Consider the following 232,866-nt stretch of genomic DNA (forward strand, 5'->3'; position numbering starts at 1 on the left):
AATAATATAAAAGTAGTTGTATATTAAATATTGTATGAGAGCTCCACCCACACAATAAAACGTAAGTTCTTTTGAGGGTCAATTAAAGTTATACTTAAGTAATAAGAACTTAATTTCCTGTTTAACATGACAAACTAACACATTCCCGTGACTACGTCCGCGTAGGTATAATTGGCGCACTTGGACGTGCAACAAATGTAAAATTTCCCAATACACTTATTTCCTATTACATACGTATTACATCATTCCGGTTTGTTTAAAAAGGAGCTTTTTGAGGTGTTCTATTCATTTTTACCTTAACTACCCTCTAAATTTGAATAACCTTAACTCAAATAAACATGGGACTCTTAAACGGTCTTCCAACCTCCATTTCACCCCCTTATAAAAAAAAGTGACTTTTGTTAGTCCTCCTTCTAACTGTCTCTGAAAATCCCCTCGAAAACTGTCAAGCCATTTCAAACTCATACAGACAGATCAAAATTGAATAAGTGTTGTTTTGAAATATGGCTTGTACAAACTTGCATATGCATTTAGTAAAAAGCTGTTATTTTAACATTAAAATATAGTAAGTTGGTACTTCAACTTTATTTATTAGTGTATAAGATATACCTACATGTAAAGTTTTCCATAAACGTGGAATACTTTCGAAATACTTAGTTGTAAAGTGTTTTATCACGCTCTGACTTTTAAAAAAGGTGTCCTCAGTTGAAGTGGGGCAAAACACTGAATAACTTACTATTCCGACGTTATTCCACGATTATTTGTACGACCCTTTTAGATTTCTCTTGAAACTTGAAGGTAACTAGTTAGGAAATAGTTAGGACTTACTGTGTTTCGAAGTTGGATGTCCGGGTTTGATTCCCGGCAGGGTCAAATTGAGAATTCATTATTTCTGATTTTTCTCTGGTCTGGTCTGGTGGGAGGCTTCCGCCGTGGCTAGTTACCAAACTACTGACAAAGACGTGCTGCTAAGCGATTTAGGGCTTAATACAACTGCCATACTCCCAAACCGGTTAGGCTGCTACCATATTAGACAGCATCATCACTTACCACCTGGAGTGATTGCAGTCAAGGACTAATTTGTATTTGAATAAAAAATAGAGTTTATATTTTGTTCGGGAATCATCAATAGTATAAAACCAATTAAAAAATACTGAATCACTGACATTTATAGGTGCACTTATAGAAAGAGACTGGTTAATAAGGAATGAACAGCATATCGTACATTAGACACAGTCGCAAGTGTACACATGGCTGTGATGAGTTTATTGACATGGGTCTTCAAGTAGGACTTGCCTACTTAAAACAGGAATTTAAGTTACAGAGGTATTTATACGATATTAGTTCTGCCCGAGTACAGACGCACTAGAATACTGTTCAGTGGCCCCTAATGTTAAGTGGCAAATTCATCGGGGCCCTCCATTAATTAAAACAAAGTTCAACTAATATCTATTGTAGGTACTATATATTACATTAAGCCCAATAGTTTTTGTTCACTTCATAACAATTAAAATTAATTGAAGTGTGTCCTTTTTTATATTTACCTAAGAAACAGAAAGCGGCGATTCCTCCAGCGTAACTTTTAATTGTCAAAATCAAGTCATGTGTCGAAAATATAAACTAACTTTAGACAAATGCGCTGTGAAACTATTTTCAAAAACTTTATTTTATTTCTGTCAGTAGCTAAATTAAATTGATAGTGTTAGTTAGTTAGTATATTAAGTGATAATAAATGTTACGATCTGTTCTCGCGGCCCTTGTGGGTTAAGGGGGCTCAGTCCAGGGGCTCAAGGCATTTGGCCGTCTCGCATCCTGTTGCTACGCAACTTTCCACCAGTTTTCGCGTGTACTGTTTCCACACTTTTATCGTAAACGCAGTAGTTTCTCCGTCTGAGAAGGAAAAGCTCTAACTAACTTACTTTCGCATCATTAACATCTGGATAAAAGTAAGAACTTATTATTCCAAGCCCTTCTCTCGGGTGTCGTACGAGCCGACTAAGGGAATCATACGAAGAATGAGCAGCAGAGTCTTCTATGCTATTATTACCATCTACTGCGATCACCAATGCTCACGAGCGGGATGATTATGGACAAATCCTCCCTTGAGATGCTTTTAGTGCAGCACTAGACTGATACTCGCTGTTAATTTCGCTGACGGCCGATTGGCGCAGTTTGCCTCGACCCTGCTTTCTGAGCCCAAGGCCGTGGGTTCGATTCCCACTGCTGGAAAATGTCTGTGTGATGAGCATGAATTTTTTTCAGTGTCTGGGTGTTTATATGTATTTTCTAAGCATTTATGTATGTTAAAAAAAAATATTCATCAGTCATTTTAGTACCCATAACACAAGCTACGCTTACTGTGGGGCTAGATAGATTGCGATGTGTGTATTGTCGTAGTATATTTATTTATTTATTTATTATTTATTAATATATGTAGTATTCCAAGACATCATATTCAATTGGAAGAAAATCCGTTTAACTGTACCTACTATTGAGAAGAAAAATAATCTAATTGTGCTGTTTTTAAGCGGTGATAGCTCAGTGGGCAGGCCTTCGACTTCGCTTTCGGAGGGCCGTGTTCGAATCCCAGCCCCACCTCTAACTTTTCTAAGTTATGTGAGTTTAGAAAAAAATATTACTTGCTTCAACGGAGAAGGAAAACATCGTGACGAAACCAGCATGCCCGAGAGTTCTCCATAATGTTTTCAAATGTGTGTGGAGTCCACCAATCCGCACTGGGCCAGCGTAGACTACGGCCTTAACCCCTTCTCATTGTGGGAGGTGACCCGTGCCCATTACTGAACCGTTTATGGGTATATATGACGAACTGCACTTATATCTATCTAATAAGAAAAATGCATTTTTTTTGTGTTTCAAACGGTACATCTAATTTTAATTTGGAGCCACTATGTTTTTCTTTAACGGTGAACAGGGTGTATTTAGAGATGTTAACAATAATACGGAAAGCGGTACACGAGTTATCTGCAAAACTACCATGCCTTAATTAATTTGAACATCATAACAGTTGTTATATCACGCTCCTTGGGAAGAGAGAATTTTCAAAAACAGGGGTAATATATATTCACCAATAAAATTATTAATTAATACCAGCGATTGGCCGCGTCGTCTGCGTACAATTTCGTATAAATCATTTCAACTAAATAGCCTAAGCCTTTAAGGATTGTTTTACAAAAAAAACATTTAGGGAAGTTTTTATTTGGTGTAAGTCTTTCACCCATTTTTTCACCCTTATAGAATTTTAGGATTCAATTTTTTGTACTTTGATGTGTAGATTTAATAAAATAAAATTGAAGTAATTGAGTACCTACATGTAATTTTCTGACAAATAGAAATTTGAACCATTTGTTATTTTCCCGATCGCAAACAGGAAAATACAAAGTTTGTGAAAACTCTTAACTTAGTGATGCCCTTCAATGTTAATGAATATTAGCAAGCAGCCTAGTAGTATTGAAAATCTATAATAACTGTTCACATTTTTCGCTTTGCAACCTACGAAGACAAAAAGCTGGAATATTGTGTTTTAACTTTGTAGCCTTATTCGCAAGTGTGGGGTTTTACAATAAATAAAAACCTGTTTTGGATCGCACATTTATATGAAAGCACTACTACCGCTTCTAATTTATTTTCAGTTTTTAATTTGTAATCAACTTAAGAGAAATAATTTGAAATCCATAGCATTAATTAATTACCTCTTATTGTAGTTTTGATAACCGAACACAGTAAAGTTGGATTAACGATGTAGCCGATGTAGGTGACAGAACCCTAAAACCAAAAAATACTAAAAGCGACACCTAGTATCATATGAGCATACTGTTATGAGTTCTAACATATATAACATGATGGTTGTTAAAATAATGTAGTTACTCCATTCTGTAACGTAGAACATATAGCAGTGTGCGCTTATCTCAATAGATGGCACTGTTGCATGCTTGTCCATGACAAAATTGAGAAATATATTAATAGATGGCGCTTTAATTCACAAGTACAATTGAAAGAGTATTATGTATATTTTCTTTGATCTATTATAATTAATAGTGATTTCAAGGCTCTTCATTTAAAGGCTCTCTGTTCGATCGAAAAAACAGAACTGAATATCGGGCTCATGACTTTAATCCTTCTATTTTATGTTTGATGAACGGACAGTGGAATTAATGGCAAAAATAATAGAAGCGATTTTATTGTAGCCCCTATTGCTTTTTTATTATACTTACCTACTTAGGGTCATTTCGCCTGTTTGCGTCCACTTAGTGGAGTTGTTAGGTTTGAACGTGAAAAAAAAAATGTCCGTGCGGTAGTTTTTAATCAAATATGGTTGTAATGTAGTCCCTATATAGTCTTGTCAAGTTTAATGCACAGTTTTGGACAACGCATCTGATGTTTTATTCTACACAGGTACAAATAGCTGAAGCAGGCAATTTTCCCATTTTGCATCCACAAAATCCAGATTGCGTCCGCCTTTAGAAATAATTAGGAAGGGAAATAGGAAATAAAAAGGGAAGCTTGTGATTTTAATCAAAACATTTATTACCTAATTGCTGTTATCATAAAAGTGAACATAAATTGCACTTCAGGATATTTTTTTTTCTCCTCCAACTAACTCATGTCGATGGCTTTATACGATTCTATTTTACCATTTCGGTACAAAGCCCTTAAAATTGGCCAAGTGCGAATCGGACTCGCGCGTTCCGTGTTTTATTTTATTTTTTAATATTTATTGTTATAGCGGCAATAGAAATACATCATCCATGAAAATTTCAACTGTCTTACTATCACGATTAATGAGCTACAGCCTGGTGACAGACGAACAGCGAAGTCTTAGTACTGGGTTCCTGTTTTTACCCTTTGGGTAAGGAACCCTAAAAATGGAACAAAATTCAAATATTGGCAAATATATAAAATAATTTTCGTATAATAATTGTATATTTTTAGGACGCAAATCGGCCATCATATTATGCATGTTAATGCTGTTAAAATTGATAGGAAGTTTATATTGTTTTTCCCATGTTATCGTATTTAATTAAACATCTTACTGAGAAATAGTTAGAGTAATCTGCGTCCACAGCGGACGCAAAGTTTTTTTTTTATAAATTTTATGTACCAGTTCGCGTCCACCTTATATAAAACTGTCAGTATATACTATAAGCACAAACATCGTTATTCCTATAGTGTGGTTCACAATTAAGGTCTAGGGATAACAAAGTATTCTAAATTTCACATAAATACCTTAAATACTTACCGTGAAAAGTACAGCTGCTCACTATTTTTTTTACAACACATTCGCGCGTCAGCACTTGTTGGTTGCACACGCAAGATTAGTTTATTTTTTATTAAATTTGGGTTGCACGCACAGATCTTTTGTTTGTGTGTGAGTACCTGTCATAGGTCCGAACATCAATAGAAGCGCTCTTGTTTAGATTGGTGTGTCGGTATTGTTATTTTTCACTGTTGTATAACAGTGTACCGTCGTTTGGACGCGAATTGGGCGTCGGACGCGAAAAGGCGAAAAGACCCTACCTCTAAGAAATGAAGATATTATTTAGGCGTTATAAAATAGGAGTTAAAATTATTAAAAATATTGTTAACATATTTTTCTACATTCTTAGTAAAAATAAAACATTGTAAACCAAAAGGAAACCTACATGATCAATTTATCTTCATGAATTAAAATCACGGAGAGTTTATCTTCATGAATTAGATCCGAAAGTTGTTACAGTAGTTGTTGGTGCATAAATTAAATAATATAAAACTCTATAACTATGTACGTGTACCTACATGGATGGTCCTTATAAAACGTTTAAAAACATTCATTTGTAAACAATATTATTTACATATATATAATTAACTAGCTGACCCGCGCAACTTCGTCTGCATCAAATATAATTAAAACATTTTTTAGCATTTTTTACCCGTCGTAACGTCTAAACGATAGGTCCAATTTGAATAATTTAAAGAGGAATTTGCAGGTACATAATCAATTTTAACTATAAAACTATTTATTTGAATAAAGATTTGATAGGAACGTCACCATCTTAAGATTGTACCTGTGTTTTGATTGACAAATTATAATAAAAAGCGGTTATTGTGCCTCAATAGTCAGACATTTAGCCTCCCGGACTATTTTTAAGTAATAATGATTACTTTAAACATGTCTATACATACATCCATCCATCCATACCTCCATACTCACAAACTTTCGCATTTATAATATAAGTAAGATGCGCATGCGTTCGATCGTTGTGACATATGCCTTGCGACTCGCTGTTATCTGTGAAGATTTATGTCCTTTATCTCCGATAATTTTTATCAGATCTTCATTAAAATTACACAACACACATGCTTAATAGTATACACTTTTAAATAAAAAAATAATTATCAAAATCGATTCAAATTTAACGGAGGTATAAAAAATTTCATCCCATTTCCCGGGAGAAGCTTATTGTTTATCGGAATAAAAAGTAGCCTATATGTTGACTCGGGATATCAGCTACCACTGTACCAAATTTTATTTAAATCCGTTCAGTAGATTTCACGTGATGCCCGGACAGACAGACAGACAGACAAAAATTAAATAAAAATCTGTTTTGGACTCAGTATCGATTATAAAGCATCCCCCGGTCAAAATTTTCAAAATATATTAAATGTACAGAAATCCAGTTACAGTTTAATTATAAGTATAGATAATAGATATAACATTATATAATACATCTTAATCAACTTCTAGTTTTCGAAACGATCCTTCCACTCCAAACAAACTCGATGTCGTTTTTGGTTCACCTAGCCTTAATGACTCATCTGAATGCTGTTCGTCTTCAAGTAGGAACCATTCACGATAAATTTCTACCTTTGCTTTCCAGTGATCTGAAAAATAAAAGATCACCCGTTTTTTTATAGTAATAATTGACGGACTAAGCAGATGGCGATAAGTGGGCAACCTTCGCCTTTAAACATGGCCACAGATCGACGGGTATGCAAGAAACACGTCCTAAAAAGTCCGTCGTATGTCTATCAACTTTAGGCGTAGGTATTAAGCTTCGTGTGTCTGTAACTACACCGGCAACCACGCTTTTCAAACCAGAACACCACAGTCCACGATGCTGCTTTGCGGCAGAAAAAAGCAAGGCGGTAGTGACGAGCTCTGTCGCAAAAACCTCTAGTAGTAAAAATATAAAATTCTGGTCTTCACATCGCTTTTTATAACTTTTGTTTTTTGATGTAGCACTAAATTTAATTGTAGTTCTAAAAAAAATTAAAGTATCCAGTATCGCTAAGCCTTGAATGAGGGGTTTGTTGCTCTCCGCTGAGGAGTTCTGTCCTCTATCTCCAACCACAGTTTGGGCAAAATTAAACACATATTATAACCTATATAGTACAAAAATAATTATTTAAATCTGTTATAATTTGTCGGAGTTATGGTGTAAAATCGTCAAACACTTTCATCCCCTCTCCCAAAGGAAGCGAGTTTAATGTCAGAATAAAAAGTATCCTATATTACTTCTAACACTTCCAAGAATATGTGTACAAAGTTTCATGAGGATTTTGCGTGAAAGTGTAACAAACAAACTTACATTGAGATTTATGATATTAGTAGGGATAGGGATAAGTTAAGTAGGGATGTAAATATTTTTATAGTAATTTAAAACTAGGTACCTACTTGCAAAAACTGAAATCAGTCCCTTTAAACAGTTTACTAATGCCTGATTTAAGAAGAAAGATTTTATTTTTCTGACAATTCAGTTTTTACCAGGAAGAAAATCGACATTGTCCCCAGTATCTCGGAGAGCACATTAAGGTTGGTCCCAGTTCATCTAACTAACATGTGATGATCTTTCTAGCTATATTACCTGTGTGACCTACCAATTAAGTCCTGTAGTGTTCCATTGTCCCCGCCATATTCTTTGGGTAATACGTCTCTCGGGAATATGTTGTATATATCTTCAGATATTTTACTGTGTACGAAAAACTGCAAAAAAACAAATAATTTGATTCTATCTAGCAATAATATTAACCGGAGTTGTGCATGTGTCATAAGATTGAAATCATATCTTTACATTTAAATTAAATAGTGTAAGAATAAATAGGCTGAAAAGGCAGTGGGCGGGTCATGTCTGGCGTAGAACCGAACGTCGTTTGGGCACACGTGTTTTGGAGTTGAGACCGCGTACCGATAATTTATTTTTAATTATTATTATTTAATTATTTACTTTTGTACTTTTTGTGCTTTTTCGGTTTTTACCAATAAAGAAAAAATATATTTAATTATATAATTATAATTTTATATTTAAATTATTATTATGGAAATGTTTGTGTGATGAACATGAATGTTTTTCAGCGTCTGGGTGTTTATCTGTATAGTATTATTAGTATTTATGTGCATTATATTCTTAAAAAAATATCAGATATCTCAGTACCTATAACACAAGCTACGCTTACTTTGGGGCTAGATGGCGATGTGTGTATTGTCGTAGTATATTTATTTATATATTTATTTATTATTGTAAATGCAGTGTGGCGGAGTACCGTGTGTCGTGCTCTCGGAAAGGCCTTACCCAGCAGTTGACACTTGTGGGATAATAATGAAAAAATTTCTTCTTACCCTTTTTCCTAATTTTTCACTAATAAAAGCCTTCAACAGGGCGAATGCACCTTCAAATCCGGGTGGTGTGTGTAGGATGTGGCAACTTTTGAATCTCACTGGAAAAGCTTTATCTACGCTTGTTATTATCTTCTTTACTACTGCCGGCGTCCATTGTTTGAAAATATTCAGGCCGGCCCCTTCCAGATCCACCAGAATATCCTATAGAAAATATTTACAAAAGGTCACCCATACATACGGAATTATCGTATAACTGTAGTTACTTTCTTTATAGCCATCGCAAATATTGACAAAAATTGAACATGATTTAATTAATTATAATAACCGACTTAAAAAAAAGAGCTGGTTCTCAATTCGACTTTATGTTTTTTTTTTGTATATTTGTTACTCGATTACTCCGCCAATTATATAATCTATTTTGATGACTCTTTATTTGTTTGGTACGTTCATTGTTATTATTAAACTCTTTATTTGTATACCACAACATGAACATATACAAAATATAATAAAAACAGAAACATACAACAGAAGTAGAATTTAAAAGGCGGCCTTATCGCTTAATAGCGATCTCTGCCAGACAACCTTTATAGACTGCTGTTGGTACAAATTTCAAAATACACTCAACTACCTCAGTAACTCAGGGGTGGAAATTGAGGGAACTTTTTAAATACTAATGGCACACCTATAGCAATTTGAGTATTTCTTAATGGAACTTGTGCATCTTCTTTCGAAATGCACCATATGCTTTTTAGCTAAATGTACGTTATATATACAAGTATGTACGATATCGCGTGGAATCCGAGGATGGGTATTTGATATAGCTGCCATAACCCCTAACCATTTAGCCCATTACCATTTTAGACTACATCATCACTAACAAACAGGTAATATTTCAGTCAATAACTTGTAGCAGAATTAAAAAAAAAATCTGCAGAAGCGAGGAGGAGACATGTTGGAAGTAAGCTTGTGGCCTAAGTTAGACGTAGTAGCGAAAAGAAAAAACTTACCTGCCCAGCTATTATGAAATTGTCATCTTCCAAGAGAAGTATTTCAGCAATCATGAAAAACACTTTCACAATGTTAATTATGTCACGTCTGGAAGCGGTCTCGTTAATCCTGGCAAAACATATGCGGGTAGCATCATCCGATACTGTGTCTTTGAAGGGTAGAAAATATCTTAAAACAAAAATTAGATTTTGGATAGAAGCATGCGATTATTCGCTAGGTCCTACTAAAACTTTCTCAAATTCAAATTCAAAAATTCAAAATTCATTTATCTCAAGTAGGTCTAATATAAGCACCTTTGAAACGTCAAGTCTGTCTGTTTGTAGTGACTCTACACCCCGTTTCGGAAGGCAGATTCTAACGAGAAGAAGCCGGCATGAAACTCACCAGTTGTTCTTTACAACATCAACAATTTATCTCTCAATAAATCGGCTTCCTAATGCAAATATTTTTACAATCGGGCCTCCTGGTAGTACCAGATAACATCATCTAATGTCTATAAAAGTCGACTGATGGACCTCCCCACGAGGGGGTTTGCTCATAATCACCACGCTTGGCAGACGGATTGGTGACCGCAGAAGATAGTTGTAGCACAGAGGACGATGCTGCCTGTTCTGTGATATACCCCTAAATCGCCTCGTACGACACCCGCAGGAAGAGGAGTAATAGTAACCGTCACCACACAGCACCACGGTGCCAGATAAACAAACGTTAAGATAGCAATGCAATTCTTTTCAACACATTTCTAACGGTTTCTCCGGGATTTTAAAAAACCGAGAAAAACACTGACGAAGCCGCGGGCATCAGCTAGTCAACAAAGTATTTTATTTTACTAAGATTAATGTTTTTCAGTGTCTGGGTGTTTTTTTTATATTATAAATATTTATGTATATTATACAAGCTACGCTTACTTTATGGCGATAATATAACAATACACATATACACACATATGTAATGTCGTAATTTATATATATTATTTTCATACGCTTACCCCATTTGTAGAATATCTTGTATTATAGGATCCAGCGGATCTCTGTTGCGAAATATCTCAGGCAACACAGTTCGCAGAGTATAATAAAAATCAATCTTCTCCTTACACCTCTCTAGGCTAAACTTATTACCCCTTAAAAATCCCATCAGCCATTGATCCGCTGAAATTAACCATATAAACCATAAAAAGTAACCTTACAACTCACCTTCAGCGATTTTTTTCTGTTTTAATTGTTATGAAAATGTGATAATTTAAATATACTCTAATTTATTTTAAATAAAAATTGCAAAACATACTTTGGTATAAATTAATAAATGTGTTCCGCATTCCGCCAGTTAAATGAGTTATTGTACATAAATGAATGCCGCGTTGGTCTAGTGGTTAGAATGTTTAACTACGGATCACGTGGGATTTTTGGTCAACACGTGGTTCAACCACGTGTTGACCAAAAATTAGTAGGACTTGTGTTTTTTATGTTAAAGGATTTTTAGTACGTAGTTAAATCTATACTAATATTAAAACGATGGAAGTTTATTAGCTACTCAACTTCACCAGAACTACGGCAGCTTATATGAGATTTAGCACAGGGATAGATATATATATAGTCAGGAATAGCACATACTTAGGCAACCTTTTATTTAAGAATAAATTTCGGATAAGTATTACTAGCATAAACGTATATTATAAAAAACTTTACGCAAGCGTCACTAAAGTTATCTTTCACTGATATTTATTCAAGTTTGAATAAATTTCATCCAATGCTTTAAAGCGAGGAGACTTGGTGGACTTTATCATCGGAACTTACATGGATTCACGTTTTTTAAGTGTGGCTGCTTTTTGAGCCACTCTCTTAGAACTAGGACATCTGAAGAGGATCTACTTGGTACTTCGTTCAGTTCCTTTTGTGCTTTTATTTCTAAGCTTGGATGAAGTTTCCTTACAGACTTCATTTTGAATCTGTGGTTGAAAAGCTCTGTAACATTTAAATATTGTTTATAATCATCTCCTGCCAAGTGCAGAAGTGTACCACTGCTTTGCACAAACCTCTTTTTTATAGGAGACAAATATACTTATAGAGCGAGATACACTCAGCACGCTGCTCTAATATTGATTTATATGAGGTGTATAATATAATCCCTATCCCTACTAATATTATAAATGTCAATGTAAGTTTGTTTGTTGCGCTTTCACGCAAAAACTACTTAACCGATCCTCATGAAACTTTGTACACATATTCTTGGAAGTGTTAGTAGTAATATAGGATACTTTTTATCCCGACATTAAGCTAGGCTCCTTTAGGAGACGGGATGAGTTTTTGACGATTTGACACCATAACTCCGACAAATTATAACCGATTTAAATAATTATTTTTGTACTATATTATATTATATTTGTGTTTAATTTTGCCCAAACTGTTAGTTAGAAATAGCGGACAGAACTCCTCAGCGGACAACAGCAAACCCCTCATTTAAGGCTTAGCTATACTGAATACTTTATTTTTTTTTAGATATACAACTAAATTAAATGCCACATCAAAAAACAAAATCAAACACAGACAAAGTCGCGGGCATCAGCTAGTAATATATATACCTAACAGGTAAATATAGTATATTTACCTAAACTACGACGATTGGAGACAAAAAGTAAACAAAAAGTAAACTTCTTCACAGCAAATTTTTTTGCGGAACATCGCAATGCATTGAAAGACTTTCATAATACAGTTCAATCGAATTGAAAATCTATTTTTGTTTTCTTTTATTCGGGTAAAAAATCCCAAATTAATCATTTATCTTTTTTAATAAATTTTTTTGAATACTGAGTTTTTTTAGGCGATGCGATGTCCCAAAAAAAAATTAATGCAGAAGATCCTTTTTTAAACAAATAAAAATCGATATCTAGTACTGCTATATTATAAGCATAACTTACCTGTAATGTTTTGAAGTAATAAAAATAAACCTTTATTTAACTACGGCTACGTCGGACATTAATATCACTGCCAACTACTGTACACATAATGTGGAAGTTTAGATCTAAACAACGTTTATAATGAGGACAGTCGGAAAAACGTAGCAATTAAGTTATGAAATTATACTTTAATAAATAACAAAAAGCATAAAATAAAGTTGTTGTTTGATTTAAAATGCTAATCACTTAATTTGCATACGATTTTAATTTTTACCGTTATAGATTTTTTACACAAACCTCCGACTAATTTTAATTCCTATAAGTAAAAAGTATTGCCCATTAGGTATTTTAAAAATAACAAAAACAATGAGAGTTGAGTAGAGTAAGAGCAAAGTGCCAAGTGGGTAACAGTAATACGTAAAAAAAATATACTATAATAGCCCATAACTTTTTGTAGAGATGTAAAATGATAAAAAATTAAAATGGGTACTTTGGGTTATCCTTTGGAGATAAACATATACCACCGCGGGTTTTTACGAAGACCTTTTTAAGTTGTGCAATATTGTACTATTTATTTATTCTGGTCTATCTCTTAGGGTTCAGCCAGCCTTTGCAATGTAAGCGCAAAAAAATGTGTTTATTTACGACATCACATTAGACCTGGAATAAACTGCGGTTCTCTCCCATAGTATGCAAGTATTACACATAAACCTTCCTTCCTTCCTTGAACTGCTGCACACCAATCAGTTCAAATGCTGGTTGGCGAGGCTTTAACCATTATTATCACTTATTAGTGATAATGCGCATTCTAGGATAGTGTTCAATCAAAAGAAAAGTGTCAAGAAAATTATATATTACATAGGGTTACCACAAATGCTTGAATACGGTCTAGTTCTATAAGCCTATAAGGTTTGTAATAAACTTTTATTTGTATAATAAAAAAATACAACTAATCATCACATTGCAGGGGTTTTACCTTTTTTATCACGTGTGAGTGATTGTTAACATTCGATTGCTTTCGATGTATGTCATGAAAACTTTAAATTTCATAGGGTTACCACTTACCACAAATGCTTGGATGCCAAGTGCTAAAAAATCTAGTTTATAATAAAACTTTTATTTTTTTGATAAAAAAAATACAATAAATCAAAGGGTTTTAACCATTATTATTATATTTAAATGAACATTTGATAATGTGCAATGTATTAAATTACAAAGGGTTACCCACCGTAGAAATGTAATAACAAGACTACGTTTTTCAACACAGCGTACTCTAATTATTGTTCTAGAGAGTAAGAGACAACGTAGTATAAAAATTACAATAGATGAGATGGCTATCTGTTTCAAATGTTGTGTACAAATTCGAGTGCGCTGAGTCTCGTTCGCGTGTGTCGTGACGCGTACACATCATTTATAGTGTCTCGTTATTAATATCTATGTTGTTACCACACATAGGTAGATAGTGCTCTGTGCTATAAAACACGTTTATAATTAACTTTTATTTATATAACAAAAAAATTACAATAATCAATCAATATCAAGCTTGCGAAAAGATCCTTGATTACTGTTATTTTTTACTTTTGTTATTCGCTTGGACTCGTCCGTGCCGAACTGCATTTCTTCCTCCAGCCATGGTTTATACTCTTGAATTTTGTTCGCCCAGTAATCTTTAAAATAAAAATGTTTGTAATTACAACAACTTCATAAAAACTATTAACGTATTGGTGAAAAGTGTCGAGCATTGGACTTGTCTAGGGAAGGAATTAAAACGGCAAATGGTAAAATACACTAAAAGCCTTTTCTAACACGGTATACCTACAAAGAATCCTCAAGGTGGACAGAGTTCTTATACATATATTACAGTATACTGAGAGACTAAAAGAAAGTATGCTTATTTAATATTGGGAAGAAAATTGGAATATAATTGTTTCTAAAATCTTATAAAGTTCTATCTATGTTACTCTGTGGTATTTCAGAGTATATATTCTCTATTAAACTATAAAGGTGTGTCAACTGTTGTTCTCTCTACCATTAATGGGATTTTAAAATTGGCACATTACTGATGGTCGTGATAGGCGCTTACAACTACACATTTACAATTTTATAATTTTTATATCTGTAAGGCCTACTTACTTAAGTTAAATTATGTGCATTTCAGAATTCAAGCGAATATAGAAAGAGACATTCAAATTGAACTTAAAACGCTTGTTATAAGCAAAACAGGATATTTTGTTTTAAAAAAAATGTTGGTTACGTATCAAGTAAGTCTGTTAACTATGTAAGTATTCGTTTGCTTCTAAGATGCGGTAACCTCTAAGGTAACCTCGGTACGCGTCGCGCACTTGGCCGGTATTATTGCCTCATAACGTTTTATATACTTTAACGAGATAAATATATTATATCCCACACACAATCATATTATGTTATGTTTGTCATAAAAAAATCTTAAAGCACCTTCATTATTTTACGTTAGTTATTAATATTATGCACTCCAAAGTAAGTTTTTTTTAAATATAAAAAATTAACACGTAACTGCGTTTTTTATTATATTCTTAACAATTCAAAATAAACTCAAAACTAAAAAGTAAGCCAAAGCTTACATTAAGAGAAAGGTAAGCAAAAGACTTGTAGGTAAACTAAATATAGGTTCCTTTTAAGTTCCTTTTACGTAACTGCGTTTTTTTTTATTTTCTTACCAATTCAAAATAAACTCAAAACTAAAAAGTAAGCCAAAGCTTACATTAAGAGAAAGGTAAGCAAAAGGACTTGTAGGTAAACTAAGAAAAGGTTCCTTTTAAAAGTAAGTTGTATACTATGAAAACTAAAGTTATTTATAAATTTAAATGAGATCTATATAGAGTTCCATACTCTATATAGATCTAATTTAACCAAACCGTACTAAATAATAATTCCAAATTAGGATGCTTAGAAAGGAAAGAAAAGTAAAGGCTACGTACCAATTAATTCACTAATGGTACCACCGCTGCCACCATATTCTACTGGTATGACTTCTTTTGGTAGGTTTTTCAGCAACTCCTCGTTAGATTTGTATATTCTTAACTAAAAATAATAAGAAAGCAAGTATTATTATTAGTAATTCAATATTCTTTTATTATTTATTAAATAGCTGGTAGGGTATATTAATTATTAATTTCTACCTTTTAGTTTACTTTATTTATAAAGGCGTGTTTTTTTAGTTTTTCTTATACTATTATTTTTATTAGAGCAAAATTAGGTATCCCATTTACCGTCAAATTTGTCAATATTATTTTATTTATTAATAGAAACCGGCTTTTATATTCGGAAAGATTATTCGAAATTGATGAAAATCATACAAATTACAAAAATTTTAATTTTACAAATTAAGAAATGGAATAATCTTATCAAATTAGTATATTGTCATCGGTCCTCGATAAATCTTCAAAGTTTTAACGACATCAAACCGTTCGAGGAGGGTCAAAATAAAGTCCAAAGGAGTCGGTTACAAACATACCAACAAAGCTAATAAAAATCTTATTTTTTATATTGAAAATTGGAATAATCTTCTCAAATTAGTGTATTGTCATTAGTCCTCGATATGTCTACAAAATTTGAACGAAATCTGACTGTTTAAAGTGGGTCAAAATAGCGTCCAAAGAAGTCGTTTACAAACATACAAGTGAAGCTAATATAAAGCGTGTAAAAGCGTGTAATATGTTTATACCGGTTAAGTCAAATATCGATATTTATGGGAGGGAAGATATTAACTATAATCGTTCCCTCCAGTTTTTTATGCTATGCCACAAGCAACTTTAGATTCAAAAATGATTATAATAACGTCAGACATTTTATTACACCATCAAAAGCATTTTACTAAATCTACAGTTTAGCTTAAATGCCTCAAAACTCATGCTCTATAACTTCTAACTAACTTCAACATGACAATCGTCTTCAGATTTAACTTGGGAACTTGGTTGTAAAGTCCAAGAAAAGCTCAACACTTAGCTTCTTATTTCCTTAAACACTACTCTAACTAATATAACAATGTCTCAGGTCCCGACATTTCACAATGAGAACAGAAAAAATAAACTCACTCTTTTTCTAGCTTTTTCACCCAAAAATCCTGAGACTAACTTAAAAATAATTTCTATCCCGGCAGGAACATTTACATGATGACTGCCTTTTAGACGGAGTGGCAGGGAATCCTGGAAAAAGAAAGATAATTAAGTAGATTGGAATATTTATGATATGGTAATGTGATAAACCTCTAGTTCACTCTAACCTCTAATTCTCTCTACCTTTAATCTATTTTCCACGGCTTTGTTGGTTAGTTGTTACACTATGGATCATGTGGTTGTCGGGTTGATCATGGGCTGAACAATTAGGTATCATTGAATTGCTTAGGTTTTGAATTAGCTATTGTTAAGTAGATTTTTTTATTGCACTACTACCACCTGGTTTAATATAATTTAAAATGATAATGTTTATTAAAGCAATAATGCCCTCGATGTGTTGGGATCTCAAGAGGTCGCCCGGTAAAATGGACAACGTGCTAACCGCAGGGCCCGACAGGTTCTACATACGTTTACACTCATTACACTCAATAAAGAGTGTGACATAACACTACTAAAACGATACTCGTAGTTGGATAAAAAATATTGATTCTTATGTACCTGACTAACAGCCACAAGTTTCTTCAATAAGCTCGGACTAGCCTGCGTCAAGTGACTGAGAGTAACCTTTTCATAATCGACGACTATCATAGTTCCCATCACTGTCGCTGTATCATTTTCTATAACTAAAATCTGCAATTAAAGAAAGGAAATTAGATTTTAAAAAGCTAAGCGGGTGGAATATAACTCTGCACTTAATGATATTGTCTAAGATGATAGTGGGCTAACCTGTTAGGGTGATGGCACTTTTTTCATTTACTGTAAAGACTATAGACTGTATACTCCGAGAACATAAACCAAAGATAAATAGAAATTAAAAAAAAATAGCGCCTACCTGTACTAAATAATATAGTGCGCACATGATATCCGCAACATTATGCTTCTGTGGATCGTACTCTCCCGCTCTTATTAAGATTACACAAGGATGTAGAGCATCCTTCGGCTGCCGTAGAATAACACAGGTCCTGTTAAATCAATTTTACTACACGTTAAACTTATACTACAGGTTTGCACTGCAGGTTATTGTGTCGGCTCTGGAATTCCCTTCCTGCTGACATACGTCAGCAGGTAGGCAAAAAACGTGACTCTTTTTAAAAGTTGTTTGAAAAACTATTTTTTGTTGTATGTAGCGTTATAGTATGTAGTTTATTATTATTATATGTATGAAAAATATGTATTATATATAATAACTTGACGGCCGATTGGCGCAGTTTGCAGCGACCCTGCTTTCTGAGTCCAAGGCCGTGGGTTCGATTGCCACAACTGGAAAATGTTTGTGTGATGAGCATGAATGTTTTTCAGTGGCTGGGTGTTCATATGTATATTATAAGTATTTATGTTTATTATTCATAAAAAAATTCATCTGTCCTCTCAGTACCCATAACACAAGCTACGCTTACTTTGGGGCTAGATGGCGATGTGTGTATTGTCGTAGTATATAAATAAATAAATAATCATTTGTAGTATTACAATTTATGAAAAGTAGTTTATTTTCCATTATTTTTATTTAGGACCAAAATTTTTATTGCTGCACTAACTCGTTCCTTGTTAGAACTACTTTCGTCAAAGGTTGTCTGGACGAGATCGTTGTAGCGATAAGATAGCGCCTTTGCACACCGAAACTAGTTTTTTTTTTTTTTATTTTATCTATTTCTTTTTGTATTTTGCTTTTACATGCTTTATAAATTTCACATGCTCTACAAAATTATAATACGTTTTGCATTTTTATCCAAAAAGATTTTTAAAAACTAAATTAATATTTTTTTTTGTAAATAACTATCATCATCATAATCATATAAGCCAATGAACTGCCCACTAGGAAACGGGTTTATTCCTCTACTCAAGGAGAATACAGTTAAATGTAAATAATATTATAAAAAATATTTTTTCGTTTATTTAGTAAACCTGTGCAGATTATTAAGGACACTTACCCTAGTCTCAAAAAGTCCATAAACTCCGCCTCCGTTGGTTTAAGCCTCAATGTGACTTCGGGCGCTGTGGTTCGCAAGGTATAAAATAAATCCAACTTAGTTTTCGCCCGTTCTAAGCTGAACTTACATCCTCTGAGAATCGCAATTAACCACTGGTCATCTGAAAAGAAAACATATTCCTATCATTTATAAGTCTTAAATATTATGAGATATAAGGATATTAAGAATGAGAGAATGAGAAATAAAATATAGCGCAATTTAAGAAGAAAATGGACGTTGTTCAGTTTACTAGGCTACATAAAATTAATAACTCATTCAAGGGAAAGTGTATTTTATTTTATAACAAATTACCGAATGAAATATTTGAGATTTTCAACAAGTTTTAAGTTTATATAAAACGTCAGCTTATAGAAAAATCCTATTAAAAAAAAAGGATTAGAAACGATAAACGGATTGAATTGAATTTTTGAAGAATAAGATTCCAATATTAGGAGATAAATTAACTAATTTATAACTTCCGAAATTGGGGCCCAAACAATTATTTGACTTAATACGTTAATTGTGAATGAGCAGTGAGTGGACTATTAAAATGCTAAGAATAGTGTTGATCATTCCAAGAATTCATACCTGTTCTAGCTTTTAAATGAAGCTGTTTGGCAAGCCATTCTTTTAAATGCCGCAAGTCGTTTTCCACGTGCGTAGGGTTCTCGTTCAGCTCTATTTTGGCTATTTCAGCCAACTTTGGATTCAGTTCACGTATCATTGATATTGGTCTGTAAATTGTATATTTGAACTTTTTGTTTATTGATAAGAATTAATTGTTAATGTGCTAAAAAAACATATTACAGATATTATAGAACAGATGTCAATATTACTACAGTCTCATCAAATATGGAACTTAGTGTATACACCTATTAAATATGTTACATTATGAAGAATTTAGATATTTTTTTTCATAAACTTAAAGAATCTCAGTACCAAAATAAAACTAAATACACACACACATATATACACACATATATTTAAACTGATTACAATAATCAATAAAGAACGGAGAACGGGTAGCAGCGTCTTCTGTGTCACTTCTATCATCTACTGTGATCGCCAATCCGTCTGCCCCCAAGATAGTCAAACCCTCCCGGTGGGAAGGCATTTAATCCAGCAGATTTAGTCCAGCAGTGGAGTTTTGATGATTGATGATAAAAATATAATTAAAATATAATGTGTCTAAATAAAACGTCAAACATTCTAATTATGTTCTTATCACATCCAACTCACGTCATCACGTCTTAAATAATTTTAGAAGTTTTCCATTATAATTTTACAACAATAGTTCGTTCTAAAACAAAAGACAGTAACCAAGAATATAATTCTAAGTATAGACGGATTCTTTGGTGTGGTTAAATTTCTTTACGATTGAATTATTATTTGTTTCACTCTTTAGTATTATCACTCAAACAACAAATGCAGTATCGATGTTGTTTAAAACGATATTTGGTATAAATATGCAAATAACAATTGCATAATTGTATAACTTAATGATTGGGAATCAATTCATATCTAATCTTGAACAAAATTAAATACTTAAGTAGTTATACTTTAAAGAAGTGTTTGGTTAAATATAATTTTTTACTATTTCTCATTCTATATATAGATAGATACATTAGTTTGTACGAACTGCAAATGTTACTAAATACATTCATATAAAGATATTAAAAAACAGTTCAAATTGAAATCTCCTAGCCGATTCCAAATTAGTCACAAATCAAATCCGATAAGATAAATATAATGTTTCAACAAATCACTTTGATTATGCCCTTTCGATATTTTATCTGAGAAAAATTAATGTATCTATACTATTGAATTAACTCAAAAGTAGCTATATGTCTGGTTGATTTTTAAATATCTTCTTAGATATCCAAATTATACCTAAATTTTTCCGGACAATTCTTTATATTTCGGACTCCTACGTGAGTTTTAGTCTAATTAAAGTATAATTACCTATAAAACTAGACGGAACAGGCCTTTAGAGTACTGCTGTTTATATTTTCACTCACGATTAAACTAAACGAACACTCAATACCGTTTACGATTGATAAATATGGTTACAACTTTATCTTAAACTGGTTTTCAGCCTCGTGCGAACTTATCAGTACAATAAGCTATACAAATATCGTACTTAAGTACGTAAAACAGCATTGTAATACGAACAGCTAAAGACTGAGTCGTGTATAGTGCTGGTATCGACGAACGGTTATCAATATTATCGTTTCCTATCACTTTTATGCCATCGAATTTTTAGTATGTAGTAACTTACCTACCGAAATTATGTCGTTGTGACGTCACAAGAGGTATATAAGTTGATCATTATTATATTGAATTCTTAATAAATTATGTTTGTAGTAAGTAGTAGTCTGCAAAAAAATTTCACAGATTCAGAAAAATGGTTTTTGCATCTGCAATATTTTAAACGACCTATTCAACGACACCACCATGAGCGAGACGAGAAATAAAAAAAAATCCTAGCAGAAAAAACCATTTTTTTTTTTTTTGCAAGGTTTTGTTTTAACGTTTTTTCGGCGCTGCCCTCGCCATTGCAGCTTTCTAGTATTAAGACCATCTTAAACTAAGCCGCAGACAAACGGATTTATTATTGTTAGGAGCATCTATAACAAAATGAAGATAATTTTTCACAATTATAAGGAGTAATAAAAAAACATCCCTATAATATCAATAAGATAATTATAGAATACTTCAACATTTTGACGAATTTATATTCTTTGCATAGTAGGTAGAAATTGGAAATTGTTGTAGTACACTTCTCTTTAGGTTTCATTGCTATTTAGTTTTTGTTTAAGCTTTGTTTAAGAATGTGCATTGTTACCTTTTGAATAATCGAAGAAAACAAAGCACACTCTAGGACATAAAACTAAGCTATCTACCAAATTTTAGAGCATTGCCATTAGTAGAAGACCAGAATATGATGTAGTAGATGCTAGAAGAAAACAGCAAGCATTTTGGCAATCTGGGTCTCAGGTATTTGAGAAATTCCACAACTAGCGCTTCAACTAGCTTACACATTAAACGTAAAGTTATAGAACAGCCCTATAATAGTATAAAGAATTATAAATGATGTAAATTCAAATTCAAAATTCATTTATTTCAAGTAGGCCTAATTACTAAGTAGATCTAATATTACCTTCGGTATCATGTTATAAAAGCATATACCCATCCATCCCCACAAAGGATTTCCGTACTTTTCTGAGACGATATGCAGATATCACTGATTTATATCCGTTTCTAGTTAGTCGACTGTTCATATCGACTTTTTGTTTATAATTACTTATGTTTTGTTTAATAAAGATAATATTATTATAAATATATTGTGAGGCTACTGTTAGTTTACCTATTTCTTTAAATTTGGTACGAAGGGATTCGCGTGATCTAAGTTTATATATCGATCGCACAGCCTGACATTGTGAGATGGTGATTACAAAAAAAACCCCCGATTTAAGTTTATTGTGGACTTACCAGGACGTGTTTGGAACCCTCGTAGCTTTAGTTTTATGTTTATGAATGTAGTTATACTTTATATAACATACGCACCGTGCCATCTTTGAGCCTATTTAATAAAGAAATATTTGGCCTCTACTTTGACTATGTACTTTAAAAAAGTGAAATGAACATTGAACAATAGACTTAGAATGAAATTGTAACTCTATAAAAACTCATAAATGACTGCGTGAACTCGGAAATGTGTGCGTGTTTGCAAGGTGTCACCTTTTTCCTTTTTACGCATGCTCTAGTTTAATAAATAATTCTAGCATTAAAATTGTGTATTTTTTTATTATGATTAATTTACAATTAATTCAACCAACAACTGCCATTCTTAATCATAAGATAAACTTTTTTCGTTGAAACTTAGTATTGTTCTAACTTGTATTGCTCCACGTACTAAAAAAACTACTGAGTTTACTTTTTCTACTTTTCCTACTTAGTATATATACCAATGAGATGTGCAAACGATTATTCGTTTGCACATCTCATTGGTACACTAAGTTAATCAAAAAACAAGTGTATAACTCACCAAGACGAAAATTATAATAAATAAATAAAATTATTTTTGTTCAAATCTTTATCTTTATTCTCTTTTTTTACATCACACGCAATTTATACTCAAGGCTTGAGAGTGGTTAACTTCCCAATGTGAATTTAAACGGGTAATTTTAACCTTAGTTAATTTTAATTAAATATAAAAAAAAATACAGTATATATAAATAGATATTGTATGTTATTAATCTGATTTAAAGGACGAATAGAACTCGTTAAATATTCGGTTAGACGCTTAGAATTTCCTGTTGACAGGGGAACTTAGGGACAAAATTTTCAAAAACATTATTTTATATAAATGCAACGTCATACGTGTACATAAACCAAGCCATCCATGGACTCTATATTTGGACGAAAAATGGGTTATACTTATACTATTTTTTATTAAAGATTAACATTAAATTATTTTGTTAATAACAATAACCTATAATTTAAAACTGTTACTGGAAGATTCCTGAACAAAAAATATTAAATGTTGAATATTTTGATCGCGGAAAGCTTTAATATCAATCATGTAGAAATAAAAACGATAATTTTGGAATTATTCAGTTTACATGAATGAGTTTGTGACCATCATCGTCATCATCATTTTTAACCAATTGACGTCTAGGTACTGCTGTCTTTTGTCCACCTCGTTGGGGGCCGACCTACTCGTACGTTGTGTTACCGGTGCGGGGTCGCCATTCAAGCACCTTAAGACCCCAACGTCCATCAGTTCTCATAGCCATGTGCCCTGCCCATTGCCACTTCAGCTTTGCGACCGCTAGTACTTAATAAAACTGGCTGTAACCTCCTACATACAATTATAACTAAGAATACGATTTATACTAAGTATAACGATTACTCTTCGTTGGTATTGATAGGGGCTGTGAGCGAAGAACCGCCAAAGTTAAGCACCCATCCATTTACTGACTTGAATAAACATGGTTGGAAAACTAACTAAATCAGGAAAAACTTTAGCAATGTCCCCGGGACGGTCATTTGCTAATATAAATATAAAGGTATGTGATTCCAAGTTTTAACTTTCACATGTGGGGGACTTCTTATGGTTTTAAAAGTCTCACTCCTATGTTTACTCCAACCTCTACTTAACTGTTGGTTTATATTTTTGGTAGTAACAATCCGATTGAAATAATATTTACGCTCGGTAGCCCATTGGGGGGCATACTGGGGAAGGTGTAGATTATAATTTTTTAGCTTTACGTTGCGACCCTTTGTTATAAGATTAGAGCTCAGAACATATGGATGCTAACAGATCACAGGTTAACATTTTCGCTTAAAAATAATGCAAAACTGTAGTTCCTTTGTAGGATTTTAAAAGAAGCACGTACCTCGGTAGCTTTCAAATGATTAAACCGTGGTAGGAGTTTCCACAGATTTCCTTCTTTGTAAACATCATAGAATAATCTTTGAGATAATGAACATTATAAACCAAGCATTGGTTAGCTATTCTAAGGCGATTGGACTGTAAACACTATCAGCCACTTATATTCTATTACAATCTACGCTAAAACATTAAGAATAAATACGTTAATAGATCTAATATGAACACCGATTACGAAAGTTTATCGGTAAAGGAAAATATCGTGAGAAAACCTGCATGTTAACCTGAAAATTCTCCTTAACGTTCTCACAGGCATGTGAACTCTACCGATTCGCTCTTGGCCAGCGTGGTGGACAGCGGCCTAAACTCATCTCATTCGGAGAGGTGAACCGCTCCCTGAAGTGTACCGGTAATGAGAAGATGATGATAATGAAACACCGATTTTTCAGCTCTATTACTTATATAAGCAAATTTAATTACAAACTTTACATAATTTGTCCATGAATATTATTAAATCGAATGAATAAAGCTGATCTGGGAAGTTAGTGAGATACTGTAATTCTTAACTATGTATCCACGTATCCTTACGTGTTTACGAAAAATTAGCCATGCGCGCGAATAAAAAAACTGAGTAGGCTAGAGTAGAATTTTATATCATGTAAACGTCTCTAAAATTCGAAGCGATAAGAGTGCTCTTTATACGAGTATTCTTGTTGTCCCCTTGCTTACTACTCATATCTAAAATTGGATTAGAAAATAAATATAGAGGTTTACACTGAAGTTGCATTGGATAATTAATAGTGTCCACTTTCAAGACTAACCACAATACATTCACTCATTTAGTATTTAAGTAAGTATTCGTTTAAATACTACCCTAAATAAATTATAGTCCTAATAAATTATGGGTAGGTAGGTTATACACGTAAATCGATTTTTTATGAAAATATATTTATATACAATGTTATCTTATTGTAAAGTAGTTTGCGACTTTGAATCGAATTTCCATTTTAGGAAAAATAGTGATTTAATATCCATGTAATAAATTAAACTAGCTTTTTTAAATACAATTTAATCGTAATATTTGGATCCTTTAAAATATCACAGCAAATAATTATTGTGAGTGTATAAAAACATGCATTCATTTATTAAATGTAATTTATTATAAATGACTTTGAATAATAATACACTCTTCGGTAACCTACCAGAATATTATCACAATAATCTGATAAATATCCTCGGCTGATTAAATTAATCAACGCAGGTAACGAGAGTTTATATAAAATCTATGTATAATATATTATACCTTACATATAGAATATTCAGTATGACCTGCGGTTTACCCATTGATACACTCAAAAATTATGAAAAAACTTAGCCGATCAATTAATTTCCACCGCAAATATATTTTTGATTTCGAAGCCCTAGTTACTTAAAATTAAATCATATGATAATATAGTTAATAGATTTTTCGGTAAGAATTTCTAAATTCGTTAGCTTCCAAAGAGCTTTTCAGGCTGATTATATATTATTAATATTACTATCTACTTATTATTACTGAAATAAACAAAGATTAATTATGTAGCTCACTGAGAATGTAGTAGTATTTAAAGTCGGTTATGAAGTTTTCCCGTTTATACTTTACATACAAACATAAATCCCATTTTTCCTCTTATAATATTAACATAGACGCTGAAGAATTAAGTTTTTCCATATTCAAGGGTCGGCAGCACTGTACTCGATAGTCGGTACTGGTGAGAACTAATTGTAGAACTGAAGAGCAAACTTCTTAATATTTGTGATCATGGCTACGGCTAAGAAGGAACCTGTTCGAATATGTAACAATTTGCTGTCCTAGTCATTAGTTTAATCGGGGGGGACGGCGCGAACGCAGTCCCCACTACCAAAAATTACGCGTCCGAGTTATCCGCATTAGGGATAATCGCAGAGGTCAACCCAACCGCAGTGCAATGGAAGGGCCTCAATCTGGGGGAACCGCCTTCTTGATCACGGTATCCCCTACGCCAGGTAAGTATGTTATAATAATAGAACACTGAGGTAGTAACTGTTATTGCAAAAATCTCCCTAGCGCGATATCGAAAAACACTTGTAGGGAGGAGTGACATCTTGCGGTTGACTTTAAAACTGCCAGCAGTATAGCCCAGTGTTACACGTCTCTTCTTTTCAAGCCAGGCTCGGCCAGTGCAAATAGTAAGGTTGCAGCGTGCGAGTATGACGTAATTTCACAACGATATTGTTAAAGCAAAGGGGTAATACCTACTGTAATTTATATACTAATTACTTTCCTAATAGCTAGAAGTAGCACATGTGTGTCGAGCAACAAAATACGAGAGCATGTACAAACATACTGGCTGGATATTGATGATTTAATTTTCAGAAAGAAAGTGCTCGAGTATGCTCCCGCGGTTTGTCGTTTCACGTTCGGTTCGACCGTACCTAATTGTAGTAATCAGATGTAGTAGTAAAAGAAGTAACTAAAAGTAATTATTAGTCTAACTCTAATCGTCTGAATGGCTCTTCAACGGTTGTAATTTGCTGAGTTTTTGCTGGACGTTTGGATTCATCACAACCGTACTTCAAGTCCTCTTCTAGAAAAGAATTGTACTTCCGCACCTTCTCTTTCCAATAGGCTGTAAAAATAAATCCAACTGATTTTATACAATTCCTACGAATATGTAGAGTATCGTATTTTGGTGTATAACAAAGAACTACCAATGCAACACTTTTATTAATGTATTGGTCGTTCTTTTCTTTATTAATTTTGTTTCAGTACACACTGTGGATTACTATAACAAAAATTAAGGATACTTTTTAATTAAACTATTGCTAATCGGATTGTTAGTTTACTTGTTTGTTTGTAAGATAGGCTCTAGCTTTCTCAATGCGGAAATACATTCCATCAATCGGCTGCTAAGGTAACGATCGGTTTACGCCAATTTATAGTAGCTATATACTATATACTAAAAACTACTGCTTAAGTAGGCTAAATATACTAAAATATATTAAAATGATTGTAATATTTGTCATCATGGCTGCGCGATCTTCTTATGGTCGTTTGAGAAAACGTCAGTTTTTTTTTCGGGTTATCATATTTTTCTACCACGGTTTCGTCATAAACAATAAATATAATAATAATGCATGCTAAGTACCTGTATTCTGTGAGAAATTAGTATTTCAGGTGGTATTTCAAGTTGTTGGATTGAAAATAATTACCTACATAGGTAGCTGCAATCAAATTAAGATGTAATCTTGGATATTAATAAAACTGATTTTATACATTTTACGATGAATTCCAGCCTTGTTTAGTTTATACCCACTATGTTTCGGATATACTTTATGGAGTACAATATAACGAAACTGCATTGTAACACAAGTAAGCATGCTATTTAATATTAATTTTCGAGTTGTCCACCAATCTGCACTGGGCCATCATGGTTGACTACGGCTTTAATCCCTTCTCATTGTGGGAGGAGACCCGTGCCCTGTAGTGGGCCGGTAATGGGTTGATATGATGGTGATAAATATAAATTTAAACACAAACCTATACTTTGTTGGATACTGTCACCAGTACCACCATATTCCTGTGGCAGTATCTCTTTTGGCACAAATTGATGTAGTGCTTCATTACTTTTACTATGCACCATAATCTGTAAAATAAATTAAAAATAATTTTAATATACATATAAAAATATTTTCTACTTGACTACTAGTGGTCGTTTGTGGTAAGTTTTAATCAGCGGACTTTTTGTAGGTAACACTGCATTTAATGCTCTTGTGCATAAAGGTTTGTATGTATTAAGATAGGAATAATATAACTTTCAGACTCTAGGTTCCAGCTCAAACTCATAAAACTTTTACGAGGAATTTTCGTCTGCAAATTATTTTTAAAATTAAGTTATTTTATTCTTTGATATTTCAAATATCCACCAAGCAAATTAAATGAATGCAATATTCAAACAGCTTCTTTGTTAGGGGTATGGCACTTTTACTAAAACCATGATACCCTTAATCGGTTTCTACGTCACGTCGTACCGGAACGCTTATTCGCTTGGCGGCACCAGACCAGACAAGAGAAAATTCCGAAATTATAAACTCCAAAATTGCCCGGCCGGGGATCAAACCCGAAAACTACCACTCATAGGACCTAGGCTCACAGCAAAAAATGTATTCTACTTACCCTGCTTTTAGTTTTTTCACTGAGGAACCTCTTGCAAATATTGAAAAACGTCGAAAAAACCAACGGGGCATTTAGAAAATGTACGCTTTTTATTCTTATTGGCATAGCGTCCTGAAACGATACAATAAATTTATTATTATTAAAAGGTAAGGTAAGGTAAGGTAAGGCTTACGTTAGTTTCAAAACAAGTGTAAAGGCTATAATAGTAGTATGTAACAGTTATAATAATAGAGTTTAATATTTACCCAATTTAAAATATAAATCTAATTAGATTTGATGAAAATAAACAACATTGTCAAAAAAAAATACTCGATGACTTTTTCTTCGTCGTACCACATCTCGTTATCTGTCAAATATCTTATATTCATTCGTAAAACATTATTAAAAATAATACGAAGCGTCCTTTGTTGAGTGTCTGTGGCGCATTGCGGCGGCGGTATCAATTTATTCAATTAAGGTCGTTTCATTCAGCAGATAAAAAATCGAATAGATACTGGTTTGATCGGCCGCTTCCTTATTCCTAATTGCAGAAATTAATGTCATAATTTTTTATAGCTAGTGTCATCATAATCATCGCATCAACCCAATATCGGCTTACTACAGAGCACAGGTCTCCCACCACAATGAGAACGGGGCCTAGTGCGGATTGTTTATTCCACTCCACACACCTTTGAAAACGTTATGGAGAACTCTCAGGCATGCAGGTTTATTTTAATTACTTGAAACGAACTTAGCAAAGTTAGAGGTGCGTGCTGCGATTCGAACTCGGCCCCCCGAAAGTGAAGTCGAGCTCTTACCGAATGCGCTATCACCGCTCCATCGCTGTCAGCGCTTCATACTAGTGTAGTTAACTTAAATTAATTTGAATATTGCTTAGAGTACCTAAGATTAGATAGCTTCGAAGGGTGATAATCGACGATAAACAGAATCTCTCGTGAACCTGTTTTGGTTAAGGGGTTTGCATGTAGGAACTCGTTATCTTTGGCGAAACATGCTATTTAGCGAAGCATAGAGCACATTAGACCAACAATATAAATCCTGTTCATTCGATACTGTTACAAGATAAGTAATGTTGGACTGTACCTGATTTGCTTGAATCAAGTTTTTGAGCTGTCTTATCGGCGTCTGTGTAAAATGAGTCCACCTTGTGCCCGCTAAATCGATCACGTTTACAGTTCCTGATACTACCAAGTTATCATCCTCCATGAAGCATATCTGTTAATTTAATATACCATTAACCCACTTTTAAGTCACTTAATTATCTTAAATGGCTTAATAATTACAATTGTAAACGATAACTTTAGTACAAATTTAGTTCACAATAATTGTAATCGATGTAAATTATTAATTAATGAGTAGGTACTAATATGGGATATATAATTTATCAAAATGTACACACCTGCTCCAGAAGACCTAGGACTGCCATAACCTCTATTGCACTATATTCCTTAGTATCGTATTGACCAATTCTATATAAAATGACTCTTGGGTCAGCTGGTTTATGCGTTTTCGGCAAAATTAATACAGCTCTGGAAAACATTTTTTTTGCAAAATAAACCTTACTTTTTAACTTTTGTTGCAAGTTTTGATGAATGAAACGAGTTTAATTTTAAATAATAATAATTTTTTTTTTAAATAAAATTAGGAAAAAAGAGTTTTGCTTTTTGTATGCATGATTTTATTAGTTTTTTTAAAACTATTAAAGTATTCTCCAGCTTAAGTTTAATGAAAAGATGGTAAACATAGTAAGAATTAAAAAGTTAAAGATATACCTACTTACTTGTGGATGTTACATACATAATGTTTTGTGCACAAGGCGATGTATAGCTATTTCTATTATTCCGTTTTGGCACAAACAAGTATAATTAATGTTCTCCTATCTACAATCAATGTCTACAAATTTTTCTTGCTTGTAGCCACATAATAAATATGTTCTAGCTTTTAGAATAAGATGAAATAAAAACTCTCTGTTTTACTCTCTGTTTAACAAAAATTACTCATCCGACTCGGATGTCGGTCTCGTGTAATTGAATATACCTACAAAATCACTACTTGGATACTCGATAGAGAGGGATTTCAAATTGATCCTTAAGGTTTCCCATGTGCCATATCCGAAGATTATAAGAGCAATCGAATCACAAGAATTTAAAATTAACTAATTTAAATAGTTAAATATCTTACCCTAAATTCATAATATCCATAAACTTAGGCTCATTATATTTGATGCTGTATAAATATGGCGCTTTACTTCTGAATGAGTAGTAAAGATCAATTTTAGCTTTAGTTTGTTCCAGCCTGTGTTTGCATCCTCTCAGAAATGCGGCCAACCACTGTTCATCTGCACCAAACACGTATCGTTATCAAACCATTACCGGCCCGTTACAGAGCACGGCTCTCCTCTCAGGATTAGAACGTTTTAGGCAACCACGCTGCGAGAACATTATGAAGAACTCTCAGGTATGCAGGTTTCTTTGAAAAGTTAGTAAGCGGCCCCCTTATTTTTATATGAAAATTTAAAGTTTCTGCAAAAACTTGTAACACTCGGTTTATGAAACCAAAAAGTACAATTAATTAAAAAAGTTCACCTGTTCTAGCTCTCAAATGTGGTTGTTTCGAAATCCATTGCTTCAAATGCCGAATATTTTCTTCTAGTCGTTTGGGGTCTTCACTCAATTCTATTCGGGCCTTCTCCGCCAACGCCGGTGATAAGGGTCGGACCAGCATTGTTCAAACAACAGATTAAAGAATCTTATATTATATAATAAAAAGTATCTCTTTGGAAGGTTGCTCGGATATCAAGATGTCAAAAGAATTGCATTACGTTTCCTGCTCTGTCCCAAATGGCATGCGGCATCTGAGACAAAAAATAATTGTAATTATAAACTGTAGACAAACGCTAACGCAGGGCGTGTGATAATGTGTGTTTAATCGAATAGATCATTTTTATCACTAACAAATTATTTGAATAACCTCATATATATCTTTTAGATATACTTCTATATCAATACTAATGTTATACAGGGAAAAGATTTGTTTGTTTGTTTATTTGTAATCTTTGAACCTACCGAACTGATTTTAATAATGATTTCACTGTTCATCACGGCACAGGGCACAATGCGGATTGGTGGACTATTTCCCCAGTAGAAAGCTGTTTGCTCCGGTAGTAAAATAAGTATGTTTAATTTTAGTAATTTTAAGATTTCAGCCTCTAATATTGGAATTGGAATTTTACAAAGCCAGGAAAAAAATTGACCTTCACCTAAATAGTAATTAATAGGTACTAAAAAGTTTTGTGACGGTAAAAAAAAATAAAATTAAACGTTTCATCGTAATTTTTTGCCACCAAGTAATAATCCAAAAAAAAAGTAATTTTATCATGAAGACAATCATATGTTGAGAAACCTTGCCCTATACAGTAGGTTATAGGTTATTTCGATCGCATATTTAAGAAGAAAATTAAAATTAGAATTACGAGGAAGGATTTACGTCTATGAGTAAGGCATCCGCGTGGACAAAGTTACTTATCGACCCTTAGTTATCGCGAGTGAAACCGCGTGGATAGGTAGTCATATTATAATACTAATAATAGTTACTCGAGACTGCATCTGTATAAATGTACTATTCTACAACAATCCTTTCAAATTCCTCTCTATGCCTAACTGAAATGGTTCTGTCAGTAGTCAAAATCAAGAAAGAATCTACTACCAGGGAAACTTCATGAAAGTCAGTTTAGTTGTTGCATAGATTAGGCTAGATATACAAACGAACAGACCGCAGTTGTTCGCATTATGTTATAATACATTTGTTCATAATTTGAGCATATTTATTTTATTTATTTTTATTTAAGCATAATAAGAAGCAGTAAATTGAAAATGATACAAAGACAGACACTTCCGTTTTCTTTATTTGTATAAATATTACAAACATAACATACATATCAGAACACACATAGACATAAAACACACGTACATAAATATCAGATAAATATAAACTATTTAGCTAGGTAGGTACCTACTTTAATATCATAAAATTCTGTGTCTAGTTTTATCATTTGGATTGAATTCATCATAGAAATAGAAAACGTTTTCTTTATTCCGTCTAAAGTTATAGGCGTCATTTTCTTATTATCTAGGTATCTTGTAATAAGGCCCGCTTCAGCGGATGCACTTCGATCCTCCAGGAACTTTTGTGCTCAAAAAAACCTACCTAATCATATTATCATTTTATCTTTAATAGGCTTGTCTTGGTGTATATGTAAGAAGAAACTATATAATTTATTTCTATTCCACATTCATTTATAGGTACCTATTTAAGTTTTATGATAATATTATCATAAGGTCAGTTTTGGTCTAAACGGAAAACATTATCGATATGTGAGACCTTGGATTTTTTTTATCTTTTACGTATTTGTTTAGGCCGGATATTTCAGTAGATTCGTTGTCGTTGCATGATTATTATAGTTAGATATGATAGTGGCAGTCATCCGCCATCTCATCGCATAACATAGGTAGGTAATTACTCAATCGACGTTACCCAGTTATCCAGTTGTTTAATTAAAAATGTTAGTGTCCATTCAATGCAATAGTTTTGCTCCCTCCGGGATTGTTATTGAGTGTAACTTATTAATGTACCTACATACCTAAGTTGTTTTATCTATCCCATAGTTAAGAATTATGTTATGAAAAGAATCATGTTACGTTATGATACCTCTACGTATACTCAATTAGTTAATATTTTATTATATAATATTTTAACATACCTAATATTGTCCGGGAGTATATACCTACAAATACCTTGCTTAATTGCTGCCAGATTCGACTGCCCTATACTGTGCCACTGGGTAAGAGTAGCAATCGGGCGAGTGTAATGTTGTTTATTTTTATTATTTAAACTAATCAATACTAACTTAACCACTAGTTAAGCAAAAATTGTTACTAATATACTAACAATCTATGGATGGAAACGTCTGAAGTAAATGATTATTATTATTATTATTAAAAATTTAAATACTAGATACTACTTGAAATTATATTTACGCAAATTTAACGCAAAACGTTCTAATAGGTGAACCAAATTAATGATTTTGGTAAAGAGCTTATAATGAATTTCGGAGATTCAGAAAATAATCGTTGGTGTATGTGTAAATTTTCATACGTAATATTTACACCTTCCTGTTAATTCAATGACAAAAAAAAATCTATTCCTCAATTTCTTCCTAAAAATCTTATTTTATAAACCATTTTTAATTTTAAAAGTTAATAAATACGTTTTTTTTGTTCCCTTGTTGAGAAAATAATTCAAACATTACATAATGGGACATACAGAAAGAGCAAAACGATTCTGTGCTACCTTGGTTGTTAGAACATATGCTTGTGAACGTTGACGTCAGCACCTCAAAGTTAAATTATAACCATCAAAAGTTCAAGTTAGAAGACATTTCCAAAATACATGCATCAACGTTATCCGGTTTTTAAATCCATAAAAAATATTAATTGGTCTCTAACGTATATTTCCTCATACATACATAGAAAACACTAAATACTGACGCCAGCCCCACGGCATTGAATTAAATTAAGAATACGTTTCCAAAACTCATGCATGAACGTTATACCCGGGTTTTCAATTACACCAATTCATATATCTTGGGCATATGTTGATCCCTGACCTCGAACCACGACACCGACATCAAGGTTTGCACGGTGTTCCAACGCCGTTAAAGTCACATTGTTCAGAGCCTATTGCACTGAACTTTACACATGCAGCCTATGGGCCAAGTAAGTGCTCTCGGAAAACTTACAACACTCTCCGGATCCGGTACAATATAATAATGCATTCAGGGTGTTGACGAAGCTGCCCCGCTTTTGTAGCGCATCAGGCATGTTTGCGTAAGTACTGAGTAGACTGCTGTTATGCACAATGCGCAAAAGATGTGGCTCCCTGATGCGAAAGTTGCGGGGAGCACCAACAGCATCCTGAAGTTGATTGCTAGCATGTTGGTAGTATGGCTAGTATGTGAGTCACTGCTGTGCTTTTCCAAATGTATTGAAGCGGCAATGATTAACATATACAAATATTATGCATTTATTTTTGTATCATTTTTTATTAATATTCTATATTCCTAATGTCTTTAATGTCTAAAAAAAAATGAGCATTGATACCTTACATAGTTATTATTTTGATTATTATTATTATCTATATTTTCTAATAGGTACAGACAAAGATAGCTTAGCATATTAACTTTAAAATTTCAGTATTTAATTATTTTCCAAAAACTCACGCTGATGAGATAACGTTCATTATCATTTTTTTTTTAAATATTCATGTAATATTTATTCCAATTTCCTAATTCATACAGATATTGCAAACTCTAAATATGGGAAATACTCACTGAATAAACATAATGTAGGTACCTATTAATAGAAAGTTTCTATAAGAAATTACACGCCCGACACTATTATTCGAATCCGCAATAGGTGTCGCTAACATAGTTCTTTTTTCATAAGTAGGGCACAGTTTATATTTGTATCATAATCTTTTGCGTACCTACCTGCCTACATACTGAACTCAAACACTTGTAACACAATTTTATCTACAGATTAATCAAACAAAATAGGTACGTACAACATTGACAGACAAAAATATGAAAATGTAAAAAATTAATGGGCAGGTACCTAAGTAGGTAAGTGGAAACAAAGTAGTGTACAAAAATAAACTTACATCACAATAGGAAACTCAGTTGACAATGTTTGTGACAAAATGTACGTCCTTGGAAAATAATCATCACATTCTGATTGTAATACACTTCCACAAACACTGCGCTCTGTCGATAAAACAGTTTTAAAAAGTTTGTTTAAAAGGCAGCTAACTAACTCCCGTTATTCACAAACACTTGTATAGTGTTATAGGCTATAGACTTAGGTATAACAAATAGTAGATAGCCACGCTTTGATGAAATAACGATAAAAAATGAAAAGAGGGACTTAGATACGGTACGTTCACTTTATTTGACAAACTACAAAACAGTGTCACTGTTTAGCGTTCTAACGTTACGTACAAACAGTAATGTATGAAGTAGATACTAACCTTGCTACTGAATTGAATAATTTACTATAGTCATGTTATAGAGAAACTGTTGACATAAACTTTATATTTGTATTTTTATACTTGCAATTATTTATTAGATACAAGTGAACTCGTATTTAGCGCTATTCGTAAAGCGAATTACTGGCAATGTTGATATGGAAAATCATGCTTTTATATAGGTTGGTACGTGTTTGTATGAAATGTACCTATAGAATAAATACCTAATTTATACGCATTCTTTTTAAGGTAGGTTACAAAATTATTTATTATCAGACATAGGTACCTACTCTAATGTTAGACGAGTGTTACTTTTTTGGTATGACTTCAAAATAATATTAAAACCACAATATCTAGAACTAAAGATATAAGCATATACATAGACGAGTACCTACTTTAGTATTCGTTAGAAATCTAGTGTTAGTTTAAAAATAAACTACATAGTAGTCTATCTTTGCACCGACATTAGATGTCGTCCGCGTGGTTTTGTTCCGCGAGACTTTACGGTATATTCTGCTAAAGGAAGTAATTGCATACACAATTCCATTAAAATCAGTTCAGACGTGATAGAGAAACAATATCGACACATCTTCAAAATCTTTCAAATTAAATAATATTTGACTCAATGATCTGTATTAATATCAATTTCAATGTATAATTTTTGCCCTTATTGATTAACGTGACGAACAATCAGAATACTTTAACAGTATTGACGGCCGACTGGCGCAGTGGGCAGCGACCCTGCTTTCTAAGTCCAGGGCCGTGGGTTCGATTCCCACAACTGGAAAGTGTTTGTGTGATGAACATGAATGTTTTTCAGTGTCTGGGTGTTTATATGTTTATTACAAGTTTTTATGTATATTATTCATAAAAATATTCATCAGTCATCTTAGTACCCATAACACAAGCTACGCTTACTTTGGGGCTAGATGGCGATGTGTGTATTATCGTAGTATATTTATTTATTTAGTATTTACTTTTGTCACTCTTCAACTGTCATCACCTTTTAAATATCAGAGCGAGACAAAAGTAAGTAACTGTGTAAATACATACACGTTTATTAATAAGCGGGCGAGTGTTGAAACAGACAGAATCTTCTAAACGCATTTAAAGTACTTAGGTATTATCGTATTTCAAGTGGCGGTAGAGAATCATTCAAACTGTCGCGTATCAAGTACAAAGATATGCAAACTGCTGATATTGCAACATTGTATAAAGCAATGATATTATAATTTAATTCCGCATTCAGTGATTACAATATTGTATTTTTCTAAATCAAGATAATGGTCTATACAGACTTATCAGAGTCATTTTCCCGTCACTGATCTGTAAAAATCAATAAGTACATTTTGTATTTATTGCATACGTATTGTATGAACCTGGTCAAACTTACTCTTATTGAGATCATCCAGATTTTCAATGTTATGGAGCATTAACGTATGACAGATGACATAGACACTCTGGCAGTGCGATTTGGTCTTTTTGCAAGACTTAGTTCTGTTTAAAATTGGTTTGTGATAGGTTTGAGCACAACTCGTTGACGGTTAGTCCCTGACAGATTTTATGGCCCGGAGCATGAAAACGGAATAGCTTTGACTCTGATATGTCTGAATAGATCTTTAACTATAATAGTTAACACGTGAAACAGTCGATAATACTCATTGATATCCCATTGTCTACTTAGCTATTTGTGTTTGTTTTAAATTTGATTTTATGGCCCGGAGCATGAAAACGGAATAGCGTTGACTCTGATATGTCTGAATAGATCTTTAACTATAATAGTTAACACGTGAAACAGTCGATAATACTCATTGATATCCCATTGTCTACTTAGCAGTTTGTTTTTGTTTAAAATTTGCTACACAAATTTCAACCCCCTCTCTTAAATCATAAGTGCTACTAAGCTTCTAGGTTGAGCTTGGTTGGCTAGACTGACCTCAGCAGATAGCTGCATCAGTGACCCTGCGTACGACCACCAAATTGTTTTTATAGTAGTACCTAGAATAGCTTTTTGCAAAGAAGCTCGTCCAGGGAGGTAGTACTGCCATGTTTATTTTTGCCACCAAGCAGCATTGTTTTGCTCCAGTCTGAAGGGCTTGATTGCCGGTGTACAGCCACACAAGGCTTAACACCTACGCTGTAGATGGACACACAGACGCAATTTGTAAGAAGCTTTGCTTGCATGCCCTGTGAAGTGTAGCTGTTTATAGGCGATGGCGATTTCCACGTAACATTAGGACAGCCGTCTGCTTGGTCAGTTACTTTTTACTATAGTAAAAAAAAACTTATACTGAATCGGCCCAGGCACAGAAGAAGAAGACCGGTGTCTCTTCACGCATCTGTACTAACCCGCAAACTTCACAAAATTACACACTCCATGTTGTCTGCGTAACTTAAATTTATGACACACAAATACCATCAACAATGCAATCCACCAGCAGGCTGCCTACTAAGCGTGACGATCAACTCACCCATTTAAAGGTTGAACAAAGTTGGGGACGTTAACCTACCTTGACTGACGCTGACCTCGAGCTGATATGTTATGAATACGCAAAACGCATTCGAAGTGCGGTTAAGGTTTTAATTAAGAATCGGGGACACGGATCAAATCAATCATTGTGATTGTGTACTGTGTGCCTTGTTGTATTTTGCATCTTTCACGCTCGAACCCGCTTGCGAGAGCAGGCCTGTTCCCAACAGTGGGACATTATCAAGCTAATAAAGACGACAATAATTTTACAAAACAGTAACATGTAGTAATAAGTATAGTTAAGGAGTTTTGCTGTGAATTTTACCCCGTTTTAGTTTCCCACACTGACATCATGGCCGTTTTTTTATTAAATCGTTCAGTAATTTTTTTTAACAAGCTGTTATTAAAAATATGTTATTTAGTTTATAATACTTCATGGACCAACATAATCATCCCTAGAACCGAAACTCTAGCCAAGGCAAAACAAACGAGCCTAAACTTGTTAGAGCTATTACAGAGTTGCCATGACCACTTTTCGGATACATTACCAGATCAGTTACAAGACAATAATATCATTTAAATGTGTGGTACACATAACAGGGTAAGAAGTACTGGTTACAGGTACAGGTTACATTTAATTTCAACCCTAACTCAGTGGGTGTAGAGGTAAATACGATTTCTCCTACTACTCGGCTAGCATGGGCTAGAAGACAATTATCTCCCCGGGGAAAGGATACAAATTTATCTTCTTCCACAACTGTATCATCTCCCAGAGCACTGGCGCAAAAGTGGAAATATTATCCAAATAATATATGTGTAATAATAAACGGGGGTAAACTTTTCTTATTCCAGATTCCCGTGCTTTATGCTTTATCAATTATATCCCTTGTCAGGCAATATAATCGGGGACATAATTTTTGTCTCCTGTCTCTGCCGATGGGAGAAGCCGGTCGCTTCCCCATTTATTCTCCAACTTTAAATTTGTATAATCTTCCTGACCAAGTAATACTCACTTTATGATTTTTTAATTCAATTTACAAGAAAAGCACAATAGAATCAACAAACACCAGGTTGATTCCAGCAATGGAATCCCTGTCTCCACTCATCTCCTTTTTTCCCCGCTTTATTGCAAATCGCAACGACGAGCAACGAATTAATAATCATATTTTAAAGAATATTTAGACTTTAAAATATAAATCAATGTTTTTACAAAACATATAAACATATAATTATATAAACATTTTGTTGTAAAAGTTTTGTTTAGCAAAAATTTCTAAAATGTAAAGTATGTGTTACAATAACAATTCGTCAATTCCGAGACTCCAAGATATTATTCGAAATAAAAAACTCTTAGCTCAGCAAAAATTCATTTAATAACTACCTGGAAATAAAAGGTTTCATTCATACAAAAAAAAACTAGCGGCGTTATAGTTTACCATAAACCTTTCGCATGCTGTGTCAATACGTAATTTTTGGATTGAATATAAACGGGATTCGGGATAATGACGTGTTATAAACAAGACTATTTTAATTGATAGAGACTGGTACCGGTTAAATAAGGTAAGGTTAGATTAACGAACGATTTATCGAACACGTGCCACTTTTTTTTCGTTCGGAGTTAAGGTCTTCAATCAAATTCCAGTTGTCGGAAAGACCCTTCAATACCGAAAAGTGTTTCCGCAGTGTTTGGTTTACCAGGCCGCTTCGATTCATCTGTTCCATATTTGGTACCATCTTCAAACCAAGAACTGTAGTCCTGCACTTTTGTCAACCAATATTCTGAAATCAAACGCTGTTTAAAAAAACTGACATCCCACTAATGAAGAAAAAGGAGTACGGTTAGGGAGAAGATTTGTTACATCTAATAAACTTATTTACTGACAAGAATTAATAAAAATTGTATATATGTTATTCAATACTTTTACATACTTCATTATAAATAAAATATAAAAACTTTGGACGGCCAATACTGGACGTAGGTATTTAATAAGGAATTTATAATTCCATGTCTTGTACCGTCTGTTGCCACTTAAGGTTGGCGAATCGTTTAGATATAAGGGTAACGGTGAAAAGTTACAGTTTAGGGGAAACCCGTGGCAGCACATTTCTTATTTGATACTAAGAGTTGATACGTAGATACTAAGAGTATAGCATTCTAGATTGCCAGCTTTGTGACTTTGAGGAAATTAATACAATAAGTATTGCATATTAATTATTATAACCCGCTTACCATTTATTTCTTTGAAGGTGCCACAATTTCCCCCGTATTCAGCTGGTAAAATCTCTTTAGGTATATATTGATACATTTCTTCATAATTTTTATTATGCACATATAGCTGAAACATACAACATTATGCTAGATTTTTTTTTATTATTCCACTAAAAGTAAGCCGTTGACTGCAATCTCACCTGCTGGTAAGTAATGATGCAGCCTAAGTTGGTAACGGGATAACCTTTCAGGGGTACGGCAGTTTTATTAAACCCATACCCCTAATCGGTTTCTACGCGACTTGTCGGTAGTGCGGTTACTAGCCATGGTTGAAGCGTTCCACCAGACCAGGGAAAATACAGAAAATGATAAGTCTCAGAATTTCCGCTGCCGAGAATCGAACCCGGGACCTCCCACTTAAAACCACTGCGTACACCACTGCGACATTGAAGTCGTGAAAAAAGAATACACTACATTTACAAAACACTTTGAAAATGTATTATACGAAAAGCATAAAAACAATATACTTACTCGAGACCTATTCTTTTCGTTGAGCAAATTTTTCATTGCGTTGAATAAAGTCTCAAAACCAGGCGGTGTATTAATATAGTGAGTACCTTTCATACGTATTGGTGTAGCGTCCTGAAAAAAACATTTCAGTTAATATATATATATTTCAGTTAGTATACCTACTTTGAACAATATATTCGGAACGTTTGAAACATGTAGAATAACTGCAAACATCTCATTAATTCTTACTGTCTGCACTGTCTTAGATTGTTTCGGCACTCAGTTGACTAAAGGGTGAGTAATTTGATTTCTTATGAATGAAAACATACTTAATTATCTCTGATTTCTTCAGATAATACAAAATTAACGATGTATCGGACAAATATGTTATACCTGTGAGAGAACCGCCATCCGTTTCAAGACCGTCGGGGTCATTTGGAAGAAATGTGCCATCGTTACTCCCTCCAAATCCAGGATAGTTCGAACTCCAGCTACTGTCATAGTATCGTTTTCAGCTAACAACATCTAAAATATATGTAAATATGTATAGGTAAGTGTTTATTGGACCGTAGTAAAACTATCATATTTAAGATGTCTTCATTCCAAAAAATCACTTGAATGTACAGAATTTAATTAAGAATAGTAGATCAAAAAAATTACACTTTGCATCAATATAGATACGGAGAATATATCGTATATATTATGTCTCTCCGGATCGTAGGTACCCGGTCGCACAATAGTCACCATCGGCGAGGTAGGATCCGCAGGCTTAGGTAAGATTGTGTAGGTCCTGAAAGTTAATGCATATAATATAAGACCTGCATACGGTTAAATCAATAAAAAAAACTAAAGAAAGTCTTAGAAAGTTATTGTTTACTATATATAAAATTGCACAAAAAGTGACTCGATTTAAATGCGCCTAAAAAGAATAAACAAACAATACATCGATTAGATGGATGACTGGTATGAGGTTATACAACGAAAAGTGCACGTATGATTGATAAATTCGCATATACTGAGAGTCTTTTAAAAATGAATACCAAACCCTAATCAAGCTACGAAATTTTAGCCGCTGGTTTATTGGCGACATAACTACATGAGTTATATATTTTTTTTTTTTAAACTTTAAAAATGGACTCTGTCAATTTTAATTAATAAAATTCTAATTGCACAAGCACTTACTTGAATTTCTTTTTTACCGCATGAAAATATATTCCATCCGAGCAGTTTTCCGAAACGATTGATAGTCAGATAATTATGATTTACTTTCTCTTTCAGCGATGTAGAAAAATATGCAGCGTTTTCATATTATTAAGTAAGATATTAACCCATACTTTTTCTTGAAGAAAGTCGTGGATGTAATGTCCATTTTTACTTACCCTAAACCCAAAATTTCATTAAATAGGGCATCACTGGGCCTAATCCTGAAGAGTTCCGGTGCAAGTGTATGCATAGAATAAAATAGATCCAACTTTTCTTTAGTTCTTTCCAAACTATACTTACATCCGCGCAAAAACGCTACAAGCCATTGGTCATCTGAAAAACATAATTGACATACAAAATATTATAAGGGAAGAGTGCAAGTTTTGAACTAATACTACCCGTTAGTAAGTAAAGTATAAGCAGTAGAAGTATACGGTAGCTATTCGATTCCATGCCGGATACAAGCCAGATAGGGTTTATAACATTTTCAAAATCCAGTGGTAGGACACCACATCCTATCTAAGACAAGGATTTCATTGAAGTTAGGTGTATGAAATAAATCTAAGTAAAAACTTGCCATTCATTGACAATAATCTTATATTTAACTAATCTTCTCCTTTTGTCTATTGGGATGTTTCGACCGTGGTAGTTACCACCCTACCGACTAACATTTTTCGCTAAGCGATTTAGCGTTCCGGTACAATGTCACCCGATTAGGGGTATAGGGTTTAATACAACTGCCATATGGTGTTGATATGGTATGGTGTTGATGGTAATGGGCTAACAGGTTAGCCCATTACCATCTTAGACTGCACCAGCAGTTGAGATTGCAGTCAAGGGCTAACTTATAGTGGAATAAATATGGAAATAACTTACCTGTTCTGGCGCGAATGTGTGGCTGCTTTTCCAACCAATCCTTAATATGTTGCAGATCCTTATCAATCCTGTTTGGGTCCTCGTTCAACTCCACCCGAGCTTTCTCAGCTAGTTCAGGACTTAAGGGTCGGACTGGCATTCTTATTCTCTTTTCTAACCCGGGAATGAATAACGTGTCACTAACTGAACACTAACTCTGAGTATATCGATACGAAATGTGACATTTGAAAATAATCTCTTCTCTATCAGGTTTTATACAGAGATAACAATTATTTATCTTTATATTATATGTGTGGGCGACCAGCTTAATTGCAGCAGATAATTTTGTCGGTCAGGCCACTCGAATTATAAATTAATAATAATATAAATTGATGGGTGGCCAACCAATAGTAATGTTAAATTTACTGTTTATTATCGATCAAAATCTGTTGCCAGAATACCACGTTTAAACTCCGAAAGCATTTATATACTAAATGCTTACAACTTATCCTTTTTTGTCACAAAGATTTTTACGGGTACGCATTTATAAAAAAAAAACAGACTAGGAATTGGAATTGTTCGTAGGTATGTCGTGAACGTAGATATTGTTATCTTAATATTATTGATTATTTGAACGTTGATATGAAAAAAATTGTTATCAATTTAATACATACGATTACCTAGAGGTAAGTAATAATGGAACTGATGCGTGATCAATTTTCAATTAAATAGCTACCCAACTAACAACAACAACCAAGCGTATTGTACAGAGTATGAAGTATGCAGATTATGTATTTCATACAAATATAACTCTTGTTATTATATGTGCCTAAATTATAATTCATAAAAATAATGGCTTAGCACACTAATAACACATGGGTAAATGTAGTTGACTGCAGTTGCCAGCGATGCTGAAAACTTATTAATCGATCTCCACGTTCAACTACTACAAGTAAAAAGTTAAACCCCAAAAATATATTCATCATGCAAATTAAAAAGGATTATGTTCCTATCAGTAGGCCCTTATTTCCGCGGTGTCAGTGATCTCTAAAAGAGGGACGCATACTAGCTTAGCAAGAAAGCGGATCATGGTGTGGTGTGATATACACTAAGACACATCAGAAACCTCCTATGAGAAAAAGCCTGATTTGCTTTACTACGCGAAAAGCAGGAAAATCTGTATGTAATTTATAATTGAAATTACAATGAATATTTGTAAAGTGCTCCGTTGTCAGAGCGAAACCTTCGTAGGGAATTCATTACCGATGATTAGTGTGCTGTGGAACATAAGGATTAAAGAAATTATTTTTTCGCGGAGTATAGCAAATTAAGATTTATTCTCATAATAAATCATGAAATTCCGCAGAGTACGCCTGCTTCTATCCAATGCAGAAACTTACTTCCGTATCGCAATAACTCTATTCAACTCACTGGCCAGTATTTTATACTGGCCAGTGATTTCTTTAACGGTTCCTCAATATTCTTTATATTCTACAGAAGGCATTAATTTTCTCAGCAGTTAAAGGCTATCCAAAACTTTAACTATGCATTACGACTATTACGATTATATTTTAGCTTTACCTTTCTTCCTTGCATCTACTTACTTTATAATATAGGAGTGCTTTGATCTACAAAGTTAAAATAATATACCTTTATATCCTAACAGACTTTAAACTATAGTAGAAAAGCTATAGCGGCCGAAATTTCTACAAATCTCACCAATAATGTGACTTAGACAAGCTTTATGAATTTGTATGAATTTACAAAGCCGCGCTTTCGGCATGTGATACATCAAATCAAATTGATAAAGTTAAATAAGCTTCTAGTAATTTCGTGCCTATACAATTTTTCAAATCTATTTGTGCGAATCCTACTCATAACATATTTTTTTATTTAACATATTTTTCATTACATTAATAATTTTTTCTAACGCAGCTGCGGCATTAATATAATGTGATCCCTTCAGACGAAACGGTGCAGCATAGTGTAATAAATAAAACATGCTATAAAACAGGGAAAAGAGAAATGCGACTAATCATATTTATATCATTACTTGCGATTGAACACTTATTTTCTTCAAAATACTTTGTGTAGCTTGAAGTACAAGGCCCATGATAATTCCTTCTAAGGCAACAACCCATTGGCAGCCATTTACAACCGCATTGTCGTCGACAAACATCAAAATCTAAAAATCAAATTAAATCTAGAAAACTATCTGGCAAGTACCTAACTCAGAATACAGATCACGTGGTACCTGATATCCGGTTCTTTATTATTCATTATTCTTAGGGTTCCTAAAATAATGGTACTCTGACGTATGTCAGGTGTTCATCTGAAACGAGCAATTCTTGTATATCTATTATCTAAATCTCGGAAACGGTTTAAAGAGTTTTCCCAAAATTCAAACCCTGCATGGTTTTGGTGGCTATAAGTCGATCTAGTTTTTAAAAATTCATACGTAGCGCATTCTTCGAGGATCGGTTTATTATTCATTAATATTACTAGCTGTATTTACAACCTCGCAAAAATGCTAACAGCCATTGATCATCTAAAATTCGAAGTAAGTACAATTATAACAAACATAATTCCCAAATGCAAGCCTATTCTCTTTATGTCGATGAATGCGATATTAAATCAGAAACTTAGCCCCATCCCTGGTAATACTGCTACAACGATTATGGTTTGGCTACCAAAGTAGCAATAGTATTACTATTCATGTGCCGTTGTTTTGACAAACATTTCGTTGAAGGACACTGGGAATCCTTTTAGGATCCTCATTTAATTCCACACGAGCTTTCTCTGCCAAATCACGACTCAAAGGCCGTATTAACATTTCTTGATTGTTTGTTCTGCTCTGGCTTCGCTATTTTTTTTAATATTCTCGTTTCTAATGACTATTATTAGTTGTGTTTTTTGTTGATAATGCAATTTTGTAACAAAGGACAGAAAATTAATTAACATTTATACACACAAGACATCAGAATATCTTATCTTCTCTGTTTGATATGATTGCATTTATTTGTATCGTTTATGTTATTGTAATTAAATTTCTGCAACTTTACCTACTTTACAGTTTTTCGCATATTGCACACTGGCATAGATAGCTAGATGCTTGATAGGATAGCTAGGATTTTATTTGAAGCAGGAGCTTGCTCCTTTAATTTGTCCGTTGCTTGCAACAGAGAAATACAAAGTTGTTTAAAGTCTGCTGGCCCAGCCATAGATATTTTTTTTAATTTTTACACCATACTACACATCACAGATCAACCCATCAAAAAAACCTATAGCTGTTCAAATACTTTATATTTATTTCTATTAAATTGCAATCTGAAAGACGTTCACGTCACTAACATTAAAAAACTGAAACCAGAATGCATGGTTCTGAACATCTTGTGTTCTGGGGCAATATAATCCGGTTTCTAGATTTTTGGGTTCAGAAGTTTACGTGGAATAGAGTCGTGTATTCCATGTCAATAACCACAAAATCCGTACCTTAACTGTATCGTATTCGATCGACTAAATACAGGTATCTCAAGTTATAGTAATAACATAGTGTATATAAGGTGATACAAGTTTTTTTTTTTTATCTATAACACATTAATTTAATTTATTCTGTGGTACATAAAAAATACTTAAATATAGAAATAGATTGTAAGTAAAATTTGATTTGAGTCACTATTAAGTAACTTAAACCTCAACTTCAAAACTTTGAGATAGTGTAAAATAATAGACTTAATAGTATTGAAACTCTTTATTATCAAGGGGTCTATGGTGCTAATCAAATATTCTTTAAGGGTGCTACGTTCAAAATGGGAAATGAAAAACTGCTTTTTATCTACTAATGTCTTAGAGAAAATATTAATCAAATTCTAATTGTCTGAAGGACCCTTCGATCCCGAACAAGCTTTCTGCAGTCTTAGGTGTGCCGGGTCGCTTTGACTCGTCTGTTTTGTATTTCATATCTTCTTCTAACCATGAGCTATATTGCCACCGTTTAGCCTTCCAAGAATCTGAAAAAAAATACTATTAATTTACCTAATAATGCTTCCACATGAAAAAAGTCTTTAATTGCGTTATAATCAAATTCAGCCTAGTCTAGTCAGCCTCTAACAACTGAAGATAAATGCATAATCAGTGAACTGATGTTTATTTTTATGGCTACACAGTATTTCTAGGTTTACCTTCTACCATAGGTACTTGTTAATATAGTTATAGCAGGTTAAGTATAGCCAGACGTAACATTTGCTAGATCTCTATTGTAAGAACTTCTACCACGACTGTATCGGACATTCGCACTGGATATAGGACTCCTACCGGCTACAAACCGTTGATACCTTCAATAACCTACCTTTTACAATAAAATTAATCAATTAGTATGTTTTTATCATCTTAATAAAATTAAATGCAAAGTAAAAGTACTTGTTTTTCATTAATATGTTTACATATAACGAAACTGAAGAGTTATTACAACTCTTGAAATAACTTTGCCATAAGATAAATTTTTGAGAGACAACCTTATCACATTCTTCATTTATCATTCATTCTATAACATTCGTTCCTTTACATTTCTCATAATACACACATAGAAGCACACACAAAAATACACTCACACCTTTATTGCTATTTATATTATTGCTTTTTATTAACCTACCTATTTAGTACCTAAATATTTGTTCACTGTTATCTTAAAGATAATTATGTAGGTACCTATTCTTTAGTGTTGCACTGGGAAAGCACTGCCTGTAATTATGCATGTTAAATCCTAGTATCTTCTTCTTTGTCGTAACACTCTTGCCAGAGTGGTCGTGGTCATCACGGTGGGACATTGTTTGTGGCAGTTGTTACTCGCCTCACGATCATTCGCCACTTCTCCCTGTTTGCAGATAGTCTGGTACACTCATGCAAGGGACCTCCCACTGAAGATTTGATTTGATCGGTCCATCGCATGGGTGACCTACCGCGTGCTCTAGTGCCTTCTACCTTGCCCTGCACAATAAGGCGTTCTATGGAGTTGCTGTCTTTCCGAGAGACGTGACCGAAGAATTTTAATATGCGGCTATGCACTAATGTTGAGAGACGTTGCTTGATGTCCAGTTCTCGGATAATGGAAATATTGGTGCGAAATTAATTCCATGACACTCCAAGCATACGTCTCCAACACCACATCTCTAAAGCATCAATTTTCCTCTTCTCGACCTCTCGCAAAGTCCACGTCTCCGCGGCGTATAAAAATATGGGGAAAACAAGTGTTTGTACAAGCCGGATCTTAGTGGCCTTAGTAATGTTACGGTTCCTCCATATTTTTTTCAGCTTTTCCATAGTAGTTCTCGTTATTGCCATATGTCGCTTTACCTCTTTAAAATCCTAGTATAGGGGCAGATATATCGATAAATATATCGATAAATATAACCATAGATTGCTGTAACAATTGCTTAGATCGTTTAACTGATTACTTATTTGTCTTTTTGTGTATCTTTATTATAGTAAGTACTTCTTTCTTTGTGCCCAATAAAGTATATTATTATTTTAGGCTCTAACGCTGTTGTTGCTTAACCTTACTCCCTCATTCTTCTCCTTCTTTCACTTGTCATACATCCATTTACTTTTGTAAAGACTCCCACTTCTCTGTAGCCTTTGCGGTCAGGGGTCTCTATCTTTTTTGCACATCTTACTTTCTTCATCACGTTCTCCCTTGCCCAGTGTGCAGTTACAGGTGGGTGTAAACAATTTTAAAACTGACCTGTGATTGCTCTAATAGGTCCTCCATCCCCTCCATATTCCTCAGGAAGTAGGTACTTTGGTATATGTTGATACAGGCTATCCAAATTTTGACCATGCACGTACAGCTAGAACACAATATGTAAATTATCAATCGAATCCGAAATCTTCGCATTGCTGTTATTTACCTTCTTTTCCCTGTAGATAGGGATAGCACTACTAAAAACAATCTGGTTGTTGATGATTTGGGACTAGATTGCTTTTAATAACTTCTGGCGTTAAAATTTTTCCAGGATTATAATTATTCCGTGTGTCAATCTACGATTGCGTGTAAAATTTTATTCAAATACTCTCAGTTGTTTATGCTTGGTTAAGAAACCAACTACTAAACATCCAAATAGCTTTATAACACATTTTGGTTAATTGGTGGTTAGCCACAGCAAATAAAGCACTTCACCGGAAGCATGATTAATACAAAATGACACTACTCATACAAAATTTCCAACAACCTGCGCTAAAAACCACTAGCCACCAAACTTATGGGGAAACTTACTCTGTTCCTATTTTTTTCGTTTAACATTGATTTCATTAAGTTTATAATTTTTTCCAAAGCAGCTGGGCAATTGATATAATGTGCGCCTTTCAGTCTAAGAGGTGCAGCATCCTGAAAATAATAAATAAAATATCATCATCAACAGAATCATCATCATCATCATCGACATATTACCGGCTCCCTACAGGAAGGACACGCGTCTCCGCTTAGAGTAAGAAGGCCGTAATTCACCACGATGGTCAAGTTGGGATTAGTGTACTTCGCACGCCTTTGAAAACATAAAGGTAAGCAGGTTTTCTCACTAAGTGACATTTAGTTATTGCCTTAATTTAAAAACGCACATTACCTCCTAAAGTTAAAGTTTGAAGTGTGAACCACCAACAAGAGATCGCATTCGGAAAATCTATTGGTTTAGTATCATGAGAAATGATTGTGAACATTGACTCATTATAATCGTCCTGTTAATCTCATGGCGGTATTTTAGCCCTACTAAGAGGGCATCGCAAACCGTATTAGAAAACTATAGTTCTTCTATACCTACCTACCTATCTACTTCCTACTTATAAGTTGTTATTGTAAAATAATGGACGATTCATTAGACTTTTTATTCTTTGAATGACGAGATTTCACTCATAATTAAAACGTACAGAACCCTCATTCAGCTATTACTGCATGCATTGCATTGTATCCAAAAACGGTCAAAACCGGGCACGACTCACTTCACACCCGCGGAATGTTGCTAGCTCAGAAGCTTTTCCCATTTTCCCCGTTTTATAGAAACGTTTAGAACACTAAGGTAAAATAATTACCGTCAACCGCTAAATGGAATAAAGTGACTAAACCGCCAAGCCTGTTCGAGAAACACTTCTAAAGTGGAGCGTTTTTGATGCTCCAATATTAATCGTGTACACAATTTCTATATGTTCCCATTTCTGTAAGATTTAATGTCATTTTTTACTTTTTAGGTGATTGCACTTTTCTCGTAAAACTCAAATAATCGCAGTTAAATACTTGCCTGTGATTGGACACTCATCTTTTTCATAACACTTGGTGTCATATGTAAAATATGCGCCATAGTTACTCCTTCTAAGTCCATTATAATCTTAACACCAGCTACCATCGCATTGTCATCTTCCATCATTGCGATCTAAAAAAACCCATACTAACATTAAATGCGAAAGTGTGTCTACTTGTTTGTTTATTAATTTTATACTAGCGTATCCGGCAGACATCGCTCTAACCAGCAAAGCAGCGCTACCTACTCCACCGATCCAGAAGTGTCTAAGTATGATATCAAACCAATCAGAAACCCATTACAATATACACACAAAGTTCATCAGAATCGGCCCATTCCGATTGGAATTCCGCAAAGTAACGCCTGCTTCTATCCAATATTTAAAATCGGTCGAGCTGTTTAGGAGGAGTTGTGTGACACGTACAGATGGATTCTAGTTATTTCCTCACCGCTTAAACTTTCCCTGTACTGCCATGAATATTTCAAGACCTTAATTAGCTAAATCGGTTCTCGAGTTTTAGCGAGACTGACGAACAGAAATTCATGTAATAAAAGATTTGGCTTACCAGATTTAAATAAACTTTAACAAAATCTTTGCATAAATTGCTTCTTGGGCATTTAAAACGTATACATCCTTTAGCCCAGAAAAACAAATGATTTTCACAAACAAACCAAATCAAATCCTGTAGCCTCGAATTAGTCAAACCTTAAATCAATCATAGTTCGATTTTCGGATGTAGATTTGCCGAGACCCACCTTAGGGGTCACCGGGGGAGTGGGGCGAGCGCGAAAGCTCGTCATTAGTAGAGCCCCAGGACTAGACGACATCGGGGGGAGAGTGGGAAACGTCAACTTCGGCTCGATTCGACGTTAATCTGAGTGTTGGTGGACTTTTGGACTAATCATTGTTTAGTCCGCCCTCGTGACCGTGGTAAGGATTCACATCCGGATGACGTCAGAAATCGGGGCCCTCGTCTTCGCCAGTGAAAACGCTGTGTTGGTTGTGTGTTTGTGTGCTGTTGGGACACATTGTCGGTAGTTATTTGATCGTCATGGTCGTACAGGACATGCTTCGGACGACGCTACCTAGGCTCGACGTCGGGGGCGGGGGTATAAGTAGTCGCCTCGACCACTAGGTTGGGGTGTCGGACTGCTTTGATAATTTTTTAAAGTACTGCCTTAGTGGAAAAAGAGGGCTAGAGGACGACCGAGAATGGATTTTATTTATTTATTTATTCACTTTATTGCTCAACCAAAAAAACCTACCAGCCAAACTTCGGAGGAGGAGAGGGAGGAGAGGGATTTTGTAGGATAGAGAAGATTGGAAAGGACAGAACTGACACGAGCTTAGCTCTAAAGTCAAAGAAGAAGAATAACAATGTAACAAGTGACTAAGATTTAGACGAGTTAATGTCACAAAGTTAAGTCAAACTTACAAGTGTTAATCAACGCCTAAGGAAAACTTTTTTTTTGAATTTTTGGTTGTATTATTAACATCAAATACTTAACTTTATCTACAACCACACACCGGATATTTATTCTGCTAAATTATATATGGGACTGCATATCTAGTAGGTCGTATAATAAATGTAACAGGTAAGCCCTTTGACTCCAAGCTCATCGGATGAGAAGTGACATTTACAGATGCTGTACTACATTTAGCTTATAATATTTTAAGCCACAATAATAGAATTCGACTTCACTTTCGGGGGTCGAGCTCGAATCCCATTACGCACTTGTAAATTTTATAAGTTATGTGCATTTTAAGCAACTAACACTAGTTTCGGTGGTGAAGGAAAACATCGTGAGGAAACCTGCATGCCCGAGAGTTCTCCATAGTTCTCTAAGCCATGTGGAGTCTACCAATCCGTAGTGGGCTGGTAAAGGGTTGTTATGATGCTGGTGGCCATACGCGCCTTTGCCTTAAAATGCACATAACTTAGAAAAGTTAAATGTGCGTGCCCCCAGAAACTAAAGCCGAAGTCCTTACCACTAGGCTATTATCGCTTCGTAAGTTTGAATGCATCTACACTTTATTCTTGATGGTACTTAACCAAGTCAAAAGAAAACTCAATAAAATACGGTTGCATTATGAATTGTACCTTTTGTGTTATCAGAGTCATACCGAATACATGCAACATAGTAATTTTCCCAGGATTTACTTTTCCACTGCGCATGATTGCCACCCTCGGTGAATCAGGAGTCTCTGTTTTAGGCATCAGTACATAAACACTGAGAAGAGAAATGAATATTATAATCTTAAAATCGATTTCACATCCTTCAGTTAATTTAAAATCAAAAAAGGGATTTATTTGTATGTTTTGCTTTAGTTCTTACCCTAAATCCATTAATTCATCAAATAATGGATCATCATGTTTGAAAGAATAAAGCTCCGGTGAGATGGAACGCAAAGTATAATAGAGATCCAACTTCTCTTTAGTTCTCTCTAAGCTGTACTTGCAACCCCTTAAAAACGCAATCAGCCACTGGTCATCTGAAAACAAGTTTTACACTTAAAGCATCTTTAACTCATGTAAACGTAACGGTGCTCATTGCGCCTCGCAACACTTTAATAAATTTTGACGGCCAAGGCGCAGTGGGTAGTGACCCTGTTGTCTGAGTCCAATACTGTGGGATCGATTCCCAAAACTGGAAAATGGTTGTGTGATGAACATTAATGTTTTTCAGTGTCTGGGTGTTTATCTTTATATTATAAGTACATATTTATGTGTATTCATAAAAATATTCATCTGTCATCTTAGTATCCATAACACAAGCTACGCTTACTATGGGGCTAGATGACAATGTGTGGATTGACGTTGTATTTTTATCGATATAGGTACCTAACGAAGTTTTTGACCACGCGAAGCGACATTTCGGAATTTACTTGAGTAAATTTATACTTTCCATCAGGTTCGTTTGCCCGTGCAATTTTTTGATTAACAAAATTTTTTTTAATCCAAGATAAGAAATAAAAACTGTTTTATCATACTTTTCTTCATTAATTATTCTTAATGCCACTAATGTAAAACTAATTGTAGATTAAGTGGCTCTTCTAAAAAATGTATATGTAGAAAAATATATTAAAATTATATATGCTAGTCAGCACTATTCTTTACTTGATCAACAGGTGATAGATACTGTATCATTCCGCATATATTTACAAGATTGCAGTCGTGAAGTGGTTTTTGAAAATCTAAGCAGTATATAATCACAATGAAATGGATATAATATTTAAGAATAACATTTTCTGACATATCTTGTAAATAATCTGACATATATAAAAATAGGTTTTTTTATTTTACAATCATTCTGTTAATATCTCTGACTGATAAAGAAGTGCACAAATTAGAACTTCAAAATAATGTTCGTAAGTTCCATTTTGCTCTAAAGGTGCAGTGATACACTGTAACTTCAAATACTTAAAAACTACTCTACGATTGTTAGAGTACGAAGAATAACGACAAAAAACGGTTAACTACGATTCACCATTTGGTTACTAGTAAAATCTATGTTCATACACACAAATTCAAAGAGAATTTCAAAAAAATATTACTTAATTATTACCCACCTGTTCGGGCGTAAATGTGCGGTTGTTTTGCCAACCAATCCTTAATGTGCTGCAGATCACTGGGAATCCTGTTAGGATCCTCATTTAATTCTACTCGAGCCTTTTCTGCTAGTTCAGGACTTAAAGGCCGTATGGACATTTTTTATGCAAAAAGTTTAAATTTGAAAAAAAATATTCAACCTGCAACGAGTGTAGTGTAACTAGAAATAGACTAACATTTAAGTTTCATAAGCACAACATTATTGAAAATCTTATCTTCATCGGATTACGTGTTATATCGATTGGTTGAAGTGTAATATTATTAATTGCCGCACCCACATTATAAGTTTAGATTTAGTTGAGTTTTATTTTAGCACAAAGATTGTTTTTATTTTTCAAAAATTTTAACTGCAGTAGGTAGATAATTCTTCATTGGTAAAGATTAATCAAAAAAGTAACATTAATAATATTTTTACTTTAAAGTCAAATCTCACGGATATGTTATTTCTGTGGCATGTTTTTAAATTTCCATACATTTGTTTCAATCACTACAGACAATTCCGGTCAGTCGGTCGTGGAATAGCTTGCAGGTCGCGTGGCCAGCATCTAAAGCTACCACAATTAAAAAAGCGACTGGTCTTTTGAAGTAATTTCTGCACGCCTCAACCTTGTGACACTTGTGCCGACGATTTCCACGACTAATTTAATCGTCTGTCCACCTTTTGGGCGAACCGTCTCTGACGTGAATAAGAATACAAATAAACACTAACGGCCATCGATCCTTCGAGCCTAGCTAAAGTAATAATAATAATAATAATATCTTTATTTTATCAAAATAAACGTATACATTTCATGAGTGTGAAGCCCTGTCTCCTGCGGTAGTTAAAACTGTGTTACAGGAGACAGTGTCTTCCCTATATCTATGGTCTTATTAACAAACGTTTGACAATTTACAGGGAAAATTATATAAAGGAAAGAAAAGAAATAAATAAATGAAAAAAAAAAAAAAAAAAAAGAGAATTATGTAAATTTTTGAGGCGGGTGCTTAGGTAGGTACATTTGATTTGTTTGTGGGTGTGCGCGTGTTTGTATGCGTGTGTGTGAGCGTGTTTGTATGCGTGTGTGTGCGTGTTTATATGCGTGTGTGTGCGTGTGTGTTTGTGTTTAGTTTGTAATTTGTTTTATTTAAATTAGATATTCTTATGAAATATTTTCTCTGTACCCTCATAGTCGTAATCTTTTAGCCAAGATTTAATGTATGTCTTAATTTCTCTATTGGTCATGTCTTTTAAGGTACCTTTTTTTATAAGGTTGTATAGGCAGGGTGCAAGGAAATTATAGTGCTTACGTGCAAAACTACTTTTTATAATAGGAATTGGGCATCTATCAATTCTCTTTGAACAGGTGGGTAGAAAGGGAACCGTTTTGCTATGGTATCTTCGCAATGTTTGAAAAATATACAATTTCCTTACTGACAGCACATCACATTTTTCATATAAGCGAGTCGTGGGAAAGGATAGCACATAATAACTTTAAGTAAAGCGCGTTGAGCCCGCTCAACCTCCAGCATTAAAGTTTTAGAGGCACAACCCCATGCGCAGATACAGTAACTAAGAATACATTCACCAAGGGTTTTATAAAGTTTAATTAGCATATCAGTATTGCAAACGGTACGTAAGGTTTTAAATATGTATATGAGTCTCCTAATACGCAAACTGGTGTTAGATATATGTGAAGCCCAAGTCATGTTGTCGTCAATTGTTACGCCAAGGTATTTAACTGTGTTCGCTTGCATTAATGAACTGCAATCACAAGGAACGTTCAGAGTCTGATTACATGGGTAGCAATGTGCTCGTATTCCAAAGTCAGTTGGGGGTCTTCCTCTTTTTGTTTTGCTGAAGCATAGATATTTAGTTTTACCAGTGTTGAGTGCAAGGAGACTATGTTCTAACCATGAAATAATAATTCTAAGACCCGCATCAGCATGTCTATTAACCTCTTCCCACGTAGAGCCATGAAACAAGAGAACTGTATCATCAGCGAACATTATAATATCACAATTACGAATTTGTTTATTACACAGTTCGTTAATGTAAATTAGAAACAGTGTAGGTCCTAAGGTGCTACCCTGTGGGACTCCATAGGAGCAATAATATGTATCGCTTATGGATCCTTCAACTCTCACTTGTTGAGTTCTATTGGTCAAGTAGTCTGAAAACCAATTATGTGACAAACCTCTTATTCCACAGTTCTCCAAACGAGACAGCAAAATTGAAATAGAAACAGTATCAAAGGCTTTCTGTATATCCAGGAATACGCCTACTACCTTTTTGTTTCGATCTAAATGTTGCGTGATGGAAGAAGTTAATTTTAACACAGCATCTTCGGTTGATTTATTTGTTCGAAATCCGTATTGATTTATTGAAAGCAGTTGGTTCTTTTCGAGATACAGCATTAACCTTTTGTTTACTAATTTTTCTAATATCTTTGCCACAACTGGCAGAAGGGAGATAGGTCTAGAATTAGATGGTACATTTTTTACACCTGTTTTAAAAATTGGAGTTACGATTGCCTTTTTAAATGGTTTGGGAAAGATGCCGGTACTAAGACTTTGGTTGCATAAATAAGCAATGGGATGCGCTAGTGAGTTGCCACATAGCTTGATGATGTCAGCAGTGATACTATCCCAACCTGGTGCACTATTACTCTTAAGACCAGATATTATGTTTTTAATTTCTAAATAATCTGTTAAGTATAGTGAGAATGAGTAACATGGGGAGACTGAAAGGTTAGCAGCCCTGTTTGCTAGATCAGATTCTGACATTTTTAGATTATTAATTATATTTCCAGCTACCTCACCTCCTACAAATGTAAAGTAGTTATTCACTTCGTTAAGCGACTCTGCACATGTCGGTTTAGTTTTAAGTAGAGGATCGGAGGAAACTCTATTATTATTATAACACAGTTCTTTAATAATGTTCCAAGTTTTTAACATGTTGCCGTTACTACATGATAATTTCGATTTATAATAATTTATTTTTAGTGATTTTATAATTCTATTACATATGTTTCTGTACTTTAAGTACTTCGTTTTAAGCTCGAAATTGTTGGGTAAAGACTTATGTTGCCTATGCATCTTGTTTCGATTCCGTATGCACCGCACAACACTGACTGTTATCCAAGGTTTGAGGGGCAGCTTATTACTAGGGACTTTCCTAGTGACTTTATTATTCTGGATCAGTTCTTGCAAAGTACCAATAAATGTTTCCGTTGTGGAATTGACGTCAGTTATTGTATATAGCTCATCCCAAGATATATCAATCAAGCACTTTATAATAGCATTTTTATTTGTAATCGATTTGTGGAGTTGTGTACTTTTTTTATGAATTTTGGTATTTACAATATAAAGTAATATTGGCGAGTGATCAGTAAGCTGCTCAAACACCAAAGTCTGCCATTTTCCTATTGTTTTGACCATGAAGTGGTCTATGGAAGTGTTTATTCTAGTCGGTATATTGATACCTTGTTCTAGGCCATAGGATGCCATCAAATTTAGGTATTCGGACGGGTATCCTTTCACATTACAAGGCAAAATATCGATATTAACATCACCAGTAAGAATAATATTTTGTTTAAATTTTTAATTATGTATAATATTGTCCAAAGAATTTATGTAGTTAGTCGGGTTTGTAAAACAGGGAGGGCGGTATATACATATAATTGAATAAAATTCACTAACTTCGAGTATTAAACAATTACCGTCTAATATAAATGGTTCGAATGCGTTTACCGCAAGATTATTCTTCACATAGGCAACAATCCCATCATTTTGATTAATACTATTTTTGGTGTAATATGAAGTATAATTATTAATTGTTGACGGATTAAAATATTCGTTAGTCCAACATTCGGTCAAAACAAGAATGTCTAGGGTCAGATTTAAACTACTGACAAAAGCTAAGAGTAAGTCTAGATTACTGTTTATGCTTCTGATATTTATAGTAAGTATAGCTAAAGTATTTGCGTCGTTTTGTTTGTAGTTTTTTAGAAACCGGGTGCAATACGATGGATCATCACAATATGAACAGAACGTCGTTAAGCTATGGTCAAGATCGAGTAGTTTATTTGGTAAAAAAAGTATTTGATATAATTATTTTTTACCTAATCTCAATCTCTCAATCTTGCCTAAGTATCATATTGGCTAACTATTTATCGCCGCTAAATGCGTGAGCTCACCCATTTGTCATTACTTCATTAGTGCGTGTCAACTGTGACTGATATATTTAGATTAAAATCTTTGTTTGTATCGGCTTCGTTGAAGTCGGTTATAATTTGACGGCGGCATGCTGTCTGTTCTGCACTAATTCAAACAAACTGCGGTTTATCTTTGCAGCTGCTCCAAAAACCAAAATAATGCTGTGTGGAAATACTCTCGGCGAGATTTCGTTTCAGTGCTCTTGCGTAAATAAAGACTCGCCGGGCTTTCTTTATAGAAACGTAAACCACGGCAACGGTAATTATTTTACCCAAAACATTACAGTCTTTTTTTATTCAAATGTAATTGTTTGTACAAAATTTTATAGTGTTTTTACTTCCGCTCATGTACCCAGCTGTTTGAATTGTGGCGAGATAGAGCAGCTTTTTTACTGAAATTATAAACAAAATACGATGTTAAACTCTACTATAAATTCGTATTTTTGTCTTGCTGTTTACGCTGTCTTTTTGTATAAATTATTATTAAAATTGAAAAAAAATTTACCTAAATTTAATTCTTGTACACACAATTGAATAAGCTAGAAGGTATTTTACGCTAATCTAAAATAGAAACAAAACCTTATAGTTGAAATATTTATTTCTGAATTATTATTATTTATTTACAATAATTAAGTACGTAGTATTTTCTTACAACCCTGTTGTATTAATTTCATATCTTAGAATCCAAAACTCATTGGAGACACCTAATAATAAATAATCGTAAAACATTATATTATTATTAAAAGCCAATGCTAAATACTCTGGCTAAGAGATCACGTGTTCAAAATCTATGGCAATTATATAAAGATTTTTTTTTAGATTTTAACAAATCTATTCTTTTATTAAGACTAGAATAGTGCTAACTGTCTGCGTTTTGTAATGTGACTGCGTTTTATGAAATAGGCTAACTCCCTCACTCCCAGTTCGAAAAATCTCAAAGCTCCAAACTATTATACTAAGCTTATGGTTTTATATACTTATTTTTTTCTTTTTTAAATATGTAATTTTGAATTCCGGCAACCAAACTATTTGAAACGAAATGATACTGATTTTTAATTGTTATTAATTATTAACAACATGAAACTAAAAGAGTTCAAGAAGAATGTAAGAACGCACTTTCCACGAAAAAGTTTATTTTTATAATGAAACTTACGTCAGTGTGTACCTACCGCATTTATATTTCGTATAAAAATTAAAGTCTTTGGAAATACAATGAAGTTTAATCTTATATAACTACTCCAAAATAAATAAAAAAAACATAACATTATAATGCCTATATCGTATGCTAGATCTACTAACCAAAATTAATAATAATATATTAATTGTAATAATAAATCATAATTTACTCTCATAATTTTTGTGAATCCATAATATTATGACAGTATAATATGACAAAATAAATTACAAATTATATTTTACTGGTAAAATATAATTTTAATCGAGATAAGTTTGTGTTTAGATAAAATATATAAATATATTTTATATTTTTAATTTTCATCTCGCGATCAACGAAAGGGTTTTTAGGGTTTTCAAGCATAAACTGGTTTAAAAACAAATAAAGCTTGCACATAAATATACGCAAATTTAAAAAAATAAATTAGTTATTATTTATTAATTAAAAAATTTAAATCACAAACGCAGTAAATACGGAAATTTTCCGTTTACAACTAAGAGGAAGCATTGGAATCATAAAGCCTATTAATTTCTATATTTAATCATTGTCTTACACTAAAATTTATTTACATTCACAATTTTCGAGTAAACTTACAATATATTCCTATTATGGTTTTTATTGACAAACAGAACTGAATGCACTAAAAGCAGATCCTACATTAATATTAAAATTTATATTTTAAAGACGCAAAAACCAAAATGTGTTATATAATTATTTTATCTTGTTCCCATCCCATTTACCTCTCATTTGGTTTATTTTTAAGTTTAATTTCTAAGAAGTCTAAGCAACCATTCCACGGAATTATTATCCTTTACTTCTTTTAATTTACATTTGGGCACTAAATACACAGGAGTCCACATCAAAAGTTAGCGAACAATTTGAGCTCATCAGGATCCAGCGACCGCACAGCCTTCCAATCGGTTTCGGGATACTCGTCGAAATTTGATGTGTCTCCTTCATAGGACACGGATGGCACTATAGGTGGCTAAAACAAAGAAAAAAAATATATAAATACCAAGGGTTCACATAGATATACAATTTGCTTTTAATGAACCGTTATAGGTAATTTTGAAATGAAGTTAATTGAACTTCATTCTCAAAACAAAACAATTTTAACTTTCGTAATTCAAACGGTGAATTGTCTTGATACAAATCTCTTTTCTCTCACAAGATAGAATAATGATTGTTTAATTGTCCAATATTATTGGGAAAGAGCAACTGTTGATTTTTTCGCCGGCTTCTTCCTAGTAGAATCTGCTTTCTGAACCGGTCGGTGGTAGAATCACTACAAACAGGCAGACTTGACGTTTAGTGTATATATGGCATATAATCAGGTCAACACATTACAGACCCACTACAGGGCACGGGTCTCTCACAATGGGAATTAAGGCCGTAGTCCACCACGCTGGCCTAGTGCGGATTGGTAGACTCCAAACAGCTATGAGAACATCACGGAGAACTCTCAGGTTTCCTCACGATGTTGTGACCTTCACCGTTGAAGCAAGTGATATTTTAATTGCTTAAAACGCACATAACTTAGAAAACTTAGATGTGAAATTGGGATTCGAACTCGGCTCCCAAAAGTGTAGTCGAAGTTCTAACAGTAGAGTTATAACCGCTTGACCTAAGGTCCGATAAAAGGTCTACTGGAAATATATGAATTTAAATATAAAAAAAAATATATTTATATACCGACCGTATCGAAAACTAGTTGCCTGTAACAAATTATTATTTCTTTGCAACCGGAAGAGAGTTATTTGCAAGTGTTGAGTAACTAATCAGATCAGGTAAAACATACGCTATTTAGGTAATCGTAATTGGAGCTAAAACGGCAATGTGTTATTAAATTAAAACACGAGTGTTATGTTTATTTCCTTTTTACCGGAAAGGTTTGAAAACGTGAATAAATTATGATACTTTCGGGATTTGGTTACTAACTCAATACATATATTATATTAGAACTTTGATACAATTTATTTTTATTCAAATCCACATTACATGGATCGTAGACTTTTACACGATATCCATTTAAATTTGTTATAGACGATAGTCGCTCCGCAGTTCCAATGTGAATTTCCCGTGGCCAAGAAGTTATATAGCAATCTTAGGAAAAAAAAAGCTGAACTTCATACCTGCAACTTTTTCATATAAACGTCAGCCCAGTCGATGTGTTTGAACCACCTGTGTCTCTTTACATCCTCTGAGCCGCACTGTAAAAAAATAAAAAAAACTTTGATTAAATGAATTAAAAAGAATTTTAATAAAAATAAGTTGCCCTGACCGATTTTGGCCACGGTGATCAATCTCCAGACAGATTTTCCAACTACGCGGAAGATATTATAATGCAAGTGTGTTCGCAAAAATAAATATAAGAAATCCTATTAAAATAATAAGGATTACATAAATGGTAAAAAAGCTTGGGTATAAATTGTTTTAAATTTATAGCTAAATATTAATTTGACCCGGCCAAGTTTGTTGTGGGCTATTCTAAGACCAGGGCGCGTTTGACACCCTCCTACTCGTAGTTTCAGTTTAAGTCTAATTATCTGTAAATGTAGGAACGCACTGTATGCATAATCCTACAATTTGTTATTAAGAGTATGAGTTAACTAAACAGCCCAACTAAATAACTAAGAAATAACAGAGTCTAAGAGACCATAAAAGAATATTATTGCCATTCACCATTACAACTTAAGGATATTGAAGTAACACATCCTTCATAGAAGGTTCAATTCCCGGGTCGAATATATAAGTACTGGTAAAAAGTTCTCAGTACCATCCCGGAGTTAATGGTGACTAGCCCCGTGGTAGCTCGGAGAGCACGTTAAGCCATTGATACCATTTATTGTCACTAAAATTAGATAATAATAGTTAAAGTCCACCAACGCGCATGATGCGTGGTGAGTTTATGCTCTAAAACCATATCTCCAGTTGTAGCCAATATACATCGCCCTTTATGTCTCATACATCAATCAGGTACGTGAAGAAGCAATGAATAGTTCAAAATTAGAGCAGCTCTGTTATTATTGGCAGTTGCGACGTTCCTGTGTAGTTTACATCGTTAATCTGCCAATTTGATGGAGCATGGAAAGACCATCATAATCTTAAGTAGGTAACCCGATTATGCCAGTTAATGTTTCTATGCAATTTCGAACCAATAGGTATAATTCAAGCTATTTGCCTATAACTAGATATTCGAAATCCATCGATAAAATATTCAAAATTTATGAGCCATGAAAAGCAATGACACGCTTAACTAGGTAGCTTGATTGACCCTACCATGAAATGTGCTTCCGTCATTTATTAAATTTCAAAATAATAGGTGCATTTTCCAGAAACAATCAACATTCTCTTACAGATGTACCTCAATAAGTTAATGAAAGTACTTACAAAACGCAAGTTTATAGAAGGAATTCATTGTGGACAATATCAATGGTAAATAAAAAGCTTGAACGTGATTGCTCTAGCTAGGGAGCTAATTAGTTCTAATTGACACCTAGCGAAGCTGGATATAATATATCCCGGCTTAAACGTTTAAGGCGTTTTGTTATTTTTAGTAAACGTTCGTTTCAATTCAACTGAAAATAAATGTGTTAAGTGAGATAAGTGAGATTTAAATATAGATAGTTTTTGACCTTTTTTTATTAACATCATAGAAATAAGAGGAAAATTGCTAAATTACATTATGAAAACAAACAACTAATCTCTATGGTTATATAAAATTATTGTTCTCAATAATTCCATTGCCCTTTGGATTCCCTAATCAGGTGAAGTTGTAGGTCTTTGTGCCACGGACGTAGAGTCAAACGTCGTTTTCAATAGACGGCTTTGATGTCGCCGCCCACCGGACACCTGACTGATGGCTTTCTAAACAGTTCTGTGACATCGCGGCAAAAAGCTATGCCTAGGTCGGTGAAAATATCAAACTACTAGAAACTACAGTCGCTTAAAGACATTCCACTCTTTATAAAGTAAAGTACCTACCATATGAGTGCTTCCATGCTAAGAGAAAATGTTGAAAGTTTTCTAAATCTATTTGTATGCACTAAGTTGTTTGATCTTGTATCTACCTCAGATCAAATCGCGGGCTTACTATTTAATGTATGATTTTTATTGTAAATTTTGATAAATCATTTTCAAATTGATTAGTCTACTAATTAAACCTAGTGCTAGGTGTTCTAGACTAAAACTTTTGGTTTGACCACCATATAGCGAAACGTTATCATTTTTATATCTACATGTTTTTTTTATCTTAAATTAGTTCCATTTATTTGGATTTTTATAAAGGAATTAAGATGATTTGTTTTTTTTATAAACCCAACGAGAGTCGAACCCACGCTCGCACGCAATCTGGCAAAGTGCCTCCACTAAATGTCACTAACGATGGCTTATATTAGAGTAGATCAAGATAGACAATATAAGAAAATTCCCCATGACGAGTTAGGTGTAGCCTAATTGGCAAAGACACGCCATACATGATCACGACGGGTGTTTTTCTTATTGAAGTTAATAAAATCCCAGCAAACATAAAATTTTACATTTTAATTATAACGACTCTACAATAGACTCTCTATTTTTATTTAGAACCAAGCTAATAAATCATCAAATCGAAATATGCCTACATTGATGCTTTTTACGAATGTATTTCAATAACAGTTAGTTACTAATAACTACGAGCATAATGATTAAGTGCGTAATATAAGAGAATCGATAAACATGTTCTATATCATGCTTTTATTGAAATCTTATTTTATTACTAAAAAAAATTATAAAAAGAGTAGTAGATTACTTCAATAACCTAACATCATGTCGGCATGATTATTGTTTTAACCTTCTACGTTTACTACCATAACATCGTTTTTTTATAAGTTCTCAAGAGTGCTGCTATCTTTTCCAAATGATGAAGAAAAATAGGTAGGTGCTATATGTGACTATCAATGCCTTATATTTCTTTAAATAGGATAGGTTCTCAAATGGGATGAGATATTTACACAAAATAGAAGATTTGAAGAATTTTAAAACCAAATATCGAGTAATTTGGATGCAAATGAACATATTTTTTAAAACCACGAAATTGGAAACGGGAAATATCGACGACTGTCTCATCATTGTACACCCATGACTGGCCCAATACATGGCACGGGTTTCCTCTCAAAATGGGAAGTGTTCAGGCCGTAGTCTACCACGTAAGTCAATATTTTTGAATTACTGTTGTGCCTTAAATATTTAAAACGAAAAGATGCATCGTCTCTCATAAACCATCAAAAAAGTTTCCTTAAAACGAAAAAAATAAATCTTCCGAGCGCACTTTTAAAAGGATAAACTTTGCAGTGTGTAAATTGTCATCCGTTAGATTAGGAGTTATATATGGAAACATCTGGAGAACAGCCAACTTCAAGAACGAAACACGAACGAATTTTTTGCATCACCAACTCGAATTAAAATTGTAACAGTGTAAAATTATTTTAACATACAATTACACGAAGAATTAATGATTTCACGCAAAATTCAGTTTGCATAATAAATTGCTACCAAATTAATGCACTCTAATCATAATGGTCTTTACAAATAGAGAAAACGAGTGTATTACACGTTTTATTTACTTTATCATTTTAAAAAAGAGGATAATTGTTACTTTCTTAATGCACATTATTAGGTTCTTTAAACAACTGTACATTTATAAATGCTTCTGTTTAAAAATTATGTTTCTGATATGGGTTTGACCTACCTTCATGTTTCCAAGCCGCTTGGTTCTATCTTGTACGAGCAGCTTTTTTATTACGTCCTTGGCAACCGGATCGAGATGTCTCGGCCATTCTACTCGCCCGTTCAGTATTTTTTCATATATTCCAAAAGGATTATCATCATAGAACGGTGGATAGCCGACTAGCATTTCGTAGATGAGCACACCTGAAAACCAAAAGTAATACGTTAATAATTTGTTTTTCTTTATATAACTAAGGACTTATCTTGATAACGTGGGGAACACTTTTGTTGACAAAATATAAAAAAAAAACCATTACTTCACATCGATAAACTCGAAGTGCCAAAAATTATTACTTTAATAACGTTATAAGCCAGGTACTAACAGTATTCTTTTCTTTTCCGTAAATGCCCGTACTGCCGTGCCGTAGTAATAATATGTAGTAATTGTTTTAAGTAAGATGTGTTGTTTTATTTACCAAGCAATCTACTGCACTAGAGTTTAAACTATCGTGCGTTAATGAAGACTGAACTCTCGTGAAATTCCGTAGGAGATTAAAAAGATCTACTATTATAAAATTAAATATATCTAATTACTAACATGGACTACAGAACTCTAGCTATAACTAGCAATCCATAAGTGAACCAAAGTTAACACCCTGTGTAATTCATATATTTACCAAATTACTAAGTTTGGTTTTTGAAATAATAAAATAATTAAAGCATACCATTATTTAGCTGAAGTAATTTTTAATCCGTCCCAAATTTATTGCTTTCTTTAAGATAAAACGTACCTGTCTTAACACATTACGTAAAAAGACTCATTGTTTTGAACAACTAACAATAGCCTAAGAAACAAATTAATCAATATTATGTTTTCTATCTTATGCCAAAGAAATACGCATCAGAGACAATCAAACGCAAGCTCCAGCGCTATAAATTAACCGAGAGCATTTATAAGTCTGGCACGAGGTAGCAATTTGGATTGAGTAGACGGGGACATAAATCACTAGAACGTTAAATAATTATAATGTAAACATTATATTAAGTGTCGCCGCGACGCCATAAGGCGACGACGCTGCTGGCCTGCTGGCGCAGACATTTTGACGAGAAACAACGCACGCTGTCAACTAATAGCCCGAGCTAAGTCCGAATAACCTGGACGTCAATAGTTTTGGCAATACCATTGTTTATACCATCGAATACTTTTGTGTATTGTTGGTGTCATTTTGATCATTTGTATTAACAATACATATTGAAACCGATCACTATCAGAGGTAATGTTGTCGCACAATTTTACTCGTACGTGTAAAAAACGTGGATCGCAAAAAAACCTTGCATTTAGCCCGTAGAATGAAGAATGAAACCATTGGGTAAAACGACGGATGGCTAAACGAAAAATCTAATAATATCTAGTGATGCTTCAATACTATCCACATATTCGATATTTAGCCCGTAAAATTATCAATATCGTAAAATATTGTAACTCACATTGAACCTTATTGAACATTATTAACCTATTGCTAAACTTTCGTACGACTTCTTCGCCAAACTTCTGTTTTTCCGTGTGGCAAATATAATTACCCAGCTTGAATTGTTTATGTAACTATAATTTCAATTCTTCCAAGTAACATCTTTATGGTTGGACAATGAAAACGGCTCTAAAGATTTAGATACAATTTTTATCTAGATAATAAGTTACTTTTAAAATTGGTCTATGAATTAAAAGGAAAGAAAAATGCAAAACAAAGTTTGATCGACCGGGATACTTACAAACACTGACGTAAGAGCATACAAATTAACTAAATATCGTAGAATCATTCTTTATTCTTCTACAGGGTAGCCCTTCAGTATAATCACCAAGTGAGGATATAGTCTAAGATGGCAGCGAGCTAACCTCTTCAGGGTATGGCAATTATATTGAACCCCTAATCGGTTTTTACGCGACAACGTAGCGGAAGCTAAATTGCTTGGCACCTCTTTAACAGTAGGGTGGTAACTCGCCACGGCCGAAACCTCTCACCAGACCGGACCACAGAAATTGAACCCGGGACAGTGAAAGTTACTTAGTATATATTTGAGTTTGTCCAGTTAGTCCACAAATACGAGCAATGGAAAATATTGTTGATGGCTTCGGTGAAACTGGTGACGTAGTTGTTGACACTAATCGAGACAGGATTTCGTTCCGTAGACATTTACGACAAAAACTGAAGGAATATCTATTTGTGTTATTCCTATGAAGTCAAAAACGTTAAAATTTCCAAACATTGATTTTTTTACTCGTAATATAAGAGTTATTAAGTTTCACGACTCGGTTACGGAATAAGTGCATATTATTATTATTATTTACTATTTGAATAATACAATTTTTTAAATTTAATATCTACCTGTAATGATCATTGATCATAAAACAAGATTCAAAATGGGGATTATGGGCCTACATGTAAGGCCTACAACGACCAAAACTATTAGAGAGAGTATTTGAAGCTATTTAGGGTGAGGAGGAATCAAGGATCAAGGAAGGAGTACAAAAGATCCCGAAGGGTCGAAGTGCATCCGCTGTGCGGGCCCCACCATAAGATAGATGATGGATAAAAATCAGAGCAAAAACATTGTCATATAGCTTCAATACAGATAGGTAGGCGGATGTTTTAAGTTTACATTTACCGCAAGGATTTATATATTTAGTTCGCTTTCGTCATTAATATGTATATTATAATTAATACGTGAGTACAATCTATTTGGCACATTCTACATCATTAGCACCTGTGTCCACTCAACAACTTTAAAATAATCCGCAAAAAGTTTTAGCAATAGAATTTTAAAAAAGTTTGCATTTTATAAAAGCATGATAAAAAAAAACATTTATGAAATGGATTTTAGCAAGTAACACGATATGTAAATTACGTCAACCTTCACAGAAATGAGTTAGATTGCGTGACCGGCCTTTTTATAAGAACCAAGATAAGTTGACAGCAACATCAAAGTAAATAAATAGTAACGTCGCAATGTCAGGAATTATGAAAATAATATACTACGAGAAGAAGTAATCAAATGCGTGACGTGACCTCACGATACACAGACGACTTTTTAGTAGTAGTAAAGCATTTTTTGACAGAGCTCGTCGAAGAAAGAACAACCGCCAAGCAGCATTGCTGTGTCCAGATCTAAAGGGTGTGGTTGTTACTGGATTTGAGCACATTAAGCGTTAATACCTATGTATGAGGTTGATGGACACAGGGCGGCATTTTGCAGGATGTATTCCTTGCATGCAAAGTGTTGCTCTGTTTATAGGCAATAGATTTATCCCCATCTGCTTGGTCCGACAATTATTACTATAAAAAACAAGATATAGTATAGGCTAACCTAAGAGCCGGATTTTACTATTATAATTTTACCATCTAGTTTCGATCTAAATACAGGGGCAGCCTGTGTTTGTTATAATTTATCAACATTACTAGCATATTCAGGTAATATACCTTTTATGTAAATCTACCGGATTAAGTTGATCGCGTAATTATGTTAATTTCTCTCTTTTCCAACTCTCAAAAGATTTATTCAATTCTCAGTACAATTTTTACCAATCGTATTTTATAAGATTGTTATAGTTTAATAAATAATACTATTACAATCAGTCGTAACGAGGGACTGCATATTAAATAGAATCAATAATTGGTACATCAATAAACAATCGATTAGGTATACAAGTTGGCAAGTAACCAAAGTGTCCCTTTATGAGCAAAAAAAATCAAACGACTGCTTCCTCTACATATTGTAGCGTGCTTACAATGGACGGCAACTCGCCAACTGCAGGTTCGCAACGACATGGTTGACGTGAGGTTTAACGGCTGCAGCAACCTCTGACGTTGGCAATGTGCCTTCTTTTATGCCTAAGCACGCTTAGATCAGCCGATTAAAGCAAATGTAATAATCAGTATAAGATATTGCGACTGAGTAAGTTCTAATGGAAAAAGAAAAGTTCGTTTGTGATTTCATCACATTCACAAGGATTACCTTTGATTCAAGATACTTTTAATTCAAGACCAGCAATGACGAACGGACGGTTCGTCCGATTGACGAACTTTTTTTAACAAGATGTGAAGTTTGAGCGCGTCAGTGGTATCCTAATCGCAAAGATTACAGTTTTAGTGAGATTTGAGTATGTTATTCATTCCGGTTTTATGTAAAGTCATAGAGTTACGGAGAATTACAGAATGATTTTTCTTATAAAGGGGGCTTGACGAACTTGCAGTGATCGGACAAGCCGTCAAGGTTTAGTTTAAATAGCAAACTAAAGCAGCTATTTAATTTTGATTATTGATTATATTATTAAGAAAATACCTATTAATAAAATACTATTTAAATACATCTACATGGGCTAAACTGTGTAGAGCCAGAAGGAAAAAATATACAACCTAAGGTTTGAGTTGGTAATTGAAAGTTTGCAATACTAACCTAATGCCCACCAGTCGACTGCTTTATTATGCCCTTTACTTTGAATGATTTCAGGTGCCAAATATTCTGGGGTGCCGCAGAGTGTCCAAGTGCGATCCGTTAATTTCTTCGCAAATCCAAAGTCCGTGATCTTCAAATGGCCATCTTTCGCAAGCAACAGATTTTCTGGCTTTAGGTCTCGATACACAATATTTCGAGCGTGAAGGTATTCCAGTGCCGAGACTATTTCTGCTGCATAGAAATTTCCTGTGTACAAAAAAAATACATAAATCACACAACTTTCGCCATCTGACAGCGCAATCTAGACAGGGGCTACCGTGAAATTAAAATATGAGAAGGATATTTATGTTACGGTTATTTGCGAAGATAGCTTAATAATAAAGCTATGGCTATCTAAATCTTCCAGTAAGTTTTCCTTCGTAGTCTTGGATGCCTAGGTTAGACTCCAGATTTATGACCTTTAAGTATACACAATAACCTCGCGATCTGTTGTTCTGTTGCTGAGTGAATTATTTTCAGGTAAGTCAAGAGGAACGTATTTAATTATGTTCTGTTGATTCCAATCTAATAAAACAGGATAAAGACAGTGTTTATAAATTGAAAATGATATAACTTTGCCATGGCTCTAATCTCCATATTCAAATACACAATGATGATTATTTATTATATATGGTAGCGCCGAACTTCTGCTAAGATTGAATATAATACCTATTGATTCGGCCAAGGGTTTAAATCTATGCTCGCGGTGGCGTGGAAATTTAGGCCAATCAGAAGACGAATCGGTTCGATCAAGAGCCTTCCGATTTGTCGCAAGTAGGTATACCGCAACTATACACCAACCTACGAGTAGATTGCTAGAGCGCTGTTTTGATATTCCCTTAACAGTTTTAAGTCGACTTAATTGGAAATATTGATTACCAATGACTTTCTTGGTGTTTATGCTATCACATTAATATGTGCGTCCGACTTGTATCTATAATTAAAAGAGTACTTACAAAGATTCGTATCTTCACATTTTTTTTTATACAGCTACAGTTCTCGAGCAAGCTGTGCTATTTTTTTTTAGGCCATACATATTATCATTATAAAACATGGTTTATTATGACTAAAAACGCATAATAATAGGCATCATGAAAGAGGTGATTAAAGTTATAATATAGGAATAATAAACTTCAAACTAATATTTAAAAAGGGAAAGTGTGTTTGCTAGTTTTCTTTTATTTACGCAGAAAGTTTGGAGGGTTGGTGACAGGTTTTATTCCGGACAAGTGAAGTATAAATATCCTCGTACTTATTATTAAAATGGCACATGTTATATACACTTTAAAGATTTTATTCAATTGTAAAGAAATGTAAAAGAGTTACGAAAGCTTTAAGAACGAAAGATTTTTACTTTCGTTATGTATTATGCTGAAGTCACTGAGATGTTAGTACCTACGGGAGAAATAAAACCTATATATAAGTCGTCTAAAGAGTGTTCCTACCTATTTATTAAACAACATATCTCATTAACAAAGAATAAATAAATAAATGTACTACGACAATACACATATCGTCATCATCTAGCTCCAAAAGTAAGCGTATCTTGAGTTATAGGGACTAAGATGACTGATGAATATTTTTATGAAAAATGTAGATAAATACTTATAACATAAATATAAACACCCAGACACAGAATAAAATTCATGTTCATCACACACACATTTTCCAGTTGTGGGAATCGAACTCACGGCCTTGACTCAAAAAGCAGGGTCGCTGCCCACTGCGCCAATCGGCCGACAAGACCAATTTATTTATTTTCTGCATAATTTTAAACGTCAGGATTGAGCAAAGAATCCATGGACATCAGATTAAACCGAAAAGTATTTTTTTAGAAAGTTTTAAATAAGACGCTCTTGTGCTCCTTGTTTCCAGAAGACCATAGAGAATAAAAAAAAGATAAACCAATTTATACAGCTGTAAAAGCTGCTAGCTAATTAATTCATATACGAGTAGTCAACATAAACGGACTGGATTACATTTCAATGATTATTTTTTCAAGATTTTCAAAAGGAGGTAAGTGTATTTTTGTCTTCATAAAGTCAAAGGAAATTGTCGGAGCTGAGCGATATTGTCGGGCGTCTGAGTATTATTAGAGCTGTTGGTGCTCGCAGGAAATCTTTATCCTCTACTTATACATATCATTAAAACTACGTTACAGTGATTAATCCACCCACGCTTTGAAATTACTTTTTCTCTACTATTTGTTGAGTTTTTATGCCGGTGTAGTATGTAGGGTTGCCATACGTCGGGAAATCCTTGAAAGTCCCGGATTTTTACTTTAGCTTTAATTAAATGTAGATTATGACCCAAGTTGTTGCCAGTTTTTAGCAAAGTAACACAGGGCGCGTTTAAATGGCAAAAATTAACTGATCTTCTGCTAAGTATAAATAATAAGTAATTTTTGTAACAATACTTAAATACATTTTTAGAAACACAAAATTTTCAATAATATTTTGTTTGTTAAGAAATATTTTGTTTCCCGCCGACCCGTAAGAAAAAACTAGGCATTAAATTCCCCTCTCCTACCGCAGATGAGTCCTAAAAAACTACTACGTACGACGTCAAGATATGTCATATTAACTGTCATTTAAAAACAATACTTTTTCAAGCGATAATAGTAAGCCTGGTTAACAGCTGAAGATAATAATAATGTTGTACTTTTCTAGAACGATCTAGGAAATATTCAAGAAATGAAAACCTGTATCTGGCAGCCCTAGTTTGTTAACTATTACTCGGCGTTTTTTTGAGTGATACTAAAGAGTTATGAAAATATGAATCAGAGGTTTGTGGGCGACACGGAGCGGCGTCATAGTTGCTGTTGTGCCGTTTATATATGACATCACGCCTCTAACAGTTGGGGAATATGAACTTGAAACCCCTAATAAAGGATTTCTAAAATAAACGCTTGTTAATATTTAAATTTATGAAGATATTCTAACTATTAAAACTCGTATACGGAAACAGTTAAACTTTATTGTTAGTGATTGCGATGCAAATTTTATGTTAAAGAAACTCATGAATGGTTTATTTCTTCTGACGCACGATCTGTGTCTTAGGTATAGTTAGGCAGTTGTAGGTAGAATTATCATCATTGTATTCATGACTTGGTATATTAGTTTCTTAAACGTCAATCATTACGTGCATCGGGTTCAAAATAAACCCTGAATTAAACAAACTGAATGTGTTCTTGCAATTAAAACATCCGCAATAGATCGGTGATCCGGAAACTACTTTAACAAAATACTCTGCGTATGTATAAGCCGTGTCATGTAAAAATATCGCAGACTGTCATATTTGGAAACCAACGCAGCTGTTTATGGAGTTATGATGTCTAAAACGCATGCTAATATTATGAAATAATTATAACGTTTTATTATCATATGAAGCAAGGACGTAGGCATTATACGCAGATTAAGTGTATCAAGAAGCATTTCTAAAAGTGAATTTGCTAGATATTTATATGAGCGCATCAATTTTATTTTAACGCGGCATAAGAATAGGTTTTTTAAAAATTTATTTTATTTATTTATTTATTTATATAAAGTTTCCAAAAATATAAAAAATACTTATAGGTTTGTAATATATGCCTATGAATGTTATTTATTATTCATTACACCGCATGTTATGCGGTGACCAGTTAATATCACTAATTGCTAGATAGATAGAGAAGTTTTCATAGGTTGTGTATCAATAAACTCAATTAACTACCAATGTAATTGTGCCAAATAAAACATAGATCCCTCGCTCCGTTCCTGCGTAAATAAGGACAATCCAATATTTACACTCTCTATAATATATGTAGTGATAATGGAGGTTGGGATAAATTTACGGAACATGCTATATTATGCTAACTAAATTTAACGTTCATTACACTTAAGAAACCTATTCGTTAGGAAATCTGCATGCCTGAGAATTCTCCATAAATATCTCAAGGGCGTGTAAAATCTACCAATTAGCACTGGGCCAGTTTGGTGGACTATAGGTTAAACCCTTTCCATTCTGAGAAAAGACCCGTGCCCTGTAGTGGGCCGGTAATGAGTTGATGATTGTCACACTTAAATATTCTATAGCTATTAATAATGTAATCGAAGACATGCGCATCTGCACCAGCCCTCTTTATACGTGACACATACTTTACCTTCATCATTTAAATTTTAGCTATGACTAAGCAGGTGCGAGGGATGTTCCCTCGCACGTATATAATTCTCACACAAAATTAGAAATGGAACACTTCTTTCTAATATCAAAACCTGAAAACGTACTTATACATACATTTTACGACCTCTTTAAAACGAATAAAACTAATGCATTATTTCACGTTGACGTAATTAACATTGTTTCGACGATGTTATGCCGAATTTAAAGGCTTTACCCACATAAATAGTGCAAGTATCTTTTCTTTTTAAAATCTTGTTGTTATAAATGTGCTATTTCTATTTTCGATAGGAGCTAACACATAAAATTGTTTAAGTTATTATGTATTGTTTCTCGAAAATAATTACATACTCGTACCTACTCGAAACCACGTCAAATTCAGTTAGGAGTATCTAGATTTGCTACCTTTTGCTATAAAGGTAACGCCACTTCAGTAACTTCATCATAATTTAGGACCCAGGGTCACGATTTGAATAGACTACCTACCCACCAGACCAACGAGGCAGTAAACTTTTTTCTAGACGATGTCGATCAAATGCGTCAAAATTTCGACTGCTTCCATACCTTAACGTTTACCTACCTGGATATAGATGCATGTGCCGTGTAGCAAATTTTAACAAAAAAGATGAAAGCATAAATAAATAATAATAATAAATAATGTACTACGACAATACACACATCGTCATCTAGCCCCAAAGTAAGCGCAGCTAGGGTAGGGTAGGGTACTAATGATGAATATTTTTTTATGAATATAATACACATAAATACTTATATATACAGATATACACCTAAACACTGAAAAACATTCATGTTTATCACACAAGAATTTTCCAGTTGTGGGAATCCAACTCACGATCTTGGACTCTGAAAACAGGGTCGCTGCCCACTGCGCCATTCGGCCGTTTAAAAGCATGAATAAATATATCTATTTCAGATGGCAATTTTCATAACTACATCTGTAAAACAGGAATGCCACAAACAAAGCCCAGCAATCGTTAGTACCTACAAGTAGTTTTTCTTTAAAAAATACAAAAACATTAAACAGTCTACTGCATAGATACCTACCGCATGCGGTATGCGGAGAGGTTTAGCTTGACAAGTAAAATAAACTAGGTTAACCACAAATCAGCTCTTAAATAATATTGCTAACGCTAAGCTAATTTGTGTAAAGGTGCTGCAAAATCCTCTCACGTAACCAGATCACTAAATATTTATAAAATGGGTTATTATAAGCCAAGCGAACCGGCGCGGCGTCAGTGCGTCTGGCTGCGTTGCTTCACCGCGCGCATTTACCGTCCACGATAACAAACCACAGTATTGTTATATAGAATTCATGACCCAAAAACATTCACAGATAGTATAATCTTAACCTTAGAAGTTTGTAAATTTGTATAGAATAACCTCGAACTCAGTCAGAACCCAGTTAAACGCGCGTCATTGACCGCTTATTTCTGTCCATGTCCTTTCTCCAGAAATACACGCTTATTCACAACTGATTAATAGGTAGTACGCACTATTCCATTTCCATTTTTTACATGAAGGGCAGTGTCGCAACTTAACTACGGTTGCGCGTTTTCAAAGTTTATTCATATTTTGGCGAGATAAAATGTCGACGTCATTGTCTGAACCGATGGCGGTTTTCAGCTGGACATAATACAAGATTTTTTTTACAGTTCGCTACCTATTGCTTTTTCCTGTGCGAAATTTCTATTCCTGCGCCTTGGGGGCCCAACGTCGTAACGTCACTTCAGATTTGCAACTCATCGAGCTAGGATATGACATATTTGACGAACATGTGAGTATTGGAAAAAATCTTCGTATTTACATATAAATGTTAAAAGGGGATTATAAATATATATTTTTTTATTTTGTGTACCAATTTAGAAACTCGGTTATAAAGATTTTGTGCATACATAAAAATCTTGATAGAGTAGCTATAACATAATCGCCGAACTACGGTGAATGAAGTACTCGCCGTTGATATTGATGTCAAGGGCGTTCCAGTTCAGAAGCTCAGACGTCTTCCCACGCAGGGATAAACAGCTTTAGGGAGATACTAATAATTGTCTCTCGCATCCTATGTCTTCTACAAGGAGTTTCGAATACCATACACACAGAATACCACAGACTTATGCCGCTTGAGTCCTGCAGCTCTCTACGACTTGTTTGATGTCATCGGTCCACCTCGTTTGGGTGCAATAACGCTCAGTGGCGTGCACGGGGTTTTCGATCAGGGTATGCATAAAGCAGGAATAAAATGGAAAAATTCCCCTCAAATACGAGTTATATAAAATAATTTGGGTATGCAGTGCTTTTGTGCACGTATGAAGTGGACGCCGCTGATAACGCTGTGTTTACCGATCTGAGGTCGCATCCCTTGACACAATTGAATTGACTTTGTAGTTTGGTACTACAAATGGTACTTAAATATAAGGAAGTTGCATGCAAACATGTTATTTTCCAACTTATTACAACAGTCGACACCTATTGAGTACCTATCTAATGCCCGTTTTCACTAACGTCGAACAAGGCAATTCCTAAGTCGGTAACGGCTTATAAAAGAAGATATCATATACCTGTCACCATTCTATTTTAACTAGTCATCTACAACCACTATAACTTAATTTGTGTATGATTTTTCAGTCTACGTCTAGTCTAGTCTAGTCTGAATTTAGGGTTATTTATAAAAACTAACTTATATTTTTTCATCTGTCAAGTGTCAGTTCACGAGTTCTAATACATTACAGATAGCCGAATCGGTATCGTAACTTTAAATGGCACCTAACGTTGCTAGTCATTGTCTAAGAGTTGGTGAAACTTTCCCTACGCATCACCCAAATTATTAGGCATCCGATTTAAGCGTTACCTAGGTTTAGTGAATATGGGCATAAATGTTCTTAATTACGCGTATCGACTCTAAATATAGTGGTTAGTAAGTATAAAATATTATGTCCAATAATTAAAAATTTAGAAACTCTACCCTCATGAGAGCCAAATGAGAGTATGTATTTAGAAGTAATAATTTTTTCTAACTTTATACATAACACTAAAATAATAATGTGTAAATAAGTATGGCACACAACTATTGTGATTATTTCTATCAAGGCCTTCCGTAATACTACGTTCTATCCAGACAGTAATGACTATGTTTCTAAAATTAAGTAAGAAAACCAAAAAGACAACGAAAATAATAATTACATCTCAGACGCGATGTTCCCAGAATTTATTGCCTTCAACTTGTCTTCAATTTCTGTTTACGCAAAAATAAATTCTAAGTCAAACACAATTGCCAGAAGTGCCCACTGCCCACTGTTACAAAATTCGACTTGCTATAACGAAATAAAAATTGGCACGAAACCAGAATTGTGACGTCATCGAATCAATCACTGCTGCACCAGAGCTGAACTGTGGTAATACATCTACCTTGAAGCAACGCAATTATCGATTAAAGTTTTCATGCATTTAACGAATTTATAGAGGCCTATCGTCGCGATTTGCATGATACTAATTGGTTAGCTCTGAACAACTGATCGCACGAGTATATTTAATATGTTTGGTAAACTGAATTCTTTTATTAATAATTTGTTTCTCTTCTTTGTGAGAAACCAATAATAAAAAATAATATTAAACTTTGTAGCTGCGTAAACGCATGATATAATAATGACGTCACCAAATAAATCGTTACACCAGGGTTAAAGTGGAAAATACACGCACCTTAAAAATATCCAAATAAAATCGATTACACGTTCGTTTCGAATGTGATAATTCAATGCTATTTGAATAATTTAGGTTGTTTTTGTATAACCCTATGTTTTCAAACTGTGGCCCAATTTCAAGCAGCAGCCTCACGTAACTCCTTCTAAACTATGTTTTTTTTATAATGCAGCATTGCTGCGTGAATTCGGAGTACGAGTAAGTACATTTTGGTCAAGGTACCGAAAGTATGTCATTCTGTCACAGTTCAACAAAGAACAATTTTTTACCATAAAAAACTTAGTTTGGGTACTAAAATCCGCGGAAACCAGGCAAATCTGTACGGTATACTTTAAATATTGAAAAAAATTCAATGGAAACAAACATTTTGAATATATTTTGGATAAATATTTTTAATTACTTAGTTTTCATTCATTAAATCGCGCAGATTTTTCTGGTGGTTCCCGGAGGCTAGGTAATAAGATCCGAATAGTTAGTAGCCTTCGGGTACAGAACTCTATGAACTGAAAAAATTATGAAAAAATCCCGGATATATAAAAATTACCATGGGTTTTATGAATACGGTAACTCGGAAGACTTAATATCCCGATCCTGATATAATATCGCATCCTCATAAACAAACAACCAATTACTGCCCCAGTAAAGAATACAAGTCTCTTTGTAGTGGAGAAAGGTTTACGCTTAAGCCCACAACGTTGGGTAAATGCGGATTGATAGACTTCACACGCCTTTGAAAACTTTATGCAGAACTCTTAGTCATGCAGGTTTCTTCATGTTGTTTTCCTTAACCGTTAAAGCAAGTATTATTGAACTGCTTCAATTGATATTATGTCTTTAATATTAACTCACCAATACTATTGCTGAATCTGCCCGCATTTCTCAAGTAAGAGAACAGTTCCCCTCCGCACACATAGTCAAACAGCATGTAGATACACGAGTCATCGTGGGTCCACCATCGCCTGAAACAGAGAATTTGTTTAAAAAATCGACCTCCCTGGCGCAATTGTTAGCGCTGTTTTGTGCCACATTCCCAGTGAGAGGTCCCGGATTCGAACCCGTGCAGACGCAGAAGCTATTTTTTAATTGACGAACCAATCAGATGACCTTACTGATGGTAAGTGGAAAACCCATCGCCAGATCAATACTTCACAGGGCAAGCAAAGGAGCACGTGCAACATGCCGCCCTGTGTCCAATTATTTGAGACGTAGGTGTTAAGCCACATAAGCCAGTAACTACACAATATAATAATGCTACTTAAGGCAGAATAAAGCATGGCGATAGTACTTTCCCGGACGAGCTCTGTCACAAAAAGCTCTACGACAACACCACCGTACCGACAAAGACGTACCGCCAAGCAATTTAGCGCGAACGCCATCTGTTGGTAACGCCATCTGTTGGTAACGCCATAGGTTTTTTACATTGTTGGTAACGCCATAGGTTTTTTACATTTGGGTCTAGATGGCGCTGTTGTAATTAGTAAAAAATCTATTTTTTTTTTTGAAAATTGGAATAATCTTCTCAGATTAGTGTATTGTCATCGGTCCTCGATAAACTACAAAGTTTGAACGAAATCTAGCCGTTTAAAGTGGGTCAAATTCGCGCTCAAAGAAGTCGGTTACAAACATACAAACATACATACAAGTGAAGCTAATAAAAAGCGTGTACAAAATTAACCACATCGTAAATCTTTTTCCAGGTTACTTCAAAAAAATTCGCAGAACTTCGAGTCAACGCGCTCCTTTAGACACGAGTCTCATCAGAATGGTACCAAGGCATTAGCTGGCTGAAGATTAACGTCCTCCAGACAAACCCTCTCATAAGAATTCAGAGTTTACACAACGCTACTGTAATGCGGTTGGACGGGCTCTAACGACTAATATCATATTTAAGGCTGGACTAATATTTTCTATCTAAATAGCTAAAAGAAAATGTTTCAGCTTGGAAATCGAAGCCAGGACCTTGTGATGATCCGTAGTCGAACTTGCTAACTACTAGAATGACGCGGCAGTAATATACTTTAAAATCCTACAACAATATGGAAAAGAAAATAGTTTTCGTGTAGGCCGTTTTTGTTTCGTTTTATATGTATGGAGTGTTGTTAACAAAGCCGGCAAGTTAACATAATGTATAAAAACATTCGATATGTATTTTTCTTATATCACAGCCCAGCCTTAAAAGTTAAAGATTAGATAATTACGTTGTACCTACTCCCATAACATTTTGATTAATGTTAAGTGAGTTTTATTTGTGCTATCAAGTAAATATAAATAAATGGTATTTCCTTGTGTACTCTAATATTAACTTTTTGATAAAAGCTATTCAAATAGAACCCAATTCAAATTAGAATTAAATTCTAAGAGCCAACAACGTAGTTCATACGTAAAATACTCGTAGTGAGAGTCCAAGATTACCGTCTAAAATCCACGTGATAAAAAAATTATTTATTTAGTATACATAAATTAATAGTAGTTAGACAAAGTTACCGAAATTTTAACCTTAATCTTTACGGCATATGAATAAAGAACTAAAATAAAAAAATTCAATCAATTAAAAAACTACTACCGATGTTATGACCTAAAGCACCAAACCTAAGCACTTTCTTTTTGTTACTTCAGAAGATGAATTCCTTCATTAAGCACTTTCTGCTTCTTAACAACGTTCTTTTTGTTATCAAATGATGAATTCTTTCATTTGTCTCCGACGAACTTCGTCATTTAGTTAAATTTAAATTTAAAATCGACGAAGATATAGATAAAGAGAGAGAGAGATCGCCAAAAAATAAAAAAAAACATTTCCAAAGTTTGTACAAGCTTGTTGAAAATACAAAAGATGATCGTCTTTCATACTAATAACAAATAATTAATTGGTGATACTAATAAATCAAAGTTCCACTCATTAAATGTATTGACGCTGAACATTGCCAGACTGACAGCCAGACACGCCCCGCGTGGCAACACGTGATATCATCCACGATAATAGTGACGAAACGGACCTTAACTCCATACACTTTCTTAAAAAAAAAAATTTAAAGATGCCATTGCTCAAGAGAAAAAGGAACAGCGGAAGAAATCTAGGACTCTTGGATTGAGAGGGTCAAGATGTACTGGACATTTATTCAAAGTTTATGACGACAGCCGTAGTGGTGAGCTCTGTGGTCCTAGAAGTAGGAGGTCCCGGGTTTGATCCCCGGCAATCGGGGGTATGGTTTAATATGACTGGTAACAGGTTAGCCCTCTTAGACTGCATGATCACTTACTAAGTTAGTTAAGAGTTAACTTGCAGTACAAAAAAATCAAAATTGCTGCTGCTTCTGACCATCATAGACAAAGCTATTCTCTCGACCTAGCCATGCATTCAAAAAGATCAATGATTACCGCAGCCCTTGAACATCTTCAAAACCAAAGGAACTGCCGATGTGTTTCCGAAATTTTAGGGGTAAGTTTATGCGCCTCTTGGATAGACACAAATTAAAACTTATTTAAACCCTATTAATAGCATGGAACATTTTAGGTTTTGTATAAAAACGGCCAGTTGGCAACTTGTCAGAGTTAATAAATACGGGGGCATTTCGCTGGTGAAAAGTTTACACCATGTGCTCGCTACAATAAGTTAAAGACGTCTAATATTTGCCATCTATTTGTAGCTTAAAACAGGTGGTCTATATATTTGTTATATAAATAGCATACCAATGTGGTAATGTTAATTATAACTTATCTATTAATGCGCAGAAAATTATGTGGTGGGTTTGATTACGAAAGCTTGTAATAATAAATTCAGCGAAACGTGAGTCAAACTCGCGCAGTTTTGATTCCGTACATTACTTTTACTACTAGTACTTGTAAAAAGATAAGACCTACCTCATTCAACCTAGCAACCGCGCTAAATTAAAATTCGTTCTCATTATCAAAAATCTGTACTAATGAGAAAAAAATCTTTTGAAATGTTTTTCATAACTTACATTTCATTTATGTCAGATTGTTCGCTTTGCAAATATCAAATAAAAGGAATTCTCCTTAGGGGCTTATAGAGAAATGGTTACCGTTCTATATGTTTGATTTAGTAAGACTATTTTAAAACTACGACGCTGTGTTTTGGCCCCATTTGCAATTATTACTTCATTCTTAGATTTACTTAAAATATTTTTTGTCAAAAATTATTATTACTCCAAATTTTCATGACAATCCAACGTCAATGACATTAGCAGTTATTATACTGAAATATGAAATGAATAGACAAAGTCTCTTTTTGGGGCTTTGTTTTTAACGTACACAGAACCCTAAAAATACCACTATAATGCAGGTGTGCATCATCTTGAGAAAAAAACCACATGGTGTACCACGTTATTTTTTGGTGGTCTAGCAATAGATTACTCATTCTTGTATATAATGATTTTAAAACCAAATCTCCAGGTTTTTGGATAAAGTCCAAAACACATGATATATTCAAAACAGCATCACTTTCTAAATGGTAAACAGTTTGGCTTTAATCTTTTATTAGTTTTTGATTTTGTAGACAAAGGTCTAAAAAAAGGTTTATACGAAAATGTTTAATCTCTGGCGGCCTCCCTGGCGCAGTGGCACAGTGGCGATCACTGTGGTATTATAAGTGGAAGGTACTTCGTTCGATCCCCGGCAGGGCAAATTTAAAAACGTACAATAACTGAACTTTCTCTGGTCTGGAGGCTTTCGCCGTGACTACCACCGTACAGACAAAGAAAAGCCGCCAAGCGATTAAGCGTTCCAGTACGATGTCGTGTAGAAATGAACGTTCAATTATGTCCTTGGTTCGATTTTTCCGCTAAAAACTTTCAGTAAAATCTACCAGACCGGAGAAAAGAAATTGACAGTGGAATGTTGTTGATAGTAGTGGGTCTATGTTTTTATTTGGTAGATGCAGTTTGGTTTATAGTACCTACCTGCCTACCTACTACCAATTTTAAACTTCCGATGTACCTACCTAATTATATTGAGGGAATTTCATTTATTTGGAATATCTTGATTGATGTAGTAAGTAGGTGGGTGTTAATTAATTTCTTTAGATGTTACCTTTTGTCGACGGCACGGTGGTGTACGGTAAAATTCGTAAGAATTTATGATTACACCATAATAGTTTTAAGTCTTCTTGTGAATTTTATTATTATTATTATTATTATTATTATTATTATTATTATTATTATTATTTAAATTCAAATAGGTTATTAAGTTAAAACTGGTTCCACGCAGGCTTCATTAATTTATCAACACCCCGTCATGAGAAGTTAATCCAAATAAAAAGTTCTTAATCCAAATAAAAAGTTCCATAAACTTACAAATTAACGATGAATGGATGATTAATTTCCGCTAGTATACTTTTTTCGTTCATGACGTGATCAACTTGCTTTAAGCGGATTACGTCGGCCATAGAAAGTATTTTCATCGCCAGGTATTCATCGGCTGCCTTATCCCGGCAGAGACACACGCGCCCAAATGTGCCAGTTCCTGAAACAAAACAGATAAAAATAAAAATAAACTTTAATCCCCTAAAAATAATACATAAACCAATAAGGTTCCTCAGGTTATATACATCTACAGATAGTTTAACATAGTCTAAGAAAAGAGCGTTAAAATCACCCTACATCTAAGATATACCTAATCAATAATATTATCATCAGGTGAGATGGCCATTAAGCGAACGTGTCTAAAATATACTGAATATGACCATGGGAGAAAGAGACAGACAAAAAAGCCATTGATCTCGGTTATCAGCACATCACCCATGTTAAAACGATCGTTAATATTAGACAGGAGAACTCGGCCCCATTTATTAATCTTATGAAGATGCATAAATAAATTAATAATTCATAGAAGCCACTTCAACCGAACCTAGAACCATCTCGATTGCGATGCGAACATTTGCACCACTGGACTTAAATCGCTGTCGTCCAACACATAGTACGATAAACTTCTCAAGAATACCATCTGGAGTTTATTTTTCTATTTCAACATGATATTTTCAACTCTATCAGCATTGAGTCATTCTTGATGATGATGCGATGTTTAACATGAAGCAAACTTTTATATTTTTAGTTCGCTGGAGAGGAATATGATACAACATTACCTGTAACAAATTCGAGAAATAAGTATTTTTTTCATGACTCAGTACGGATTCCCCGAGTTAAATTAAAAACAAGTAAATTTATTACCTATAGATAACTTTGTGTATAGTAAGAACGAAAAATATTTTTAGTTATGACGTTTTATTTACCGACTTCTTAAAGAATACTTCCTAAGCGACTTCAAAGGAGTTAGAGGTTCTATGCACTGTGTGTATTTTTGAAGTGAAACATCTATTTCCCGCCTTGGTGGGACGCGTGGTGCGCCGTCACGGAAAGCGGTACGACGCTCTCTTATGCCTTCACGTCCCCACAACGCTACCGCTCGCGTTTCTCTGACTCTCGCCTGTGATGTTTAACATCGGCATACTTTTTATTTTTATGTACGTTTACAGATCGCTCCGTCAATTGAACACCGAATTCGTAAATTATTTCATAGTTCAAAATGGTATACTTGCTATCTAGGTGGTCACTTTTTGCAATATATATGCAAATGACGCTTTAAAATTATACGTTTTACATGACGCCAACAGTTAGCAACTTATTAGACAAAATACTAAATTGGTCAACTGATGAACCCACATAAATCGAGTGATATTCCGAAATTTTATTGCCACGTACTCTGTACCTGTTTGTTGTACTCTCTCAGATTCAGGTGTATGAATGTTATACTTTATCATCGGGTAGTACCTAAGGTAGTACAGAACTCTCATGTTACGCAATAGTTTAAACCTCTCTTTTAAACTTTTGTTGACAATTTGTCCAAGCTCGTGTGACGCTCTCTAAATTTTCTTTTGTTGACAAATACCCAACAGATATTTTCCTTTATACATAAATATTTGATTTCAGAGCCAAACTTACTGTCCTACTTTTTTAATCATCATTCCATACAGAACTTGTTATTACCAACATAGGTTCACAGCTTACGTAATAATTGAACTTTTGTGCCTATATTATGTCTCTCTCATAAACCTTTGTTGACGAGTATTTCAAGCTCGTGTTACGGCGCTTTCTAAATTTTCTCTTGTTGACAAATACTCCATAGTTCAAGATGATAACCTTTTAAATGATTTTCACTGTCAACTTTCGTAATCGAGGTTTGCATTTAAACCGCACAATATAACTATGTAAAACTTGATTTTTTTATTAAAATAAAAAAAAAACAATTATCGTATTGAACTAAACTCGCATAAGCCTACGATTTGTATGGATTCAATAAAATAAACTTTTTATTTACATGAATTAAAATTATGATATTTATTATATACAGATTTTACTATATATAATGTAGGCACATATTTTGTTTATTTGAAGACTTTTATGCGCGCAATAAGGAAGTCCCTAATACAGATAGCATAAACTAGGGACAGAGCAAACGTCTTAATACAGTTATGTCTTGTAGACACACTGCAACTAGAGATATGGAGTGAAAAGAATATTTAATATTTTCTATTTTTTATTCCAAACACTAAAGGTCATCAATATGTAGATACTCTGAAGTCCTTGCCATACAATGATCAGGGCGACTACGAACGATATATTACAAAAGTAGTGGACATTTATGACATTAACTGAGTCGCAGGACGCCACTCGAAACAAGCAGCCCAGGACCGTTTCAGGACTTTGGAAGTATCTACAAAAGATGATGTATGATGATGATTCATTTAAACGAGGTATCAGTGACTAACTAATTTGCAAAGTCAACGTAAATGCTTAGAAATAACCGCATTATTTCTACCTGTGTACATTAAGGTACATTAAGGTTATTAGATTAAGCTTTTATTACGTTAACATCAGGTGCTTCATTTGCATTGTAGCAGACGATTGCCATAATAAAACAAACCTCCACCTACAGTCATTTGAACTGAACAATGAGTCTACGTCCCATGCACTTACTACCAACGCACGAAGATTCTTTAACTCAGCATTCTATTAGTTTTTACACAGAGCAACTACCTTCTGACCTTCGCAACTTACCAAAATTAAAGTTTTGACCTTCGCAACTTGTCCAAAATAAACAAGAACAGTTCAAACTAATGTTTTGTTTTAAAGATCATTTAACTTTGCTTGCCGTGTGCTTGATGAAGAGAAACTTTTTCTCAGAGAGCATTTTCGTAAGATTACTCTAACGAGAATGTCTGGTCGGAAAATCATAAACATTGTAAATTAATATTAGTCAGCTACGCTGTCCAATCTAGTGCGTGTTTTTGCGAAAAACGCGCGAGAATAGGTATCTACATAGTATCCGCTAAGCAAGGCGAGTGGGTTTTAACAGCGCCTTAAGGAAAGTTTTCGCTAAAATATGTACGGTGACAATCATAACAATAGCCTAATATAAATTTAAGTTCAAATGAGGTCATAGAATATCTAAGTATACATTTAAGGTCAAAAGGGAACATGGGTTTCCTACTTGGCAACATAAAAAAAATAAGGGTCCTAGATAATATTACAACACTAATGCACAAAAACGCTCACATACACAGCCATACACGTGTAATATTAGTTTATTTTATATGAAACTGAAATGTACGTTTCTTAAAATTATAATCATTTGTCTAAATCAAGTGTTCGATACTAAATCGTTTAAGAGATTTTTTTCCAGGAGAATCTGTCGTTGTTGAAACCCTAAAATAAATACTTCATTCTCGCGGCTATTCACGGACACTAAAGACAAATTACTTCTTAATTAATAAAGGTTGTCTTATCAGATTTAGATTTTCTTAAAATATTCCCGGTACGATCCTACTTTAGTAAAGAGGTTTATTTTCAGGATAAATTTAACCAAATTGCAGAAAAATCACCACCATCATCACTACAACGTCGTGGGTTTTTGAAATGAAAAAAATTAACCGTATTATAAAAGAAAAATTGAGTAATAATAACTATGACAGTGTTAAGTAAGTACATACGCAACACAACAATATAAACTAACATTGGCACGCGAAACTGTATCGCTGAAAGCTTTATCTACTCTCGTAAAACACATCTTCAATAGTGTCTGCAGTATTAGCTATTTACCAAATAGTTTATGTTTAAAGACATAAATTCGGATGACCCAAAAGCCAGTATAAACTAGGAATTATTTTGCGTAACTCTTGTTAATTTTGGGTGAGCCCGTGACGTCTTAACCTTCCGTTAGTTTCTTCATCCCACTTTATTTCGGACTCTATTACGCAAGATAGGCGTCAAGAATGTAGCTATAAGTTCACATGATATGCATTGAAAAAATCACCTTCTTTTTTGAAGGCTAATGGGCATTACTAAATAAATTAATTGATGGATGGCTGGGCCTGGTTTATTACGTATTTCAATCAATTACGAGTAGGTACTTCGACTCGGCAAAGATGACGTAAATCGGTAAGTGATGATAGAGTCTTATAGAATATATTTTAGTATCTTGCAAACTGAATAGAACATTAAGGAAACTTTTTGCTAGGACAGAACCGTTGTTTCACTTTTCTAAATGGCATTCAATTTCTCTGGATAAGCAACGGAAACGATTGGTACGTAAGTAGTATAGGTACCTACGAATTTGCTTCACTTGCTAAGAAGCTGTGGCCGAAGATATAGTAGAACCTCTAAATTAAGTTTACACGTTAACAAACGCAACTTCAAAGTTACGTTCTTTGTAAATATTCAGAACGATTACACTATGCGGTACAAATATATCAACAGTTTACGATTGTTCAAATTAAGTCTTTCTCTACTTCCTATTTCTATCCATTTTGTAATGTTTTTTATTTTATTTTTACTCTTTTTTTATATATAGAAATACCTACTATATAATAATATACTTATTTAAAAAGTTGTTGCAGACGAACAAAGTCACATTTTAAAGATTTGTTTTTACCGTTTTGATAAAACTGTTGTTTTGGTAGTCCCATCCTAAACTCTTCTAGAAGCCATTTAATGTATAGAAGATGTCATCACCTAGACAGATGTGACAGACCGTAAACTAATAACAGATAAATATGGACATACAGTGCTTTATTAATTCGACACCCACTAATATACTAGAAAGTTTTGTAAAAAAAAAAAAAATGTTTAACTCCGGCGCTAAGGCGTAGGTGTCGAGAATCAGACCTCATTTTCTTGATACATTTACATAACTACCTAATTTAATATTAAAGTGACTCACAATACAATAATTAAAATAAAAAAACTCTGAAACTAACTAAATTAGCGAGGCCATTCATTATGCAATTATTTTGTGGTACGCAATCAACTCCGATCAAATATTATATCATCGACTTGCTTATAGGGAACCTTGTAATCGGAAGTCAGTGAATGGCATGAACGACAGCATTCCGTCTCGGCGTACTGCTATGCTGATGAAGGGGACAAAACAATTGAAGTAAAGCGAGATGCGACCAGTTCCACTACTTTCACTGCGTGCATAAATCACACACATAACGGGTTAAGTCTGTGGGCTTAGCGGTGTCTTTTACGTCATTCAGGTCCTTTTGCTAGTTATGGCAATCAGTAAACCATAAGTATATAAGGTTTTTTTGTATTTCAAGAAATTGGTTTAGGCGGTGATAGTCCAGTGGAAATTGTTTCGCCCTCCGTTTTGGGGGGGCCAAGTTCTATACTCGGCATGTACCCCTTATTTTTCGGAGTTATGTGCGTTTTTTTACTTAAGCAATTAAAATATCAAGCGGTAATAGCACGTGGGTAGGACTAAGCTTCACATTCGGGGGCCGAGTTCGAATCCCGTCACGTCTTAGTTATAAGAAAAGTTAGAGGTGCGTTTGAATCCATTAAATGTCACTTGCTTTAACGGTGAGAGAAAATATCTGCACCAGACTGAGTTAAAATGAATAAACTTTAAAATAAACTAATGGATTGCATTACAAAGGAGTCGGTATTATATCTTTTCTAGATCCAATTATTTAAACACGCTCATTTTAAAAATCTTTTTTGATTTCTATCTATCTACCTATCAGCACTTGCTATTAGTATATAAATAAAGTAAAAAAAAAATATTATTTTATTCGTTTAATTAGCGCCATAATAACGCTGCGTAATCTTATTACAAATTGCGTATGGTTTATTTAAACCTGCACAATGACTATTTATGCTGATTGAAAATGACTGAAATCATTTCATTCGTTATTATAAATAGGTCAATGAATATTTTAAACGCAAATAAAATCTTTTTAACGTGACTCATATGCCTATTGAATCTCTGTGTTGTGTATTCTCCACGTATGATCTCGAATCACAATCTTATCTGTTTGAATTCTAACAAGAGATATATACAAGGTAGGGCCTAATCTTTAAAGGGGATTTACCTACCTATAAGACTTAACTTCCGCAAATAAATCCTTCTAAGCTTCTGACGTTTGGAGGAAATGAAAACGTGATTACGGTACTTAAGAAAACGAATTTAGGTAGGAAATGGTTGAATGTCGAACGCGTGTACCCACAGGCGGTTTGCAGTTGTATACATAGTTAAAATTTTCATATTTTTAACATTAGTTTCATTTAATTACATAATATAAATACTAATCTAAATACACATGAAAACTCCTAGTCTTCGCCGTAGACTTTGGCGTTCGGACGAGTTTATTGAACAAACAAAATGGAACTGTCTTACTTGCACTTAAAAGTTAGAAGAGCACCAAACGGACACATGAAATAACCTTGTATGGCCGACTTGACGATCAGGATTTAACAGAATGTAACGCTTTTATACCGTAAAACTCTATGGCAAAATACGACTATACGTATAAGCAACTACTGAATAATGTTTCTTCGAATTGCTTTTTCTATTCACTTATATCGATATCTGATATGGCCCACTTGCGAAACATCACTTAAACAATTGTTTGCGCCGATTAGGCAGAGTTACCGTTGACCTGAGTCGATAATTAAACGGGTTTTGTGGTCTAAATTGAGATAATAATTTTCTTCGTGTTGCAATTCCTCACTCCCGGTCATTATATCACTTAAACTTCATATCAATAACCGCTTTAATATCAACAGCTCGTTACCTAATTGCACCAAAGCCTTTCCTATACCTGAGGAGACCAGCAGATAGATCTGAACCTGGCGCATACGTACAAGGATGTCTGAGATCCCAAATAAAATGGGTGAAGGACATAAAGAAGAAGAAGAGCGACCTAATATCAAAATATTACCTGTTCTAAAGAACTATAAAACCTATACAAAACAGTTCGTTTATAAACACTACTTGTTCTAAAACACATAATATTAATCGCAGCTATAATAAAAAAACGAAGCGTTAACAGAATTATATTTAATTAGGTAGGTACCTATATGGTGAGCACGGATATGTTTACGGGCGACGTAAACCTCGATATAACACATTAAAGTCGTATGGAGATGAGAGACAGGATGTACCATAATGTGTTTAGTAGCAAATAAAGTGTGTTTTGGAGCAAACCTTGTTCCAGTTTCGGGCTGAAAAAGATACCCAGTAACAGAAGCACCAGGTGACATGGGATCTATTTACATCGCAAACTTTTGGCCCCGTTCATCCCCGTTCCATATACTATAGGGAAAACAACAGTAGTAGTAGAGCTTTTTGTGGCAGAGCCCATCCGGGAAAGTAATACCACCGTATTTCTGAAACCAAGCAGCGTTGCTGTGTTCCAATTTTAAGGGCGTCATTGCTGGTATAGTAACAGGCACAAGGGGCTTGACCTACGCCTGACAGGATACAAGGCGATACTAGGAAGCATTCAAGTTTAAACCAATACTTTTAGAGATGTAGCTCAGGTACGCGGTAACAATATCAGGTGCACAATATCAGCTGAGTTTACATTTAAGGTCAGACAGATAGCGCCAACGAATGATTTCTTAAAAAAATAAAGTTTTTGGCTAATATTTAAATCACAAAATTTATTTTGCTGCCCGTTTTCCGTTTTAACACGTGATAACGTTACACACACATACACGTGTAAATGTGATTAGTGGAATGGTTACAATTTGGCTTGACAATTTTTTCAGGTTACTTCTTTATTATGAAACCTTATTATACTGGAAATTATTATCTTCACGTATCGAGTATGACGTCTTAAATAACTCTATTCCAAATGACCTTGTGTGTATTAAAGGTAGCTGTAAGGTTATCGTCTCCTAACTTAATAAATAATACCTCTAGACAGCAAAATATAATAATGGTATATCAATTCATTTATGACATGTATGGCATCGAATTTGATCGTATTCAACTCAGAAATCTTGTTAAAATATTACACAAGCTGTCTTCATATTCGCAACATATATAAATGTTTATTGCCTGTACCGTTTAGCTTTCAAAATTTACTCTTTTATGTCTTTAGATTTCTAAAGATTGTTCCTCATTCATATGCAGCATCTGATTACTTTCTGTTCCTAAATACCACAAAATAAATCATTAGCCTTCAAACGAAACTGATTTTATATGACTTTTTTAAAACCTCATATATTACAGTCTACTTTAAATAAATATTTGATTAATTATTTGATTACAGAATTAATAATAAGACATCGATAATGAATTCTTGCTATACGTTTCTCCAGAACGAATACAATATGAGAACAATTTGCATGAAAAGAACATTAGTGTTACAAACACAATTATTGTCGGTATTTAGGGAAGATACCTTTTTAATCTTCATTCACATCTGAGCAATATCCCGAAATATTTTAGAATTCCAAGTAGAAACTGATCAAGGTGTGGAATAAAAAAAAAATAGTTATATCCTTTGGGTAAGAGGGTATAAAGAGATTATATGAAATTCTCGTGCTCTTTAAGTACATACATTAACATTAAGACGATAGATATCTTTGAAGGCTCTTTTATCAAATAAGTAAGTTTTATACTCAAGTCGGCCTACAAATGGCTGAGAGGTTGGAAGATGGTATGAAAGTCAAATGTATCGAAATATGCGTTAAGATTACTGTTTTGAATAAAATATCACTTTGAGCGTTTCTATTTAAAACACTATGAAAGGTGTGGAATGGGGTATGTCGATAAGGATTACTCTACCAAGTTTATTAATTAATCTAAAGATTTTGGTTTATATTGATTATTAAATTCAGGCCGTAACCTTCAAGAAGTTAAAAAAAATAATCCAAAAATGATTCTAAGGTCGATAAGTATTTGAAGGTTAAGGAAATTGGTTTTTTACCTCACATTTTCCTTTAATGTCAGACAAAGAAAATTCTTACATTAATATGCTTGATATAAATTATAAAGACAAAATGTTCTGAATTCTTGATTAAATTATTCATCAACAAAATATTACTCAAACGAAATAGGTTGTCTTTTCTGTTTTGGTTAAAGTCGAGTGATGTGCACTTATTTACCTGAGTGCATCTTGTTAAGATAAGCTGTAAGTAAGTCACGGGAACCTGTCCGTTTCTGAAATGTTTATATTATGACGTTTAAATATGATATCGCTGTACAGATATGGAATTTTCACTGCAAAATTAAAGATCTAATTTCTGTATGTAAAGGAAAAGCTACGACATTATTGAACGGTAACTTTATTAATAACTACCATAAATCTGTCCTCATGGAATACGACCAAACAACGCTGACATAAATGTTGCCATCCTCCTCGTATATCGAGAAGTGAAGTTTGGAGGTGATCCAACATGTCGTATCCATCAGCTTTTAAAAGTGTTTAAGTGGTTTTAACTCTTACTGAGCGATGTAAGTATTTGGTAGATAGTGTGGGATTACGTCCCTCTTAAGACACTTGGGAGCAGTTTAACTATTGCATAGGTATGGTACTTTAGGCTGTAGAACTACAGGCGGTGTTTTAAGTTGGCATGGTTAGATCAAGATTGTATTATATAACTTGTAAATTAAATTGGCTTTGGACTACACAGTTGTCTAGAATCTAAGATTTTGAATAATCTGCAGTCCAAAGCTAATTAAGACTTTAAAATTCTTCTAAAATTGGTCTAGCTGGAAATCGAACCAAGGATCTGCTGTTCTGTAGTTGAACATGCTCACTGCGCAAACAATATGGCACCTAACCTTTATGATTTAAAAAAAAGCAGAAATTTGATCAGACATTGAGTCAATTATTTTTCTTTTTAATTAGTTTGAATGAAATCGTCTTTTAATAATAAATCAAGATCAATCGCTATATATATTTAAAATCTATGACGACAATTTTGATTAACTTTATAGCCATCAATTAACATATATAAAGTTTATAGTTTTAGGTTATATATTATTAAATAGAATATATTATACTTAGTATGTATTCATATATATTTGTAGTTCGAGGATATTTTAAATATTGCGCTACTGCTCTGTATACTCTTCAATTTCTTTCCCTAAGGGTTGTCTGAGAGATATTTTTTTTACAAATTAGACCGCCTTTACATACTAATATTTGTTGAAATGTATTAAGTAGTTATTTGTGTTGTTTCTGGAATTTCGATTTTTTGTAAACTAAAGTGTTTATATATATTTTAATCGACCAACCAATAGATAATACAAGCAATCAAATATTTCCTTGAAACTATATATTATAATTTTACTAGCCCATGCGTTTTATTCGTCAATTATAGTCCAATATTAGAACACTTAATCAAGAACCTGTTACCTGAGCTGAATAGAGCATGCAATATTCAAGGATACAACAATCACCCACTGAACTACCCATATAATTGAATTGAATTTTATTTAACTAATTATTTTAAAAAGTTGCCACCAGAACTTTCTTCTTTGCCTCTTATTCATTTAGCATACCTACCTACAAATTCATCACATTCATTTATTTTTCCTCTTCCACTTTTTTTATACAGAAACAAAGATCAAACACCGACCTTATTCTTTTCTAATAGTTTCTGAAGAGGCAAACAATTAATATCTATACTACGCGATGTATGGTGAAAAGTCCCTGGCAAAAACAGTACTCTCGGTTATTGACCTCTATGAACGTCAAAACATTATTGTGGCGGAACTTATTTGCTGTTTGGATATTGAAGGTGAATCCCATCAAGATTTCACCATACAGACTTTACCTTATTCATAAATCAAACGTTTGTCTGCACCTACTACCTACATTGACTGCATAATACTCAGAAAGAATAAGAATTTTATCTCCCTTTTGCCTGGTTTGTTTATATTTATTACTAACAGTTCGCCGCGACTAAGTCCGTTTGTAACACAACCATTAGTAATACGCAAAATTTTCCCACAAGTACAATATTTCACACACTTTCGTAATTTATAATAACACACTCCTGACCGATTTTGGCCACTATCTCTAGAGAGACTCTGCAACTACGCGGGACTCCGGGAGATATAGTGTATAAATGAGCGCACAGACACAGGCGCCCTCTCTACTCTTTCACTCTCGTAGTCCGATGGGATGGCAGCTCCAAAGAGAAGGGTCAACCGGTCTTAAATATATATTTATTTTTAATTACACATTTTGAAACTCCGTCCTGGTAAGAATTTCTTGATTGAAAAACCGCATACTATTCCAAAGATGTAGGTAATGGTATTTATAATAATTTGGGGATTCATTTGAATACCTAGCCCTCAAATTGTATAAACGAAATCAATTTAATTTATTTTTATGGATGGATGGATTTGTTTGTAAACTAGCTCCTCTTAAACAATCGGACCGATTTAAAAAAATTGTGTAAGTACATTTCAACGGATTCCTCGTGAATTTGAAAACACAACTAGATCCGTTAGGTTTAGTAATAGTTCCGAGGAATATGTATTATAGTGCATAAATGAGTTCACTGACACAGGCGCCTTCTCTACTCTCTCACTCTCATAGTCCGATGGGATGGCAGCTCCAAAGAGAAGGGTCAACCGGTCTTAAATATATACTTATGTATTTATTTGTAATTATTCATATTCGAAATTGTATTTTTATTTACCTACTGGAAATAATGTAAATTCAATCTTATCTTATACATAGCAAAAAAATAAACGAAAACAGTTCTTTAACACGAAGGTGCGGTTTGTTCAATTATTTATGTTGCGTCCTACGAAATCGCGTGCACTTAGTAGGTACATTCATAGGTCAAAAAACATATTAACATCAAAACTATAATTAAATAAAACCTGTTCTACTTTATAACTTGTTTAATTACACATTACATAATGAGTATACCTACTACTACCTACTACGCCATGTACATGCACGCTGCAGTAAACATGTATAATTTATCATAACATTAATATAAAAAATAATAAAAACTACGTAAGATCGTAGTTTTTATTATTTTTGTTTAAATTCCTGCCAAATTATTAGACGTTATAAGGTCTTTATTTCTTATCATAAGTCATACCTACTTATAAGTCTAAACCTTTGTTCTGTGCCTCCCTAATCTGTAAGTAGGTACCTACCTATCTCATCATTACAGTTAATTCGTTAACTTAATGTTAGTTTTGGTTATTTATTTAACATTGTGTGTATGTTTTCGTTGGCGATTGTAATCAAGAATAGTTATAGTTCTTGGTATTTAACTTGACAATTGTAATATTGATATGGATCCATCGTTGGGGTTTGGAGTTCCCCCTACATTCGCTGTTTCGTATTATTCATTTGCTATCCATTGTTTTCCAGCTATAAAATTTCCATAATTATTTATCAATAAACCGTATAGATTGGTATTCCATCTAAAATGTAAGAAAAAAAAATAAACACCTACAAAGCATTTTTATACACTGACAGATAAAATAAATTCTTATGAAAAAGATGGTATGAAATTATTCTTACAAAACAATAAACACTTCAACTACATAATAATGTCAGTGAATTAATTTATATTAATAAACCTTATCATTCATGATCGCGCAAATTCAGTAGGTACCTACCAAAATTTATTTCCTGGTCTTAAAAATAAACACAATGAAGATTCTTCTCACGTCCTCTCTCAATGATAACGTTACTGCTTTGAGTGGTTTAATGAGATGTAAACAATAAATTGAGGACGTGAATTTTTTTTTAAATAGAAACCTATTATACAAAGCGATCGGAAGTCTTTAAACGTTTAATAGCCTGCTAGGGTCTAAATCAGAAGGGGCTTTTGGCCATTCGGAAACATTTTAATGCCAAGGCCACAATACATTTAGACCGGAAGCTTCTGATGTTTGCTGGTCCTTAGTCCCCTTAGTATATAATAGTATTATTATAATAAAATTGTAGCATATTATCTGTGCCTTATTTATCTGTTTATTTATATGAGCAACAATCCAATTAATATCCAAAGGCTCTAGCGTCGGTGTAGGTGTATTGTGCAGAATAGAGGATGAAAATTTGTAGAAGAATAATTTACTTATCATGTGTTATAAGTACACAGACGAAGTCAGGGAGACCGCTATTAACCAAAACACGCCAAATCGCGCTTAAAACGGTGTGAGAGAACTGAGATATGATCTACACTTTCGTCAAAATTTCAATGAATTCGTTTATTTTTTCAAGCAAATATCTTGCAAAATGTTTTTAACTGCAAGAATGCGTGACGTGTGAAATCTCTAATAGTATTTTACCTAGGAACCCGGCTAATATCATTTTTTTATAGCAATAGGGGAGAGAGGCTAGTTGTAAAATTTTTTTCTTTTTTCGATGGGGTGACTTAAATATTGAGTATTTAAATTGAAAAAAGGTTTTAAATGAGGAATCATGTACATATTTGGAAAAATATTTTTGCAATATTTTTTCCTGAATCTACAACCAATTAGTATTTATGGCACTTTTTGTGGAAAATTTCGCTTGTTACAACTTACCCCGTTTTTGGGGTAAGTTGTAACTAGTGTGGGGCAAGTAGTAACTTCAGATAAAAAATGTAGGTTTCATTATTTAAGGCTTGTATTATAAAATTAACAAACAAATAATATGAAAATTATATTTCTTACGAACTTACGCGGTGAACACTTATTATTTTCTTTAACAACAATACAGCAATAGCGTAAACTTAGGTTAATTAAACTTATTATCAGAAAACACAATCATCAGTTAAAAATAAATTAATTTGCACTTATTATAATGACACATGACAGATCTCATTCAAGACGATTTTTTTGCTTTTGTAACAGGTTACTACTTGCCCCCTAATTTTGTTACAACAAGCTCCGAACCGAATTTATTACTTTTTATTTATTACAAAAAAATATTGGCTTGAGTTATATGAAAGTTCTATCTAGCAATAGTTTAATAAATGCATAACAAAAATTAATAGCTTTTTCTTTCGATTACACTCAGTATGAACTTGAAATATAATTTTACGAACATATATTTTTTAGGTTAACAGGCAAAAAATAGTACTCCTGCTGAAAATCGGTCACGACGGACTTCCACCCACCCTGTGCTGGCTGCGCTTACGTCGTAGGCGGTATCTTAAAGAGCACGTTTAGTTAAAAATCAAAACAATTTTTTTTAAACCGGTTGAGTTATTAAGCTGTTACTACTTACCCCCGTTACAACAAGCCCCTACTAGACGCCTAAGTCAAGTATTATACAATAAAATGTATGGGACATTTGCTGACGAAATCAAAATGAAATTATAGAATAAAGTTAGTATCACAAACTAGTATATGACCATACTTCACGCTTCGTAAACATTTTGGCCAGAAGTTATAAATAAACCGACATCGAGCAAAAGATGTCAAATTCGTTCTTAGGCATATATTGACTCATACTTGAGAATCTGTTCTGAGGGTTGATCTTTGAAAACGTTGTACTTTTGCGCAATAGAATAAGTAATATTTATATAATTTATAAATATAAAACTTATAAATATATAATATAATATAAATTTTAAAGCTTTTGAAATAAAGCTTATCATTTGTTTGTACGGATCAAAAGAACTTGCTGATAAGTGCCGTAAAGGTAAAACGTGGATTTCTCAATATATATTTTATTTTAAATGAAACTTTACACGTGTTGGTTATAAATGTTTATCAAGTGTAATAAAATGTTCCGTAATAAGTATACCTATACCTAATAAATTTATTTTTTTATAATTATATCTTTTACCCTCTTATATATCGCCTAGTACCTAACTACCTGTAAAAATAAGCTATTATAATCAATAAATGAAGTGTAATTTTGTACAAAGTTACTTTACGTGAACATTAAATAACTTAGTTATATATTTATTACAAAGTGGTATTATCCTCTATAATTCAGCCTCATCGATGCCACTGCGGTGACAGCGTTGACACCTACGGTCACCATGGACTCTCCTGTTCAAGAAGCGCTGGTCGCTTCTCTCGCTATAGCACCATCAACGACATCATCCGACGTTCTCTAGCTACCGCTCACGTACCAGCTGTATTAGAACCTATTGGTTTGGCGCGGAGCGATGGCAAGAGACCTGATGGTATGACGCTCATACCTTGGAGGCTTGGAAGGTCACTTCTGTGGGATGCAACTTGTGTTGATACCCTAGCTGCATCACACATCCAGGCCACTTCGTCAATGGTAGGTGCGGCTGCTTCCAGTGCCGAGCAGGCCAAGAGGCGTAAATATGAAAACCTGGATAGCAGCTTCATTTTTGTGCCTTTTGGAGTAGAGACTTTGGGACCGTGGGGTCCGGAGGCAAGAGCCCTTTTCAAAGAATTATCGAAAAGGGTTATCGAGTCTACCGGTGATCCTAGAGCGGGCAGTTACCTTGGCCAACGAATTAGTTTGGCCATCCAAAGGGGCAATGCTGCCAGCATCTTAGGAACTGTGCCTCGCTGCGGTGGTTTCGAGGACGTTTTAGATTTTATTTAGTCTTTAAATAGTTTATTTTAGGTTATATTTATAATTAAAAATCAAAGTAATAATTCACGGAACTTAAATTTCCTTTTTAAATTATCAAACAAAAGCTTTCAGTTATTATGCTTCATATCTCAAACAAATACCTATTCTGCATGGGAACGTTTGTAAAATTGGATGTTAGCATGACTGTATATTCTTTTATGCTGTCAATTCTAAGTGTGGTTGATTGTAACTCAATTAGTTATAAGCTGGTATATTGATTTGCCTTTATCATGCTTCATCACACTGTCCCAAATATGATGAGAAAAAATTATTTGTAATACAAATTTCAGTATCGGCCGGGTAACATACCAAATCACCAAACTTTGCTCAAGTATATTTAGTTTTAAGGCAAATATTGAAGATTCATGTTTTTTAAATCACCTGTAAACATTGTGTAATCTTGAATCAAAAATCACAAATACATTTCTCCTCTACCACACATCTGGAGGCTAACTACCTCAGCTTATACCAAAATCTACAACTGGATGAATTTATGCGTTTCTAAGTAAAAATAACGATTTAATCTCGCAATGTAAACTGGACTTTATACATCAAACGTTTTGCTTACAAGAGGGTTTACACTGATGATTGACGCGTGAAAGGGATATTTGTAAAAGATTACTAAACATTACATTATTTCCATCAAGTTTGTGCGGACGGCACGTGTTGGCATCCGTCGATACACTAATCTTTCATAACAAGTTAAATTTACCGGTTCCTTCACTCCAATAACAATATACATCTCGTAAAACCTATTCAGAGATAATACATCTCCATAAAATTTATACATATGTCAAATATATGACGCAAACACGTTATAGCGAGGCTGTAATCGTCATAAATAAATAAGTGTTTCGAAGCAAACGGGCTGCCGGCGTTCGTACAGCAGAACGAACTGACTAACTACTGTGCCTTTGTCAGGGAAAGTTACCTATTTCTTTACTTTTCATTGACATTTATTTCTCTTTTTATAAATTACCGCTATTTGAACTAAATTTATCGAAACTATACACAATTCGTCTTCTAATTCCCCAACCCGACATTTTACTACATTTATTTCCTGTTGGGCGTAAATTATTGAAATGGGCGAGTTTATGGACGTACATCAAGACATCGAATGGACACTCTACCTACAGTTATATCGCAAAAACGAATAAATATCAATTGCGTTCCAAGAAAAAGATAAACGTAATAATTTATTCGCTTTCTGTACCAACATATAAGACATAAAAGTAGCGTTTTAAATAAATACATTCTTACATACAAGACATCGAATGGACACTCTACTTACAGTTATATCGCGAATTAATATCAAATGCGTTCCAAGGAAAACATAAACGTAATAATTTGTTCGTTTTCAATACCAACATATAAGACATAAAAGTAGCGATTTAAATAAATACATTCTTACGAATACTATAAAACTACCGTAAACGTATAACGTAATTCATTCATTAAACCAGGTTTTATATAACATTACAGTATAATTTGTTGGCAAACGATACTTAATAATTATTGTAATATTTTGAATGAAAAAATTCCGTCGAGGAGCAAAAATAAATAAAGTGACAATTTTCTTGGTGACGTGTATTGTGCGATCACCTCGCAATATAATCATTCCGAAAATTTGTATAAAATGAAAAAGTTTTCCCTTATTATTTACACTTTACGAACTTAATAAATTTTTCGTCGCCCTTAATAAACTGAAATGACAGCTTGATCATCTATAAAACAAGATTTTCCAGCTAAGTTTTTGCGGAAATGCTGAAACTCTTTTTTACTCGGCCACGGGTCGTCGCACCGTGCATTTAAATATATTGTCAAAACTTTAAACGAGTGTTTCCCAGAAGCGTGGGTAGATCTCGACTTGCGCTGAACAAATGGGTCACTTCGGCAGAAGAGTATTTACATTAGTTTTGCAATGGGCAGGTATTTTGGTTTATAATCCAAAAAAGAGATTTTTAGGGCACAATAACACACATTGCCTGTAAGCAAACATAATATTATTTCCTACATATAGTTTAATGTACTCGTACCTCAGTACTGAAAAAGCGAAAGTAACGTCACTGCTCAATTTTATAAAATAAACTCTTACGAGTAAGTATTGAGGGCGCTTATTTTAATACTTTTGTTGATGTTACGCTCTTACGATATTTGGCACAAACTACAATTATTTAGCCATATATTTATTTAATCTGTATATTTTATGACAGTGCGTAACTACTCCAAAATTCAAGTAGGTATAAGATATCTAGGTATATCCGTTGCTTTGCCTGTACTGAACAACGAACAAACTTATATTTCTGAAACAACCAGAAAACAACCTTAGCGTTAGGTTTAATATATAATTTGGCTACGCACATTAATTAAACGTCATCATTTGACAACTGCAACAAATATCATAGATAACTCTGGTTACTCTTGAAAATTGAGATCAACCTACCTAAGCATCTTTTCCCAAAGAATCTACAAAAAGTCTTTTAACGCTTTTGCAGAATTAGTATATATGCAGGCTCTATAAAATATATACAGCCCGCCCTTGCTTTACTGGAAAAGAAGCAAGAAGTGCTGTTTAAAAGTATGCAAAATTAAGATATTCGTAATGTAAATCTCATATAAATTATATATTTGGCTGTTTATCGCGGAAGGGTTTATATGATATAAAATGTGTTACGAAACAATATTGATGTTTTTGTTTGGCGTGTCGTAACCGAGCACTCGACTAGTGCACTAAAAATAAAAATCAACGTTTTACATCATAATATAATTTTACATGGATTGCAAGAAAATATAGGTGTATAAATGTAATTCAAATATTGTAAAAACTGAAAAATAAGCAGTTTTATCAAAGCAGATATACTTCAGTTGATGTAACTTTATAGCGTAGGGCAGCGATTTAGCGTCGTAGTGATAAAGTAATTGTGTGTAACAATTTCTATAGAGTTTGGCGAAAGATAAGAATGTAAAACCGCTATAGAATTTCACTAAATAAAACTAAAACCTAATTTCACTAAATTAGGAAAAAAAGTAGAAATGGCGCTCTACCGTATTAGGTATATTATATATGACAAAAACTAGGTATACAATAAAAATCAGGGAAATATTATAGCAAGACGGGAACTCATATAAGATAATTAAAATTTTATTTCTGATTAATTAGTCGAATGAGATTATATCGTTTAATTTTTTCCTTTACGAGTATTTCCTTCCAACGTACGGAACTCTACCTTTATTCAGACAAGTTTTTTGGTTTAAGTAGGTCTAAATAAGTGCCGCTTTTGCTCGGAAAATGTTAATTGACACCTTTTTATACCTACATGATTATGGAATTATAACTTATACACGTACAGTAATTTTATTAAAATCTTTCGAATAATTATTTGCTCTTGGCTTATTATATTAGGTATAATTATTTAATATGTAAGTAACAAAATTTACGAACAACTTGTTTGACGCTTTACTCTCAAGTTGTCTGTCTGAGCCCCGAGGTTCGGATGACAAACATCTTCGATAACATGCACTCAGTTACATAACCAAACAGGTATGCAAGCATTCATATTTTATGCTTTCAATAACGATAGGCTTATGTACCTATAAAGTTTTAATAACTTGTTTACCTATTTTATTCTTTAAGCAACATCTGTAGCCACTCAAGCACAAGATAAACATAAGATCTTCTGTTTAAACACGTGTTAATTTAGACTTAACTGAATCTCGAATAGTGATTTAAAAACATTGTGTTAAAGTGCTGCCATCTCTCATGGAAAATCAGTAGATAAATCGATGTCGCTACGAGTATATTTAGATTTCAATGACAGAAAATCAGGAACTTGATAGTGTACCTTCGTAATTCGTACCATCTATGTATTAAAAACTCCAGCATTATCTCAAAGATATGTATCTGACAAGCGAACGCACAATGTCACGGTAAAATCAAACTCATCTTGGTGAAAGTACTATCGTTATTCGTAATCGTACCTATCTGGAAATCGTTCGCTGATGTACACTACGCATTGCGTAACACCGCTATTACTGCGGTACGTTACAAGAATATTGTACAACAAGTACCTACTTTCGGCTGACTTTTCAAAACTCCACAGACCATGAGATCGTTTAGTGAAATTAAATAAAAATATTTGTTTGTATAACTATCTGAAGAAAAAATCTCAACAAAATAGCGAGTTTCTTTTGTCAATATTACCTTTATTTTTTTATAACTTAAAAACCCAAAAGTTACAATTTAAATGTTATTTTTAGCGAACACTTTAAATTTCTCTTTATTTACTTCTATTTACGTATTGCTTTCAATGCCTCTCATATTGAAACAAAAGCGAATAACCTATCTTTCTAGAACAACACTAACAATCCGGCTATAAATTACAACCTAAGATGTTGTTTCGCATGCAACGTGCCTAATGGCACTTTAAATCACTTGTTATGAAAATATCAATTAAAATGTATTTATGGCTCAATTTAGGTTCCTCCTAATTAATTCATACCAAGAACACTTAGAGCTGCCAACCAACTAAATCTAGCGTATACTTTTTGGCGCCTACCCCTTTAATTAAACGCTCTCTTAAAGTTAAACAGTAAATGAGGTCACTTATATTTCGGCTGGAACTAATAAGTATGCCTCGCTAAGGGAAAGTATATATTTCCGTTTGTTAGCATTAAAACTACACAAAAGTTGGCCGTTAAATTTGTATCTGAGATAGAACAGGATAGGAATATTCTAACAACAATATATTTCTACGTGAAATCAAAACAAAGATACTTTTCAAAAGCGTTTTGTGTTTAGAATATTTTATTAAGATTTTTTTTATAGTATAGACAAATTTAAAATTTCGACCATTTATATTAAATGAAACGAGAAAGACTCATGTTTAGTTTATCTTATAGTAAATCAAAATCAAATCAAATACATTTTATTGTACACCAAAGACAAAGCAATAAAAAAACACAATTGAAAGAAAGAAAGAAAAGGTACAATAGGCGGTCTTATCGCTTAAAAGCGATCTCTATCAGCCAACCTACCCAAGTACACGAAGTTCGAGACGACTTTCGAAATTTAAATTTTTCTTATATAAATTTTTATTCTCATTTTACACAATATACCCTCAACTAACCGCGTCACATCGTCCGCCCGAGCTTTTATATAGTTAACTGGGTTTCTAAGGTTAGTTTTCATAGTTATGCTTAATTGCTTATAAAAACAAACAAACTCGTCAGCTAGAAATAGTTATATTATGTGGAATAATAAGTTATTTATCAATTTCTATCAACTTTATCAGATTATTATGTGATTGGCAGCGGCTAGGAGATCCGTAGATCAGTCTGTTGTTGTTACAAAACGAAATCCATCAGTGCCAATGTCGAACAATATACGTCAAAATTAAAATATTTTGCATTCACCAGCGCATAATGCTGAATTTCAAATGTTGATACTACTTCTACAAAGTCTTCACTTTAAACTTTTGGATAAGAAAGCCTTTGTGGGTCTATGCTTATCTTTGGTATCCTATGAAAGGCATGTACCTATTATTATGAGACGAGTAAAATGTTTGAGAAAGCAGGTTAAATGCCCTAATAGATTAGCCCGCTACCATCATCACTTACGTGAGATCGCAGTCGAAGGCTAGCTTAAATAAAAAAAGTACTAAAGGTATAGCAAACAATTATGTCAATTATTTGAGCAATGCAAAAATGATAACACGTTAACAGTAAATCGATAAAATCCTAGGAACAATGAATAATACATAAAATCTCTTGCATCCGGACTGCATTAAATGCCATTCAAAACTGCATGCCATGTTAAATTGTTTACCTTTTCAAGTTTATCGCCCGTATGTTTAACAACATGAATACCGCGCGATTCCTGAACGCGAACCTATTACACCTAATAATAATTAAGATAAGTAAACAGAGTATGGAAATCGGCCAAGGGTACTACAACAAAGTGCAAGGTAACTCAAATCGAAAATCCAAGGCAATGATGCAGGTCCGGAAATCTGCACTGTATCATTAAACTTTATCATCTCAAATATCAATGCGTGCTATAACTTAGAATTAAAACAACTAAGAAAAATACACTTTTCTGCATTACCTATTTATACCTTACTACATCGCATTGAAGAAAGAAGCTCTCTTTTCCACTCTGAAGAATCCTAATACAATCCTTATCGACAAACAAAGAAGATTATGACGTCACAGCCTGGCGGGCCAAGATCGATCAAGAGGCCAAAATTGCGATGGATAGATGGAGTAGACCGAGATGCAGAAGCCATCGGCGAGCATGGATACAAGATAGAGATAGGTGTGACTGAAACAGGCTCGGCCCTCAAAGGGCTGGAGTGCCAATGATGATGACGATTCCATTATGGAGCAGGTAAATAATACTTATTTGGAACTAGATCATCATCATCGTGTTGGACACAATGTGGTTTAGCAGCCTTAAATCAATACCAACACGTATAAACATTTCAATTTGAATTACAAATCCCAATATAGAATCCCAATAGAAAATCCAGAAAAATTCTCCGATAAAATAAAGCGAAATATATAGCAAATTGCATCTATGTAGAGCAAATAAAAGTCCACATTTCGTTCAAGCATACAATATAGGACCGGTTCCATACGGACGCGTCTCAGCTACTAACCGCAGTCGCCGCGCCGCATTGTCTTGCTCACTTTCTTTTCTAAAACCGACCAAACGTCGTTCCAGTTGTAAGTAATGTGTGAACTATGATAATCTAACATTATACCTAGTATCGTGTAATTGATCTTTGCCATTATATTATTAGAGGTGGTTTTGTTTGTAGGTACCTAAGCTCATAATTAAGCAGTTACTTCGTACACAAGCCGTCTTAACCTACAAAAAACCCAAGTCCAGTGGACGTCAATCGGTTAATATGATGATGATGATGATGACGATAAAATAAATGAAGATGCGATAAATGTTCACAAATATTTCCACTGTATTATTATAAATTTTGTTTAGAAGTTAACTAGTCGTATTAACTGCCAGAAAACAGCTTTGAAAACATTTAGAATTTAATAAATTCACACGCGGTAACAGTTTTCGAACGTTGATGAAACTGCAGTGGTAAAATTTAAAGATATTCTTTATAGTGGCGACTTGTGGTGACTATTTTATTTTTATGCCTTTGTTATTGCTTCGTGAAGCCTCAAAACTTACACCTATTTCTATTTTCACTCTAATCCTAAGCTATAATTATACGACGTCGAACCGCAAGCGGTCACATATGCTGCACGTGGCTAGTGTATGGCCGTGTTTACGACTCTGTCCAGTTTTATGAGACGCTATAGGTAATTATTCTGGCAACCTATGCCCCTTCTCCTTAAACTGGCGCATTTGTAGATGCCCTACAAACCACTGCAATTCTTTCTTTCAATTATGACCAACTCAATTTTTTTTTACAGCAATAAATAATTGAGTTCAATGCAAAGAACTTTCGACTAAGCTACCAGAAACGTGTGAACCTTAATTTAAACGAAGAAGCATTCTAACATGATTTTAACATTAAATTAGAATGTCACAAGGAAAGCTAATTATAGTTAGATTGTAATTAATTGAAAAAAAAATTGTGGCACAGTCATAATCACCGATCATTTAGAACCCGCGTGCATCTCGCTATAACGGTCTTAGCACTTTGACCAATTTACCTTTGCTTATTATATAGAAAAATTTCCCCAATTGAAAATAATAACTAAAAAGATAAAATACAGACGTAATATCTAGATTCCATCAGCGTATGGCACTCCTAATATATTACTCACCGAATGATAAGCGTAATAAATCAAACCGTACCAATTAGGGCCGTCTGTCGAGACAATGCCATCGTTTAGTTGTATTCTGAGATAACGTAGGTAACGTAACGTATGTTCTCTTGTGTCTAATGTATTGCTTTCTGATCCCCTAAAGTTTGCGTGATACACTAACCCACATTCACAGTGCTAATCACGCGTGACAATGGCAATTCAAACACGAACAGTATCAACGCTTGTTGTTCGAATCGTTATAATTATAGTTTAAATTGTGTGTATTTTCCCAGTATTTATTCAGGGTCTGCACATAACATTGTAAAACTTGTTTATTAAAAACTAGATCTGACAAAGCACTTTTCTTACAAACGGTAGATGCTGTTTGACCACTACGACCAATGTTGGGAAAACAAATAGGTATATAAACTAAGTTCATCATATTTAATGTTTCGCGAATAGTGAAAATGAAATTTAAATCCGACAATGTTTAAAGCAGAGTTAGATACAAGACCATGGCATAAACTTACGGGTCTATAATAACATGCAACAAAGTTTGAGTTTGCGGGAAAAGACAAACCGACAAACGATTATAACTTTCTTTGATAGACAATACATTCATTGTTTTTCCTGAATGTTTTTTTAAATATATTTTTAAATTAGTCGAGGATGGATAAATACAGTTAATAATTGAAATATAAGTGTCAAAAGTCAATCGATATACCACAGCGGTGTAAATTTATACAAGTCTAACCTACAAGCCTCCTTAACAATACAGTCAATCAGAATTTTGATCTACTAATCTTATCAAGGTTTGAATATAAGATTTCCGTGTGCCGGTCATAATGCGACATTCTAGAGTATAAAGATTTAAAGGCAAGCGAACACAATTGTGATACAGTGGTTACCGTCGTAACTGGGGCGTCGAGAGGATAATAGGTAAACCAGATACATCTGTCTGAGAGACGTTTTTGTGCTCTGTTTCACCCGCACTATTGTTTTTCAACCGCTGAATTTCTGTAGGTACCTAAATTCTCCCACATTCATACACATGTCGCGAACCTTCTTAGCGTTTGAGATTTTTACACTTAATTAATGCAAATAATATCGCTGGGCATCACATATTATAGCCAGTGCATTACATGGGGAAATAGCGGGCTTTGCAACAAGTCATGTTGCATTTACACGACAAAGATTTGATTTAATTTATTTGCGAATTATAACAAATTACCCTTACATGATCACTTTTTTGTCAGTCTACTTGGCTGACTTTGTGACTATCAAGATTCAAAGGAAATTTAGAGGTATAAAGTTAAAATTAACCAGTGCATTACATGGGGAAATAGCGGGCTTTGCAACAAGTCATGTTGCATTTACACGACAAAGATTTGATTTAATTTATTTGCGAATTATAACAAATTACCCTTACATGATCACTTTTTTGTCAGTCTACTTGGCTGACTTTGTGACTATCAAGATTCAAAGGAAATTTAGAGGTATAAAGTTAAAATTAAATCTTTGTGTGGATACTCAAACCCTTTTAATATGGAAGTAGGTATATAGTATATAATAATTAAAAAACAAAGTGAAACGACATTAATCTGGTTTAGTTATTTAACGACACTAAATAATCTAGATAAACGTTTTTTCTAGTGAAAGTTTACTTTAACCTAAGTTATTTTGCTCGGACTTATATTTTTCTAGGTACTTCGCATGTTCAACTATACGCCAATAGTGTAAAAGTTTGGCCAACCTGAGAATCCAAACAAAACCGCGTAAGCTACTAGACCAAGGCGAGGTCATCCATATATTATATTACACTATACTATAATATATTCCAGTAATTGTATGCAAATCTATCAGTTGACGTCAACTGTGTGCCATTTAAATCAAACCCCATAGTCGAATGTCCTTGACTCGTACCTCCCCGCTATAATTGGGTCAGTGGGGGCAACCATACCTTTCGCTGTGCAATATTGCGCGACGACATATTTAGAGCAAGGACATTGATACAAATTTATCTTGTATTTACAAACCACTAACCTGACTATTACAAGCAAAAATATATTAGCAGATAAGTAGACTATCTAATAACAAACACTGTTATTGGGCTAATGGAAGTTCTACTAGTGTAGAATACGAAAATAACCAAAACTGTTCTATTTAAATTACTAAGTTATAGTCGATGCAAACATGGGCGTACCCAGAGTGGGTTGGAGAGGGCAGCTGCCGTCTGGACATCTCGCAGATCATGTATGAACTTCTCTTTAAAGAAATATGGCGGCCAAGATAAAGACAAATGGACAAAAATGAAAAAAAATTACAGTTTTTGCTTTAGTAGGATATATTATAGAGGACCCTCTAAAATTTCAGATCAACGTGCAGAATTCGATCAGTTATAGTTTTATTACAAGTATCTATAGACTACCTATATAACCGAATGACAAGGTTGCTTGGAAGCATCCGGCTCCGCTTTCAGCTCTCACAAGATAGAAAAATGAATGTTAAAATGCAAAATGTAAATTGTTGTTGTTGGAAAAGAGCAACTGCTGAGTTTCTTGCCGGCTTCTTCTCGGTAGAATCTGCCTTCCGTACCGGTGGTAGAATCACTACAAACAGACAGACTTCACGTTTCAAAAGTGCTTTTATTAGGCCTACTTGAAATAAATGAATTTTGAATTTTGAATTTTGTATTTTGAATAATCGAAAATCATTTGCGGGTGTTTGTCCGAACACAATTCACTACAAATACCTACCCAATGTTTAATGTAGGTGTCTTCGTTTAGTGTGGATGACAAAGCAGTCGCGGACGATCGGACCTAAAAAAATCTCACTTGCCCTCCAGATCAGAACCTAGGTACGCCCATGGCTGCAGACCAAGCATATAACTGCTTAAGCAGGCTCGCGCACTTTTCTTAGGATAATTCATGATAATTTGAAGCAGCAAGGCAGATCTCTGGTTTGGGTATATTTCCACCTCTTTCGAAAAATAATTAAAAATGTCGGACTTCTTTTCACTTCATCTAAATCATTATAAGGCTTTATATTTTTATTGCATGTAACTAGAAACTTGGAGTTCCTACCTATATCACAAAGGAAACCATTGACTTGAGTATTCCGAATAAATTTTATCTCGACTTCTTTAGCCGATACTAACAAAATTTATGTAATTTTTTTTAGTATCGGCTATAGAAGTCAAGGAAGGACGCACATACACTTATCAGATTTCTGACTCGTAGTTTTTTATATTTCGTATTTGATGCCTTTTTTTTCCTACCACGAATTTAGTATTCTATGCGTGATCCAAGGTTGACTGGTAGGGAATCCTTTTTTTCGCAATAAATTTTTATGTTATTACAATAAATAAAAACAAAAACTTAATTTGCTTTAATAATATATACCGATAACCAGGATAATATGTTGTACGATGCTTTTATAATTTCTTAAATCTTTATTCAAATTATATATTTATGATTTTCCTAATCTTTCTATAATATCATGGGATTCCGGAAAGTAACGCATGCACCTATCCTTAGCATATTTTTGATATCACTGTTTTTGCCTTATTTATTTGAAAGCTTCTAGTTGTTCCCATTTTAACATTATGAGCATCTGATTACGAGCCTTGGAATTAAGTCAGAACCTTTCAACGGACAAAAAAACTTGTACCTATTTGCTTAAAAGTATTTATATAAATATAAATTCATAATATAGTAATCCTTTCCTCCTTTTTTAATCCTCTTGCAGACCTGTCCATTTATTTTAGTTGCGGATTTGTGTAAGTACTGACACCCGAATTGGCACCAATATTATTATGATATATCGAATCTGTGCAAGACTAGAGATTAGCGCTTTCAAACAGAAAGACGCGACGGGCTGACTTTACTTAATACTATGTAATAATGATGACACATGACTTTTAATTTAGAAGTTGCGGTATTATCCATCAACGTCAGATTGAAGATTGCAGATAGGTGCGAAGAACTTTCGACGCTAACTCGCGAAAGGGTCGTAAACGTAAACCGATTTCTCCCGAAGAAAGAATTTCGAACTCATGTTTCGTAATTTAACGAAAGAATTATAGGTACATACCTTGTATGTAAATAATTATTTTATCATCACTGCATGAAGAATTAATTATTTGGGAGGTAAAATTGGTCCTAGATAAGGTTTCTACTACTATAATTTTCTAAAAGAGAATTTCACGTGACGAGAATTTCCAACAATGCAATCTACTATTTTATAGTACAGTAATAAACATAAATAACTACAAAACAATAAGAAAACATCAGCTTCGCTTGTTATCATCAAAGCAACTAGGTCAATTACGATAAATTCTTTCCCTAATACCTAATGGAAACTTTTCTTTTAGGCAATATAACATTTTATTTATCCACCATACGACTTTTGAAGTCAAGAATTTTAACTAATTTTATACTGTTGGTTATGTGTTATGAATTTTTATTGTTATTAGTTTATTATTAGACTTATTTGTGTAAACATTATGTCGCAACATCACATCTTTTATCTATTTATTAAATAATAAAATATATTTTTTTCTACTTCATTTTAGTGAGTGAATTTTAAATAACTTCAATAATAGGTGTTACTTTCTAGAAATCGGTTTAATATATATAAATAGGTACTATTATAACATCGTGGTCAACATAACTATGAATATACCTATTAAGGTTTTCTGTTTGGGAATTTTCAGAACCAGGCCTGACGTCAACTGGATAAAAATTAATATTATTATTTATTTTTTCGTTATTTTTAAAATTGAGAGTATATAGGTAGGATGGTTGTTTGGTAAAAAATTGTAACCTACCATAAATTAAAAAATAAAATAAGCGATCTATAATGCTGCACCTAGCCTGAAGGTGCAAAAGACGAGCCTTCCTGTCAAAATCATTTTCCAAAATTCATTAAATACGAATGGAGAGTGAAACCTACCAATTTCATTAAGGTAAATCTTTAGTAGACAATTTTATTGTAGTACGGTACACCATCTGAAATCCCACTATATTTTACGTAATGCAAGTACTCTGACGAAACTTTCGTATTTAAAAAGCCTATATCTAAGTCTAAGTGACTTAAATAATGCTCTGACCCTCATCAAAATCGGTTTAGTAGAATCCGATATACGATGGCAAACACTAGTCATTTAATTTTAAAGTAATGTCGCTTACCTATAGTTTTGAGAATTTGGAGATCTTCTAGTTCATATTCTTTCTCCTCTTCAGAGTACTCGGACTCTGTTGTGGTGCAATCTTGTTCTTCAGTGGAAGATGCTACCGAAAGCGACCGCACGTCAGAACTTAATTCTGAGCTACAGTCTCTCACTAATTTTGCACTAGCCATCATCATTTTAAAAGTTTTCCGTGTGAATATTCGATTTTTTTAACCAAAAGCTCAAGAGAGCTTAAAAAGTTTAAACCATTATTGTTTTTATTGCAAACTAAAATAACTTTTGCTTTATTTTTTGCTTTTATGTTAGAATTTATATCAGGTTACACTTACAGTTTATATGTGAAAACGTTCATGATTTATTTCAGTCCAGTTGTTTGATTTTATATTTTTGTCGGAGGCGTCGAGTGCAAGAGCGCGCGATCGCATTTATTTACGTTTGGCACGTTCTTACGACGACGCGGTTTGATTCTCACTGCTCACCGGCAGCGGTCGGCGAATTACGTTACTAAGATCCGTATCAAACGTAGTAGTACGCGAATATCTTGACATACACTAAGTTTAAAAGAATACATTTTTAGGAAAAACATTATGTATCTACCATTTATACGAACCATACCTATTTCACGTTATATCTGAAATAAGAAGCTCCAATAACTCAAAGAAAAGAGGCTAGGATAAAATTAGCTAAGTCATCGATTCAAATTCCAGCCGGTGTCGATTACTTTTAATTTTTTTTAAGAACATCAAAAACTACACACACAGTAACAGTTGCCCGCGTTCATTTTTTTGGTTTGGTTTTTTTTTTAAATTCGGATCTATTATAAATGTTTATGTATATTATTCATAAAAAATATTCATCAGTTATCTTAGTACCCATAACACAAGCTACGCTTACTTTAGGACTGGATGGCGATGATATTGTCTTAGTATATTTATTTATTTATTTAATTTACACTTAAACATTCATTACAGGTATCAGTAAGGATTATGGATGGTTAAATTAGTAAATTTACTCGTAAATTACACTAATTAACTAACCATTTCCAAGTAAGATGAAATAAGTGACTTGGCAACTATTACGAAGGATGCCTATCAGCTTAATACCTACTGTAAGTAGACCTTGTAAAATCCTTACTTTCTCAGTGGCCAGGGTTTAGACGTTGCCTTTTTCTTGTTCCTTATAAAGTGAAACAATAAACTGGAAAATACCGTCGATATCAAGACAAGCAAAAAATAATTAGATATAATAGGTATGTAACAACTACTTCAATCAGCAGTTAATATTGCGTCTCTTATCTATTAAACTGAGTATTATTTAATAATTCGTACAAAGAGGATACAAATGTCACAGTGTACGCTGCACGAATACAGCTCTCATTTAGGTGCATTTAGGTAGGTATATCACGCAATCGGGTAGTAAAATCATATACTAAATCAATGAAACTTCTTACTTGCCCTATTGGCGTGCTGCTCTTAAAGGCGGCGAAGTAGTTTCAACAGAATAATACGCCCAGTCGCATTTTCATGGAAGTTACTTACCTCTTATCAAAAGTCAAAAATAAAACGAAATTAATTTATAAAAAAAGTTTATTAGGCAACAAGCATAGCATGTTTGCAACATTCTCTTACATATAGTTGAATAATATAGTATCACTGATATCCGATATATGTAGTTCATTTATAAACTATAAATAAATAAAAACCTATAACTAACTATACCAAACGTAATGAACATAATATTATAACATCAAAAAAATACCTTTTACACATCTCAAACTTAAGCGAACTTTTGTGACGAGAAAACTGTCAATGAAAGAAGAAAATCCGAAGGTTTGTTACGCTAAAATCGAAAAAAGTAAATGTTAAAATATTTCTTAGTCTCAAAAATCTATACAAAATTATTTCGTTTCTTAGAAACATACGTACAAGTAAGAAATATTTAAAAATTACAGTATTATAAGATTTTCCAAATACAATATTATAGTGTATATATATATATATATATATATTGTAACGATGATAACGATATATTACGTATAAAGGTAATATTGGGAATTATACACTAAACCCCTAAATAATGTTTACTGTCATATTGTTTTACCAATGGCGTGTTGCGAGTGACTAACCAAATTCCGAGTAACTTGTACTACACCAGTGTTTTTTTTTAAACTTTGATCGTACCACGAATTGAAGACCTTGAAAATTTCGATCGTACCGTACTCATTTGGCATTTTTAGATATTTTCAATCATTATACAATGAAAATACCTTAATTCGGATATTAGCTGACTGATTTGTTAAATTGATTCCATCGTATATGAATTGAAGACCTTGAAAATTTCGAACATTCTATGACTCACTAGCCCGCCAATCCGCAGTGGAGCAGCATGGTGGGTCTATGCTCAGAAAGACTCTTTTCAATGAAAGACCTATGCTCTAGAACGAGGCGTTATTAATTATAAGATGTAAGGTAATGAAAATACCTTAACGCAAAAATATCAAATAGAAAACCAGTATTATATCATACAGATTTCGTCACTAAAAACCACGGAATAATGCTCTCTTTAGCTAAGTATGGCGACATTTTTTTACAAAACATTGTAACGGAAGTGAATGGAAATTTGAACTTTTATAACCTGAAAGGAAGTGTAGATGCTGTAAACGTGGTCAATATATTTTAAATTAAGATAAGTTAACTGCTCGAAGTTCATTTAGTCGTAAGTGTAAAAACCCACCAACCTGTTTTTTATAGACTCATCAGCATCATGGTTACGAATGTCACAGGGAATGTGAAGCAATGGAAGATAATTGACATAGAAAAATTAATAGCATTGTTAGCTCAGCTGCTGTTATTAAGACGTACATGAGCAAAATGTTTATAATTAAAAAAAATAACATACATGAAAGCCACTCAAAAAAAACTCGTCGCCGTTCAAATAAAAAATCTTTACCCTGATGCCTCGCTAAGCAGTTTAAGCTAGTCATCCCAGTTATTATTTCTAACATGTGATTAAAATCGAAACGAGTCGCCATACTGCATTCGTCATAAGTTTGTATGTGCCGATACAATTTATGACTGATATAAAAATACAAACAAAAGTGAATAGTACAAAAATACAATAGAGCCTAAATAGAACACAATATTACTACACTTTTATTGTTTTATCAATTACGTTCTACAAACTATTAATTTTGAATTATACACGCATATATACCAAACTGTATAAACATACCCCTAAAACATAAATATTTTTTGTTAGAAAACAAGACGTTAACAATTTAAAAGCCATATTTTAGGCCTTTTAATAACATTTTATAAAGTAGTAAAAATATCCTGTCCAAATTTACTGGGTCAGTAATCGTAGTCGTTCAGTAGGTATCCACAAAAATCACTGAAACCGATATCAGGGCATATAGTAGAAGTCCTGGAACATCAATTAATCGGAAAGGATAGACTGTACTCAAGTACAGTCGCTGACCACTGAGTGTAACTTTTTATGTGAACTGACGTCACATCCACTTCCACATCGCAAATCTCTTGATTTTATGTATGGTTTCTGTTTGTGACAACTTTTTTTGAATGAATGTTAACTTTAGACAGACTCTGATACACTTAATTATTCTACAAATTACAGATAATACGAAGACCATGATTTCTTAATTGTACGTAAAAAATAAATAAAATCTTAATTCTTTCATGTTTTAAATGTATGCTGTAATTTCAAAAGATTCTTTGGTATAGCGTAAATAATACCGTATTCTTCTCAGATTTTACAATGAATAAGCACGAAATAAGAAAATTCCTTGACAATGTATAGTTCGAATCAAGCATTATGACTTATCGAACTTCGATGCGCAGAGTTCAATATTCGGTATCAGCCAATCAGCGAGACTGTACAGTTGGCTGCCAGCGCGAAGCTACACTCGCACCTAACTTCCGCTTCGACATAAAGTTTGAATCGAACTATACCTACTAGAAATATCTAAACCTCCCCTTCTATACTTATTTATTGTTCTGAGGTATTATTACGTCAATTTCACCTTTCGGACCTTTTATCACTAGAAAACCAAAAACCATACTATATTGAATTTTTTCATAAACAATTATCATCGGTTATAATAAATATAACTCCAGCGTGTGTGGCGACGGCTAGTTTTCTGTGGTGATTCGGCGACGGATAGAAAGCCATGGACGAGACATCGCTGAGAGGAAATCGCTCCGGATATTGCATCCTCGGTCTATTGATCTCTTTGAAGGAGTGCTGTAAAGATAAAAAATGATTACAATAACCTTGAACAATAGTAAGAATTACATAATAAATAGCTGTTGTATCTGTCCTATTATCTATTCAATTAATAAAAAATAAATATACCACGACCATACCGTAGTATGGATACGCAGATGACTGATGAATATTTTTATGAATAATATGCATAAAAGCTCATAACATCAGTGGCGTGCACAGGGTTTTTGACCAGGGTATGCATAAAGAAGGAAAATGGCATAAAATGGAAAAATCCTTCCCCTTTACGAGTAATACAAAATTTTTAGGGTATGCAGTGCTTTTGTGCATGTATGAAGTGCACGCCACTGCATAACATACAGATAAACAACCAGAAACTGAAAAAACATTTATGTTGATCACAAAACCTTTTCCAGTTGTGGGATTTGAACCCACAGCCTTGGGGCTCAGAAAGCAGGGTCGCTGCACGCTAGTCGGCCGTCAAGCGTCAAATGACTGAAAGCGATAAAAATTACCTTATCAAGGTCCTTCATAAGTTTGAAGTCTAACGCGTACGATTTCACTGCATCGTGGTAAGTGAGAGGTTCCAACTTCACTTCTAGCATATCGTCCTTCTGTTTTGGTCTCTTCCGATCAGACAGTGGCCTCATTTGAAACACGGCTAGTGGCTAAAAACAATAATTTTATTGTTATATAAAAGCAAACAATGGCAATTGCTTTTAATTATTAATTGCTTAATGTATATTCAAAATGCTTAAGGCGGTTGCCAAAAAATTGCGTTAGTTGGTGCAATAACGGTTTTATCTCTTTATGTTTTTATTTATTTCAAACAAACGCATAAAAAGTAAACCAAATAATACAGATAAAGTCTGTGATTTCCACACTAGGATTCCCTGTGTCGTGGAAATCACATATAGTGGTTTATGAATGAATATACTATTATTGAACACCACAAAAAGTACATATAAAAAAGTATAACAAAACAACGCATACAATTTGGCGGCCTTAACGCTTCATAGCGATTTCTTTCAGGCAACCAATGGTGAAGATAAAAATACAGAAAATAGTTAGGTGGTGCAACATATATCCATGAGATAAATATTCCATTACTTAAATAAATATATATAAAACAATAATTGTAACTAAAGACAAATAAATAAATAAGTAACTACCATTATAAAAGGTTAATATATTTAAAACCGAAAATAAAATGCAAAATAGGAATTGTTTGATAGCTTCCGAAAATATTTTACTCCTGTGAAAGAGCCCTTAAAATAAATAAAAGGAATTTCTTAAGGACTTGTGCACTGACTGACAGTGTGTAAATTGGTAATTTAGTTATGGAGTTTATATATTTTTCTCCGTTTTTCTTGTCTGACATTGTTTCTAAATATTTAATAATAATTATAAAAATTGTTTTGGTTCGTAAGGTTTAATTTATATTATAAGAGCTAGCTCGACATCAAACTGACTACCCAGTTTGGTGGGAAATTAAATGTAAGGTCACTTGTGCATCTCTAAATGTATCAATAAATTTAAAATAAAAATGGAATTAACAATAAAATTAAAATAAAATTAAGTTTTAAATGTGAATTATCTAGAACATCATTGATTTAAATTATCCGTTTTTAGGTGAGAAAGTATGAAAGAAATATACAGTAATCTGTCGATCGTTTACACACCGCTTTCTGGAAATCGATGTATGCCGGGTGGGTAGTCAGGATCTTCATGACGGGCGGCACGAATGTAGCCATATGGCCACAGTGCAGACACCCGCAACACTTCTGTACTACTCCTGTACGGCGCCCGAGCCCCCAGAAATCTAGCTCATTCACTGATTGGTTCACTGAAAAAAAAAAAAAGAGATTTATGTTCCAATTTTAATAAATAAATGTACTACGATATCACACGCATCACCATCTAGATACATACAGTTAAATACCCAGCATTGTACAGCATAGCACCAGATGAATATTTTTATGAATGATATACATAAATACTTAGAAAATACATATAAACACCCAGACACTGACAAACATTCATGCTCATCACAAACATTTTCCAGTAGTGAGAATCGAACCCACAGCCTTGGGCTCAGAATTATTTGTACTACTACTATTATTATCCAGCTCTAGTTATTAATAAAGCTTATCATAATATATAATAGTTTATTATTATTTTTTAAATATTTATTTCTTATATAATATATATTTTATATTGTGTAATTTTTGTTTATGTATTCGTATTTCGTGTGTAGTTATTTGAATGTAGGTTTATTATAATTTGTTTAAATAAATAAATGAATAGTACTCGTTAGAAATTATTTTTAAAATTAAATAAAAAACCGACTTCAACATACGCCCAGGAACTAAAAAGAAAAAAAAATTGCTACTTCGGGTTACATTATTTTTCATTTTTTAATATCAGCTCCACCAATTTCGATAAAATTTAAATGCGACCACCTGGAAAGAATGCCCTTAAAAAAAAAAAGAATTTTTCAAATCGGTTCGAGTAATCGGGTAACATACATAAAAAAAAGATTAAAAAAATTAAAGAAATGATCGGCATGATATGGACATTTTAACCGGGACTCACCGATAATTTCGTTTCCTGAGAGCATAAGAGCGGGCCAGTGCGGCGCAAACACACCAGAGTTAGCTGAAATGTGCTTGTGTATGCGGACAGCGCCTCGCTGCTGAACGGCCTGACTGCCCGTCGGTGATACACTGCTCACCAACCCGGCTCCCACGCTACTCGGGAACGTCTTTACATCTGCGAAAAGCATTGGCGAAGTTATATTTAAGCAAGCCGAAATGTTTGGTCATATTTCGCGCAAACTTTAGGACATTTCTAGCTTCGATCCATAATGTATTAGCTTATACATAATATTATATATTTACTGTGAGATGGTGATAAATATATACCTGGCTAAGTTTGTTGTGGGCTTTTCTGAGACCAGGGCGCGTTTGGAACAGCTTTAGTTGGCGAATTAAGTTATCACCCCCAAGTATATCCCTTTACAATTATGTAAACATATACCTATGTATCAACGCTTCATTAGTGCCTGTGATAGGCCTACATGAATAAAGAATTTTTGAATTTGAATTTAGCAGAAAAGTATCCGATTATAGTTTTTTAATTTGTTAATTGTTTAAAGATATTGAATATCCTACTTCCTACTAATTAATATTATAAATGCGAAAGTTTGTATGGATGGATGGATGTTTATTACTCTTTCACACAAAAACTACTGGACCAATTTGACTGAATTTTGAAATGGAGATAGATTATATAAACCCTGGATATAAAATATACCCTGGATTAACACACCGGCTGCTTTTAATCAGGGGAAAATGAACGATTCCCGCAGGATTCATAAAAAACAAAATAACCGCGTACTGAATCGCAGGCAACAGCTGGTAACTTATTAGTAGGATGCACATACTTCATGACATAAAATCTCTTGAACATTAAAAACCTATTTGGAGTATGCGTCTGAAATTTAGGCAGACCGTTCAAATTTATTTTTTTCCGCACCAAAGTTTAGGTCTTGACTGCAATCTCACCTACTAACTATGTTATTGTTAAGAACTTAACAATTATTAATTGTAAAGTCAACATCTCCTGAGGATGCTCCGGTTTCAGAGAGTAGGTACCTAGAGGGTACATTGCCGAAGGTCTGTTTGGTGTGGAGTATAAGGATTATTAATTACACCATACAGATTCTCTTGCTTTTCGCGGAGTATAGCAAATTAAGCTAAATTTTCATAGTAGGTATATCATGGAATTCCGCAAAGTAACGCCTGCTTCTAGCCAAATTTGCAATCTAACCTGGATGTAAGTGGTGATGCAGTCTGACAGTTATATTAAACCCATACTTCTAGTAAGTTTCCACATTACATCATACCGGAACGCTAAATCTTTGCCGGTAGGATTGTAACTACCCACGGCCGAAGCGATTTCCGGAACCTACACACAAGACTAGACCAGAGAAAATTAAGAAATTATAAATTCCCAAATTGCCCCTGCAGAGAATAGTATTCGGGACCTCTAACATAAGACCACAGCGATCATCGCTGCGCCAGGGGGGTAGTCAAAATTCATCAGGCGCAATCCTCTATTAGAAATCTTTAACAAAAAGATTTCAAACACCCAGTGGTGTGTTGTGGTAATGCACAAAATAGGAAGGTGCCATAAAATGGAAATCCATTATAAATATTATAAATGTATAAGCTGTATATTTCACAGCACTCATTACATGAAAACCTGCTCTAAGAAAGTTACAATAACAAACTACGTAAAACAACTAACCTGTTATAGAAGAGCTATGTGGTCTCTCGTCCTTAAAAGGATATAATATATTGACTTCGCCTTCGGTTTCCATCAATAGAGGAGAATTGCATTCCAAATTGAAAAATGCAACAGTACCGCTTGAGTATCCCACCACGACAGTAGCATGATCTTTTTGCTAGAAATGTAAAACAAAAACCTTAGATTCAAAAAAACACACTAAAAATATATTAATATAAATATCTAAGACTTATGCCCGTTTTCACTAAATCTAGGAATTGCCTAAATCGAATGCCTAATGAAGGAATGAATGATTTATTTATTTCTCCACATTACTTATATTAGTACAAATAACGTTGCTTACGGGCTATTTTGTTACACAGTTATAAATCGGGGGTGCTTGAACTAGGTAAAACCTGCGTCTCAAGCTGGTGAAATAATTTAGGCGATGTATATCGAAAAAAACCTTTTCTCCAATTCTTAGGTATTGGTTTTATATTTAGGAACATCCTCAGATTAGGCGTTACTTATTTAGACATTGCCTTGTTTAACGGGCTTGAGGTTACTAAATTAGTGCCTAATTAACAAAGTGAAAAATATAAATATAAAACTTAAAAAATATAAATTTAAATATGGACACAGTTTTTGCACGGACAGATCTACAAGTAGTTTCTTACTACTTACCAGACACCAACTAATAGATGTAGCTTGAAATACAGTTTGCTTTCCTCTAGATAAACGAAGTTCTGCCACTGGAGTGAATTTATAAATATTTTTATCGCTGAAAAAAGAATATTCTTATCAACTTTTATCGAATTAATTGAATTGATACAAAACTATTACACATAATAACACTGCTTACCTTGCTTTTACAGAAGAAGGATAAGGTACAGAGAAGATGTAAGCAGAACCATTCGAGCATGCTATAGCCAAAAGGCCAAGCCTCAGAAAAGTATCTGAACCTGATTCTGATTCATCTTCACTCGCTGAAGAAGAAAGAACATCCCTCGCCCCTGAAGGGCACCAATCAATTGCCCAAATCGTTCCGTAATTGTGAGCTATTCCTAGAGCAAATTTTGGCTTCATACTGTAAAAGAAAAAAATTTCATTAAATAAGTGTTCTTCCTAAATAAATTTTAAGAAGGAGAAAGAAGATAATTCATTTCCAAAGCGCTTTAGCTAAGGACCGGCCAAGGTCGGATAATGATGAAATTGTAAGTACTTTCAAAACAGACGCGGTTATCGTAGCTTTTCACAAGGCGATGGAAAAGTGGGGTCTGTCTTCTCCAAAGTCTGTTTGTTTTTTATTTTTTTTAACTATTTCAATATTATTATTGATTTGCTTTATTATTATAAATATAACCTAAAATAAACTATGTAAAACTAATCAAAATCTGAAACGTCTTCGAAACCACCGAATTGGAAACCACCCACCACGTCTTTCCTTCATCAAATTCATAATTCATTTATTTCAAGTAGTATAAGCACTTTTGAAACGTCAAGTCTGTCTGTTTGTAATGACTCTACCGCCAGGTCGGAAGGCAGTTTCTACCGAGAAGAAGCCGGCAAGAAACTCAGCAGTTGCTCTTTTTCAACATCAACTGTTTAAGTTATACATTTTTCATTTCAACATTAATTTTTCTATCTTGTAAGATATGAAAGCAGAGCCGAATCCTTCCAAGAAACCTTGCCATTAAGTAATTCATCAATTGTAGTAGCCTCGCTGTAATAAATGTGTTTTAACATATTCTTTAAACTTATGCATTATAGGTCCAAGATTACCTTCAATCATATTATAAAAGCGTATACTCAGTCCCAGATGAGATGCAGATGACACTAATTTATGACCATTTCTTGTAAGTCGACTGTTTATATCCACTTTTTATTTATATAGACTAATATGATGTCTTACAAATACTATATTATTATAAATATAAACTGTGAAGCTAAAGTAAGTATACCTATTTCTTTAAACTTCTCACAGAGGGATTCGCGTGATTTAAGTTTATCGCACCCTTAAGCCTTGTTACTATTCTGGATATGTACACCCCTCTTATGTAAGATACTGGATACTTAAGTTTAGGCTATTGACAATGTTTATGAAAACGACAGATAAAGTAGATAAAATATGTTATAAAAGTAGGTACCACAATAATTGATGAGTGAATGCTCTAATGAAAAAGGTTTCACTTTTTGGGAGGTTAAGTAATTTCTAACTGGAGAAGAATGGCTCACCTTGATAGATCTCCAAAGTCCCATATTTGCACCAGTCCCGAATACTCGTACGTCTTCTCGTAATCAAGACGAGGTAAGTCAACATCGTTATGACAAACTACGGCCATGAAGTGGCCATAATCATCGCTGATATCGTCCTTGTGGGGAGGAGCCCATGAAATGCATTGAATACACCCACCAACGAATATGGAGTACCCTATAAGAAAATAAATGGATTTGGTTTTTGTGTCTGATTGTTACCAATTTTTTGTCTAGTGGGGAGGCTTTGGCCGTGGTTAGTTACCACCACCCAAACGACAAAGACGTGCCGCTAAGCGATTTAGTGTTCCGATGTGATGTCGCGTGGAAAACGATTAGGGGTATGACTACCATACTCCGTAACAGGCTAGCCGGCTACCATAGTCTAAGACTGCATCATCACTTACCACCAGGTGAGATTGCAGTCAACGGTTCTAGTGTAATAAAAAAAAAAGATGGTTTACAAATATTACACCGATGTTGATAAAAATTCATATATATGTAGATTGCAACCTGTACATAGAAGTAGGATATTTTTATGCAGGAAAAGCACACAACAGGGACAATCCCGTGGAATTTGAAAAATATCCTTTTACCTAAACAGCTGAACCCATCTAAACGCAAATAGCATTTTTGTTAAATATATAAAGTTCTTTTTATTCCAGAAATACAAACAGTTTGAGCAGGAATTTTAAAAACTAACATTGTGTCAGAATTTAAACATCCCGATCCCACCACGAAAGTAGATCCTGTTTGATAATCGAACTGGATTTATTTGGTGGAATCCAAAGTTCGGTGGAAGTAAGTGCTTTTTTCGCTATACTGCACTACAACATTTGTATAAAATATAGGATAAATCACTAGAAAGAATCGAGATTTATGTGTTGCGCACGAGAACATGTTTAAAACAATAAAATTTAAAAACGCAAATTTCACCTATCATCCCAACTTTACAAAGATAAGTAAAAAAAAACTAATCAAAATTTATCATGATTTAGAATGCTCACCTTTTTGCTGTTTGGCTTCAAACTGTTTATACGTCATGGGATCAGATCTACCGATAATCACTTTACATGATTCCTTTAGAGGGGGCAAATAACTATCAGTTTGGTCGTCTGCAACTAACTCCATGCTGCAACTTCGCCACTGAGGGTATAGCGTTTCATTTGTCAAAAACGTCTTACGGCTGGAAACACAGACAAACACTCAAAATTAAGTTCAGCCAAGTAATGGTAAAAGTGAATCAGTGATAGCCTTGTGGGTAAGGCTTCGGCTTTCCTTTCGCAGAGACCGAGTTCGAGCCCCGGCACGCACCATTGACTTTTCGTAGTTAAGTGCGTTTTTAATTTAATCAATTTAAATATAACTTGCTTTAACGGTGAAGGAAAACATCGTGAGGAAACCTGCATGAATGAGAATTCTCCACCTATGTGCTACCGCGTACTGCTTTTACCAAACTGTCTGCCGAGTTTGGTGTATTAGGCAAACCCTCCCGTCGGGAGAGGTATTAGTCCAGCAGTGGAAGGTTATATAAGCTATAGATGGATAAGCCACGGGCAGTACCTACTCGTAACTGCGTAAACGCTTAAGCAACATTCTTGACCGTCTTTATGCATGAAATTAAACCTTTCAAAAATGAATATTCAATAAAAACAATTTATAAATAACTTACTAGTCGTCTGCGCTTTGTTTCAAATATGATTTTGCATATCTAACACTAAATGGAATTCTTGGTACTTTTGCTGCTGCCGAACCTGAAAATTAAACAGTGTCATTTGGTGTTTTAAAAATTGTTCAGTAATTCGAATAAAGTCAAACTTACTTGAGTCGCCGCGCCATTTTCTTCTGGCATGTTCTGGTCGAATCTCTTCGTCTGACAAGTTGGAATCTACAGCGCTCTCCACTGATTCGTCATCCGATGATCCGATTACCGCGGAGTCTTCGGAATCAACATACTCCTTGTAATTAATTTTACCACAAATGTGGTCGTCTGATTCTGCCTGCTCGTCAGTACCGTAGCCGCAATTGGAGCAGTTGTATACAAACTAGTAACATATTATAATTTATGATTAGTAACTGAGCGGTACGCAATTTTTAGCCGAAACGAAACCGTATTCGTATCTATATACATATACAACCTCGATATAAAAAATCGGAAGGAAAAAAGTAAATATTCTTTATATCAAGTTTTGGTGATAACAAGATTTTTATAGAGTGGTGTTAGGTTGGTCTAAAATTTTTTATAAAGGGGTTTTTTGGGTTGTCAAAATTCTTTAATTAGATGTGTTTACACTTTTTTTGATACGTGAAAATTTGTTATAAAGAGGTTGTCCGCAATGTTAGGGTGCATTAGGTACACAAGGTATATTTTAGCTTGACTCTACGGACAATAAAAGAATTTGTTCTATCGAGGAAGTCGTTAAACTAATGTTTTTTTTTTATATATATTAAAGTTGCACTGTAGTTATGTTGAACTAACTGCCCAGTCTTTCTGTGGTTAGTTAGATCACAAGGTTCCGTTTTCGATGTATGGGTCTGGCCACGAATTATTAAAAATTCTTAGCAATTTAAGCCAGTCCCATTTATTATCACCAACATGTGAAAAATAACCTTTGTAAGTTGAGAAATTTTAATTTTTAGGGACTGTCATTCGTTAGTCGAGCAAACAAAAAATAAAAAATTACTACCGTAAATTTAACGGCACTTCGAAGTTTAAACGAATATTCGCTAACAACCTATCAGGAACTTAGTCTTTTCTAACTAACTAGCTGTTGCCCGCTACTTCGTCTGCGTTTGTTTTTGTTTTTTGAGACACATGGACATTAAATTTGATGAAATGAAATGAAAGTTGTGTATTCTTATAAAAAAAAAAAAACTATTCGCATAATCTGAAAAGAACTCTCTGACCAGTCTTAGCTCCTCCTATCACTTACAAAAAATAATAATCGTTATAGGACGAATCGAAATCGCATTGTTAGTTAATTTTTTATATAGTCCTTGTGTAAAATTGTCACACTTTTTCATCACCTCTCCTAAAGGAACTGAGCTTAATTTCGGGATAAAAGTATCCTATATTACTTCTATTACCTCCAAGAATATGTTTCCAAAGTTTCATGATGATCGGTTCAGTAGTTTTTGCTTGAAAGCGTAACAAACAAAATTACATTTATATTCAATACGGACCGCACACAGGCAATATTATTGAAAATATTGCAGAATATTGTCAATATTTACGTGCAGATAGCCGAAAATTACCGAACTTACAACAATAGAATTGTGTGCCTTACCGTTTCAGATTTTTCGATGAATTGCCGTGCCCTGAAAATTAAAATATGATATAAAGAACTTTGGATTACACTACGAATAATGCGGCGTAAAAATCGTATGGGATTAATATAACTGCAATGCCGAGATTACCAGATAAGCCCGTTACTATCGGGGACTGCTTCATCATTTACCGAAAGGTAAGTGCAAAGTCGTTTAAATTTTCAAACGCGAACTATAAAATCACGTACGATCTCATTTCTTACAGTTACACTATGGCAACGACTTCGTAATTCGCAACCTACGGGCATTGAGAATTCTGAGAGTTTTATAAATATACCTATATAAGTCTAATGTGATCGCTAATCAATCAAATAGTATAAGAACAATATGTCTTATTTCTGTAAGCGAATATGTAAAGTAAAAACTAAAAAGATAAGATATTGTTTAAGAGAAATGAATAATTCTTTAACCTGAAGCGCAGCCTATGGCTACCATTTGTGGAAAGTACAAAAAAAAGCGCTCGTAAAACTCCAAAAGCTATGTAACAGTTACAGCGAAGATTCAGATAAGTTAATTTAGGAACTATAAAGGACTACTAAAAATTATTCGAAGGTCACTAACCTTTCAGCAGCCCGTCTTTTGTCCGATAATTGCTCAGTTTGCTCAGTTTTCGGGACCACCATACACATATTCTCCTGCGTTTGTTCTTTTAACTTTATTTCTTTATATTCTTGTTCCTTATGCATAACTGCGTGTTGGCGTTTATAGATAAATAGATATTTACTATCGCATAGTTCACAATATATTTTATATTTATCGATCTCCTGAAAATTATATAAAAAAAACAACGCTAATTACCTTCGTACCACTTAAAGAAGGACACCTATATACTCATATATAATATATATACATACAAGTCACGTGTAACAGAATTACAGCTTGTGGCATAAGGATTTTTCACAAGGAATTATCCTGTAAAATTATGAAATCAAAAGAAGCCTATTTATTTTTCCATACAAACTAATTCAAAACATTCTAAGCGTTTACTTATGACAACCCTATTAAAAATAGAAGACCGACACGCGCATAGTACCTACGTTACGCGACGCGTACCTAATAAAGTGACAGGATTCACTTGATTTTAATTTTGCATGTGATGTTATGCTTGTATCTCATTTATTTCATTAAAAACTACGGCAGGTTAACTCCGAAGTATAGTAGTAGAAATAATACTTCGGTTTTCATTTACACGTTGTATATATAATATATTTTATATGTCTATCTGATCTGGAGTATTTATGCTATATAGTCTGACTGTTAAAAAATGCAGTTACGTGCACATGAAGTTAGACGAAAATAAAAATATAAAATGGAATAATCGTTCTCAAAATCGGATTATTGTATCAAACAAGAATTTCAAAATTTCTCCACATATTCGTGTATTCTTTTTCTTAACTACATAACTGATTTAAAAGGTTTATTTAAGTAATGTAACAAAATTATAATTTTTTAAGACAGGTCGGGAAATTGAATATATAAAGGTAAGCTTTCATACGAGAGAGGGAATTAAAAAAAAAATTTCATATGTTAAAATGAAATGTAGGAATTCTTCAAACCTCTTCCGATTTTCCACATTGTATGATGTGCGCGTAAAAGCCCATAGGTGAGACTCTTGTAGTCCCACATTCGTTACATTTTAGTTGGCCAACTTCTTGCTTGTACTCCTTCAAATGTTTTTCGACAACACTACTGTTTTTTGTGTCCTGAAATAAAAGAAATTCCACAATTATAAAATTTCACTTTGTAATATATTTAGATTCTATTGCAGTTCTCGTTGTACACATATCTCTACACTAAACTATATTGACAGGTCTAAAACCAGTAATATCCAATAATTTTAGACTCAATAATGTTAAGTTTAAATATTTGTGTATAACAGAATTGGCATATAGGTGTTGGAGAAACATGTCTCTTGATTTCAAATACGAAGATTTATATTTGTGTTATGAGTAGCAAAAGAAAAAACAAAAGATAACAAAGTTGTACGATAAGAAAAGTAATACTGTAAGCAGTATGTATTTTTTAAGTAGTTTAACCCGCTATATTAAAATCAAAAAACGGTTGCGTGGGACGAGCTGTCCCGTGAACATGTGTCCCGTCCCATACGAGCTCGAGCGATTTCAGTGCATCGCGGGACTTGCCTCTGAACAAAGCTTTATAATATTAGTAGGATTACTTACAACAGGAAAATTGCCTACAATCCAAGCTAAATTATAATGCAATTTCATGGCATGGGTGTTCCAATCGCTTGGATGAACTTTTTCGGAACAAACACCGCATTCGTACAAATCTGTAACATTAAAATATTTTTATTTTCATTTAATAGAAAAAAACGTAAAACACATTCTACGAGAAATAAGATTAATTTTAATGATACACTATTGTTAGTATAACAGGCACAATTTAGGCGGCCTTGTTATTAGCTTGTTAAAGCATTCTAGTACGTTTGATTGCAATTGATCTTTATACATAACTAACTGTGGCCCGCGAATTCGCCCGGTATAAAGTATATATGTTAATCCAGAGCATAATCTATCTCCATTCTAATTGCAGTACAATTGTTTCAGTAGTTTTTTCGTGAAAGAGCAACAAACATCAGTCCATCCATCGATCCATCCTTACAAACTTTCGCATAATATTAGTATATAAAAATGATATAAGGGTAGGATGTATACAAAAAAGAATAGCAGTGTAGGTCTCGTGAAAACACGAAAATGGCTCGACGGATTGCAATATCTTTTGATCGTCTAGGCAAAAAGCCTTTACAGGAAAAGTAGTCGACCACGAAATCAAAAAAAAAACATTTTGTTAATTTTGTATTGGTATTACTGTAGTACCCCTTGGGATTACTGTATAGAAATTACAATGTCGTTCTTCAATTGCTAAGAAGTTAACAGAGTGCTCTTGTTGATAATAATAAAAGCATTACTAAATGTTCCGTAAATTATACAATCAGAAATCAATAAGAACTATAAAAGAAAAAACAAATATTTACCTTTATTAGCAGGACCATCCACAATCACTGCAGAATCAAGCAATTCGGAATTACAAGATTCTAAGTGGGACAAATAAGCTTTTACATATTTTCTATTCAGGCCGCATTTATTACATATTAATCCATTGTATTTTTTGCTTACTAAGTATAAATAACATTGAATTTCTTCCTTATTTTCCAGATCCTGTAAAAGGAATATCGTTACTAACCAACTTTAAATGTTTCAAGGTCTCTATTCTATGTATGTTTTTTTTGTATCTTCATCGTTTTTCTCAGATTTGTGTGATTTTATTAGTATTCCTTGCTGTCATCTGGATAAAATATGAATTATAGCCAAAATAGAATGACATATTTGAAATTAGGTCATCTTTGTTTTCTACATGTATTAAATGTACATTTTTTTTCTACTTTGTTGTAATATTAGTTTTTTAATATCATTTTATTAGTAAGTATAGAATAACGTTCCCAATTCCCTCAAACAAAAACTAAGTAGTCGTTCAAAGAAAATTTCATTTAAAATTTCTATAAATATTTACAGTCAAACATATCAAAAGTAACTATGAGTTAAACATACCAAAGCTGGTTTCCCTTCTTTCCAAGCCAAATAAGCGTGACATAAATGTACATGGTGAAACCAATTCTTTTTTTCCACAACCATTTTGCAGACTCCGCATTTTGTGTCCTCATCACTACTAAGGTCCAGAATAAGTGTATCTACGGTGCTTGTATCCAAAGTAGACTCATTCTGAAGATAAAGATAAAAACCAAAGTTTCAAATATTTTAAATAATATTCTGTTTGGAACAACATGAAATATTTTACACCTGGTTATCAAATCGATTTTGAGATTTCAAGATTCATTTCAGTCATTGAATATATATATATACTAGCTGCTGCCCGCGAACTCGTCCTCGTTTTTTATTTATTTATTCCCATCTTACATTTTTGTCATTACAGGAAAAAGTTATCCTAATACGACAATGCAGCATGTTATGTAAATTTTAAAGCATCCCGTAGGGTTTCTTAGTAAAATCAAAGATGTGCGGCAGTAGCAGCAAGCACTGCTAACTGTAGTCAGCCAGGAATGTAAAATTGCAAATCCTTGTACAAATAAAAACTTACCACTGCGCCTTCGCATGTTTCTATATGTTTCAAATAACTCTTGACATATTTACGGTGTAGTCCACATTTGTTACAAATTAATCCATCGTTTTGCTTTGATATATTGAATAAGTGATCATATACTTGTTGAGCATTGTTTACATCCTATTAAGAACACATTTTCATTGGTTAATTTTAAGGTATGAAAAATCAGAGTGCAATTGTTTGCTGTGCTAATAATTATTATAAAGGTAAAAACTAAATTCTCACAAACTGGCAACCAGATGCAGTGGGAAAATTTTAGTTTTTTTTTTTTCTACAGTAAACTGATGTTTTAAAAAGATGCAAGTCAATGCAAACTTACAATTTCAGGGTGTCCATCCTGCCACGCTAAATAATCGTGTTCTTTGAGTATATGTTCTATCCAATTAGCATTGGTAAGTTTTAGCTTACAGACACCGCATGTAACAATCCGATTGTCTATTTCTGGCTTTCGTTTTTCTTCAGCTTTTTCTTTTTTGATATTTTCTGTATTTACTTCTATGGTATAAACTGTGTCTACTTTTTTGTTTTTTTCTGCTTTTACTTTTTTAGTTTTTACAGAATCTAACTTTTCAGTTTTCACAACAACTGGTGTTGATTTTTTTTTGGCATGTACTTGGTCATCTGACTGTTCCTTAAAATACGAGATTTAAATACAAAATTATTAAAATAAAATACCTTAAAATACATACTACAACAGAATATTTTTGAACTTACAAGGCATTAAAAGCACTTACAGCTATATTATTATAGACACTGTAACACTTTATTATTAACACAACAACTAGCAACATAATTTCTTTAAAAACATAGGCAAATCCACACAATTGTTTCGTTAAGATACCGAGGCAATCGGCGATTTTGTAGCCATAACTGTTTGGGCAGGGATTATACGTTTATAAATATTCTGAGCGTCTTTCAGGAATCGAGTCGCAAGTAGATGTGTCTGAGAGCAATTATCAAAAATGTGTTGTTGAATGTTTTCAAATATATAGAAATAAGGATAAAGACTCACCGTATTTTGACAATTCTTAATATGCTTTAAATAAGATTTTGCGAATTTTCGCTTCAGACCGCATTCTTTACATATTAATTCCCCAATTACTTTTATTATACAATTAAGGTAATCACGAATCTCATCCTCGTCTTCACAATCCTAAAATAAATACATCATAATAAATCAAGTTAAAACTTGTATCTGTTTGTGGTTGCAATCTATGTATTAACTTACCAAAGGTGGTTCATTATCTTTCCAGGCTATATAGTTATGTTTTTGGGATATATGCTCTACCCATAAACTATCAGAAACAAGTTCATTACACACTCTACATGTAACATTTTTATCTCCCATTTTTACTTGTGTTACAGATACTTCAGGTGCATGTTCTTCACCAGTTTCTACTTGTAAAACATATTCTTCAGGTGCTTCTTTTTCACTTATTTCTACTTTTAATACAGATCCTTGGGACACTTGTTTAACATCAGTTTCTACCTGTAATACAGGCATTTTCAGTACTGGATTTTGTTTTTTTCTTTGTAATACTTGTCTTTCAAGTGCTTGATTTTCATCAATATTTACTTGTAACATAGATTGTCCTGGGGCTGCTATTTGTTCTTCAATATTAAATTTAATTTTTTTGTGTCTTTGCTCCTTAATGATCTGTTCCTTAGATTTATTATGTTGCACAGGGACTTCATAATTTTGCTCAAATTCTACCGGTAACGTAGACACTTCTATACAAATTTCGGAATGTTCTGTTATATTAGTAGATTTTCCGGCAAACTGAAAATTTAAAATTATGACTGATAACTAGAAGATGTATAGTAGTTAATTGAATCCATTCTTTTCATCGGTTTCTACGCGGCATCACTAGCCTAAGTGTATGACGGTAGGGTATGGTAACTAGCCCCGACTAATGCCTATCACCAGACCACAAGAAATTGATAATAGGTTGTAAAGATGGTATCAGTCTTACCTTTCGCTCTTTACATTTCGAAACATGTTTAATAAATTTCGAAACATCATATAATTCTCTTTCACAAAATGTACATATTAATTTATCAGTACTGTATAACCTTTCATTTAACTTAACAAGTAAATCTTTGTTTTTAAAGTCCTGTAATAAATAAATAAGTTATTATTTTCCATAATTTCATTAGAACTCTAACAAGCATTACTTTTTTACATACTATTTTTTGGTCCTCCCTCCAAGCTATGAAACAATGTTCTTCCGATATATGATTGTCCCATTCATTTTTCAAGATATAACAATTACAAACTCCACATTTTACCAATACAGCTGCTTTTTTTGCATTGGGCGTTTGACAGTCTGATTCACTCTCTGACATTTTATCTGGCCGTTTTCTTTTCTGTAAATTTAACATCAGAGAAAAATAAATTAGATATTTGTTTTTACAAAGGTTTTCATTATATTTCAATTCCTACATCGTACAAAGAATTTTATAGTCATCCTCATTAACCTATTAGTGATCCACTGCTGGGCACAGGCCTCCTCTCTAAACAAGGATAAAACCTAAAACTCCAATGAATTATGGACAGCTTTAACGTTTATTTTGACATCTGAGTGATAATAACCTACTGGCTTAAAAAAATTCTTTAAGGAACGGACAACGCCAAACTCTAGGCTGGTACTAAAAACTTCATCACAGGAACAAAAAAAACGAATATAAACTTATAAATTATTGTTCTAATTTTGTTGTACACACAACAATATTTGGTGTTCCATTTGCGTTCAACGATACTAATGTCAGTTGAAAAAAGATTAAAACTCCCTAAACTTACACCCTTGTTAGAAGCTGTTTTGATATTTTGTAGTTTTAAGCTCTTAAGCTTATTAAGCTCTTGGTGTCCTTTTGCACGGATATTTGCAGTATAATTCCAGCAGCATATGCCCATTGCTGAATCATCAGGTATATCTAATTGCTTTGCTTCTTCTATGTCTTCAATTTCATGAAAGCTTATGTTATCTTCCTTATATTTATCTTTTAAAATATTTTCCTCATATATACTTAGCAAAGTCTCAACTGAACATTGAGCATCCTTTCGTTTCCAAAAGTGGATATGCTCATAGCTGTTATCAACATTGATAAAGGTACCAAAATCCCCACATAGACAAAAATTATGCTTGTTGGTGCCAGCAGAACATATATTTATATCATTTAATTTATAATCAATATCACTATTTACAATTTTATGTTCCGAATTAGATATAAGACTACTAATAACATTAGAAAATTTAGGATTTTTATTTCTAGAGTAAGTTCTTATATTTCTATTTAAATGTACTTTTTCCATAGTTCCACCAGGTTTTTCAACACCTTGAATACATAATTTCGAATTACCTGTTGTATTAAAATTTTTAGTCATACTGTTCTGTCTATTTAGACCTGTGTAACAAATTTGACTTAAATAAAAGGCAATTTCTTTTACCTTCCCTAAAGGAACCTTTGACTCTGACGATGTGGTGTCTATATTATCAACATGACACATACATGTTTTTTTAGTTGCACAGTTACAACTATCTGGGTTACTTTCATACGTGATTTGACTTTTATCCAAATTATATTTTTTATACTCTGTCTGTTGAGTGTTAAATAGTTTATCATATGAGTCAATACTATTATGTCCTTCATCACTCATGGCAATATTCGGTGTATGTTCAATATTGTTTTTGCACTCTGATATACTAGGTAAATAAAGATTACCATTACCGCTGGTATGTATTTCTGAATTTGCCTGCAGATTCATATCTTTACAAAATTTTGGTTCCACAATGAGCTCTTTTAATTGTAATTCTTTGTCTAAGCTTGAACTAGATTCAACATTTTCAAATTGGGAATGGTTGTTTAAAGTATTATAACAAACTTGTGCTTCTTTATTATTGTCCACGTTACTAATTTTAGAAGCGTTATGAGTTTCATCAATGTTGTCATCACATTCTTCTTGAAAGCAATTGGCATTTGAATTACATTTTTCTTCACCTACATTTTCTTTCAATTGGTTTATATTTTTTGGAAAAATATCTTCACCTGGGTGGTTCTTTTCAATGTGATACTGATGTTCAATATTTGATGTTGATTCATAATTATTTGTTGTTTCTTTATTCATAGTAATTATAACATCGGTAGTTTCTGTTACCATATCATTTTTATCAAATGCTTCTTTTTTATTTAAAATCTTATCACTTTGGAATAGCTCCTCTGGTGTTTGTATGTTTATTTTACTTTCCGATTCTTTCAGATTCTCTTGAGGTACAAAATTGTAATTTTTCAAGCCTTTTTCTAATACATGCACAGTGCTATCTATATCTTTACTAATAGGCTTAATAGATTGTATTTTATCTCTTGATGTATCTTCCTTAGTATCATTTATTTGTATACCAACACATTTCATTCTGTCATCTGCATTTAGCTCATCTTTGTTATAAAAATCTTCATACAGAATGTTATCAGCACATTCAGCAACAAATTCGTCAATGCATGTTTCAGGGTTACTTTCTGTATCTAAATTAATGTAGGGTTTCAATAAATGAAATGTTGGGCTAAGAAGTACAGATGCTCTCATCAAATTAGCTGTTTCTAAAATAGATCTATCTTTATCTTCATTATGAATATATTTCACGTCTGGATGCAATTCAGATGCTTCTGAATTTTTTAGAATCTGTTTCAATTTACTACAAGTACCTGTAGACAAAAGATAGTTGAATACAGTGTAAACTCCATGTAACATTACTTGATTAATCCACAAACGTCTTAATCTCTCAGCTTTGGTTGGTTTAGCTTATATTCCATAAATTGATACACTCTATATAGCAATACTATTCTTAATAACAATAACAATTAAATTATAAAAAGTTCTTTCAAGTTGCCATAATTAGTAAAATCTATGCAGCTGGGTATGTTCTTTTTTCACTTTAGCTAGTCTGTATCCTATCCCATAATAAACTCAACTGTCTGCATCATTCATGCCGAACTTCCTAAGAAATCCATTCATTTTTTCTTCTCACTATTTACATACAAGGGATTTTGTATACTCAAAATTTACAAAGTATACCAATGTAGGTATAAAGAGTTAACACTGTATTTATAAATGATTCATTTTCTCCTATCATTCTGCAAATACTTACATTAAATACTCAAAATTAAAAATGTAATGTTATTTTTCTTTTGAGAAAAAGTTGACAAAGAAACTATAGCAAAGAAAAAAAAAAAAGAATTGTAATTTCCTTTCTTGTTATTAATTATATATTATTAATTATTTCAAATCCAACATTTAAAAATCACCAAACAATTTTTATCCCCATGTCATTACAAATGTTTGACAAGATCCTCACCTGCATTTTTTACTAATGAGGAATCTTGCGGTGCTTGAATATTTTCCAGATTAATGCCTAACTGCTGCAAAAGATCTGGTGGCAAAACAAGAACGTCATTCTTTTGAATCTCTGCATTTTCGTTTTTTGGGGTATGTTTAAAATTATGCGTTCCATTTTTTTGTTTTGTTGACTTTTTAGTGCTCATTTTTCTTAAAGTGTCTTGGAAATATACTCTACTACCACATTATAACTGAAAAAAGAAAAAAAAAAAAAAAAAACAAAAATTAAAAACCTAGGATTGAACCAAGACCACTCAAATGTGCTCACCATAAAAACTAAGTCTGAGTCAGCTGAGCTAACCTCTGGGCAATATTGAACACAGAATTATTGAATAGATGTTTGAATGTTACACTTTTTTTTAAATATTAAACAAACTTATAACATTTTATGACAATAGTGTATAAAGTAAAATATTATGCAATATGTAAAAATTTAATGTAGGCATGTGACCAAATATAAAAGTCACCTTTCATATAATATTGATGCTTCAATAACACATATATAATAAAAAAAACTATAGAATAAATAATAAAACACAATATTATTAAAAGATATAAGTAAATAAAAAAAAGTATCTTTGATAATGAAGATAGGAATCGAACCAACGCCTTCAGCTGGAGGTAACACGTGTTTTCAACTGAGCTAAAATTTTTACTTGAACATTGTCGTAAATTTTGAACCGTTTCAGTCAAAATTATGACAAGTTTAAAAAAAATATAATTTTCATTTCAGTAGACTAACAAATACTAATATAAATCAGTTTATTTAGACTACTTACGTGTGCTATTTTACTCAAACTCGGTTTACCCACAATAAACATGATTTCAATAAAAGCACAAATAAAACTCACAACACAACGGGAATAAGAGCGTGTGATTATTTAGATTAAAGATTCGAATTTAATTTGTGAATATATTTGATCATTTATTCGCAATAGGTTAGAACTTTAAAGTCAGTTGTCATTTTTTGACATTACGATTTGTAAGGTAGGTACCTACTTTTTAATAAGTAATGTATTAAGGCTGTGGGTTTAAGTAATTTAAAGACATGAAAGCCTTCTTCTTCTTTTTTTGCTTTGTTGGCTTTTAGGTGTGCCAAATCGGCACGTTGTACAATCAAAGCCTTATAACATAGTGATAGCTCACAATATTTATTTATTGGTCTTTGGTTCACAGGTCTTATTACAAATATACATTAGCGGCAATTCTTGTTCCTAAATCTCAAAACGAAACTAAATTTACAGGTCTTCAAGTAGTGCAGTCTTTTTCGCATAGCATTTATTACAAATCATGGTCGCTATAGGGTCGGGGAAAATGGTGAACCGTAGTTAAGCCAGGTAACATACTAAAATATTCTAACTCCTTTATAATTCTGCTTAGACTTGATCACGCAAGCTAAACTACGAACTTTCAAGCACGGCTCCAACGGCTTCTATACGGAAACCAAAATCTTAAAGAACATTATTGTCTCACTCACACTATAGTGATACTACTTTCAAAAATTTTAAGATAAATGAACTTCGCTTTATTTTAGTCCTAATTCTATTTTATTCGTTATTCTGAGTCTTTGTAGTGGACCAGACATGTCAATGTAGGAAATAATTTTTATACCTACTTAAAAAAACAACAATAAACAAGATTTCAAATTTGAAACTCGAGATTTGTCTATAGATTTTCTAACCTTAAATGTGCGGTTTTAATCCTAGTAACTAAAAATGGTCACTTGTTAATATAAAATTGATTTCAGGTGATTCATAACAATTATTCTTATTTTGTAGAATAAATTGGTGATTACTGATTTGTTCAAGATGGTAAACACATCGAAAGCATTAACATTCACTGTGCAATCAGAATGTAAACATTCACGAGCTCGAGTTGCAATTATGAAGTTACCTCATTATGATGTCCAAACTCCTGTATTTATGCCAGTTGGAACTCAGGTGTGTAAACAGTTTTGACTTAGTAGGTATATAATTTCTTTAAATAAATACAAATCACAATATTATCCAGGAAAATTCGTAGTAAATGTCCCTAGTTATCCCTGGTTTTATTTATCGTGGTTTATACCTGAATTAAACAATAAACTAACATTTTGTAACATTTGTTTATGACAATTTATGGGATGGAGTGAAATTAATTATAATATAATTTTTTTTTCAAAATGTTTGAAAATGCTCATAATTTGCTAGTTTTTTAAATATACATGATTAATGACTTTAAAATTTTATTTTATTTCTATATGCTGCTAAAATCTATGACTTTTTATTTTAGGGCACAATGAAGGGTCTATTAACAGATCAGCTTGAAAATTTAAATTGTGAGATTATATTAGGGAATACCTATCATTTGGGAAATAGACCTGGTGTGGATGTGTTGAAAAAAGTTGGTGGCCTTCATAAATTTATGGGATGGAATAGAGCTCTCCTCACAGACTCAGGAGGTTTTCAAATGGTTTCGTTGCTTAAGTTAGCGGAAATCACAGAAGAAGGAGTGAAATTCAGATCCCCATATGATGATAGTGAAATTATGTTAACACCAGAAAAATCTATTGAAATCCAGAATTGTATTGGTGAGATCTTCACACAAAAACAATATTGTGACTTTTAAAATAATTGTTGAATATACTCTTACTTTGATCAATAGGTGCTGATATAATTATGCAGCTAGATGATGTTGTTCAAACAACATTTCAAGATTATGATCGCATAAAAGAAGCAACTGAAAGAACTAGTCGATGGCTGGACCGTTGCCTGAAAGCTCATAAAAGACCATCTGAACAAAATATATTCCCCATAGTACAAGGTCTATTAAACCCAGAATTACGAAGGAAAAGTGCTGAGGAACATATAACAAAAGATGTTAATGGTTTTGCTATAGGAGGTCTTAGGTATTCATTTTAAATTTAGGTTTACTGATGTTTTTAGTATATAACATTTTATTTGTTCAAGTGCCCCATGCTTCAGAGAGCATGTAATGCCATTGGTCCTTGTTTTAACCAATGGAGGCCTGTATTCACTAGTGAGACATGAATAGGCTGCATAATATGATGATGATGAGTATATATTTAATTAAGTATTCCTATTTGTAGTGGTGGTGAAGCAAAGGATGACTTTTGGCCTATGGTCAGCCTAGGAACTGAAATACTAGATAAATCTAAACCACGTTATCTGATGGGAGTGGGATTGGCTATTGACCTTGTTGTGTGTGTTGCACTAGGAGTGGACATGTTTGATTGTGTGTTCCCTACACGTACAGCTGTAAGAACTTAAGTAGTAACTCTTGTATATTTTGATTAAATGTTTGAAAATGTTTGAAAAAAACATGTTTTTTTAGAGATTTGGGTGTGCACTAGTAAATAAAGGACAATTGAATTTGAAACAGAAACAATTTGAAAGTGATCTCAATCCAATTGACAGTGACTGTGAATGTACTACTTGTGCCAACTATACAAGAGCTTACCTGCATTGCATTGTATCTGTTGAAACTGTAGCCTGCCATTTGATCTCAGTGCACAATATTGCCTTTCAGGTCGGTACAAATTATTTTACTGTAACTATGTGAAGTAGGGTCCTCAAGTTTACTGAGATGAATTTACAGTATGTTAATATCTGGCAAGTCCCTGTAACTTATGAATTTAGTAACAGTAATTTCTAATTCTGTGGGGCTAAGTTTGGCCCCTGAAACACACTTCAAACTTATTTGAGGTGTGTGCCAGGGGTGTTGTTGTCTTCTTGACCTGCATGCCGGAAAGTTCTCCATATTGTTCTTAATAGTGTATGAAATCTATTGATATGCACTTGGCTTTTCTCATTCTAAGAGAATATGTGTAATAGGTTGATATTAATGATAAAATAAATCAATCACAATTTTGATGAACTCCTAGCGCAATGGTGAGCAATTCCTGGAAGGGGCAATTTGGGAATTTGTTTTACCTCTAGTTTTGTCTTTATCTCAAAAACAGTTTTTATAACTTCAATTGCACAGTTAACAAGGAATAGGAGTCTATTTAAGTTATATGTTTAAATTTTGTAACTTTTTATATGGTTGCAGATGCGCCTTATGAGAACCATGAGAGAAAATATCAAACAAGGAACATTCCCTAAATTTGTTAAGAAATTTGTTAATGAAATTCATCCTGATAAAAACTTTCCTACCTGGATTAATAACTCATTGCTGTCAGTTGGAATAAACATATTGGAAGACTAACCTGTCGATTTAATAATGACAAACTTTCCAATAGTCTACACATCTCTAAGCTCAACTCAGAATCATTAAAGCAGCTGAGATTTGTATTGTATACAATACTGTATATAATACTGATGTTTATGATTACCATGCTTTACTTCACAACTCCCTTATGCAGAGAAAATTGGACAGCAGCTATTGGAAACCCACAAAAGCCTTTCTGAAGTAGCAATAAGGACCTGAAGTAGTAATAAGGACAAAACATCTATCTATACACCACAAGATTTTCACTTGGCCCCTTAAGCAAGATTTTTACACTGTTTTTTTTTACATTTTTACAGACAGCCTTGAGTCTTACAGCAAGTTGTGCTCTTAACTGTTCCAAGTAAATATTCCCAGTTATGTCAGTGTGTTCATGTTTTGTTGATCCTTTTTGCTACAGAATGCTGCACTAGATCTGCCTTACTGCATATTTTCTGCACTAAATGTACCTACTGGTAACATTATTAACAAAGACTACTTAATCAATAAACTTAAAGTTTTCTGGTTGTCTCTGTATTCAGTGTCCATTTATAAGGTGAAATTGTTTGAAAGTGGATGAAAGCTGCCCATCCTATGTGATAAAATAAATTCATGGGACTATTATTTGCGTAAACTTACCCTCCAGCAAGAGTTTTGTTTTATTTCATACAATAATAAGAAGTAGGCTAGTATGTAAACCAAAGAAATTAAATTATGCACTCAAATACATAGTGGTCTTTATTTCATTTTTACATAAAATCATCAGAATCGTTTCCATCTTGATTTGTTGTCATATTTTCCTTTTTCATCAATGTGGCATAACTTCTTAACTCTGCTTCCTCTTTCTTTTGTTTTTCTTCTTCCTTTTCCTTGTCTTTTTTCTCTCTTACCAATTTCTTTTTATCTTCTCGTTCTACCCTGTCTCTAGTTTCTCTTTCAAGTCTCAAATCAGGAAATGCTTCTCTTTTTGTTTTGTTTAGTCTATTAATAATTTCATTTATTCTTTTAATTATTCTCACTTTTCTTACATCCTTATCTTTGTGAAACGCAACTTGACCAACCTAAAAACAAGCAAAACACAAAGTGGAGTAACACATGCAAAATAATTATCTGCCCTCTTTGTTTTATCAGAGAGTTCAGAACTCACCTCCATACCTGCAGTTTTCTTCAAATTTGACCACATTGTGTAAACAATATCAATATCATTCATTTTATTTCCCATAATGGAGTTTGCTTTTACTAACTGGCATGCATCATCAAGAACAGCGGTTGGTATATCATCTATTGTTTGACCCTTGAAAATAAATATTTATAGTCTATTTGATTAACAATTATATTGATTTAAGACAACAGTCAGACAGGGGCCACAAAAACTACTCACAGGTGCTAAGCGAAGATAAACGTGTGCTGATGAAACTTTATTAACATGGAACCAAACATCTTCAGGCCATCCCCATTTTATCAAATCTTCATCTACAATAAAAATAAAATAAGTTTGTTCATTGATTTATCAATATACTATGGGACACTGACTTAAAATAACCTATCACGATTCTCAGGGGTTAAAATTATTGTAGTTTCATTGCAAACAAAAGTATCGCCTTATGTAAAACAGAACATTTTGTCCCTAACCCAATTTATAATAATATCCTCCACTTACTTTCATGTTTATCGTTACCCATGAACAAAGTTACTGCGGGAGAAACGACATCACTTGTAAAATAAAAAACCATTGTAGATTTATAGCATCTATTGATCTATAAGAACTTTTAATGCGCTTCTGTTGCAAGATCTACAAACATTTCATAGAAATTTAGTGAAATTTCAGTTGCAATAAATAATATTAGGGTAGGCAGCTAATAATGGCATTAATTTTCAGCACAGATTTATTTTACTGGTCTGTACTCTATGGGGTCTGGAGTAGTACATAGGTACTTTATAGCTCTATGGCCTATGCCTCCTATGGACATTATGTCCAGGTTTTTAGAAAAACACTGACCTCTACCTCTATTATAAAGTCTATAATCAAAATCACTGACCTCTATTATACTACGCTGGACTGGTAATAAACATTTTCATATTGAAACCATATGATTTTGTCAAATTTGGCACTGATAGCAATGGTGAAGGTTCTCGGAACTAACGCTAGTGATTATCGCTACGGTTTAAAAAAAACGATAACTATGTAAGACTTGCTATAAAATGTATAGGAATATATATATAGGAATGAATATTAAAATAAAAATCAAGGGTATTTTTTTATTGTATTAGCAAGCCCAGATAATTCGGGATGACAAAATATTATTTCTTAATATATCACCCGATATATGCAATGAATAATTTTTGGTTGCTGCATACAACCGAAATGCATATACTTAGTAATACTTAAAACTAGTATATTATAAAAGTAGCTATTTAGCTAAGCTAGCTTTTTACCATTTTACCAACAAAGATGAGCCGGCAAGCGATGTTGTGTTATAGTACGATGCGTAGAAACCGATTTGACCTTCTTTTGAGGTTTTAATATAACTGCCGTACAGGTTAGTCTTCTTCCATCTTCACCTGCATATACCACCAGATGAGATTTTAGTCCAGTGCTAAAATAAAAAATACTATTCTATCATTCAATTAAAATAAAATATTTAAAACTCATTAATGAGCTATAAGACCACAGATGAACAAAATAGATGAACACCAATCATCGCAGACCTCAAACACCCAAAGCCCCTTAAACCCCCAAAACCCTTTTTATTTGGGGATTCGTACTTATCAGCGTTTCTTGGTAGTGTTGACTTTTTTACAACTCATTTTGAGCAGTCATTAAAGGTAAACCTACAACATATAACATAAAAAAATAAGCTCTTGAAAGAAGTAATAAAAGTAAACAGGCATATGGGCTGCTAACAAATAAGTTATGTCTAAGATACAAAATATCTGCCTATTTCCATTAGAACTCACTAAAAATAATTTTGCTATACCGTACTCTTATGTAACGTACAAAAATCCTCAGTAAAATGTTTAGATAAGTAATCATTCAACTTACAATCCCAATTTACGAAATTAGTATTTTGCAGCCATAAGGATTTTTATGTAGAATTATATGGGACTTGTAACAATCAAGTTGCTTCAACATTATAAATTGATAAATCTGTAATTTTATAAATCTAAACAGAAATAATGTCGATTTTTACTATCGACAAATTATGCCGTACTCGGCACAACCCTATCGTAGAACTCTCGTCAGCGCTTCAACTGGTCTATGGAGGGTAGAGGTAAGGAGAGTCATCTTATATGGGAGAAAAGTTGAAAAAGTGTCCAGTTGTTGCGCTAAATAACAGTTCAAAAATCCTCCACAATGGCGCTGGTGGATGCACAGGGTATGGTATGAATGTAGCAATCGTAGATGAATTGAAGTATGCAGAGTTAAAAAATTTAATGTCATTATCGACTAAAGTAGTGTAAAAATATTCCAGTCCAAATAAAAACCAATTTCAGAATACACTATCATATAATTTGTCAATTACGCAAACAATGTACTTCCAATTTAGAGTCTTAAAATAATTACTCTTTTACTAATATATTCGTTTCCCTTTTTCCTTTTTCTTCTTTTTTTCCCCGCGTCGCTTTAGTCGCCAGTCCTTCCAACTTTCCAACGTGCCAGCACCTTCTTATCAAATATAAATACTCCAAATCCATTACTGTTTTTATCAAAAGGATTCATTTTATTGATTTGCATATCATCTCGTATTGAGAATCTAGCTTAGAATGGCATTTATTCAATGGCATACGAAAATTCAAGTAACCTTACAGTAGTCAATTATTGAGAATTTCAACAACTTACGTTGTACAAAATATTGTGGTAAATATAACCTTACTTCCTTGTAACTCCATACTTCCTTGTTTATTTTTCAAGCCTACTCTAACAATATTTATATTTGGCGCTTCTTTTAAGAGTTACCCTGATGCAAATGTGGCGCCATCCTAATTTAATACATTTTGACGACACTTTTTCATATACACAGATGACTCTCCTTACCTCTACCCTTGTCCACTTTTCAACATGTTGAAACAGAGTTAGTACTATATAACAACAAACACAAAAATCGAATCAAATCACTATGTTTAAATTAATGTCCAAAATAGAAGAGTCATAGTTAACGTAATAGTAAACAATATATATCAAACTTAAACGAGCGCACAGTCAACTTTACAAGATGAGGAACGAAAAACTGCGCAGTGCGCGCGGGGACGCTTCAGTCATGTGCCGCTTGGTCAGATACATCATCTCAGACTCATTATTTAGAACCCATTTTGAGAACCAACCTCATTCTTTGCAGTAAAGATAACTACACAATATTTAATTTCGATATTCAGTAAAAAACAGTAAAAAAATGGTTACAACTCTAGTATAAAAAAAAAAGACTGAGAACGTAACTGTTTTCGGAACGTTTCGCAACAATTATAAATTGCATGCTACTATGAAGTAAGCGCAAAAAGAATACTCGCGATATATTCTTTCATATTATTTAACGTCCCAAAAAAATTTACGTATTTTTTAAAACACTGTATGTAATTGATTTTTATTTTTTTGTTTCTTTCAGTTTCGTTCCAAGTTACATTCTATGTCTTGCACAAATGTCAAAACGGGCCTATTACATTTTTCCGACTATAGTAGACAGTAGTTATCTTATCTGTTGTAGTATTTATTTTGGTCTGTGACAGTAGTTGTGTTTTTGGGTTTATTGTTTAAAGTGTTGAATTAATAGCTTTTCGGTTTTTATTTGTCTATATTTCCTTGTAATCAGGTATACATACCTACTAACAGCTCATACAGGAGTTTTACGAATACAAAAATGGGGAGTCCAGAGCGGGAGTTATGCCCTCCACCATCAGAGGAAGATGAACTAACTTTGCCTCGCGCAAGCATTAATAAAATGATCAAAGAATTGGTACCCTCAGTTCGCGTTGCTTTTGAGTCTCGTGAGCTGATTCTTAATTGTTGCACGGAATTTATTCATCTCATTAGTTCTGAGGCCAACGAAGTATGTAATCAGAGCAATAAGAAAACTATTAATGCTGAACATGTTCTCCAAGGTAAATATTATATTTTTTAACATCTGTAAGGGTGAGAACCTAATTTGTTGGCTGTGTATGAATGGAATATACACTAACAATATTTGTAACGTGTTTAAGCACGATACAATTTATTATACTTGTCGGTCTTGTATAGTCATGATGTCCTTCCTTAACATGAGGATCATAATGTGTGTGATGATGCAATATTATATTGTTGCAGAGTTGTAGGTCTATGCTCTTAATCTTTCTTTCCATAATTAGCAAGGAGAAGCCTGCAAATTATCCCTCATCAGTCAACAATAATAAACTGAGGATGATGATAATGAATTTTTTTGTTATTTTTTCATCATGAATAAATCAGACATATGTTACAGTAAATTTATAAAGTGGGTATTTAATTAATTAAACTTTGATTAACAACCAATGTTCATGACATTGAGTTGTTGCATATTTTGATATAAATATGACTGCATTATCGATGCACCACAGTCCTACATGGACTCGAACAATGCAGAGATACCTTGCAGTGTCTTAGTTGTTTATTACATGTCTCTGTCTTTGTATGAAAATTAACTTTTTATTAATTTTAACCATATTTAAGGTAGAATAAGTTACAGGCTTGATGATATAGTGAAAGACCTAAAACACTGACAATAAAATATTTTTATGAGTATCTAGTTAAATGTTGTTTGTTTCATTATACAGGATGTTTGGTGCATCGTGTGCCAAATCGAATCTGATGATTGGAGGGGTCTTTGGCTATCTCTTCAGCCCTCGTAAAAAAATCTTGCTCAAACGGTTTTTTTTATACTGATTTTAAATTGTTTTTTTAAAAATTGTAAAAATTCTACATTTAAATTTTAATAAAAAATAAAGTTGTTAAGTATTAATTAATTTTCTTTTTAATCTTTAATTTGTAACGTTTTACGCTTCTTTTGAAACTAGAATTACACGCCAGCAACATCTAGTTTTTGTTTTACAGCCCCGCAAAGTTTTTTTTACGTAAAAAAATAAGCTTGAACGTCAACTTTCGGTTTTAATAAAAAAAAAACTAAAAGTGATCATGTTCTTCCAATTTTTTTAAAACATCTCTGGACTGTCCCCTTTCTAATGGTGTGCAATATGCCATGAAAAGTAATTAGTAACATCACTAATTTTCAAATTTTCTAAACTTGGTCGCAATTTTCTAATATTCAACAGGTGAAAGAAAAACAAGGGTTTGCGTAAATAACACTCACAATTCACAAGGCAGATGACATTTTCTGTCTCTTTCATAAAGTTATACGCCCGTTGTTCGTTTAAACAGGCAAAAATAGTTTTTTCACTCTAGTGAAGCGAAATCTATCTTCTATTCCTTTCTTGCATAGTGCAAACCTGTTTGAACCAATCGCGAACGGGCCCCGCGTCGCGTCGACACGGCGGCCATCTTATTTTTTAGTCGAGACATCACTGCCTCTGCTGCCTAACGTGTGTGCTAGCTTACTGTACTCCACGATTCTTTTATTTAGTTTTCGTTAAGTTTTGTTGTTTTTTGTTACGTTTTATTTACTTTTGGTGTTATTGTTAAACTTTGTTGACTTTTTTGTTGTTGCAATGACGACATACTCTAACGAGGAATATGCGGACATCATAATGGTTTATGGTGCAGCCCGTGGTGTCGCTCGTGCAGCGCAACGACTTTACCAGGAACGCTTTCCTGGTCGACGATTACCTGGCCGCAGAGTCTTCCAAGACACATACCGACGTTTACGCGAGACTGGGAGTGTCAATTTTCATGAACCAAGGGGACATGTTGTGCGACATAATGTTGAAGTGGACGAGAGAATACTGGCACTTTTTGAGGAAGACGACACAAGAAGCATTAGATATGTGGCGGCACAACTTGATATTTCAATATGGAAAGTGTGGAAAGTCCTTCGACAAAACGAAAAATATCCATTCCACGAGACTCCGGTTCAAGGTACGTAATTTAAAACCTTTGTTTGACGTTGCCTTTGTTTAGCAGGTATCCATAATCTTCTAGTGCAATTAATTACTGCTCAAGGGGAATTAAAAAGATTTTTGGTTGTTGCAGGTCTTGAGGGTGGCGACTTTGACAGACGAATGCACTTTTGTCGGTTTTTGTTACACACAGATGTGGATAATCCTGATTTTTTAAAAAGAATACTGTGGACTGACGAATCCAAATTTACCAGAGAAGGGATTCTTAACTTGCACAATTTACACCATTGGGCACCGAAACGGCAAAACCCACATGCCAAAAGACAGCAATCTTTTCAAAGACGGTTTAGTGTGAACGTTTGGGCAGGAGTGATTGGGAATCAGGTAATTGGACCGCACTACCTGCCTGATAACTTAAATGGCGATAATTATTTAGAGTTCCTGCAAAATGATCTGCCGGAATTATTGGCCGAGGTGCCCGTGTTTAATGAAGATGTGCCCATAGTATTTCAAAATGACGGCTGTCCCGCGCATTGGCGTTTAACTGTGAGGGAATACCTCGATAATGTGTTCCCCAATTCGTGGATTGGGCGCGATGGGCCTATTGCATGGCCTCCACGTTCCCCAGACTTAACTCCGTTAGATTTTTATGTCTGGGGACGTGCCAAAGAGCTAGTATACGCCACAGAAGTCCCAACGAGGGAGGTACTAATACAACGCATAGAAGCGGCCTTCGGTACAATTAAGAACGAAATACGGCTTCGGACTACAACTGTAACAATACGTCAAAGATGTCGGGCCTGCATTCGAAACAGGGGTGAACAATTTGAGCAGAATTTGTAAAAATTATGAAATAAATGTTTCAAATGCAATGTATTATTTTTATTTCAAGTAAAACCTACGAAATTTAAAAATTTTACCTGCTTGTGAGTTTTATTTACGCAAAAACTTGTTTTTCTTTCATCTGTTGAATATTAGAAAATTGTGACTAAGTTTAGAAAATTTGAAAATTAGTGATGTTACTAATTACTTTTCATGGCATATTGCACACCATTAGAAAGGGGACAGTCCAGAGATGTTTTAAAAAAATTGGAAGAACATGATCACTTTTAGTTTTTTTTTTATTAAAACCGAAAGTTGACGTTCAAGCTTATTTTTTTACGTAAAAAAAACTTTGCGGGGCTGTAAAACAAAAACTAGATGTTGCTGGCGTGTAATTCTAGTTTCAAAAGAAGCGTAAAACGTTACAAATTAAAGATTAAAAAGAAAATTAATTAATACTTAACAACTTTATTTTTTATTAAAATTTAAATGTAGAATTTTTACAATTTTTAAAAAAACAATTTAAAATCAGTATAAAAAAAACCGTTTGAGCAAGATTTTTTTACGAGGGCTGAAGAGATAGCCAAAGACCCCTCCAATCATCAGATTCGATTTGGCACACGATGCACCAAACATCCGGTATAGTGTGACTTATCAGCTGAATAATACCTAAGAGTCTGTATAGAAGTCTTACTCTCTTCATCAATTGGATCCTGCAATTATGCATTTTTATATTTATTAAGTTAAAAAAATTATGTTATAGTATGGTAGCAGTGATAGCCTAGTTGAAGATTTCAGTCTTGATTTCTGGCTTCATGATGATATTTTATAATTGAATCAACAATATTTGTGAGGGGTGATGGTTATCAGAGACCCCAAATTAATCTTTCTTGCTGGATCACTAAACACTGATCTAGATGTTTATAAATCTCAAACACAATTTTTTTTTATTTTGATAACACTTTATCAAAATTAAAAAAAAAAAATTGTATTAAGGGAACAAAGTATATGTTTCTCAATTTAGAAATTGGTACCACATTTACTAGTACTGCTTAATTTATTATTAAATAGGATTTGTATACCAATCTTTTTTGTTAATTACAGGAATTAGTTGAGAATACACCTAGAAATTAATATTTAGAAGTAACTCAAATAAACTAAACTCATTGTTACAGCATTAGATAGACTTGGATTCAGCGATTACACAGTTGAAGCAGAAGCTGTGCTTAAAGATTGCAAAGCTGTGGCTGCCAAGAGAAGAAGGCAAAGCACTAGGCTTGAAAACCTTGGCATCCCAGAAGAGGAGTTATTGAGACAACAGCAAGAGTTATTTGCTAAAGTGAGATTTAGACCTATGTTTACCTTAGCACTATGTATTACTTATCATGCCCCAATTAACAGACTTGTTATTTAAGGTCAGTAACAAGTCTGTTAATATTTAAGGTCAAAGGTTATGAAATTTTCAATGTTACAACAAAGGTCTATAAATTAAGCTATTGAGCAACCTTTAATAGCCTTTGCACACCATATTGTCTCAACATCGAACAACCATACAATTTAAAGTATACAATATTAAAAATTTACTACACTGCACCTGGTAATAAATATTTAAAACACTTCGTACAATTTTGGAATATTTTGTTTAGATTGACTTTTCTTAATAAATATTTGAATACTTTTAATTGCAAAGTAAACTGCTACATAGTCTGCACCTATCTCAATAAATCAGATACAAACATAAAGTTTTTTCAATTGCACTGGCAGTGTCAAATATACAAACTTATGATATTAAGTACTTATAGAAAATACTGAATAGGAAAAACATGGGTTGAATAATATATGTGTTCTTGCTCTTGGAGCTTTAATCACCCTATTATCTATAACCTTAAATCATGTAAGCATTGCCAATTTCAAATGCCAGTCCAGAGGACCTACTCCAGTTTTGCCTTATTTTGAATACTTTAATTTCCTATAACAAATGTCTGCAAATAACGTGTGCACAAATAACAGCAGCACTACATATTAGTCGAAAGCACTGGGTAAGCAACGTTGACCCGAGTCAGTAAATTGGTAGGTGCCGTCTTTGGAAATATGAATGATAATGTGGTATCAATCAGTCTTGGCTCCTATAACTAACAAAAAATGGTTATTGTTGAAAGAAGTATCGAAATCGTATTGTTAATTGATTATGTATGCTATATGTTAACCCAGACAATTTCTAACATTTTTTATTTAGTCCTAGAACTAAGTCCTCATAAATGTGACAATATTTTATGTATTCAGTATCTATTTGAGAGCGATTTGCTAATATCCGCTTAGGAGTTCTGACCTCTAACTCCAATCATATACATCAGATCTAGACGAAATTAGAGCAAAACTAATACTGATAATACTACCTATCCAGTAAAAAAAGATTTTTTTAAATCGATTTACATTTGCCTGCATTTGAATTATGGTGAAAAGAACTGAGCTGAATTTCACGAAAAAATGATCCTATATTGAATTCATTTAGTAGTTTCAGCGTTATGCGCGGCTTAGATACAGACAGACCGACAGACACCAATGAAAAAAATTACAGTTTTTAAATATCTTCAATGTACAGAATTTACCCGTTACAGATTCATTATAAGTATAATAGATAGATTATTTCACATTGTTAAAATTTAAAAAAAACTTAATATAATTAAAATAATAGTTAACATTATTGCTTATTTTAAAATATATAACAATGATATAAATATGTTTATAATTAATTGTAGAAATTAAAAACATTAACTGGGAAGCTGGTTTGAGTCTGTCTAAATATGTTTACGTTTAAGTGCATTGTTACTGGGAGTACAAGTCTCATTTATATTTATTTATTTCATGTTTCAGGCTAAAGAGGAGCAAGCAAAACATGAACAACAACAATGGTTACTGTTGCAACAACAAGGAAATATTGCTGTTGAAGGGACATCACAACCGTATGTGCCACCACCTGCAGGCATCAAGCAAGAAGATAATGAAGATGATGATTACTCATAAATGATTTTATAGAACACATTTGCTATTAATTAATATTACGTTTTTATCAATTACATATTTATTATAACAAGTTTAATGTCTTCTTTATCTGTATAGCTTGTAGTATTCTGTGGTTTCACCAGTGTTATCTAACAATTTAAACGTTATTTATCTTTATGTAAATAAGTACTAAAAATAAATCCTACAATCTTGCATTATTTGTATCTTCATGAATACAAGACGTGTTGGCTTCAATAAATTTGTGTTATATATTAATAATTGCCATCTTTACTTATGTAGTAAAACAGCCACACTTGTAATAATGAAAAATTATGATTAAATAAGCCTTTCTTAGTTCTACATGGCATTGACTTGTCTCGGTATTTTAATTAGATGTTGTCCTTATGTAAAGTGTTATTCAAACAAAATGATACAACGATAGTACTAGTAGGTACTATTTTCAGTTTTTTTTCCGGTTTCGAAATTGGTGATGGCAACACAATTAGCCACTGAAAAGCGTAGCGTTTTAGAATAATTAATGAAATAATACGAGTTTGCTCAAATGATGTCGACCAGAGTGCCAAAAAAATTGCAATAATGTAGCAAAATTTTAGGAGCTCTGAGAAAGCTATTGGTCTTATATAAAAATTATGTCCTACATAATTAAAGTACTCAATATTACATACAAAATAGTCAGCGAGGGCACATATCTAACTATCATAATTAAAAGTCACAAAAAGCTTTCGTGTTTTAAAGTTTTATTAGTTCGCCGGTAGATACAAAAGTGTGCTACATTTATATCGCAGCATTTATTCTTATTCAAATAAATAGTTCTATTTTTTTTTCAAGTTCTAAGTTCCATCAAGAGTATTTATTTAGCAGTTAAATACTTTTTAATTTATTCTAATGCTGCTATTTTAAATGTGATAGTTAGATATACGCCCTCGCTGACTATTTTGTATGTTCAGAGACCATTCTCTCCTGACCAACCCACCTCCTTTTTATATCCGGGCTTGCTACCGATAACGGTGGTTAAAAGAAAAAGAGGTTACTTACATATTTGATGTGATTTAATTGAATTAATCGAAATGACATTTTAAAGTTGTCATTTGATAAACATCACTGATGTTGTTTATTTATTTTTGAACAAACAACATCTGTTAAAATCACTCATATAATCACTAAACAAATCCAACATGTTGATTTCCACAATATGAATAGCGGTGAAACTAACAAGAAGAAATATAAACGACGAAAACATGAAACGTTAGTAACCACACGTCCAGAAACATCGGTAAGTACATACCTATTTCTTATTCAGTTTAGAACTTCATAGAAGTCAAATTTTTCTTGATTAATCTCGAGAGATTTTAAATATTGCTCAACACCATAGAGCCCAATGACTTCAACTTATTCATAATGGCGATTGAGCCAGTTTCACGAGATGTCCGAAATTAGGTGATTTCTTTGTAAAAACGCAAGCAAATTGCTATAATTCCAAAAACTGATGTAAGTTAAAGAAAATGCATGTAATGTACCTTATAGGTACATTTCATGCATTTTTAATAGGTACCTATGCTATATACCTATTAATAAATCAGTTATAGTTTAAAATAAAACATTAATTGTACGGTTATAATTTCAGCGTTCAAATAATCTTTGAAGCAAATTAAATCCTTCATTACCTATTTTCAGAGTTTATGATTTGACCCCACATCTCCGCCAAGCTCTAGGATATCCCTCTTACCTATGATAGTGAATCTCCAGCAATGGCACATAAGAATGGCTTAACCAGGGGATTAATAATTACTTTAGGTATATGGTCCTTCTACATGTATAAGTTATGTTTATTTACAGAAAGGAGAAAGCTCCAGTAACGCAAATGAAGCTGAGCAACCGGAACCCAAGTGTCCTTTGCTAGCTAAAGATTCAGAATGGGTTGATATATTAAAAACAGCGGCCGATTCGAAAGATGAGAAAAACAATAGTGGCGAGGAGGCAATTCCACACCTTGTAACTAAGTTAAATACCTACTTATTACATGCTTACTAATGTTCGTTTATGTTAAAAGCTTCAAGAACTAAATCAGATTAAGCGACATTAGAGCGAATCCCCGGAAACCCCTTTGGGCCGATCTCTAAGCATTGGAATTTGTAGCTTGTTACCTGTTCTTACGTATGAATTTATAGTGGGCTACGTAATGACCGGCCATAAAGCTATCACAATCTCGTAACCTGTAAGTGTGATGACTAGTTTAGTCTACGGTACTTTGAAGAGCTTTGACCACACTGTTCCAAGTGCTTAAGTATTGGGATCTACCAATATACCTACTTATGGAAAGGTGAAAGAAAGTAGATAGGTAATCTAATTTTAGCTATACATCCTTCTAGCGTATCGTAATTTTATCTCTTTTTCTTGAACTTTGCTTATAATCTAATGTGACAATTCAGTTCACACGAAAAATCTGTTATATAAAAATTTTACAAGTAGGTAAAATAATTATTATTTAGGTAGAGTGCGAGGATGGAGCTGAAACTAAACCTCTTGTTTTGATGTTTCCTGGACTGCTAGACAAATATCCTGATATGATAGAAGGAATGTTAAATAAAACAATGTCAACCAGTGAAGTTACCAAACATTTGGTTGGACAAAAAGCTAACTTTTCATGTATGAAAAAAGTTGATCGGCTAATTCCAAGCGATAAGGTAATGTAAGCTAATACCTTCATTTTGATTACTTTAGAATATTTGTTTCACGACAGAAGGTACATAACTATACTTTTGGGGTAAGAAAACCTTTTACCCCAAACGCATATCTACTCATACGTAAACCTTCCTTATTCCAACGTATTTTCCCCGTAAACCGTTGTCATTATTCAAGGGTTGAACGCTTATAAAGCCTACTTGAATGATATAATTTGGCGTGATTATATTCATATAAAAGGTAAATCTTAATAAATCACTTTTACGGAAGGTACCTTTCTTAAATATCATAGTTATTAAACGTTTTATTTTCGTAGGCTTTATAAATTAGCGAGCAATACTTAGTCAGATTACTAAATATATCTTATAACACGAATGAATATCTCTTATAACATGAAAGTAAAATTAAGGTTAAAGTGGCATTTTCATTGAAAAGTAAACTAACTAAAAACTCAACACATTTACTTCACTTTATATTAACGTAAGAAGTTAATGTAACATAATATGTTGTGCCTTCAAAGTGCCTACAGCTAAAAGCTAGTTGATAAAATATGTTTACGAACCATTGGTTGGAACAGTGGTTCAATTAATTTTATTTCGGAACTGGTTTGAGTAGTAGGTAATATTAGGTATTTTCAGAGACAAAGTTTGTTTGTCTGCATATTGTGACGGCCATATAGGTACAGAACCATACACTGCGCGTGGTCCGAAATGCACTTGACCTGATTATTGTAGGTACCATCGATTTATTTCGAGAATTGATGAATACAAACATGAACAATCATTCCTATTCAGAATTGTCCGTTCATATCTACGTAATTTTAGAACCTAAATCTATATCGTGTTTACAGAAATGGTTGGAAAGTTTAACAGAACAAAGCACTTCGCTCTGCTCAATTTTGTCTGGACAAACTGACAGTAAGTCATCTTCAAACATCTCATAGTATTATAAATTTATATAATGTGGTCTTTTAATTCAGAGATCCCGAGTTCTTTCCCCAGCAGATGAAGCAGTTCGGGAAATAAGAATTGCTGAATTTTCTATTGTCATCATCTGCCATTGCTTGTTGCCACTTGCCACCCTTAAAACAAAGGCGTGCTGCCGTCTTGTTGAAGACGATGGATATTCAATAAACCTGACTTAAACCGAAATGGTCAGCTACCATGTTAGACTGCATGGCCATCCAGTGAGATTTCAACCAATGGCTATTCTAGTAAAATAAAAAAAAATACTATCGATTTAGATAATTTATACAACTGAATAATCCTCACTTGTCTTTTAACCTTAATGCAATTTTTTTTGTAGTACTACAGCTTACTGTGACATCTCGTCCGGGGCTGTACTATTACCATGCTTATTTCTGCTGCTAAGCAGCATTGTTGTGTTCCGATCGTGCGGGCGTGGTTCCGGGCGTAATTTCTGGCACATGAGGCTTAACACCTGCGCCCCAGGATGGATATACGGCGGCAATTTGTAGGACGTTTCAAAGGCTATGGCTTTCCACATCATATAACAGGAGGGCCATCTGCTTTGCCCGTCAATTATTACTAAGTATAAAAAAACCAGAATTTCATTATATGTTTTCTGATCATTGCATGATAATAACATATCTATATTAGGTCTTACTACCAGTGTACGCAATATTATTTTAATATCGTTGACGTTTTGTTTCATAGTTATAAGCATTAGAATTTATAACTTATTATTTATAAATAGCCATTTTAAAATAATACTGCGATCGGACAAAGCCCCCTTGATATTTTAAATGCCTGATAATACGGTGTACAGAAATTTTATGAAATTATTTACTCTATATTTTTAAGGTATTTTGAGTGATTACGAAGCGGATACAGAAGCAACAGACGAAGAAGAAAAGCCATTTATAAGCGAAAAAACCGATTTATCATCATAAAAAAGACCTAATTGTGTCTATATATATTTTATCTTGAAACATAATAAATCACAGTTAAACTTAAAACAATCTTGTAATTGCATACCTATAGATTTTATTCCGTAAACCTTTAAACTAAGTTCATTACTCATTTTTATTCCGTGCAACTTTAAAATGGTATTCTAATTTTTGTCTTGTTGCAAGTCTAATACTACCTACAGTCTACATAAGTACTATGGGAATACTAAGACAATGTAAGTAGTATTTTTTTTTTAACAATTCCCTCTTTGGAGCTTATTTTTACGGATCCTACAATATAGGTACGTGACAATGGTGCCAATTCTGTTTAAGTGCACAAATATCTGAATTAAAAATTGACAGGTCTTTAAATAGCGCTCTAACTCTTTCTTGCTGATTTAATCTTATTAGTTTTAGTTCTGTTTACAGATTTGTGTATTCCAAAAACTTGGTACCTTTATCAGAGTGTGAAGTGCTAAATAACCTAGTTTGGTATTATTATTTTACGCTTATTTTTTTATCTAGCCAATAATTATAAATTGAAATAACTATTAGCTGTAGAATAGATAAACTATGACGAAACCAAAAAAAGAAAAACATTATTGTGTTTCTTTAGGCTTACAAAAATATTTAACAAAAATTAAGGCAGTCGGTGTAAGACTGTAAAATCTACGGCAGGGATCGATCATCAAAGCTATGGCAGGGACCCCTGGGCATAATCGGAACTTAATATAACTTCTTAATATAATATTGGTATCAGATAAATAAAACAACATATAATTCAGAGGAAAAAATATATTTCTTTTTAAGCATTTTATAATATACTTTCTTGCTTTTGGTGTCCATATCATATGGCTCAGAAGGCTACTAGAGTTAAAAATTCCCAACGCTTTGTACAGTCGATGTAACTTCAATCAAATAAACAAATTCAACACATCAAGAGTTAAAATTCTCAAATTTAGCTTTCAACGTGCTTCGAACTTTATGGGTTAAAGACCCCGACACACCAAAGCCAGCTTTGTCATCTCGTCGGTTGATGATATTTTCAACATATTATAAGAAAAAGAGATCATATTTTTTCAATGTCATCATTATCATCATATCAACCCATTACCTGCCCACAATCTACAACTAACTTAATTAGATTTTCTGATCATGGGTTAATGAGTTGTAAAATTAATGGTTAAACAATTTATTTAAAAATTAAACTATATTTTAGATGAAATTTTAAACAAGCGTTTCTGTAAACTTTGACTAAATTGATGTACGACTTCTGACCAGACCGAAGATATAAAGTAATTATAATATTATCATAATTTATCATTTTGAAATAGTAGGAAAGTTAATCAAGCCTGAGAATTGCTGTGATGGGATATGGTAGGAAGAGAGGGTCAGGAAGGTATGTGGGTAAGGAGGCTTGTTAAAACGATAGAGAATTGTGTAAAAATACATAGGAGATGGATGTGAAATTTCACCAGGGATTGATTTTACTTTGATTTGCACTTATTTGATTATGTTATCAAAGGGATAAATTGTCTACCATTAAACATACAATATATGTGACAGTTAACAATAGAATACATAGGAGATGGATAAAATTTCCTCGGAGCGGGCTGATTCTGGCGAGTTTTCCCAATATCTGACTAGACCAATCTAGTCAGATATTGGGATAACCCGCTCCACATACTCGACAAAACTACACGACACTTGACAAATACTAGTGTTGTGATGGATAGATAGATAAATTCTTTATTACACACAATTAAGGGATAAAGATAATAAATATTTGAAACAGTACAACAAAAAAAAAATACGCAAAGGCGGTCTTATCGCGAGTATCTTATCGGAGTGATCTCCTCCAGACAACCCTTTAATGAAAGGAAATGATGATGGAAACAGGATAGTGCAATATTTTAAAAATATGTCATAACATAAACTACATCTACATATAACATACAATGTATAAATAGATAAATAATATTCTTTTAAAGTTCTTTTTAAGATGCTTATTGATTAAGACTGTCTAATGTCCCTTGACAATCCATTCCAGAGTACAACCATTTTGAAAGTAAATTAATTGCCATACGCCATAGAGTGACTGGCAGGAACATGCAACCAGTTGTCATCTTTAGCTCTGAAATAGCACTGAACATTGCTACCAAGAAAGTTAAATCGCTATGTTAAATATGGTGGCGTTTGAGGATTAAATAGAATAGAGTATAAAAGATTAAGAGCATGCAAATTCCTCCGGGATAGAATTGGTAGCCAGTTTGCACGCGTAAAGCGTGCACATATAGCGCTCTCGGCAGTAACGCAATGTTTCGTAAAATGTAAGGCTGGGCAAGGCGAGATTGTCGAGGCCGGCTCAGGACTGAGCCGGCCTCGATAAATATTGCGAGGACACCTCATAGTATTTGTCGGCAAGAATGCAGAATGGGCGTGGTAGAAACTATTAGACGTGTTTGGCTATAGCACAGACAAGCTGAACAAATGCCTCACTGATCCAACATCTATCGGAAGTTACGTACACAAAGTTCGTTACATGCCGGCACGCAGACAATACAAAATAAAAAAAAACTTTTCCAAGCCTAGTTTAGCAGTCCCTTTATGCATGTTAACTGAAAGCGGTAACGAGGTTTTTCGGTGACTGGGCATATCTACGATAGAATTTACCTATGAAATGTACCTGTAGTACATGAACAACATAATGAATAACAGAATCTTATAACTTTTTCTACTGTTATAAGGCACACTTAAGCAAAGCTAGCGTTGGCAGGAGACACTTTCTCCACAGGGAAAGGACTAAATGTTTATCCCCTACCAAACTTATATCCATTATCCGAGCATGGGCGCACAAGTGGAAAAAAGATTCGAATAAAGAACTCATAACGTCAAATCGGAAACTTCCCCTTTCTCCATGTCATGTATATAATAGGGGATAAAAATCTTTGTCTCCTACCTATGCTAGCCGTGCAGGAAAAATTATTTGTTCTGATGGCAATGACAAATTTTAAATGGTACTGAACTGCTACAAGTCATAATACGTACCGTATTCTCTATCTCTACTCTATTGTACTAAAATCGTAGCATATTTTAATTATAATTAATAGACTGTCAATATTCTAGTAAATAAACATATTAGAATATTGACAGTCCCTGTATGAAGCGTTGTCAAAATTCACGTCACAAATATATGTCGTGCGCTGTTAGGGCCAAAGCACACAAGATATTATTAGACTCCTCATCACCTCTTCAAAGCCTCGTTTAATGTATTGTAAAGACGCGTTTTAGACGCTGCATTGTGCTGCAAAACTCTCGAGTTTACTTCTTTTAATTGTTGCAATACAAATCAGCACTTCACTGCAATCGTATCTGAAGGTAAATGCTAATGAGTCTAATATGGTAGCGAGCTCGCCTGTCGTGGGCATTGCAGTTAAATTAAACCATTACTTCAGCACGCACCAGCGGCACGACTTTGGCGCTGGGGTACCAGACCAAGATTGTTCTGTAGGTGATGCATCGGCGGAGGTAACTCAAAGATACTAAAGCCCACTAAAGTGCTCCGACTGCCACCTTAATCCCTAGATCGATCTACCAAAAAGTGACCAGAGACAGTACGTGCAATACAGCGTTAGGACGCGTAATCGGGTTTACGGAAAGCAATCAACGCGCCAATGCTAGGAGTACCGTGTGTGCGGCGGCCCTTATGATTACAATATAAGACAAAGCCCAAAATATGGATATTATTAGATTGGACGATAATATTCACTAATACATCTTGAAACCATTGTAAAATTAAACCTATTTTATTTAACAATTGCGTTTAATGGAAGAGTATCATCGTTTTTCATAACACCTTATATTCTAGACACAACCTTATACATGACTTTACAATTAGTAACACAATTTATAACTATTTAAACCCACGACATATTCATTTAGTACAACATATTTCTTATTAGGTTTATCTTTTTTCAAAACATTAAATAAGACTATCATCTGACAATCAGGATAAAAAGAACTGTGCGGTAATAGATATTTCTGCTTTTAGCCTGACATAGAAGTTGCTGTAGTTTCTTGTAGTAGGAGGATTTTAAATGTAACAAATTCATTTCAGCACAAGTTGTATATAAAACCATTGCCACTCGGACTAAACGTTTAATCTTAAATTTTTTTATTCCAAGATTTGCATATATTTGGGCATCTGCTTCCTAAATATCAATTACTGCACAGCCTAACAAAAGGACAAAAGAGTTTGACCTTTTGAATTGTATGACAATTCCCATAAATCCTTGAGTTTGAGAGTTATCTTTGACCTTATCATGTAACCTATTAAAGTGGTTTTATAGAGAAACTGCAAAGTTTGATGGATCGCATTGTGAAAATGCTCCTCAATAAAAAACATTTCATATTTCCAACGCCCCCTGGTGCCCATATCTGTTATCCCGGATCCACACTCACTAGTCCCCATAAGTTCCATAGAACACACATTTTTATTTCTTAAATAGTTCTTAAGAACATCCATGTCAAGGCTCTTTAACGATTACTTAATTTAAGAATGAATTTATTATAGATGCAAATAATCTTTTTAGTCCCATACAGAAGCAGCAGAGTCCTCTGTACTACTACCATGGTGCTACGCTAGTCATATCCGTGCACACTCGAGACAGTAAAGCCAAGGTGTCGCCGTTGACGGATACGTCACGGAGGACATCAGCATTGTGATGATTATAGGCAAATTCTTGGGAGAGGTCTTTAGTCCTGCAGTATACTATTACAGGAAACGCCCGTTTAGTTCTATGAAATAAAAGGAAAAAAAACTATACCCATTGTGTGCCGATGACACCCTATTCCATAGAAGAAACTAATTACAGTTTGTTGGCCAACCCGAAGTAAGTTATTCGTGGCTGTACAAATACAGTTTTTAGAATCAATAGTAGGTGTAGGTGATGTTTGTTTTTCTGCGATGTAACATGTACTCAATAAGACAACGCGATTGTGGGCACCCTCAGCTAATTGTACCCCAAATAACTAGAAATCTTTTTCGGCTTGTTTGCCAGAGTAAAGGCAAAAAACAAAGCGTGGTGGACATCTTATTGAATCAAGAGTACGTAAGACTCATGCCTGAGGGTCTCGGCAAGAAGTGTCCCTGAGAATTTGGATCCGGTTTAACAAAATGTTTGAGCGTCTAGTTAGAAGTGGCGGGCATATAGGGTCTGCACTTAGCGTAAAAATTATAAAAAAAGAAAAAACACTTGTACGAGTTATAGAAAACTTAACGGTAGGTATTATACGAGTTATAAAAAACCTACTCTTACATTTATATAACTCGTACTCGTGTTTCTCCATCTATGTCATCTGCCCGCTTAGTGCATACTCAGAATGCACGTCCTTGCTGGTAAGTATTTACACATTAAGCTTTAAGAAATAAGACGCCGGCGCTTTAATTCATATGTTCATAAAAATGCTGCCATTTAAAAAAAAAATTCAGCTTACACTATTTTCTAACCTTAATAAATTCTTTCTCAATTGAAACTATTTATTAACATAATTTAAAATCACTTCGCACTAAGTAACAGTTTATTGAATTTGAAGCTAACGTGACGTCTATTATTACTAAGTACCAGAGTTATTATTAATCTCATAAATTTAATAATACAGACAATATATAAATGCATTTAAAAATGATATTTTAATACCACACGATATTTTTATTTACAAGAAAAATCGTCATATAATTTATTCCTATATCTATAACTTTGATTTTTAGAATAGTGCTAGAGATTTTCTTAATTTAAATAATAGCTATTGTTCCCTATGTATTTATTGCCTCGAATAGTAAGTTTTATTAAACAAGGTCGTAGCTAAGGACTACAGAGTAATAATCACACACGTTTAATCATAATGTTTTCCAACTATGATCTTGCTTCAATATCAATTACAGAAATCGTCTTTTAAAAAGCCATATTTCAATAGCCCCTATATAATAAAAGTTTACTAGCAGTATCTACATTAAACCAATTTTATTATGATAATAATAATATTTTATAACTGTTTGTCGATTTCTCTATAGTTAGATAAGGCTTCAAAATTATCAAATTCATGTGTTTTATTTATCTAACGAGTATATTAATATTTACAGAAGATACTTAAAGTGGATATTTAACGCAAAAGTTAAGAACGATGCCTGATTAGTAATTTATAATACCATTAAAGGAAGACAAAAGCCTCGTTATTAATATAAAAAAATGCGGGAAATTAACAAAATATGTTTAATTCTAAACACATTTTCGTTAAATAAAACATTTTAGTTTTATTTTATCTAGCAGCACTTTCTTTTAACCTTGTGATTTGTAACCACAGAATTAAGGTTTTTAATTCTGTGTTTTGTAACCTATCTCCATTTGGCCAGTATCATTTAATATTTGGCGTAATTCTCCTAGCGTTTATTGGGAAAGGGTTTTGAATATTTTGGGTTTTGGTACTTGTCCGCCATTTCATTTTTCTTTAAAATAACAGAAACGCAAACATCTTAAATAAATCAACAATAGGGTTTTGAATAATTAGGCTAACTCACGATATAGTACCTACATAAAAATATGTGGCTGCTTTATTGGAAAAAAATTGGCGGCCTGAATATTTTAGTATGGAACCTAGCTTTACCTACAGTAAAGCTAGGTTCCATACTAAAATATTCAAACATGTCTGCAACTTTTGGTTGTTTTCATACTGCAAGATTTGTTTATGAGATTTACGATTATATTATTAATGCAATACAACAGTTTTTAAGAAGCTTTTCCAACAGATTATATATCTTTTTAAACAGTTTTTAAGAAGCTTTTCCAACAGATTATATATCTTTTTAACCAGCTAATGGTGCCTTTTCTGTTGCACACGAATCTCTAAACTAAGTTGACTAGTCAAAATATAATGCTATCCTTTTCCATAAAGAACACAGTGAAAGGGACAGCACTATTTTTAGACTTGTCAATTCGATACAGTTTAGAGATTTGTATACAACCGAAATGCCACCAATATTTTTATAGGTAGTATTATCCCCAATTGTTAAGGCTATTTTCTTAATAAAACTTTCTATATGTTATGTCGTTAATACACATTATAAATATATATTTGTCTGTCTAACGATATAGGAAGGAATATAGAATATATTATTTTTGTTGGTTTTGGAAGAATTTTATGTCAAAAATATCGTAAAGCCCTAAAATCAAACAAGTCCTAGCGTCTAACGTGCTATAGTCTCTATACAATTATTTCCTATACTAATATGAAGTTGTACTTATTATAAAATTATGCTATATATTTTATATAGCAATTTACAATATCAATTGGGCAATTTATTTATTTTTTAACTATTACTATTCAAGCACTTCAAAAACTCCTTCGGGTGGTATTCGTTATAATTCGAAAGGACGAAATACATTATACTTAATCCTTCTCGCATTACTCTGCGTATAAAAGTCAACAGTTTATAATGACGAAATGTTTCTGCATTTGTTTCATGTCTTCTGTCCTGTCTTATTTTGTAAACAATAATTTCAATATTTTTTAGTAGAACATATGTTTTAAGAAATGTTTTTTTATTTATTTACATATCAGATAAATATATATACAATATACAGTGTATGTTCATAGTAATAGAAAAAAAAATGTGTTAAAAAAATATATATATATAAAAGGTCAGGGGGTACCTCTAACCTACATGAATATTTTTTAAAGTATCCTCATTATTATTTTTATTGTAAATACGAATGTTAGTTTTTTTATGCCTCAACTTCATCAAAAGCAAAAAATACCATAAATTTTATATTTCTTCCAGATGAAAAAAGAGAGATTAAAATAAGAAGGTACTTTTAGTAAATTGAGAACAAAGCGGCATGCAAAAGCTAGTTAGTTCATGGCAATGATAAACTATTGTTCCACAACTTTGTCCTGGGATATAGAAAAATAACTATACCTGCAAAACTTTTATTAAAAATACAGAAAAACCATGTCAGTAGTGTTATCATTTAAAGACAAATGGAGTCACGTATCACGAGGGCAATAGAAAAAAAGATAAAAATAATAATTCCAATCGCGTTCACAATTACGCAGACACATGTAAATGTGTTTTCAGGTCATTGCAAGTCAGTTCTTTAATTTGAGTTACTTTTATTTTAAAATAGAAATATACTTTGCTCTAAATTATAATAAATTCTCTTAGTATAAGTGATGCTTTTTAGAGGTGATTCTTCTCTCTACATGACCTTGTATATAAAATAAATATATTTTTATAAAGAATTTAAATATCATTTTTAGATTTATTATTAAAACATATTTTCGACTAGATAAAGAGATTAATTACATATTTAGCCAGGTAAGAAGAGATGGACTGGGAATAATATCCGGACTCCAAACTTAAGAGTATCATATCAAAATTTGAACTGATTGGCTTACAGCTTAACTTTGATAAATGTGAAATATTTATTCCAAATTCATTTTCGGATGAATCGAAACAGCACATTTTAGAACAATTTAATAACTTGGCTCCCGGCATCAAAGTTTTAAATGATAAATCACTTCGTCTCCTAGGGGCACCTATACTGGAAACGTCAGTCCCACAGTTTATTGAAGATTTAATTTCCCAATTTAGCAACAATTCCGATCGTCTTTTCGAAATTAATCCACATATGGCTCTAACTATTATTCGCTTTTGTTTATTTGTTCCAAAATTTACGTATTTTCTTAGATGCTCACCTCTTTGGAAATTTAATTTTTTAATGGAAAAATTGGATACTTTTATAAAAGATACTCTTGTTAATATTTTAAATTGTCCCATAAGTAATCAGGCATGGACCCAGGCCTCACTTCCGATAGGGTATGGCGGTCTTGGAATTCGCAAAATTTCAAGTGTTTCGCTGCCAGCTTTTCTTTCCTCTGTGTACAGTACACACACTCTTTTTCAAAAAATTATATCCAATTCTTTGGGTTCCATAGAAGTGTCATACTTGGCAGAGGCAAGAAATAGTTGGTCTGCTCTTAGTCCCAGTATTTTGCCGGTTTCTTTTTCTTCACAGAGACAGTGGGACGACATTATTTGCAAAAAAACTTTTGACACACTTTTAGACCAAATGCCATCTAAAAGAGACCGTGCTCGTCTTCTCGCTCTCTCTGCTAAGGAGTCCGGCTACTGGCTACATGCTCTCCCTTCAGCTAACCTGGGCACTATGTTAGACCACACCACTCTATCGGTGGTGATTGGTCTTAGGCTTGGCGCCTCTATAATTCAGCCTCATCGATGCCACTGCGGTGACAGCGTTGACACCTACGGTCACCATGGACTCTCCTGTTCAAGAAGCGCTGGTCGCTTCTCTCGCCATAGCACCATCAACGACATCATCCGACGTTCTCTAGCTACCGCTCACGTACCAGCTGTATTAGAACCTATTGGTTTGGCGCGGAGCGATGGCAAGAGACCTGATGGTATGACGCTCATACCTTGGAGGCTTGGAAGGTCACTTCTTTGGGATGCAACTTGTGTTGATACCCTAGCTGCATCACACATCCAGGCCACTTCGTCAATGGTAGGTGCGGCTGCTTCCAGTGCCGAGCAGGCCAAGAGGCGTAAATATGAAAACCTGGATAGCAGCTTCATTTTTGTGCCTTTTGGTGTAGAGACTTTGGGACCGTGGGGTCCGGAGGCAAGAGCCCTTTTCAAAGAATTATCGAAAAGGGTTATCGAGTCTACCGGTGATCCTAGAGCGGGCAGTTACCTTGGCCAACGAATTAGTTTGGCCATCCAGAGGGGAAATGCTGCCAGCATCTTAGGAACTGTGCCTCGCTGCGGTGGTTTCGAGGACGTTTTAGATTTTATTTAGTTTTTAAATAGTTTATTTTAGACTCCAAACTGACCCTTTCAAAACAGAGTAGAGTTGGTAGAGATTAATAAGTTTGGCCGGGAAATTTTATATTTCTTTGAAAGATACACTATACACTGTTGATCTATTAATCGACTATTTTAATATCTTAATACTTTATGTTTGCTCTAACACTTATATTTATAACACCCTACTAGCCATCAATGTAGTATAAGCGTATTAGACTGTTTATGAAACGAACAGAGTTTATAACAACAATAACAAGTTTTTTCAAGTATTTATATACAAATAGTCTATTTTATCTTACCTGTTTAAAATTTAAACAATTTTTGCATTTCTTTTTAGTAGAAAATCTTTTTTGAAAATATCAATACAGCTTGTAAGACAGGTAAGAACAATAAACAGGTAAACAAGTGGCGAAAGATTTTAACGTCAAATTAAAATGTACCTAATTCAATAGTTTTAGAGTCGCAAAATACAGATTTTGCGACTATTCATTTTCAGTAATTTTTTTTTTACAAGCGTCTGCTGAAGAAATTTTAAGTTTTAAAACAATGCTAACAAGTTCAATTTTACTTTGACGATACTGTGTTTCGTTACCCAATAACAAGTTATATACTAAGGGCATATGTGTAAAGAGTATATAGTGAGTCAACTGCCTGACAGGTTAACGAAACGAGGAGTGGGGGGCCCCCACTCGCATGCTGAGACTCTCGATGTTGACTCACTATACATTAATTACTAATATGCTCAGGGTACAGTAATCCAATAGCGGGAGTAAAGCTGTACATATAACACTGGAGCTGTATAATAGCTGTACCACGAACTAGAAGCTATACAAGAGAGGTATACCTATACACAGGTTCAATAAAGTATTTACTCTTTTTGAAACTTAATGCTAGTGCATATCGACGTGGGAAAGAATATTACTGTAATATATTAAAGATATTTTATTCAATTTAAGAAATGAAATATTACTTGCTTTTAACAGTCAAGGAAATGATGGGAAGGAAACCTGCGTGCCTAAGAGTTTAGAATGTCTCCGCCCTTGAAGAATGGGCTAGCGTGGCGGCGGCCCTAAACCTTTGAGACCCAGGCATGTGAGTGGGCCGGTATGTCTATATTGTTTAGAATTATAACGATTTTGGTCAGCATACGAAATAAACTTAAAATTAGAATCACCAACTACATACAATGCAGTTTCTGATTCAAATGACTTAAACAAAGTGGGTTCCGGCATTTTTCTTTTCACTGCAAATATGCTTTCCCAGATCCATAAATAAATACCTCATGATAGATTAAATTCTAAAAAGTTTATCAAACTAAAAATCAACGTATGTCAATATGCTAATATTGAGCATGGCTGTAGTCTCGATATAATAAAGCCGCCAAGTAGAGCGATGACCCCCGCGGCGAGGATACGTCACGCGCGCAGTCTTGCGTTGCCGCTGGCGCATGCAGCGCGCGCGCAATCGTACCTAAACGTATTAGCGTAAACTGTTTAATGTTTTACAAACCAGGCAGGCCACTAGGCTCCACTAAAGCCTATTTTTTCGTACCTGTCCTTTAATATAAACAATGTTTTCGTTAGCTTAAAGCTTATTATAAAAAAAAACACAAATCTATTTTATTTTGTTTTGTTTTTTATTTTTCAACACTTGCTTTTAAGTATATTTTAAAACATACTTTACACAAGGAACGAAAAGATTGTTTACATTATGAAACAGACCTACTATAAATTAATGATTTTTTTAAGTTTTAAATCAATACAAACATTATTATTGCGTTCCATAATTCCATCAGATATCATTTTCATCAAGCCAACCCATAAGTTTATTTGTTTGTACGTGCGAAACTAAGGAAGGAATAAAATATGTTTTTGCAATTGATAGCTGAATTTTAAAGCATGGTAAATTAATAACACGTGTCAACTCTAAGGAGTCGAGAAAACGAAGAAATAGCATAAGTGACCGATGCGTTGCGGTGGTATATTACGTAGAATATCGAAGAAAAGTTTTATGGGAATAACTCCATCCACTCCACTTAACTCCATGGGGCCCATGCTTTATAGCCTTGTTGACTGCGGGATCACCTGCATTTGCAGCCTTTCAAACATTATTATAAGTTTCTCGCAAATAAATCATTTTATTTTAACGAAATCATGGGAAGAAACCTGCCCTGCCTTGCCTAGCTAGAGGTTTTTATTTTTTAATGTTTATAGCCCAGCGCGTGACTGCATTCACACCTGATGGTAAGTGTGGATGGTGGTGTGTGTGTGGTGGTGGAGCGCACTTAGGTTAGCGCGCTTTAAGTCAATAAAGTTAGCTGCCTCGATTGGATTTGTTGATTGGTTTGGTTTAAGCTTAGCACTAGGAACATACAACAAAGTCGGAAGAATACGCATTTATACTGGATTCAGAGACTGGAAGAGAAATATTACTACAAAAAAAGATTATATATATACATATATATATATATATATATACCGTCATTGAGTAGGCTTCAGGGCAGCTAGCTTGCGGCCTCGCGTGCGCGCCTCCTGTCTTGATGTTGTGTACTCGAACCATAACACGTTGGGTATCAGTGTTGTGTCACGTATCATCAACATTTCACATAGTTTACTGAAATAACAATATGGCACACATTTCATAATACCGCATAGACCTATTGATTTATTTTAAGAATTAGTGTTCTGCTGCGTCTGAAGTGTAATTGAATTTTATTCAAACTACACTAAAATAAAAAATTTCAAATAATTTTTTTAAAAAGCACTCAGCCCGCGATGGATATGCCCGCTGTTTCAAAATTTGTACTTGCTTATAAAATTAATATACATAGAATTCTAAATTATATTTGTAATAAAGTTATATTTGGTGCAATGCAGTGCAGCTTAAGATAAAGAAGAATGGGAATAATATTTATATTTGGCTTGGCTTAACATGATGCCAAACCATGCAAGGCAAAAATACCCTACAAAATGCTGCACTGTGTCCATCAACCTGAGGTATTGAGCCTCATGTGTCTGTAATTAAACCGGCAACCATGCTTTTCAGAGCGGAACATAGCAATGCAGCTTGCGGCAGTAATAAGTATGGCAGTAGTACTCTCCCCAGACAAGCTCTCGTCACTAAAAGCTCTACTACTTCTACATACTATATCATACTTATGATAGTTCATTAAAATATAAATAAACAAATAAATATTGCAATATAACAACTATACTTACAGGGACACCATTTGTGGGAATAGTGGTGTTAAAATTCTATGAACCACCGTAAACCATGCAGTGGCAAATATAAATCCAACAATAGCACCAACGACTACTTGCGCTGTTGTGTGATAGTGAAGATATACTCTGCCAGCACTTACAATTAAAGCAAGAGTAAAACAGCTACCTACTATAATAACTCTCCATAGTGCTGATATAATGCTGTTATTGTTTATATGATGCAACCTGAAACCAAAAAGCAACATTTTATTATTTGTTCAAAAGCTTCCCATCAAATAACTCTGAGGTGATCATAGTTGCATATAGTGGAATATTTTAGCAGGATTTAATAATACTAATACTAATAACAAGATTTAAATTTTCTGTGAACCACTGATGAAAAATCAAGATATATTGGACATCATGCCAATATACCATAATATAATTGAATTATGCTTACCTTATAACAAAGAAATAAAGGACATAAATGCTAAAAAACCAAACAAATTGAGAGTGTGATGATGGCATTCCATATTCATTATACAGGTGCCCCCTGATCAGTGGCCTAGACTCACATATTAAATGCTTTAATATTATGTTTAACACTTCATTGATTAGTGTTCCAATGAAGAAAGATATCTGTAACAAACACAAAACCTCTTAAATTTAATTCAGAATACTTAAATTCACTACCAGCAAACAGAACTTCCAAGGGATTTTAAATTTCTGTACAAAACAAAAATAAACCTATGAAAAATATAGGTAATTAACTCTTCTACCCTTTCTAGATAAGCATGGGCTCCTCTCAGACTGCATTGGGACTTACCATCAAGTGAAATGGTAGTATAGCACATAGATGCCATTAAAGTGTTTCAGTGTTTATCATAAAATGGGGCAATAACAACAATTATGAAAATCACAACCTAATTATCACAACTTCCTGAACAAAAATAAAAATTCTTAAACACCTCCCACTCCAACTTATATATGTATATGCCATAAACCAAAACTTAATACGTTTTCTGTAAGGAAATTCTAAGTAGCATCTTGGATTTTATATAAATGCTTGACTTCCATGCCTCAGAGAGCACATTCAACCTGCAGTTCTGGCTCTAACTTCAATAACTATTTTTAACAACAATTTTTAAACAGGCAGCATACTTAGACTAATATCCTAAACCCTCACTCTTGTGAAAAAGGACTGTGCACATCAATGGGACTTAAAAAGGTTGTGAATAACATGCCATTAAAATCTATTGTTGATTACTAATGTGATATTTAATACTCACTGTATGCAAGTCTCTTCGAAATAAAATTAGAGTGACAAATCCAGCCCCAATACCAAATGGAGCTAAACTTGTTAAGGCAAAAAATTTGCCTAACAAATCGCCTGCAACACAATTTCAATTTTTAATTGCAAACGGTAACAAATGAATTTCTAGTCATGCATAAACAATATCTTAAGTAAAATTACTAAGTACCCTTTGGATATTCAACCAAAGTAAGTGAAAGAGGTTGCCACTCGATTTCACCATTCTTCAAAAAATCTTCGGTCACTGGCTTTGCTGTATTATCCATATTGCTTCCCTTTCAAGTCAAAATGGGAAAATACATTTGTCATTCATACAATTCAATTGAGGTTACTAAAAGCATTTATAATAATAAAATTACAACATTGGCGAACACAAAAACACAGGACGAAAAGTTCAACAACCGTATGAAGTTATGAACTGTCAAATTGGTGACAACCCCCAATACTGTCAAAGTCAATGAATAGAGAATATAGAGGAGCTAACTGTATAATCTCGACGTTAATACGAATTGTATACAAATCAGTGAAATCAAAATACACTGTTGTTTGTCTATAGTCTGTGTAATTATCTTTTGCCCTTTCGCCGTTCGCCTTGGCCAAGTGCTTTTCTTTTTCTTTTGTCATATTATTTCATATTATGTGGTTCCGTAATCTAACATCAAAATAAAGAAAGATTTGTAGAACATAAGTGAAAAAACGTGCTTTACATCGAAGAATAATAAATAGAATGGCAGAGTCAGAAGTTGGGGACATGTATATCACAATAGATGATATAATTCCTAAAAGTCCCGAAAGGTATGTAATTGTTGACCTTTTGTACTCCCGAACCCCAAGCCAAAACCCAAGCATTAAATGACTGAATTTTACTTGTATCGATTTCTGTAGCAAGTTGAACGCGTTGTTTGATATATCCGTAATCTTCCCAAATCATGACCTACTTCCAGGACAACAACCTACCTACTACCAAACCATTCTAAATAGCTAGCTGTTTAGAATGGTAACTCTATTTAAAAAAACAATAATGTTGAAATACACATTGTTGTTACACATATACATATTTCAATTAGCTATGGTACGGCTATGGCGACTTAAACGATAGGAATGCTTTTGTCTTGCGGGAATCGAACTATTGCAGGGATGAAAATTATTCTACCTATACATTTAGTGATCAAGGTATCTGTGTACTAAATTTTATTCTAATCTAAAGTAAGGTTAGGAGTAGATGAAAAAATTAGTCATCAATCAAACATCCATCCAATAACAAAGTTTCACATTCATAATAATATTGTGACTATTTCAAGAAAATAAACATTTATATATTTTTTGCCATTAAAATATTTGACAAATCTAGTATATTAGTAATCACAGTTACATATTATAATTATATTATTATAAATTATTACTATATATTATTATTACATTGACAATAAATGCAATGCTATGGTATGCAATTACCTGTAATTAAGCTTAATTTTTATTTTTTCTAGGCTGGCTGAAGAAAAAAAAGAGAGTGGAAATCATTACTACAAGGTACAAAATTATAAGGATGCATTGACCAAGTATGAAGAAGCAATTAAGTTATGCCCAGAAAATGCAGCATATTATGGCAACAGAGCTGCATGTTACATGATGCTTGCAATGTATAAGAAAGCTCTTGAAGACTCACAGAAAGCTGTTGCTCTTGATCCCACATACACCAAAGGTTACATACGGATGGCAAAATGTTACATTGCACTGGGTACATATGATTTTAATATAAACTAACTTTTTTTAAACTTACTTGTGCCCTGTGTTTTTACCCCCACTACCTACAGGAAACAGCATACTTCGTAGTCTACAACATTCCTCAATATTTCAGCAATCTAATGTAAAGATTCATTCAATCATAGTGTAAGTTCCAGATAAACAAACATACAAAATAAACATATTTTAATAAATCTTTTCTTTTAAACAGAGTTACATAAAATAGTCAAAACAATTATATAGCTATTTATCCCCTCCCAAGAGTACTGTTTATTATATATATAAGTATATATTTTAAATATATATAATATTATATATATTTATAATAATATTATATATTTGTAGGTTTATAATAATTTTACACCACCGGTTTGTTTTGAATCATGTTTTCCTAATACTAAAGTTGCCTAGTAGAGATTGCTACTAAGCAAAAAGGCCACCTTTTGTATTCTAATCCAACCATTGTGTTTCTCTCTTTTCATCCTAATTTAAGAGAGTACAATAAAAAAAATCCTGCTGCTGGACTTTTGTGGAAAAGTATCCTATATCCTAATTTGTTGTGTAAACTCAAATTAATCAATTTTAATTCATTCTGTAGTTTTGGTGTGTTGCATTGGGTTCAGTATGAGTTATCAAGAGCCATTGCAGTTTTATTACATTTATAGATTATAAATTAATTAATGGTACTTATTTCTTGATTTACTAGTAAGTTAATTATCATGGCCACATAAAATGAAATGTCAAACTGGGTGCACATTGATTTCAAGGTGGACTGTCTACAGTGACCTACCATTATATACTATAAATGAAGGAAAAAGAGTTCTGAAGACCACTAAATCATTTAAAGATACCTTTTTGCCATTATTCTCTAGTCACTAGTTGCGACTGATTCCTAGATTGGATCAAATATTGGATTGATAAACTTCATCATGCATACTAAGCCTTTTAATGAGACACTACTGATGGTCACTGGCCTATTCTCAGGAGAGAAGGCTTAAGTGAGACACACACTATCCAGTCGCACACACACCATAGTGAGCTACATGCTATACACTGTATCAATGAGATTGGTAATTCAGTTGTTGCAGTCCAGAGACCTAGTTTGTTTCTTATTTTTTGTTAATCACAAAAAGTCATTTGTATTTTTAAACTCTAATGTAAAAAACAGCATTATTAGTAATTAATCAAAATAAGTAATGACTGAAATTTTGGTCTGCTGGCTTTATAAGGGTAAAGAATTAAATACATAATATAATTAATTAAGATTTGCAATGGTCTGTAGAAAAAAGATAGCACTTTTTAATGTGCACATGTAAATTTAGTAAGGTTACAGATTTATGTACAGCAGAATTGGCACCATTGTCTTAAGACTATTTATGTAGGTGGCTATGAGTCAACAATAGAAAAAAGGAGATTGCATCAACACACTTTTTCTATCATTGTTCACAACTTACAGTTAGACATCTGAGTAAATGAGTTATTGATCTACCCCTGAACATGAGTAACTTTTATAAAAAACTAATTATTTATGCAAAGAACAAAGTACAATTGTTTTATTTATTATATAAATACTTTTTTATTATTCTTAGATTATAATAATAGTGATTGCCATGATGGCTAATGGCTATCACAGATATATTAATGAGATTCTTAAAGTTTTCTGGTTTTCCAATGGGTATGATCATCCTTAACGGGCGGCAGATTTAACTGTCCACAACCAGGTTCATATATCCTTAAGAATACAAACATAAACAGCTAATTATAGGTAGACAAGCCATTTCTTACCATTGTTGTATCAGACCTAGTGACAAGATCTTACTAATAAATACATATATTAATGAAATAGTAAAATATAAGTGTTTTTTTTAAATCAATATAATGTTTAAGCAAAATATATTTTATTTTCCTATGTAGGTGATATGTCTGGAGCTGAACAAGCAATTAAAAATGCTAGTGAACTTGGCGGTGAAGACTGTACTGCCAATGAACGCAGTGCACTGGCTTCATTGCGACGGCTGCACGATGATGCCCAACGGGCCATGGACGCACAAGACTACCGACGTGTTGTCTTCTGCATGGATCGATGCCTTGAATACAGTCCCTCATGTTCAAAGTAAGAAGTTTTCATTAAAATTATTGTACATAATTTAATATATGGTTATAATTTTAGTGGAGAAAAAAAAACATTGTTTAGGTTATTTATATAATAGTTAAATAGAAACAATGCTGTTCATTATTTACGGAAATACAGGAGAAATCAAATTACTCTTTATAACATTAAGTATTCTGTATCTTTGCACAATCGTTTTTGTAGTTCCCTTGTTAACTATATGTAACAAGGATGTGGTCAAATTTTGATAATAAGTAATGTAATCTTTATTTAGTGTAGCTTCCTGAATGGAATTGTAACATATTATGTTATTAATTAGGTAAAAAAGTTTTCATGGATATGATGTCAAATGTCACAAAAAGATGGTGATACAATTTTACTAAAAAATTAATTATTACGCAAATCATCATTAGTTATAATATATTTTGCCATTGTCAAACCGTAAAATATGTACGTATTAGGAATTGAGAATTCATTATATACTACGGCGTATAGACCAAGCGAGCGCACCAGGTAACCTTGTACTTCCGTCTTGACAGAAACATTAAACTGAATACAGCAAGCTTATTAGTAGTTATTTTAGTAAATAGTCGGTCTGGCATGATTATGTCGAACAGGTAAAAGGTTAATAGTACAATTACGACGTAGTTCTATCGCGCGCCGTGATAGGTCTTGAACATTCTAAGAGAGGGCGCGTATTTGTGGGTCGAATTCGTTTAAATTTTTGTTACGTATTACGGAAAAATGTTTATGTGATGAACATGAATGTTTTTCAGTGGCTGTGTATTTATTTGTTTATTATAAATATTTATGTATATTATTCTTAAAAAATATTCATCAGTTATCCGAATCCCCATAACACAAGCTACGCTTACTTTGGGGCTAGCTGGCGATGTGTGTAATGTCGTAATATATTCATTTATTTACATTATTAGATTCTTATTAATTTCATAACTATTATGAGAAAAACGGATTAGAAGTGATCATTCAAAATTGCAAAAGCGGCTGCGGCAATTTAACACGGAGATTCCGAAACTGTGGATGCAAATAACTGTTACATTTAATTAACACAATCTTGAAGATGAAATGAAATTGTTACATGTTATGTATATTAGAGAATAGAACTTTACATATTTTTTTATTCAGAACAAAACTTACAAAAGCTGAATGTTTGGCTATGCTTGGGCGATGTCAAGAATCACAAGAGATAGCTAACGATTGCTTACGATTCGATAGTTTCGATACTGAAGCACTTTATGTGAGAGGATTGTGTCTTTATTTTGAGGTATGCTATTTTTTTTTAAACTATTATATCAATTAATAGTTACTGTAAACAATTTTTTCATATGAATGTAAACAAATTTTTCATATTAATATATATTTTCAGGATAAGGATGAGCAAGCTTTTAAGCATTTCCAACAAGTGTTACGACTTGCACCAGATCATAAGAAAGCCATTGCAGCATACAAAAAGGCTAAATTGTTGAAACAAAAGAAAGAAGAAGGTTTATTTTTATTCTATTTATATATATGCACCCAGTTATTCCAGCCATATGGGTGATGTTTTATTTTGAGACACTAAGCAGTTGTATGACTAAAATCCTACAATAAAAGTTATAAAATACTTTAGGGCATGCTTTTACGCATGTATGAAGTGCGCGTCATTGCTACCTTGATCGCCCAATATACACTGTGTTAAACAACTCCTAGCCAAGAAATTGCTACTTTTCCCGGCAACCGGTATTCGTTGGGTATAATAGAATAGATAGTGGCGATCATAGCAGATCGGCAACATCGATGTGGCAGTGGGATTCTATCACAGCGAACACGCCAAGAAAAAGTTACTCCCTGGCGCAACAGTGAGCCCTGTGAATTTAAGTAGGAGGTCCCGGGTTCGATTCCCGGCAGAGGCAATTTGGGAATTTATAATTTCCTAATTTTCTCTGGTCTGGTCTGGTGGGCTTTGGCCGTGGCTAGTTACCACCCCACCGACAAAGAGGTGCCCCTTAACGATTTACTGTTTGTATGACTACAATACTCCCTAACAGGTTAGGCCACCACCATCTTAGATTGCATCATAACTCACCACCATGTGAGATTGCAGTCAAGGGCTAACTTGTATTGGAATTTAAAAAAAAGTTTCTTCTTGATTTTAATCACCTTCACTATGTTTGGTTTATAGGTAACGAAGCATTCAAAATGGGCAGATGGCAGGAAGCTTTAACTCTTTACAACGAAGCATTAACTATTGATAAAACGAATAAGAAGGTTAACGCTAAACTATACTTTAACAAAGCGACCGTGTGCTCAAAGTTAAATCAAACTAAACAGGCTGCAGAGGCCTGTACATCAGCTCTAGAACTCGATGACAGTTATGTGAAAGCATTACTAAGACGCGCCAAATGTTACACTGAACTCGGAGAGTACGAGGACGCTGTCAAAGATTATGAAAGACTTTACAAAATTGACAAAAGTAAAGAGAACAAGCAAATGCTACATGAGGCCAAATTAATTCTTAAGAAATCGAAACGCAAGGACTACTATAAAATTCTTGGAATTGACAAAACTGCATCCGATGATGACATCAAAAAGGCCTATAGGTAAGTTTTATAATTTTGCATTAATTATAAATAGTTATACTTCGAGGTCCTTTAACCTCTCTTATGAGGAGGGAGGCTTTATACAACCCGATTTTGGTGGTTTTTTTTTTTAATTTGATAGGTATTAACTTAAAGTTGGTCTCTCCCCAAATAATTAATTTGGGGATTTCTAGCATGATGCTCATCCACAATGCAGCTAATTGCTCACTTTTTGTTTTTTACCAGTGGAATTCTATCTCAAGGTCTTATTGTTCACTACAAGGCACAGTTCTCCTCCCATAATGAGATGGGGTTTTAGGCCGTAGTGGATAGGAGCTCAACTTAACTTTCGGGAGGCCGAGTTCGAGCCCCTAGTACTTACCTCTGACTTTTCAGTTAAGTCAAGTTATGTGCGTTTTATGTAATTATAATATCGCTTGCTTCAACGGTGAAGGAAAACATCGTGAGGAAACCTGCGTGCCTGAGTGTTCTCCATAATGTTCTCTAATGTGTCGAGTCCACCAATCCGCACTGGGCTGACTGGTGTTCTACGACCTCAATCCCTTCTCATCGTCGGAGGAGACCCGTGATCTGTAGTTGGCCGGTAATGGGTTGATATGATGATGATGATGATAATTAATGATGATGATGATTAAGACGATGAATGATTGAATCACAGGAAGCGGGCCTTGGTGCACCATCCGGACCGACACGCGGACGCAACGGACGTAGAACGCCGCGAGCAAGAGCGCCGCTTCAAGGAAGTGGGCGAGGCGTACGGCGTGCTCAGTGACCCCAAGAAACGCGTGCGCTACGACCGTGGGCAAGACCTGGACGAAGACGGCTTTGGCATGTCCGGTTAGTGCACCAGATTAGATAGAAATAGGTGTAACTTTGCCGATTTCAATGATAAACAATCAACCAAATGAATTGAGGGGTATCTACTACCTACTCAATGAATTTGAAAGAGTAGTACCTACTACTCAGTGGTGTGCATAGAGGGTATGTACAGGGTATGCAGATGATATTAACTTTAAAAAACCTCCAGTACAGGTTATCAAAAACATAAGAATAGGCATTGTAAAGTTATAAAAAGCCTACCCTGAAGTTTTAATAACTTTTACTAGAGATTTTCTTCATTTTATATAATCTGCATAACCTGTGCATTCCCTCTATGCACGCCACTGCTACTACTCAATTCTTGCATTTTAGTTTCTTAAAGTAATAATTTACGGACCAAGCGGGTGTCCCACAATGATAAATTAAAAATCCCATCGCCTATAAACGGGGCAGTGGCGTGCATAATGGGTATGCACAGGGTATGCAGATGATAAAAAATTAAGAAAATCTCTAGTAAAAGTTATTAACTTTAGGGTAGGCTTTTTATAACTTAAGAAGCCCATTCTTATGTTTTTGATAACCCGTACTGGAGATTTTTTAAAGTTAATATCATCTGCCTGCTTGGTTATGTATATTATAAGTATGTATGTATATTATTCAATGAAATATTCATTTCATCTTAGTACCCATAACACAAGCTACGCTTACTTTAGGGCTAGATGGCGATGTGTGTATTGTCGTAGTATATATATATATATTTATATTAGTACATACCTTTTTTTTGTTTTTTTTTTTGGCGTGGTGAAAAAGCTTTATTCCGACCCTTGGGCAGGATGGAGGTTATGTGGGACTCCCACCTCTAAAGGGGGTTATACCCGAACTAAAAAACACCATGGCATGTCTCTCTTGTTGGCTTTGTTAGACACCCGGGCAACCTGTTGTATACCGCACGGACGAACCTGTGCATACCCTGTATGCACGCTACAGAAACAGGGCAACACTAAGAAGGGCATGCCAGGTGTGAAGGTTTTAAGCATCATGTGCCTGAAACTTCACTGGCAACCGCGGCCTTCAGACCGGAACACAGCATTGCAGCAATACTGATTTGCGGCAGAAATTAACATAGCGGTAGTAATTATAATTATTAATTCCTGGACGAGCGTTTTCACAACAAACTCTTCTACTTCTAAACTACTACTACTCGTGCAACGTGAAGACCCAACTATTGAATCCAAATTTTTAATTTTCGTTTTTAATTTCAGATATGGATCCGAACATGGCATTCCAGACACACTTCAACCGTGGCGCCCAACATTTTGACTTCAGTGCTGGAAATGCATTCCAAGGATCTGCATTCAGCTTCCAGTTTGGATAAAAAAAATGTATAAATAAAAATCTGATTACAAAACGAAAATTATGAATCTTTAAAAAAAGAAATACGTCTCTAAATTTGTCATTCCATATTTATTAAAAATAAGATTGTAAACGTCAAATTGCTTAATTTATAGGAAATATCACCTGACCGCTAAAAATACCAAAATAAACCAAAAATAAACGTAGATTTTTTTCATTCGCCTTGCCTCAATTAAAGAAATTAATTAATTAATTAATGTTATATAACTTTAAAATATCGTATGCGCTATTTTATCAATCATTATTAGTTGAATAAACAATTATAGCGGGTTTTTTGCGCATGGTCCACTTTTGTTTCTAGACTGATTTTATAAAATTACTTATACTTTATAATAATAGAAATAATATACCATCATTTCTTCAATAGGATTAATATAATTTGCCATAGGGGACCATTGCCAAATAATTTTAACAAATTAAAAAATTTTTAATCATTACGACCATCACAGTAAGTATAATTCGATTTTTTTCAACTTAATTAAATTATTCAAATAAAGTTAACTTGTTTTACTTAACAAGCTGTTCGTGATAGTGAGCAAAATAATTGCAAACTAAAACTATCTTTGATTAATCGACTCTAGCAAAAAAAAACTTAGTAAAAAAATTATAATAAAAGTTTCATAACTTCAATATGAACACAGAAAATTTTATGCTACACTCAGATAATCTATTTTTATTGGCCTAGTAAAACAAAGTTATTATTACAATAAGAGGTTAGATTTTTATTCATAAAAATTAGTGTTTTATGGTATATAAAAGCCCAAATGCGTTATACATATTGTACCTCCCGGAAACTTGGAACAGCTAGGTAAATTAAAATAAGTTATTTTGTCAAAAAGTCACGAGTCCACGAAGATAGTTTTAAATAAAGAACGACTTAATCCAAACTTTCCAACCTTATGTGGAGAGAAAAAATGCAATGTCCGGAATAGTTTTATTGTAGCATTTAATTTATATCAGTTTGTTCTTTAGAAATTTAAGAGTACTAGATCTGGGTGGAGTGGGATCGCACTCGTTAATAATCTATGGGCCAGTAATGAAAAGTGAATGAAAGTACATCTTCCTTTCACTCTCGCGATGTGAATTGGATCGTTTTCGTTTGACTACGTCCAAATGTGGTGCAGGTTTGAATACACGGGGCGTTTATGCACTTGTTAGGAAATAGGGAATTATAGCACTTTATCTATGATAAACCCGATGATTATATTAAATATATCAACAAATCATAGTTTGTATACTCATTGATAATGTATTGAAAATAGAATAATGGACTTTAGTAGACTGTCAAATAAAAGGATAGGATCTATGGCGGGAGACGCGAGTTTGACAATATAGATTGGCGGCAAAGAAAAGTGAGGACGGATTTAAATTAATGAATTGAGAATAGACGATTAAGTAAAGTATTGTGGATAGAACGTTACAAATTGGGAATAGATGATTTATAATGGAAACGACATACTTAACGAAATATTGTTGTGGCAAAACAAGAGTCGTATATACTGGTGATGGAGTTGAGATAAGTTGTTAAAAGTTGTTGGTACTATGGTTGTACCTGATGTTGCATCAGATAAGTATATCTCTTATATCCTTTGGGTTATTTAGGTATCATATATGGAGCCCTAGCATTATTTCATACAGATAGCTTATGTAGCAGAGGTTGCTCTGTACAAACAATTTGTTTCAAAAGTCCTGATGTTATAAGTGATCATAGTATTTATGTTTGACCTGTCTTATATGTCTTGTATCAAAGGGCCTAGCGTTATAACATATGATAATGTTGTAATTGTGTTTATAAGTCTTGTTTTAATTGATTGAATAAAAGAGCAACGGTAGAGTTTCTTGCCAGTGGTCTTCTCTGCCGAAGACAGCATTCCGAACTGGTAGTAGAGTCATTTGAAGGTTACAAGTAATATGAATTATAGAGAAGCTTAATATACAGTATAAGAGTCAGTCCAGTTGTTTTATTTCACTCCTTAGGAAGTCAGGTTTATAGAGTACAGACCCACAACACTGCTCTAAAGCAGGTTGGTGGGCTTTAAAGATTTCTTTTATAAAATGAATACTTTAATAGGAAGGAAGAATAATAGTCAAGAGAATAAATGATTACTGCTAAGAAACTAGGTATTTAGCTTCAATAATACTGTTAATTAATGAAAGATCTAAGTGCCATCCTGAACATTGTTGGTATTGAAGTGAATATCTGAATACCTGGGCCTTCCATTTTCTATATTTTTTTAGCATCAGAAGTGGGATCCTATTCATGTCCAATTTATGCCTTTCTCTAATGCAGATTTACTTTTTTTAGAACCATCCCGTCAAATATGGACATAGTAAAGAGTTTGATGATTTTGATGATGCCTCAACTTTTTGCTGCTATGTGCTAACACAGAAACACTCTGGAGACAAAGCACCATGCTTGTTGAAATTCTATTTAAGGATATATGGTCCGAGGAACCAATTAATAACCATCCCGGCAAATGTGGATATAGTACATGGTTTGATGTTTTTGATGATGTCTCAACTAATAGCTGGTATGTGCTAAAACAAAAAACACTCTGGAGACAGAGCACCAGACTTGGTAAAATTCCATTGAAGTATATGTGGTCCGGGGAACCAATTGATGTGATATTTTTATTTATCTTTTCTTTTTGTGGTTTCTACTTTTGAAAGATAGTACTTATTACCTGAAACTGATATGGCCTAGTGGCTCTTTGTTTATTTTGCTGAAATGATTAAGTTTGTTTGTGATAACCAACAAGTCAAGTTGGCCAAACAGAATGTGTAATAAGTTTGATAAATTTGAATTATCAAGTTTTATTTAACTAGTCTGGTTATACAAATGGAATTTGTGTTAAGCTTTATTTTATTAGTCTGTCAAGGTTAAAATACATAAACTGGTCAGGTTAGCCGAACGGAATGTGTGATATATTTTTCCTATGATTCTTATTTATTACATACAAGATTTCAAGTTTAAATTGAGCAACTAGTCAAGTTGGCTAAACAGAATGTGTGATAAGTTTGATAAATTTAAAATTTCAAGTTTTATTTAACTAGTCTGGTTATACAAATGGAATTTGTGTTAAGCTTTATTTTATTAGTATGTCAAGGTTAAAATACATAAACTGGTCAGGTTAGCCGAACGGAATGTGTGATATATTTTTCCTATGATTCTTATTTATTACATACAAGATTTCAAGTTTAAATTGAGCAACTAGTCAAGTTGGCCAAACAGAATGTGTGATAAGTTTGATAAATTTAAAATTTCAAGTTTTATTTAACTAGTCAGGTTAACCAAATGGAATTTGTGTTAACTTTTATTTTATTAGTCTGTCCAGGCAAAAATAAATTAACTGGTCAGGTTAGCCGAACGGAATGTGTAATAGATTTTTCTTTTAATTCTTATTTATTACATACAAGATTTCAAGTTTATATTGAGCAACTAGTCAGGTTAGCCAAGCTGTCGACTTTTATTTAGGAACTATTCTATGTACTTCGAAATCGAAGTACTTGTCAGGAAAGCCGAGATAGGAGAGATTGTGTAAATTATTCAGAACATATAAAAGAATACACATAAAACAAAACAAAACAAAAAAAAAAAAAAAATTTTGTTGGTAGAATAGAATAGAATTTATGATTATGTATAAGAACAATACATATAGGGAAAATGACTACTGAATAGCTAAATGAAATAGTTTAGTGTCTATGTTGGATTGTGCGAAGAAAATAATTGGGAGTCAGCTTAAATGTTATGGGTTAGGTTAGTAATCTTTCAGTATGATGGTTAGAGAAGTTCTTAAAATTATCTAAGAATAAATACAAATATAAACTAAATTAATGTTGCTGCTGCAAAGGAAAATATATTAGTTGCATTATAAATAATTATATTATACTTAGGTCTACAGTTGTTTAAATTTTCAATTTCTATTTGAAATTTTAATAGTCCTTGTATGATAAATGATTCTGTTAAACAGGTGGTTTAATTGATGTTTAGATTGAAATAAAACATTGAATAATAGAAATAACAATTGAACAAACATTGAATATACTTTGGCTTTTATGATGAGATGATAAAAAAAAAAGATGTAAACTAATAGAAATAATTCCATCGTAGCGTTTTTATATTAATTTATTTATATTTATCTTATATATTACTTGACTTGGACAGTGGAAAAAATATGAATATCACCAGTGGGTGATGATGTTATTGATATCACTTGAGAGTGATGATGATGTGGATATCACCAGTGGGTGATGATGTTATTGATATCACTTGAGAGTGATGATGTTGTTGATATCACCAGTGGGTGTTGGTGTTTTGGTATATATTGGTTTGACTATTAGACTGTACCGATTGCATCTGTGACTAAATGAGACTAACAATGTTAATGACAGAATTGATGGGAAATACAATTACCTATGTGGATATTTTGATAAAGTTGGACTAGAGGCAAAAGGATAAATTGTTTGAGATTTATATTGAGATGGAAATATTTGGATTGTGATTGTACATGTTAAAATGTACAAGATAAATGAAAATGAGTATTTTTGATTTACATTGTTGAAAATTAATCATTTTACTTTATTAGAAGTATTATATTGTTGTAATATGTTAAATGGTGTGGAATTTTAAAGAAAATTTTTTTTTTTTGGTCTCTTTCACTTTAATTATTAATGTTTTGATTATGCCTATCTTTTGATATAATATTGTTTACAGTTTATTGATAAAAGTGTATACAGAATGTAACTGATTTGATGATATTTGTGCTTATATACCATTTAAACTAACGTTATAGAGGTGTACATAAGATTATGTACTTGTTGGGATATTCTATGTACCTAAGGACTTATGATACAAAACATATACCTAAAAAAGAATAACCCTATGTACTTCGAGAACGAAGTACTTGTCAGAATGGCCGTGTTAGGAAATAGGGAATTATAGCACTTTATCTATGATAAACCCGATGATTATATTAAATATATCAACAAATCATAGTTTGTATACTCATTGATAATGTATTGAAAATAGAATAATGGACTTTAGTAGACTGTCAAATAAAAGGATAGGATCTATGGCGGGAGACGCGAGTTTGACAATATAGATTGGCGGCAAAGAAAAGTGAGGACGGATTTAAATTAATGAATTGAGAATAGACGATTAAGTAAAGTATTGTGGATAGAACGTTACAAATTGGGAATAGATGATTTATAATGGAAACGACATACTTAACGAAATATTGTTGTGGCAAAACAAGAGTCGTATATACTGGTGATGGAGTTGAGATAAGTTGTTAAAAGTTGTTGGTACTATGGTTGTACCTGATGTTGCATCAGATAAGTATATCTCTTATATCCTTTGGGTTATTTAGGTATCATATATGGAGCCCTAGCATTATTTCATACAGATAGCTTATGTAGCAGAGGTTGCTCTGTACAAACAATTTGTTTCAAAAGTCCTGATGTTATAAGTGATCATAGTATTTATGTTTGACCTGTCTTATATGTCTTGTATCAAAGGGCCTAGCGTTATAACATATGATAATGTTGTAATTGTGTTTATAAGTCTTGTTTTAATTGATTGAATAAAAGAGCAACGGTAGAGTTTCTTGCCAGTGGTCTTCTCTGCCGAAGACAGCATTCCGAACTGGTAGTAGAGTCATTTGAAGGTTACAAGTAATATGAATTATAGAGAAGCTTAATATACAGTATAAGAGTCAGTCCAGTTGTTTTATTTCACTCCTTAGGAAGTCAGGTTTATAGAGTACAGACCCACAACACTGCTCTAAAGCAGGTTGGTGGGCTTTAAAGATTTCTTTTATAAAATGAATACTTTAATAGGAAGGAAGAATAATAGTCAAGAGAATAAATGATTACTGCTAAGAAACTAGGTATTTAGCTTCAATAATACTGTTAATTAATGAAAGATCTAAGTGCCATCCTGAACATTGTTGGTATTGAAGTGAATATCTGAATACCTGGGCCTTCCATTTTCTATATTTTTTTAGCACACTCATTCGTGTTTATATCATTTTGTGATTCGATATAGACTTCGTAATAAGTGTGTCGTTGTTTTTTATTCGATTCGTTTTCGTATTTTTGTATTCGAGACTTTTTCATATCTGTCAATTCATAAGAATGATCAGTTTTGAATGGATCTAATATTGACGACCAATAATTGCTACACGTTCTCAATCTTAGAAACATTTTACGTATATTAAAGCCCCGGATCCGTGTACAAATGGTCATTCGTGAATTTCAGATCCGTTTTTATGATGTGCATTAAAAAAACCGTACATTAATCGAAAAAAAAAATAGAACACGAGTAAGTGCACAAAGGCCCTAATGGTGATCGCAATTCAAATCTTCCGATCAAAGCAGTTAAATAAGGCGCTTCGCATACAAAGATCTGATCTGGCGCTCACTTGCTTACATTTTCACACACGAAAGTTTGGCAACTAGCAAGTCAATCTTGTCAAATTAAGGCAAGAAAGATAAACTAATTTCCATACAATTTAACGAATTAAAATGTAGGCACCTGTGTCGTGAGTCTAGTTGCCGGCTACGTCAGTTTTATGTGTTGGTGTCTGGTATCGGAAACACGTATGTGTCTACGTTTGCGCAACGCCTTAATTTTGCGCTATGGCCCGCATGCAGTACGCGATAATCCAATGTACTAGGTAGTTTTAGGCGGATTTTGCGCGCGGCTAAATACACTGCGGTGCGGACAGCCACCTTATGCGCGCACAAACTTGAATTATCTCATGAACTAAACTAATACTTTGTTTGAATTATCTATGAAAATGTGTAGGATGTTTGATAATTTGATATTAAATTAATTTTTAAGTGCACAATTTGTTTAATTTTATTGCAGGTACAAAAACTGTTGTAGAAACAATATGTATTTGTAAAGCGTTGTCAATTAACACGAAAATACTAATAATAATGCCAAGTGCGTCTCGGGCCACGCTCAATATAGTTCCGTAGTTCACTGTCACAACTGCAGACTTAGAAGGGGAATTTCATTTTTCCATAATCTTTTACATGGTGTACATTTAATAAAAAAATCTCCCTAGATTATTAAAGGTGTAAACGCTTTAAAATCTAATATCTATGCTAAAGCACCAAACAATGCCATATGTAACGGTAAATATATATTTTTTTTTAATTTTTTAGATTTTTCAGTGGAGTACCCTAAACCACACCATGTTATATAGACGGGAAAAAATCTTTCCCACTTTAAGAGTGTGTAGTGGAGGTAACTACAACTTGCTAGAGACGGGAAAATTATCGTACTATAGGTACGTTAAATGGGTAAATTAAATTCCCTACTTTTTGGGTGTGTATTGGAGGTACCCTAAAAAATATATACACGATTTATTTAACGCGTACGCGTTTTAAGTCTTAAAAGTTTTTAGAGCTAAGCTGCGGATGGACTTGGCTTGTCGGGGTAACATGGGAAACCTAAAAACGAACGTTTAAGAAAATCTCTTCACACACCTAATACCTATGGTGTCAACAGAATTCATTTCAATTTCCAATGAAGCGGTAAACTTATGTAAATTCATACATTGCATCCTTTAATATATTTTATTGGAAAATAAAGCGCTAATATAATAAGTAGATATAACAAACATAAATGATACAAACAATGTCAAATATTTAATTCATCTCTTGTGACAAATTTACTATTCGGTTTTCTTATTTTTTTTGTATTCCATTGCTTTATCGCCCGTTGTACGTTTGGAAGACGTTTTACTTCCCACTCCTTCAAACCTAAAAAATAAGGTAATAATAAGTAAAAGATTTGTACGCTCATAATCGAAAGTCGGTTTCGCCTACCGATAATCTGTAACAAATGAGAGAAATAGAATTTATGTACCTTATTTCAAAGCTAAGATTACCCAGCCATTACAGCAGACTGACTTGGCAAAATCAAAAACAGTATTACAGACTTTAGGTTCTTTACAACTAGAAACATTCAGTTCAGTTTATTAAACTGACGTTCGACAGTTTCGATACTCGAAATCGACACCATGATTTCAAGCATGCAAGTATTTTGTAAGCGTACGTACAAATTTATAAAAAACTAACATTTACAAAAGTCCGAAAATCAGAATCTGTCTAATATTGATTAAAGGTACCCCAACCACATCGGCACACTTACTTTCCTTGTGCGTACATATTCGGTATATTTCGTCATGACGTTTTTCGGTATATTTCGTAAAACACTCTAAGGTCTGAGGTCCGATTTTTCTCTACCGAAAATCTATCATAGTTGTTATAGTGTATATCTATGGTTGTTATTCAGGCAGATCAGATTACCTAACGATGCAGTTGAAAAGAAAAGAAGAGTAAGAGTCGAGAGGGCTTCTTCTATTATTATTCTCTGTAGAAAAGTATAGCACTACTTCTAAACCTGCCATTTTAAACTAGGCACAAGTTAACGTGGGAGATAACCTCGTATTGCCGACGTGAATAGGATTTAACGGAATACAAAATGCTATAACTTCCTATATCCCGGAATACAAGTGCTAGCAAGGTGAGAATGTACCACGTATTTCGTAGACCGTGTTAGTCTATGAAAATCATACGAGATGGCGCAGATTTATCTGATGGGCGATTTAGTGAAAATAAAACACTATTGATTCAAAACTATGGGTAAATGTGTGCCTTCTATAAATATATAAATGGCTAACTACTTGCTGTATACGACAAATCAATTTAATATTATATAATATGCTAATATTTAAGTTACTTTTTTATTTTAAACGGTAATTTCTGTTCCTGCTTAGGAGGGTGATGGTTCGTTTTAAATGTTAAAACGTAGCGCTTTACGATATCCACGTTAACTGTAGTATTTTCGGGATACATGCGCTTCTTCCAAGCTTCTCTCTCATCTAACCACATCCTTTGATATTCATACGACAAAATCCATTGTATTTGAGAACGCCCTTCCTAAAATACAGAATTTACAATTGAATACTAAGCAAGGATTGAGTAAAACGGTATTTCTAATATCTACTACAGGTTTCAACTTATCCGTCTGAACCTACCATAAATTTCCATGGTTGGGGATTGTACTTGGGGAAATCAGATGAAATTATATTGTGAACAGGCCTGCACTGTGAAGCTCTTTCCCACTTTATTCCGGACATACGACCCATTCTTGTAGATATTACTTTTAACCTATCCTACTTTACCCTAAATGAAAATTCTTTAGTTTGTAATATTTATAACAATTGTTTCTACCTGTCAATTTACTCACATGAAAGGATTTTGACATTTAAATGTTGGTCCTTCAGTAGATTCTTTTTAAATAGGATTTAAGGAACCTTCTTGTAACGTCGAAATATTATTTTGAAGGATAGGTATCACTCATAGTTTTATAGTATAATATAATATGGACTAACATTTGGAATAAATATAAATAAATAAAACATCCAAACAAACAAATTGTAATAAACAGCACTAAGAATCAGTTAGGATTCTCGATTCCTGAACGAAAACTGTAGGTCTTGGTAGGCGGAATGTCGATGTCAGTGGGGAAAAAAGGGGAATAAGGGGGAATTAACCGGTGATGGTGGAAAAACAAGCATGGTTAAAACTTAAAACTAAGTACAGTTGGTAGAAGTTTATAAGGTCATTCTGTTCTCTTGCAACTAATTATGAGAAGAAGTAATTGTTTATAAAGGAAAGTAAAACGTTTTACCAATTTAATTGAGTAATTGAAACGTACTTTCTTACAAACCACAAGTTGCTAACGAGATTGGAGATTAGTATTAACACATTTACATTAAACCTAGTTGCTAGCTGTTATAAGCACCATTGTGACCAAATAATAATCGGGTAAAGTAAACCTTATTAAAACTATTCAAACCTATTAAGTCGGCAGGTAGGTACTATGATAAATTATAAGTACCTACCTGCTTTAAATAAAGCGAAAGTAAAGTAGGTAAAAAAAATGTTTACTTAGTCGCTAACTAAAATAAATCTCGAAGTACAAAGTAAATAACTAACTCTTAAATATGTGCACTGTATTTTATTTATGAGAGCCTAACCCATTTCTTTTCCTTCTGGCTTTCCACAGATAGCCAATGTCAAGATATCTTTAGGTATAATGAAAGTCATTTTAGAACAAATTACCTACCTACCAGATTAAATTCTAAATGCAAAATCTCAATAACAAATCAATGTTAATTATAGTCCCACAATGAACTGGTGCAACATGTTTTCTGCGCAAGTGAGCTTACACTTTTGAGAAATAACCCGGTAGTAGGGCCTCTGCAGTATTTTTCTGTACTACCTAACCTCCTACACAATATCCTACCTCAGTAACTCCATACTTTCTTTTCAATCCATTTTCAGTAAGACAGGCACCTGAACCACCTGTTAGCTATGCTAAGCAGAATTAAGAACAATTCTGTGGTGACTACATAATATTCATATTGGAAGACTTTAATTTTACCTTTTCAAACATACACACAAACATTGTGAATTACTACATTAAAAATGAAATAACAAAAGATATATGCTTTTTGATTTTTTATTTGACACACAAGTTAAGTTTAAAAGATAATAATATTATTCTTCTCTGCTCACAAGTGTACCTGTATAACAAATAAACAAAAGTTTAATATTGGAACAATTACACTGTTTTCATAATCTAAAGAAAAAAAGTTTGTGAGCTTTTGTTTAGTCCTTTTATAAATAATAATATTCACAAGGGTGGAGTAAGCTCATTTTATATATAATATTCCCTCCAATTCTTTACATTATTCTCAAAATGAGATAACGACTGCCTCAGAGGGTTTATAATAACTTCATCAGTTGATTGATAAACAAAACTGATCAATGCTTCTACACAAATTATAGAACATGTTTTAAATGTTAGGTTATTTGAAATCAAAATATTGAGAAGATAAAATTAATTTAATTACTTATAATAATCTTAAATGCGTCTACACCAGATATTTAATAAGAGTAAAACATGCTTTATAGATAGGGGTATTTTTAACTCAAGACCAACTAGAAAGCGAGACTGCAGGCAAATTTAGTTCAATCTAGATATTCACTGTTCAGTTTAACATTACCTACACAATTGGCACAATTTACCATGTTGCATGATGGCCACACCAAAAATTTATTGATATAAAAAATATTTTGTGAATGAGCAAGTTCTTAAAGGTTTGACTGCTTGCCTCGCCTTATTAAAATACCAAATTCTCCACAAAAAAAAATTCATTAAGAATACATGATAATGTTATCCCAGGAATTATTGAAGTCCACATGGAAACCCAGATAACAGCTTCAATATACAACTAAATATACCATGCTCCTACTTTGTACCTAGTATTAGAATACAACAAATTGGACAGACTACATAAGGCAAACCGATAGGAGGCACTGGAGGTAAGTGGCCCAGGACCATGTATTGTGGAACTCCCTATAAAATACTTATGTCCAGCAGTGGACATCAATTGGTTGAATTGATGAAGTTGATGCTAGTCATCAACATTTACATTACACCTATTGACAAGGTGATAAATATATGGATAATCAGCATGGCAAACTGATTAAGACTATGCATACAACCATGGATAACCTAGTTTGACTGCAATAAAACAATACTTTCAGGTTTAGGAAAGAAAGGTTAGTACCTGATTCATAGGCACACCAATTCATCACACATTGATCTATCTTAATCAAGAAAAAACTGAATAACACGATAAATGTGTATAGGGCTTCTTAAAGAAATTCATGTCCATGCAACCTCAATTCATAGACAATATATTTTATAACCACATGTTTTAATTCATGAATAACGCAAAATTGGTTAAATTTATCCCAAAATAATCTCAATCTAGTTACGAAGTTCCCTAGCTCGTTTCTTTGAACCAGTTTAGAAAGCGCAGGTTAAGAAACAAGCATGGTTTTGAAAAATATCAATATTGAAACATTAGATTTACCTTCTATTTGGACCTCGCACGCATCTTCCTACGTTTGCGCTTTAGCCTTCGCATACGCTTCTTACGCCACTGAAACAAAATATGAACATCTTAAAATCCGGCATTTTCCACAACAGAAAAACACAAATTATAGCAGAATTAACACTAAAATACCTTGGCTCTCATTATTAAGGAATAAAACCCTTAGGGTTTACGACTTGTTTAGAAACGAGGCTATAGCGATTGACTAAATATTTTCAGATACAGAAAGATGTTTCTCCCGTGCTCTGACAACTTTGAAAGAAAGAAATATGAATGGCGTTTGATACCGATGACAGTTAATTGTTAGTGATGTGCGGTGTTGAATCGTTTACTCCTCGAAAAATTATATAAATCGATTCATTTATCTGTATTGCCCCTTTTTACTTGAAGTTTAGACGTTCCAACTGACAACTGATGGACCAATTTTCATAGCGATAATCTGTACCTATTTCGTTTGTGGGACTGCTATTTGTTCTTAGGATTTCGAGCAAGAAATTAAGAACATTTTGTATATAGGTTCCGTTTCCATTATTTTACAAGAGGAAGGAAAAATAAATAAATTAGTGGCAATAGAACATAAGAAGATATTTACGTCATTTTGCAGTTCCCAATAATAGAAAAGTGTTATAGCTTTAGTAGCTACATGAATTTGAAAAAATGTTATTTTAGCCATATAAATGATTCATATCATTAAATTGATTTTATTTGGGTTCTTTATCTTGGACATCACTTCTTGCCTCACATTGCATACAATTAATTTTCATCTCCAATTCTAGCCAGTATCGTAAGGTCTAAGCTCCCATAACTCGATGAATACCCACCGTTTCTAGAAATGTTCATAACTTCACTTAATCCTGAATTTGATCTATTAGTTTTCCATACACATCAATAGCCTATAGCCTAGTCCTCAGCTGGACTAGGCTATAGGCCTATAATCACCACGCTGGACGGACGGTTAATATCCACCATAGATGATACATAAATCTTTCACGCTTATTAATTTTAACAATACTAATTCATTTATATTTCTGATATAATTCTGCTAATTTTGAACCGTAGAAACCAATTGGGGGATTAAGTTGAGAGAAAAAACTTACTTAAAATTAAGTTGCATAATATAAAGTTAAAATTTTGGTATCGACTTTTCAACTTAATAGTTTCGTATAAACCAAGCAAAACCAATGAAGCTTTGTCCATCCATAGTATGACTATCAGCAGCTATCATAGACAATTTTATTTACCTGGCAACACAAAAATCAGCTGGCCATAGCTGTTTATTAAAAATTTGACTTTGACAGCTTTCCATTAAATCCAGTTTATTCGCGCCAAAATTGTTTCTAGTGTTTTGTGTCAGCAAATTTTGGGAATATAGTGTTTTAAACTATTGAGGTAAGAGTACCGTCACACATCTCAGTATTCACTTTTTAATTTGTATTACGGAACTTTAATTTGAGACCATATTATTTGCAACGTTTAATCAAGTTGTTATAAATACACTTTTACTAGACAGGGTTGCCAACATAGCGAATATCCGTCATGTCATGCAAGATTTTGTACTTAGCGTATTATCGATGCGCATTTACACAAACTGAAATGTTATTAACGCTGATGTGATTAGAAAATGTATAAGTTTTGTTAACGTGATACAACGAAATAGTGAAATTGTAGTTTTATCCTAGAAATGCTATTTTGTTTCCCTCCGTTACTTGGTGACGCTGGTAATGAACATTAAAAATGGTTACTTCCAATAAACAATCTGATAAAAAAGTCGTAAAAATGACTGATGAAAACAGCAGTGCAGTGGTGCCTCAAAGAACACTACTAGGTGAAGTTAATGAACAAATAACGTGCCCCTTGTGTCGAGGTTACTACATCGACGCAACCACTATCGTTGAATGTTTACATTCGTTCTGCCGTAGTTGTATTATAAAGCATCTGCAAGTGAAAAGTTACTGCCCAGTTTGTGAAATGATGATTAATTCTGCGAAACCTAATATCAAACTTGATAAAGCCTTACAAGATATTGTATACAAACTAGTGCCTGGGCTTTTTCAAAAAGAGATGGAACGCCGTCAAACGTTTTATGCCTCCAGACCTGGTCCAGCTGCCTGTGCTACACCAGAACAGAGAGGTGAAGATACAGAAAGAATAATATTTAGTCCAGAGGATGTTATTTCTTTTTCTTTGGAATATGCAGATGCTACTGATGCGGACAGTATATCCAGTAAATCTTCAGACAGCAATGAGCCACCTATAGTTTCACTGACTACACGGAGATACTTGCAGTGTCCAGCTGTTGTAAATATAAATCACCTAAAAAAGTTTCTGAGTATGAAATTTGATATTGATAGCACACAGTTTGCTATTGACATATTATACAAAAGAGTTCCATTGCCTGATTATTATACATTAATGGACATTGCTTATATATACAATTGGAAAAGAAATGAACCAATGAGATTTTTTTACCAAATAATTGATTATGTTGCAATCCGAAATAGATTATTTGATATCAATAGAAAAGGTACCCATTTTCCAGATAGGAAATCTAGTCCCACATGTACTGAAGATACCACTGTTAACAGCCCAGCTCCAAACATAAATGATCAGGGTTCAGAAGCCTCTTCTGGTACTGACAGCCCAATGCCTGATGAAAGTAATATAAAAAAAGCTGGTGACACTACAAAGAAAGACATTGTTGGTCAGAAAGTGCAAGATATTAATGTACAAAATACAACTTCTGCAGAATCCACAAGATGTTCATCACCTGTGAAAAATGATGATGAGGTGGAGAAGTCACAGTTTTTAATTTCATTTGAATTAACAGCTAAAAGTGCTTCCACTACCTCAAAGTCACCATCTTCCAAAACTAATGCAAGTGATATTCAAACATCACCAAAGGAAACGCCTAAATCTTTGACTAGTGCAACTAAAGCTGCTGATGATACTTTAAAACGGAAATTTGATAACGTAAAAACTTTACCCGAAATTAAAAAAATTAAAATAGAGATAGAAAAGGCAAAGATACCCTTGCCTCAAACAGTTACAGGAAATAAAGTATCAAATTTAAATGATAACCTTCAAAAACCAAGAGTTGATATATCTGATAATGGAAAAAATATTAATGACACAACTAAAGCCCAACTTCCCAACACAAGTAACAGTGCGCAGACAATAAACCAAATGGCTCCTAAAGATATCAAAACACAGCAATTTCCTACTTTAAAACAACATTTAGATAATTCTGGACATAAAAGACAGGTTGCAGTGTTGCAGACCATTTTATCTCCCAAACGTAAAGCATCTGATGCACCTTCAGGTTCCCAGCCCTCTCCAGTAGTACATAAAACAGTATCTCCACTTAAGCTTCAAATACCAAAACCTGAAATTCAAACAACAAATCTAAAACATATTGAATTTACCAAACCTGTTACGAAAAAAATGCCTGATCTTAAACCCAGTATACCTACTTCATCAAATACACAACATAAAGGGCCAACTGTTGGAAAATTGCGCATGGATCTTTTAGCTAATAATTGTGATCCAACAATTGATAGGAGTAAAATATTGTCACAGGTTAAAACATCTCTTCCAGCGCCTAGTACACCACCTTCATCAGGAGATCCTTTAAAGTCATTGTTTGATTCATGTAAAATCAATATACCTTCTTCATTGTCTATTACTTTGACTGATCAAAAATTAGATCCTCGTAGCCCATCTGATCCCAATCATTCTGATCCTAAAAAGAATGTGGTTAGTAAAAATCTTCCATCAGCTTCTAGTGCTAGCACTCATAAAGTACCAAATAATCCTGTACATAATTATATTGAGATTCTTAAGTTGCCTGATAGTGATCCTAAAAAATTAATTAAACCAGATGTAAATACAGATAAAGCAAATGTGCCTATTAAATTAGAAAATAATGCAGTACCTTCTAAACCACCCACAAAATCATCTGAAACTTCTGCTAAAGGGCCTGTACCTAATTTAAAACCAATTTCTGACACTAAATTAGGTAAACAAAGTGGAAATTTTGCATCGCCTATAACATTTCAACAAACATTTGAGCAACAACTGAAAGCATTAAAATCAGACAAAAAGTCTAAACTGCCCAAAAACAAAACTCAGGTTCCCAAGCTGGTGCCTGCTACCCCAAAGTCGTTAACGGCAGCAAATATAATTCATAGCACTATCCCTAAGCCAAATCCGACAAGTGTTGGCACTATGGAAAGTAAAGCACTTGCGCTAGATTTGTCTACTCCACATAACATTCATAGTCAATTAGGACCTCAACACACTAAAGCCTTTGAGACAATGCAATCAATTGCTAATTTGGCTAAGAAACAAAATATACCATCAAAAGCAGTGCAATTGCCACTGGCTCAGGCAAACACCTTTGCCAATTTTTCAAATAGAAATATTCAAACTAGTGCACCAACACTGAGAGTACCATCTGCAAATAGTATAAATCAATTAAAGCTTGATAAAATTAATGCTAATGTATCACAAGCTAATCCACCTAGACAGGACTCCAATCCGCAGAATAATCAGATTAAACAAGCAAACAATTCAAGCTCAACTATTCCATCACCAAGTTACACTCACAATTCATCTAGTGCAGCTCAACCATCACCAAGGTCACAAACACGCTCTCCAAGTTCTTCACCAAAACTAGTTATTGCAGAAGAAAAGCAAGCCAGTAGTAGTGGTACTGAGCTAAATATCAATCAGTCAAATCAAATTACGAGCACTCAATTATCCAATACAAGCACAATAAAGGTTGAATCTCCCAAAGCTTCTCCAGGACCATCCAAAGCAGGCATAAAATCTGTTAAGCTACAAATGCCGCAAAGCAAAGGGACAGGCATAAGGCAACCCATAACTCCAACAATTAATTCAAATCAGTCTGTAAATTCTCCTGCTGACTATCTATCACAGCCACAGCTAATATCTCATGCACATCAAGCTATGTTGAGACATCAAATGGAAATGCAAAATGCTTGGCTTATTAAAGCTCATAGACAATATGATTTATACAAAATGTCTAATATGTCGCATCCAGCACCAAATGATTTTAATAACAAGGATAAACAATGAGTGGATTAGCATATTAACATAAGACAGATGGGATTACAAGCTAAAGATTGATTTGATTTTATTCATATTGCTGATGATGCATTTGTATTTGCACCAGTATGTAAACTAATACAACAATAATTTTTATTATAGCAATAAATTTACAAATTTTGAATGATTGTGTTTATTATCTTAGTTGGATGTACATATTATAATATTTGAAATAGGGATGGTTAACATATTTTTATATGGTGTGACATTGTTTGAATTTACAACAGTTTCAGTGTTTTTTTTTTTTTATAAATTATTTAATGCAGTACATAATCATTGTATACTAACATCTGTGGATACGATATATTAATTCAGCAATATTTTCATTTTACATTATACTTTTACAACAAAGTGAATAAATACATCATGTGTTAAGTTTTATGAGTTTGTTCAGATTTTCGGGTATGTAACTTAATTGTAGGACCAAAACTTAAATGCGATGAATTCAAATAAAATACTTTTCATGAATCCAGAATTTTTATTTAACTGTTGGATGTCTAAGGCATATTGTTAATTAAAATCAGCAAGATGTTATTATCCCTAAAGGTGTATACTATGGAGCAGAGATGGCTCAACCTTGGTTTAATCTCTGAAATTACATTAGATTTGACTCATAATGCTTTTACAGAATTGTAACATGAGTAAAATTAATAGATTTAAAGTATTGTTTTAGTTCTAAGAAGCTAATTTGTATGTACTTATTGCATTATGGTAGTAGAGTCTTCCTACAAGGGTAATAACATTTCACTGTTTTCTTAAAATCCCATGTCTTCATGATGATATATGAACTAAAAGGTAAAAATATGTAGTATTTGTAATTAAATTAATTTAATTTTTACAGATTACATTTACACACTTTATCATTTCAGATGGCTTCACTTCAAGCAACAATTCCCTTCAAATCCCGAAAACGAACTTATTATAATGAAACGAAAACCAACTCAAACATTGAGAATGAAAACATTTTAAATATTGACATCGCAAAAAGTCCCCTAAAAAGGAAAATGGAAGAGAAACAAATGGAATCGAATGTGATAAATGGTTAGTGGTAATATTTAGCTAGATATCAAACTATGTCAACTAGGTCAACTTCTAGATAGTCTTTCTAGGTAACAAAGCTGTCACTGAGGACAATCTATAAGTATATTAATATTATATCTATTTATTAATCTATGTCATCATATCAGAAATAAAAATATATGCAGAAGTCCGGCAGGGTTATTCTGTATCTCAGTTGACACCATATTTAGCTGGCTTCTGTTGAAATTTGACATCAAATAACACCCAAACCATGTCATATATTATGTTATGATATACATTATATTATTTTATCTACCAACCAAGTTACAATGAACTCAGTCGGAAATTTACGTTTCAGAATGCAAGATTTATAGTTTATATACTAATTAAATTCTAATAGAGTTCTATTAGAATTCAATAAGATCAATATTTACTTATTTGTACCTGGAAGTGGTGTTTGTTTTTCAGTCTGGGCTGATGGTTTTTTTTGGTAACATTTATTATAGAATAGACATGATGACGGTAACAAAACTTTTTTTTTTAATATTCGAAGTGAGATTGGTATTTATTTTCATGAAATAAAACTGCAAAATCGAGCGATCCGCCTTGTCAGGTGAAACGCCGAATTCAAAATCATGACGTCCTGTCTATATGAACAATTTTTTTTTGCCGCTTAAACTTCTCTGAAAGTCTCTGCCTATATTTGTGATTTCAATCTATCTTTTGTTCTGGTATTGATAACAAAAAACTTAGCTGTCTAAAGCTAAGTTTTTTGTTATCAATTCTAAAATCAATAATCTACAGCTATGGATCACTGACTTAAAGATCTAATTTGCCTATGACGTCACGAGTACGGCTATAACACCCGGCGAGCGCGGATACGTAAATTTTTTTAAAAATATAATTTGCAATTTATAACAACAAAACATTTAATTTCTGCAAAAATAAGTTACTTCCGAACATCATGGGGTAGTTTTTCAACATTACTCATAATGTCTATTATAATAAAACTGTCATAATAACATATTTATTGTTTGCTATACTAACAACTTATTATATTTCCTTACAGACATGTGTTCTGCAAAGAAAATTTCAAGAAAGCTTAAGAACTCTGGCGAGGCTAAGAACTCCCTCAATAATCAGTAAGTGGAATACCCATAGTATGTAGTGTGTTTGTAGGTAACCATCATCAATTTGATTTACCGTCCCACTGGTCATATAGCCCCAATTTCAATGTTAGGGAATAATCTACTATGAAAAAATTCTCAAAAAAAAGAAATAAAAAAAAAAACTGAGATAATAAATAAAAATTATTCCTCATCAAAGTGCATAGTAAAGAGGAAGAGTCTCTCTATGCTTCAATGCGAGATTCGGGTTTCTGAATTAAGTAACTTACTTTGGAAACGATTAAAGTCGGGCTTCCTTTATCTTTACTGTAAATTTTACACAATACAAATTTTTTTTTTTCAAGTTCAAAAAAAATTTAACAGTTTTCCATTTTGATGCATAAATTATACACCGGGCCGCCCGCCTTAAACCAGTGGGTCATTAATATCGGTGTTGATGCTATAAAAATCTATTTGGTGTGGGGTAAGTAATGTTTCCAAATTCTTACTTTACAGAAACGGTCCTACACTAAAACCACTTGTGAGTAGAGAAAAAGAAATCACATTTATGGAAAACTTTTTGACTGAACAACTTGACAAGGGCGAATCTGCTTCTTTATATGTTTCTGGACAACCTGGCACAGGCAAAACTGCAAGTTTATCGTACATATTACAAATACCAAAGGTAATCAAAATAACTTTACGGATGTTTAAATTGCTTCGGTTAGTAAGGCCTCTGTCTAAATATAAAAAGAAATAGGATTTAGTGAGATTGTTCTGTTTGCAAAGGAACTCAAAGGAATGGCGATATGGTCTTTATGTTTGTTTGTTTTGTCTTACAATGTTCCATTATAAAATGCTGGATATATCCTTAAAGAAATATCACCTCAGCAGAGGCGCAGCAAAACGTTTTTTAAGTTCACTGTTTTTGAAATTTTCTTTAAAACGTTGTGGGAAAGAGCAACAGCTGGGTTTCTTGTCGGCTTGATCGAATCTGTATCAGCAAAGTAAACCGCGACCTAAAAGGCGACAAGACCGCTCCGTGCTTTCAATTCACAATATTTGTTTTCAAGTTGCAATTTTTGACGTTGACTTAGTAAAATTATACAACCAAAATAATCAGTATTTTTTTATTTTATAATAAATAAGTAAGAAAAACTACTGCACCCAGATAATAAGTACCATGTAGTTAGAAATATGGTCATAAATCTATTTTCATCCTCGTAATTTCACTGCAAAGAACTTCATATCATATAATATGTTGTTTGAACCTCATTTTGGAGTAGCATCCTAATTGCATATTTTTTTCGATTTATTTTATTGACAATTAAAATGAGTAGGTACTTATATATTAACGTTGTCATTTTTATGGAACAATATATATTTCTTTATAAATATATATAGCCGATTATTATGTTTATTTACTGTTTTAGATTCGGGATGGGTATAAGCAAGTTTATATTAATTGTACAATGATGAAATCGGCAGCTAGCATATACTGTAGGATTTGTAAAGAGTTGCAGTTGTCAACATCAGGCACCAGCGAAAAAGCTTGTCATAGTGCGATTGAAAAATATTTGTTTAAGAAACACAAGCTAATGTAAGTATTGTTATTTTAATTCTGTTCTTAACGTATCGACAGGCATTACAGTTTGGATTTGTAATATTCGGTTTATTAAGGTAAGGCTTATCTTGGTTGTCACTGCGTATTTTTATGACAACATTTATTTATTAAAAAGTATTGATAAGTTTATGACAGTAATTATATTGATAATTTGCATGATAAGCCATCGGCTTCGAACTTAGCTTTGAATCATTATTTTTAGTCTCTTTTAAACAATTTACTACGATATAAACCCAATTTTGCGTATGTATGTATGATCTTTAACTCTTATTTTTATATAATTACGCTAACCCTTAATTTCTTCTTATCAACAGCCTCCTAATCTTAGATGAGATCGACCAACTAGAAAGCAAGAGACAATCAGTATTATACACCATATTTGAGTGGGCATCTACACCAGAATCCCAAATGGTGTTAGTGGGCGTTGCTAACGCGTTAGATCTGACGCAGCGTTCGCTTCCAAGACTCCAAGCTCGAGCGAACCTCCGGCCAGTTACTTTACATTTCCCGCCCTACACCAAGCAACAAATCATCGATATATTTACTCACGAATTAACCGCTGAAGACACCACTAATGTATTCTCACCAGTTGCGCTTCAGATGCTCGCAGGTTGGTACTATTATCTAATATCTTTAAATTCTTGTATATATATATATACAGTTAAAATCTGTTATAACGACATCGAAGGGACTACTCATATTTAGTCGTAAAAACCGATAGTTGTAACAACCGGTGACAGGTATTAATAGGAAATATAATACATATATGTAATACGCGATTTTTCTTCGATATTGATTTGTTTTCTTTTTGCGACCTGTTACAATTTCCATAGTTAACTCAACAATATGTTTTGGTTCGTCTTGTGTAAAGAGTTTCTAAGAATTATAAAAGACCTTAAACTTTGTTTACTTTTACGATAACAGCCATTGACCATTATACTGTGCCAGATGTTGATACTGTTACCTATTTAAATTGTTTACAATACAGCTGAACCAGTCATTCTACAGATATAATTTTCCGAAAACATTAACCAAATGTGGTCGATTAATGCGGTATGTCGTAGTAAACAATGTCGTAAAAACCAATGTTTTCCGATAAGGCGGTCATATAGCATTTAGCCAGGACCTTTGATTTTGGTCAATTTAACCGGTATGTTGTTCTAAACGATGTCGCCATAAACGGTTTTGACTTTATATATATAATTTGAATCTCGGAATCGGCTTCAACCATTTCATGAAATTTAGTATACAGGGGGTTTCGGGGGCGGTAAATCGATCTAGCTAGGATGCAAAAAATATCCTTTTTGAGAGATTCTGATGCGTGCGATGCGTGAACGGTAAACGTTACGCCAAACGACGGTAGTATGTAGTAAGTATATCGGAATTGTTGTTTCTTTAAATTTCTATGAAACAGTTCGCGACAACATATGAATATTTTTTTAAGTCAGCTCATTTCGGACAAATTCGCGCGGGTTTGCTAATTATTATATTATATTGAAAAAGTTATTTTGCATTTCGATCCCACAAAGTGCATTCTCACAGATATTTTGCTGTAGGTATAGACGTTTATATAAGAAATACAAGAAAGCTCCCAGCCTGTAGTTTACATTGAAACTAACAACTTTTGTTCCACGACTTTTTAATTTTTTAGTTAACTTAGCTTCTTCTATGTAACATGTCTGTTATTTCAAATATCATCACAAACTACTTTTTGTTTGTATACCTACCCTCGTTTTTATGTGTATTATGAAAGAGCGGTGTTTGCGGACACACAGGCACTAATACTACCCTTAAAAGAAGGCTCCAGCCTAATGGCGTTTACAGTAATTTTATTTACCGAAATAAACTATTTTTATTTATTTTATTATTACTACTTTTTTGAATTCGATAGATTGTGAAATATTAAATAAACAATATTTAACATTTATGCTCTGTAGTTAGTACTGTAGCTATCGGGTTGCCGATGTTACATTAATGTAACAACCAAACTACGCCACGTTGTTGAATCACATGTACTTATATTTTGCTTTCACAGTGTAATGTCAGTTTACAGAATGAACACGATTCTTAAATTTTTGTATGAAATAAGTTAATACTGAATATTGAAAAGTCGTGGAACAAAAGTTGTTAGTTTTAACGATAGGAAGTACAAGGCCGATACCTCTCCGGTATTTTTTATTTAACCCTGTATACGGGGATCCGCGATTTCTAACCGCACCGTTCCAGCATATCAACTAACAGCAAAACAAGAAAATAATAAAGCTTAATTTATGGCTATTTTTTACCACGTGCCGAAAAATTTAAGCATACATATATATACAGTAGAAGTTTAACTTAAAATCATTAACCACTAGTGGCTTTTTGTTTTCCAGTTATACAAATAAACATGTTTAACGGAATATTTAAATGATTTCGAAATCAAACCCTATTTTTTCTTTTTAGCCAAAATTGCAGCTGTTTCGGGTGACATGAGACGAGCCTTAGACATAGGACGGAGAGTAATTGAACTCGCAAGACGTAGTAAATTCTCAGAGAATCAATCTGTTGATAGTATGATGACAGATTCATCAGTAACAGTAGAACTAAAGCAAGTTTTAGAAGTCCTAAACGACATCTACGGCGGATCTAGGAAAATTGAAACTGACGTTGAAGATGGCCTACCAATGCAGCAAAAACTAATATTGTGCAGTCTTATGTTAATGTTAACAAAAGGAAAAAGCAAGGAAATTATTATGGGAAAGTTACACGATGTTTATAAAAGGTGAGTAAAATTGTACACATTCATTATCTATGTTACAGGAAATGTGGGAAATCTATAAAATTCCGTAAATTTATCGGGAATGTATGATATAAATTGCATTTTACACTTTTCCTAGGTTCTATACAATTCCTAAATTGCAATAGGAAATGTGTTAAAAAAGAACCTCAACAACACAAAGAATGGAAACCCTTACATAAGTGCCAATAAATACCGAAAGAATTCCTACATGGTTCAAGGAAATGTGTACAAATAGTGAAATAATGAATACATTTTTTTTCGTAACAACCGGCTCCTGTCTTTTTCATGTTCTGGCCTAACCTAATCTAAAACTTCTTTGGATTCCTTTAGAGTTTAGGTTCTGGTGAATAATGAATATTTGCAATTAATAAAAAAAAAATTATAGGCTCTACATCCTTTATTTCTAGAATAACATTTACCCTTAGGTAAACATTTAACTAAGATCTAGAATAAGGTTACTTTATGATCCCGGTCCTTGTGACGATTTTATAAAGCCTAGGACTTGTATGCATTTCATGGCAATGTTTATAGTTATTCATTTTAGATTTATCCTTTTACCAAATTTCCTAAACAAGCCTAGGAATTGTATACAATTCCTAGGCTTGTTTAGGAAATTTAGTTAGTTAGCTTTCAAGGATTACCCGTAACATCTATACTAAAAATTCAGGTTTGTATATAAATTCCAAAAATTTTAAAATTTAGATGTTTTTCACTATAATTTTTTCTCTATTGTTGCATTTCTATTTACTCAAACGGTGTTTATATATTGTTTGGAATATCAGCGGCAGCGGAGCGTTGTCAGGTTAAAATATATTCAATCATAATGTAGTAAAAATAGCTCCACATGAATTGCCATAGTGTCGCAAAGTCAATGAGATTAAAAATATTGATATGATGTTTGTTCAGAAGCATCTGTTATGAGGTCTTATTTTGACGGCCGAGTGGCGCAGTGGGTAGGGACCCTGCTTTCCGAGTCCAAGGTCGTGCGTTCGATTTGCACAACTGGAAAATGTTTGTGGGATGAACATGAATGTTTTTCAGTGTCTGGTTTATCTGTATATTATAAGTATTTATGTGCATTATATTCATAAAAAAAATATTCATCAGCTATCTTAGTACCCCTAAACACAAGCTACGCTTACTTTGGGGCTAGATGGCGGTGTGTGTGTATTGTCTTAGTTTATTTATTTATATATTATATTTTTGGAGTATCTAGTTCGAGCCTGTGCACGCGCCTCTAACTTTGCGAAAATAAGTGCGTTTTAAACAATGAAATATCACAGCTTCGATTGTGATGGCGAACATCGTAAAGAAACCTGCGTTTTTGAGAGTTCTCCATAATGAGCTCAAAGGCGTGTGTAGTCCACCGAACCACCCTTGGAAATGTGGTTGGACTACATCCTAAATGCTCTGGTTCTGGTATCTGGTTGGGCCGCAGTGGCGTGCACTGGGTTTCTCACCAGGGTATGCATACAGCAGGAAAATTGCATAAAACTGCTAAAATTCTCCTCTTATACGATTTATACATCAACTTTAGAGTAGGCAGTGCTTTTGTGCATGTATGAAGTGCAAGCCACTGTTGGGCCGATAATTGATTCTTGATGATATTATGTTTCTCAGGGTGGCCAAGGCACGGAACATCGCTCCTCTGGAAGTTGGTGAGATGGCCAGCGCGTGCTCGTTGCTCGAGGCGCTAGGGGCGTTGCGGGTGAGCGGCAGCGGGGCGGGAGGGGCTCGTGCCCGCCGCCTACGCCTCCAGTGGGACGAGGCAGAACTGAGCGCCGCTCTTAGAGACAAGCCATTGCTCTCCGCCATACTCGCAGACAACAGGTGCCTTAACGCCTAAGTACACTTACGGTGCTGAGTGAGACTAGTACCCATTTTCACTATAGTCGTAAAAAAGTAATAGGCCCGTTTTGACATTTGTCATCGCGACGTAACTAGTTATGGAACCATAAGACTCGGTACTCGATACTCACGACAAATAAATTCAAGTTTGTATCAGTACTTGATTGATATGATTATGTATTGTAAAGTGTTCGTTCGTTCAAAGTATTCGCGTGACTGGCTGTTGATTATACGTCCACTTTTCAACATGTTGAAACAGAGTTCGTACTATATAACAACAAACACAAAAATCGAGTCAAATCACTATGTTTAAATCAATGTCCAAAGAAGAAGAGCCAAATTTAACGTAATAGTAAACAATATATATCAAACTTAAACAAGCGCACAGTCAACTTTAAAAGATGGGGAACCAACTGCGCAGTGCGCGCGGGGACACTTCAGTCATGTGCCGCTTGGTCAGATACATCAACTCAGACTCATTATTTAGAACCCAGTGTCGTCAATTCAAAATTTCATTTGCGGCTTTGAGAACCAAGCTCATTCTTTGCAGTAATGATTACTAGACAATATTTAATTTCGATATTCAATAAAAAAAAATGGTTACAACTCTAGTATAAAAAAAAAAAAAGACTGAGAACGTAACTGTTTTCGAAACGTTTCACAACAATTATAAATTGCATGCTACTATAAAGTAAGCGCAAAAAGATTACTCGCGATATATTCTTTCATATTATTTAACGTCCCAAAAAACTTTACGTATTTGTTAAAACTACGTATAGTTGACTACGAAACTGTATGTAATTGATTTTTATTTTATTGTTTCTTTCAGTTTCGTTCCAAGTTACATTCTATGGTCTTGCACAAATGTCAAAACGGGCCTTTTAAATTTTTACGACTATAACGACGAATAGGGCGACTAACGAGATTCCTAGGCATACATTTACGCAATGGCGTGCAAAGTATATGCACACGGTATGCAGATGATATAAAACGAAGAAAATATCCAGTACGAGTTGGAAATACTTAACGGTAGGCTTTTTAAAACACTTACAATTCCAAAGTTTTTTATAACTCGTACTGGAGATTTTCTTGATTACACGCCACTGCATTAACGTTTCACTAGGCAACTTTTAAGCTATTATGTGCTTATCTTGTCTATGAATCCTTGCCACAAGTTGCCAAATTTACAGTCTTTGACATCATGCATTTCTATTTTTCTTAATGCTTAATTATATTACGTGCTTAGTACCGAATTTTTTATAAATTAGTCCTGTATCGATTTTTATTTTTGTGAAAGTTTTAATGACCATGTTGTATCATTTAATCCATTATAATTACTAATAATTAAACGGTAATAATTCATAACAACACAGGAAACTGATTTATTTTTTTATATTTAAAAGAAAAACTATCGCACGATGTTTTACATTATCAACTTGACTGCAATTGTTTCTGTATTATGTAAAAAAGAATATCCCGTTAAATGAAATTTACATTTTATTCAGCGACTGCTTGAAATGAATGGATTTAAAATTTTAATGAATTAGCAGATTTAGTAATACATTATATTTTTTGTAATAGTTTTAATCATGACATTGCTACTATGTGTAAGAAACTACTTAGCTTTTATAATCTAGTTATTTAATTTTTAGTAAAATATTGCTAAAAAGGCAAGGGGGCAAGCGTGGTGATCTACGGCCTTAACCCCCTTCTCATTTTAGGAGGAGACCCGTGCCTTGTAGTGGGCCGGTAATGGGTTGATATGATGATGTAAGTTGCGTTTAATTTGGCCCTATAATTTATTGCAGTTTTATATATATTGTGTTTTTTTATCTATCATATTAGCTCAAACGTTTTAGTTTTTTTTATTTATGTATCAGCGTTTATATTTTTGACATTTCGCTGTTTAAATGTTTTTTTTTTTTTTTTTATAACGTTGGTTGATGTTGGTGTTTATTTAGCTAAGAGTTATTTAAAAGGGTTATAAATAAGATTTCGTACCAAAAAATATATAAGGTAACCAAGTAACGTCTCCCATCGACATGCATTTTTATCTGTGGACATTTATGACTTTAATTACTTTGTGTATCTACAACTCTTTTTTTTTTCCATGACTAAGATTGATTATTTGTTATAAATAATTAGTCTCATAGTAGATAAGAAGTTCCTATTAATATGTATAATTACAAATAATAATGCAAATAATGTCTGGCTGTAGTTAGATATTATTTGCACACGATTTGTGAACCAAAGTAAATCGACAGATCTTAAACCCGGTTTCTCCAACAATGTTGGAATTGTAACATTGTCAAAATACTCTCGCTTCCCCTTACATGCACCAGTTCGTGGCGTCGTAAGGCAACTCATTCTCATTTTCTTCAGTTTAAGTTCGAGGAATGGCATGACATGACATGTCGTTGTCGACTCTAGTTGGACTTACATGTTCACCTCGAGTAAATTATGTCTACTATTTTCTCGTCCTATTTCCATGAGATTAGACGAGTGAAAGGGTAGACAATGATATCGTGGCGCTGATCTTTGCCCTACAGGTGCACAATGACGTCATCCGTGTTTCGGAATTTAGATCATTATTATACATAATTCCACTCAATAATCGTACTAATATTATAAATGTGAAAATTTGGGTGTTTGTACACATTAACGCCTAAATGGCTTAAACGACTTGACTGAAATTTGCAATGAAGATAGTTCTTATTCTGAATTACCACTTTTATGCTATCCTGGATAAGTCCTCGAAGTTCCCTCGGGAATAACAAAAATCTAACTTCATATAGTCGTGGTAAGAAAGTAATTGATAGAACTGTAAAGTACATATTATTTTTTTAATACTTTTACTTGGAGCTACTGTTGTTCTTAGTTTTGTTTTTGTTCTTTGGAATTATGTTAACATACAAATAGAGACTGAAATATGTTTTTTTCTTAATATTTTAAGTTTTTGATTTAAAACTTTGTGAATTGTGTATGTGAATTTAGAAGATATTAATAAAAATATTAAATTAAATTTTGGTTTTTTTTCATTTATGTTCCAATAGGATTTTTGTTTATCTTTCCAAAACTTTTATCATTTTTAAATAACCCAAGGTTGATTATATCTAGGAGATTTTGATCAAGTAAGTGTGAATGATGTTGGTTAGTAGATTGAGGGTATGAAGAAAATATAAGACCATAACAATTTATTTATTTATTCTAGTATTTATAAGTTAATCCTATTTTGTGCAAAACTTTTTACAAGATAGAAGCACTGACCGAAACGAAAGATGATCAAAATCATAATCTCTTTTCTAACAGGTCACACAAGCACACTAAACGAAATAATCGTTTAATGTCAGTATTATTTTTTAGTTTTATTTTATTAATAAATAACTTAAATAGAGTTAGCCACTTGGTTTTGTACAATGTCAACCATCTAAAGGTCGTCGCTCACATAAACCGCACCGCTAGTTGTCAACTATTATGTCTTGTCATTGAAAAATGTATCTAAGGACCAAGGCTTAAAGCCTAAATTTGTTAAAAGTTGTGCTTGAGTGATGCGGTTTAAGTTGGTGACTATCTTAATTTAGAGGGCGAAGTAGTGCGGTGCGGAGTCCTAGAGACGAAGTCCGGGGTTGCGAGAGCGCACGAAGTTAAGCAACTCGTCGCTGTCTTCGCAGACGAACGGCTTGACATGGTGGCAGGCGACGTCGTGCCACTTGACGCCGTCGTTGTAGAAGTTGTTCAAAATTGCTAAGCAGGACTCGTCGTTGCCCTACAAATTAAAGTCAAAGTTAAGCACTCATAATATTATAGATCCTTAGGTGAATTTCATCAGAAGAAGAACTTTTTGTGATAGAGCTCGTCCGGGGAAATACTGCAACCTTGCTTATTTCTGACGCTAAGCAGCAGTGTTCCAATGCTGTGTTCCGGTGTGAAGGGAGTGGGTGCCTGTCGGTGGCGTGCACTGGGTTTCTTACCAGGGTATGCATACAGTAGAAAAATGGCATAAAACGGCAAAAATCTTCCACCTATACGAGTTATATATCAAATTTAGGGTAGGCAGTGCTTTTGTGTTTGTATGAAGTGCACGCCACTGGTGCCGGCACATGCCTCAGGTTGATGGACACAGGGCGGCACTTTGTATTATAGATGGGACATATGCTTCATGCATCAATTATTAAAAAAACACTTAGGGGGTCGAAAATCCCCGAGGTTGTACGACGTACCTATCCTTAACAGGTATGTTAAAGATAACATTTTCGACCTTGTTATGTCAAACTACATTAATCAAAATAACACTATAGGTACCTACCGGTTTAAAGGTAAAGTTACGGATATGAAGATATTTCGGATTATAGACCTTATTCAGGCACTTATGAAGCGTTCATACAATTAACATGTTACACTAATGTTAGTGATGGTGGTAACTGTATTCGGTAACTTAAAACTAAAGCTAGGAGGGTTCCAAACGCGCACTGGTCTAAGAAGAGCCCACAACAAACTTAGCAAGGTTACTTAACTTATAGTAAACTTCGGTTAGGGTTACGAAATTCCATTACCGACATCTTTTATCTTAATTCCAACTGGAGGACGATTCCAGCTGATCGATAATTCCACGTTACATTGATAAAAAAGGGATTTGTTTCTTTCCATCAATAACCGATTGGATGTGATTTGTTTTTGGAGTTGTCCGCACGCCGTTATGTACAATATACTTGTTATATATTATACCTACCTATCCGCGCAATCCGATTTTGATATTCAGCTCTAACAGAATGTTTTAACCAATAGTTAATCATCGGTAGCCGTTACATACACAGAAATATTAACATAGTAATGTAACGTAGTAAGTAACGAAAGTATGTACAGTTTTACGATTAATAATTTGGACAGCGACAAAGACTACGATTTATTGACGTGCTTATGTACTTAGTGCTGCCTTAAAAAAATGCAAATCCTATTCAAAAAACCATCAGTATTATCTGTTTGAAGCGGTGATAGCGCAGCGGTATAAGGTCGAATTCACTTTTGGAAGGCTGAGTTTGAATCCCAGCAAGCACCTCTAACGTTTCTAATTTACGTGCGTTTTAACTTTTAAGTAATTAAAAATATCACTTGCTTCGACGGTGAAGGAAAACATCGTGAGAAAACCTGCATGCCTGAGAGCTCACATAATGTTCTCAAAGGAATGTGGAGTCCGCCAATTTGCACGTGGTGGACTTACAGCCTTAACCCCTAATAATTGTGGGAGGAGATCCGTGCCCTGTAGTGGGCCGGTAATAGGTCGATATGATGATTATGTTTATCTGTTTAAGTAGATATGTAGGCGGCGATGCTAAAAAAAAAAGAATGGTAAAAGCCTTAATAGTTATTAATATAGATTCAAAATCACATTAAATTAATATAACTGTCAGTTCGCGATATCCACAAACGAGGAAATACTTAATTTATGTACGAAATATGAAAATATACCGTTGCCAAAAACCGGACAAGAACTTATTTTGTTCGCCGTATGAGTAACGGGTAGTTTTCTATTTTATTAGAAAGTAAGTGGAAATTTTTGGCTGTTTAGATCCTTATCTGATTTTAATGCTTTAAATACAGCTAGGACGCTAAAAAAAATTTAAACCTACTATTTAAACAGATTCAGATTGTTGTAAAATTCTTATTAAATTAGCAATCTAATTATCATAACATAATTTTTTTCAAAGATAATCATCGCCTATATTATATGTATGGAGCAACACTTCGCAAGGAATGCAAAAGACAAGTCCTGTGTCCATCACCTGAGGCGTAGGTGTTAAGTCTCGTGTGCCTGTTATTACACCAGAAACCGCGCCCTACAGACAGGAACCCAGCAATTATTATGCGTGGCGGCATAATATTAAGTACGGCGGTAATAGGTACCTACCCACTTCACTACACGAGCTGTGTCACAAAAACCTCTCATACAACAATACCCGAACTGACTGTTATAAGCACATATCGCGGGCATCTTATCTTAGGAAGTACCTACCTTCTGATGTTATGGTCTATTATATTTCATTGTACAGTTATCGTTATAAAATCTCGAACGGTTCCGTCAATTTTAACAGTAAAACCGAGTTGGTTGGTTTTATAGTATTTAGTGTGGTTTAAAAAGAGCTCCGTTTTTTTTTTACTAAGGGGCCCTTGGTCACATAGCTGCTCGTTACATTCGTCAACTTACTTGAGCAGCTTCCCTGTTGTCAGGTTGAGCCTGTCCGTAGCCCCCGGTGTAGGACCAGTCGCCGGTGTTGCGCTGTCCAGTTGGCCCGATCTTCGCCCCGGAGCCCGACCAGAACCAGCCGTTCACGTTGGGGGGCTGTAAGTCGGGACGGTCGCAGCCAGCAAAGTTGCATTTGCGTCCCGATGTCCAAATGTACCGGATGTTAGCACGGGCTATCTTCTGCTTAACAAACTCGTTTTCCTGTAAAACAAAATTGGTATTTATTACAATTCAACATCATCACTAGCCTATAGCAGTCGATTGCTGGAGTAAAGGCCTCTACAAACAGGAGGATTTGCCCATAATCACCACGCTGGGTAGAAGGGTTGGTGATCGCAGAAATGGTGGTAGTAGCACAGAGATTGGTGCTGCTCGTTCTTTGGTAGATATATTCCCTTATTCCGGTGTATTCGCCTCGTACGACACCCACGGGAAGAGAAGCTGTGGTAAAAAATGTATCTTTTCTGATCTGCCATCACCACACTGCACATGTTAACAAAAAATGCGAACCCCTACATCAAACCGATAGTTTGAAAGCAGGTTATTGAAAGTACCGTTATTATATTAAATAAAATTGATAATTTGAACGGTAGGAGACACGTTTTGATAATGTTTGTCTGTTAGTCCGGCCTTAAAAAATGCGCTATAGAAGAATCAAGTTACAGTAAGCTAAGTGCTTTTCATTCCGGAAATCAATCCATAGGGATCTAAATTGCATAGATTGGGACGTAGTTTTCAATGCTCCTTCGCTGGATGAAAAGATCTCTATTTTCAATTCTCTTCTTATTGAACTCTTTGATACCCATGCACCTTTTCGACCCATTAAACTAAAGCATCTGCCTGCACCGTGGCTTACTCATGATATAAAGCTTGCCATGTCTAAGCGTAACGCGGCGAAATCAAGGTATAAGATCCAACCCTCTGATGCCAACTTGCTTAAGTATAAGCGGCTGCGGAATCGGTGTAACAAGATGTGCAGAGACGCTCAGCGCAATTATATCCACTCTTCAGTTGATGGAAAGAGTTCAGTTAAGGTGTGGAAATTTTTGGAAACTTTGGGCATTGGTCGCCGGCAAAAAAGTGTTCCTGATAGTGTGGATATAGATGCTTTGAATCGTCATTTCAGTAATGTGACAACTAGTATTAGTCGCAAAACTGAAACTCTGGCTTCGATAAGCTCGCGTTCAAAGCCTCATTTTCCATTGTTCCAATTTAGCGTGGTCAGTCCTGGCGAAATAATAAAGCACATAAATGCAGTTAAATCAGATGCTTTGGGAAATGACGGTATCAGCCGTAAGATGATATTGTTAAGTTTAGATTACATCTTACACGTTCTGTGCTACTTATTTAATCTATCTCTCTCATCTAGTACCTTTCCTAGTGCCTGGCGTATAGCTGAGGTCATACCTATTCCTAAAAATTCTAACCCGTCTTTGTTTTCTCATTTCCGACCTATTTCTATTCTTCCGTTCTTATCTAAAGTCCTGGAACGTATTGTTAATTCTCAATTATCTTTATTTCTTTCTAAAAATAATATCCTTAGCACTTTTCAATCTGGCTTTCGTCGTGGGCACAGCACTGTCACGGCTTTAACCAATGTCTGTGACGATATTCGTTTAGGTATTGATAATAAGCAGGTGACCATTTTGGCTTTGCTTGATTTCTCCAATGCATTCAACACTGTGGATTTTGAGATTCTCTTGGCCATACTAGATTCCATTAATATTTCTTCACCTGTAGTTAGATGGTTCCATTCTTATTTACATGATCGTACGCAATGTATCAGAGTCAAAGATAAATTCTCTTCTTACTGCCGCCTCCTTGCTGGTGTTCCACAGGGTGGTGTACTATCTCCTCTTCTATTCTCCATTTTCATAAATACCATGACTGATCTCCTTTCTTTACCTTATCATCTTTATGCGGATGATTTTCAAATATATGTGTCTGCTCTGGTTTCTGATATTCCTGAGGCTGTAAATAGACTCAACGCTGACCTTAGTGCTATCTGTGACTGGAGCAGATCTCATGGGTTATTGGTTAATGCCAGCAAGTCTCAGTCAATTATTTTGGGTAATTCTAGGCAAATTGCGAAAGTGATTTTTTCTGGTATTCCGCAAGTCACTTTTGATGGGTCTCTGCTGCCTTATAGCAAAACTGTGAAAAAACTAGGCATTCTCATGGACAGCAGTTTATCTTGGAGGCCGCAAGTAGCCCATGTAAGCCAGAAAGTTTTTAGTGCCTTTGCGTCCTTAAAAAGATGGAAAAATCTCTTGCCTATCAAGACTAAGATTTTATTAGCCAATACCCTTCTTCTTCCTATTTTAGATTATGCCGATGCCTGTTATTTAGACTTGACTGAGGACCTTCTGGATAAGCTGGAGCGACTACAAAACTTATGCATAAGATTCATATTTGGTCTCAGGAAATATGATCACATCTCTGAGTATCGCAAAAAATTGTAGTGGCTTCCTATTAGGCATCGGCGTAATCTGCATGTCCTTTCAATCCTGTATTCTAATCTTTTTCATCCTTGGACACCACTCTACCTTAAACAACGCTTTCATTTCCTTTGCCCGTGTCCGTCTCAAGGATCTCAGCGTTCTGCTAGGGAGAATATTCTCCGAATGATGAAATGTAAGTCTCAAAGTTACTCGGAATCCTTCACAATAAAAGCTATATATAAGCTGCAACGCTATGGAATGCACTCCCGGACGATATTCGTCGCTCTAAATCCCTAGCTATTTTCAAAAGCCGTGTTAGACATCACTATTTGTCATTATAATTTTGTTGTTCGTATATGTGTACTTATGTATCTATGGTAAATATATATAAATATTTGTTAATATATATATATATAATATATATATATATATTTATATCTTATTTTATTTATCTCTTTTAATAATTTATTATATTAGTTATTAGTAGTATGTACTTAAGTGTGTAAATTTATGTATTGTTTATTTTAATTGCGATTTCCCGTCTCTCATGTTTTGTTGTGTACTATCGGTAAGGTTACCTGGCAGAGATCACTTTTAGTGATAAGGTCGCCTTTTGCTTTTAATTTTTTGTTTAACTATATTTGTAATTTCTCCTTTATTACGCAATAAAGATGTTTAGATAAATAAAAAATAAAGATACTTATATATGATATAAGGGATATAAAATTACTAGGAAAAATTACACGCGTCAGAAAATCACCACGGAGAGAGTGCTAATGTTATATTATGTATCAGCACTGCATCGTATCAATAATCCCGTCACTTCTGAATTACGAATGCATGAACACTCTTTTTTCTTTCACTCACTTCACTCTTTTTTTTGAAATTTGTGATACCTAATATTCGTCAAACCCCACCAACTGGTATTGGAGCATCATTTTCGGCTCACCTTTTGTAAGATAGTAGACCTATGTCAAGCAGTGGGACCTTTGGTTCCCGTGGGTGTCGTACGAGCCTTTGCTCATGATGAGATACTCTCATGAGTTTTTTCTAAGCACAATTAGAGCAATCGACATTCGTATTCTGACGCAGTTTTCTCGATCCGTATTTTCCCGGACTTGAATTGGACGTAGTGCGACAAGAATGTGGGTGTCATCTAAGTGTCCGTCATATTATATGAAACAGTAATTAAGGAGCGCGGTCTGTGACGGGAAATGCACCTCCGCTATAAGCATCCGGTACGCGAAGTGGGCAACACGGCTACAGAAGAATGTGTGTCATGTACCACTTGTAAGTTGCGAGCGCCTTATGAGAACGTTGCCTTGTCGAGTGACGCGCTCGGCCATTGCACCCCTTTCACGGACGCCTTCCACGCTCTACAAACCTAATCGATTTAAATTGAGCATCCTCATAAATTATTGATTCTAATCAACACGTCTCTCGTGTTTCTATGATTAGAGTTAACTTGTTACGGCTCATTCCCGAGCAAGTAAACATTTATTTCCTATCCTGCGCATGGTAAATTTCAAAAGATTTATATATAAATTAATGATAAAGATTTTCATTCATTAATTCTAAATCTATAAGTGATAAGTGGAAGTTTTGAAGCAAATTAAAATAGAGTAGAGATACCACGGGCGGTGATAGCCTAGTGGTTAACACTACAGCCTCCATTTCTGGGCGACTGATTTCGAAGCTCGACACTCACCTCTAACTTTTCGGAGTTATGAGTGTTTTGAATTGAAGCTATTAAATATTCCTTGCTTTATCGGTGAAGGACATCATGGGGAAACCTGCATGCCTGAGAGTTCTCTATAATCTTCTCTATTACGCGTGACGTCTACCAATCAGCATTTTTTTGTTTTCCCGGGCAGATGAACTAATGAATGTCCTATGTGGGTAAATAGTTTTAGACCAGGCTAATCACTAGTGACCCACATGAGACATTTCGATATTGATTACAAAACTATCAAACTATATCCGTTCCTTGTATCAATATTTGACGTAGCTCTAAATACCACGTCGCATCTAGAAACGGGCTGTTTGAAGCCAACACCGATAAAATACGATAGCAGCTGACAGGAACAGTCCCTGAAAGTGGGAAGATCAGTTTCCAGGAATTCAGGACCCTGAAGTTTGTAGTTCAGTCAGCAGCTACAGGACAGACATCATAAATTGTTCAACCATAAACCAGCTCAACCTAGGTTGCGCTCCAAGAAAAGCCTAGCTCCCACACACAGTGCAGCTTCTCAATTAGTCCCCTAAAGCTTTGCGACACATCCTGTGGACGCCAGGGCTAAGAATCTCAAAACTGAACACTAGAGTCCAAGAAAGATTAGCCAAGGGAAACGACCTCAGGTGACTTATTTTATAAATCGCTCAACCCCTTCAGGGCAGGGGTGGGGAGGCCCAAGGCAAATCTTGCCAAGTGGGGTTTCAATCCTTAACATGATACTGAATTCCTTTGCGGACATCCGAGACACACCACCACGCACATGACCGGGTGCCCCGCGTGCTCGACTACCTGGACGGACTAGGAGCTGCACCGACCGAGCTATCACGGTTGGGCTGCCCGTGTTCGAGATGACCGACGAGAAGAAGAACATGGTTAGTATCAGGTACCCCCTTAGAAACAAGCAAAAAAGCTTGTTTTTTCAGATTATTTAAAGAATCAAACATTAAACATGCAACATGTGCAGTCTGAATTATTATCTTTAGACATCGTTTGCATGCTGGATATTATTGTTGGTTGGGTTGGAGATGTTTAGTAGGAAAATCAGTCTGGGCTACAAACATCAGCTAGTCAATTGCTAAATCCCATCTCAAATAAGTAATAGAAAGACGGCAATTATCTTGCGTTCATTGACATGTGATTGCGGTAGGAAATAAGAATGTAGAGAAAACTTGCCACACGAGACAGGAAGGCAGGCTTGCTTTTTCATACAATTACTGAACTCTACACCCGGACGATCGCTTACAATTGATTTCCTCTGCACTGTTGCGAAAGTTATTATAGCCAGAAAACCGGAAGGTTATAGTGTTTTTGCTTAAATAGAATTGGAAGTGATCGGGATCTTTGGTAATGCCTTCTACCGCAGCATAGGAAGATCTTCCTCCGAGCTGATGTTATGCTTAAGGACCAAAGTACAACCATTCATCTTTCATCTTTCGAAGGTATATAGACGACGCTCATTTCTGAAAACTTCGAGACGACGAGATCGTAGATATAAATCTACTTGTCGCGATATCGAAGTTAGCACACAATGGGTAGTTTTTTGTGGCTCTATTTTAGTAACGAGGAGACCACCACAGAAGCCCGATATCGAGTAGGTAAATACAAGAAAAATCTTCGAGAAAGAGAATAATAAAAAACGACTTCTAATAAGTAGAATTTGCTACGAAGCAAGGTGGATTTAGCGAACTTTTAATTATAATTAGTTACTGTTCAAATATGTTTTTGTATGTACTGTAACAGTAAACTAATATTAAAAATCCAATAGCTATAGTATATGATACAATAGACATAGATATCTAGTATAGTATTGATTCCTAAAAAGCTCGGATTACAAAAACGCAGGTACCTTTAATGATTAACTATGGGAAAGTGAGCGTACTATTATCAAGAATCACGATTGACCCTATTACCTTACGTGACGTAAGAAGATACTTGTTATACGGTATACCTACCTGTGAAGGGAGCACGGTCTGTACCAGGCCAGAGTTCATCGTGTAAGAGTAAGATCAGCTAGATATGTGCATTACATAATGAATTCTTAAAAGATAGTTATTTATCAATACAATCAAGAAGTTATCAAAAAGTTTTAAAATCGTCTTCTAAAGTGTCAATTGTTGTAGGACTTCTAAAGGGCAAAGTGAACGTCCTCTGGTCGTAATTATGATGATGATGGTGATGGTGGCCCCAGAAGAACTCCACTATGCGTTAGCGCATTGGAAAAGCATTATCACATATAAATAAATAAATAAATATACGTTTTGGGGCGATTTATCTGCATATTATATGCTTTTAAAGAAGCGAAAGTCATCAATGTTCGACAAATTACCTGTGGAGTCTCCAACGAGACGGCGTCCATACAGTGTCGCCTGCAGATGTTTCTCGCGTCGAGCCAGTCCACTTCAAGGCTGCGGGTAGGCGCGTGCTCCCAGCTGAAGAAGTAGGAATGAAGCACTCCGCGCGCATCGCGATACGTCGAATGACGAACTCCTAAACAATGACAAATTTAAAAATTAAAACTTAAAACCAGGATACATTATTATAAAGAACCAGTTATAAATCCAAAATCCTTAGTAGGCAGATTGAGTTTACTAGTGCTATCCATTTTCCTATACCTAAGTAAGTATACTGCAGTTAAAAGGCAGTTTACAAGTTCGTGATATAATCTTATAATGACAATAAAGTTTCAAGCTTCTTAAAAGCGAGCGAGCAAGGGTCGTATACAAAAAGCAGTACTAAATTCTTGAAACGGTACGTTTTGTACGAAGTTTGTTTGGTTGATTGATAATCAGTTGATTCGTTAATTAAGTAGTTAGGGCGCGAAGAAAGGGCAATCAAAAAAAAAACATTTGCATTAATGATAATAGTTATATATTCTTTGTCTATAGCTTAGCATGTAGAATGGTATTGATGCCATTAACACTAAGGTTAATAATACTAGTTACTAAGAAAAAATGTTGAACATCATAAATAAGGACACAAGGTTTTAACTGTACCATCTAGATTTTTATCTGTAAAGAACCCGTTCACCTCATAGATTGATTTTGAACCTGTTATTCATACCTTATGACTATACTTATAAGGTACATAAAATAGTATAATATTAGTTAAAGATTGCCATTAGTGAATTTCTATGAAGGAGGATAGGTATAATTTTTTAAACGCTCGCACGCTCGGCTCATTGCTTATGGACCCTAATGTTAGAGTGGCGACCCCGGAACAGCTTTGGTATCCACAAGAAAAAAAGACGATATGAGTCGCCTGATACGAGCGGTATAAGACAGGGGCAATTGGAAATCCCTACAAGAATACAATGTGCACAGAGCAACAGTTAAAGTGCCTTAATTAAAATTACGATCATAAACGTAAGAACTAAGATCAAAGAGTCTACTCTGCATCTGTTAAGTAGAGCTATATCCAATTATAATATAATAAACTTATTTGCAAATTACAAATTAACAAGTAACTCAGAAGGCCCCTAATAGAAATCGTTTCACGCCTTCAAGAGGTTCTCGATTTATTTGATTTATTAATTTACAGTTCATAAGGTCATATTAAATATTATCATAGTGAATATATACAGTCAGTAGATAAGTACTGCTATTTCACAACACTAACTACGGCATTGACTCTTGCTTAGAGCAGTTGCAACATCACCACTGAAGTCATAATGTTAGATATGTACCTACTACGAAACCACAAGTGCTTCAAAAAGCACGCGAGCATTGACTATAGTGACTTTTGTATTGTATCTGTAAAATTACAGTTGTATTACGAAATGCACCTACTGAACATCATTTAGCTCACGGCTTTAAAATTTACACAATAGAAGGTATGGTTCACACGTCTTTGCTAGCAGTGCATAGCGTTCTCATAAAAAACTAATGCATTCTGTGGAATTGCCGTGATACCTAAGAAATGTGTGTTATGCAACAAAGGGTGCCACTTGTGTGAAATATGCATACTACTACCTACATCCCAACATTTAAACATCTCAGTAGATAGTAGATACTAAGTTTTAAACGACAATGTGAGATGGTGATAACAAAAAAAAAATACCCTGCTAAGTTCCACCTATGGGCCGGGCCTACTTGAATAAAGATATTTTTGATTTTGACTTCAAGTACTAACCTATTTTAACCTATAGCAAAGTGGTGATAGTGCTTCGGCCTCCCGTTCTGTCTGATCGAGTTCGATCCTCGGTATGCACCTCTAACATTTTAAGGTTAGGTGCGCTTTCAATTAAAATCAACTAAAATATCACTTTGTTTAATGGTTAAGAAAAACATCGTGAGGAAACTTGCATGCCTGAGAGTTTTCCATACCGGTCTCAAATCAGCAGTGGGCCAGCGTGTTGGTGGTGAACCGGTGAACCGTGACCCTATGCCGGTGTGGGCGGGTAATGGGTTTATTTTTTTTTTTATCACGATTATTGTGATGAAAAAAAAAATAAACACATTTGAATTAGAGTTCGCCATAAAAATAATATGGGGTCTCTTAATATCTTCCCTCCATTGTGAGATTTCGTAATTACTTTGATTCAACTAATTTTGAGCCATAACGAAGGTACTATTAAACCCAGCTGTACTCTGTTAAATATCCGACGTCAGCCATTTGTAGATGCATACCTACCTACCTATAACTAGATAAAGTATCTAAAGTTCGTTACATCCTATTTGGAAACTATCTGAAAATCAATAATAGGTACCTATAGATATTTTTTAATCTTTTATTTTAGCAGGTACCTCGTTTATTATTTATTTTAAAAATTAATTACAAAGGAAAATCAAAATATCTACTAAGTTTTAGTTAGGTTTAGTTTTCAGGCTATTATTATTAGAGCGAGACTAGTTGAAAGAAATTGTAGATAGTCTTTTAATCCACCAAAACAATTTCCCGGTTTTCACATTTGTATTTGTTGTTTTCGTTCGTAAAAACTCATTTACATTTACTTACCTAAGTCGGTAATTAATAATATAATAATATACATACATTACGTAATTATTATTACTGAGAAATTAATTACCTGTTAAATGTAAAAGTATGCATATTTAATTATTTAGACCTACTCGTACAAACATGCATTTATCTTAAAATAAAACCAAGTCTTACGTACCGAATATTTACATAACGAAATTCTATTCAAAAGACAACTGATTAGACTGTAGATAGGTAACAAAGTATGTGACAATAACATAACGGCCCTATATAACGAAAATCCATTGCAACAATCGATTGCACACAGAACGCTAGGATCTATCGCGTTAAACTGCCGTCCACGACGTACAATCGTACATCGCCATGCTTGAGTTGCAATTGCACGTTAAATCATAGAATGCTCGTGCAAGTAGAATGCCCCAGTCAATAACTTGTGTAAATACTACGTATGTGCATAACAATAAGCTTGCACCAGTAACAATATATTATAGGATGGTTTGACAAGAAGCTCGTGCTTGTGTACCTAGTAGGTGGAAACGCTCCAGATTGCATGCGATCTCCAATTTGTATATGAACGTGCAATCCGGCCGCTTGCGACGATTGCCAAGCGATGGATTGCCCCGCGTATGGACCCCTTAATAGTCGGGCTTATAATTACGTAGTAATAACTGACGTCACTTTCACAACCCGTCAAGGGTGAAAATAATGGTGTCAACTGCGTACTTATGTCGTGAAATCGTACTATTACTGGAGTAGAGTAGCTTATCCTGCCATATACTTGTATGTATCTAATTAGATATTGCAGGTGTGGGTGTTAACTACCTCTACTGAAAATAGACATTGCTGAAACCCTGGACTTATTGTCGTAGAACTGCAATGACAGTGTTCAATAGCAATGCTTGCTGATACTCTTCTAATGATGGCTATACGCAATGTTCCCCAGAGTAGCTAGTATTAAAGTTTAGCTAGTATTAAATCATCGAAATGTATCATACGTCTTGGAATTGATCCACATATTTAGTAAAACTGATTGATCTCTTGGAGACAAGTAAAGGGAAGACCTTACCTGGTTTCTATATGTCACCATAGCCTATCTTAGTTTCAAGCTACGTACGTAGGAATTAGAAACACATTTATATAGGTCTTCCTACGATGTCAAGCAATAGAAGCTTGATTTTCTTATGACAACGAAAATTGACGATCGCATTCCTTATATTTGTGGACCGGAGTACACCATGCTGCAAATATAAGCCTAGCTAGACCGGAGTCTAAGATTTTCTCATTCTTAGAGGAAACCCGTGCTCTGTAGTGGGCCGGCAATGGTTTGATAATAATATTGTGATAAAGATAATTCCGATGTTGGCTGAAAACGCAATTTGACCAAAAGGGCGAGAGTAGCAAAAACACAATTCTCAGAGTAAGTTTTAAAGAGTTTTTTAAATATTGGGCTACTGTGAAGAGATCGAGGCTACCTAGATGAAGTTCTGTGTTGTACTAAAAACACGGCTGCTAATGGCCTTGCGAATTCTGCAGGACTTCTACGAGGGCGCAGTGCGAAAACTATACTAGGACATAATGGAACTGAAACGATTACGAAACGATTTAGTACCAGTTTGTGTACTTACGTGAGAATCAGGCACAGATCCTTTTAGCGCAAATCATTAAGTGTAACAGCAAACGGATTCATGGCTGGTTGAATACGATTCGGGACATACGCAGCTTTGCTACGAGCTTTGCGTATCTGAACGGCGAAACTTATGCTTTCATCAAATGTTACTCTTAGGACATGGCTTTACCTTGCCCAACTATAGTATCTCAGTGGGATTTACGTTTTTATATTTGGCTGATCCTATGAACTGCACCAGTCGCACTCAAGGCCAAATTGGCCATAATCTATTCTGGGTTGAATGACTCGATGTTTTCTATCTATCCTAAATTTCTTTCTCTTCATCAAACTCACTTGACTGAGATGCGCCAAGTTATTGACAAGCAAACCCACATAAAGAAACAATTCTAACATTATATGTACATATAATATCAAATATGTAACATAGACACCGGAAGCTGTACAAATTTTTCTTAGTAGAACTTCGAGATAACACACAGAGCCTTTAAAAGAAGACGTATGGTATCTTTGTTATGTTATGTAGCTTAGTTACGCTTTTGATTTACCTACTAGATTTTACTATGTATAAGATAAATTAAAACTTCTTCGCTTGTTTGTGAAAAGGTGTAACAAGCCTTTAGGCTCGTTCAGTACCTACCTAATGGAGCGTCTCTTTCGTAACGAGAAAGTGTCCATTGTAAATTGTAATCCCCACTTTGGCATATTTTGCCTTTCGCGCTTCTCTACAAATTATAATTACCCATAGCACCGGAAAACATTTACATCCTAACGTAAAATGTAGAATGTTATATAATTGCTAACGTAGGTACATATCTATATGTACCTACGTTAGCAATTACGATAGCAATAAAAATTTTGGTGTTAAAATTTGAATGAGTACGTAATACTTCAAAATGAATACTCTTTTATTGTCATTTATCATCCATATTAATTATAATTCATTACAACCTATAATATTTTTCGTCGGTTACTTACGTAATCTAAAGGAAAACGTAATATTTAATAGGCATAGGGAAGAGAAAAGTTATGGCTGTTATTCGAAATGCGTCATTTCAATTTGCGGAGAAAGTTGAAGGTAAACATCTCGACCTTACGGCAATTTTACTCAAGTATTTTTTTTTTCTTTTCTTATCGGAATGTTAATCTTTGTTTAGTGATTCTTCAGTCGTTATGTAATTGGATTGATCTATTTCATTTTCTCCGGCTCCCCTCCGTCGACTATAAACGCACCCTTTGCAAAACGGTTTAGTGCGGGCACAACAACCTAAATAACGTAATGTTGCTAACATATCAAATACACATTTACAAAAGATTCTTTGTTATCTTTGTATCTGACTGTCGGTCAATTGTCCTCCGTACGCTCCCACACGAAGCGGCTATGTCGGGAACCGCCCTGACTCACAAACGTTACACATACTATTAAGTTCTTGCAAAATACGATTTAGGTACTTGCGTTTTTCTGAGTTATTTGCATTTTTAATTTAAGAGATGAAAAAAATTCTTGCTTTAACGGTGAAGCAAAACATCGTGAGGAAACCTGCATGCCTGAGAGTTCTCCTAAACCTAAAGGCCTAAACCCTCCTCATTCAGAGAGGAGAACATGAGTGAACAGTGGGTTGATCATGATGATGGTGTTATTAATAAATATGCCAGTGAACTCGGAATATGCTAAATCCGCCATAGTTGTCAAAAACTGGCATCTTTACATAGCAATGTGTGGCCTTTAAAGTGGGAAGTCTTAGTTTTCACATAAACATAGTATATTTAGTATAGTCAATTGGGGTGTATAAAATTTAGATCATACTAAAAAGTAAAGAAGTTAAGCGGTATGGGATAGTAAAACTACCAGTTTTTAGGTCTAACGTAACCTAACCTTACTTCCATCTAAGACTGTATTACCACTTACCAACGGCAATCAAAGCAACTTTTCACTATTAATGAAAAAATAAATTGTTGTCGTTGTAGAGGTTAGTTTGTTACCTAATAGTCAAACTGAACAGGTATAAACATGTAAAATAAAATCTCTCCAATATATTATTTTTAAAATTTAACACTCCCACATTGTTGGTTAGAGTCTGCCGCTGTTAACATTTAATTTAATTACCAGCATTACATAATCGGTAGGCATACCTACATGGTCACAATTATTATTAAACCGGCGATGGTCAATGAAAATGCAATAAGTCCGATAGAACGTGACTTGAATAGAAAGGATGAACGCTCCGTTACTGAGGATCATCAATTGGAATTAGGCAAAGCAATTAAGCTGCAAGGTGATCCACCCGTCACTGCTGGTCGCAATGCTGTAAGCAATTGTGCAAAAAGGACGTTTACTGTAGAGCATGAGAATGTTACAGTCTCAAATCACATTCTCGGTATGTTTGCTAATAACTATTCTGAACGCCCTTGCGATCACTATAACATTAGTGTTAAGTTATCTTAAACTCTTATGAAAGTTGTTTCTTTATAAGCTACTTGAGTAGAACTAGAGATGTGAGATGGATGATACGCTTAGGTAACTCTAATAACCGTATGTAGTAGTTAGCAATTCTAAAATTTTATACATTACATCGATTACAAGACAAATAATTCTGTCATTTATTTAAGATAACAATTAAAAATATATACAACGTATAGCGAATAACGGAATAACATTAAAGGATACATAAGTATATTTCATAAGGAATCCCCCTGTAAAAATATTAAATCGAATAACACAAAAACGAATTCAAAACATTCTAGTGTGGCAGTGGTTTACTCAAAAACTAAGTATTAGGTTTTCGGTTTCACAGATAAGTCTTAGAGACAGTACATAATGCACCTCTTAAGCCTGTAGAGTATTATTTCGGTTTTCTTTACACGTTGTATATTAAAGGTGGTGACAGCTACCCAAAGCTATTTTTAATTGAGATGGTGCCAGCGTACATAAATATACAATATTATCTTACGTTGATTGTTTGCCATCTATGCGAACGTTGACAGGTGTTAAGATATTTTCATTGTTCAGTAAAGAATGACGGTAAGGTATCAAATATTAGAATCATTAGAATGGACCCACATAATGCAGGGCAACTTATTACTTCACAGTTGGGTAATCTGAGCGTAATTTACACTTACACAATGTCTCGGGTCAAGAATAGGTCAAACTAAAAAGTCTCAAGATGATAGTTGTACCCATAGTAAAACGTGATAAGGTATTTATATTGCAATTTACAAGAGTGATTGATAGACTTAAATCTCATAATTCAAACCTGTGTATGAAAAGCGCAATTCAAATTGATGCTTTTTCATTCTAAGCAAAGAACTTTATGCTGGGTTAGCTAGAGTGGGTAGGTTAATGTCGTGAGATTTTTGATCTACTCGACTCGAAAGCAGGACAAACTTTATATCTCGGAGATTTCGTTAAATCTTTAGATTACGACTTTCCTTGTGTGACGTCCCAAGAATTCACTAATCAATAACACGTTTGCTCGGAAGGAAATAATTTCGACGTTTCCGTTTTCGTATAAGTTTTGATTGGAATTAAAGTTAGTTATAAGAAAATACTCGACTTAAACCTCGTCTAGCTGCTGGACAGACAACATCAAACGAGTTGCAAGAAGCCGCTGGAAGCAAGCAGTACATGCCAGTGGTATTTGGAACTCCCTGCAAAAGACTTATGTCCAGCAGTGGACATGATAATGGTGATGAAGATATAAAAAGATAATATTACTTAGTACATTAAGAAACCTCTTGTCCTTAGAACGTCTAGGTAATTAGACTTATTTAACTTGAAAGTGCGTTACCATTCATACATAGGTAACACCTAATAGAGGCGGAAACAACAACAACAGATGCGCAAAAGGTAACTATGTTGTGTAATGCTGCTTTCCGAGAATGCTGTACAGGAAGTTGGGACATTGCAATGGGTCTCAACTCCGAAGTCACGTTGACGAGGGTAATGATTGTAATTTACGTACTGTTAGCGCAACTTCTGGGGTCAGGCAGGGCCAGACGGCGCTGGGCATCGGCTAGGCAAAGAGCCGCCAATAGAACGGCCGTCGCCAGGCAACTGTGCCGGCTCATCTGTAAATAACAACAAAGTTAGCACTAGGTAAGTAAAGTAGTTTTTTTTTACTATTAATTTCAAACCCTTGAATGCAATCTCTAGAGGTTGTGATGCAGTCTAAGACGGTACCGGGCAAACCTTTTAGGGGTTTGGTTACTTATATAAAATCCACACCCCTAACGGGTTTCTACACGACATAGTACCGGAACGATACATTGCATGGCGGCATGTCTTTGCGGCACCGCTACCAGTGGACATCAGAAATTAAGAAGTAAGAATTCCCAAATTGCAATTCCCGGGGATCGAACCCGGGACCTAATTTGCTATTGTTTATGCAATTCATCAGTTCTGGAAATGCAATGCAAGGGAAGGTAAAATGTGACCAATAAAATATTTAATATTATATAGATAGGTAAATTCTACGACCGATTACGTTTAGCACTGTAAGTACGAGCTTTTTGTTACCAAACTCTCCTCAATTATTGTTTACATTACTGGACCTAGTTATCATTCCTACAATACTCCAAATTTTCGTATGTCGCAACACAACATGCAATTTTGGGCTCTATTATGTTCTATTTTAATATTATAGCAATATTTTTATTAGCAAAAAAGTGCATATTATGACAAGCTTTTCTTCAAAGAAAGTAGTCAGTCATTCGCAGTTCTGTTAATGAGTTCGCTTTCTTTTATTTATGCAGTACGTGAATGCTCGAGGACAATCGATACGTGAGACGAATTTATTTTGTTGTGTTTGTGAAAGCAAAACCCGATTCGCTGACCTCCTTCCTGCATGTTTAAACGTTTGCGTGAAAAGGTGCTCCGCGCGAGAAATCGTCGATTTGGGACGCATTTTATGGTACGGAAAGCTCGTCGCGCGCCGTTGGCTCAGTGGGCACTTTCCATAAATACATGCTTATTATACCAATGCACTACGATACCATACTAATACCATGATAAATAAAATAAAAAATATTAATAAATATTGAATAATTACTTTAGTAAAATATTGACAGGTAGCGAGTTCTTTTTGTTTTAATTTTTGGGTTACGGTGGAATTCCAAATATGTATCTACCTATAACGAGTTCACACATACGTTTAAATTTATGTACTTATTACAGAAAGTATGATAGTGTATTGATAAACTAATATTTTTTTATTTTAATACTTTAATAATTAAATACTAAGTTTAAGTACGTACTTAATTAATGTGTGTGTAAACACATGTGTGTTACATTTTAGTAATTTGAAATTATGTATATATTAAAATGCAAACTTATGTTCCTGTCCCAACCGAGGGCCATGGCGGCCTATTGTTAATCTCTAATCAATAACTTAACTAACGTTATATTGATAGAAAACAAAAAAAAACGCAACTTCGTAGATTTTCACGCACTTTTTTTGTATTAACGTTTGGAATTTATTGGGTAAAATTAAACTTCATAACTTATATGGTATATCCTTAAATCGAATCACTGTACTAGCTCATGCTGAGTTAAGTCAGGTGTGCACTAGCGTACCTCTGTGGGATGTACGGTGACGGCGATGCGAGCGTGTTAGAATGGTGCGCGTACGTCCGAGAGTACGCAAGGTGTGTTGAACGCGACGGATTCAGGGGAACTGACGCAGGCGCAAGCGTTCTCTCTAATTAAGCCTCCGACATTCATTCACTTTCACTTCCAATATGAGAGAAGATCCGCCCGCGCCACCCCGCCTGATCGACGTAGCTATCTGGCTGCGCTAACTTAGAAGACCTTCTGGAGGTCGCAGCCGGATACAATCACGAATTTACATAATAGATACACCATAGTACCATCAAGTTAACAATTGTATCACTGAATTAATGAGGTGCACTACGGAAACCATTTTTAGCTATTGTTTAAATATAATAACTTCCTCGACGATTTTTGTAACTGGTAATGTACAGAATTAAGAGCATACAGAAACCGTATACACGACTAATATTGAAGCATCAAAAACGACTCCAGTGTTTTAGTAGTGTTTCTCGAACGGGCGGTTAGTCACTTCATAGTTCATACCATTTAGCAGTTGGCAGTAATTGTTTTATCTCTAATGTTCTAAATGTTTACCATAAAATGGGAAAATGGGAAAAACTTTGTGAGGCAGCAACTATCCGCGGGTGTGAACTGTGAGGTGAGACGTGTGCGGGGCGTTTTCACTGTTTTTAGATACAATGCACTGCATGCAATAGTATGAGGGTTCTGTATTTTCTTAATTCTGCTTGGTAATAGGTACTTAGGTACAGTTTTTATTACCAAAAATTACAGAATATAAGGTAGAGCGTGAAATGATTCAATGCTTAAATTCTGCTTCTCCTCCGTTTGTAATATCGACTTAATATTGGAGGCCTCGCAGTAAGTTATTATAAGTATTGGAAATCGCCATAAAACTTTCATTGCAATTGAGCAAACTTGTGCACCAGAATTTTTCACAGCTAAGGTCTCGTAATCAAAGGAGATAAGATACCCCATAATCCCTTGAGGCACACTAATCGTGTTAAAATCTTTGTTAGTGGTGGGCACGAGTACAAACAAAATTATGTATAAATATTGTATTGTACTTATGTGTATTATATATAATAATTACTCTACAATTTATTGTGTAGGAACATAGTTACTCATTGATAATAGTAAAATTATTTATTATGCATTAAAAGGAGACATCTTAGGAACCTTAAAAACTAAATTAGATAGGCCCTATCACTGATAGTGATCGAGACCATTAAGTAAGTGTTAGGGTACTGAAATTTCCATAGAATAGTGATTGGTATACATATCTAAAATTTCATATGCTTAAAAAAAGCATACAATAATATTTAAAAGAAAAACTTTCTTGAAAGCGTTTCATTTGAAACGGTTCTTCGCTGTTTTTATCAAAGGGGTATAAAAGATCGAGTTTTTTATCTCGAAAGTAGGTAATTATAATTTATGTTATCCTGCAAAAAGCCAAAGTACCTAATTAAAATTAAAATGATACTTAAGCTTAAAAAGCAAAAGCACCAAGATCTTGTTGCCAGTAGTTCTAATTAGGGTCCATTAAGTATATGCAGTAAAAGACCTGGTTCCCGAATTTTGAAACATTTCTTTTAGACAGCAGATCTTTAAACCTTTATGTAGTCTAGTTCGAGTCTAACCACTAATCAATATTTAATAGGAATCGATATTCAGGTATGTTTCTAAGAGAAGTCGCCCACGATGCCTTTTTGCTGCGATTTAGTAGCGCGTTTCGGAGTTCGTCAAAAAAGATTCGGTATAGCGATAACATCGCTTCGCTTCTGCATCGAGCTATCGCGCATCGTTTTTTTCTTGTACTTTAATAATTTTTAAATTATTGTAGCGTAGTGGCAACCACGTCATCTTTCTTGATTATATAGGTGCACTTGAGTTCCCACGCTATGCCCGCTTCCGTAAAATAGCACCAAACAGCGCACGATTTTATCTCAAGCTGGATCTCATCAGTATCTGAAACCTGTATAGCAATAGTCGCAGAAATCGTAGTGATGTGGACAAATAATAATAATAATTGTAAAACCAGCGACAGCGTTGCTACTCTTTGTGATTCTATAATTCCTGAATCGTTGCAAAAAAAACGGGGACTTTTTGCAGCGATTCAATAGTGCGTTGGCGACGCTACTTTTTGATATTTGTCGCATTCGCATCGCTCAACTGGCGCGAAAAATCGATACAATCGATCACTATCGATTCAACCTTTAGCCCCAAGATAGAAAAATGATTGCTCAATATGATGTTGGAAAGGAGCAACTGCTAAGAAGTAAGATATTATTTATTAGTGAACCAACGAAAAATATATTTATCTACGGAAATAATAATTACAAACTAAAAATAAAATTTACAATAAATATAAGCCGTCTAACTGATCACTTACTGTTGCGCCAGTTCTTGGGTCACGAGACGTAAGGACCAATTTTTGGGACACGATGTTAATAAAATTCAGCAACTGCTGAATTTCTTGCCGGCTTCTTCTTGATGGATTCTGCTTTCTGCCGAATCGTTGGTAGATCCACTACAAAGACAGGCATGACATTCCAAAAGTACGCTTAGGTACTTGAATTAAATGTACATATTTGATGCCGGGGTATCGATTGATTATGAACCGATCGTAGTGTAGAGTAGTGCGATCGGCGACCATATCGCAGTCTTTGTGCGATTGTATTGACCTCCCTAATGCTACAAGCGCAAGATTAAACATAAAGCGGGATATAATCTCGATACTTCATTGAGTGAAAGGCATTGGTTAGCGGTTTTTGCTAACGACTTCTTCATTTAAATTTATTCCACTGTATTATGTAATAGTCATTTGAATATGTAAAACTACAAGATTACTGTTTGCAAAATTTGATGTCTGGAGCAGACTCAAACAATAATGAATAATTTAAGACACGTGTAATTAAATATGAAAAATAATTGAAAATTTTGTTAGGTAGTGCAAAAGAATTTATATTTATGTTGCACAACTTGTTTATAAAGTGCCCGTTTTAGGGGCCCGTGTCAAAATTATTGAATGGGCCTGCTTCAAAGGCCAGCATGACTTGTTATTTTATTTTGATAAATCCATCTAAAGTTTACAGGTTACATGGTCAAATGGGGTCACGGAATATATACACACGGAATACGGAAATTTACCAGCAGAAATGGTTTAGGCTTCCGTTAATATAGAATATAATAGCCAGGTGTGATAACTTAGTAAGCATTTTGGGCCTTGATTCTCTGTGACATTGAAACCGTGTTATGTAGCTATAGTATAAACGAATTGCTAAATGGCGAGTTCAATTATGGCGCCTCTGACCTCTTCATAGTCTTTTTATACTTCCACGTAACAAATTTGAATATCAAGGCTCGAGGGACCTTACGACGATGAACAGAGTTGGCGATAATGATGATGACATGACATGATGTCAGACGTCAGCTATACTTAATGATCCTTCAATATTTCACATGGGAAGGTAATGAGTGATGACTGTTGTAATTATATATATATATATATATATATATATATCTTAATATATATAAATCTCCTGTCACGATGTTTGTCCGCGATGGACTCCTAAACTACTTAACCGATTTTAAATTAAATTGGCACACCGTGAGCAGTCTGCTCCAACTTAAGAGATAGGATAGCTTGGATCTTTAATTATAGTCGCAATTTTATTTTATTGCAAATTATTTGTCTTTAATTAATTGACAGTCACATGTGATACATATATATACTACTATACTCATTTAAGGCTTAACGATACTGAATACTTTAAAAACAAAATCAAACACAGACGAAGTCGCGGGCAACAGCTAGTATATATATATATATATATATAAGTATTACTTTCTTTTATAAAACAAGTCAATACCTACCTGCGATAGGGTAAGTTATAATATAAGATCGGTAGCTACGTTTCTGTTCTTTCTTATTCCAGTACAAGTTTTATTCCACTACCAGAACCCGCTTTCTGAGTCCAAGGCCGTGAGTTCGATTCCCACAACTGGAAAATGTTTGTGTGATGAACATGAATGTTTTTCTGTGTCTGGGTGTTTTGAAGTATTTATATACATTTATTATTCCTAAAAATATTCATCAGTCATCTTAGAACTCATATCACAAGCTACGCTTACTTTGGGGCTAGATGGTGATGTTTGTATTGTCGTACTATGTTTATTATTATTTATTAAGGGCAGCAGACAGTCATGCACGAAATTACAAAATAGACTTTGTTAAAAATAAAATAGAACTAGCATAAAACCCACGTAATTGTAACTTTATATTGAATCGATATGGCTACACAAAATTTTAAAAGGAAACTTATGTCACTATAATAATAAATGAATAATTCATTAAGTACTTTTAATGCAAGCTTCTATTTAATGCGACTTATTATTTTTATGTACTTACACTAGTTGCATAAATGTCAACGTTGCCAGTGTTCGTTATATATATCTGTGTCATTCTAAGCATTGGTGAACGATTACCCGCATTAGTGCGACATTTTGTTGTAGCAAACAGCTGATATGTTCTACAACTACGTATAGAAGTTCTAAAAGGCACACGGCAGGAGAGCTAAGAGTCAAAGTGATGCAGTCATATTTGTTGTGACGCAGATCATACAAGAAAGTGGCTTCTTGTCGTTTACGCCTCGACTTAAAGTCAAGTAGTTAGTATTTATCAAGAAGTTTGTCATAACGCAGGCGTGTACATCTGTAATGCATACTGCATAGAATTTTCTTTTGAACGACTTCAAGGCGTCTTACATATTTATCATAGTAAGGATCCCAGATACAAGGAGCACATTAATGTTACGATCGCAATAGAGACTTATATAAATTAATATATGTGGAAGTTAGCCCTTGACTGCAATCTTACCAGATGGCAAGTGACTAACTTGCAGTTATAAGCCATACCTCTAATCGGTTTCTACGCGACACCGTACCGGAACACTTGCAACTGCAACTGCAAAAACCGCTGCAGTGACTATACAGTGGTTTTTTCGGTGCTATTATACTAACCATTTAGATGTGATTATTTTATTTGATAAATAAATTAAATAAAAACACTAAATCGCTTTGCGCCACGTCTTTATCGGTAGGGTGGTAACTATCCATAGCCTAAGAGCCAGACTGCTGCTGACTGCTGAGCAGACTGGACCAGAGAAAATTTAGAAATTATATATTCCCAAATTGCCTCTGCCCGGGATCGAACCTGGGGCTTCCCTTATAAGACCACAGCACTCACCAATACACCAGTGAGGCCGTCATAAGATGTAATTTCATCGGATATGCGGAATCCTAAATATAGTCCAATTACGAAAAGGAGAGGCGTCTTGAGTGTTCCCGTAGTCCGTGAACTTTTATTACGGTATATAATTAGCTAGTGCCCACAAAATAAAAGTTTGTTTTATATCTCTTCTGTATAATCTGCTACATTTTACATAATTAAGTTAATCCTTATCAAAATAAATACTTTGATCGTTTCTTATATTTTAAGTCTATCAACTTTGTGCTTCACAGTAATTAATTACGACAAATCGTTTGAAAGCTGTAATGGATCTTTAACTAAAACGTGCCGGTAACATGGCGTAGGTAAGACTGCACGCAGGGTGGCAGATTGAGAGGTAATAAGACGCACTTCTTCGCAAGAAGGCGCAATAGCATCCGCTATTTACCTGTAATATTTATAAAAAGTACCCACAACGACTTCTAACATATGTTTATCTTACCTACCCAAATACGACGTTCTACACAAGAATAGGAAAAGTAAAATAGAAAGAGTTACCTATATCAGTAGCCTCTAAGAAAAACGACTTCGCTATGCATTTATTTAAGTAGGATAAGTAGATACATTTGGAGACGTGCTACATTAGAATCTCTGCGTGCAAGATAATCGTGAGTAAATAATTCGTATCTATTGAGTATTTACTGATGCGACCCTAATATGCTGCAGTATGCACAAATACGCAATGCTTGTTATAGCAAATGCAACGTTTATGGCCATTCTAGCTTATTTTGGTTTACCACTCATCGTGATGCAACGTGACCTCTCTTCATTCGAATGTTTACTCCATCTTTTCAACACAACTACTAAATATATATATTCATCATGAGTTCACAATATCTCATAAACGATGTTCTTGCGTAATATAAATATCAAAATGCTCTTTCAACGTTAGCCGCTTTACTCCGTAGTTATTCTCCAGGTATCAGTTAACACAAAACTGCATAACTAATACATTCTATAGGTCCTAATATTGAGTAATTTAATATTAATTCAAAACACGATTTTAAAAAAACAATGTTTTTTGTGCTTAGAGGTAGCTTAGCCTACCTTTATAGGTATACTAGCTTTTGACCGCGACTTCCTCTGCGTGGACTTCAGAATGGGTCTAAAAATTCGTTCGTTAACAATTTTTAACTACCACGACAACTATTAGAGAGATCGGCATAGAAACTACATGTCCTTTTCATAGCATAGGTGACATGTATACAAAATTTCAAAGCTGTCTGCCCGTGTCTTACGGAACTACTTAAGGAATCGGGATCAAACGTAGCCTATGTTCTTTTCCATTTCAAATTGGCTACATGCATGCCAAATTTCATCCAAATCCGTCCAGCCGTTTTAGCGTGATTGAGTAACGAACATCCACACTTTCACATTTATAATATTTGTAGGATTACAAGCTTTATATAAGTACGAGAAGGTCTATGACTTAAATACTATTTATTTTTTAACTTGTCTTTATAATTATACAATCTTTTTATTACTTAAAAGTATGTTTTAGAAATAGAAAAAGCGTTTTTAAATAAATAAAAACAATTACTTATGTAAATTAAAGAGAAATATCACGAATAGAATATTTTTATAATTTAAATCCTATAGGTAACTTATAGGTAACATGGTTTTTTTTTTAAATATGTACATGATGATGATGATGAAAACTGTACTACATTTCATTATAACAGAGGCTGGATAAAATTGACCGTGGTTTGTATTATGCCTGTAGGTACTCTGTACTTACTACCTACAGGCGAGTGCTGGCTACTGATAACTAAAAAAAAAAACCATACTCATTCAGTGCATATAATTAGATGAATTGGATTCCTTTCGATATGGTATACCTACCTATTTATATATCAAATTTTAGTTGTCGACGACTGTTGTACCGTGACATGCCGCGTTGGTGTTGTGGTGAGCATGTTCGACAGTTGATAACTTTTGACAATTATATGTAAACGATAAAAGAATACTAAGTAGGTATACACACTTATGGCATAACATAATTCATGTTATGATGTTACCTGCGAACATTTCAACATGAGTCAACGACTTGTATCCGCTATTTATGAGCAACAATAGTACTATTGACCTATATACCTGTCTACTTAGTTCGAATTCAGCGGATCTCATTAGATGTCGGTTCTAAGTAAACTAACCTTCAAATTTGACATCACATTCTTGTGTACCTACCTTTTGCAACTGGCAACGGCATTGCAACATCAAACATAAGTTTCTGAGTGCAGACAAGGCGAAAATCGGTGAGTGGATCCTAAGTATCGACTCCTACCTAGATACTTATGTGGGTACATAGCTATCTAATTAGAATGAAATTTATTCATTCTGAAACCTCCATGCTGCATTATACGTTGGACTAACCGCACGTTGTAGTTTTTTTTTATTTAATAGAATCAGTGGCATGCACTCCATGCAAGCGTGCAAGCCAGTGACGTATTTTAGGATTCAGCGCCTG

At 33.9% G+C, this 232,866-nt stretch overlaps 14 protein-coding genes, 1 long non-coding RNA gene and 1 other non-coding gene across 21 annotated transcripts; 5 read left to right on the top strand and 11 right to left on the bottom strand.

Annotated features, from left to right (window-relative positions):
- Positions 1-6,727: 6,727 nt before the first annotated feature.
- Positions 6,728-11,560, bottom strand: LOC120636992 (alpha-tocopherol transfer protein-like). Its single transcript, XM_039908570.1, has 6 exons — positions 11,416-11,560; positions 10,611-10,770; positions 9,622-9,790; positions 8,615-8,815; positions 7,876-7,981; positions 6,728-6,879 (listed from the first exon to the last, which is right to left on the bottom strand). Exons 1-6 carry the CDS (start codon positions 11,558-11,560, stop codon positions 6,728-6,730), a joined length of 933 nt encoding a protein of 310 aa, XP_039764504.1.
- Positions 11,561-13,681: 2,121 nt separating this feature from the next.
- LOC120636037 lies at positions 13,682-35,441 on the bottom strand. 3 transcript variants are annotated; one of them, XM_039907295.1, is made up of 16 exons: positions 35,310-35,441; positions 34,944-35,046; positions 30,812-31,080; positions 30,408-30,564; positions 29,626-29,755; positions 29,310-29,441; positions 28,227-28,337; positions 27,591-27,696; positions 26,547-26,679; positions 19,225-19,370; positions 18,598-18,757; positions 17,502-17,631; positions 17,168-17,299; positions 16,589-16,699; positions 15,473-15,575; positions 13,682-14,182 (listed from the first exon to the last, which is right to left on the bottom strand). In XM_039907295.1, the coding sequence occupies exons 3-16, from the start codon at positions 30,948-30,950 to the stop codon at positions 14,043-14,045; spliced, it is 1,830 nt and encodes a 609-aa protein (XP_039763229.1). In that variant the 5' UTR covers positions 30,951-31,080; positions 34,944-35,046; positions 35,310-35,441; the 3' UTR covers positions 13,682-14,042. The 3 variants fall into 3 exon arrangements, with proteins under 3 accessions (XP_039763229.1, XP_039763237.1, XP_039763246.1); XM_039907303.1 differs by lacking the exon at positions 34,944-35,046; XM_039907312.1 differs by lacking the exons at positions 34,944-35,046; positions 35,310-35,441 and adding an exon at positions 34,615-34,728.
- LOC120637491 lies at positions 25,903-26,064 on the bottom strand. The gene has a single exon (XR_005659433.1). It is a non-coding gene; the product is annotated as a U1 spliceosomal RNA (small nuclear RNA).
- Positions 35,442-39,130: 3,689 nt separating the features above from the next.
- LOC120636053 lies at positions 39,131-53,604 on the bottom strand. Its single transcript, XM_039907324.1, is given in 14 exon segments — positions 39,131-39,555; positions 40,007-40,112; positions 40,517-40,627; positions 40,889-41,020; positions 41,156-41,285; positions 41,875-42,031; positions 42,575-42,727; positions 46,393-46,563; positions 48,294-48,399; positions 48,825-48,935; positions 49,840-49,971; positions 51,942-52,071; positions 52,177-52,333; positions 53,411-53,604. Coding segments are annotated over 14 exon segments (1,887 nt in total). The 5' UTR covers positions 53,550-53,604; the 3' UTR covers positions 39,131-39,403.
- A 5,506-nt stretch (positions 53,605-59,110) lies between these two features.
- On the bottom strand, positions 59,111-111,146 carry LOC120637382 (cAMP-dependent protein kinase catalytic subunit 3). The gene is made up of 7 exons (XM_039909205.1): positions 110,691-111,146; positions 82,196-82,364; positions 77,736-77,845; positions 68,976-69,221; positions 64,546-64,727; positions 60,950-61,027; positions 59,111-59,802 (listed from the first exon to the last, which is right to left on the bottom strand). The coding sequence occupies exons 1-7, from the start codon at positions 110,866-110,868 to the stop codon at positions 59,677-59,679; spliced, it is 1,089 nt and encodes a 362-aa protein (XP_039765139.1). The 5' UTR covers positions 110,869-111,146; the 3' UTR covers positions 59,111-59,676.
- Positions 111,147-112,674: 1,528 nt separating this feature from the next.
- Positions 112,675-135,302, bottom strand: LOC120637406. Of its 3 annotated transcripts, none has more exons than XM_039909235.1 (26): positions 135,116-135,302; positions 134,296-134,527; positions 131,745-133,645; positions 131,132-131,311; positions 130,918-131,058; positions 130,173-130,724; positions 129,957-130,097; positions 129,264-129,569; positions 128,921-129,064; positions 128,374-128,544; positions 127,800-127,983; positions 126,985-127,094; positions 126,361-126,507; positions 125,366-125,568; positions 124,765-124,795; positions 123,300-123,522; positions 123,150-123,231; positions 122,485-122,663; positions 121,460-121,655; positions 120,087-120,311; positions 119,909-120,005; positions 119,246-119,402; positions 117,530-117,706; positions 116,617-116,780; positions 115,450-115,602; positions 112,675-114,952 (listed from the first exon to the last, which is right to left on the bottom strand). In XM_039909235.1, the coding sequence occupies exons 2-26, from the start codon at positions 134,480-134,482 to the stop codon at positions 114,785-114,787; spliced, it is 6,219 nt and encodes a 2,072-aa protein (XP_039765169.1). In that variant the 5' UTR covers positions 134,483-134,527; positions 135,116-135,302; the 3' UTR covers positions 112,675-114,784. The 3 variants fall into 3 exon arrangements, with proteins under 3 accessions (XP_039765169.1, XP_039765168.1, XP_039765170.1); XM_039909234.1 differs by having other exon boundaries at positions 129,264-129,575; XM_039909236.1 differs by lacking the exon at positions 134,296-134,527 and having other exon boundaries at positions 112,676-114,952; positions 129,264-129,575.
- A 162-nt stretch (positions 135,303-135,464) lies between these two features.
- LOC120637407 (queuine tRNA-ribosyltransferase catalytic subunit) lies at positions 135,465-139,269 on the top strand. Of its 2 annotated transcripts, XM_039909239.1 has the most exons (7): positions 135,465-135,673; positions 136,115-136,276; positions 136,608-136,905; positions 136,980-137,223; positions 137,425-137,593; positions 137,670-137,864; positions 138,387-139,269. In XM_039909239.1, the coding sequence occupies exons 2-7, from the start codon at positions 136,145-136,147 to the stop codon at positions 138,540-138,542; spliced, it is 1,194 nt and encodes a 397-aa protein (XP_039765173.1). In that variant the 5' UTR covers positions 135,465-135,673; positions 136,115-136,144; the 3' UTR covers positions 138,543-139,269. The 2 variants fall into 2 exon arrangements, with proteins under 2 accessions (XP_039765173.1, XP_039765171.1); XM_039909237.1 differs by lacking the exon at positions 135,465-135,673 and having other exon boundaries at positions 136,031-136,276.
- On the bottom strand, positions 139,255-140,444 carry LOC120637408 (coiled-coil domain-containing protein 25). The gene is made up of 4 exons (XM_039909240.1): positions 140,203-140,444; positions 139,924-140,015; positions 139,690-139,836; positions 139,255-139,603 (listed from the first exon to the last, which is right to left on the bottom strand). The coding sequence occupies exons 1-4, from the start codon at positions 140,273-140,275 to the stop codon at positions 139,292-139,294; spliced, it is 624 nt and encodes a 207-aa protein (XP_039765174.1). The 5' UTR covers positions 140,276-140,444; the 3' UTR covers positions 139,255-139,291.
- A 2,788-nt stretch (positions 140,445-143,232) lies between these two features.
- Positions 143,233-149,742, top strand: LOC120637097 (protein Dr1). The gene is made up of 3 exons (XM_039908735.1): positions 143,233-143,636; positions 147,557-147,720; positions 149,256-149,742. Exons 1-3 carry the CDS (start codon positions 143,396-143,398, stop codon positions 149,403-149,405), a joined length of 555 nt encoding a protein of 184 aa, XP_039764669.1. The 5' UTR covers positions 143,233-143,395; the 3' UTR covers positions 149,406-149,742.
- Positions 149,743-150,488: 746 nt separating this feature from the next.
- Positions 150,489-154,023, top strand: LOC120637256. Its single transcript, XM_039908998.1, has 5 exons — positions 150,489-150,678; positions 151,242-151,397; positions 151,895-152,089; positions 152,938-153,004; positions 153,911-154,023. Exons 1-5 carry the CDS (start codon positions 150,598-150,600, stop codon positions 153,997-153,999), a joined length of 588 nt encoding a protein of 195 aa, XP_039764932.1. The 5' UTR covers positions 150,489-150,597; the 3' UTR covers positions 154,000-154,023.
- A 9,877-nt stretch (positions 154,024-163,900) lies between these two features.
- LOC120637469 (dolichyldiphosphatase 1-like) lies at positions 163,901-168,777 on the bottom strand. Its single transcript, XM_039909332.1, has 6 exons — positions 168,561-168,777; positions 168,369-168,469; positions 167,540-167,718; positions 167,098-167,325; positions 166,358-166,492; positions 163,901-165,349 (listed from the first exon to the last, which is right to left on the bottom strand). Exons 1-5 carry the CDS (start codon positions 168,655-168,657, stop codon positions 166,360-166,362), a joined length of 738 nt encoding a protein of 245 aa, XP_039765266.1. The 5' UTR covers positions 168,658-168,777; the 3' UTR covers positions 163,901-165,349; positions 166,358-166,359.
- A 341-nt stretch (positions 168,778-169,118) lies between these two features.
- Positions 169,119-177,233, top strand: LOC120636060 (dnaJ homolog subfamily C member 7). Its single transcript, XM_039907334.1, has 8 exons — positions 169,119-169,186; positions 169,879-170,129; positions 172,049-172,247; positions 173,391-173,529; positions 173,632-173,749; positions 174,427-174,844; positions 175,503-175,681; positions 176,926-177,233. The coding sequence occupies exons 1-8, from the start codon at positions 169,119-169,121 to the stop codon at positions 177,036-177,038; spliced, it is 1,485 nt and encodes a 494-aa protein (XP_039763268.1). The 3' UTR covers positions 177,039-177,233.
- A 7,422-nt stretch (positions 177,234-184,655) lies between these two features.
- On the bottom strand, positions 184,656-186,722 carry LOC120636078. The gene is made up of 3 exons (XM_039907371.1): positions 186,130-186,722; positions 185,832-186,031; positions 184,656-184,849 (listed from the first exon to the last, which is right to left on the bottom strand). The coding sequence occupies exons 1-3, from the start codon at positions 186,238-186,240 to the stop codon at positions 184,762-184,764; spliced, it is 399 nt and encodes a 132-aa protein (XP_039763305.1). The 5' UTR covers positions 186,241-186,722; the 3' UTR covers positions 184,656-184,761.
- Positions 186,723-187,601: 879 nt separating this feature from the next.
- LOC120636095 lies at positions 187,602-189,356 on the bottom strand. The gene is made up of 3 exons (XR_005659344.1): positions 189,196-189,356; positions 189,043-189,111; positions 187,602-187,683 (listed from the first exon to the last, which is right to left on the bottom strand). It is a non-coding gene; the product is annotated as an uncharacterized LOC120636095 (long non-coding RNA).
- Positions 189,357-190,611: 1,255 nt separating this feature from the next.
- LOC120636087 (polycomb group protein Psc-like) lies at positions 190,612-202,661 on the top strand. Its single transcript, XM_039907383.1, has 8 exons — positions 190,612-194,033; positions 195,032-195,231; positions 196,280-196,352; positions 196,833-197,001; positions 197,750-197,916; positions 198,255-198,550; positions 200,383-200,701; positions 202,340-202,661. Exons 1-8 carry the CDS (start codon positions 190,798-190,800, stop codon positions 202,563-202,565), a joined length of 4,686 nt encoding a protein of 1,561 aa, XP_039763317.1. The 5' UTR covers positions 190,612-190,797; the 3' UTR covers positions 202,566-202,661.
- A 3,139-nt stretch (positions 202,662-205,800) lies between these two features.
- LOC120636073 lies at positions 205,801-225,194 on the bottom strand. The gene is made up of 5 exons (XM_039907358.1): positions 225,116-225,194; positions 223,506-223,611; positions 215,311-215,471; positions 208,770-209,009; positions 205,801-206,333 (listed from the first exon to the last, which is right to left on the bottom strand). Exons 2-5 carry the CDS (start codon positions 223,609-223,611, stop codon positions 206,175-206,177), a joined length of 666 nt encoding a protein of 221 aa, XP_039763292.1. The 5' UTR covers positions 225,116-225,194; the 3' UTR covers positions 205,801-206,174.
- Between the last annotated feature and the right edge of the window lie 7,672 nt (positions 225,195-232,866).

Source organism: Pararge aegeria, chromosome 3, assembly GCF_905163445.1.
Source record: "Pararge aegeria chromosome 3, ilParAegt1.1, whole genome shotgun sequence".
Taxonomy (NCBI): Eukaryota; Metazoa; Arthropoda; class Insecta; order Lepidoptera; family Nymphalidae; genus Pararge; species Pararge aegeria.

What these genes read in the sequence shown, in the direction of transcription:
- LOC120636992 (XM_039908570.1), bottom strand. Translation starts at nt 11,560, where the DNA reads ATGAAGTCTGTAAGGAAACTTCATCCAAGCTTAGAAATAAAAGCACAA. An exon ending in CTTAAAAAACGTGAATCCAT is followed by an intron (nt 10,771 to 11,415) that starts GTAAGTTCCGAT and finishes GGTTAATTTCAG; the next exon opens with CGGATCAATGGCTGATGGGA. An exon ending in GTGAAAAATTAGGAAAAAGG is followed by an intron (nt 7,982 to 8,614) that starts GTAAGAAGAAAT and finishes GTTTTTTTGCAG; the next exon opens with TTTTTCGTACACAGTAAAAT.
- LOC120636037 (XM_039907303.1), bottom strand. Translation starts at nt 30,950, where the DNA reads ATGCTGGTCCGACCCTTATCACCGGCGTTGGCGGAGAAGGCCCGAATA. An exon ending in CAGTATCCAACAAAGTATAG is followed by an intron (nt 26,680 to 27,590) that starts GTTTGTGTTTAA and finishes TTATTTTTACAG; the next exon opens with CCTATTGGAAAGAGAAGGTG. An exon ending in TACCATTAGTGAATTAATTG is followed by an intron (nt 14,183 to 15,472) that starts GTACGTAGCCTT and finishes TTTATTTTAAAG; the next exon opens with ATTACTGGGCGAACAAAATT.
- LOC120637382 (XM_039909205.1), bottom strand. Translation starts at nt 110,868, where the DNA reads ATGATGATGGCTAGTGCAAAATTAGTGAGAGACTGTAGCTCAGAATTA. An exon ending in AGCGGCTTGGAAACATGAAG is followed by an intron (nt 61,028 to 64,545) that starts GTAGGTCAAACC and finishes ATTTTTTTACAG; the next exon opens with TGCGGCTCAGAGGATGTAAA. An exon ending in TTTATATGAAAAAGTTGCAG is followed by an intron (nt 59,803 to 60,949) that starts GTATGAAGTTCA and finishes TCTTTGTTTTAG; the next exon opens with CCACCTATAGTGCCATCCGT.
- LOC120637406 (XM_039909234.1), bottom strand. Translation starts at nt 134,482, where the DNA reads ATGAGCACTAAAAAGTCAACAAAACAAAAAAATGGAACGCATAATTTT. An exon ending in GGAGGGAGGACCAAAAAATA is followed by an intron (nt 131,059 to 131,131) that starts GTATGTAAAAAA and finishes TATTTATTACAG; the next exon opens with GACTTTAAAAACAAAGATTT. An exon ending in AAACAAAGCGCAGACGACTA is followed by an intron (nt 122,664 to 123,149) that starts GTAAGTTATTTA and finishes CTGTGTTTCCAG; the next exon opens with CCGTAAGACGTTTTTGACAA.
- LOC120637407 (XM_039909239.1), top strand. Translation starts at nt 136,145, where the DNA reads ATGGTAAACACATCGAAAGCATTAACATTCACTGTGCAATCAGAATGT. An exon ending in TTTGCTATAGGAGGTCTTAG is followed by an intron (nt 137,224 to 137,424) that starts GTATTCATTTTA and finishes TCCTATTTGTAG; the next exon opens with TGGTGGTGAAGCAAAGGATG. An exon ending in TGCACAATATTGCCTTTCAG is followed by an intron (nt 137,865 to 138,386) that starts GTCGGTACAAAT and finishes ATATGGTTGCAG; the next exon opens with ATGCGCCTTATGAGAACCAT.
- LOC120637408 (XM_039909240.1), bottom strand. Translation starts at nt 140,275, where the DNA reads ATGGTTTTTTATTTTACAAGTGATGTCGTTTCTCCCGCAGTAACTTTG. An exon ending in GGGTAACGATAAACATGAAA is followed by an intron (nt 140,016 to 140,202) that starts GTAAGTGGAGGA and finishes TTTTTATTGTAG; the next exon opens with ATGAAGATTTGATAAAATGG. An exon ending in TTTATCTTCGCTTAGCACCT is followed by an intron (nt 139,837 to 139,923) that starts GTGAGTAGTTTT and finishes TTTATTTTCAAG; the next exon opens with GGTCAAACAATAGATGATAT.
- LOC120637097 (XM_039908735.1), top strand. Translation starts at nt 143,396, where the DNA reads ATGGGGAGTCCAGAGCGGGAGTTATGCCCTCCACCATCAGAGGAAGAT. An exon ending in TGCTGAACATGTTCTCCAAG is followed by an intron (nt 143,637 to 147,556) that starts GTAAATATTATA and finishes TCATTGTTACAG; the next exon opens with CATTAGATAGACTTGGATTC. An exon ending in AGCAAGAGTTATTTGCTAAA is followed by an intron (nt 147,721 to 149,255) that starts GTGAGATTTAGA and finishes TTCATGTTTCAG; the next exon opens with GCTAAAGAGGAGCAAGCAAA.
- LOC120637256 (XM_039908998.1), top strand. Translation starts at nt 150,598, where the DNA reads ATGAATAGCGGTGAAACTAACAAGAAGAAATATAAACGACGAAAACAT. An exon ending in CCACACGTCCAGAAACATCG is followed by an intron (nt 150,679 to 151,241) that starts GTAAGTACATAC and finishes GTTTATTTACAG; the next exon opens with AAAGGAGAAAGCTCCAGTAA. An exon ending in TTTGTCTGGACAAACTGACA is followed by an intron (nt 153,005 to 153,910) that starts GTAAGTCATCTT and finishes TATATTTTTAAG; the next exon opens with GTATTTTGAGTGATTACGAA.
- LOC120637469 (XM_039909332.1), bottom strand. Translation starts at nt 168,657, where the DNA reads ATGGATAATACAGCAAAGCCAGTGACCGAAGATTTTTTGAAGAATGGT. An exon ending in TTTGGTTGAATATCCAAAGG is followed by an intron (nt 168,470 to 168,560) that starts GTACTTAGTAAT and finishes ATTGTGTTGCAG; the next exon opens with GCGATTTGTTAGGCAAATTT. An exon ending in TTCCCACAAATGGTGTCCCT is followed by an intron (nt 166,493 to 167,097) that starts GTAAGTATAGTT and finishes TTGTTATTTCAG; the next exon opens with TAAACTATGTGAAATGTTGA.
- LOC120636060 (XM_039907334.1), top strand. Translation starts at nt 169,119, where the DNA reads ATGGCAGAGTCAGAAGTTGGGGACATGTATATCACAATAGATGATATA. An exon ending in GATTGTGTCTTTATTTTGAG is followed by an intron (nt 173,530 to 173,631) that starts GTATGCTATTTT and finishes ATATATTTTCAG; the next exon opens with GATAAGGATGAGCAAGCTTT. An exon ending in GACATCAAAAAGGCCTATAG is followed by an intron (nt 174,845 to 175,502) that starts GTAAGTTTTATA and finishes ATTGAATCACAG; the next exon opens with GAAGCGGGCCTTGGTGCACC.
- LOC120636078 (XM_039907371.1), bottom strand. Translation starts at nt 186,240, where the DNA reads ATGGGTCGTATGTCCGGAATAAAGTGGGAAAGAGCTTCACAGTGCAGG. An exon ending in CCCAACCATGGAAATTTATG is followed by an intron (nt 186,032 to 186,129) that starts GTAGGTTCAGAC and finishes TCTGTATTTTAG; the next exon opens with GAAGGGCGTTCTCAAATACA. An exon ending in TTACCGTTTAAAATAAAAAA is followed by an intron (nt 184,850 to 185,831) that starts GTAACTTAAATA and finishes CTTATTTTTTAG; the next exon opens with GTTTGAAGGAGTGGGAAGTA.
- LOC120636087 (XM_039907383.1), top strand. Translation starts at nt 190,798, where the DNA reads ATGGTTACTTCCAATAAACAATCTGATAAAAAAGTCGTAAAAATGACT. An exon ending in TGCGCTTCAGATGCTCGCAG is followed by an intron (nt 198,551 to 200,382) that starts GTTGGTACTATT and finishes TTTTCTTTTTAG; the next exon opens with CCAAAATTGCAGCTGTTTCG. An exon ending in TTACACGATGTTTATAAAAG is followed by an intron (nt 200,702 to 202,339) that starts GTGAGTAAAATT and finishes TATGTTTCTCAG; the next exon opens with GGTGGCCAAGGCACGGAACA.
- LOC120636073 (XM_039907358.1), bottom strand. Translation starts at nt 223,611, where the DNA reads ATGAGCCGGCACAGTTGCCTGGCGACGGCCGTTCTATTGGCGGCTCTT. An exon ending in TCTCGTTGGAGACTCCACAG is followed by an intron (nt 209,010 to 215,310) that starts GTAATTTGTCGA and finishes TTTGTTTTACAG; the next exon opens with GAAAACGAGTTTGTTAAGCA. An exon ending in ACAACAGGGAAGCTGCTCAA is followed by an intron (nt 206,334 to 208,769) that starts GTAAGTTGACGA and finishes TTTAATTTGTAG; the next exon opens with GGCAACGACGAGTCCTGCTT.